This window comes from Lygodium microphyllum, chromosome 2 (assembly GCF_053477565.2).
Source record: "Lygodium microphyllum isolate KBCC chromosome 2, Lygodium_microphyllum_v1.1.10, whole genome shotgun sequence".
Taxonomy (NCBI): domain Eukaryota; kingdom Viridiplantae; phylum Streptophyta; class Polypodiopsida; order Schizaeales; family Lygodiaceae; genus Lygodium; species Lygodium microphyllum.
Window position 1 is genome coordinate 71,639,307 of NC_141136.1, and position 288,358 is coordinate 71,927,664.

The 288,358-nt window shown below is 41.1% G+C and overlaps 2 protein-coding genes across 5 annotated transcripts; both read left to right on the plus strand.

Moving 5' to 3' along the window:
- The first annotated feature begins 72,127 nt into the window (after positions 1–72,127).
- On the plus strand, positions 72,128–197,948 carry HAF01 (HAC13 protein (HAC13)). Of its 3 annotated transcripts, XM_087695039.1 has the most exons (20): positions 72,128–72,632; positions 106,764–106,826; positions 107,004–107,061; positions 107,805–108,101; positions 108,402–108,511; positions 109,323–109,482; positions 130,332–131,466; positions 131,597–131,802; positions 131,892–132,129; positions 132,687–133,026; positions 133,734–133,943; positions 160,904–160,996; positions 161,277–161,483; positions 161,610–161,813; positions 161,899–162,376; positions 162,456–162,676; positions 162,762–162,881; positions 174,561–174,629; positions 174,973–176,292; positions 196,717–197,948. In XM_087695039.1, exons 1-20 carry the CDS (start codon positions 72,411–72,413, stop codon positions 197,131–197,133), a joined length of 6,168 nt encoding a protein of 2,055 aa, XP_087551165.1. In that variant the 5' UTR covers positions 72,128–72,410; the 3' UTR covers positions 197,134–197,948. The 3 variants fall into 3 exon arrangements, with proteins under 3 accessions (XP_087551165.1, XP_087551168.1, XP_087551166.1); XM_087695042.1 differs by lacking the exons at positions 72,128–72,632; positions 106,764–106,826; positions 107,004–107,061; positions 107,805–108,101; positions 108,402–108,511 and having other exon boundaries at positions 109,358–109,482; positions 130,286–131,466; positions 196,717–197,941; XM_087695040.1 differs by lacking the exons at positions 72,128–72,632; positions 106,764–106,826; positions 107,004–107,061; positions 107,805–108,101; positions 108,402–108,511 and having other exon boundaries at positions 109,476–109,594; positions 196,717–197,941.
- Positions 197,949–283,253: 85,305 nt separating this feature from the next.
- LOC148039882 (G-type lectin S-receptor-like serine/threonine-protein kinase At2g19130) lies at positions 283,254–287,086 on the plus strand. 2 transcript variants are annotated; one of them, XM_087695047.1, is made up of 2 exons: positions 283,409–283,769; positions 283,856–287,086. In XM_087695047.1, the coding sequence occupies exons 1-2, from the start codon at positions 283,545–283,547 to the stop codon at positions 285,947–285,949; spliced, it is 2,319 nt and encodes a 772-aa protein (XP_087551173.1). In that variant the 5' UTR covers positions 283,409–283,544; the 3' UTR covers positions 285,950–287,086. The 2 variants fall into 2 exon arrangements, with proteins under 2 accessions (XP_087551171.1, XP_087551173.1); XM_087695045.1 differs by having other exon boundaries at positions 283,254–287,084.
- Positions 287,087–288,358: the final 1,272 nt, after the last annotated feature.

Sequence of the window (288,358 nt, forward strand, 5' to 3'; positions counted from 1 at the left end):
ATCAAATGACAATGCCAAACAAGCTGTAGCATCAAATGTCACTGTAACACTGTCATAAACTGCATGTGGACTGTTATGATAGTCCCAAAATAGTGTTAAATCAATCCAAATGCTATGTCAACACATCAACCATCAAAAACAAGTATCAAAGCATGTTCATATGCCCAAAATGGAGCCTTTCCAAGTGCCAATGGAGGGGGAGAGCTGCTATTGTGACTGTCAATGCTAAAGACACATATGGGAGGGCTGCGTGATTGCGCCAACTATAAATGTTAGTCCTGGGGCTGCAAAAAATGGTGGCCAAGCTTCGGAGGGGTCCTGTTAAAGCCAAGGAAGGCCTCAAACAAGCTCCAGCAAGGGGAGAGCAGCTCACATATGAAATGAGAGCTGGGAGTGTAATGGCTGCCCTATTTCAAGAGGGCTGAAAACTAAGGTAAACCTTGTAAAGAGTGAAGCAATACCTTTGTGTGAATGCCTTGAGGGTGCCCAAAGGGGCCGGGAAGGTGCTCGGGAAGCCAGGGAGTGATGGGAGCTCGAAGGAGTCGGATATGGCTGCCGGGAAGGAGACCCAATGTGAGTGGGGAGTCGATGGGAAGCTAAGAATGCCATGAACCAAGCTCAAGAGTCGGGAAGCCGAGCTCTGATACCAGTTGAAAGGTGAGAAGGTTCGAAGCTTGCACTCGAGAGCTATGGCGGGAGAGCAAGAGCAAGAAAGAGAGAGACAAGAAATGGGAACTCCAATAGTCACAATGTGTGACCGGGCCTTCCTTTATTCAAACTGTGACTAAAAGAATAGAGAATAAAGTGACGGTGATGGGTGCCCACCACCTGTAGTGTGCAGTGGCGGTGACTGTCAGTGTAGTAATACACAGGTGGCTAGGCGAAGGCGCCTTTACCCCCAACATGTACCCCCTATCAGACCCGTTGTCGATTGTCCTATCGGAAAAGTACAATGGACCCCCCATAGCAGTGCCCCCACCCCACACTTCTGCAACTCATCTATCTCGTCTCTTTTCCCCTTTTGTGTTGCTCCCCACTCCCCTCGCCCATTTAACAGGACAGGACTAACCTATGTCTATCACCCTCCTTTGGGAGAGATATGCAACTAACCGATATCCTTGACACATGTGAACAAGGAATCCTCCCAAACTTCTCACATGACCAGCCCTATCTCCATCACACATGCCTTCAAACTACCCCCCCCCCCCCCCCGGCACATGTTCTCATCATTCCAATCTAACCCTCTTTTTAATCAGGTGATGGGCCTCCCCTTATTTCATCAAGAACTCGCTTTCAACTCTCAGCTTGTAGATCCAAGGGCCCCATGATGATCAAGCATATTCCACTAGTATGTATAGAATCACTCCTCAATCAAAGAGTATTGATGGCCTCAACCCCCCTAGTAGATCCATACACACCCCAACTAAAGCGTCATCAACAACAGCAGAAGAAGGAGATGAACCAAGAGATCAACCCTATGTAAGACTACTCCTAGCAATAAGGCTTCCCTATGTAAGACTACTCCTGGCAATAAGGCTTCTAGGAGGATGAATGTACATGTTTTGTAACTTTTGATGATAACGTATTGATTTTGATTTTCCTCCCCTATCACTATAGAGTGCTTATAGGCCTCTACCATGGTTCCCGTCCTCCTATTGCAATTACTTTGTCTTTCTCTTTGAAACCAAAGAAATGGCTATCTCTATCCTCTTGCATGGACAATGGATGCTCCGGAATGCCCTATTCAAATGGCCTTTGGACTTCGATCCCAATGGCCCAAATCCAGCAAAGGTACCAGTGTGGGTGGAATTCCGCAATCTCCCTGACCCCTTTCATCGCACCCACAAATTTTAATAGAAATCGATATAAGTAAGAAACTAAAGGACATGATCATGATCGAGAACTCTCAAGTTCATCCAATTAGGGCTCAGTCGGGTGGTCTACAAGAACCTACCGAATGCCTACTTCAAATGCATGAAGCAGGGCCACTTCATTAAAGATTGCCTCGAGTGGGTAAGGATCAAAAAAACAATGAGTCCAAGCCTAATCCCCCCTATTGATGATCAAGGATTTCAAAAGATCTAAAATAGAAAAAAGTAATAATAATAATACGTAGAAAAATAACTTAACTAGGAAACCAACCAGTAAAAAATTAAATTTCAGTAACAAATATGTAGCTCTCCTGGTTAACTACGGGGATGTTGTGTCCGTAGGTAAGGGGAAAGGAGAAACTTCAATATCTGAATCCAACTTTGATGATGATTTTGTAGATGGCACTAAGTTTTTCCAGGAATCACAGATGCAAGTCGATGACTTTGAGAAAGAAATCAATGAGGTGAATGGGAGGCTTCTCGAGGAAAACATCATTGAAGACATGTCTGAAAATGGTAAGTCACATGCAGAGGAGGAGTCACTCCCTTCAAGCTTGCAATCCATGCAAGCATCTTAGGTACTTCTCTCCCCTCCCCCTTTTCTCTACTGTGAATAACTCGACCCATAACAAACATTGACCCTCAAAACTTGGTTCAACAACATTAGCCCTCTCTCTAGTGGTAAGGGCTCCAAGTCCAAAGGGTGTACTCCCAAAAGTAGCAAGAAATAATGATTAATAAGATCAATATTCTAAGATATGATTGCAAGTCTCACTAGCCCTAATAGGGCCAAAATAATCAAGAACTAGCTAACTCAAGAAGTGATCGAAATAGACATAATCTGTCTCAGGAAATCAAAGTTGTTGGACCACCCCTTCAAAAGAACCTAAATTGCATATCGAACAAGATATATTGGTACCCATAGAACACTATGGAGGGAATGGGGGAGCTGCAATTGGTATAAGCACGAACATTTTCCCCCTCCACCTCTCCTCCTTCGTAAGGTGAGTATTGACGCAAGTAAAAAGTGGGTCACTATAACTCTAGAAGACCAAGCGGTATGGGCAATTACCTCAATCTATGCATTCTACAAGGCCTCAGCTATAGGGCAAACACTTGGCCTTCACTTAAATCTATCCATTACCCACACTGATACTAATAGGGGATTTCAATATGATAGAAACAATCTCACATAGATTCGAGGCTAGAGGGCTTGTCTTAGGGGGTTTAGAGAGCAAGGAATGGGAGAGCCTTGTAGGGTTCCATGGCCTAGTTAACACAAGCTAGTAGTCCTACTTTACTTAGTCCAATAACCATAAAACACCCCCCCCCCCCCCCACATCAGGAAGGCCAAACTAGACATGTGCTATGCCTCATCAGGCCTCCTTGCTTCCCTTATCAACTATCATCAAAAGATTTTCCACACCCTAGTCATGTCAGACCACAAACTCTTAATAACCACCCTCTCACAAGAACTCCCAGCCTCTTTCAGAGTAAGTTGGTCCTATGCTAATATAGAATTGTTCCAATTCTACTATATTCAACAAGGAATTATGAACATATGGGATAGGCACTTCCCTTCGAGAGATAGCCCTGCCAAAGAATGGGCTGCCGCCACTGAGACCCAAAGGTTTCTCGACAAGGCAAAACATATCCTAACCAAAGTTAGGCAGGAAAGTAGAGCCCATTTATACCAGGATATCACCCTATTGGAACATTAGATCAATAAGGGAGACACTCAGCTTCAAAGTATGGAGCTTGCCAAAAAAGCTGCTCTAAGGAAGGAAGAGGAGATCAAAGCCCATAGCCTCCACATCTACTACCAAGATTGGTGGGCGAACAAATGTGACTGCCCTTCCAAAGAAAACTTCAGAGCCCTCAAAGCCAAACAAGCTAAAGATAAAGTCCCCCATATCAAGCAGGCAGAAGGAATGTGCGTAGCCAACTAAGAGGAGAATCTGTGTATCACTCACAATCACTTCTTTAGCATTTTCAAGAATAGAAGACAGATGTCTGAAGGAGAGATAGAGGCTAGAGTTTCAAGATGTAGAAAGAGAGTCGTCCCTCCATAGCTAGTATCACTAATGGGGATGGACCTCTCGCCAATGGAAATCTCAAACACAATTAATTCCCTAGCCCAAGGCAAATCCCTTGGGTTGATGGCCTCCCAAATGAATTTTTCCACCATTTTAAGCACCACTCGATCTCCCCACTTCTTTTGCAGTCTCTCGAAGAGGCGGTCCACTATGGGGCCCTCCCCTCTCCACAGATGATGGTGTAGTTAAACTAATCCACAAAAAAGGAGATAGATATCTTTTTTGTAACTAGCGACCAATCACTTGCCTCAACTCGGCCTACAAAATATTCTCCAAAGCCCTGGCTCATAGACTAACTCACCACCTCCACTCCTAGATAAGAAGGGACCAGAAAGGATTCATCAAGGACAAATATATACTGAGTGCAATCATAAGCATATGGGAAGGTTTTGAGTGTGCCAAGAGGCACAACCAAGACTGTATTCCTGAAGATCCACTTCAACAAAGTTTATGATAGACTATAATGGGACAGTATTTTACAAGCACTAATTGATATGGGGTTAGGAAGGAGATTTGTCAAATTTGTTTCCATTATCTTTGGTAATGCCACCACCTCTATTGCAATCAATGGGGATCTCACTACCCCTTTTAGACTAAGGAGGTCCATTAGACAAGGTTGCCCCCTGTCCCCCCTCCTTTTTGCAATTGCAATGAATGGACTAGGCTAGCAAGGCAAAATCAGAGGCATAAGACTCCCCAATGCCAAAGACATGGTTCTCAACATTTTCGCTAATGACACTAATGCCACAATTAATAATGACAATGAGTCCCTAGTATCCTTTTGGAAATGCCTTGAAAACTTTTGTCTAGCATCTAGTTCCTAGATCAACCATGCAAAAATGGGCATTAGAACCTTGGTCCAGGCCCCATCCCAATGGATCCTTGATGAAGGGTGTAAAGTCATCTAGGAGGGCAAGGTCTCCTAGCTACTCGAGATACTAATGGGCTTCAAGGTTACCCTTAAATAGAGATGGAGCTAGATAGTTGAAAGAGTCCAAAGCAAGCTAGAAAGATGGAAGGGATTTCAACAAGGTATGGTGTCTCAATGTGTGGTACCAAAGCACATCCTCATCCTTGTGTGCATCTACTTCCTTGCATGTTGGAGACCACCCAAAGGGTCTCTTAAACAACTTGAAGCCCTGTATCAAAACTTCTTATGGGGAGGCAACCCCAAAAAAATTAAATCCCCCAAGCTAGCCTAAACAACCTACATACTCCCAAAAGATAAAGGTGGGCTAGGGATTATTGACCTGAGCAATATGGCGGACAAGCTTGTTGCAAAATGGATCATTAGGTGCTTGTTGAACGAGGAAGAAAAGTGGGGCATCCTCATCCTCACGCAGATCAAGTCGTTTAGAGTGGAAAATTACTCACTCTTTGGAAATCTCCCCATCTACACCATAATTTTGGAAAAAATATAAAACCCCTTGTCACCCTACACAAACCTAAACATGCCTTAGATTGGAGTAGCAAAGACTCAATTTGGCTAAGCAATTCCCTCCCCACCATTGATAAGAACCACTTCGAAACCATAACCAAAACTCAACCGGAAGGGAATTCAAGTATGGGTGGACCTATGGGATAGGACCAAGAAAGAGTGGAAGGATACTAATGATTTGAAAACAACCTTCAAATTCAACCAAGTTGATTTAAGGTTAATTCAAGAAATAAAAAAGATATCGTATAACACTAATCCTCTTATTATTCAACTTGATAGAAAGGTCCCATAACAAAGACTATGGGTGGGAAACACCTACCTTATTACTAACCTAAAATGTAGATAGCTCCTTAACTAGAATCAGTATTAATGGGAATATCAATTTCAATAGATGTGGGACTGTTTCATCCCCCCAAAATTCCAATACTACTCTAGCTGGACTTGCACAAAGCGGTTCGGACTCATGTATGAGCAGAGGCAATAGGACTAGGAAATAAGGTATGATCTAGATGTTGCAAAGACAAGAAAATGTCAACACATATGTTCATCAACTACCACTACAATCAGAAATATCTCCACTGGCTTCAATGCATCATCCTCCCCAGCCACCCTTATAAACTAACCTGGAAGGAACTCCTATTGGGTGAGGGCTACCCCTGTCTCTTTAGACTCTTCTTCGAAACCTCTATCTTTAAACGATCTAATGTACTCAAAATGAATAAGTATTTTTTTTAAAAAACATAGAGACCTCCTACACTGTCTCAAAGCTTATTGTTTACTGCGCAAGTGACAAGCAAATCCTATGCACTCACCATGTTGGAAGCTTGCTCCATCATTAATAAATGTAGAAAAAGGGTTGCCAAAGAGGAAAAGGAAGAGTTGATCAAGAAGCAAATAGCTAAACTGTTACAGGCCATCATTGCTATAGCAGCAAATATTAGGACTACACCATCCACGTCCTGGCGGATATGGTCCCATCTAATAGGAACACCTACATCATAGCAAATGCACTCTTCTTGAACCATGGATAGGTAACATCCCCCCCTAGGGCATACAAACTCTCTAGATGAGTGGGCTAGGTGGACTAAACATCAAGAAATTTAGAAGCAGCTTTAGGGGGAGGACCAGCCACTGTAGGAGCCTCCCCCACCCTCACTCCCAACCCCATGTCCCAAGCCCACTCCATCCAAAAGTCTACTTATTATAAGCCCAATGTAAATTCTCCCTAAAACTTGTCTAAGCCCCAAACAATGTAACTCTCTAGTTATAACTAGTCGCCCTCGGTCAATGGGCTGAGTCTCCCCCAATCAATGGGCTGAGTCTCCTCTATACAATTTCTCTTTTCCTGCAATACATTTAACGCTTTCAACAAAAAAAAAAGGTTTAATATCTCTATAATGAAACTCATTTTATTTATTTATTTATTTTAGATTATTTATCTCTACTAATATTAATAATATTGAATAATAATAGTACTTGCTACACTTTCTAGCATTTTTAATCTATCTATTTTTGCTTGATGGTGACACTAGAGTTTTCCATTATTACTATGATGCAATCTATCAAATGAAATTGTAATACATGTTACACCTAATAGATACAAATAACATCATTTGTAGAAGACTTGCATGAGTTATAGTTCCAATATGGATGCTCCTTAATATATAGAGATGATGTATTATGGCTATATTCAATAATATGTGTTATGTTTATATCACATACTATTATATATTACAATTCAATCATGAAGGTATGTGGCCTCCATACCAAATGGATATTAAATGATTGAACTAAATGAGAGCTCCAAGATTTTTCATATTCCATAACTTTTCATCATTTTATAGTCTATATGTTGCTCTACCAATACTAAGGCCTAGTGTATTAGCTCATCAAGTATTACTTATTTGATTTTGTAATTAATTTTTTATTGCATACATGACACTAAGTTAAGATATTATTTCTACTATTATTTTAAATTTTTAAGGCCCAATGTATTATTTCACCAAGTATTACTTATTTGATTTTGTAATTGATTTTCTATTACATGCATGACACTAAGTTAAGATATTCTTTCTAATATCTATTCTATATATTAGTTAGAGGTTTGCCTTGGGGCTCATGAACCAACCAAACAACTCTCAAACTTCTTTTGCACAAGGAGAACGAGTTTGGTATTCAAGAAATAAAGAGGGATTTTTCTTGAAGGGTGAGTGGGGGTTATATTTATTTTATATTCTCTCTCTCTCTCTCTCTCTCTCTCTCTCTCTCTCTCTCTCTCTCTCTCTCTCTCTCTCTCTCTCTCTCTCTCTCTCTCTCTCATTGACACACTCTCTCTCTCCCTCCCTATGTGCACACACACACACACACACACACACACTCTCTCTCTCTCTCTCTCTCTCTCTCTCTCTCTCTCTCTCTCTCTCTCTCTCTCTCTCTCTCTCTCTCTCTCTCTCTCTCTCTCTCTCTCTCTCTCTCTCTCTCTCTCTCTCTCTCTCTCTCATCTGTTTTTAAATTAAATACATGAAATTGTATGATATTTTAATAGTTGAACATGTGCATGTAATATGTATGTACTCTAAAAACATCCACAAATGGATACACACTATTAATAAATAGTTGAATTCACTTTTTCATTAAACATATGGAATGGGATAATAATTTTGATGTTGAGCATGTTCATCCAATGTATACATATTCTAAAACCACACACAAATACACATAGACTATAAAAACACATGAACAATGCATGCACGCATACACATGTATGCATACACACACATGTATGTATACACACATGTGCACGCGCACTCATAGACACATAAACGTAAACATATATGAGTGAGAGAAAAAATGGTGAGAGACAGAAAGCTAATGAGAGAGGTCAATGGATATATGCTTATAAAATATGCAATTTATAAACATGCATACACACACACATATATAGACACATACATCCACACAAAAATATATGCATATACATATACATGAAATGCATACACACTTGTGCATACACATGTACACATATATGTACATATGCACACATATGAGATGAAGAAAGATGAGGGACAAGAGGAAGAAAAAGAAATAAGATAAGATAAAAATGATGAGAGGGAGAAAGAGGATACATTTCTGGGACCACTCAAAAAGATGCACACATATTAAATACTCATAAAAATGATGAGAGGGAGAGAGAGGATACATTGATGGGACCACACAAATAGATGCACACATATTCAATACTCATATATACATGTAGACACACATACACTCACTAAGCATTAACAACATAAGAAGAGATAAAAATTTGAATAATGTGAATAAGAAGAGGCAACTACACAAATTTTGAATCATTTGAATAAGAAAAGGAAGCTGCAAAAAATGTGAATAATTCTACTAAGGAGAGGAAACTATCTTTGAGATTAGTAAGGCAAGAGTAATTTCTTTATGTCAAGAAAGAACATTAATTTTGGACAATGAATAAATCTTTCTCAATAACTATATGCCTATTTTGTACCTTTTTTTTTTCGTATGGTTGAGATATGCCATTTTGTGTTATGAGCCAATTTGTCAATTGTAATTTAGTATCCCTATGTAGGAATATTTCTTATATTTTTGTATAGATGTATATATAACCTAATGTTGGTTGAACATTGTTTTTATAGATTTGATCCTACAACCATGTTGGAAAAACATCTATATTCTTGGTACACTTACAAAGCATATTTATATGTGTGTGAAGTTATCTTCTTAAATGTATGTGTTTTAATAGCCATGTGATGAATATTTGTGCATGAGATAAAAGCTTATTGATTGATTACAGCATTATTTGTAAGATTTGTTTTAATATCTTTATGCTTTACCCTAAAATACTAACGTACAAATGCATAGGAGTTATTCATAATTTACAAATGTTGCTCTTTAAGGTATCTTTTACTGCAAGGATCACAATAACAAAATATGATACGTAAGTATAAAGTTCCTTTTAAGAGTGACAATACTCTTTCCATGCAATGCATGGCTTAGAGTGCAAAGTGCACTCGATTTTTGTGACACTATGCTTTGAGCCGTCTAGGTATGCAAGAGCATGCAGTATTCATGATAGGATGAAAATAAATTATGTGAATGCTAACACATGTAGTCAGTTTTTGGAAATTTTGAGTCAAGTGAGGTGTTTATGTTGCCTATTCACTTAAAAGGGTAGGACCTTTGGAAATAGCCACCACCCAAATGCTAGCATAAGTGGAGCAAGGAGTTTTGTCACATGGATATGGGTTTGGATAGTTTTGGATGGACTATATATGAGACAGAATGTTATGAAATTATATTTATTGATAAAATTTATGAAATTTAGATGATTATGATTATTGTGGATTTTATCTATTTACTACATAATTTGTGACTTATTGTATAAAGACATGCATGCAATACTTGTCACATTATGCTTGATAGATAGATGGAAGGATAATAATGTGTTTTGTATTATGGTAAGCAGATAATTAGATCGAGTTAAGCAAAATTATGATTTTGGAGTGCATATTTAATGTGTGGAATTTATGTGCCTTTTAGTGCAAGGACTTTGCGTATGCACATGCACAATAGATTTATTTTGATGCATTTATTAGAGAAGACAAAATATTACTTTTGATTGTAAAGCTATTAGAATAGAGTGTGTTCGATTTATTTGCATAAAAGTAAGTCCTTCAAGGAAAGAAAAAGAAAGAACTCAAAAAGAATACTTTCAATGTATTTTGAGCACAAGAGCTTAATTGAATATTATAAATACATGCATGGGGGAGGTGCTCACCCATGCATGGGAAGAGATTATACAAAATCTTGTGTTGTATAAATTTTTGAAGTTTTTTTCTCTCGTGCAATTTATTCTCTTCTTATTTTTCTATCAATTATTGTCAATTGTATGATGAAGGCTAGTAACATTGGTATCAAAGTAAGGTGATTGGTCTGTGCATCAACATCAAGGAGAAAGCCATCATCTATGCTTTGACATCTACATCATCTTTACCATCACACATCCCTTCTCTATTTGCTACTTGAAGGCTTTATCCTAAGGATTTGAATATAAAAACTCCCTATCACCATTAACTCTATCATACCCCCATAATTTCCTGGAGAATGGGACTTTCAAAGGTTTTCCTTTTTTTGTTTAAATATCAATTCCATATGGGTAGTGGAAATACTACTCCCCTTGGTGGTTTTCCAAGCTAAAGTGAATCAAATCAACCCCATCCCAAAACAGCCAATAGATCACCATTTAACTATCATTGATGGTGCCAAGATTGACGAATGGCTACCACCTATGTTGTTCATCATTCTGGCCCTGCCATATAAAGCTCATAAAGCATTATTATAAAGCTTAAAGCTTTTAATAAACTTTTTTCAAAAGGGCACCCCAAATCTTACCAAGGGGGCAAGCCATTTATTAATCCCCTTCTCCCACCAAGATTTGTGTTATTGGTCTATAAAGGGTTGTTCTTGTGAAAATCTCCATTAGTTTCTTTTATCACCACAAGCCTTTGTTTCTAGGTAGGATAAGTTCTAAATTATATCCTATCCACACGTAGAAAGTGCAATGCTAAATTTTCACTCTCAAGTCCCTATTCATATACATGAAAATTCTTTGTGCATGATTCTTAAAGGATCATTCACATATTGTGGGATTTATTAAAGGCTATTTCATATGCACCTAATTTATTCTACTATGTTGGGACTTCCGACACTAATAAAGTCAATATGGCGAATATGGAATCACCTCTTCTTGAAATTTTCTTATAGCAATAAATTGATATTCTTCAACGTTTAATGAAGGGACATGAGATAAAAGAGCAAGATGAGAGAGAAGACTGTAGAAGGAGAGAGAAAGAGGGAAGATGTGAGAGAAACAGTAGGAGAAGAGAGAGAAACACAAGAAAAGGAAGGATGAGGTAGCCATGAAAGCTAGAGGAGAGAGATGAAGGAGAAAAGTGATTTCTAATATTATTCAATGGTCAAAAACAACAAGTCTTGATACCTTTTACACATGCCCATGTGACAAGTATTATCCCCCTTATTTTCTACTATCCTATTTTCCATCCCTTACATTATTTCAATGAGGAAGTTTTTTTGAAAAAATATAAAATCAACTGTGCTACAAATTATTTGAAATCTGAATGATCGACATAAAAAGCTCAAGTTTATTTGTCACTAATATGAAAACTAGCACATTTCTGATCAAAGTGTCAAGTTCAACTTCCACCTCACAATAATCAGCATGCAACCCAACTACACAACATTGAGAAGATACTTGACTACGCTCCTAATTGGACTATCAACACATAGTTTGGTCACTCTATGAATTTATTGTTATGCCTTTCGATGAGCTTTCGATTTGACTAATGTACCAACTACATTTGCATGGATGATGAATAAATTTTTTTGGATTATCAATGTTTTGTGATTGTTATCTTTGATTATATACTAGTTTTCAATAAGTCAAAAGAGGAACATAAGAAATATCTTGGAATTATATTTAATTTATTACATAAATATCACTTATATATAAGTCTTAATAAGAAATTATTCTTCCAAAATGAAATTGAATATTTGGGGAACATAGTTTCTATTGAAGGTCTAACTATAGACCCTAAGAAAATTCAAACCATCAAAGATTAGCCTAACCCTACAAGTATGCATGAAGTTCTATCTTTCCTTGGATTAGCATGTTTCTACTAGAAGTTTAACCAAAATATTTAATTGATCACTTTGCCTTTAACCATGTTGTTGTTGTAAAAATATTGTTTTCCAATGGGACCCTAGCTAACAAAATACTTTTGACACTTTGAAATATATTTTGACTCATGCACCTTTCCCTCAATTGCTAGATTTTTCTCATCGTTTTTACTCATTGATGCTAGTGGTTCAGGCATAGGCCCAATTTTAATATAGAATGATCACTACATAACTTATGAGCATTGTAAACTCAAACTTTCTAAACAAAACTATTGTACATATGATAGTGAATTATTAGCTATAGTGGATGCTCTAGACATTTGGAAACCTTATCTTGTGGGATCCAAAGTTAATAAAAAATTTATTCAACCAATTTTTTATCTCTAAATTGTCACGTTAAATGGGCTTCTTTCATTCAAAACTTTCATATAATGATTCAATACTAGCTAGGTCATGTTAATGTGGCTTGATGATACATTGAGTTGTAAGCATACAAAAAGTATTGTATCCCATAGTTTTCTTGATTTTGATCAAATTGAGAGTGTGTATTTGAATCATATTTTCATTGTTGAAGTTCAAATTTATGATGCAATGATTCATATTTGCCAGTGGCCATGGCATAGGGACTATCTTGCTATAAGAGAATGGAGTTATTGCCTTTGAGAGTCGCAAGCATACAGATAAGAAAATAGCTATGAATGTATATGACCAAGAGATGTTGTCTATTCTTCATGTGATAAAAAAGTGGCATCATTATTTGTATGGCAATTGATTTAGAGTTTAGAGTGATCACAAGGTCCTTCAGTATTTCTTTACTCAATATTCACTCCTAAGTAGCATAGGTGGATAGCTACTTTGCAAAATTATGACTTTCACATCACTCACACAAGGGATAAGGACAATATGGTAGTTAATTCTCTTTCCAAAATGTGTGTATGTCAAGTTTCAACTATGACTAAGCTACATAGTGATTGGATTAACAAGTTATAGGAGGCCTATCTTTTGGATGATGAGGTCGATCATGTATTTCAAAAATTAAAGGAAGGTCTTATAGAGAAAAACTCACATTATCTGTTTTAAAATTGCATGATCTAGCTTAATGGCAAGATTGTTATTCCCTCTACTTCTTCTTTCAAGCTGAAAATTATAAAGAAGTTACATTCTTTGCCTATAGCTAGACATCTTGAAGTATTTAAGACCTATGATGAGATCAATAAAAGTTTCCACTAGAAGGGATTATGGAGAGATGTTAAGGATTATGTCATGAAGTGTATGCCTTATCAGCAAAACAGGGATAGCACCCATAAGCCAGGTTGTTTGTTGCATTGCCTATCCTTGAGGATAAATAGACACATATTACCATAGATTTCATTACTTGCTTACCTACTATAAAAAAGGGATGGAATAGTATCTATATAGTTGTGGATAGACTCACCAAGTAGTCCATTTTATTCCTACAAAGACATAGTTTATTACTTCACAAGTGGCTAGTCCGTTTATGGAGCAAATCTTTAGATTACATGGATTATTGCAAGTGATTGTACATGATGGGGATACAAAGTCCATGACAAAAGTCTAGCAAGCTGTACCCAGCTCCATGGGTACTAAGTTGGCTCATTCTACAACATGTTATCCATAGATAGATAGCCAGACAGAAAAGGTAAATAAGTGGTTGGAGATTTACCTTTGACATTTTTATCATGATGTATAGCACGAATGGAATTCATGATTGCATTTGGTTAAGTTTGCCCATAATAGCTCCACTCATGCTAGTATTGGAGTTTCACCCTTTGAGACTATATATGGTTATAACTTGTCTTTATCCACAATCATTTTCTTTGAGAAGATAAACCTTTATGGGAAATAAGAATTGGAAAGAATGCTGATCCTTCTTCAATAGTAATCTTAAAAAAGCTCAAGATCAAATGAAAATGTATGTTGATGAGAAGAGGTGACCTTTAGAGTTCTAGAAAGGAGAGTTGGTTTTACTGAAAGTACCCAAGTCTCATTACTCTACTTTGAAGGATGGATCCAATAACAAACTTGCTCATAGGGTTTATGAACCCCATAGGATTATGAAGCGTGTTGGAGACTTGATATATAGATTGGAATTACCCTCTTCTATGAAGATTCATAATGTGTTTCATGCTCGGGTAAGTTACTTATCAATATATGTGTGCATCACGTGGGTTCAAAATAATGTATTTTTAAAATATAATTTTTATACATTTTTTACATACATAAGGGTGTAATATAAGGGGATTATTTTTACAGATTGAATAGAAAAGGGTTATGTTTTATTCAAGAAAAATTCATAGATAAGGATATTTATAAATAGGCCTTGAACGCACGTGATGTAGAGGATAAACATATAGTAACTTCCCCGAGGTTTCATGTCAACCAGCTCAAATCCTTTTATGTTACTTAGGTGAAAATAGATAGTTTATGAGCTACCTCCTATACATGAAGAAGGTCCTATTCAGTATTTCCTTGAGGAGATCATAGGCAAGCATGAGTATTTTATCAAGTGAAGAGGTTTATCACTTGAGGAAGCTTCTTGGAGGCCACACTCTATATTAGATGAGTTATCTTATCTACATGATGCATTGATAGCTAAGACTTACTTAGTAGTGGAGCCAGTTATGGTGCAGACAAGGAGTAGATATCAGTTCATTTTAGAATAATTTTTATTTTATCCAATTTTTAAAAATATTTCATCTATATAGGATCAAAGTATTTCTCAATAGCTATGTTTTGACATCTAACACGCTTCATTTCGATACTTCTATAAGAAGTCTCGGCAAATTTTACTTAGCAAGGTCTATTCTTATAACAAGCTATCTATTCATTCTAGAGTTTATTTCTTTTTCTTTTTGAAAACATTTGAATTATGGATATGGTAGAGGCTTTCCTTTATGTCTTCATTTCAATCAATAAATCTCAATTTTTATTCATATTCCATACTTTCTATAGCTAAAATCAGAGTAGTACTCCGGTTCATCCATCTTTCTTGGCTATTGTAGTTTGTTTTTATGGGCAAAAACCTTTGGGAAGGGATAGATTGTAAGAAGCTCGGAAGATATATGTTTTAGCAAGAGATTATTAATTATACCTTGTCACACTAGTATAGGTATAAAAGGTGTGAAACCTATAATTTTTTATATCTTTTGCAATAATAATACAATTATTGTCTCTCATCACACCTCCTTGTTCACTTTAATGGATTCTCTCCCTTCTTTCTTTCTATCTTTCTCTCTTCTCATCACTCATTATCTCTCCTCTATTCTCTCTCTTCTACTCTTCTTTCTCTCACCTCTTAGCTCTCTTCTTGACATGCAGATTCATATGTGTAACCAAGGCCAATACCAAACATAGGGTAGCAATCTTGACCATATGAGAGAATATCTCATCAAAATCAACTCCCTTCTCCTACTTAAAACCCTTAGCAACAACTAATCTGAACTTATATGATAGCTTAGGGTAACTAGGGATACTATTCAACTTATTCTCCCACTTGCATAGAAATGCATATTTTTCATTGTGCAAAGAAACCAAATCTCACATACAATTCTTTTGTAGTGAATTATACTCAAAGTGCATGGCCCTCTTCCAAGCGTGACTATTATCTCTATGCAAAGCCTCCTCATAATAAGTGAGAGGGGCACCAACATCTGTCACCATGACATAATGCATAGAGGGCTCAAAATGATCAAGAGAATATGAGTCTCTAGTGGACTGTCTCAACATTGGCTATGGGGCCTGTATAGCGTACAATGTGTGTCCAATATCATGATCTTACACAATAGGTGGATCTTGGGCTAATACATCATCAACAACTATAATAAGCTATCTAATTGGGGCTAGTGGATATACTATAACACGAGACTCTTCCTGAAAGATTGCCCTATATATCTCAGCTATCTCTTCTCGTCTCAAATATATATTTTTCTCATGGAATACAACATCATGGCTATGGATAACCTTCTAAGCCTATGAATTCCAAAGGCAATAGCCCGTCTTACTTGCATCACTATATCGAAGAAAGATGCATTTGATGAACTTCAGATCTAGATTATTGCATTTCTCATTGGGAATATAGTAGAAAGCCTCACATCCAAAGACACACAATTGTGTATACAAGAGAGGTTTATTGCACCATACCTTCTCTGCAACTCTACCATCAAGAGCAATGCATGGAAATCTATTAATCAAGTGAACTATAGTAGTAACTACCTCAGCCCAAAAGTAATGTGATAAGCATGTCTAACTAAGTATACAATAGACTATTTCCTAAATAGTCTTGTTCGTGCACTCTACAACATCATTTTAGGGTGGGTCATTGTATATGGCAGTTAACTTATACTTAATACCTCTCTCATCACAAAATTGCTCAAATGCCTTAGAGACATATTCATTAGATCATGGGTATTTCAATCTATGCCCGGATAGCTCATTAACCATAAGAAAGAAGTGCTAAAATGTAGCTAACACCATTGATTTCTACTTAATAGGGTAGACCCAAACTTTATACGAATAATCATCAATGAATGTCACAAACTACTTAGCACCACTTAATGATTAACAGGGCATGGGATCACAATCATCTAGATGCACAATAGCCAATGGCTCACCCATGTGTGTAGAATCAAACTTTTTATATGAGTCATGAGTCTATCTACCATATAAACAATTATCATAAGAGTCAAAACATAAGTAATCAAGAGGAGGAAAATATTGCAAACAAGTGAGTAATTTCATTCCTTTAAGGGACGTATGTCCAAAATGGTGATGTCAAAGAAATACTAGAAAAAGATTAGTCACGACCAAAACATGATCGATGGAGCCAAATTCAAGCAAGGTGTACAAATGCTAGCCTTGACACCTCTAGCAAAAACAAGACTACCACAAGTAATCTTCCATGTAAAATCACCAAAAGAGACATAATAACTGTCATCATCTAATTGTCCAATGAAGACAATGTTTTTACTCAAAGCTGGGACCTCACATACATCATGAAGCATAAATGGAGCACTAGTACCAAACAGTAAACTCACATTACCTATGACAATAATATCCAATACAGTGTCATCTCCCAATCTAATTAAACTTGTAACAGTATGCTAGATATAAAACCGATAATAATCATGATAGGTACTCTTAGTCCAAGAATGATAAGTCTAAGTCTCATAGGTAATCATGTAGTAAGTCTTATGGTCCTAAGTCCTCTCTTACTTGTCATTATTATGGACAACAGGTCACATAAGGCTACAATGCCATAAGATGCATAATGATAGGCATGAAAAAATCAAAAGGAAAAGTACATGATAATGCCAAATCTTCTAATGATCATAGCATTGATCCTAAGTCTAGTGTTAAGATAGAAGAGATAAATGCCTTATAGTATAACTCAAATAATTACATATTTATTACTTCATCACTCGATGCTACTTAATTGACCGATGCTCCATCTTTTTACTCTTTGTGTTGGGTTCTTGGTTTGAGGGCTTCATTTCATCATTGGGATTATAGAGAGTCAAATTGATCCTAAGTCTAGTGTTAAGATATAAAAGATAAATGCCTTGGAGTATAACTCAAATAGTTACATATTTATTGCTTCATCACTTGATGCTACTTAGTTGATTGATGCTCCATCTTTTTACTCTTTGTGTTGGCTTCTTGATTTGAGGACTTCATTTCATGACTAGTATTATAGAGAGTCATATTATCATCCCCCCTCCACCCTCTCCTTCAATGCATCATAAGCTTGAATCATGACACAAACAATTTAGAATGGAGTGCAACCAAAGGATCCTACCCCCTTGAAATTGTCGATGGGTTGCAATGTCTACTTTCCTTCTTGTGGAGACTCCTCCCCTATCACAATGTTTGAGGCTCCTCTTACAATGGTTCTTCTCACCTACATGATGGCTCTCTTCTTTCCTTAATTGCTCTTGTTAGGGATCTTCTCTACCTTGTTTGCCTCTCACTATAAGTATATGAGAAGTGTGGGTTGCATCAACATTCTTCATGTTTGCCTCCTCTATAAGCAAAGCACCCTCTACATCCTTGAGCAAAAAAGCCATCCTTAGGAGTTATTACACTTATAACAATTTGAAAGGTATCTCAAGTCTCAAGTAGTGTGACAAGAAAGAAAAGACACTTAACATTCTTCTTAGAATTCAAGACTTGCAAAGTAAGTTGACTGAAAATAGAATGAAACTCATTTAAGTGAGAAGACATAGATGTCTCTTCCTTCATATGAAGGTCCGCGATTTTCTTAAGCTAGTACAACCATGTTATAGGTCTTTGCTTATCATAGAGATCATAAATCTTTTTCCATAATGCATAAGCACCATCCTCAATCTCAATGGCATTGAAGTATACATGCTTTGACAATGATAAAATGATGGTAGACTTACATAGCTCATCAAGCTCTTCCCAATCATCTGCATTATAAAGCTTTGCATTTATTCTTTCTAACTTCAATGGTTTGACTTGCTTCTTTTGCACCAATACCATACCTACCAAATCTAAGTCTTCTAATATTCAAAGGTATTGCCATCCAACTTCTTTATGTTGAACATAACACTATCATTGGAAGCATTTGAAGCACCTTCCATTATGTCTACCAAACAAAGAGATTATAAGCTCTCTATACTCAACCTATGTGCTCAATAAAGCAATTATAGGTGGCTTTTTTTTGCTCCATGTAATTTCTACACTATCAAGGGAAAACATGAATCCACTAGTAGATCTTCTCTCATATATGCTACCAGCCCAATCTACAATTATGTATCCAAATACATGTATATTCTTATCTATCTCATAAAAATTTCTATAATGCAAAGTGGACTTGGCATACCTCAATATATGTCTAATTGCATCCAAATGAGGCTCTCTTGATATTTACATAAAAATTGATTGACAAGGCCAACAACATAACTCAAGTCTAGTCTTGTGATATGTAAATCAGACTCCGTACTATCCTCCTAAACATAGTAGGATCTTTTTATCTCATTCTCAACATCAACACTCAGCTTCACATTTTGCTCTAATGGCATTAAAACAAGCTTACATACTATCATACCATACTTGGCTAAACTCAATGCCAAGAAAGTACCTCAGCTCACCTAAATCCTTCATCTCAAAATTTTTCTTCAAAAAGTCCTTAACTTTAGCAATCCCACTATCACTGTCACCTAAAATAATCAAGTCATCCACATAAATGACAATGATAACCAAATGTCTCCCTTTCTCAAATAAAGTGAGTGATCAACATCAAAAATATAAAAACTAGTGTAGACAAGATATTCTTTGATCTTGTCAAACCATGCTCTAAGTGCTCGCTTTAGCCCATAGAGCATCTTCTTTAATCTGCATATATATGTAGGATACCCTAAATCCTCATAATCTATTGGCTTCTCTATATACACCTATTCTTGCAATTCACTATGCAAGAATGCATTCTTTATGTCCATTTGCTACAAACTTCAACATTTGGCTATTGCCAAAGCAATCACACATGTAACAATTGCCATCCTAGCAACCGGATTGAATGCCTCTTCATAATTTATTACATATATTTGAGCATAGTCTTTTGAAACCAACCTAGCATGTACTTGCTAATAGAACCATCTATATTATGCTTAATTATGTAAACTTACTTACATCCAATAGCTTTATTTCCCTTAGGCAATGGTACTAGATCCCAAGTCTTATTAACCTCTAATATAACCCCTCCTCATCCATTGTTGTATCCCAATGTGTGCATGACCAATAACATTCTTAAAATAAGTGGGCTCAACATTCTCAACCACCTTTACCATATAAGCATAATGGTGAGTTGCATGACCTTCAAAACTAAATTTTTTAATATGGTATCTAACCCCACTAGACCTATGTACCACTAGATCACTCAATGGAGTCTTTACATTACCATGTGCTCTCTATACACCAAGTGTCCTAACTGAAGGAAGACCAAGCTCATCATCCAAACTCTTTGAACCACTAAAATCTCCATCAAACCCCAAATGACTAGCAAATACATTATTACCATCTAACACTTACTTATTTTATTTGTCTTTACTTACAACACTAGTAGATGCACCTAAAGATGTGGGACTACTTTTTAACCTCCTAGACCAATTGCTAACTATAGATGTAGTACTGGATGATGTTTCTAGTCCACTAAGGTTTTGTGATTTTTTATTTTTTTTCTGCATATAACTATCATGATCATGATCATCATCCAATACATCACCACTAGATACATACCAGCTACTCATCTCATCAAAAATAACATATGTAGTCACTCTAAACTCAACTATGATAGGGTTATAATAATGATACCCTTTTTTGTCTAAAGAGTATCCAATAAAAATACATTTATAGTCTTTGAAATAAGCTTCTTTTGTAGCTCACTTGGCACATGAACATATGCAATACAATCTAACACTTTCAAATGTGACACATCACGCTTCTTACATGTAAAGTACTCTTTAGAATTCATTCCATATACTGCAACTATGAGAGTTCTATTCATAATATAGACAACAGTATGAACAGCTCCATACCAAAAATATTTTGGTAAATTCTTTTCATCCATCAATACCCATGTAACTTTTATAATTTATCTATTTTTTCTTTCTACAATCCCATTTTGCTATAGGGTATACCTGTAAGTAAACTGTCTCTTTATCCCATGAGACCTTAAAAAATCATTGAACTTATTAGAGAGGTACTCTTTCCCTCCATCTGACCTCAAGCACTTAACTTTCAAGCATGTTTCTATTTCAACGGCAGCCTTGAATGTCTTGAACTACTCAAACACATCACTCTTTTTCTTCATGAAATACGTCCACAACTTTCTTGAATAATCATCAATATATGTGACAAAACATTTGCTACCACCAAGAGATATGTTTTATGTAGGCCCCTAAATATCTATATTCACCACATCAAGTATATTCATATTCACATCTCTATCATGCAAAAAAGGTTGTCTTTCTTACTTACCAAACTGATATGTTTCATACACTTCAGGAAATTCTGCAACTCTGAAAGAAGGTAACACTATAACCAACCCTTTGGATCACATTAATTCTAGCCTTTTCACATTTTCATATCCAATACGTTTATGCCATATTTCAATTTCTGTAAAACCACTCCTTTGTCCTGAGCATACATAGTAGTATTCATTGTAGGAGTTCTAGTTTCTAAAGTAAACCTACAGCCAACTCTACTTTCTTTTGTGACCAACTTGTCCTTATCATTAAAATCTTTGACAAAATAGTCTTTTATATTAAATTGAACCTATAGCCCTGGCTCTACCATCATCTAGCTAACAGACACTAATTTTTTTGTGATGGATGACACATGTACTATATGTGAACTGTTTGTCTAACCATCATGCAAGGACAAGGAAACTTTGCCAATGTTTAAAATTGGGTAGCGTGAACCATCACTCGTCTGCACACAACTTGAATTTTGTAAATCCCGCATCTACCTAAACCATTCAACATGGTTGGTCATATGATTAGATGCACTTGAATTAACATATCATATATCATTATGTGTCCCCTTTCCTGTATCACTATTCATCATATAGTGCAAACAAATACTCATTTTTGTATTCATTCTGTCATGAAGATGATGCATAGCTTCCTTGCTATAATTTATCATTGTCCATATCATCCTTCTTAGCATAACACTAGGCTACAATATGATCTATTTTGCCACAATAATGGCAAATAATACCAAAATTACTAGAATCTCTATTCTACCATTCATCTCTTCCTCTAGAGCTTTCTCTACCTCTAAGGTCATCATTCATGACCGCCTGAAACCTGCATTTCACCAAATTAATGATTTAGGGTATTTTACTGGTTATCACAAACATGTCCCATGCCACTACTTTTTGAAGAGGATTTGCTATGTCATCTTATTGAACTTGAGTAAAATATTTGGACTTGTTCACTACTTCTTTCAGATGATTCACTCTACATGTTGATCTCTTCGGTATCATGAGAAAGACCAACTCATCAAAATTTAGAAACAACTTTCATATATACACAAAAGTGACAAATTATTTCTAGGCTTTCTCATTATTAAAGCCACCAAAAGTAGATAAAACTAAATCATTATCATCAAGCATTGCATCAATAGCTACTAAGACATCTGCAATGCTTTTCACTTTTGAAATATACTCATTTATGGACATCTTCCCTTCTTTCAAAGTATTCAACTATTGCTTGAGTTAAAATATTCCATACATTTGTATTTACTGAAAAGATATTCTCTAAATTTATCCAAGCTATATGTGAAGTTTCTATGTTTTTGATATGTCAAAGCTCAGTATTATCAATAACTGCAAATAGCCGATACATCACGTCTTTGTCTTTTACATTCCATTCTTTTCACACCTTTAATTCTTCTACAATCGCAAGATTACTTAGCTCTGGCTCCTTTTTTTCACCTAAAATAAACTCACAAAGGCCTTTTCTAATAAGAAAGTTTGTCACATGAAACTTCTATGATGGATAGTTGTTCTTGTCTAGCTTCTCAATGACGTTATTTCCATTATCATCTACCATTATCATAAAATTGCTACAAAATAGCAAGCAAGTCTTCTACAACCTTTCACAACAAGTATACAACAATACACCAAGTAGCCTTTTTCATTGACTACTCAATGGTACATGTAATCTACAACCTGCTATAGCAACACCTCAAAACTTATAGATTCAAAATTTGTAATCTTTGCACCTACTTTCAATTAACACAATCGAAATCGCAGTGTACCCTAAAACTGTTATCTACAACCTTGCGGATCTAAAATGATATGACAACCTTGGATGGCCAAAAAAGCAACAAAAAACCCCTAAATGACTAATTTGTAGAATATACAATGCTTTGTTTGCACATTAAATCTCATAGCAATCTAAGACTTTTGCTTTGCCCTACTTCCAATACCTCCTAATGCAATTATCCAAGAGAGAGAGTGAAAAAACAGGAGAGCTTCTTACCCATTGCTTGCTTGCTTGAATCTTTGCTTCTTTCCCTTCACTTCAACCTTTAAAACTAGCCCCTCTTAATGGTATTGCTCTGATACTATGTCACAAATCGTGTGGTGGGGGACTTACTTGAGGTATTGAGCCAAACATATATCATACACATAAGAGGAAGCTTACTCAAGAACACAAGAAGACAGATGGAGGCCAAAATATTTTTTGGCTTTTTTTTCATCTTTTATACATAATAAAATACATACAAAGTGTGGATAAGATACAACATAAAGGAAAGTGGCCTCTAAGTCAAACAGTACATAACTAACTATACTAATCAACTAATGCTATAACTATGCTAGCTGTAGGTGCAACAAACCAAAAATAATAAGTCAATGGCTATGTAAGAGTCATAATGGCCACCAACGTACCAAGTTAGATGTGTGGACCCATTTAACCAAGCGGTTCATCATCAATGTCCGCATGTATGGAGCTTGCCATCTCAAAAAAATAGGAAACTAAAAACTACACAAACTCAACTCTATCATTACTCAAATGTATATTCTTGTTGTATGCTTCATTTTAGCTATAAAACACATCAATCTGATATCATATGCAAAAGTTATGGCCAAAATACAAAAGTGTTGTTAAACTGTCATAATTGTCCATGACTTTTGTAGCATGCTCTATATCCACTCAAAAATGGGTAGAATGGCTCCAAACTGAATTCTTAAAGTTATTTTTACTTTCTCTCCATTGTGCATACATTTAAGAGAAAGATAATGGAAGAGAATGTTGATTTCTTTTCTTTGAAAGAATTCAATATTGCTCAATCTCCCTGAGTATCCAGAATCTCTTTTTGAGCATCTAGACCCAAGCTATTTTGCATCATTTCCAACCACTAATGATTAGCCACATCAATGCCAAAATGGACTCTTACAATCCCAAATTGAGTCTCAATGGCTCAAGTACCTAGTTGACTCAAATCTAGATCCTAACTATGAAAATAGTACCTTTATCCATATCTCAACAACAAGCATCAATGTCAAAGAAGAAGCTCAAATTCTCAAGATTTTTGATTGTTAAGGGCAATAGCAATTATCAACATTAAAAATAATATGACTAGCGGCACATTGATGAGCAGATGAGTGCAATGGTAGTTATGGCCATTGGCATGGCACATGGTCAAAGAGAATATTACAACTAGCAACAAGCTATAAAGGTGAGGCTCACCTAAGCAAGGGATTCATTTTTCAGTAGTTGGCCGTGGTTCGACCTGTTCTTTGACTAGTAGCCTGATTGCTACAACAGTAGTAGCGGAGCTATTCCTAGTGTATGTCTTGGATCATTGGCAGTAGTACTACCTCCCCCCCTTATATTCCTATTATCTTTGAGTCTATGAAGTTATGCTACTTCTCCAATGTTGGTCTCTATATATTCGAATATTATCATTCTCAAGACTATTGTATTAGATACAGATATCAATACACTTGGGATTTTGTCTAAGTATATCATCTTTGTCTCTATTATTTAGTCATATCTATCTTCTTACCTCGAACACACCTCAAATGCTAACTATAGGTTAGGATGTCAATTTTCAGTATGACTGCACTCTACACACTGTGGCAGTGATGCTCAGACCCGATTACACATGGCAACCACAATGATTGTTCCTCCACACACTAAGCTAAATGTGTACATGTTTGCAAGGTCCACCCGATGGAGTTTTGGCTATCAACTAGGCATGACAGCAATCCAAGTCTAATCAATACCAAAGGGCATGATCTCTTGAGGCTCTTTCTATCCTCAATGATGATGTGTCTTAAGTGCAACAGTCCTCTCATCAGCTGTAAAAGTGTCGATCACATTCCACTCCTAGCAACGAATTCGTACTCCTGGCAATCGCCCCCACTACTCCATTAAAACTGGCAAGTCATTTATTTTCTTCTAATCATCCAATTGTTATCCCATTTATACCACATCCTGGATTTTCAATTTATAATCGAATGGCCCACCAAGCCAAAATCCCATTGCCAAAGTTCTATGGATATTCCTATGAAGACCCAGATGTGTTCATCTGCCAATTTGATGTCACTTACACTGTCAACTTCCTTGGTCAAGTCAATGAGCCTCATAGAGTCATCATATTTGAATCTTTGATGATGTGAAAAAAGGTTGCAATATGGCTAGCAGTAGAACATGGATGGTCCACCTAGAATGAGTCATTGACCGCCTTCCAAATCGTATTTCAATCTGTTCGAATACATGCACAAAAGCTTAAAAGGCTCCGCAACTTAAAGCAAGGAGATAAATCAGTCCAAGTTTACATAGCCAAATTCATATTTCTAAAAGGTAGAATTGACCAAAATGCCCAAGGTCATGATGAAATGTTAAACACCCCTTATGTCCAAGGCTTCAATAAGCCAATCCAAAAAGTTTTTGCACCTAATGATTTGTCTACCAATAGTATAGATCCTTTTTACAATAAAGATTTTAAATTAGAACAATTCTTATCAAAAGAAAAATGAAAAAAATGAAAAAAATCCAAAAGTTGGCCCAAAAGGACTAGAATGATAATACCAGTGATTTACACTCTGATTCGAATCTAGAGGCCAAAACTAGTAGTGAGAAAGATGACTCAAGGATGAGGAGAAAAAGCCCAACAAGTCCAAGAAGAAGAAAAAGGGCAAAAAAAAACCTTAAGGAGCACTCAAAAAAACGAGGTCAAATATCTATGGTGTACAAAATGCAATAATCTAGGCCATGTATAAGGCTGAATGCTCACACCCACAATAAGCTTAAAAACAGTTAACATGGTGGAAGGATTGATTGATGATGAGGAAGAGGAGTTTCTAAAGGCTAATACAGTTTTATAGCCATGGTGCTTAGTTGATGTTTTGCAAATTAGTGAACAATATGTGTAGCTACAGAGTTTGCCACATCAATCCCCAGAGAAGGAGGATGGGGGATAGACTATGAATATTTTCAAAGTCTAGAACTCAAAATTTGAAATAGAAAATGAAGACGTTGTAGAAGTTCAGACAATAGAAGTATTGAGACAAGAGAGAGAGTTTGAAGCTTAGATGTAGAAAGTCACAAGAGTAAAAGAAGATCAATTAGCTATAGTATTTCTTAATCTAAAGGAGGCCAAACCGGTGAAAATCAGTGCTCACCTTAAGCCAAGATTTTGGGAGCAACTGATCCATTTACTTAAAGAGTTCAAGGATGTGTTTGCCTAGGATTATTCAGAAATGAAAGGATTGGATCCATGATTCTACCAGCACTAGATTTCCTTGAAGCCAGATTTATTTCAGTCTAAATGTAGAGATACACAAAGATCAACATTGGAGGAGTACCATAACTTCATAAACTCAAAGATACTCAAAATACAAGGGGGAGGGGTAGTACAACTACCAATGATCGCGACTCAACGTTGCAGTCATAGCAACTAGGCTACTAGTCAAAGAATAGGTCAATTGTGAACCATCAAACCAACCAATTGCCAACTACTCAAAAATGAACCCCTAACTTGGATGAGCCTCCCGCTTTTATAGCTAGCTTCTAGTTACAATATTCTCTCTAACCACATGCCATGCCAATGGTCATAACTGTCATTGAAACCTTTATTCATCAATGGTTGCTAGCCATCTTGCTTTTAATGCTACTAATTGCCATCATCCTTAACATTGGCATGTACGGTGGACGCAACCCACAGAGTATTTGCTGATGTTTCCTTCATCCTCAATGGTGGCAAGTGCATCATCTTGCTGGATTTGGACTTGGTGTTGATACAAAGCAATGGGAGCTGGACCTGGAGAAGGGATGGGAGGAAGTAAGGGGTGGGGTGGGTTGGGATTTGGTGGAGGCTAGAGGTGTCGGACTAGGTGGTTGGGCCCACAATAGAGAGAGTACATTATACTGTAGGTGGTGCTAATGCAACTAGAAATCAATATTGGTCCTGAGTAAAGGTTGCATCACATTATAAAAAATTAGCTCGCAGCTACAAGCTTTTCTAAGTAAAGTATTTCCAGTCAGATTTGTTACTGAGGATGGTCACACTCAAATGTAACAATGGTGAGGTGGGTCCACAAGCCAGTCATTTTTTATTTGTGCATGGATTTGACACTCACCAAAAGTGCATGAATGTAGTGCCAATGTTTTAGGGATAGGGTTTTACACTTGGGAAGGTGAACCCAAAGTTGGTGATGTTTGCCAACTTCATGAGATCTTGATTGGGAGTGGAGGGTGGATCATCAAGGTTAGGATCTCTACCACCTTGATCCTTGCCTAGATTGTCAAGATTTGGGGATACTTCTCCCTATTCTTTGTGCATTCTTTCTTAGCTTTGATTCCAACTAGAGACGAGCACTCCGGTAGTGTTTTGGTGGAGGAAAAATTGGGTGTGCATCAACCAAATCTTGATCAAGACAAGGAATGCCAGCCTCCTCCATTTCATGGGCCACCTTGGTCTGTTCATTCTCCAGAATATACTGCCAGAGAAGGTTAGATTTTGCCTTCTAATGTAAGTTCAAATCCAACATTGCCTATTGCAAGACTTTAATTAGATCCTTTGCCTTTATATTTTTGCTCTAGCATTTTGTAGTTCTGCACCATCATATGTCACTTCGGATTTGTGGAGCTAGTGCTAGTGGAGAAGTCAAAGAAGTCTATAGTCAGAGCCTTTAGTGACACATCCTTGTCATTTATGATAGTGATGGGCTCTTTCTTGGCAATCTATTTCCCTTTTCCTAGAGGTAGGACATGAGATACTTTATTGTTGTCCCTTTATCCCTAGGTGGTTGATTTGAGAGGATTTAGAGAGTGGGCATTTCAGTGTGGGTAGGGACAAAAGTTTGAACATGGCAATAGAGCTTGAAGCAGAGTGTGAGTGAGATGGGGTTGAAGAAGCAAGGGTGCTTTCACCTTGTCTCACTGGTGGAGTGTGGAGTGTCAGTAATTTGTGGTTGGGTAAAAGAGGTGGATGGGACATTTGTGTTTAACTTATCAGGTTTGTCAAGTAAGGGTGGAAACTTGGAACAAGGATCTGAAATTGTTGCCTAGAGTTCATGCTTTAGCTTTTCTTAGCGATCGAGCCACTCCTTCTCATAATCCCACTAGAGTTCCCTGATAATCTCTAGATTGAGTTGGGTCGAACCATTAGGTTGCTTTGTGCTTGCTATTGCACATGTGTAAAGGAAGACATTTTCCTTCTCCACCTAATCTGCTCTATTTTGAATGTCATTTGCAAAAGTCAGCTATGCTTGTTGGTATGCTTCTGGCCTTTGCCAGTGTTTGTGGAGGGCAACATCCTTCTATTGGAGCTATTTAGAGAGGATAGTATTGGCCTACTTGAGATGGGCCACTTGGGTAGTGAGCACCTAAGGTTGGTGCTACTACTAGATCAAAAAACCATAAACAAAGTTGAGGAAATGGTGTGTTGTTTCCTAGCTAAACTTTGAAGGGATGAGGACAATTTATTAGGAAGGAAGGGCAGAAGATTGAGTGGCAACAGTGGAGACACCATTTGGATTGGTGAGCATTGCTAGAGAGATTGCAATATACGTGTTATCTTGAGAGGGTTCTTCCTCCTACTAGTCCTTTTCTCCTTGAGATTTGAGAAGGGAAAGTTTAATGGAGAGGTTACTAACAGAAGTGGACTTCTTGGGTGAGTTGGAGGGGTGGAATTCTTGGGGTGGTGAGACTATGCTTTGGTGCCAGCTTGGCAAGGTCTTAAGCTATCTGATCCTCTTTTTTGAGGACTTGGTCTTCTTAAGCTCTTCACTAGTTGGTCTTGGTGAGGGTTAGGGCCTGCTAGCTCTTGTGAGAAGGCACTAGCCTTAAGGTTTAGATTAAGTGACATCCCTCACAACTAGAGTTGTGAAGCATGCAATGGAAGCTATTGGGCTAGGTCAACAATAGCACAAGGGGAAAGAGCAAATAAAAATGTTGGCCGTAGATTATCTTCATTTTTTAGCGTTGGTCGGCCAGGCATTTTGCCTCTTTGAAGAGGTGGTCATAGAACACATGTGCCCATGCAATAGGAAGGGTAGAAGGAGACAAGAATAGAGAAGCTACCTTTTTAGATACACTAAATGCCTTGTCTTGTAGCAGATATAAGGCCTCCAAAAAGAACTTTAAGGTATCATGCTTAGACTTGTGGGGAAGGAGATTAATCAAGCCATATTCTTTGTGAAAAAATGGACTAAATATACCTTTGATGTCTCGGGTGGAAAGTAGTGGAGGGTCAAAGTTGCCATTACTAGGGAGGCATAGCTTCTCTTGAACTTGCGTAGTTGATACAATGTACTTTGTGACCTTGGATGTGAATGCTGGAGCTTGAGATGAGCTATTCCAAAATAGATTGTGTTTTGGGATGAACTAGGATGTTGTCCCATGGAAGGCTAATGAAGCAGTTCAGCTTTAAGGAGTTTATCTAGGGCTATATTGCAATGTTAGTCTCTCAACTAGGAGGGGAGACTTCCTTTGTTGTGTGTTGAAAGTAAGCCATGGTAGCGAGGAAAGAGAAGGTAAATACACAAAGAAAGAAGAAAAGGTGAAACATGATCAACAAAGTAAAGTGATCAATACAAGTGTAGGATGACAAATAAGGGTGATGAGAGAAAACTTCCTTGAAAGGTCATTGAGTTAATGTGAATGTACTGTGGCCAATGCATGCTTGCCACATTCGTATAAGGGGCCATAAAATCACATGATTAAGATGAGCTTTCTTAGATACCATGCCACTATTCAAGATAATGTTTCATCACATGAATGAGTTTCATAAATAAATGTCATGTCACTTGATTTGTGACTACTCGTCGAACTGAATTTGAAGGTGGGAAACCAATGGGGTGAAATATCTGGAATCTAGTAGTGAAAGAGTGGCAAAGATAGTAGGAAAAATCGAGTCGATGGAGAATGGACATTGAAAGTCATGGTCAGCATGATAATGGCATAGCCAAAACCCATTGACATGCTTTCGTAATAGATTTCATTGTAAGTCAATCAGGTGTAGAAAGAGTTAATACCCAAATCATGGAACACACAAAAGGGACTACTCTATCGGAATTTTAGCTCACCTGGAAGCTTGCCCATACAAGTCTTGAAGGCTAGGATGAGTTGGGACCTTCTAGAACAGTTGTTTCTTGGAAAGTTGGTTGACTTTATGCTTTTGCCAAGCTTCGACTTTAGATAAGATGTAAGTACTGCAGGTTTGGTTTTTCAACTTTGTGAGGGCCTCCAGCTTCGACTTTAGATAAGATGTAAGTACTGCAAGGTTCATCTTCCAACTTTGTGAGGGCCTCCATTTGGAAGGGAAGAGATTTTGCTAGGATGAGCCAACCTTGTACCATGATCCATAGAATAAGGACTATAAACTCCAGGGTGTGATGGATTTTAAGCTAAATGTGAATTTGTAAGGTATCATTTTGTTAGCTATCTTCTTGAAGGAAGTGTAGTAGGTCCATAGTGCTGCTAGAAGTATAGCATCCCAACCTTTTTTATTTTGATCTACCAATTTGGTTAAAATTTTATAAAGCACTTTGTTTGTGGATAAGCTGTTGGCTTGTAGATAATATAGTGATGAATTTTATGCACAATGAGGAAAAATGAAGTAAGTTCCTTGATGACCTTATTAATAAAATGTGCACCTTGATCACACTGACCAATTCTATGAGAATACCATATTGGGTGAAGATATCTTTAAATAAGCATCTGGCAATAGATTTGGAAGTGTTGTTTAAGAGAGCTCATGCTTCCACCCATTTCATATTACCATCAAGCTATACTTGTTTTTAGTGTATGTTGCTACTGATGAGATCAGACCACCCAACAAAGTCCAAACCCCATTTTTGAAAGGGCTCTAAGGGTAAGATTGGTTGAAACAGTAAGTGATCTCTAACATCGGGTTGATCCAAACTTTGCTAGGAATTGCATTAGGTGAACCCACTTATATAGATCCCCATGTATGGTTGGCCACCACAATCCAACATGCTAGATTTTTTTTATGGTCACATCAACAACAAAAAGGTCACCGAACATTTCTTAGTGAGCTTCCTCTAGAACTGCAAATTGCTCCATTGGTAAAACCACTCTTTGTAGCACTCCAGATAGGGTGTGGTGATATAATTGTCCCATGATGGCCTAAAAACATTGGCTCCAGAGAGCCACTTATTTTCATTGATCCTTTTGTAGATGGGCCGAAGGTACTTCGATCTCTAAGAAGGTCAACAATTTCTCATACCATGTCCATGGTGGATTAGGCGGTTCAGGCTCTGGTTCATTTGCTTCTATTGCAAATAAGTGGGCATTCGAGAAATTATCATTGATACTTATTAGTGCTTCTCCAAAATCTAGTCAAGAAAGGAAGTTAGCAATCGCATGTTAAGCTCCCAATTGATATCACTTTGTACTCAAATGCTTCTAGCAACATAATCCACAGTGCTAATCTTCCAATCACATTCTATTGCTTAACTAGGTAAACCAAGGTTGAGTGATCCAAATGGAAAATAAAAGCATGCCCCAATAAATAATACTGAAATTTCTTTATGGAATAAATCATGCCAAGGCATTTCCTTTCAATGATAGAGTAATTCTTCTCTACACCAGCTTGCGTAGATGACTTGCTGGAACCACCCATTGGAATTCTCTTGCATGAGAACTCTACCAATAGCCACATCAAACACATTAACAAAGACATGAAATAGTTTTTACCAATCTGGTGGGATTAGGATTAGGGCTTGGGACAATAATAGTCTAAGGTGCCTAAATACTAGGTCTGCCTCCTCATTCTACTTAAAAGAAGATTTTGCCACATGTGCCAACTGACTCAAGGAAATAACTAAAAGTGCCAAGAGTCATAGGTGATGCGCATGCCATCATATTTGCCCCAAGAATTAGAGAATTGCGGATGGTGAATCTGGCATTATGGCATGCATGATAGTTGCAACCTTCGGGGGGTCGATAGCAATGCCATCTTTGAAAATAATATGGCCAAGCAAAACACCTCCTTGAATAGCAAATATACACTTTAAAGGATTCAGACTCAAACTTACCCCTCTACATCTTGTTAGACATAACCAGAGATGCATCATGTGGAGAAATACTTTCCCAAACACACTAAAGTCATCTTAAAAAACTCTCATGAAATCAATTAGATAGGGGCCAAATATCTCTTGCATGTCCCTTTGAAAAGAAGCCGAAGCATTCTTTAGACTAAACCACATCACTGTATACACAAATACATCCCATGCTATAATGAAAGCCATTTTGGACTAATCCTTCAGAGCAAGCCAAACTTAGTTGTGGCCACTAAATCCATTTAGAAAAAAATATATCTCATGACTAGCCACTTCATTTAGAATACTCTCTAGGTAAGAAATAGAGAATGGATTCGAAATAGTGACAGCATTAAACTTCCTATAGTCAACACGAATCCTCAACTTCTTGTTCTTCTTAGGGACAATGGCAATTGATGAGATCTAGTCAGCTCAATCTACTAGGGCTATGAAGCCAACTCATAGTAGTCGGTCCACTTCTTCTTTCACTTGTTTGGCTATGTGTGGATTCATCATTGGGAATCTGAATATTGTCATTCTAGTCTCTAATGAGACTATTGTATTAGATAGGAATATCAATACACTTGGGAGTTTGTTTAAGTATATCATCCTTTTCTTTGTTATTTTAGCTAGGTCTTTCCTCTTACCTTGGACGTTGATTATTAGTTAGGATGCCAGTGTCCATTTATGTCAATTTTGAGTGTGATCGCACTCTACACTATGACAGTGATGCTCAAACCTGATTATAGTAAGAAAGCTTTAGTCCTCACACCCCTTGCTCTAAGCATGAGCTCCCATGAACATCAAACATCACTTTGATACCAATTGAAAGGTGAAACAAGAGTGGAAACACAAGTGAAAGCAAGAAAGAAGTAAGAACTATGGAGGTTCAAGTAAGAGAGAGCAAGACGATATGTGGTTGGAAACTCCAAAACTCACAATGTGTGACATGCCTTACATGATTCTATTGTTATGTAAAGAATAAAGTGGCTATGATGGGTGGCTATTACCACTTGTAGTATGTAGGTGTGTGGGTAATAAGTACAAGTAAAATATAGGCAACTAGGCATAGGTGGCCTCTAGTCCCTCAAGACTATTGGTCCTAGAAGTAGAGTGGACCTAATTAATTTGATGAGACCCAAAGGCCCATTAGAGTTGCAATTTTGTGCATTTTGATCATCTTCACTATTCTTATGGATGGACCACTATGAGTGCTCATGTGTATCATCCATATGTTAGAGACTTGAATACTATTTATATTGAGTTCAAGGTTCAAAACACTAATGACCAAGTGCTTTCTTGGATTTTGTTGAATGAGTGGGTGGATCAATGTGTGTTCCCAAGAACCCAATCTATCAAGTTTGGCTAATGAGACTCATGCAAATCAGTTGGCAGTGCCCACTATTTTCAACAAAGAAAATATGAATGTGATGCATTACAAGGAGAGGTCACGCTCCTTCCATTGGTAGAAATATAGGTTGCAGCATACAAAACAATCCATTTAACCACATTTCCAAGAGGAACACAAGGAGCCTTGCCATCAATGGAGAAATATACCAAGTGAAGTGCCTACTAAGGTAGCTTCTAGAAACTAGGACATCCACATGAGGATGAATTTCAATTATTGGGCACCAAGCTTTCTTGTCAGGAAGGAGAGGGTTCCATTGGCAAAAGTGGATACTCAACCAATTATATGGAGGATAGTTTATACCCACAATCAATCTTTCTAGGTGTAAATATGCATCTATGAGTGCAACTCATGGATGTAGTCAGGGAGTTAGCTCATTTGTACTCTGCTTGTGATGCACACCTTGCTATGGTAGTGCTTCAAACTACTCATTATAAAGACTACTTGATAGGGACACATGAGGGTTATGGATCAAGTCTTACAAATTTACACAATACGTTTATGGTGGGGGATGAGAAAGAGCAAGCTAGAAATCATTTGGTGGATCTAACGTCAATAGTGCTAGAGGAGCAACAAATAACAATTGTCCTAGAGAGTGGTACCAAACAATGACTTATTATATAGAAGAGGAGAAGTGTGCATGCAAGCATTGTGCTAGACACTAATAGTCATTGACCTGAGTGTGATGTCACTATTAATCGTCCAAGGTCTAGGGATGGACCAAGGATTACTAGAGGTGCCCCTAAAGAGATGATGTGGATGTGAAGAAATGGGCTAGTCATCAAACACTAGCAAATTATCAATCCACAAATTGTAGACTATTGGAAGGAAAGCAAAAGTTGTGGGACCTCAATTCCACAAATTGTGGGATAGAGGTTGGAGGGTTGAGGGTATACATGCACCATCCTTCAAGGATGTGAACAATACAAGGATAAGGAGAGTTTATAAATGTTCTAGTTTTGTCCCTTGAGTGTAGTTCACCTAATGAGGATTGATAAGTAGATTGAGAGCTTTTATGATCCAACACCACCTACATGGAAGGTAGCCAAGGGGACATGTTTAACTACAAAGGAAACATCTCACTTGGTTTCTTGAGGATTTCTTTGGAGGCTATAGAACATAGGGTACCAAATTTTCAAACAATGCCTTACAATATGTACTTTAATAAGCAAAGAAGATGGTCATTTTATTAGGTGAAGAGATAAATTAAGAAAGATAAAATAATGACTCCATTGATCATGCTCATCTTTTGCTTGGAAATTTTTTCTATGAGACTACAATCATCCGCGGTGATCCCCGCTTTTTTGGTGCCATATTGGAAATCTATGTGAGTGTAACATTGCCAAGGGTGTGCTCTATGCCTCTTCTTTATGTTGTCAATAGTTGGTTATCTCATAAGTTGGGTTTTTGCTTGTGATACAAAAAAAATTCTAAGTCAAGGCTAATTAAGCCATTGTATCCTCATATATTTCCATATGAATGCTTCTAAGATCTTTCCCAAAAGCTAAAGTTTTATGAGTTACATAGAAACTTAAGTTCCTAATTTGACTCATAGCTCTCATGGGGTATTATATAGAGCATCTACTTAGCCACATTATGCATTGTATGTAGAGTAAGTAATGACATGTAATTGGCTTCACTTTGATATATGCTTCCTTGTTCAAGCTAACTTAATGCTCATCTATTTGTAGACTTGGATTTCTTTGTACTCATTTTTTTATTTTTCTGCTTGATTTTTTTCTCATTTATGGATGATAGGTGCGATGTTGTTGAGGTGTGTTCACAATCCAGTCTACCTCTAGGGTCCCAAATATATAGTCATAGGCCTTGTCCTTGAAATAATGTCTTTTTGTCCTTATAGAAATTTAGATATCACATGTACATCCTAAGGGAGGTGTTCTTCTAGGTTTCCATTTTCACTTACTATGTGTTTGTCTACTAAAAAGAACATAAGTCCATTACCTCAATCCTCCAAAAGCCTAGCATGAGTAGAAGAAGAAGGCTCGTTGTAATATATAACCATGGCATAGTCTAGACATGGTGTAAATCTCTTTGGTGATCTAGATACTTGCCATAAAAGTGGCTCAATAGGAGCATGCATTTGTCCCATTTGTCTTGTAAAACAAGAGGTTCTCTACCTACGTATGGTACTCTTACCTCGACATTGTCTAGCTATCCTAGCCTTACATCATGTGGTACATATTGCTCATCTAATGGTTTTGCATCCTTATAGAGCACTACTCTACAAATTGCAAGTGTTTTTAAGGGTTGCCTATGTACCTTATCCTCATTAAAAATGACATCATGATTATGTATACCTTTTAAGAATAAGAATCCCATAAGCAATAGCCCATTTTTCCTAACTCCCCATATCCATGATAAGTACACTTCTTAAACTTAGGATCAAGCTTACTCCATATGTCCTTAAGTACATGCTTAAATTATTCAAAGTCAAAGAAACATTATAACAAGGCCTCTTTCCATACCACAACTCATTCAAAATCTTTCCATCCAATACTAGGAGACTTGTTGATCAACCACGACACTATCTTTACAACTTTATCCCAAAATCCATTAGTGAGACTAGCATTCAAAAGCATAGTACATATCCACACCATTTTGAGTAAGATTTTTGGGAGATATCAACTCTCTTTTAATACCATGACTTTCAAAAGTTACAAAAGCATGAAAAATATACTTGTCACCATTGTTAGTTCTTAAACACTTAAACTTTTTTCCAAATAATTCTTTACAAATGCTAAGAACTTTTGGAATCCATCTACCATGTCACTATTACGAATAGGGTAAGCCCAAACATTTTGAGTGGCATCATCTATGAAAGTGAAAAAATATGAAGCTCCACCTAATGAGATTGTAGGCATAGGCCCACATTATTCATTATGAACTAAATTTCAGCACTTTGATATTCTAGTACCATCACCTCTCTTATGAGAAAATATAGTTTGTATATCAAAAAGACAATACTCACAAAAACCAATATAAAAAAAGTTGTAGTACTAGAGATAAATCAAATGGCACAAAGCTACAAATACTAATGGCTAACATGTGTCCCAAATGGTGATGCCATAAAGGGTTCTGTGTAGCTACAGCATGGTCTTTAATCCCAAAATCATGCAAAGGATACAAAATTCTAGATTTATGCCCTTCGATAATAACAAGAAATCCTTTGCAAATATTCCATACATGATCTTCAAGGAACACCCTATAACCATATTCATCAAGTTGTCTAAAGTCTAATACATGACATACATTCTACAAGACAAAAAAGGATCCACTATACAATGACAAATGTAAGTAGTGAACCATTGTCTATGCAAGGTGACATAAATTGTTGCTTCACTCAAAAATCCAATTCTATGATATAAGATTATCCATGGCAACCAAGAATGCATCACCAAAAGAGGAAATATACAAAAGAATTTTGTCATCACTATTACATGCATTAATCTCTTCTATCTTTGCCTTAGACTTCTCTTCCCTTTTGTCATCATCCTCATCATGCTATTTTCTCTTTTTCTTATTATCTCACTTGAAACAATGCATATGTATGTGTTCATTTTTTAATGCAATAGAAGAATTCCACATCCTTCTTGCTATGAGACTTACTCCTTAACTTGCCTCTATCATGAGGGTTCTCCCTAGAATTTGACCATTTTCTCATAGTGAATGCACTCAAGTTCTTGGAACTTGCATTATTCATTCTATTCACCTCCTTAGTGAGCAAAATGCTCTCCACATCAACACTTGTAAGATTACACGAAGGTGTAGAATTTAAAAGTGTCCCAACTCTCAAGCAAGATGAACCAAATCATAAAAAGTGATCTTCTATGATGATAGTTAATTGAAAATTGTATTAAGCTCATTGAGATGGTTAAACATAGAAGTCCCATCCTTCATGCAAAGGTCAATGAGTTACTTCAATCAGTATACCTACTATGAAGTATTACTATCATTCTCATACAAGTCACATTATAGATTCTTCCATACACCAAATGCATCACTTGTTGGGTCTTTTAAATTGAGCCTTAGGTTAAAGGTTTAAGGCTTTATAGACTATTATCAAGAAAATGGGTTGTGAATTGCTATTGATGGTGCTAATTTTTTAAAGCCAAAAGGATATCAACGTCGAGACCGATTTGTTCCATAATATACTCAATCATTATTCATTTGAGTCATGGGCATTATAAGGCTTAAACCTGTAATGTGTCCACTTGTATCTTCACGAAATGTCTTAGCAGTCCATCGGAAAGGGTGTCTAGAAAGCTCCGCCCAACACTCCCATGGAATATTACGGGATTTGCGATCTAGGGCTTTCCGCGTCTGCCATGTAGCGGAAGTATTCCGGCCGTTCCCCACTTAGGATCGACCCGAATTAGGGTTTTCCTTATTGGTCATTTCCTAACAGCAACTAGCGTCGGACCCACGCGAACCACTTTACACAGAAATGCCAGGTCCGAAGCGGATTCACGCTACACTTGGTTCAAGGAGAATGGGAAATGAGAGGAATGCAAAGCTCAACCTCTCTGCCATAAGGCATAGTCCCATTCCGTTCCCCTAAAATAACGTAAATCGGGTTCAAATATAACTCTAGGTCAACGATCTTGTTGTTCATGTTCTTTGACGATTTTCCAGCTATCCATCGTGACTTGAGAAAAGTTCCCGGCCAACCGAGACCACCCATCCGTAGGATGGACCTATGGTCCATCCTTCGCACCTTCCTCGGGTTGTTTTAGTTATTTAATTACCTAACACATTAGTTGGACATGTAACAACCAGCTTCTTTAATAAACCCATTAGGCACTGGTTCCTTCACGTAATCTTATCACTTGACATAGAAAAACAATATCAGACAAGTTCCTTATTAACAGGTTATCATATTTATCTTTGAAATACAAAGAGTCCAGCCCGTAGGCTTATCCATAATCTGCCCGAACGCTATCCAGCAATCCACAGGGATCACTAATCCAAGTTTCCGCCCATAGACTAGTATGCGGGCCTCGAAATCCAATCCTGACTCACATTAGCCTCTTGTGCAAGGCCCGGAAGGCGAGGGATTTACGGCCAGAGTCCCCCTGGCACCCGAGCATCCTCCTGCTCCAAGTAGCGCTCAACGGAGAGACCTCTCACATCGGGTTTGGTCCACTTGCCCAGTGCGGTTGACAACCCCCTTGGTTAGGGTCAGGCAGGCAGTCGGGGGTAACTAAAGCTGCCTCTCCCTTCAGGCCTTCAACCTAAAGTATAGATATTCATTTATCTTCTAATTCATTAATCAAACAAAGCCAAGCAGTGCTCTAAAATCTATAGCAAGCACAAACATTTCCATTGATCGTTTTTGTTGGCAAACTGCTAAGGAATGAATCCTTCCTTTTGAATGTGTCCTGCACTCGATTCGGGATGACTTGCAACTTGGCAAGATCCCCTATATCCTGGGTTAGGGCGTACCCTATTAACCCGACTTGGCCAAACCTTAAGTTCATGGGTTATTTCAGTTTATCGACTGGTCATTAGCTTCCAATCAATCTTCCTTACTCATGAAGGATACTAAATTAGGATGATTATTCATCCTCTTGCAAGATAACTTGCGTAAGGACATGCCAACTTCATTGCGAGAACTTGGCCATTCCCTTGTGATCCAATCACAAGATCATATGACTCCGCACTTGTTGCGCAAGTGTCGCATCGAACTATGAGACAATGGAGTCACGAAACAATCTGTTTCAGGTTACTAGGCTGACGTCCTTAGACCTAAGGTTTCCAAGTTCCATCTTGTAAGATTCTTAGGGACAAACCCTAGCTCACTTTCCAATTATATTTTCATTGTCCCTACATTCAGTGAATGTGGGCAAGTATTTAAGGTATAGGAATATTAGTTTTAACAATACGTACGATTAGGTCACGTATTAAATTCCCTAGTGAATTCTTTGGAATTCAACTTTCTCTAAACGAGTACTCCGCGGTTTAGGTGTTTTAGGTTTATGCCAATTTGGTTAACTCTAGAAGATAATTTCGAGAGTACTTCCACATGATTCGTTGTCTATGCGTAAATTCATTTTTCAACCCTAACTTATCGATTTGAGGTCAGGCATAGGTTAGGTTAATTTCAACTAATCTTCCCTTTACTTTGCGAACAAAATTCATGCTAAATAAGCAACCTTTTACTTGATAATTTATGCAGTTGACAAACGATAATTTCATAGAGTTTATGCATCGTAAGAATCATTTCATGCTTTGCACTTTCCATGATGATTCATGGCGATATGGGTTAATAGTGCGAGATGCAGTTTATACTTCTAGGCTTAACCGAAGTATACTATTTTAATGGGTAATAATCTAGCTTATAATTCATTTCAATGCATAAAGCTATTTGCTAGAAATGCATTTATGCTTTCTTTATTTTGCATGTTTCATTAAAAGTAATAATGACTAAGTTCCTTCGTCGTAAACAACTAGGACAAAAATATATCATTTTTCTAACAATTAACCTTGCATGATTGAATTATAACAATATCAAATAAAAATTAAGAAGGAAAACCTGGGCTTGGGGTGAGATATCCACGTGGACGCTAGGAGACGACCCTCCCGCGGCTACGCCTTGGACTTTCTTAGGAGGCATCGCAATTGTAGTCTTTCGGACGTGGAAGTAGCTTTACAACTCCTCTTTGGAATTCCACCGTCGCTCTCTTTTGCAATAACTTGCACCGTCCGTCGAAGTAGTTTTAGAAGGCTTCCTCCTTGGAGTCGGGAATTCGAAAGGGGTGTTTCAAAATCTTTCACGACTAATATCCATTAAGCCATGGGGAAAGCTTAATGGCCTTTGTAAGGACTCGCACGAACAGGGAATAACAAGGTGTGGAATCCCTTACGAGGGTTTTTTGAGTGGGAAAGAGAGGTGTTAAAAACCCTCAACACTCTCTTCTCTTTTTCGAGTGGGGGAAAAGAACAAAGCTCCAAGGGTATTTTGCCTGGGTTTCAAGAGCAGAAAGGAAAGGCTTAAGGGGGTTTTTACGATAGGGGGTTTCAAGATGCCTCAAGGGAAGGGCCTTAAGGAGGTTTTAAAGAAAAACCGGGGAGATAAGACCTTAAAGGTCCAAACCCTTTTGGGGGGGGGACCCTAAGGGGGAAACTCCAAGGGAAATAGAACCTTAAAGGTTATAAGTAAGGGTCTAAGGACCCTTAGGCAAATTAGAAGAAAAGGGTTTCAAGATGCCTCAAGGGAAGGGCCTAAAAGAAATTATTAAACATGGGGAAGGGGGGTTTTCCAACATTCATGGGAAAGGGGCTAAGGGGGAAAAAAAAGGGCTTGTGAGGGTTTTAAACACAAAGGCGGGGGGGGTGGGGGGGGAGTGAAAGGTTTTTAAGCTCCAAGGGAAGGGGGCTTATAGGGGGTTAAAACACGGGGAAGGATAATAAGCCCAAAAGAAAGGGGGCTTAAGAGGATTTTAAAACCCGGGGGGGGGGGGGGGGGGGGATTTGATGAGGCACAGGAAGGAGGCTTAAGAAGGCCCCCCCCTTGGAAGCTTCTGAGCTTCCAGAAGCTTTCCATATCGGGGGAAAAAATGATTTCCCAGTGACGACTGGCCAGACAGCGAGGCCTGTGGCTGCAGGCGGCGACGCCAAGAGGTCTAGGAGGCGGACGGCAACTTGAACGACGACAGCTCACGACTGGCAGAGTGCTCCTCAAGCCCTCTCTCTCTCTTACCCACTGCTCAGAGTGGTAACGTGGCGGCCCTCCCGCTTTCGTCTTTCTTCGTCCCCTACATCGCTTGGTTTAAATAGAAGGGGAGGGGGATCCTCCCTCTCCTACACGGTAGCACGCATGGCCTCAGCACCTACATGGGCGCTAGCGTGCTGCATTCCATGGCCTTCCTCCTTCCCCTCCAGCGCGACGTTGGCTGGGGGAGAAGGAGGAAATTAAATATTTTTTTTTAATTCCATTTATCATTGAGAAAATGTTATATCATTATCCTCAAGAGGTAGTTTACACGAACGTTACATTCTCTCCCCCTTAGAGGAATCGAGATGTCCTCATCTCGAGATAAACTGGGGATATTGATGGTTGAGAGTGCCTTGATCTACCCAAGTGGCATCCTCTTCGGGATAATCTTTCCACTGGACAAGGCATTCTCTCAAGGTTCTGGATCTTAATTGTCTCTCCCTAACATCTAAGATCCTATCAGGCCTTAGTTCAAGGACTCCTTGACTAGGCATTACAACTTGTTGGTCATCGATTACATGGTTAGGATTAGGTACATATTTCTTCAATAGGCTGATATGGAATACGTTGTGAACCTTTAGGTTCTCGGGGAGTTGCAATCTATAAGCATTAGGTCCTAGGCATTTGAGGATCTTGTACGGCCCACAGTACCTTGGACTTAGCTTCTTGCAATCTCCTAAGGATAGGAAACTTTTCTTAGGGCGTACGCGAATGAAGACCGTGTCTCCTTCTTCGAAGATTCTATCTTGACGCTTTAAGTCCGTGTATGCCTTCTGTCTATCCTTGGCAGCTTGGATGTCTTGTCTTATTGACTTTATTTGGTCATCCATCTCTTCCAACATCTGCCTTGAAGCTTCAACCCTTAAGGTTGGATCTGAGAAGTTTAGGGGACTTCTACAGTCATGACCATACAATGCTTGAAAAGGGGTCATCTGAATGCTTTGTTGGTAAGAAGCATTGTAGGCAAATTCAACCAAAGGCAAGTATTGAATCCACCTCTTTAGCTCACGACAACAGTATGCCCTAAGCATATCCTCCATGACTTGATTTACTCACTCTGTTTGGCCATCCGTTTGGGGATGGTAAGCGGTGCTAAAACAGAGTTGAGTCCCAATGGCTTCAAAGATAGCTCTCCAGAAGTGTGATGTGAAGAGAGAATCACGATCACTAATGATTCTTCTGGGTAACCCATGTATCTTGAATATCTCCTTGATAAAAAATCTTGCAATGTCTGAGGCTTTATAGTTTGTCTTTATTGGAATAAGGTGTGCAACCTTTGTCACGTTTGAACACAGTTTCGATGAGTGTAGAACCTGTTCGCATGGAAAAAATAGAAAAAACCCAAAAAACATAATAGAAAATTAATAACAAAATATCAAAAAGTTGAAAGGAAAGACAACAACAAGAAAAAATGTGCGGAGTGATCAATGGAATAGGGCTATCCAATTGAAACATGGCGTTGATGATGGCAAATGGGGATGGTTCGCATGGAAAAAATGGAAAAAGACACCTGAAAACTCAAAAAAAAAAAATTTGAACAATCCGTAGATTGAAACAAGAGACAAAAAAAAGGAAAAATGTCCAAGGAATGGTGAGCGATAGGATTGTCAAATCAAAACACAATTTTGGTGGAAGGAAGGCACATTCACATGGGAAAATGGCAAAAACGTGTGTTTCCTCCCAGAAAGAATTCCGCCTTAGCAGTTTGCCTGGTACAAGTAACCTCACGACCATTTGCCAATTCCACAAGTAGGGTAGGTGCTTCTACTGTGGCTATTTCTAATCTTTTTGCATAAGTTGGTGAGATAAAGGAATGTGTACTTCCACAATCAATCAATGTCTCGAAACTTTTACCTTGATAGACCGACGGTGTCTAAATCACCGAGAACTGGCGATTCGGGCCTTTCTTGTGTAGAGCAGCATGGACTGTCGCCCTTTCAAACCCTGCTTCCATGGTTGGATCTTCTTCTTCTTCTTCTTCGCACACTTGCCTATTGGCAACACAGGTGATTCTTCCTCTTCCTCAGGTAGCGACTCCTTGACCACGACCTGTTCCTTGGAAAGGCACTTGGCGATGTCCTCCACCAAGCTTGGGGCATTGCCTCTTGAAGTGACCAGGCTCGTTGCAGTGGAAATAACGGAGGTTTCGGCCATTGCCTTCAGTAGAAATAAAGTTGTTGACGTTATTAGTCCTTGCTTTCTTTCTTTGTCCCTGATTATGACCTTGAACTCTCTTTATCTGAGGTCTGAATGCTCCTATGTTCAGGTCATTATAAGACCAAGTTTTGTTACCCCTTGGTCTAGCCTGCACCTCCTGAATTATGGGCGCCGCTCGAATGAGTGCGTCCTGAAGATCTGATGGATGCATAGATTCGAGACGAGTATTTACTGGTGGATTTAAACCCACACAAAATTTGGACACCTGCTGTGTCATGTTCGTCTGTGGTGCATACTTAAGAAGTGAGACAAATTTAGAATAGTATGCGTCAAGCATGAGCCCCAGCTGTTTTAGCTCATAGAACTCATTCATTTTCTGCGTGCGATATGCAGGTGGTAAGTATCTTCCCTGCACGGCTTTCTTCAGCTTCTCCCAGGTAACGGATCCCTCCGCGATCCCTTGATCCCTGCACCATTGCTTCCACCAAAGCCTGGCTTCGCCGGTGAGCTTTAGCTTGGCGAGCATAGCCTGATATGCGGGTGCAGTACCGGTTGCTTCGAAGTAATCCTCCATGGATTCAATCCAAATTTCAGCATCAGCTTGGACGAACCTACCTCTCCCGTCAAACTTGGGCGGCTTGATCTGTTTGAGAAGAAACTTCTTCTCCTCGATTACAGCAGTACTTGATGTAGGAGGCGAACTAGGAACCTGTACCTAGGGTTGTGCCTGGATAAAGGTTTCTTAATGTTATTATACGATAAACGTTATTGATTTATATTACATCTTCAATTCTGCTATCACGTAAGCAATTTAGCTACTTAACTTTTTATTAATTCTCATGTACAATTAGACATTGATAAAAAGAAGTCTTATTTGTATTTATATGGGTATAGCCCTTTCAGAATACAATATTTCTTGCAATGATAAGCCAACTGTTACATTTATTTTGGGAAGAACAACGTTGTATTACATTTATCTACAGGAACTGTATAATAGTATGGTTTCGGGTAATGGATTTTCAGGAATCGGTAAGTCATTGGAAGTTCGGGTAATGGTTTCGGGTAATGGATTTTCAGGAATTGGTAAGTCATTGGAAGTTCAGGGTATCCTTTCCTTTGAAACCCATTCTTCTCATGGCGGCCCAACACTTTAATCCTGTCGGCGGGGATTACACAGGTTACTTCCTCATATACATATGAGTTCATCTCAACCCTGCGACCTCGGATATGTAAAGTTGAGTTTACGTGAGCTTCCACAAAAATGAATAGCTTCACGACTTTCAAGTCTTCCAACCACTTAATCCTTTTTAGGTTGGTTTATAAGTAAGCAAACCGGTGGGCGGCTATATAGTAGATTCCTGAGGCACCCATCCATCTTCGTTCAATGTACAAAGGTGATGGATTATAGATTTGCTCCAGGATGTTCATCATCTCAACCCTTTGTCCATAATGCGGAGAATGCATTGCAGTCATAAACATGATTCGCAATACCAAGAACTTGTTTCACGCTTCGTAATTCTGCAAGACAGTATTGAAGTTAAGGAAATGTTTGGAACATCAACATTTGCTTTACTTCTTCTTATTAAGATTTCATAAAACAATTCCGTTGTTGGTCAGCTCTGATACCAACTGTAACGTGTCCACTTGTATCTTCAGGACACGTCTTAGCAGTCCATCGGAAAGGGTGTCTAGAAAGCTCTGCCCGGTACTCCCATGGAATGTTACGAGGTTTGCGATCTAGGGCTTTCCGCGTCTGCCACGTAGCGGAAGTATTCCGGTCGTTCCCCACTTAGGATCGACCTGAATTAGGGTTTTCCTTATTGGTCGTTTTCTAGCAATAATTAGCGTCGGACCCAAGCGAACTACTTTACGCAGAAACGCCAGGTCCGAAGCAGATTTACGCTGCACTTGGTTCAAGGACAATGGGAAACGAGAGGGATGCCAAGCTCAACCTCTCTGCCATAAGGCATAGTCCCATTCCATTCCCCTAAAACAACGTAAATCGGGTTCAAATATAACTCTAGGTCAACGCTCTTGTTGTTCGTGTTCTTTGACGATCTTCCAGCTATCCATCATGATTTGAGAAAAGTTCCCGGCCAATCGAGACCACCCATACGTAGAACGGACCTATGGTCCCTCCTCTGCACTTTCCTCGGGTTGTTTTAGTTATTTAATTACCTAACACATTAGTTGAACATGTAACAACCAGCTTCTTTAATTAACCCGTTAGGCACTGGTTCATTCACATAATCTTATCACTTGACATAGAAAAACAATATCAGACAAGTTCCTTATTAACAGGTTATCATATTTATCTTTGAAATACAAAGAGTCCAGCTCATAGGCTTATCCATAATCCGCCCGAAGGTTATCCAGCAATCCACATGGATCACTAATCCAAGTTTCCGCCCGTAGACTAGTATGCGGGCCTCAAAATCCAATCCCGAGTCACGTTAGCCTCTTGTGTAGGGCCCGAAAGACGAGGGATTTATGGCCAGAGCCCCCCTGGCACCCAAGCGTCCTCCTGCTCCAAGTAGTGCTCAACAGAGAGACCTCTCGCGTCGGGTTTGGTCCACTTGCCTGGCGCGGTTAACAACCCCCTTGGTTAGGGTCAAGCAGGCAGTCGAGGGTAACTGAAGCTTCCTCTCCCTTCAGGCCTTCAACTTGAAGTATAGATATTCATTTATCTTTTATTCATTGATCAAACAAAGCCAAGCAATGCTCTAAAATCTATAGAAAGCACAAACATTTCCATTCATTGTTTTTGTTGGCAAACTGCTAAGGAATGAATCCTTCCTTTCGAATGCGTCCTACACTCGATTCGGGATGACTTGCAACTTGGCAAGATCCCCTATATCCTGGGTTAGGGCGTACCCTATTAACCCGACTTGGCCAAACCTTAAGTTCATGGGTTATTTCAGTTTATCGGCTGGTCATTAGCTTCCAATCAATCTTCCTTACTCAAGAAGGATACTAAATTCGGATGATTATTCATCCTCTTGCAATATAACTTGCGTAAGGACATGCCAACTTCATTGCGAGAACTTGGCCATTCCCTTGTGATCCAATCACAAGATCATATGACTCCACACTTGTTGCGCAAGTGTCGCATTGAACTATGAGACAATGGAGTCATGAAACAATCTGTTTCAGGTTACTAGGCTGACGTCCTTAGACCTAAGGTTTCCAAGTTCCATCTTGTAAGATTCTTAGGGACAAACCCTAGCTCACTTTCCAATTACATTTTCATTGTCCCTACATTCAGTGAATGTGGGCAAGTATTTAAGGTATAGGAATATTAGTTTTAACAATACGTACGATTAGGTCATGTATTAAATTCCCTAGTGAATTCTTTGGAATTCAAATTTTTCTAAACGAGTACTCCGCGGTTTAGGTATTTTAGGTTTATGCCAATTTGGTTAACTCTAGAAGATAATTTCGAGATTACTTCCACATGATTCGTTGTCTATGCGTAAATTGATTTTTCAACCCTAACTTATCGATTTGAGGTCAGGCATAGGTTAGGTTAATTTCAACTAATCTTCCCTTTACTTTGCGAACAAAATTCATGCTAAATAAGCAACCTTTTACTTGATAATTTATGCAGTTGACAAACGATAATTTCATAGAGTTTATGCATCGTAAGAATCATTTCATGCTTTGCACTTTCCATGATGATTCATGGCGATATGGGTTAATAGTGCGAGATGCACTTTATACTTCTAGGCTTAACTGAAGTATACTATTTTAATGGGTAATAATCTAGCTTATAATTCATTTCAATGCATAAAGCTATTTGCTAGAAATAAATTTATGCTTTCTTTATTTTGCATGTTTCATTAAAAGTAATAATGACTAAGTTCCTTCGTCATGAACAACTAGGACAAAAATATATCCTATTTCTAACAATTAACCTTGCATGATTGAATTACAACAATATCAAATAAAAATTAAGAAGGAAAACTTGGGCTTGGGGTGAGATATCCATGTGGACGCTGGGAGACGACCCTCCCGCGGCTGCGCCTTGGACTTTCTTAGGAGGCATCGCAATTGTAGTCTTTCGGACGTGGAAGTAGCTTTACAACTCCTCTTTGGAATTCCACCGTCGCTCTCTTTTGCAATCACTTGCACTGTCCGTTGAAGTAGTTTTAAAAGGCTTCCTCCTTGGAGTCGGGAATTTGAAAGGGGTGTTTCAAAATCTTTCACGACTAAGATCCATTAAGCCATGGGGAAAGCTTAATGGCCTTTGTAAGGACTCGCACGAACGGGGAATAACAAGGTGTGGAATCCCTTATGAGGGTTTTTTAAGTGGGAAAGAGAGGTGTTAAAAACCCTCAACACTCTCTTCTCTTTTTCGAGTGGGGGAAAAGAACAAAGCTCCAAGGGTATTTTGCATGGGTTTCAAGAGCAGAAAGGAAGGGCTTAAGGGGGTTTTTACGATAGGGAGTTTCAAGATGCCTCAAGGGAAGGGCCTTAAGGAGGTTTTAAAGAAAAATCGGGGAGATAAGACCTTAAAGGTCCAAACCCTTTTGGGGGGGGGGGGGGGGACCCTAAGGGGGAAACTCCAAGGGAAATAGAACCTTAAAGGTTATAAGTAAGGGTCTAAGGACCCTTAGGCAAATTAGAAGAAAAGGGTTTCAAGATGCCTCAAGGGAAGGGCCTAAAAGAAATTATTAAACATGGGGAAGGGGGGTTTTCCAACATTCATGGGAAAGGGGCTAAGGGGGAAAAAAAAAGGGCTTGTGAGGGTTTTAAACACAGGGCCAGGCGGGGGGGGGGGAGGGGAGCGGGGGAGAGTGAAAGGTTTTTAAGCTCCAAGGGAAGGGGGCTTATAGGGGGTTAAAACACGGGGAAGGGTAATAAGCCCAAAAGAAAGGGGGCTTAAGAGGATTTTAAAACCCCGAGGGGGAGGGGATTTGATGAGGCACAGGAAGGGGGCTTAAGGAGGCCCCCCCTTAGAAGCTTCTGAGCTTCCAGAAGCTTTCCACATGGGGGGGAAAAATGATTTCCCAGCAATGACTGGCCAGGTAGCGAGGCTTGCAGCTGCAGGCGGTGCCGCCAAGAGGTTTAGCAGGCGGACGGCAGCTTGAACGGCGGCAGCTCACGACTGGCAGAGTGCTTCTCAATCCCTCTCTCTCTCTTACCCACTGTTCAGAGTGGTAACGTGGCGGCCCTCCCGCTTTTGTCTTTCTTCGTCCCCTACATCGCTTGGTTTAAATAGGAGGGGAGGGGGATCCTCCCTCTCCTAGACGGCAGCACGCATGGCCTCAGCACCTACATGGGCGCCAGCATGCTGCATACTGTGGCCTTCCTCCTTCCCCTCCAATGCAACGTCGGCTGGGGGAGAAGGAGGGAATTTTTTTTTTTAATTCCATTTATCCTTAAGAAAATGTTATATCATTATCCTCAAGAGGTAGTTTACGCGAACGTTACTAAACGAAACCATAAGACAATGCCACTTCTCTTCTTCCTTCTCTATTATAATAGACATACATTGCCCCTTGCTTGGAAGTAGATCTTGAGCAAACAACTTGCTTATTTCCAACAAGTAAACCCCGCAATGGCTAGCTATAAGGGATGAATGCAATTCATGCATCACCTTACCTCAAAAATTAGATTTCTTTGACAAGGAAATGTAACTCTTCTACCACATGAGTCCATTTTAATTCTCAAAATGAAAAAATTAGCATGTCTTCCTCATTGTAATCCATGCATTATCCCTATTAATTATTTTATCATCTAAGACATACTCTTATTGCTTTCCCTCTACCCAATTAGTGTGCAACTTCATAACAATGTGCACAATGCATGCCCATATTCTAGACAAAGAGTATTCCACTAAATTTTCATTTCCTAGCAAGAGATCTCAAAATCATACTATTGTAAAGTAGGGAGACAATTACCATTCTTTATTTTTGGAAAATTTTGGTTATGTTATGAAACTTCACAATAACTCCTCACCTTAAAGTGTGTCCCATCCAAATAGCAATTGCCATTTCTTTATTGCATGTAATATAGGCAACATTTCTCACTCATGTAAATGTAAGAATGTCTCCTTTTGTCTGAGATTTCTACTCTCATAGGCCACCGTACGATGGGATTGATATGAAATTGCCCCAATACATAGACCATTGTCATTTGCCTTGTAATAGATGGTTGTTGAAACTTTTTTCCATTATGGCATCTTAAAAGAAAGCTTCTCTTTTTAATATATCCTTCAAGGAGCTAGAATTTTAGCATAGTACCTCATAAAGCGCTTATGAAATGTTGAATGTTCCAAGAAGGCATGAAGATGTGTAGGAGAACAACAATTTGTTGTGGCATCTCTTACAAACGACCACTATTACTTGTTGTGCCAACATTGGTCCTCTAGATATCTATTGCTATAGTAACAACAACAATGCTCTTGTAGTTATTAATACTTTTCCTTAAATGCAGCAATATACTTAGTAAAACACCTATAATGTTCTCAACCCATTGCCATTTCATTAAAGTCTACCCTTATTAGCACTAACATTCCCAAACCTGACAAAAGTGTGAGAACATTGGATGCTTTCTTGACTTGCCCCATTAGACATCACCAATGGGGAGGGGGGGGGGAGGAGAGCAAGCCATGAATAGCTGGACATGGCACAAAGAAGGAGAAGAAGAAGACAATGATGACTTATTGTTGGAGCGGAGATGAAATAAGTAGTGCATGAATAGCCACACATGTGGTACAAAGAAGGAGAATAAGAAGACAATGTTGAGTATACACAACTATCAAGTTTTACTATTGGAGGGGAGATGAAATAAGGAGTACTTCGATGTATTGCATTTTGGATGCATGAGAGAGAGAAGTAGTGAAATAATTGAACTTTATCAAGGTGGGCATTTTTTTGGCCAGTTGAGCTCATGGGTCTTGCTAAAAATTGAGTTTTAGCATCTGCAATGCAACCACAATCATTTGGCATCCAAAACCCTAACGGTGCTTCCCTACATTACATATGGATGGGATTGCAACGATCCAAGCAAAGCAACAACTTGCATTGTTATGCATCAAGACTTTTGCATAGAGGATTGTGATTGCACCATCATTTGCATTAGATGCAAAGCACTTGCCTATCAATGCAAAGACATGGCTTTCAAAATTTTGGCTCTTTAGGTTCAATGCTAGCCAAATGTAGAGCAAGCTTCCAAAGCTCAAATTTTGGTTTTACAACTAATGTATTTCAAAATTTCACCCTTATTTATAGCACATGAAACTACTTAAAGGTATGCAAAATACTACCCTTTTTAAGATTGAAACTAATAAAGGTATGCAAAATAACATTTATATGAGCATGGGCCTTGTTTGGAGATGGAAGTCTATGTTATGAGATGTTTGACAAGTAAAAAGCTCAAACCAAGGGGTGAATACCCTCTAGTTCTCTAGTTCTTAAGTAGTAAATCTAACATTGAAGTGTAAGAGAGAATTTCAACAATGTGCAATTTACTCTAATACCGATTTAGAGAAAGTGATGGTGGATGTGGAGTCAATACAAAAGGAGAGAGAGAGAGAGAGAGAGAGAGAGAGAGAGAGAGAGAGAGAGAGAGAGAGAGAGAGAGAGAGAGAGAGAGAGAGAGAGAGAGAGAGAGAGAGAGAGAGAGAGAGAGAGCACGATAAGTTTTGGTGGGTGCTAAGATACCCTTATTCTTCGTTACCTTTTCCTCTATATGGATGTATGGTGTGTACATGTGCAAGGGGTGCTCGCCTCACCTCTAGCCATTGGCCTTTACCACAACAACATGAACATAGATCAACTCACACTTGGTTCATGGAAGGTGACAAACTTTCATGGCTTTATTAACCAACTTTCTTTCATATTTATTTTCTAAGACATGTTGACCCTAGGGTTTGATGATTCAAATCTACATAGTAGTTTAGTGTTCATCTTTTGGAAACCTACCCAATTATTCAAGTCCACCTAGCCATAGGAGATGCCCATCAAGGGAATGTCCACCCACTTTCTAGGCATATACCCAAGGCATTCATTAGTTTTTTTATTAGCATGCTACCAATTTGTGTAAAAATATAATAACATATTTGTAATTGGCTTGGTAAATTGGGTTTCTTCATTGTAAGTTTAAGTAGGTATATAGAAACAATTGAAAATGACATGTTTAAAGTAGGTATGTGAATCCTTTTCGTGTAGCTTGTACAACTTTCTCCCTTTGGACCATTATCCAATCACAAGATCCATAGCCCTGCTTGAGCTCATATTCTAATCCTCTTTGAACTAACACCCATTATCTAGAATCAAGACTTCCAACATCTCAAAGATTGAGAGCATAGATATTTCTTCCCCATCCTAGAAAGCACCTAGTCCTTGGGCTACCATAGGAGTGAGCTATCCTTCACTGGCCTTTCATCACTCCATCGTTACCCAATGGATTGAGTAGTGCCCTTTTGAGTTCATTACCTTAGTGGGACAATATGGCAAATGACCTTGAGGGTGAGTCCACTATGTTATTACATCCATTTGTCCAATCCATTCATAATCTTAAAGTTGAATGAATACACCCCTCTTGGAGTCACTTTCAAAAGTAGCAAACCAATGACAAAACAAGACAAGTGTTGGGGGTAAAGGCACCTCCGCCTAGCTGCCCGTGTATTACTACACTGATGACAGTCACCGCCACTGCACACTACAAGTGGCGGGTGCCCGTCATTGTCACTTTATTCTTTATTCTTTTAGTGACAGTTTGAATAAAGGAAGGGCCGGTCACACATTGTGACTGTTGGAGTTCCCATTTCTTATCTCTCTCATTCTTGCTCTTGCTCTCTCGCCATAGCTCTCGAGTGCAAGCTTCGATCCTTCTTACCTTTCAACTGGTATCATAGCATAGCTTCTCGACTCGAGCTTGGCTCATGGCATTCTCAGCTTCCCATCGACTCCCCACCTGCATTGGGTCTCCTTCCTGGCAGCCATAGCTCATTCTCTACAGCTCCCGTCACTTCCCAACTTCCCAAGCTTCTTCCCAGCCTATTAAGGCACCATCAAGGCATTGACATTGAGGTATTGCTTAATTATTTCATAGATTTATTTCAGTCCATAGGTCTAGGTAAATAGGGTAGCCACCATTGAAGCTTCTAACCTTTATATCTCTTTGCCACTGGTTGTGGGCTGCTAGAGGCTTGTTCTAAGGCCTCTTTGGCTCATGTTTGAGCCCTCCAACCTCTCCAGACCTGCCATGTGGACCAGCAGGAACAGCAACATCATCACGCAAATCTACGCCTGATTCTGGACAGTCACCATTTAGCCACTTTAGCTCCAGCTCCAACTTGGCATTAAGCACTTGTTCGGGCTCCATTTCGGGCTTCTTGTACATGTATTGATACTTGGCATTGATCCGTTGAGATTAGGCATTGGTTTGGTGGCTGAAAACGGTATTTTAGGACTATTATAAACAGTCCACAAACATTTTATGCTAGTGCTACATTCACAGTTTATGCCTATGCTTATTTGGGCATGACTACATAACCGGTTTGATGCCTATTGCATTCCGATTGATTGGGGGATTGAAGCTACATGCAATGCTATGATTTTGGCCTATTTGTGGGGCTGGAAATACACAGTTTATGATAGTAAATGCACGATGAATACTTTTGGGTTGAAGCCATCTTTTATGCTTTGACATATGCCTATTGGTTCCGAGTGTATGTCTTGGGTTATGCTATGATGTATTGATCATGAAGGGACGACTTCGAGCTTGTCATTGGATCCGGATGCTTTTGGAAGCTTGAGATTATTTCAGCCCGCACTTATTGGCATCGATCTATGCTTGACAGTGGTCATTGCTTTGATAATTATATGCTCTTTGGGTACATGCTTACCCGACGCCTACGGCTTGATGCATTTGTCATTGCACAGTGTACCATGTACTTGTTGAGCTTTAGTGCTCTCTAAAGACTTGGCTTGGATTCCCATTTTCTATTCCAGAATTTTGTATTGGATGTCATTTTGGTTGTCAGAGATCTTTATTGGGATGTATGTCTTGCTCATGGATCCTACTTACAGTTGCTTTGTAGCCATCATGCTCTTGGGATGCTATTGAGGCATTGTCTTGGTTAGTTGTCTTTGGTACTTTGACTTGGTTTGATTGAGCTGTTGAGCTCGTTTATGCGCCTTTTATGCTAGGGGGAGCATCTTGTATGCTTGACCGACATTGAGCAAGAGGTTTATGCTATTTGAGCATTTTGCAGATACTTTAGACTTTGGGATCACTTACACTTAAATGTTGCATGGTTCATGCACTGATATCTTGGAGTTGCTTTTGACTTGAGCTTGGGCTTTGCACTCTTGTGAGCATACACCTACTGGTGTCAGGTCTTGCCAGTGTTATGTATACTTTGACCTACTGTCCAAGGGGTATGCCTACTTACTCACGAATGCTTTGGTGACATGTTTGGGTGTTTGCTCAGGGTCTTGATGACTGTTTGGTGCTGATTTATGCCTATTTATGGCAGGTCATGTCTTGGTTGTCATTTATTGACTTGGTGCAATGATTTGGTCAACAATTGACTCTCATAGTACCCTGCAATCATTTATTACAACAAGCATATAACTCCAGATTGACACGGATTTTCCATGCTGAAACATTCTGAAATGATGTACTTTCACTAGTACTTGGTGGGCAGCAGCTTTGGTTACACTTTTCTACCCATTTTCTCTCAATTTTGGTCATTTTCTGCAGTAAACAGCAAGCAGTCTTGAACTGTCTGTAGTCTTCCAGCCTACTTTATGGCGAGTTCGTCCACTGATCATGCTATTTTCAACATTACTAAGCTTGATGGTACCAATTACTCTTATTGGAAGAGCCAGATTTGGCAGGTGTTGGTGCAGAAATCGCAGATCAAACCATTGAGGTTGAGCGGGCATCCGCCTACAACTATGCTCAATGAGGAATGGCTTGAGCTTGATGAGTTATGCAAGTCCACTATTGTCCTATCTCTCACAGAACAGGTTCATTACAATGTATTTGAGGAAGAACAGAGTGCACGGCAATTGTGGGATAAAATCAAGAATCTCTATGACAAGAAAAGTCCAGCGAGTCAGATGTATTGGCTAAAGCAGCTTATGGATCTACGCATGAAGGAGAATGTGACTATGTCTGCTCACTTGAGCCAATTCCATGCTATACTCAAGAACTTGACTTCACAGGACATCACTTTTGCAGAGGATTTCACTCATCTTTTCTTGCTTGGTACTCTTAATGAGTCATGGGATGTATTTCGCACTGTATTATGTGCCTCTACTGCTACATTGAAATTATCTGATGTTGAGAGTAGATCAAACCATTGAGGTTGAGCGGGCATCCGCCTACAACTATGCTCGATGAGGAATGGCTTGAGCTTGATGAGTTATGCAAGTCCACTATTGTCCTATCTCTCACAGAACAGGTTCATTACAATGTATTTGAGGAAGAACAGAGTGCACGACAATTGTGGGATAAAATCAAGAATCTCTATGACAAGAAAAGTCCAGCGAGTCAGATGTATTGGCTGAAGCAGCTTATGGATCTACGCATGAAGGAGAATGTGACTATGTCTGCTCACTTGAGCCAATTCCATGCTATACTCAAGAACTTGACTTCGCAGGACATCACTTTTGCAGAGGATATCACTCCTCTTTTCTTGCTTGGTACTATTAATGAGTCATGGGATGTATTCCGCACTGTATTATGTGCCTCTACTGCTACATTGAAATTATCTGATGCCTCTCGTGTGTCACATGCTATGACAGTTAGAGGCATGAATGATGGATATGGAAAGCATGGCAGTAGCAGTGGCCGTGGACAAGATTCTCAGAAATCTCAGTCCACGTCTCGTGGGAAGTCACGTAGCAAATCCCGTGGCAGGAATGGAGATGTTACTTGTCACCATTGTGGGAAAAATGGCCATATTAGCCCACAATGCCATGAAATACGCAATGAAAGGCGCAAAGATAAGGGGAAAGACAAAGTGCAGGATAAGTCTTCTGATCACAGCATAGTGCTTGCAAAGTCTAGTGTTAAAATTGAAGAGATCAATGTTATGCAGCCTAAGGATGTTGATGATGATTATATCCTTGCAGCTTCTTCTAGTGCTTCGTAGATGGCAGAGATACACTCTATGTATGCACAGTGTTGGCTCTTGGACTCAGGTGTGTCCTTTCATGTGACACCTTGCCAAGAGTGGTTTCATTCATACCGTACTGTTTCGGGTTTTGTGCGCTTGGGTGATGACAGCTCTCTTGATATTGTGGGCATTGGTGATGTTAGGCTGCAATTTCCTTTTGACAGCAATTTTGTTATGCAGGATGTACGTCATGTATCTACTTTGACACGCAGTCTCATGTTAGCTACACAGCTTGATGACGCAGGTTATCATGTATCTTTTGGAGACTCTACATGGAAGATTACTCGTGGCAGACTTGTGATTGCGAGAGGTGCCAAGGCTGGCAGCCTCTATCCCTTGATTGTATCTGCTTCTTCCCTTGATCATGTTTTGTATGTGGGTTCTATCCCACATGTATCTCTTTGGCATGCCCGTTTGGGCCATATGTCTTTGAAGGGAATGAAAATGCTTTTTGGTTTGCAATACTTACCGCCCCCTGATTATGCATGTTTTGATTCATGTGAGCATTTCTTTACGGCAGGCAGACTAGATCTACGCATAAGAAGTCTGGTAGGCCACGCATGAGTGAGCCCTTGGCATTGGTACATTCGGATGTCTGTGGATCCATGCCTTGTCAGTCTATGGGTGGTGCAAAGTATTTTGTTACTTTCATAGATGATTTTTTATGGAAAGTTTGGGCTTATCCCATTAAGCTAAAATCCAATGTCTTGGCTGTGTTTCAGAGATGGCTTGCATTGGTTGAGAATCAGTCTGGGTATAGGCTAAAATGCCTAAGGACAGATAATGGTGGTGAGTATGTCTCATGTGCTTTTGAGCAATTATGTGATGAGAGGGGTATTAAGCGTCAGTTGACCGCCCCTCCCCCCCCCCCCCCCCCCCCCCGAATGGTTTGGCTGAGCAGATGAATAGAACCATCCAGGAGCGTGTACGCAGTATGCTTAGCCATACATGCCTACCACAGAGCTATTGGGTTGAGGCAGTTAGTACAACTGTGCATATCATAAACAGATCACCTTCTAGTGGTTTGGATTTCTAGGTTGCAGAGGAGGTATGGACTGGATAACCTCCCTCTTATGCGCATCTCCATGTCTTTGGATGTGAGGCATTTTACCATGTGCCTAGGGACAAGAGAAGTAAGCTAGATCCTAAGAGTGTCAAATGCATTTTCCTTGGTTATGGGGATGTAGGCGAGATGGGTTACCGTCTCTGGGATCCGCAGGCACGGAGAGTCATCCGCAGTCATGACGTAGTCTTCCATGAAGACAAGATGCATAGGCAGCTTGAGAGAGTTGTTAAGATCCGCAGGGTCATATTTCAGGAGGAGCCAAGGGCTCACGCATAGCCAGTTGGACAGCCTCCAGCTGCAGCAGATGCTCCTAGTCAAGGTGTTGGATAGGTAGCTGGGCAGGCAGCAGAGCTTGCCATGAGACGATCTACTAGAGATCGATGTCCACCGCGGAGAGTCATCCGCAATCATGATGTAGTCTTCCATGAAGACAAGATGCATAGGCAGCCTGAGAGAGTTGTTGAGATCCGCAAGGTCATATTTAAGGAGGAGCCGAGGGCTCCCACGCAGCCAATTGGACAACCTCCAGCTGTAGTAGATGCTCCTGGTCAGGGTGTTGGACAGGCAGCTGGGCAGGCAGCAGAGCCTGCCGTGAGATGGTCTACTAGAGACATATGTCCACCTGATAGATGTCAGCCCTCGATGCATTATGTCTTGGTTACAGATGCAGGAGAGCCTTTCACTTATGATGAGGCTATACGCAGGGGTGACAATCACTCCTGGGAGAGGGCTATGCAGTCTGAGATAGACTCCTTGCATAAGAATGAGACTTGGGGTTTGGTTTCCTTGCCTACGCGCAAGAAGGCTTTGCCATGCAAGTGGGTGTATAAGCTGAAAAGTACCCCTAGAAACCCCAAGCCAGCATACAAGGCTAGATTGGTAGCAAAGGGTTTTAAGCAAGAGCATGGTGTGGACTTTGATGAGATCTTTTCTCCTGTGGTTAAGATGACCACCCTGCGCTTAGTCTTGGCTTTCGTTGCTCAGCTTGACTTGGATTTATACCATATGGATGTCAAGATATATGGAGCAGTCTAAGGGCTTTGCAGAACCTGGCAGGGAGCACCTAGTGTGTAAATTGAAGAAAAGTCTTTATGGCTTGAAGCAGGCACCTAGGGAGTGGTATCATAAGTTTGATGCCTTTATGCAGTCACAGTGCTACAGTAGGAGTGCTATGGATCCGTGTCTTTACATGAAGAAAGCCCGTGATGGTTCTTCATTGATTTTGGTACTCTATGTGGATGATATGCTGAAAGTAGGGAAAGCTCATGATGAGCTAGATGCTCTTAAGGCTCAACTCAAGAAGAGCTTTGAGATGAAAGATCTGGGACATACCTCTCACATACTTGGTATGCGCATTAGACGCGACAGGCATCAGGGACTCCTCTACTTGTCACAGAGGGAGTACATTCATAAAGTCCTTAAGCGCTTCCGCATGCAGGACATAAAGCCTATTGGCTGTCCATTGCCTTCTTATGTGAAGGTATCACAGGCTGATTGTCCGCAGAAAGATGAGCAAAGGGACGAGATGGCCAAGATTCCCTATGTATCTGCAGTGGGCAATCTTATCTATGCCATGATAGCCACTCGTCCAGATATTGCCTTTGCAGTATGTGTTGTGGCACGCTATATGGCTACACCTGGCAAGAAGCATTGGGATACCGTCAAGGGTATCATGAGGTACTTGAAGAGCACTACAGATATGAGCATATGCTATGGTAGACAGGATATAGGAGCCATGGGGTACACTGACTCTGATTATGCAGGACATGCAGATAGTAGAAAGTTCACTTCTGGCTATGTATTCACCTATGCTGGAGGTGTTGTTTCTTGGATGTCCAAGGTGTAGAAATGCACAGCCCTTTCTACTACAGAGGCCGAGTATGTTGTAGCCACTAAGGCTTGCAAGGAGGCCATTTGGTTGGGTCATTTGGTTGCTGACCTTGGTATTGATGCTATCCCTACACTACATTCGGATTCTATGAGTGCTATTAAGTTAGCCAAGAATCCGGTCTTCCATGCGAAGACGAAACACATTGAGGTGAGGTATCACTTCATACGTGGGGTTGTTGAGGACAAGTTTGTTGACCTTGTCAAGATCTCAACTGACTAGAATCTTGCAGATCTGCTCACGAAAAGCCTCTCTACAGAGCGCTTTACCTTCCTCACGAGGTTGATGGGAGTGGGATGAGATGACGTCTTTCCTCATCCTGTTGTACATGTGTACATGTTGTACTATCTTTTTTCCTTTTTTTTTTCTTTTCACTCCTCACTAGGGCAGATTCGCCTTTAAGTGAGAGGTTGTTGGGGGTAAAGGCGCCTCCGCCTAGCCACCCGTGTATTACTACACTGACAGTCACTACCACTGCATGCTACAGGTGGTGGGCACCCGTCACCGTCACTTTATTCTTTATTCTTTTAGTGACAGATTGAATAAAGGAAGGCTCGGTCACACATTGTAACTGTTGGAGTTCCCATTTCTTGTCTCTCTCTTTCTTGCTCTTGCTCTCCCGCCATAGCTTTCGAGTGCAAGCTTCGATCCTTCTCACCTTTCAACAAGTACATAAATAGTCCTTCCAAGGCATTTATTCCACTTTGAGATAATACAATTGCATAACTCCGACCTTTACATAGCAATGTGTTCTCACAAGCACTAGGTATGACAATCAAAACTACACTATGGTGATAATCAAAACTACAACATGGTCTAGTTCTACGTAGAATTATTGCACACTTAATTTTTCCTTTAGTTGGTTTCTCATGGAATGCCCTTAAATATTCTTTAATATACCCCACAATGCTCTAAGATATAGATTGGAGAGTCCTTAGCTCATATATTTCTAATGATTATCTAAGCATTTCTCCTTCGAGTAAATCGCAGATTATTCTTTCATGAGTACCAAAGATGTCATGATCAACTAGTTAAAGGTAATAGCACTCGTTCAGTTGTGTTAAGGCTTCTACACCTTATTCTCAAATCTCAAGGACCCATATTATGAGACCCTATCCTTCCCCTAACATCTAGAGATAGACTATGTTTTCTCTTTTTAAGAGGTAGTTTAAGCGAGAGAGTTGAGCACTACTTGGACTCTTGCATCGTGGTGTTAGGTTCCTCCCTTTGTCATTGGATAGTAGGTGGAGTCTTCTGGGAGCTTATTCCCATGAAGGAATGAATGCACAAGAGGGTGGAGTAGAAAGGATATTGGGTATAAGCTAGTAGCACAAGCTCTTGCCTTTGAGCTGCCCCGATTTAGCACCTAGCTCAAAAAACAATAGAAAAAGAAAAATTAGCACCTTATCGATCATTCTAAGGACTTGTTTGCTACTAAGATAAGTTGGACCTCAATCAATTATGTATAAGGCTTTTTGATGGTCTTGTTTTGGTCCAATAAAGCCACTATCCTCTTAATCCTCTTTTTGCATATGATTTTAATAGTAGACTCTCATTTTAGGGTTGCTTAGTAGAATCCATATTACTAAGGACATCTTTGGTCTTTATAAAATGAATTTTCATTTTGAAGGTGTCTAGCATAAGGGAATTCCAAGTAAGGATGATTATACTTATAATATTTATAATCTAATCATTTTGAATCAAGGTTTCTTAGGGTCTTGTATTATCTCTACTTCCACATATCCTTGTTCTTCAAAAGTCTATCTAAGTTAAGGCCATCATTGCAAGTAATAGTTAGTTAAGGTTCAAATATGTTTGCTCCTTGCTAAGGGTTTTGCCATGGACCCTTAATTTTTATTCCCTTTGATTTTTTCCATAATGGCCTAAACTATCATTATTTATATAATTTATTATTGATGATTCTATAAGTTGTTGCATGTCCTTAATTACTCTTATGTTTATTACTACGAAATTTATTAGGGCTAGATTATGTGAAACCAATGTGATGTTACTTTATTCAATCTCAATTTTACGGGATTGAACCTACGAGGTATTGCATGTTGGATAGAATTGGAAATTTACCTCAATCTTGTCCATTGTAAGGTGAAATAGTGGATATCATGGATCAAGATGAGGTAATTAGAGTGATTTCCCAAGGCCAACATGAATTCTTCAAGAGCCTTCCATACAAACATATAACCCTTGACTCATAGTCTATTACCTTCTCCTACTTCACAAGCACTATGGGGAAAGTTGGACTTGCTTGAGGTTTGTACAATGAAGACAATACATCCAAGAAATTAGAGTAAATAATAGTGTTTATGAAATACTTTTTCTCAACCAGTAAAACAAAGGTAAGCTCCCAAAGTGAGTCGTTTTGATATTCAAAATTTCTTTGAAATACTAATTATTTCAAGGCATAACAAAATTCCAACTAGTATTTTATAATTCTAGCAAAGTACAAACGTCATAGAATAAAATATATATTGCAAGAAAATAGGATGTAGCTGAGTTCATGATGTTTCTAAGTAAGTGATGACTTGAGAATACGGATAATAAAAAACTTTGATTATGGGAGATGAGAATAATATAGCTAATGCTTCCCTGCCATGTGCTTCTATTAGGAAGCTTTGATAGCACATAGGAAGCAAATGAGAGCAAAGGAGTGTATACAAAAAAGCATGTCTATAACATGAAAAGCAAGCCACACACTGGTATGCTAAATAGAGCATTGCATGCATGTTTTCCCAAGCATGAGGCTCAAACTAGCCATTGAATGTATATTTAGTAGGTCATAAGTTATGCATAGTATTTAGTGTAATGGCCCTTTGGGCCAACTGCACAGGGGGGGGGGTGTTTGAGCCCCCTTAGACTCCTGTACAAAGGGGCTTTGCCACCTCTACACCTCCCCCCAATAAGGTTGGTGGGAAAAGCACCACCATGACAGGGCCTCAAAATAAGGACTTAGTGTAGTAATGACTCTATACATATATGTAGCCAGGTTGGCAATCTACCAACCCCTACAATGGTTTGTCTCTAGCTACCTAGCCACTCTTGACCACCATCATGTTGAAAATGGGACTTGTTAGGTGAATGTGTTGCTCATAAATGACTTCTTCTCATATAGCAGGGCCACAAAGATAAAGTTAGCAAATTACCTAGTTACATGAGGGGTGGAGCATTGATCTCCAACCACCCCCGGTGCCCCCCCCCCCCCCCCCCCCCCCCCAAATTCACCCAAAGGTGAAGTACTCCTTTGGTCCAATACCAAGTTGATGAAGGTGACACTCCAAGGTACTCCTCCTAAGAGATTTACCAAAAATCTACACAATCGTCTTTGGCATGACAACAAATCCACCTCTCCATCCATAAGAAGATCTCACAAAAATGATATTGGACTTCAATGTGTTTGGTGCAAGCATGGAATATTGGATTTCTTGAAATATCCATGCAACTCTGATTGTCACAAAACGACTTTATAGGCTCCTTTTGCACTACTCCCATATTTGCCAAAAGCCTTCTTAACCATAAGGTCTCATGTGCAGTAAAGCATGTTGCTTTGTACTTCACTTCAATCAAAGAGAGAGCAAATATAGGTTGCTTCTTACTAATCCATGAGATTACTCCATATCCTAGTGAGAAGCAATAGCTTGTCATTGATCTCTTGCCATCTATGTCTCCTACCAAATTTGAGTGACAGCCAATTAAGGTGTGTGTATGAGATACCATATTCCAAAGTACCCCTAATATATACCTTAGAACATGGTCTCCTTACATCCAATAAGTTTCTTTTGGCTAGTTGGAGAATTAGCTTAAAACACCTAACTTCACCAATGTCTAGGTGTGTATCACACAAGTAAAGAAGGCCTCCCACAAGTTTGCTAAAAAGCTCGCTATCAAAAAATGCAGATACATCTTGTGAAAGCTTCAAGTTGACTTCAATTGGAGTAATCACTATCGTGTAGTCAACCATGCCAAAAGCTTTTAGTAGCTCACTATCACATGTCCTTTAAGAGATGAATATCTTGTCTAGTTCTTGCCAACTTCATTCCCCAAACAAAAGTGCATAAGTCCGAGATCATTCATCTCGAATTCACTACATAGAGCCTCCTTTGTTTGAGAAATCTTCTCATCGTGATCTCTGGTAAGAATGAGATCATCTACATATACGGCAATGAGCATGTACCTTTCATTCTCTTCAAATGCAAACAAATTAGCATTCTTAAAAAAAGTGCATTTCAATCTGCTCATTCCAAGCATGTGGGGCTTGTTTCAGCCCATATTGTGCCTTATAGAGTTTGCATTTATCTTCAAAACCTAGAGTTGGAAAACCAAGTAGTTGCTCCACATACACTTCCTACTTGAGATATCCATTCAAGAAGGTTGATTTGATATCCATTTGTATCATCAACCATCTATGCAATGCAACAAGAGCTAGAATGGTATGAATATTAGTCAATTGAGACGTAGGAGCAAAAGTATCTCTGTAGTCAAGACCTTCTATATGCTTAAATCAATTTGCTACAAGTTGTGCCTTATACTTATCCAATGATCCATCAGTATTGTAGTTAGCTTTGTAGACCCACTTGGTGCCAATTCTTTGGATGACCTACAAGGTCCCAAGCATGATTACGCATAACAGAATCATATTCCACCTGCATAGCTTTTATCCACTTTGGATCTTCCATAGCCACTTCAAGGCTATCAAACTCTTGTACTTTCTCCAACTCTACCACCAATGCATAATTGACCAAATGTGCTTGGGTCCTCCATTGTTATTATATCCTCTTGGATCAATGTGGCACATCTTAAATTTCTTCAATTATTGGTGATTTACCCACTTAGGCAATGTCTTCCTTGCTTCAAGCTCCTTAGGCTCATTCTTCTTATTGTGCTGAAGTTCTTTATTCCTTTTAAGCACCGTAGGGGTTAGTTGATCTATGTTTGGTGGTTATGGTTGATGAGTAGGGATTTCTTGGGTGTCATCCTCATCCACGTGATATCGTTGCTCAACAAATACCACATCACAACTTATGATGACCTTCCTTTCAGAAGGGTTATAGAGTCAGTAACCCTTTGACTCTTCATTATAACCTAGGAAGATTCATTGTTTGCTCTTTGCCTCCCACTTGGTTCTTGAAGCATCCAACACATGCACAAAACATTCACTTCCAAAGATTCTAAATTTAGCAATTGAAGGTTTTTTTTACAAGTAATGTCTTACAAAGGATTCATTCCTCTCGTAGCTTTAGTATAACAATGATTTAGGATGTAAACAACAATGTTTACTACTTCAATATGAAACATATCAAAAAGATTATTTCCTTTAAGAATGCTCCTTTCCATCTCCATCATGACACGATTATTTCACTGTGCTACACCATTTTGTTGAGGGGCATGTGCCATAGTAAGTTAATGCATAATCCTATGATCCTTGCAATATTCTATGAATTCATTTGAAGTCAATTCACCCCCTCTATTTGATTTGAGTTTCTTTGACTTGTTGTTAGATTCATTTTCTATCAAAATATACCATTGTTTCAATTTTGCAAAGACTTTGCCTTTAGTCTTCAAAAGATATACTCACATCCTCCTAGTATAGTTGTCGATCAGCATCATGAAGCAAGAGGAACCACCCAAAGCTATCATCTTCATCTTTCCATAAAGATTTGTGTGTATGAGCCCTAGAGGGGCTTGCACTTTGCTTGTTTTGGGTGGAAACAGTTGTTGATGTTGTTTGCCTATCGTGTGAGCATCTGAGAAATCTCTTACAAGAGGTAAATTTGCAACCAGTCCAAACTTGAACATTTATTTTAGAAGAGAAATAGTCAAACAACCAAACCTCTTCTGCCAAAGCTTGCTTGTGTCAATCCCAGCTTCTACAATGCAAGTTGTGAACTAATGCAATTTGTTGCTTTGAGTTGCCCTTCCAACAACTACACCATCAACATTTGTTGTTTTTACACCATTCTTATCAAAGTGGGCCTTCATATCATGAACAATAATTACCACAACATAAAGTAAGTTCCTCTATCTAGTACATACAATACATTTGACACCTTTTAGTAACTCCACCACTTGATAGAAAGAAACATAAGCCTTTTGCCGAGCATTTTGCATTGTTCCCCACAACAAGCACAATGTCATCTCCTATTGGTTATAGCAAGGAATACTGATCTTTATGACTAGTTATGTGTTAAGTGGCACCATTTCCAATGATCCAGTGATCATCAACATTTGAAGAGTGAATTGCTTTTGCACAATCTCTTCAATAGTAACCCATAATTCAAGCTTTGCATGAGTGTTGTTGCTAAACTCTTTCTTGGTTGGTCTACTGGCCTCGTTTCATATTGGGCTTTGAGAATTGCCCATACTTCTACTCGAATATGAAGAGGTTGTATCAATGTTTGAGTATTTGATAAATATTGATCACAATTTGACACAATGCATTTGCATCCCTTTAGATCCATGCCATCAAATCATCTAGTTGGGCTAAATTGTCACATGTGGATCATTGGATCTAGGTGCAGAATGGGCTTCAGATCCAAACCCTCTATATTATCCCATAGCTATAAGCACCCACTAAGATGGCCTTTATCTTAAATCTCCATAGCATGTAGTTTATGATGTCAAGCTTCCTTTTCCTCCCACATTCAAGAAGTTGAACACAAAAAGGTTGGCGTGTAGCAGGCTATGCCATCTCTCCAAATCTCACAAATATCTCACAAGTCTACGTGCATAGAGCTTATGCTTTGATACCATGTAAGAAAATAGGATGCATTAGAGTGCAATACATTTGTAAGCAAGTGACAATTTGGGAATATGGACAATAAAAAACTTTGATTATTGTAAATGAGTACAATAGATAGCCAATGCTTCCTTTCCGTGTAGATAGCTAATGCTTCCTTTCTGTGTGCTTCTATTGGGAAACTTCGATAACACATAGAAAAAAACGAGAGCAAAGCCTATGTATACATTGTAGCAATAAAAATGAGCCACACACTAATTTGCTAAGTAGAGAGTTACAGGGATGTGTTTTCAAGCATGCAACCAAAACTCACCACCAAATCTATATTTTGTAGGTCCATAAATAACACATCGTATTTAGCATAATGACCCTTCGAGTGAGAGAGAGGGGGGTTAGCCCCATGGACCCTCGTAGAGAGAGGCTCTGCTCCCCTTCACACCTCCCCCCAAGAAGGCTAGTGGGAAAAGGTGCACAATGACTCTACACATATATGTAGCTAGGCTAGCAATGTGCTAACCCCCATAATGGTTTGTCTCTAGCTATCTAACCACACTCGGCCACCATCTAGTATTGAATTTGGGACCTACTATGTGAATGTGTTGCTCATAAATGCTTTCTCCTCATACAAGGGGGTTCACAAAGAGTCAACAACTACCTGTGTAGTTACGTGAGGGGTAGAGCAGTGATCTCGAACATGTATGTGCTCTTTATTATTTCCTCATTGTTTGACAATGTGCCAGGCCTAGCTACCTCTTTCTCTATTTATGTGTCTGGGGCTCATTCGAATGGTGCCATAACTAAGCTAGAGATGGTAAGTGTGATGCTAGTTCTAGCAATTGTAAGGATGGTCAATATGCTTAGTGGCTTGGTAGCCTATACTACTAGCGATGTTTGTGTGTATCTCCCCCTCTCCCTTGGGTATGGATTATAGTAATGCCCATTGCTTGGTGGGTGACCCTCTCACCCCCTCTCTATCTCCCCTCATTCCATATTTGATTGAACCTTTAATCCAATTTGAAATTCTAATTGCACATTGGTTTTTCTTGATTACTATGCTCCCAATGCCTAATAGTTTTTATGGGGGACATGGATGGGCTATTTCAAATTAGATCCACACCCCCTAGCCACATGACTTGCACATTGGATGAAGCTACTCCATGAAGATACCATCGTGGACTGTGCTTTTTTATGCCGAGGCAACTAATGAGATGAACCATAGTTTGTTGAAGAGGTAATCAATATAGTTTGCATAACATGGCTCAATTCGCAAGTAATTCATCAAGATTATGCACTTCATTTCGTTCCAAATGCATTGCCTGCGCATGTGTGTACATACACAGGCATGTTACTCTCAACTCGTCTCTAAGTTTGTGAGACATCTTTGTACACACACACACTCTCTCTCTCTCTCTCTCTCTCTCTCTCTCTCTCTCTCTCTCTCTCCATCTCTTTGAGACTCAAGTTTTTTTTTTTGGTGCATCAATGCCCTCTCTCTTGTGGGTAATGGATTATAGCAATGCCCACTTCTTAATGGGTAAGCCTCTCACGCCCTCTCTATTTCCCCTCTTTCCATGTTTGATCAAACCTCCAATCCAATTTGACATTCTAATTGCACATTGGTTTTTCTTGATTACTCTACTTCTAACATCTAATATTTTAAATGGGGGGATGAATGGGTCATTTTGATTTAGATCCATACCCCCTAACTGCATGACTTACAGATTGGATGAAGCTACTCCATGGTGATACTATCATGGATAGTGCTTTTTTATGCCAAGGCAACTAACGAGATGAACCATAGTTTGTTAAGGAGGTAATCAATATAACTTGTGTAACATGGCTCAATTCGCAAAAACAATTTGTCAAGATTATGCACTTTTTTTTGTTCCAAATTCATTGTTACCCCTTCCCCCCTTTCTTTGTGCTACCCTTACCTCATCTCTAAGTCTATGAGACACACTGTGTGTGTGTGTGTGTGCGCGCGCGCACATGTGCATGTGTGCTACCCATGAGCCTCTCACCTTCTTTCTATCTCCCCCCTTTCCTTCTTTGATCAAACATTCAATCTAGCTTAAAAATTATAATTGCACGTTGGCTTTTCTTGATGACTTTACTCCCGATGCTCGATAGTTTTTATGGGGGGATGGATGGGCTATTTTGATTTAGATCCACACCCCCTAGTTGCATGACTTGCACATTGGCTGAAGCTACTCCATGATGATACCATCAAGAGCTGTGCCTTTTTATGGCAAGGCAACTAACGAGTATAACATGGCTCAATTCGCAAGTAATTTGCCTCAAGATTATGCACTTCTTTTTCTTCCAAATGCACCGTTGTCCCCCTCCCCCTCTCTTTGTGCTACCCTCAGCTCATCTCCAAGTTTGTGAGACACCCTGTGTGAATGTGTGCATATGCATGCTACCCTCAACTCATCTCTAAGTTTGCGAGACATCTTTTTACTCTCTCTCTCTCTCTCTCTCTCTCTCTCTCTCTCTCTCTCTCTCTCTCTCCATCTCTTTGAGACTTGCATCTTTCTTTTTTGTACATGGATTGTCTCTGAAAAAGCAAGCATCATTAACCCTACTACCCTCATCCCATCTTTAAGTCTCCCATGCATCTCTATACTCTCTTTCTCTAGTCACCTCAAGTAGTAATAAGGTCAAAGAAACCACCTCAAGTAGCATCCATGCAATCAACTAGGTCAACTCTCAACTCTGAAATCATCACAGTCAACTAGTCCTCCCTTCTCTCTCTCTCTCATAGTCAATCGCATAGTCAATTGGTCCATCAAATAGTGCATAATGCCCTATTTCATCATCTTCAGTTTGCCATGTATTTATTCTCAATCTATTTAGTTCCTCTCTCTAGCTGAGGCTAAAGTAGTGCTTGCCACCTGTGAGCTAGGGGTTATCCCTTAAATCGTCAAGACAACACAAATATACTAGCCCCTTGGTTGTATCCCTATTTCTGCCTACATGCAAAGATGGAAACCAAACCAACTTTCCTTGAGGTGTTGATCTCACCCTAGTCGAAGCTTAGCATTACATGTTCCCCTTAGGTGTGGTAGCTACTAGATATGGTGCAATAATTACAATAGGAAAATACAATGTAAAATGAGGAGAATAAAAACTAAAAGAACAAATCATGCAGTAGAAGTAAGTTGAATATGAGATCATCCACCAACTACAACAATCTAAACCACGATAAGAAATTCTAGTAAAATAAGTCACGACACAAAATGAAGAAAAATAATAGGAGGATTGGGTTGCCAAAAAAATTAGAGTAGGGGGACTTGGATGAAGGATGGGATAAGGTCAATGTTTGAGAGAGAGAGAGAGAGAGAGAGAGAGAGAGAGAGAGAGAGAGAGAGAGAGAGAGAGAGAGAGAGAGAGAGAGAGAGAGAGAGAGAGAGAGAGAGAGAGAGAGAGAGAGAGAGAGAGAGAGAGAGAGAGAGAGAGAGAGAGAGAGAGAGAGAGAGAGAGCTTTGTTTTGGAACATGAAATCCACAAAGAAAGGTATGTAGGGCCATTTCCTTAATTACCATTATAGATCCCTTAATCACAATTAAAGGAAAGCATTTGGTTTTATGCAAGAAAATATTGACGTGATGAAGGAAACAAGATTCTTGCAAGTAGCTAAGAACTTAGTAAAGTATATGAATCACAAAAGAAGGGACATGGGCAAGCTATCATCGAGGAGTTTGGAGCATCCAAATCAGAAAGGAAATGACTTGCCTAAGAGTTTCTTTGTGGATCATTTGATAGATTGCATCTGTACACTATCATGGGATAATCTTGGGATTTAGTTTTTTCTTTTTCTTAGTTTCTAGTTTGATTATTCCTTTTTGGCACCAAATGCAATATACAAACTACAGTGTATATGATCTTGTCCTTTAGGTCAATTTTGGCCTCCACATGACATTCATATGACTTTCTTCCTTCTTTGTAATGCGGGATGTTCAAGGCAAAAAGGAGATGTTCTCACAAACCCTAACATAATCATCTATGATATGCATTCCAAGAATCCTAAGCAAAAATATTCCCATATCAAAAATAATAATTTGTTTTGCTATTCCTCTCTCGCACATCAAAATTGGAGAATATAAAGAAAGGTATGTAGGGCCATTTCCTTAATTACCATTATAGATCCCTTAATCACAATTAAAGGAAAGCATTTGGTTTTATGCAAGAAAATATTGACGTGATGAAGGAAACAAGATTCTTGCAAGTAGCTAAGAACTTAGTAAAGTATATGAATCACAAAAGAAGGGACATGGGCAAGCTATCATCGAGGAGTTTGGAGCATCCAAATCAGAAAGGAAATGACTTGCCTAAGAGTTTCTTTGTGGATCATTTGATAGATTGCATCTGTACACTATCATGGGATAATCTTGGGATTTAGTTTTTTCTTTTTCTTAGTTTCTAGTTTGATTATTCCTTTTTGGCACCAAATGCAATATACAAACTACAGTGTATATGATCTTGTCCTTTAGGTCAATTTTGGCCTCCACATGACATTCATATGACTTTCTTCCTTCTTTGTAATGCGGGATGTTCAAGGCAAAAAGGAGATGTTCTCATAAACCCTAACATAATCATCTATGATATGCATTCCAAGAATCCTAAGCAAAAATATTCCCATATCAAAAAAAATAATTTGTTTTGCTATTCCTCTCTCGCACATCAAAATTGGAGAATATTGAAGCATTTCTAACTATCATCTCCCATCTAGTAGTAAAATTAGATTGTTGTAGATGGTTGTTGCTGTCTTCTTCACCCCCATCTTTGTACCATATGCGGCTATTTGTGCGTGTGTGTGTGTGTGTGTGCATCTCTCTCTCTCTCTCTCTCTCTCTCTCTCTCTCTCTCTCTCTCTCTCTCTCCCCGCCCCCCCCACCCCCCCCCACCCCTCCAAACACCCCGAACCCCCCCTAACATGTGGTCATTTATCACACTATCAACATAAGGACAAATGGTGGTGATGGGAGTTGGCAAGGCACTTCAATTCATCACTTGATAGATGGTTTGACTTCTATTTACTGTACTTTTTGTATAAAACAAGATCTAATTAGTATCCAAAAGTGCACAAAGTTTCAAGCAACACCCAAAACTTTTCTTACAATATTTTAGTCTTTCTTATTTTCAAATAAGTATATTACAAGTAGCTTTTGAGATTGCATATATAAAATCTTCTTACAAGCAAGGGAACATGTACAAAGTGTAGACTTTTTACAAGGCAAAGTCCTCTTTAGGAACCACAAAATGCCATAGATGCTTTTAGAATCCTCAAGTATTATAACCTTAACCTCTTTGATGTGAGATGGCAACTCTAAGACAATACTCCACTCATTAGAGTACATGCGTGTGTATGTCTCTCTCACAAATTTATATGCAAAAAACAAAACTCTATCTATAGAAAATAATACTTCAAGCCATTTTATACCAGTTTGATTAATAAAGACTCATAAAACTCATAAAACTCATATGAGAGAGAGAGAGAGAGAGAGAGAGAGAGAGAGAGAGAGAGAGAGAGAGAGAGAGAGAGAGAGAGAGAGAGAGAGAGAGAGAGGGTTTTAAACCCCCTCCCCTCCCCCTTTGTCCATATCTCTCTCTCTATATGCTCCAACAAACCACTAAATTTATTATAGGGGTTTCTCATATACAAAGCCTCTAACACACATACACACACAAATAGCGAGAGAGAGAGAGAGAATCCCAAAGATCACTGTAGCTTATATATGCATATGTAGAAGCTACTATGAGATGTGTATTTTTAGGATTAAGCTACATCACACACACACACACACACACACACACACACACACACACACACACACACACACACACACACATCCTATGTTTTAGACTCTTGAGATACCCTATCACTCGCACTTGCATGGGTTTGTAAGCAACGGTGTCAAACCCCCTCGCCTCCCCCTTTATCCCTCTATCTCTCTAGGCTCCAATAAACCACCAAATTCATTATAGGGTCTTCTCATGTACAAAGCCTCGAATCGAACACACACATGCACACATAAAGAAAGAAAGAGTACCCGAAAGATCACAGTAGCTTATATATGCATATGCGTACGTTACTATGAGATGTGTAAATATCTATGGCTTGTAGTATTTTTAGGATTAAGCTACATTTGACATGTAGTTCTAGAGCCATACTATGGTGATTTCACCATAGATTTAATGTACGTGGGCATTGGGTTTCTAGCATGGGAGATACCTTACTAGCAAGAAGAGAGAGGGATTGATAGTATGATGTCTTTACTAGCAATGGATATATGGTAATTTTGCCCATCTAGTTATCTACAAGATAACATTGTAAGTGTACATGCTAAGACAATGGTAAGTATATGTGCTCTTTAGACCCAATAATATAGTTAGAGAGAGGGAGGGAGACAAAGGGGGGACTCGCAAACTTTGGTATTTTGTTATTGGTCGGTTTTATGTGTGGACAATCTACAATGAAATGTTAATGTTTTAAGTGTTCTCTTGCACACATGCATTATTTTGTTGTTAGAAATAAAGAGAGAGAGGGGTGTGTTTTTTTTATATATGGTAATAAGTAAGTTTAGGGTTTAGGTGATGTTGGGCATCCCCCCTCAATTACATGCCTCAATTTAAGGCGTGATATTCAAGTAATACATTTGGAACCCAACGCTTGAACCAGGAATTAGGAGTGGCACTCGACAAGGACTGGTAATAAAGATCCATTGGAAAAGTTGCACCTTTCTCTAGTCTTATATATAGGAACATACACCCGCGGCTGTTGACCGCCCATGAGCTTTCCCTTCTTGCGTTTGCTTCTCACTAGCTCGGCACCCTTGGCCTTCTTCAATCTCTTTCTGTATAAATACCACACCAGCAACATATAAAAACATACTGTGCCTGAGTTTTTGGGAGTGGGACTGCTGCTTCGACATCGCATCTGCAGCCCATCTCACGAGACGCGCCGTGAGAAAAAGAAAGACAGAAAGCCCTAACCAGAGTCCCCCCCACCCTTGCTGCCGCCGCCGCCTCAGAGCGCCACAGCTCCCCGTCTGCCCGGATGTCCTGCCATTGTCACCACCATGGCTGATTCCATGGCTGATTCCAGCAGGCGCGGCAAGATGCCTCCCGGCAGTGACGATGACGATGACGATGGCGAAGAAGAAGAAGAAGAGGAAGAGGAAGAGGAAGACGAAGATGAAGAAAAGGAGAGGGATGAAGAGCGTCGCGGCAGGCCAATGCTGAGCATCCTGTTCGGCAACGTCGACGATTCAGGGGACTTGGATGAAGAGTACCTCGATCAGGCAGGCGTCATATCTCCTCTCCTCTCGTTTCTGTGGATATGTCCGCATCTGTGAAAAAGGCGAATCGATCAGAAATCTTGCAGGCCCCTCTGTTTCTGATTTTGAGGTTTTACGCAAGGCCCGATGTTGGAACAATAAGTGAGCTAAAGTAGACCAGGACGAGATTGACAGTTGAATGCTATCTGCCAGAGGGCCACGAATCGGGTCACAATAGTAGTCAATAGAAATGCTATATCAAGTCACTTGGCAAGCCTGCGTTAACCTATTAGGGCAGGTCTGGCACGCCCGCTAGCTGAGCTTACTTTGAGGCTGGCGCGAGTGAGGACATCTTTAGCTTGACCGTTGTACTCTGGTGCCACATCCTTAGTGTACTTACTTTAGTGGACTTGCAAATTAAGATACACCTCAAGCCGCTGCCTGTGATTCTGCATACTAACCAACTATATAACTCAAAAGTCCAGTCATGTGAAATCACACCACTGTCAATACTTCTAGACATGACTACTAAGACCTTCCTGATTGAGATGGCAGTGGTTTGTTTGCTTGACGGGACTTTTCTCAATGGAAAATGTGTTGGATGTATCTTAGAGCAATCAAGCCAGCTTGGGAATTTTGGAGAAATGTCATTTCAGGATGCAGGGATTGCTTCCGCATGGTTTGGAGGGAAGTGACTGCAGCTAAAGTGACTAACAAATTTGCACCAGCTCAAGACTACAGAAAAAATACATTGTTTGATGACCTATTTTCAGGTTGTTTGTTTGGCCTGGAGCGAGGATGGTCAATGTTAAATTAGTTAATGGGAAGAAGAAATGCCAGTATGTGGGTAGTGCACCTTAGCAAATGGCTTCAATAACAAGTTTTTCGCATAGGATGGATTCTTGCTTCTTGCAGAGGGGTCTCTTGGAGTTTGGATATGGGCTTTTTCTCATCTCATATTCAGGGTTCTGGAGGAGTTGCTGCTGGTGTTGCTGGCTATTGGCTGATCTTAGTTGAATATCAGGTGGGCTTGAGTTTTGACGGTGGTGACCTATGATAATCTGCTTGATTATCAATGGTGCTTTTGTGGTGGACTGCTGTTTCGGTTGGTGGCAAAGTGGGAGTGGAATATTTTATTGAATGCTTGGGACACATACATGTATTTCCATGATGGAACCAGCTTGGATTCTTGTATATCCGTTACAGGCTTTGCACATTTGTGACCCCGTCCCTCGGCCCTGCCCTGATTTCTTGTCCAATGTGGCTAGGCATTCATCCCTAACTATTATCAACAAGTCCCTTAGTATCATGCTCACGAGAACTTTCCTGCGTTGACCCCAGTTGAATAATGATTTCTGGACTTCAGTTGTAGACTTAGGTCATGACCCTCCACCACCAGCTTTTAGTAGAATGGAGACTTACCATTATCAGTTATCACAATGATTTTCACCACCTAGCCTGCATCTTGGTGGATGGGAGAGACTTTAAAATGTTAGATTTTCAGATTTGAGATTCTAAACCTTCAGACTTAGTTGGATCTGCCAAGGTCACGCTTCCAACAAACCCAAAGTGCAGATGGAGTTCCCATCTAGCTCTATCTATCCTAGTTTAGTTCAAGGATCATTAGTGGATTGGAGATTCAATCCATGGATAGTAGCGTAGATTAAGAAAAGTTTCAACAGTTGGGAGAGGATTGCTATCAAAATGTGACTAGTACAAGTAGGGGAGGAGTTGGCAAATTTTGCCACATGTCAATGATTTTTCCTTTTTTCCCAATCATTTTTATGGCTTATGTCCCATGTGTGCTCATTGTGTATTATGTGTATGTGTGTGTTTGAGGCTATTAGGAAGATCATGACCCTTCCAAAGGTTATATGAAACTAGACCTATATTAGGTCTTGTCTTGAGACATGAAGTAGTGATCTAGGAGTGCTTGCTAGCTTTGAAGAAGAGGGTTATACATGATATCTAGGATTATCAGGTGTATGGTTGTAGACTTAAAACTTTGCAAGTGTCCTTCCTTAGGGGATCTCTCTCTCTCTCTCTCTCTCTCTCTCATGCAGATGCCTGTCCCTCTGATGGATTATTCAACAATAGCATTCCCTAAGTTCTACCCATGTGTAAAGAAATGGTGGTCTATGGATTACAAATACAATGGCACAACAAATGCGCATATCAATAAAGAAACATAGTTAGGGTTAGGGTTAATACAGAGACAATGCTTAATACAACAAACACACTATGCAAGGTGAAAATAGATCCTTGAACTCGTGGGTCTTGAGGACTAGGCATAGAGTATAAGCAAAAGAGAGTGTTGTACTTTGACAGATGCTAAAATGCAACAAGCAACCTCTAGATGCGTTTGGTAGTTGCAGATATAGCTATGAGAAGGTGGATTAGTGCAAGATGGGCAGGGGACAATGTGGAATTTGCAAATGCAGCTGTGTTTTGGAAGCAACAGTCAAAGCAGCAACATCTAGGTCAAAATACAGTAAATTGGGATTGTGTTTTCCACATTTTGGCAGTAGATAGGTTGCCAATGTAGCATAGGGCAATAGTAAGGACAGCTACATGACAACTCTTGGAGGTGAGATGGCCACAAAAAGAATTTCTAGTAAGAGAAGTTATAACACATGTTGAAGAAAAATAACAAGACGGATGGGTTGTCGAAGAAATTAGGGATAAAGGATGCGATAAGGTCAAGGTCTTGGAGGATAGAGAGATAGAGAAAGATATTTTTGTTTTGAAATTGAAAATCTCTCTAAAGAAAGGTGAGTAGGGCCATTCCATGGACCCTTTGTTAACATTGGAGTTTTCTCAATCACAGTCAAAGGAAAGCATTTGGTTTTATGACACATAAGAATGCAAAAGATCAAGGTAATGCAACAAATCTGATCCTTGTGTGGATATGGATGATAGATGCGCTCACATCTATCCAACTGAAGGACAAGAAACAATAACTAGCTAAATTCCAAGAAGTATGAAATCAAGGAAAATAGGCAGTCTATAGACGAGGTAGAGTCATCATTGCAAAGTTTGGGTGTCCAAAGGAGAAGGAAATGATTGTGGAATAGCGCTTAGGTAGATCATATGATTTGATCTATTCTATTCCTATCCTATCATGATAAGATAATCTTAGAGTTTACATCTTTTTCTTTTTGTAGTCTCTAGATTGATTATGTTGTATGATACCCAAAGTGGAATGTGCAAACTATAATTGATATATTTGATCTTCTTTAGGTTAGATTTGGTCTCTATGGGGTGATAATATGACTCAAGCTTATTCATACACTTTCTTTCTTTCTAATAATACTTAGCAAATGCAAAAGACATATTGTGTGTGTTCCTCCTACTTTGGAGTGGGTAACCATTCTTCCTCCTCGGATAGGATAGTAAGTAACTGATTAAGCTCTATTTACAGCAATTAACAAATTCACAAAACTGAAATGCACACTTTACCATATAGTCTTGGACATTGAATACCCTGTTGGCCCTAAAACTTGCGGCCCTTTTGGTATTTATTTAACTTAATTCAAAAAGAAGTTGATATACAATGGGATTCTCCCAATCCTTTTCGGTATTCCAACTCCCCTTGCTGTTCAAAATGACCAGCAAGTCTTCAATTTGATTTGCCCTTGATTCAGGCAATCAATTGGCCTTCACTCTCACCTGCTTTGATGGAGATAGGAAACGCTCCAAATTCAATGATTTGCTAGTCCCTCCACTTGAATAGGCTAAAAATGGCTTTAGTCCTGTTGAATCCAAGTCTTAGAGCTTTCAATTTTTGTCACGCTTCCCGAGGTTACTGCTAAACCCTAATTTCTGTTGTAGATTAGAGTTTACGGCAGAGAAATCTGAAATTTCTCAGCCTCTGGTGATCTCAATGTTGCAATCTTTGGAGCAAGGCTGTTGAATGGCTAGGAGATGAGAGAAAATGCCGAGGAGAGAGAAAATTCAAACTTTATTCGCGAAGAATTGAAGAAAATCTGTCATTTACTGTTGGTGTCCTGTCTCAACAGCTTGTAGATGCAAAGAACTGAAGAAAACCATTCATTTACTGCTGTTGCCTTGTCTCAACAACCTGTAGATGTTGTCACTTGCTGTTGATTGGTCTTCTCTTGCTCCTGGCTGCCTTAGAAGGTCTTCCAATGGTTGCAAATCAAACAGCAGCATCTCCTCCCTCCCTCTTGTAGGCTGAATATACTAAAAATGCCTCTCTTTAACCTCTAAAGACGTTTTTCAGTCTTGCATGGACATTTTTGACAAGTGGCAGCTTTTCCAAATGTTTTTTTAGCACTATTCATAATTAAATATTAATTTTCAGTCTTTAAATATTGAAAATTAATCTAATAATTATTTCGATGCCTTGAAAAATAATATGATTGGCCAATAATTAAATTGGCTCGGCAACTTCCATTCCTGAGTGTCTTTTCGCCATCTTTGACCATCAAATTGGCATTGGATATCATTAAACGCCACTTTCTTAGTGTCAATAATTGATACTTATGGCCAAATGAATGACCTAGGCCAACAACTAGCACCAAATATAACCAAGTATCTGTGCGGCATAACTTGTAGCAACTTTTGTCTTTGACATCTAGTGATTTCCTCGAGGCCCGGGCTCATAAATTTACTCTAATCCTCGTTACACCTCACATGTGCAACATTTACTTAGCCATGTGATTAAAAATTAATCCATATGTTAAGTGAGGTTTCAAAAATACATGTCCTCATGACAGCCCTTCCCCTTAAAATCCTTGCGATCGTCCTCAATTGCATTGCCAAATGCATCAAAAGCAAAATAGTGGATTGGAATTTCCTCAAGGCATCATAGTTAACACAATATTGCGCACTGTTGCTCAATCATTCCATATGCCCAATACATGCTGAAAATTACCAACCAATCATAACATAACATAAGACTCACAAAGAATTTAAAAAACATTGTTGGATTATCATGTGACATGTCTATTTCTCATGAGCTTAACTCATCTGGCAAAACCAAACCATAGTATAGTATAACCAAGCATAAACCATGGCTAAAACATCAATGGCATCATAACATATGTTGTTGTTCATGGAACTAGATGTAAACCGTTGAAAGCTGAGCATATTTTGATCATAAATTGATCACTTGCTGATCTGAGAACTGGTCACAAACTAGTGCAAATGTGACCTCAAATTGATCACAAACTCATTGCAAAACAGACCAGCAATCAATGCAAAAAACTAATGCAAAATTGATCCCAAAGTGATCATAAACGGTTCTCAAGTTGATAAAAAACTGAACAGAAATTGATCAGAATTTGTCTCAAAATTGAAGCAAAATTCATACTAAATTGATCATAAGCTGATGCAAAAGTATAGTTCTAGTGCCTGGGTGAAACTCATACTTATCTGCATACATCTCACACTGACTAGTACCTTGGATGCATATTGAATACTGTCAGCGCAATACCTTGGAGCATACTGAATATATCCGAGATCCACTACATACGAGAGGTGTCCATAATTGGAGGAGTGGAAGTGCTACCTTCCCCTTCAACATCAGACAATACTCCGGACCCTTGCTGCGCTGAACTTGATAGAGCCCAAACTAAAGTTGGCTTTGATTGAAAGGCATCTAGGAAAAGTTGCAACAATTGACGATGGTTTGTCAAGTCATCCTTTTCCATCCATTTGGCTTCCATTGGTGAATAATTCTGAAATTTCACCAAGTATCTCGTGGAAACTTTACCTTTGACTTTTCCTTCCTTATGTGCCAAAATCTACTTGGCTACTAAAATTTCATCCAGCTCCTCAATCTCACGCTGAATTTCAGCAGACATATCCTTTGGCACAACATAATGAAAAGGCCTCAACAAACTGACATGAAAGGCATTGTGTATCCGCCAGTGTGGAGGTAATTTTATCCAATATGCCACATCATTGTTCTTCTCTAACACGTGGAAGGGTCCATAGTATCTCATACTCAACTTCAGATATAATCTTCTCTTCCTTTCATCTTTTTCAGTCTTGCCTTTTCAAAATGCAGTAATACATAATCACCCTTTGCAAACTGCAAAGCATGTCTGTGGCGATCAATTGCCCTCTTTTTCTTTTCTTGTGATCTTTGAAGTGCATATTTTATCTTTGCATAGGCTACATCCAAGTTTTCCACATAACAATCAACCTCAAAGATCTTATCCTTAGTTTGTAGAATAGATGGTATCTTCTTGCCACCCTCAACCACCTCAGATGGAGCTTTGCCCGTAGGTCTATGCACTGGGTTGTTGTAAGCAAACTCAACCAAGGGCAAATACTACTCCCACTATGTCTTGTGGTATGAAACATAGCACCTCAAAAGATCTAACATTGTGGAATTTGTTTCCTTAGACTGACCATCTGTCTGCGATGGAAGGATGATGAGAATTTTAGCGTGGTACCCATATTCTCAAACAACCCCTCCCAAAATTAACTAGTCATCTGGGGGTCTTGATCACTAATGATTGACTCTGGCATGATACTTAAAGATGTGTTGCAAAAACAATCGTGCCATATGATCAACCTTTATTTTCTTCCTCATCGGAATGAAATGGACTTGTTTGCTAAACCTGCAAATGATAGTCCATATCCCGTCATTCCCTATAGGTGTCTTAGGAAGCTTAAAAATAAAGTCCATTGCAATGCTTTGCCAAGGCCTATTTGGGATATGCAAGGGTTGCAACAAACCCGACATCTTTTGCCTATCATGCTTTACCTTTTGGCATACGATGCATGTCTTAACAAACTATTCTAAATCATGCCTCAAAGCTGGCCAATAAAAGAAACGCTCCACTGCGTTGACCGTTGTATCAATACCTTTGTGTCCTGCATTCGGTGGAGCATGATTTTTAGTGATAACTCTAGGCCTTAACTGCTTTGTGACACATAGTCGTCTATGCGTCATTAGAAATCCATCCCTTAGCACAAAGTGTTCATGCCTTTGGCCATTGCAAAGCTAATCATAAGCATTAGCAAAGTCTGAATCAACAAATATTGCTCTTTCATGGCATCCAACTCAGTGTGATAAACCATGTTGATGGCTGAAATTTGTGGCTTACGTGGTATTGCATCAACCACAACATTCTTTTTACCATCAATTTGTACAATCTGAAAATGAAACATAGAGAGAAAACTTGCACATCTCATATGCTTCTCTGACAACTTTGTCTGCGCCAGAAAGTACCTCAAAGTTTGATGGTCTGTCTGCACTGTAAAATCAGCCCCCAACAAATAATGTTTTCACGTAGATAGTGCATGAATTACAGCCAAGAGCTCTTTCTCATGGACTTGCAAATTCTTTTCTGCATTGTGGAGAATTCGACCCTCATAAACCATGACTTGGCCATCCTGCATAAGAACAACCCCAATGCTGTTATCACACATCACATTGAACTATGAATGACTTCCTTAGATCGGGTAACGCAAGCACAGAATTTGAAGTTATCTTTTCCTTCAACTTTTCAAATGTTGAAATTTCCACTGTTGTCATGATGTCCACCTCAAAGGTACTTGTCAACCAATTCGATGCAAACATTTGCTTGAATTGTATCCACGTTGACGCTCTACCTTGCATCAAAAGAGTGGACCACCATTGTAATGCATTCCCTTTCAAGAAAGTAGCTGCCTTTCGAATCTTCGAGGACTTTGTGAAGTTCCCCCCTTGAATAGGCTGTATCAAACTGTTGAATGAAAGTGAAAGCTTTTAACCTATCTTGTATGCTAGTGAAGTACTCAAACTTCATTGCTTTTCCACCCTCATCATAGTCTTTTGCTGCCCCTTTGGATGTCAAGTTGTCATACATTGATTGCTGCAAAAAGAGCACATTTGCTAAATTTGCATCAAAACCAATGCCAAATGGAGCATTTGCATGACCACATTCATTCCTTGAGCCGCACAAGCATTTGGGGGTGCAGATGCAATACCAAACATGCTACTTTGTGCCCCAAGCCTCAAGCTAATGTTGCTATACATAGGGTTTTGCATATTTCTAGCCATACTCGAATACATTGGCCCTTGCACACCATGCATTGGTTGCTGCATATCATAGGGATTTGTGCCATATATTCCCGTATGCGGTCCTTGTCCAACCATAGCATGAAAAATTGTGCTTCCACCAAAATATCATGGCTGCCCCATCATAGCATGCATGCCCAATTGTCCAAAATCCATTGGATTGGCACTTCCGCGATGGCCTTGCATTTGCATTCCTTGCCTCGTAGGTACCAACTGTTTTATTTCATTAGCATCTTTGAGAGCTTCAAATGAAGAGTTTGGCATTATCTTTGGTGCATCTTGTTGTCCCGAAGGTGTAGAAGACATCTTCTTCTTCTTGCCTTTGTTGTCCTTCTTTGGAGCATTAAAAAATCGGGTAAATTGAGGATACTTTGCCTATTCAGCAAAGAGATTTGTTGCTGTCCTCATCCAATTCTTGAACTGGTTATCAAATTTCTCTTCACTTTGTTGGTCATCAGCGTCCTTATGCCTTCAAGGCCGTGCATCTTGGCCAACAACAACATTTTCAGCTTGCTATCCATGGTTTGAGCCTTGTCCAAGGTCACACATTGCCTTTCCTTCATTCCCATGTGAATATTCATACTGAGAGGCATCATCACTGCTTGAGTCTATCTCATTGTATGAAGACATATTGTTGTAATTTCTTAGCTGAGAGTAAAAATCAGCACTAGCACAAAGCTTTGGCTTGCAATCAAGTGCCTCCAAATTCAATGATTTGCTGGTACCTCCACTTGAATAGGCTAAAAATGGCTTTAGTCCTGTTGAATCCAAGTCTTAGAGCTTCCAATTTTTGTCACGCTTCTGGAGGTTACTGCTAAACCCTAATTTCTGCTGTAGATTAGGGTTTACGGTAGAGAAATCTGAAATTTCTGTCTCTGGTGATCTCAATACTGTAATCTTCGGAGTAAGGCTGTTGAAAGGATGGGAGATGAGAGAAAATGCTGAGGAGAGAGAAAATTCAAACTTTCTTCGCGAAGAATTGAATAAAATCTGTCATTTACTGTTGGTGTCTTGTCTCAATAGCTTGTAGATGCAAAGAATTGAAGAAAACCAGTCATTTACTGCTGTTGCCCTGTCTCAACAGCCTGTAGATGTTGTCACCGGCTATTGATTGGTCTTCTCTTGCCCTTGGCTGCCTCAGAAGATCTTCCAATGGTTGCAAATCAGACCAACAACATCTCCTCCCTCTCTCTTGTAGGCTGAATACACTAAAAATGCCTCTCTCCAACCTCTAAAGACGTTTTTCATTCTTGCATAGACATTTTTGACAAGTGGCAGCTTTTCCAAATGTTTTTTTTTAGCACTATTCATAATTAAATATTAATTTTCAATTTTTAAATATTGGAAATTAATCTAATATTAAATATTAAAAATTAATCTAATAATTATTTCGATGCCTTGAAAAATAATACGACTGGCCAATAATTAAATTGGCTCGGCAACTTTCATTCTCGAGTGTCTCTGCGCCATCTTTGACAATCAAATTGACGTTGGATATCATTAAACGTCACTTTTCTAGTGTCAACAAATGATACTTATGGCCAAATGAATGACCTAGGCCAACAACTAGCGCCAGATATAACCAAGTACCTGTGCGGCATAACTTGTAGCAACTTTTGCCTTTGACATTCTGTGATTTCCTCGTGTCTCGGGCTTGTAAATTTACTCTAACCCTTGTTACACCTCACATGTGCAACATTTACTTAACCATGTGATTAAAAATTAATCCACATGTGAAGTGAGATTTCAAAAATACATGTCCTCATGATAGAGTGAATTGATAGTGCTCTCCCACATGTTTCGTCTTGTTGGAGAAGATCCAATTGCCTGCAAGTGCAATGGTACTTTGGTTGTCGTAGTGGATCATAGCAAGAGCCTCACATGGGAAATGCATACCATCATACAAGGCTTGGTATTTAGGTTCGATTGCATATGCATCAACTCTCTCTTACTTTTGGCTTGACCAAGGAATTGGAGTTGAGCCCATGCAAAATGTGTAGGTGCTATGAGAACGTTGGGTGGTATTCAAGTCTTTAGAGAAGTTAGAATTGGGTGGTATTCAAGTCTTTAGAGAAGTCAGAATTAATATATCCTTACAATGCTAGTCCTTGATTGAAATTTGAACCATAAGAATAAGTGCCATGAATATACCTTAAAAACATATAAAATTATAATGACGTGATTGCTTAGGTCTATTGAAATACTAGCTCAATATAAAGATTGGATAGGAGAGATTAGGGTGGGTGTGAATGAGCCATAGGGGTTATTGAACTACTAATGCTCGTCAATAGAAGCGTCCAAGTTGTTTGCTAATTTAATAGTTAGACTCAGTGGGGTAGCGACCAGCCTAACACCATGTGTAAAGAATTGATCAACTAACTACAGAGGGTGCTTGTATTGGGAGACAAAAGGACCCGTGAGATGTTGTACTACCTTCTTGCTCAAAAAATAAGAAAGAAGACCAAGTCAGTAATCTTCAATGTGGAGCTAACCTATGCATTTATAGGTGAAAGAAATGTCTAACCTAGTGATTGAGAGATGATTCACGTATAGAAATCCATTGCAAGCCCATTTTGAGAGATGATTATAGAGATTGGATCATAAGAAGAGGATTGAAAACCGTGCTCATTAATGATTTCATCCATCCTATGGAACCATGAAAGGTCACTTGCTTGAGCCCATAAAGGCCTTTTGGCTAAGTTAATACTTTATCCTCATGGCTAGGAGTGAAGAAGCCTAATATCTTAGATCTAGTTGACTGTGATCTTTGATCCACTATGATGTGAGTGATCAGTAAGACCATGATAAAAAGGCACCCAGAAGCCATCTTTTGCAACTGTGTAAGGATCATGTGTGGCAATATTTTGTTTGAGAGTTCGTTTGTTTGATCATGCTCATAGTGGTTGTTGGCTATCTTTGTTGTATACCATGACCGTTGTTCGCAATGTACACCAGTGCACTATGTTCTTTCTCGCTAGAAGTGTAGTCGCACCTAGGTGGCTAGCACTAGTTTGAACCCACAAATAGGTAACCTAGCCTCCTTAAGACTTCCACAAGGCTCTTGCACATGGTGTCACAGGTACATGATTTATCTTTGGAACTCTTCTGGGTGGGTCTAAGACAATGCATGACTTGTGCTTGGCCATATGCAGATCCATTAGCCATTAAGGTTTTGTAAAGGGGAAAAGAAGAAAAAAAAAATTAATTTGTAAGTTCATATGCACATTTGGTTAATTAATTTAAAATGAACCTTAATTGTAATTTTACTTGATTGATAAAATTTGTGTGCATGCAACACTTTGGGTTGGGACACTTAAATTCCATAAATGTAATAGTTGAATAATCAATTTTAAAATGTTAAATTTAATTAATTAATTGAAAAGCTAACAACACAAAGAAAAAGCAGGTGAAATGCATGAAAGATGTAAGACTTCTCTGTTGTGTGGCCTATTTCTAGAGACTATGGCTATGAGGAGTAGATCGATTGCTTCCCTTTGTTGATCGTGGAATTTCCATAGTTGAGCATTTTGGTTTCCTTGATGGCCATGTAGTTTTGGCTTTCTTGTGCTTGGAGAAGCAATTTTTGGGTATGTGGAGCTGATTTGTGTCTAGTCACTAGTGAAGCTTCCTTGATGTTGGCAATGGCTATTCCATGCATGGCGTTGATTTAAAATAGGCGATGCCGTTCTAGAGCTAACTAAGTGGTCTCGAGCTAACTTGAGTTCTTGCAAGATTTTTTGCTTTTCTATTGTGAGCAATGGCAAGTGCGAGAGAATTGTTATGATTGATATTATTGGAGAGGTTTTTCTAGTAAGATTAAGGTTTTGACATAGTTGTTAGGGTTTCTGAAATGAGAGGTTTTCAAATGGGCTTATAGGTTTCATATGAGTTTTGTAGAACATTAGAAATGTGTTTCATTTGAGATGGGAAAAGAAATGCCATAAAGGTGTGCATAGATATTAGTAAAATTAGCCTTCTCTCTTGGATAGGGTGGTATATGACTTGATTCAACACGCACTGCTCCATGAGATAACTCTTGATCCAAGGGAGAAAGCAAAACCCAAAGTGGAGTGTAGATACTCCACATCACTTACCCAATGTGAGTTAGTCCATCCTGCAAGAGTGACCACCTCTCCATATATGATCTTGTAGGATCCAAGGGAGAAAGCAAAACCCAAAGTGGAGTGTAGATACTCCACATCACTTACCCAATGTGAGTTAGTCCATCCGGCAAGAGTGACCACCTCTCCATATATGATCTTGTAGGATCGAGTCCCTTGTAAATAGTGCAACATGCGCACAACTCTCCAATGAGCGTGAGTAGGAGTCTTCATAAAAGAAAACAACAAAGCGATCATTATAAAAATGTTCGGTCTAGTATGGATAGGCTTGATAAAGGTGCCTACATCGAGTAGCATATAGTAGGGGATCTATGGTTGTCACCAACTTGGACTCATGGTCTAAGGGGCATGAAATAGGCTTGCACTTGGCCATATCAAACTCCAAAAGAAGATCAGATATATGCTTGTGCTGCGAAACAAAAATGCCCTTTGTCAACAATTGATAAATCTCAAGACCAAGGAAGAAGTGAAGGGTCCTAAGGTTCGTTATGTCGAATTCTTATCGCAAAATCTACGGAGTCCAATCCACTTGCTATTAGTCACTTTGTGTGATAATCAAATCATCCATATATAGGATGACTAATGCACACTGGTTTGCCTCAACCTTATAATGAAAGTTTGGGTCATGATTGGAATGATGGAAGCCACTTTGTAGAAAGAAACGATCAATCTATTGGTACCAAGCCCTAGGAGCTTGCTCACGTCATAGAAGGCCTTTTGCAATTTATAGACATGATCATTCTTTCCTTGTACACGAAAATTAGGAGGCGAAAACTAGGAGGCTGATCAACATAAATCTCCTCCTCTAAGATGCCGTTTTAGAAGGCAAACTTGATGTTCATCTGGTAAACTAGTCATTGGTGATGAGCGGCCAAAGCCAAAACAATTGAATAGTAGAAATACAGACTGCATGCAAATATCTGTGATAGTCCAAGCTTGCCCTCTATGCAAAACCCTTGGCAACAAGCCTAGCTTTGTGCTTGTCCAAGGTGCCATCAACCACGTATTTGGTCTTGAAGATCCACTTTACACCAATCACCTTTCTCTTTCCTAGATGCGGAACTAGCTCCCAAGTCTACTTACACATAACAACATTGAGCTCCTCTTTTTTTTTTTTTTTTTTTTTTTTTGCAAGTAAAATGTGGCTGATTATATTACTCAAAAAAACTGATTACAACGGAGTGCTCATGCTCAATAGACTAGCCAGAGCTGATGCAAAGTTACAAGTACATCATGTATACAAGCCTCTCAAGGCGGTCTGGGAGGAATGGGAGTATATCGCCATTTGGGGCTCTACCTGCTTGCATCACAAAAAACAGGTCCTAGCCGCTCCAAGTGCGCATAAAATGACAATGGAGCTCCTGACAAGCCCTGGACTCACCCTGCACCTGATCCCATCGGCCGCGGAAGGAGTGGATGATGGAGGTCCATAGCTTTGCTAAGGTCGCCTGTGCTGAAAGTCTCTCTCCACCGAAAGCCTCCTGACACCGCACCTTCCAGATATGCCATCCAATAAGACTCCCTATGATCTCCCATACCTCAGAGCGGTCTGTCGTGGGCTCTAGTACTTGGCGGATGGGTACAGCCTCCAAACCGACCACTGCACACAACCCTGTCTCGATAACGAATATCGTGTCTTACATCCTGACCTCATACAGAAGGTGACGGCCTTGTCTGACTGCCTGCCAGTAGAAAGCTCCCCATGAGATACATCCAAGGCTGTGTGCTATACGGCGAAGGATACGGCATGCCCCTCTCTATACGAACTGCGTCTCCTCACATGACCAAAGGCAGTGCTTTGGGGTTTCCAGAGGCTGTTGTGTGCAGCGCTTACAACCTCCCTCCTTTTGCATCTGGGCAAGTCAACTTCCCACTGCCAAGCCTCCATGTGCCACCAGCCATAAGAAATACGATACCCTCCTCGGCCTCCAGCTATCCCATAGGCGGCGCTAGAAGGTCCGTTGGAAAGGCTCCGTGATGCTGTGCTCCGCCCAGTGCTTGCTACGTGATGACGCCCAATCCATATCCTCCTGCATCAGTACATGTCTGCCAATCTTGGCAGTGTACTCTAGGAACCTCGAAGGCTTCTTGGCGACCGTAGTGGCCGGCCATAGTCTCTCTCCCGGATCCCACTCTAGCTCATCAAGTGGCTTGCCCTCCCAGATCCAGAGGCGCCACTCCCTAAGCTCCACCTAGAAGGCAAAAGGGTCCAGCCGCCATGTCTTCCCCTTAAGGCCAATCACCCGGATCATCCTCCATGAAAGGACAACTATCCCCTCATCCTGCTGCCCTTTGTCAAGAGCTAGACGCTTCCCCTCCTGTAAGCTGAAGAAGGTTCCAAGTGGAGCGTCACCCACTCTACCTACCACCTGTAGGGAAATGCCTGCTGGTGAAAACCTAGCAGCCCATACCTCTCTGAGCTCTATCGGCTTTGTATCGGGAAAACAAGCCACTCCTGAGGTATTGTTGCATCTCTCTCCCTTCTCCTCAACTCCACTCCTCTTTGGCAGCTTGAAACTCGCTGCAGCACCTCCCTGTCCGCTATCCTGTACACCTCCCGCCATGTCCTGATGGTATGAGCCGAGCCAGCCTCCCAACCAGCCTACTGGATGTGGGGGCATTCGCCAATCTATGCCCCTTTCCGATCTTTGACTTGGGGGTTCCAAATCACCGGCTGACGGTCTATTTCCTCCTAGCAACTTGGGGGGTTCTGGATTAGGGCCTTTTGGAGACCATGCCACATGCGGAGCAAGCTGCGTAGGAAAGGTGATTTGGGGGGGGGTTGATATGGGCTGACGTGAAGATCCATCTTAGGGACGGCCTCCACTCACTGCCAAGCCTCGGTCTACACTCGTGAAGACCCTCCTGCAATAAGACCTTCCAGGTCTGTCCACTTGGTGTGAGGCCGCAGACAACTAGCTTGCCCAAGAGGGCCATACTTTGATTCTTTGGGTCTATGATCCCAAGCCCTCCCTCTGATCGATGCCACATGATGGTCGGCCACGCTACCTTGGCCCTGGAATCCTTGGAGCCGTCGGACCCAGACCAAAGGAAGTTCCGCACTAGGCGGCGAAGCTGCACTATGCAGGATGAGGAGAAGCACCAACACGAGGGGATGTACGAGGCCGTTGCTAGGAGGACCTGGTTAACCACCAGGGCTTGGCTGACTAGTGAGAGGCGAGCCGTGTTCCAGTAGGTCAGCTTCCTTCAAATGGAATCAAGGATAGGAAGAAACTGCTGGGCAGGAGTGATGTCGAGTCCCACTTGGAACCCTAGGTACCGGACGGTCTGCACCCATCTAAATCCCAGGTGGATGCCCCACTCGGTGCTAGAGTCCGGGTCCATGAGGAAACCAATTGACTTTTGCCAATTGATTTTTGCTCTTTTTGTAGAGCAAAACACCTCAAGAGCCAGCCTCACTCTCTCCAGCATCAACTCATCGTCCTCTATGTAGAGTGCTGTATCATTTGCATACTCTGAGTCTAACAACTTAGTCTCCTCTCTCACTAGAACTCGGAGGTTGCATAATCCGCTCACACGTGATCTGAGGAAGTGAGACATCGCCTTTGTAAGAGTAGGAATAGGTATGGGGCCAGGGGGCAGCCCTGTTGGACCGATCTCTCCAGCCGAAACTCTTGCCCTCGCCTACCACCTATGAGAACCCTGTTGGTGGCTGATGTGTAAAGTGCGGAGACCCCGCGAATCCAAACCTGGGGAAAACCCAACCTCACCATGGTGCCCGCTAAGAAATCCCAATCCACCTTGTCATAAGCTTTCTCGAAATCCAAGAGTAGTATGGCCAGTCTCTGCCCACTATGCTGAGCCCACTTTGTCGCCTCAAAGAAGGTAAATACAATGTCTAGGATGCTCCTATCCTGGACAAAGCGTGTCTGTGTGTCGTGGATGATGTGTGGAAGCACGAGGCGTAGTCACCTACCAATCATCTTGCCAGTGCCTTAATAGGCCATTGCCAATAAGGTGATTGGTCTCCACTAGGAAAGCTCCACCGGTCTCCCCCTGTGGGGAGAAGACTGATAAGGCCTGCTGAAAGATTTCCTAGCATTTGTTTTGAAGTGAAAATCTCCTGGAAGGCCATCAGTAGAGGGTCCTTTTGTTAGCGATCAGATTCCTGGCCGTACAGTACGGCAGCCTGGTTGGACTGACCAGTCGGACTGCCACATGGCAGTCCGACCTGTACTGGTCAGTCGGCTGCATTTAATGCAGCCGACCTGTCTATTCTGGGCGCATTTTGGCTGGCTATTTATAGCTGATATTCTGCACAGTTTTCCACAGTTCTGTTCGTAGGTTACAGGCTGGAGATTGTGTAGACTGCAGCAGACTTTGAGGTGAACAGCAGGTTGCATTGTCGAGGTGGAGACACGCAGTCCCGCGCACTGCGCCCGTGTACATATCTGCATATCTTTGTATACAGCACACTTTATACATCAGATCTTCATCTTCCACTGTCTCTTTCTCTCTCCCTCTTCTCTCTGCGTTCACTCTCTCTCTCAGTCTTGGTCCCACGCTTCCGCATCGCTGCACTCTGACATGGTATCAGAGCAGTAAAGAAGGGCTGACTGAGTGAAGAACCTACTTGAAGAGGAGATTCCATTGTGACACAAGGCTGCGTTTCTAGCGTTCGAGGGCAAGCGGGAGGGCTGCGCATCGGAACAAGGCTGAAGCGAGCGTGGGCGCGCGGGAAAGGAGTCCAGTTGGTGAGCGGGAAAGGAGTCCAGTTGGTGAATTTGCTGCTGTTTGCTGCTATCTGAAGAGGAAGAAGGCTGTGTTTTCAGCTTTCAAGTGTAGGTTTTACTTTTTCATCGCCTCCGGCAGGTGAAGAAGGTTCAGGACGCGAAAGAAAGAGCCCTAGCAAGCTGCGTTTTCACAGTCAGAGGGGGTTGCTTTTGCGTTTGTGAAGGCATTACAGGTGAAGATGTCTACAAAGATTGACTTGGAGTTCCAGACGATCATGGATCGGAAGGTGCATGTTTTACCGGCTCTCCCCTCAGATCAAAAGCTCGATGGCGACAATTACCGCATCTGGCGCGTGATGATGTTGGCCATCTACAGCTCTCAGTCGCAAGGCTATCGTTTGTATGATCTCGTCAAGCGGGATGTGTACACCAGTCGAGATGTGCGGTTCGTGGAGGTTCCGGCCATAGCAGCGGGCGAGGAGCATCCCGTTCTTGGAGATCCAGGGGAGAGTTGGGCTCCCGAGACAGTTCCTTTGGAGCCCCCGCCTTTTGATTCTGATTCTGTTTCCGACACAGAGTCTATTGTTCCACCGGTCACCCCCGAGGAGTTACCACCGGTGGATATTCCAGAGTCTTCAGCTGATGGATAGCGACGAGGAGAGGTCCGACCTCCTCCTCGTTGGGCCCGTGACACACTCCGAGATTCAGGGATCAAGGGGATCCCTGAGGAGTAGGGACCGCAGGATGGTCCGCGACGGTCACGGAGGCACCAGGCACATTCTATGGAGCTTGTTTGCTCTAACTATTATTTGATGACCCGTGTTATGCAGGATCGAGAGCCCACCTTCGTGAAGGAGGCTTTACAGTCCGCACCATGGAAGAAAGCTATGGAAGCCGAGTTGGATGCTATTGAGAGGAATGGCACTTGGTATCTCGTGCCTCGCCCCTCGAATAAGAAGGTGATTGGCGTCAAATGGGTCTTCAAGACCAAGTACCTTAGCGATGGTTCTTTGGACAAGCAACAAGGCGAGTGGCACTTGGTATCTCGTGCCTCGCCCCTCGAATAAGAAGGTGATTGGCATCAAATGGGTCTGGCGGCTATTCGAGTTGTTCTTGCCTTGGCTGGCCATAGGAGATGGCTTGTCTACCAGTTGGATGTGAAGTCGGCCTTCCTCAATGGTGATTTGAAGGAGGAGATCTATGTCGAGCAGCCTCCTGGCTTTGGATCTTCAGATGGGCAAGTCTACAGGTTAAAGAAGGCCTTGTATGGCCTCAAGCAGGCTCCGCGTGCATGGAATGAGAAGATTGATTCGTTCCTTCAGTCACAATTGGGATATCGACGTTCCAAGGCCGATCCGCAGCTTTATGTACACACTTCCGAGGCTGGTTGTGTGCTTTTTGTGTTGTATGTTGATGATTTGATTGTTACAGGTGATCATGCACAGAAGGTCAAAGAGACGAAGGCAGCGTTACATCAGGCGTTCGAGATGACGGACTTGGGTCTACTCCACTTCTTCTTGGGCCATGAGATTTATCAGTCTTAGAGGGGGATTTTCATCTCTCAGCAGAGATATGTACAGGAGCTCTTGTTTTCTTTTGCGATGGAGGATTGTCGGACCATTTCTACTCCTATGGATCCGAACTGGAAGGCCACTTCACATTCCGATTCTCCCTTGGCGGATGCTTCCCGCTATCGTCAGTTGATTGGATCATTGATTTGGCTCCTCAACACTCGTGTTGATCTTTGTTTTGCTGTTGGTCTCTTGGCGGGGTTCATGAGTGAACCTCAGACGGTGCATTGGCAGGTACGTGCAGGTTGGAGCGACTCGGATTGGGCTGGCGATGTGGACCACAGGCGGTCTACTACAGGCTACTGTTTTACCTTGGGTGTAGGTGTTATCTCATGGAGTAGCAAGAAGCAGTCCACGGTAGCCCTTTCGTCTACTGAGGCGGAGTATCGGGCCGCGTCTTCCACCACTTGTGAGGTTGTGTGGCTTCGGAGATTGTTGGAGGAGCTTGGCTGCCCCTAGACTTGTCCTACTTTGCTGCAATGCGACAATGAGAGTTGCATTGCCTTGGCATGGAATCCTGTTTTCCATGCCCGGACGAAGCACATAGAGATCCAATACCACTTCATCAGAGAGAAGCTTCTGGATGAGACCATCGCTGTGGAGTACTGCAAGACGGAGGACAATCTTGCAGATTTGTTTACGAAGGCACTTTCCCAGGCTCTAATTCGGAGACGTGCCAGATCCCTCACGTCCAGGCTCTGAGAGGGGGCGTTAGCGATCAGATTCCTGGCCGTACAGTACGGCAGCCTGGTTGGATTGACCAGTCAGACTGCCATGTGGCAGTCTGACTTGTATTGGTCAGTCGGCTGCATTTAATGCAGCCAACCTGTCTATTCTGGGCGCATTTTGGCTGGCTATTTATAGCCGATATTCTGCACAGTTTTCCACAGTTCTGTTCACAGGTTACAGGCTGGAGATTGTGCAGACTGCAGCGGACTTCGAGGTGAACAGTAGCTTGCATCGTCGAGGTGGAGACACGCAGTCCCGCGCACTGCGCCCGTGTACATATCTGCATATCTTTGTATAGAGCACACTTTATACATCAGATCTTCATCTTCCACTCTCTCTTTCTCTCCCTCTTCTCTTTGCGTTCACTCTCTCTCTTAGTCTTGGTCCCATGCTTCCGCATCGCTGCATTCTGACACCTTTACCACTTTCCAGTAGGTCGTGAAGAAGGCCTTAAAGAGGCCATCCTCTTCCGGGCATTTCTGCCTATCCTGTGTATGGAAAGCCTCCTCTAGTTCCTTTTTTGTGAAGGGGGCTAAGAGGAAGCGTCCCATCTCCTCTGTGACAAGGGATGGGATGTGATCCCAGACTTGTTGTCTACAATGCTATCCCCTAGGTGAGGCTGTCTCTTGTTGGAAGAGGCACTTGTAGTAGTCAGTGGCAATCTCCATCACTTGTGTGTATGGAAAGCCTCCTCTAGTTCCTTCTTTGTGAAGGGGGACTAAGAGGAGCGTCCCATCTCCTCTGTGACAAGGGACGGGATGTGATCCCGGACCTACTGTCTACAACGTTGTCCCCTACCCGAGGTCGTCTCTTGTTGGAAGAGGCACTTGTAGTAGTCAGTGGGAATCTTCATCACCTCGTCTGGGCTAGAATGAGTCCTCCCATACTGATCTCGAAGGCTGCGTATTTGCTCTCATGCGGTGTGAGGTTGGTGCACTTGGACGAACTCCTTGCACATTGTGTCCCCCTTCCGTGACCAGAAGGCTACCGAGGTGCGGAAAGAGAACTCCGAGCACGTGTTCTCAAGGCTTGCAATGGCTGCTCGCGCTCGCACCTCCTGTGCGTGATGGGGATCTCCTGGTGCCTCCTGTAATAATTTTTGCGTGGCTGCAAGGTCTCGTCGGAGTGCTCTCTCCTCCTCGCAGCTTTGCTGCCTGGCCTGTGTGGCTGCCTCTTGGCAGATTCTGCTTGACTCGGCTAGGACCTCTACAACCTCCTCTGTAATCCGGTCCCTCCTACCCCACTCCCTGGTCCAAATCTACTCTATCTGTCTTGTCACCTCCTCCCTCCTATAGATCGAGTCAGGGATCTGGCAGGATCGTGTGTCTAGGGCAAATGCTAGGGGATCAAGGGTCAGGATAACCGGGCAATGATTGGACAATGTGGTGCCCGCCAATTGCTCAATCTGGCCTCCACGAGAGCCTCCCCACTCTCCCACATAAAACCTGTCCAACTGCTCCAGTAGGACTCCACCTAGCCGCTTGTATCCCCAAGAGAAGTCCAACGACCTTTCCCTCCTGTGGAAGGCAGGGTCTCTCTAGGCATCGCGTGCTCCTACTGTGTACTGCCAGTAGAAAGACCTCCTATGCTTCTTGCTCCTCCCCAGCCATGCCCTGGTAGTTTTTGCCTCTGCCTGTTGGTCCTTCAAAGCCTCCAAGTTGTTGAAGTCTCCTCCAATGATCCAAGAGTCCACCTCTGGGAGTCCATCTGCGATCTCCACCCAAAAACTGTTGCGTGCCCTAACCTCCGTAGGGGCATAGACATTGAGAACTCCAAGGCACGAGTCCCCAATATCCAATTTGATCCATAGAACCCTCCTTGCTACTATCGTCCTGTGGTCTCGTACACACGTGGTGAGACTCGGGCCAATGGAGGTGCATACACCTCTGCTCCTGCCGTGGGCACCTATGGCGTGCTCCCAGTAAGTGTGTGAGCTTCCCGGGAGTACCTTCCCTACCTGTTGGGCCTGGGTGGAAGTGAGCTTGTGCTCTTGTAGAAGTAAGATGTCGATCCATCCGGTAAGGGCAGGCTGCAGCTCTTGCCAAATAATCAACTACTTCCTGGAACCACGTTCCCCACTGTAGTGGAGACTATTCACATTCAGTGATGCAAGGTGTAAGCTCATGGGGAAACCTGTGATTGACCGAACAGGCATCTGTTCGATGTGGAGGCTGCTGATGAGGAGGAAAAACTATGGGGCATACAGGTATGCTTTGCTCTCGGTCTGGACGGCGAACTCCAGTTCCCCATGGTGGCCATTGGCCGGACCATAGGGGTGATAGATGCTCCAGGTGGTACTGTCAATGCATCTATCAGCCATGCAGAGAGTCGTGACTCTGTACACTGGTAGAAATGAGCTGCTTGTGCTAGGGGCCACTCGATCACATCCCGCGGAGCTCTCATACTTCTTCTCCCATCCAATGGGAGGTTTGGTTTGCCACCTGACTCTTGAGCTCCTCCTCTGTGTTGTTGTCCAATCCTCTGAGTGAGAGGACTGAAAGAAAAAAGCGTAGTTTGGTCCATCCGGTGGTGCTAGTAGATGGACCTTGCTCCTCCTTGACTTATGAACCACGAAGATCCCCATCTCAAGAGGTAGTGGGAACTCTCCGCGCTTTGCAACTCTCAGGTAGGACCATGGGCCACTATAGAAGAACTCCTGTGACAACAACTGTGCCTGTCTTGAGAAAGTGTGACGGGCGGTAGGGGTAGATGAGTTGTTGGCTCTGTGGGAGGGGGAGCACTTAATGTATATATATATATTGCAATTAACATGCTGAAAATTGTTGAAATACAATTAGAAGGTTGCTACTTGGCAATCCTTCCCATGCAAGTGAGGAATTTGAACCAATTTTGGTGTTGAAACTTTGAAATTTCTCTCTTTAGCTTCTTCTTCATTCTCTTAGCCAATTCACAACTTCCCTCGAGATCTTAACCCAAATTCAGTTTCAAGAGGGTGCAATTGAAGAATTTCTGCTGCTAAGTGTTTATTAGCCACCCTGGGAAGAGTGCTTTGAATGTAGGGCCTAGTACTTGAAATTTAGTAGCTGAAATTTAGGGATTTCAGAGAATTTCAAGAGGCTAGCTAACTAACAATTTAGTTTGGGGCAGAATCTATTATCCAAGGAGCAAAATTGAAGTCCAATCCCCAAGCAAACCAAGGGGCAAATTGGTTTGAAGGCTTGTTGGTTACTGTGGACAGCAAGATGTATTGAAGATTGAAGGAGATCAGGCTGAATCCTAGTGTACTTCACAATCTTTAGCAATACAAGTTAAAGAAATACCGCAAGGGGTGCCAATTTTGGGGCCAACAGGCTGTCCATCATTCAAGATTAAGTGGTAACATTTGCATTTTCAATATATGTGAATTTCATGCTTGCTGTAATTATTGCTTAATTAGGTTATGTACCACCCTTGCCAAGAAGGGAGACTATTTGCATGGAGACTTGTTGTAGATATGCATCATTGTAGCAACTACCTCACCCCAAAGGGAGCGAGAAAGATCACGATGCTCCAACATCAAATGGGCCATCTCAAGCGTGGTCATGTTAGCATGCTCCACCATACCATTCTTAGATGGTGTGTGAAACTAGCCTTCCTTCCGTGGATGGGTGGTAAATCCCTGATTACAACTTAATTACAGCAGCAAACAATAAATGCAATTCTGAAAATACAAATTTACCTATTGATCTTGGACAATGCACACTTGATTGGCCCCAAAATTGGCACCCCTTTTAGTATTTCTTTAGCTTTATTGAAGAAGAATTTGATTACAATGGGATTCCTTCAATCCCCTTCACAATCCAAACTCCCCTTACTGTCCAAAGTGATCGGCAGGTCTTCAATTTGATTTGCCCCTTGATTTGGGCACTTAATCGGCCTTCATCCATGATGGAAATGCCCCAAATTCAATGGCCGGCTAGTCCTCCACGTGAATTTAGCTGAAATTCACCTTCAGTTCTAAAAAATCCAAGTCGTGGAGCTTCCATTTTTTGTCATGCTTCCCAAGGCTGTTGCTAAACCCTAATTTTTGCTGTAAATTAGGGTTTACAGCAGAGAAATTTGCAATTTCTCAGCCTCCAAGGTCCAAATGCTGAGATCTTCAGAGCAAGGCCGTGAAATGGTTGGGAGATGAGAGAGAAAAAGTTGTAGAGAGGAAAATTCAGAGTTTTGTTGCGAAGGATGATTGAAAATCAATCAAATGCAGCAGTTGCCCTGCCACAACATCATTAAATTTGTCGCCTAGAGCTGAGACATCCAAATGAGCTATGACATTGTACCTGGATACAATCGCTAAGTTGTGGAAGGTTTGAATCTACAATCGCCTCCTCAAAACTCACTCGTGGCTGGCTGTAATGGTTGAAAATAGGATGGCCATGGTTGCTCACAGCTCTCCCACATTTGTTACAGCAAGAATGATCATGTTTTTCCTCTTCTTCAGCCTTTTACCAACTTGTATGGGCAAGTTTGCCAAGTGAAAGCCTTCCCAAATGGTTTTCCCAACATTATCCATCATTAAATATTAATTTTCAATCTTTAATTAAAAATTAATCTAATACTTATTTCCGTGCCCATAAAAATAATTTGATTGGCCAATAATTAAATTGGCTAGGCATCTTCCACTCTCGAGTCTCTTTGTGCTATCTTTCACTATTAGATAGGCTTTAGGTACCATTAAACGCCACATCTCTAGTGTTACCAATTGACACTTATGGCCAAATGAATGACCTAGACCAATAATTGACACCATATACCACCAAGTATCTATGGAACATAACTTATAGTAACTTTTGCCTTTGACATCCTGTGATTTTCTTGGATCCCGGGCTCGTAAATTTACTCTAACCCCAGTTATACCTCACATGTGAAACATTTACTTAATCATGTGATTAAAAATTAATCAACATGTTAAGTGAGGTTTCAAAAATACATGTCCTCATGACAGTGTGTTTGGATGAAAGTACTCCATTTGAATACCATGCTCCTTGCAAAACCTATGAAAAGCCTTGAAGTAAAACTCTCTACCATGATCAAATTGTATACTTAGAACCTTAAAAGAAGTTTGCATTTTAGCAAACACTTTCAATCACAAAAGTTGGAGAAAATGACACTCTTTACTAGTCTCTAGAAACTATGACCGCACGTTCTTGTTGAAATCATCGACAATAAGCATTAGATATTTGGCCTTTCTAAAGGAGATTGTGCCCATAGGTTTGCACAAGCTGGTATAGACCAACTCTAGTTGAGTAATAGCCTTATGAGAAGTGACCCATGGATGAGTTGCCTATGCTGCCTGCCTCATAAGTAGCTAGGGCATAAAGTGTGAATTGGGGAGGGGGGATCTAGAAGTCCTTCACTAACTTCTTTCGAGAAGTGTGCTTGATGGAGTCAAAGTTCAGGTGCCCATAATGGGCATGCCAAAGCAGCCCAAGCTCGCTTGAAGTCCGTGTAGCAAGGGCGGTGAGTTTGTAAAGTCTACCCTCCTATGTATCTATCTAAAGAATAGAACTTGTAGAAGAATCCTTAATAGTCACATCATTTTAGGCGAAGACCATGTGAGTGTTAGAGAGGATCACAGCCAGGCAGGTACAGCCAGGCAGGTGCAGTCCAGTCGGACTGCTGCAGTCGGACTGCCACGTGGCAGTCCGACTGCCTGCAGCCATTTTATTCCTGGCTGCGCCCTATTTTGGCGCCCCGTTCTAGGTGATTTTTCGCCTATTTATTGCTGACGTTTTCAGCAGTCTGGCCATTATTCTCTGTCGCAGATTACAGACCGGTGCCGTGCAGATTTCTGTCTCTGTTCACAGATTTCAGACAGCAGACAGTGCAGACTGCAGCAGACTTCGAGGTGGACAGCAGGTCGCATCGTCGAGGTGGAGACACGCAGTCCAGCGCACTGCGCCCGTGTATATCTTTGTATTCAGCATTCTTTATACAGCAGATCTTCATTGTACACTGTCTCTTTCTCTCCCTTTTCTCTCTGCGTTCTCTCTCTCTCAGTCCTACGCTTCCGCACCGCTGCACTCTGACATGGTATCAGAGCAGTGTTTGAGGGCTGACTGAGCGCAGAATCAACCTGAAGAGGAGTTTCCATCGCGACACAAATTTGCGTTTTTTGCGTTTAAGGGCAGACAGGAGGGCTGCGCCTTGGAACAAGGCTGAAACGAGTGTGGGCGCACAGGAAAGGAGTACAGGTGGTGGATTTGCTGCTGTTTACTGCTGTTTTACGCGGAGAAAGTTTGAGTTTTCAACCTAAAAGTGCAGATTTTGCTTTTTCATCGCCTCCGGCGGGTGAAGGAGCTTCGGGACGCTGAAGAGCCTTAGTAGGCTGAGTTTACTCAGTTAGAGGGGGCTGCTTTTGCGTTTGAGAAGGCATTGCAGGTGAAGATGTCTACAGAGATGGACTTGGAGTTCCAGGCGATTATGGACCGGAAGGTGCTTGTCCTACCGGCTCTTCGTACAGATCAGAAGCTCGACGGCGACAACTACCTCATTTGGCGCATTATGATGTTGGCCATTCTGGAGTCCTATGATTTGGCGGAGTTGGTACAGGAAGATATTGACCGGCCTTCGGTAAGAGATGAGTCCAAACTCTCTTCCGATGCTCGTGCGGAGTTGGCCAGGGCCCAGTCTCATTGGGACAAACTGAATTCCAGGATTCGATCCTTTCTCTTTCTATCATGCACTACAGCCGTGATCGCTCACATCGAGCACTTGACGGTGGCTCGTGAGATATGGCTGGAGCTTGATCAAATGTACAATCGGATGACCCTGATGAAGAGGGTTTCTTTGGAGGTACAGATGCGGACCTTGTCCGTCAATAAGTCTTCTTCGCTAAGGGAACACATTAACAAGCTAAGGCAGCTACAGATGCAGGTTCAGAATGCGGGAAAGCCGATCTCCTCCGAAGACATGGCGATTACACTCTTGTCCCAGTTGCCGCCACGATTCGGTACATTTTACTCTGCCCTTATTGCTTCGGGGCGAGAGTCTACTCTTCGGTGGGAAGAGTTGGTTCCTATGGTCTTGGACCAAGAGGAACAGTTAAAGGGACAGAATGCTTCCAAGACGGAGGCGTTGACAGGTCAAGCCTCTCAGAAGAAGGGGAAGGACCAAAAGAAGAAGAAGGGGGATAACAAGTCCAAGAAGGACAAGGAGAAGGACAAGGACAAAGACTCCACATGCCATATTTGTGAAAAGACTGGCCATTGGAAGAAGGATTGCCCTGACAAAGACTCGAAGAACACCAAGAAGAAGGAAACCAAGGATTCTGGAGCGGTGGCTGCACCCTCATCAGCTGCATTTCTACATTTAGTTGTCATTGAGGACGCTTCCCCGAATGCTTCTGATGCTGCGATGGCGGCTCCCCAATCTCGAGAGTGGATTATTGATAGTGGTGCCTCACGGCAGATGACTCCTTCATCAGATGGTGTTGCCCAGCTGCGACCTTCGCGTGGGCAGGTTCTCATTGGAGACAACTCTTCAGTTTCTATTGCAGGTCGGGGTAAGATGCAGCTTATTCTGGATGGACGAGGTGGCACCCATACCTCAGAGGTTTTGCATGTACCAGGATTGGGGTACCATCTCCTTTCAGTTCATAAGATTTGCTCCCTTGGTCTTTTGGTGGAGTTTGACAGTTCTACAGTGCGAGTCCTTGATCGTGAATCGAGGAAGGTTCTATCATCTAGATATGAGGAGAACGGCATTTACAAACTGAAGTCTTCCACTGCCCTCTCTACTCTTTTTCTTACCTCACAGTCACAGTCTGAATTATGGCATGCTCGGTTTGGTCACCTGAACTATGACTATCTTCGGAAGGCGTCACGTGGACAGCTTGTTCGAGGGTTGCCGGATATAGTGGTGAGCCAGCAGCCATGTGTCTCCTGCATACGGGGGAAGCAGCATCGGGATGCCATTCCCCACACAGCTTCGCGGCGGTCTACTTCACCGATGGAGCTAGTATCTACGGATCTATGTGGCCCTATGAGGAATGAGTCCCTGCGTGGGAGCTCGTACTTCATGCTGATCGTGGATGACTACAGCAGGATGACATGGGCCTATTTTTTGGCACTAAAGTCAGAAGCTTTCTCGCACTTCAAGGATTGGCTTCTCTTTGAGGAGAACCGATCAGGCCGGAAGTTGAAGACCTTGCGATCCGACAAGGGAGGTGAATTTGTGTGTAATGAATTTGCTCGGTTTTGTGCAGATAGAGGAATTCACCAGGAGTTTGCCAATACCAATACTCCTCAAGAAAATGGTATTCTAGAACGGAAGAACCGCAGTGTGATCGAGATGGCGCGCACCATGATGGAGCACCGACAGACCCCTCAAGTTCTGTGGGCCGAGGCTGTGGCTACTGCAGTCCACATCCTTAATCGATCCCCTACTTCGGCCGTGGAAGGGATGACTCCATTTGAGGCTTATTTTGGGTCGAAGCCAGATGTTTCTTACTTTCGGGTCTTTGGGTGTGATGCCTATGTTCACATTCCCAAGGCTCACCGTGACAATTTTGAAGCGGCTTCCCGAAAACAGGTATTTGTTGGCTACAGCTCCCAGTCCCAAGGCTACCGACTGTATGATCCCGTCAAGCGGGATGTATATACTAGCCGTGATGTGCGGTTTGTGGAGGTTTCAGCTTCTTCAACGGGTGAGGAGCATCCCATTCTTGGAGATCCAGGGGAGAGTTTGGCTCCTTCTACAGTTCCACTGGAGCCTGTGCCGTTTGATTATGATTCTGTTTCTAACACAGAGTCTACTGTTCCACCGGATCCTTCTGAGGAGTTACCACCGGATCCTTCTGAGGAGTTACCACCGGTGGACATTCCAGAGTCTTCTACTGATGGAGAACGACGAGGGGAGGTTCGGCCTCCTCCTCGCTGGGCCCGTGACACACTCCGTGATTCAGGGATCGAGGGGGTTCCTGAGGAGTGGGGACCGCAGGATGGTCCGCGGCGGTCACGGAGGCACCAGGCGCATTCTTCGGAGCTTGTTTGCTCCAATTATTGTTTGATGTCCCGAGTTATGCAGGATCGAGAGCCCACCTCCGTGAAGGAGGCTTTACAGTCCGCCCCATGGAAGAAAGCTATGGCAGCTGAGTTGGAGGCTATTGAGAGGAATGGCACTTGGTCACTTGTGCCACGCCCCCCGAAGAAGAAGGTGATTGGAGTCAAGTGGGTCTTCAAGACCAAATATCTCAGTGATGGTACTTTGGATAAGCACAAGGCTCGCCTTGTTGCTAAGGGTTTTGCCCAGCGCCCAGGGATTGACTGTCATGACACCTTTGCCCCTACAGCTCGTATGGCAACCATTAGAGCTGTTCTTGCTTTGGCTGGCCATAGGAGATGGCCTGTTTATCAGCTGGATGTGAAGTCGGCCTTCCTGAATGGTGATTTGAAGGAGGAGATCTACGTTGAGCAGCCTCCTGGCTTTGGTTCTTCAGATGGGAAAGTCTACAGGTTGAAGAAGGCCCTGTATGGTCTCAAGCAGGCCCCGCGAGCTTGGAACGAGAAGATTGATTCGTTCCTCCAGACTCAGTTGGGATATCGGCGGTCCAAGGCCGATCCGCAACTGTATGTTCACACTTCCGGGGAAGGTTGTGTGCTGTTTGTATTATATGTTGATGATTTGATTGTCACAGGTGATGATGCACAGCAGGTCCATGAGACAAAGTCAGCTTTACATCGGACGTTCGAGATGACGGATTTGGGGCTACTCCATTTCTTTTTAGGCCATGAGATTTATCAGTCTCAGAGGGGGATCTTTCTCTCCCAACAGAGATATGTTCAGGAGCTCCTGGTGACTTTTGAGATGGAAGATTGTCGGGCCCTCTCTACTCCTATGGATCCGAACTGGAAGGCCACTTCCCACTCAGCTTCTCCTTTGGCGGATGCTTCCCGCTATCGACAGTTGATAGGGTCTTTGATTTGGCTTCTCAACACGAGGGTTGATCTATGTTTTGCTGTTGGGCTCTTGGCAGGGTTCACGAGTGAACCTAAGACGGTGCATTGGCAGTCTGCTCAGAGGATACTTCGGTATCTGAGGGGGACGTCTGATTTGGGGATTCATTACCCCGCAGGGACAGATGGGTCAGATCTTGTACTTGCAGGTTGGAGCGACTCGGATTGGGCCGGTGACGTGGACCACAGGTGGTCTACAAAGGTTACTGCTTTACTTTGGGTGCAGGTGTTATTTCATGGAGTAGCAAGAAGCAGCCCACGGTAGCCCTTTCGTTTACTGAGGCGGAATATCGGGCCGCATCTTCCACCACATGCGAGGTTGTGTGGCTTCGGAGATTGTTGGAGGAGCTTGGGTGCCCCCAGACTCGTCCTACATTGCTGCGATGTGACAATGAGAGTTGCATTGCCTTGGCAAGGAACCCTGTTTTTCATGCCCGGACGAAGCACATTGAGATCCAGTACCACTTCATCCGAGAAAAGCTTCTGGATGAGACCATCACTGTGGAGTATTGCAAGACGGAGGACAATCTTGCGGATTTGTTTACGAAGGCGCTTCCTCAGGCTTCTGCCCTGCCCAGGCTCTGAGAGGGGGTGTTAGAGAGGATCACAGCCAGGCAGGTGCAGTCCAGTCGGACTGCTGCAGTCGGACCTGCAGCAGTCGGACTGCCACGTGGCAGTCCGACTGCCTGCAGCCATTTTATTCCTGGCTGCGCCCTATTTTGGCGCCCCGTTCTAGGTGATTTTTCGCCTATTTATTGCTGACGTTTTCAGCAGTCTGGCCATTATTCTCTGTCGCAGATTACAGACCGGTGCCGTGCAGATTTCTGTCTCTGTTCACAGATTTCAGACAGCAGACAGTGCAGACTGCAGCAGACTTCGAGGTGGACAGCAGGTCGCATCGTCGAGGTGGAGACACGCAGTCCAGCGCACTGCGCCCGTGTATATCTTTGTATTCAGCATTCTTTATACAGCAGATCTTCATTGTACACTGTCTCTTTCTCTCCCTTTTCTCTCTGCGTTCTCTCTCTCTCAGTCCTACGCTTCCGCACCGCTGCACTCTGACAGTGAGTACCTAGCTATATCAAGCCATGAATAGAAATAATGTTAAAACCTAAATTTACCACATAAAAAACTTTGGTTGAAGAAGCTTGTCTATTTGGCAAAAGGGGAATAGTCCCACTCCATGAACGGATACGAAAGAATTTTCACCAATGATGATGGGACCCCCTTTGGAACAAAGATCTTGAAGCCAATCTTGTTAGTAGGTTATATGTGAAGAGGCTCCATTGTCAATGAGCCATAGCTTCTTCTTAGTAGAAGAAGCAAGTGTTGTATCTTCAACCTCAAACAAATGAACAAAGATTGGCTCGGTAGTAGTTGGGGTAGCCTTCAAATCCTCGAAACCTTGGGCTTCAAATGGAGGTGCTTTTTTCAACACTTCTCCTCACTTTGTTCACACCTACAATTCATTTTGCAAATTGCTTATATAACAAGACATCATCTTGGAAACTCATTAAAAAAAAAGTACCTAGCTCAAGAGTTGAGTAGATTCTAGAGAGCAGCTTGGCCTATCATAGAACCAATAGCAGGATCCTCCATGGTTTGAGGAATAAGGGTAGTAACAAAATCCCAAAGGTCAAAGGTGTTGAGGATGCACTCCATTTTGCATGATCAAAGGGAGTAGTTCAAGCTGTCAAGTCAATCTTCTTTCGTTAAGGAAGGAAGAACCGACTCTTGTACAGAGGGTGCCATCATGGCAATACGCGGGTTAGAAGGATAGACCCTATGTGAGACATGCAAAGAAGCTGGAGGAGAAGAAAGCCGCTCCCGTGGTTGCATTTGATTTGGTATGGAGCGTTTCGTATGGTATGGTTCCGTATGTTCATTCCACATGGTTTTATTCAAGAACTATGCATTCAATTTGTGGATGCCTTTCATTCAAGCTTTATCTACACTTTCTGTTCAAGCTCATCTACACTTCAAATTACTCTCCTTCTTTCTCTCTCCCTCTCCCTCTCCCTCTCTCTCATCCACCTTCCATTCATGCTTCATCTATAGTTCGTTTTAGGCTCAAGCTTCATCTACACTTTAATCCCCCCCCCCAACTCGAACCTACTCTCTCTCCCTGTCTCCCACGTTCATATGCACCCTACTCTTCCTCTCCCATGTACTTTGTTCTTTCATATTTTATATATGTGTATGCTGATTTTATATGGCTTTTCCACGTTGGCCTTGCATATGCATCAATTGTCCCACTTGCATCATTCGCTTATGCTCTTACCCACATTTGGAACATTATGTTATTGCATTGGCTCTTCCTTTAGTACATCTTGCTGTTGTGAAGCTCTTGAAGATGATTTCCTCTTTTTGCCTTTGTTGCCCTCCTTCGGGAAGTTCAAAAAGCGCATAAACTGAGAATCATACTAATATAATTTATTACAACTTTTGCCTTTGACACCCATTGACATTTCGGGGTCTTGGGCTTGTCAATGCAACTTAATTGACTTACATATCACATGTCCATATTAAATAAATGTTTAAGCCAAATTCTAAGCAAAGCATTAAAAATTCATGTCTCCACGACAAGAGCTTGCCAATCGTAGCGGTGTTTTGCCCCCCATTTGAAGCTGTTGGCGCTATTGAAATTGCCATTAGAGCTATCAATCAAAAGGTACTCCTTTCAACTAATTTTCTCTCTTGTTTACCAATCAACCATGAACAGTTCTTATCTAATTCCAGCTTGGCGTGAAGAGCAATTGTAGAAATTGTTGTTGAAACCCTAATTTATTGGAGAAATCAAGGTTTCCATAGACACCTCGAGATTTGTGTGAGATTACGAAGACCTAGAACTTGGAGTAGTAGCTCAAGGCAAGATATTTGCAACTTATTTGCTTATGCTCATTACCCACATTTGGAACATCATGTTGCTACATTGGCTCTTCCTTTAGTATCTCTTGTTGTCTTGAAGCTCTTGATGACGATTTCCTCTTCTTGCCTTTGCTGCCATTGTTTGGGAAGTTCAAAAAGCGCATAAACCCAGAATTATATTGGTATAATTTATTACAACTTTTGCCTTTGACACCCATTGACATCTCGGGGTCTTGGGCCTATCATTGTGACTCAATTGACTTACATATCTCATGTGCACATTTAATTAATGTTTAAGGCAAATGCTAAGCAAAGCTTAAAAAATTCATGTGCCCATGATAAGGGCTCGCTAGTCCAAGGGGTGTTTTACCCCCCTTTTGAAGCTGTTGGCACCATCAAAATTGCCATTAGAGCTACCGATCAAAAGGTACTCCTTTCAGCTGATTTTCTCTCTTGTCTACCAATCAGCCCTCGGCAGTTCTTAGCCAATTCTAGCTTGGGGTGAAGAGCAATTGTAGAAATTGTTGCTGAAACCTTAATTCATAGGAGAAATCAGGGTTTTCACAGACACCTCGGGATCTGTGCCTGATTACAAAAGATGTAGAACTTGGAGTAGCAGCTCAAGGCAAGATATTTGCAGCTGAACCAAGGGGTAGTCCATTCTCAAATTATTGTGGCCCACATGCAAGAGATTGTTTTCCACTCTATGCTTGGATTGTTGTACTATCAAGGGGCAAACTGTGCCCAAGCAGCGCTGGTCATTGTACTGAATTTGAAGAAGGATCAGCCCATATCTTTTGTTACTTCAAGTTAGAGCAATATGGTCAAAGAAATACTGCAAGGGGTGCGGGTTGTTGGGGCCAATCAGGTGTCGGCTGTCCAAGATTAAGTGGGAGCTATTGCATTGTGAATTTTATGGCTGCTGTAATCAGTTTTGAATCAGCTCATTACCACCCTTGCCAAAATGGAATCCTGGTTTTATCAATTGTAATGAAGAACAGTCTCAAAAAGTAGAAAAGGCCCTACATGATGCTGCGATAGAGTCGCAAGGAGATCTCACAACTATAGGGTCATATTAGGTCTCTGCACTCACAAAATTGAACTGAGTCACAAAACCCGGGAACTTTTGGGCACAGGTAGAGTTTGCAACAGCTCGTTCCATTGAGAAACATAGCAACAAGGAGGGGGGGATGGTCAGCTGTAGCTGGTGGTCTCACCAAATGATCACACGGTTTTCTAAGAAGGTAGAGTCTGCAACAGCTTGTTCAGTAGTGGAGATCTTGAAAGAGCAGGATGTGTCAGAAGTGCTGAAGGCGGGGCTTCTATTTGGGTGCTTCCAATGGTAGTTTACATCGTATTGTTTGAATCACAAACAAGCTTACCATAGGTGCGGCAGAAGAAACACTGCAGCCATGGACTCCATGGCGTCATAGTACTGAGTAATAAAATCATTTAGAGGATGTTCCCACATGGACAAGATTCCTTTACATTGATTCTTATCAGGTATTGGCTAAATACTGGTAGCATGTATGAGCCTTTTATTAATACAGTGGCTAATTATTCTAGCTTGTAGAGGTATTTTATGAATGCATTGGCTGAAGAATTCTTCCACGGATGTAAAAATATGTGATCACATCTTCATGAGGAGGCAAGGCAAGCCAAGAAGGATGGTTACAGGTGAAGGACCTGATCTATGCTACTGGTATAAAGGGGGAGAGAATGTTCTGGAAAGTGCAGCAGAGTTATACGTGGTCACACATGGCTACATTTCCATCTGTCTTATATCAATGAGTGTAGTTACATGCTATTTTGGTTGGAAGTGAATTTCTAGTCTAGCTGTACAAGTCTCAGTAAATTGACTCTTTTGGGTGATGCTCTAAAGGACGACTTTACTTAGGAGCAGAAAAGAGTTTTTGCCTCTGCTTGTTCCTTAGAGCTCTATCTACCCATTAACAAGGGCCATAAACTCTAGTTGTTACTTTTCTGGTATACAGATTGTTATTATTGGTGATGGGCAGAGACTTATGAGTACTAAGCTTAATATAATGTTTGAAGTTTTACTGATTTTCAACCAAGTATGATGAATAGTGAGAGGTTCATCTGCCAAAAGCTGTTAATAGTTTGTTGTTGATGTTGCTGTGCGAATGAATGCTTACTCATTCAAATCTCTGGTGCAAGCAGGATGCAAAAGAGCACTTATCTGCTTTGGCAAATCAGCTTGGACAATCATTAGTTGACATCGAGGTAATATGATAGGTCAGTTGCATTTAAAATGTATGTGTGCTAACAAGTGTAATTGGTGGGCCTAGACATGCCGATGCAGAAACATCGTCCGGAGGATATTTGGTGCTGGTGTGGGTTTTTGAAGCATCTGACAAAAAGTGTGTATCTTTTCTCATTAAAATTGGTTGACCGATGCAGCTTTCTGCACGGAGGAAGGATTCTGGAGCTTGGCGCGATGGTGTTGAGGATCAGGAAGGTACAGTTGGAAATCAACTTTGAAATAAAGAAACCTAAAGCAACAGTGGGCTTTACAAACAGAAGCTATTTGCTGGGGGCATAAAATGAATCTGAATGCGACATGGCTACATAATATGTGATGCATGTCACTAGCGTGTTTTAATTTTAGTCTCTGTCGATTGTAGGAAGCTGTGTTTTCTATGTTGAGAAGAAGGATGCAGAGAAAGAATTTGCAATGCTTTGTTCTATTCTTGCAAAGTAATCATACTGGGAAAGTCCTAGCAATTGTGTGGTTTTACTTTGAATGATAAACCTCGTAGATAGAAGATGCAAACCTGACCATAACATTATCAAGCATTATGTTTCAATTTTTTCTGTGAGGCATTTCACCCTTTTTGTAGGTGACCCTACATGTTTCTGCAAAGTTCATGGCATTTTGAAGTGTTTGCCACCCATACACAACATATATATTACCACTATAGAGTGCACATCTTGGCTTATAAGAAGGAAGAAATGTTAACGATTTGGCTGCAAGTTCCAAGCAAAGAGGCTTTTTAGCATCGTTATCAAACTTGCTAAGGGCATGTTAAAGTGAGATGGACAATTTGGTGTATCCTGATCAATTTCTAGTAATCTCTGATAAGCCAGTACAAGTTTGTTTTCAGGCAGATGTACATTCACAGTGTAGCCTACATGCAGCTGTAAATTAACAGTATAATGTAAGACGGTATTGCTTCAGTCTAAGCAACATGATTTATGCAGATTATGGTAGAAAAGCTGATGATGCAGTGGATTATGAAGATATTGACGAGCAATATGAAGGACCAGAAGTGCAACTCTCTCAAGATGAGCATGCCATTTCTCAAAATCAACAATTCTATGCTCAGGCTGCCTTGGCTGGACCAGCTTCAACATTGGGTGCCCTTACTACTGAGGAAGAAGACTATGATGAAGACAAAGACGATGAGAAAGAATGTGTTGAGGAGGAAGGTCCTGAAAAGAAGGAAGATCATGTCAAAGAACACTTGCAAGTACCTGCTGCAGAAGATCTAGTGAAAGGTGTGGTCTCATAGTAACAGAGAATGCTGCATACTATTCAAACTCCCATAGTATGTGCCTCAAGGAGTTTGTGGTAGGCCGTTATTGTTTATAAGTGTGAATAATCTTCAGCAGAAAATCTGAACATGAGTTGTCGCATGTACCAGTTTAATGTTGTCTTGACCATCCTTATTTAGCTTTATAACTTTTGCCATGAATTTTTGCTCAAGATGAGTTGCTCTTGGGCACATTGAAGAGTGGTGAGGTGAATAACTCGATCCTATTTTTCTTTTGTTTGAATGACACCATTTCATTTTGCAGGATCTGTCACATTGCCTTCAGCAGTCCAGCTTTCCTTTGAAAGCGATGTGGAGCAGGAAATGAAGTTAGAAGAATTTGCAACTGAACTTGAGGCAGACACTTCAGCAGAGGTGAGATGTTTTGGCTTGTGACAAGACTGGACAGTTTTTTCTGATTATTTCAGTGCCATTATGTGTATCCCAAGTGGGTAGACTCTTGTACTTTAATGGAATGACTTTGCCTGAACCCTGCTCAATATATCATGGAATGTACATATCCAAGAAATGGTTAAATCACTCCGAAAGTGGTTGCGTGCTGTGGCATGCTGTCACCTGAAGAGCAACTCTAGGCTAGACAGTAAAAGTTGTAATAGTTGAGCACTGTAAAGACACGTATGGTTGACTGAACTATCACCTCCACCAGTAAGGTGGGCTCTCACAGGTTATTCATATGAATCAGCCTGTGGAAGTACTGGTTGCTTTTTCTGGGTGATTATGATGGTGGAGATGCCCTTTTAGTGTAGAGGTAACCAGCTACATAAAGATGTGTGCATGAACAGCCACATGTGATCTGTGATGGGTTACAGCCTGATTGGGAGGGGAAGAGTGTTGGTCATGGCATCCCCTGGCTGAAGGCATGACAAGTCACACTGTTGTAGCTCATTAGTGTTTTGGGATTTGAGTATCAGATTGTCTGTTTCTATGGTCTATGAGGATAGTAAATAATCAGATCCTATGGAAGTGATATATTTCCTTTTTCACATGTAACTTGCATTTTCTACCATAGATAACATCGGGCTGATCTCGCTTCTGAAAACGATATGCTTCTTTTGTTATTTCTTCAGAAGATATAAGTACAGTCCACTATATATGATTTTTGTCTGGACTTGCTTTGAAAGCAGTATCCAACTTCTTGCTTTTTTTTTTCTTGCTTTGTCTACAGGACCTAGGTCCACACGAGGCTCTGCCCAAATTGGAATTGCCTGTGTTATATGAAGAAGATGGAAAGGAAGTCCTCCGCTTTTCTGAATTATTTGGTCATCAAGAGCCTATTTGGGGTTCCAAGAGGGAAAAGAAGCATCAGAAGCATTTCCAGCCAAGAGGTACAGAGCCACATGTGCACATTACTTATGCCCACATCCACACGCAGGCAGGCACACACATTGATGAAAGATTCAATTGAGGACATACATGTATTTGCTGCTGTCTAGAGCTGTGAGTTCCATTTACATTGGGAATGCTGTGCCTGGTTCTAAAGATGTTTTTGTCCACCTTAAAAGAAGGATTTGCATTGAGATAGAGAGAAATATACAGCTTCATATAGTAGTCTGAAACATGTGCTTGCAGTTCAAGTTTCTGTTACCGCATTCAACTAACCATTTCATGATTTTTGTGTAATCGTTGTGGTCCAGTTGTGACTTGGTTTTTATTTGTTAAGGTCACCATCCTGCTTCGTACACCCATCTTTGCTTCAATTGGCGGAAAACATGAACTCTACACAATTCATTAAGTATGCACGTCAGTTTCTTGGACAGTGTAGTGGATTCTCCTATCTTAAATCTAGCTCTATTTTCCCCTACACTAGGGGTCTGTCTTTGCCTTTAGACTGGTTTATCAAGCCCATAAAAGATCTAAGTGAAATGGCAGTTTCTTGTGTTCAAACTGTAATTGTTTTGGCTAATTAATCAAATCAAAGTAATATATCAATTAATTTGTCAGTTTAAACCAATGTATGAGTTGGCTAGTTGAAATTGCATGTAAGTGTTAATCAGCATCTTTACTGGGGTGTGTAAAATACTTGACCGTAGATTCATCAGACGACTCTTTGGTAGTCAGCTAGGTCCATCGAGGGTCCCAATCAAGTATCATCCTATACCCAACCTAGCTTTGATATGACAATCGATTATTGGAGAACCAAGCTCTACTTTGTAGGGGAAGGGCGATCAATTCCTAAAGTTGTCTAGTTAGGTTCATGCTATACCCTTGGGGTTGTCTTGACCAGCCAATCTCACACTCGGTTCATAGAGATTGCATTGTTCCCTCAAAACGCAATTGGCTTGGGATCTAATTCCTTGCCAAAAGCCATTGTGATTTCACCTTGTGGATAAAGTGACCTAACTGAGCGGTTCACTCATCCATTGTTAGCAGATATGTCAGCTCATGTGTGAGTTTGAGCTGCAGAGGCTTGGACACAATATTTAGGGTATTTAGGCATTTTTTTATTGAGTCATTTTATGGTCATATTGGGCATTTATTGCTGGCCGACCTGACATATTTTATGGCATTATTTGTGCCTATTTATTCTGGGCTCCTCCTCCTTAGTTGGTCAGTTCACCACTTGGAGTTCGCGTGGAGAGAGGAGTCGGTGCCGGCGCCCATGCAGCCAGTGACTCACTGTTGTATGCAATAGTCTTGTGTCTGATCTATGGATTCTATTTCCCGAGCATACATCTGAGTTCTCATCTGTATTGTGTTCTGTCTTTCCCTTTCTCTTTGTCTTGTGTTTCAGTAGTTTTTTACAGCTTATGTTTACGCTTCCATTGCTGCACCACTTCTGACATGGTATTAGATTTCAGGATTTGTGCTCTTGTTGCGTTTTCTTGCTGATTTCAGGACTGTTTTCACCCTTCCTGATCAGGTGACTGTTGCTCCATACAGGCGCCTTGTTTTACCTGCGTTTTTTGCAGATTTTGCCATCATCTGCTGTCTACAACCCCTCTGCTGCTTGCGTTTTCAGTTTTCAAGCTGCTGCGACAGTTTTCCAGCCTGTTTGTGACAGTACTCAGTCTGCGTTTTAGTATTCCTGACTCCTTCCCGGCTGGGCAATTGTACCTTCAGGCTGTTTTTGCTGTTTTTGGCAGTTTTTGACTGATTTTTTGACTTTTTGCAGCAACTTTTGTCTTCTTTTGATTAGATTTTGGGTTATACTGTATGTGAACTCTTGTTTTTTGTAGTTTGTGCTTGTGTTTTGGTTGTGTTCCCTCTCCAAATACCTTCTCTTCTCTACTTCTCTTCTAAATCCTCTACATATGGCTCCTCCGTACACATCCACTGATGATACATTACATGGAGGTTCAGGTGAGGCTCTTGCTGCTTCAGAGAGGGGTTTGAAGATGAAGAAGTCGAAGGCCTAGTGTTATCATTGTGGCAAGAAGGGTCACTTGTGGAAGGACTACAAACAGTTAGCGACTTCTAGGAAGAAAAAGGAGCAGAAGATGAAGCGGGATGCGGACTCCTCCGACAAGTCATCGTCTGCCTCAGATTCCCACTTAGATCCTTTGGCCAAGGCGCGGAAGGGATCCTCTTCTTTGGATCGTGGAAGGGCTTGGTGGCCCCTTCCTCAGTTGCTTTCTAGTGGTGGTGATGAGGTCATCCCTTACGACTCTCCAGTGCCAGAGAGGGACTGTGAGAGGGTGGTGAGATGGGGCAGCCGTGCTTCATCTATATTTCTATACAAATGTACAGGATCCAAAGAGGGGCGTAGAGATGAAGCGGGATGCGGACTCCTTCAAGGAGTCATCATCTGCTTGAGATTCCGACTTAGATTCTCCGGCCAAGGCATGGAAGGGATTCTCTTCTTCAGATCGTGGGAAGGGCTTGGTGGCCCCTTCCTCAGTCGCTTTCTATTGGTGTTGATGGGGTCATCCCATACATTTGAGTTCTCATCTGTATTGTGTTCTTTCTTTCCCTTTCTTTTTTGTCTTGTGTTTCAGCAGTTTATTACGGCTTATGTTTATACTTCCATTCCTGCACCACTTCTGATACCATAGTATGGGGTTGTGGAGACCTTTGCCTTGATTTTCACCCAGTGAACTATACTTTAGTTATCCTCCAAGGTTGAGGCACACTTTGGGTACCCTTTAACCTTATTAACGCCTTCCTTAGCTTAGTAACATAGGAGAGGGAGGAGGGAGTACGGAAGACAAAATCTCAAATACATTTAAGCATGCTGTACAATAAACTGACAATGCTCTTTTCTTGCTTTAAATGAAATTATCCCTTTCCCTAAAAGTGGTCACCTCATTGTAATTTAAATAATTACTATGTAATGCAACAAGTATTTCAACCCTGGCCTAAATGATTTGGTTATTTTGCAGATTGGTTGTTATGTTTGTAGCTCAAATGGTGGCTAGTAGCCATGTGACCTTAGTGGACAACCTCGAATTTGCTCGAGATGGTGTGGCAAGAGAAGACTCCTGGGTTGAGATATAAGGATAGGGTTTCAGATAGGAATTTAAGTAAAAGAGAAAATGGCTTTGAGAATTATGAGCTATGGAAAAGGGTATTTTGTTGGCTCGTTGGCCTTGCAATTCAGGAGAGTCCCTTGGTACTCGTAGAAAGAGGGGCTTGCGAGGGTCTCCTTTTCTCTTAGTCTTATATTATAGAGCAACAAGTGCTTGAATTAAAGTGTGAGGTGGGGGGGGGGGGTATTCGGGAAGGTGTTTTCCTTTAAAAATAGGCCATCACCATATTGGCGCCCCCCACTTTCTTATGCTTTGTACTTTCCTATCATATTCCACTTGATTGCTTTGTTTTTTAGCATGAAAAGTAGGTGTCTAATTTTAGTGATGGTATAGCTAATTTTGGATGATGGGAGTAGCTCGTCTATTTATTGACATTTATAAAGCTTCTTATGCTTGCTTGTGTGTGTGTGTGTGTGGTGCCCCCCCCTCGCCCCCCTCCTCTGGCCGCAGCCCAATTAGCCTAAAAATCTTTCCCATGCACTGGATATTTACTAAGGTGCGATTACGGAGATGCCTAGTCTTAGAGCCTAGACTCCTACTAGGCTATATTGCAATAATTCCTTGCTGAGAAACTAATCCATCAAGGATGTGGATAGTCTTAGATATGTAGGGATCTAACAACTTATGTGGAATATATCATGGGCTTTCAATTGGGATGGGACTTGTCCTATGCCTTGGGCAATTGACCTTGAAATGCCTTGGTTCATTATAATGGAAGCAAGTAGGCTTTTCTCTAGGCTGTTTTTTGCTCCTTTCATAGGACAAGCTTGATAGCCATACTAGATTTTCTTAAAGGCCTATTGTTCATGGTAATATTTGGGGTTTCGTTTTTTATGGGGCTGTATTGCACTTGCATTGATCTCTTTGACAAGTGGTTTGGCTCTTATAAATGCATCTTGTAAGGATGTAGGTCTCTTCGACTTTAGATGGAAGTCTAGGATTGCATTAAGACCTTGGTAGGATTGGGTGCCTTGTTCTATAGACATGCCAAAGCATACTTTCTCAAGGTGATGAACTTGGAGGAATACTCTTCTAGAGTCAACCTTAATTGCATGAGATTGAAGAACTTATTGATCTTAATGGATTCATAAGAAGGTGGAAGATAATGAGCCTTCATTGCTTTGTGAACGTCTTCCCAAGTTTGTTGTCCTTGCACCATCATTTCCACCAAAGCATTGTGTTGCTAGTGAGGCAAAATCACGCAAGCATGGGCTGGTTGGTGTTTGCTTGTGACAGAAAACTGATCATTTGTAGCCTCTATCTAGGCTTTTGCATCCTTCTCAACCTTGGATCCTTCTCCATTGAAAGAGAGTGGTTGCATTTTTTTGAAATTTGAGAAGTAGCTTTTCTCTTAGGCTTTTGCACATAAGGCATGCACTGTTTTTACCAAAGCTTTGCATCAATAGTGAGGTGGAATCTTGCAAGCATGGATTGGTTGGTAGTTACAATGCTTGCAGTAGAAAATGATTGTCTGTAGTCTCTTTCTAGACTTCTGCATCCGTCTCAACCCTGGACTCTTCTCCATATGGAGAGAGGGTAGTTGCATTTCTTTGAGAAGTAGCTTCTTCTCTTGGATTTTTGCACGAAAGGTGTTAATGCCTACGAAAAAACACATGTAATTTTTAGACCTCATAAGTGTGATTGAATGGTCTTACTCGATTTGTGTGATAAGATCATAATAACTACTAGAATTGTTCTCTTCGATTAGACAAGGATTAACAAGACAAGGATCAAAAAGAATTTTACACTCCTATCAAATCAAATATTTAGTTACTTTAGGGTTCTTCTTCCCCGAATCTAAACCTTGGGCTTTGATACCATTTGTAAGATACCCGACCCTAGATTTGCTAGGCAACCTTTTGGTAGTTAGCTAGGTCCATTGGGTCCTAATCAACTATTTTCCTAACCTTAATCTAGATTTGGTACGACCATTGACTAGAGGAGGACCTGATTCTACTTTGGAGAGTAAGGGTGTCAATTCCTACAAAGCTATTTGGTCAGGCTCATGTTGTACCTTTAGATCCTAACCACGATGTGGATTTGGGATGACAATTGATTAGAGGACATAACTCTACTCTAGAGAGTAAGTACGTGAATTCCTTCAAAGTTGTCCAATCAGGTCCATGTTGTATCCTGGTGGAAGCACAACAACAATAATGTTCCCCTAAATGGGATTGGCTTAGGATGTAATTCCCTATGAATGCTTCTAACAGTTTGACTTTGTGGAGAAAGCCACCCTACCTAACCGGTTCAGATGTCCATAGGATGGGGCTGTCAAGGCTTCCATCCTCTCGCTTTCCATCCACTCATTGGCATACTTTAGTTTTCTAATTACTACCTTGCCTATGTTTACACACATGTTCATTTGTTGCATCTTGAACATTAGTTCCTTAAAGCAATCTCTTTAGCAATCAATAATAGTGATAGTTTTTCACTTAACAAGAATAGAAACCCTTCATTATACTTGTCTTGAAAAAAGTGGGGAGTCCATGGCCAAAAGAACTATGTTGATAACATTGGTTTGGTCTTCCAGTCCTTGACTGGGTATGCGCTCTAGGCTATATGCCCTAAGGGACCACACATCCGGTCTTATGCAACCAAGGCAATGAGCTGGATAGTTGCATCGGACCCAACACTCAACTGTTTTGCTCCTCTGATGGATGTCACACATTAGGGCAGGAGTTTTCAATCACCACCTAGCATGAGCCCACAATACTAGGCAGCTTTAATCTAGAACCCTGCTTAACTGGCTGCTTTGTTCACCCCCTTGATAACCATGATCCTTGGGTACCCTAAGATGAAATCATTTCTTTCTCAAATACCAACAAACCTTTTATAATTTCAACAATTACCATGCAAGCATTCCAACCTGGGCCTCAATGATTTAGTCATTTTGCACATTGATTACCCCATTTGCAGGGGTGAGGTTAGCAACCTCCATGTTGGGGTTTGCTCTGTCTTTGTTGCTTGTCTCTCTTGCAGTGGCAACACTGGAGTCATGGTGGGTAGCCATATTACCATGCAAGCATTCCAACCTGGGCCTCAATGATTTAGTCATTTTGCACATTGATTACCCCATTTGCAGGGGTGAGGCTAGCAACCTCCATGTTGGGGTTTGCTCTGTCTTTGTTGCTTGTCTCTCTTGCAGTGGCAACACTGGAGTCATGGTGGGTAGCCATGTGACCTCTTTAGTGGATAGCCTGAAATTCATGGTGTGGCAATGGCTGTCCTCCTCCACTCTCATTCATCTTGCATCACTGCGTTGTGTTGGAGAGAGGGAGACAAGAGCCACTGATGGTCATCATGTGTGCTGGTATCCATGTGGTTTCTAATGATCATTCTTGTGCTTTCAGTTATGTATTTCATTTGCCCGTTTTTGATTCATTATGAGGTCTTGTGTTCCTCTGTCACTGCTCATTTTGTCAGTAGTCAGCTTTGCATTTTCTTGCTTTTGCTTCTTTATTCATTCTAAAATGGAATCAGACAACCAGCTTGCCAGTTCTGGTGCTTTTGGCTGCTGTATTGACGAATTTCAGGTCTGCAACTGCTGTGTTTTTCTGTCCAGGAGCTGCTTTACCTTGCATTTTTCTCTATCCTACCCTGGTCTCCTTTAGGGCAGCATCTCTCAGGTGGGAAACCCTGTGGCAGGGGAAGGCAACCTGTTTTCATGCTCCATCCTGTAATCTCTGCCTGCATTTTGAGCTGCCTCGCTGTCATTTTGTCTGGAGCTACTGTCCTCAGGCCTGGAATGGCTGTTGCCTGCTGTTCTTAACCTCCTGGGCCTTGCATTTTGAGCTGAACCTGCTCCCTGCACTGTGGCAACCTGCATTTTTTACTGATCACTTGCACTTTTGCTTTTTCCACTGCAGAGTGGGACTTGCTTTTTTGGTTTTGGTGTTTCTTTACTAAACTCACTTCACTGTTGACCGTCCTTTATATTCCTTTTCTGCGTGTCTGTGTGAAGTGTGTGATTGCATTGTGACTGCTTATGTTGATTCAGCCTCTTTTATCACTAGTGCCTTAAGTATCTCGTTTGAACCCTTCTCTATTATATCTTAATTTACTTCTCTGGCATCCCCATGTACTAGCCAAGATGATAAAATAAAGGGCCTGACTACTCTACTTGGAGTGCTGCTATGAAGGTGTGGTTTGTGCAGAAACAATTGTGGTATATTGTGTCAGGATTGGCCCCTCGTCCTCAAAGACCTTCTTTAGAACCATTTGTTGGACCAAATAAGGATTCAAGGAAGCAGTCCTTGATTGGGACTCTGATGATGCTGTGGCATGCTGGTCTTTCTCTGATGCATCTCCCAAAGGAGTCCTATGAGTAGTCATCTGTTGTGGAACATTTTTGGAGGTTTGAGCGATGCTTTGCCATTTACAAAAACTCCATTATCCATGTAGGTTGTCACCTTGTATGGTCAGTTTTGGACCATTAGGTTTGAGCTGATGGATCCCATTCAGTCTGTTCTTCTTTGAGTGACGGCCATTCAAGACCAACTTCACAACATGCAAGCTTTCCTTCTCAAAGTATGCCTAATGGGGATGGTGCTTTACAAGTGCCCTTTTGAGCTTGATGGTGTGACCGGTGCCTTGAGAGGTCAGACCTCATTGGATCTAGCAAGCTTTTAGTATATGAGATGATATGACCTAGCTTTTCTTGGAGCATGAGGCCACTCTCAAGATACATTGGTGTCAGAGTGCAGCGAGGCGGAAGCGTGAGAGAGAGAGAGAGAGAGAGAGAGAGAGAGAGAGAGAGAGAGAGAGAGAGTGCGTGTGTGTGAAACACAAAATCTGCAGTGTAGAATGCTGTATAGGAATGCAGAAATATACACGGGTGCAGAGAGAATATCTGCGTATGTATCCGCCTTGAGGACCTTGATCTCCGTCAGCCCGTGTGTTGTCTGTCACCAGCAAGCTTCTCTGTCAGATGCAAGTGAATAATGTGCTGGAGGACTGCTATAAATAGCAAAAAAATACCACGAAAAATAGCCAGAATAGTGTGGTCAAAAGAGCGAGGGATTTGGCATGTCTCCGAAGAAGAGCCTGGGGAAGCACCTTCGTGAACAAATCTTCAAGATTATCCTCTGTCTTGTAGTACTCCACATCCATGGTCCCATCCAGAAGCTTCTCCGAATGAAGTGATATTGGATCTCAATGTGCTTCGTCCGGACATGGAAGACGGGATTTCGTACCAAGGCAATGCAACTCTCGTTGTCACACCGCAGAAGAGTAGGACGAGTTTGGGGGCAGCCAAGCTCCTCCAATCATCATCGAAGCCACACAACCTCACATGTGGTGGAAGAGGCTGCTGGATACTTCACCTCAGTAGAAGAAAGGGCTACCGTGGGCTGCTTTTTACTACTCCAAGAGATAACACTTGCACCCAAGGTAAAACGGTAACTCGTAGTAGATGGCCAGTGGTCCACATCGCCAACCCAATCCGAGTCGCTTCAACCTGCAAGAACAAGATCTGAAGTATCTGTACCTGTTGGATAGGAAACCTCTAAGTCAAAGGTCCCCCTCAAATACTAAATAATCCTTAGGGCAACTTGCCAATGCACCTGTTTACGTTCACTCATGAGCCCTGACAAAAGATCCACAACAAAACAAAGATCAACACAAGTGTTGAGTAGCCAAATCAAGGAGCCAATCAGCTGACGGTAGCGGGAAGCATCTGTCAAGGGAGAAGCTGAGTGTGAAGTGGCCATCCAGTTTGGATCCATAGGAGTAGAAACGGTCCGACAAGTCTCCATCTAAAAAATGTCACCAAGAGCTCCTGAATGTATCTTTGCTGAGAGATGGAAATTCCCCTTTGAGTTTGATAAATCTCGTGACCCAAGAAGAAATGAAGAAGCCCCAAATCCGTCATCTCGAATATCTAATGTAAAGCTGTTTGGTCTCTTGGACCTTCTGTGCATGGTCACCTGTAAGAATCAAATCATCAACATACAACACACATGACCATTCTCGGAAGTGTGCACATAAAGCTGCGGATCTACCTTGGAGCACCGATATCCCAACTTGGATTGAAGAAACGAATTAATCTTCTCGTTCCATGCACACGGAGCCTGCTTGAGGCCATACAATGCCTTCTTCAACGTGTAAACTTTCCCATTTGAGGATCCAAAGCTAGGAGGTTGCTCTACATAGATCTTCTCTTGCAAGTCACCATTGAGAAATGCCGAATTCACATCCAACTGATAGACAAGCCATCTGCTATGACTAGCCAATGTTAGAGCAGCGCGAATAGTTGCCATACGAGCAGTGGGGGCAAAAGTATCATAGAAGTCAATGCTTGAGCATTGAGCAAAACCTTTAGCAACAAGGCTGACTGACTTTGTGCTTGTCCAAAGAACCATCGCTACGGTACTTGGTCTTGAAAACCCACTTAACGTCAATCACCTTCTTGTGAGAGGAACGAGGCACAAGGTACCAAGTGCCATTCCTCTCAATAGCCTCCAACTCAGCTTCCATAGCTTTTCGGCATAGTTACTTGGAACGTGGAACGGGAACAGGACCCCCTGGAATGGGGGGAACGTCCAAGGTCGGGGAACGGGAACGAGGGGAACGGCACATGTCTTAAGTGCCCCAAATATGCCCTGCATGACCCAAATTGCCCCAAAGAATGTCCCATCTGTCAATGCTTGAAATTGACCCAAATGTCCCAAAATTGACTCGATTATCTCCATAGCTCCAAATTTCCTTGAATTGCCCCAATTATCCCAATTTCCCTTGAAATTAGACAATATAAATGAATGAATACCTTGGAATTGAGGATCGGCTGAAATTTGACTCTGATTTGCAAGAGTTGATAATGCATCAAATTTGAACTTTGCATGGACTCCTAATTAACTTGTGGGTTGTCTTGACACTTTGAATCTTCAACCCAGAGAGAGAGAGAGAGAGAGAGAGAGAGAGAGAGAGAGAGAGAGAGAGAGAGAGAGAGAGAGAGAGAGAGAGATTAGTATGTGCACATTAGGCAATGGAGATGGGTGAATATGTGGTAGGACTGTGACCCAAGCAAAAAAAAAAGGGGAAAAAACGTCAATTTTCAGTCAACAGGCGTGGAACGGACGTTCCAAATAGGGAACGGCAGGGAACATTCCTTGGCCGTTTCACCTCCTTGGAGGGTTTGGAACGCGTTAGGCCGTTCCTACAGGCCGGAATGGCCGTTCCTTGTTTCTATGCTTTTCGCCAATGGTCAGACTGCAAAGCCTCCTTCACTGAAGTGGGCTCTCGATCCTGCATAACACGGGTCATTAAACAATAGTTAGAGCAAACAAGCTCCGTAGAATGTGCCTAGTTCCTTCGTGACCTTCGCGATCCATCTTGCGGTTCCCACTCCTTAGGGACCTCCTCGATTCCTAAATCTCGGAGTGTGTCACGAGCCCAACGAGGAGGTCGGATCTCTCCCTGTCGCTCGCCATTTGCTGAAGACTCAGGTACATCCACTGACAGAAGCTCCACTGGGGTGGTTAGTGGAAGGGAAGACTTTGAATCAGAACAAGAATCTCCATCAAGAGGTTGTGGCTCCAAAGGAACAGTCTCGGGAGCCCAACTCTTCCCGGGATCTCCAAGGACAGGGTGCTCCTCACCCCCCCTTGGCCAGAACTTCCACGAACCGCATATCTCAACTCGTGTGGACATCCCGCTTGACGGGATCAAACAACCGATAACCTTGGGACTGGAAGTTGTAGCCAACAAAAACGTGACGTCGAGAAGCTGCCTCAAACTTGTTACGCTACATCTTTGGGATGTGCACATAGGCGTCATACCCAAAGATCTTGAAATAAGAGATATCAAGCTTAGTTCGAAAGTAAGCCTCAAAAGGTGTCATCCTATCAATGACCGAAGTGGGAGATCGATTGAGAATGTGAACTGCGGTAGCCACTGCCTCGGCCCACAGAAACTGAGGTGTCTGTTGGTGCTCCATCATGGTGTGCGCCATCTCGATCACACTTCGGTTTTTCTGCTGCAAAATGCCATTCTCTTGAGAAGTGTTGGTGTTAGCAAACTCTTGGTGAATGCCCCTATCTGCATAAAAAGTAGCAAACTCATTAGACACAAATTCACCACCCTTGTTTGAGTGCAAGGTCTTCAGTCATCGGCCACAGATCGGTTCTCCTCAAAGAGAAGCCAATCCTTGAAGTGGGAGAAAGCCTTTGACTTCAACATCAAGAAATAGGCCCATGTCATCTTGCTGTAGTCATCTATGATCAACATGAAGTACAAGCTCCCCTTTAGGGACTCTGTTCTCATCGGTCCACAAAGATCCGTAGATGCTCCATAGGTGAAGTAGATTGCCGCGAAGCTTTGTTGGAAATCGCATCCTGATGCAGTTTTCCACAAATGCAGGAGACACATGGTTGCTGGCTCACCACTCTGTCTGGCAAACCTCGAACAAACAATCCGCACGATGCCTTCCGAAGATATTCATAGTTCAGATGGCCAAATGGAGCATGCCATAGCTTGGACTGTGTTTGAGAGGTAAGAAGAAGAGAGGTAAGGGTTGGAGAAGACTATAATTTGTAAATGCCGTTCTCCTTATATCCCGCAGAGAGAACCTTCCTTAATCCACGATCAAGAAGTCGAATAGCATCGCTGTCAACTCCACCAAGAGACCAAGAGAACAAATCTTATGGACCGAAAGAAAATGATACCCTAAACTTGGCACATGCAACACCTCGGAAGTGTGGGTACCACCACGTCCATCTGGAATCGGCTGCATCTCACCCTGCACAGCAATAGACACAGAAGAGCTGTCTCTAATGAGAATTTGCCCACGAGAAGGTCACAAATGGGTAATACCAATGGGAGGAGTCATGTGCCAGGAGGCACCACTGTCCACGATCCACTCTCGAGCTTGGGGAGTTGTCGTCGCAGCATCAAAAGTCTTCAGTGTAGGGTACTCAATGAGTGCCAAGTGTAAGAAAGCAGTTGATGAGGGTGTATCCATCGCTCCAGAATCCTTCGGGTCCTTCTTGGTGTCCTTCTTGTCTTTGTTGGGGCAATCCTTCTTCCAATGACCAGTCTTACCACAAATATGGCAAGTCAATTCCTTCTCCTTGTTCTTCTTGGATTTGTTGTCCTCCTTCTTTTGGTCCTTCCCTTTCTTCTGAGAGGCTTGACCAACCAAAGCCTTCGATTTGGAAGCATTCTGTCCCTTCAACTGTTCCTCTTGGTCCAAGACCATAGGAACTGGCTCTTTCCACCGAAGAGTCAACTCCCGCCCTGAGGCAATAAGAGTGGAATAAAAAGTACTGAATCATGGCGGCAACTGGGACAATAAAGTAATTGCCATGTCTTTGGAGGAGATAGGCTTCTCCGCATTTTGAACCTACATCTGAAGCTGTCGAAGCTTGTTGATGTGTTCCCGAAGCGAAGAAGACTTATTCACAGACAAGGTCCGCATTTACACCTCCAAAGAAACCCTCTTCATCAGGGTCATCCGGTTATACATCTGGTCGAGCTCTAGCCATAGCTCTCAAGCCACCGTCAAGTGCTCGATGTGAGCTATCATGTCTGTAGTACAAGACAGAAAAATAAAAGAACAAATCCTGGCATTTAGTTTGTCCCAATGAGACTAGGCCCTTGGTCAATTCCGCACGAGCAGTGGAAGAGAGTTTGGATTCATCTCTCACCGAGGGCCGGTTAATCTCCTCCATCACAAGCTCCGCCAAATCATAATACTCCAGAATGGCCAACATCATCATGCGCCAGATGCGGTAATTGTCTCCATCAAGCTTCTGATGTGATGGAAGAGTCGGTAGGACAGGCACCTTCCTGTCCATAATCACTTGGAACTCCAAGTTAGTCTTTGTAGACATATTCACCTGCAATGCTTGCACAAATGCAAAAGCAGCCCCCTCCGACTGTGAAAATGCAGCCTGTTAGGGTTCTTTCCTCCACTTCCCGAACCTTCTTCAGTCGTCGGAGGGGATGAAAATGTAAAATCTGCAGTGGAAGGCCTAAAACAAAGCATGCCTTTCCTTCAAACAGCAACAACCTGCAACAAATTCACCAACTGGACTCCTTTCCCGCACGCCCACACTCGCTTCAGCCTTGTTCCGATGCACAGCCCTCCCGCTCGCCCTCGAATGCTGGAAACGCAGCCTTGTGTCGCGCTGAAATCTCCTCTTCAGGTAGGTTCTTCAATCAGTCAGTCTGTCTTCACTGCTCTGATATCATGTTAGAGTGCAGCGATGCGGAAGGGTGGGACCAAGACTGAGAGTGTGAACACAGAGAGAGAGAGAGAGAGAGAGAGAGAGAGAGAGAGAGAGAGAGAGAGGAGACAATGAAACACAAAAAATCTGTAGTGTAGAATGCTGTATAGGAATGCAGAAATATACACAGGTGCAGAGAGAATATCTGCGTATGTCTCTGCCTTGAGGACCTCGATCTCCATCAGCCTGCGTGCTGTCTGTCACCAGTGGGCTCTGTCTATCAGATGCAAGTGAACAGAATGTGCTGGAGGACTGCTATAAATAGCATAAAAATACCATGAAAAATAGCCAGAATCAGGTCCGATTGCTGCTGTGCACCTGCCACGTGGCAACTGGTCCAACTGCTGATATGGCTTCTGCGCTGCGACTGCTGATGTGGCACTAGCCGTATTGCTCTGCAACATTGCTGTCCAGAGAATGACATCTCTAACAATTGGAGACTACCTACTCAAGTGAAACGACTATGGGAGAGCCATTGTGGTTGAAAAGAGGGGTCACAAGATGAAGAGACAAAGGGGTTCTTTTATGGTTGAAGGGGCATCTTTGAAAGGATTGCAAGAAGCTGGTGGGTTTGCTGAAGAAGGGGAAGAAGAGCAAGGATGATTATGCCTCTTTACGATCATTCAACTCCAACTCTAATTGTGAGCATGCAGCTAAGGTTGTGGTGATGAAAGAATTAGTCTTCTAACCCTAGTGAGATGGGCTCATAGATCACAAGCTTTTGGGCCAAAGAGAGACTATTAGAGGGTAGTGTGTTAGGGCTTTGCCAACTTTACTGATATCTTGATGTGGTGGACCTTGAGGGAGGTTCTCTACATGCATTAATGAAGACTAACAGTCTAGTTGATGGGACTTTTAGGTATGGGAGGTTTCGACAAATAGATGGGGATGTTGCTTCTAGTCTATTCTTGGGGGGTTCTCTTTAGTAGGTTGGCCAAAGAAGGGGAACCCATGGTCATGATGTGCTTATGCAAGGTTGTTTTATGACAGGCAATGGAATTTGACTATTTTCACTTTTTGTGATCAAGGATTGAGGAGCTCTAGAAAATTCTTGGGTGCCAAAGGTTCAAACCATTTGAGTTGTGGCTGAACTCCATCCCATGGACAATAAAATCCCTTACTCCTCCTTTTGGATGGAGTAACACAACCTCACACAGATTTTGCAAGTGAACTTTGATTGGTTTAGGTTGGCTTCTATGATGTAGCGTATACATTAGGAGTAGGCTCCCATTAACTCCCCCTTCCATCCATAAAAGTAAGGGAGGGGGGTAGGGGGGTTTGCAGATCTTCTTTGTTAGCTTTGTAGTACACCATTGTATGTGTCATTGTACTTTTCACCCATAATATAAGAGAGGTGTCAGCGATATGTATCTCATGGGTGTTGAACTTGGCCTTTAGGAACCCAAGAGCAACAGACCAGGTTTTAGCAAACACTTAATTCAACATGACAACAGATGCAGCAAACTAAAATTCAAACAAAACTAGAGCCAGAGTGCTTTTGCACTACATGACACTTGTTGACCGGAAAGCTTGGTGCCCCTTGTAGTATTTCTCTAGATTAGCAAACAATGCTCCATATTACGTCAATTGGCTGAATTTCCAACCATTTCTCGCGACATTGCTGACCCGCAGGTGCTCAATGACTTTGTCACCTTGGTTGGTGGTGTTCAACCAACTTTGAATTGTTCAAAGGTCCAAATGAAGTCTTTAACCTGCCAAACCATGGGAGTGACATGCATTATTTAAGCCTAGAGCATTTGCTTGGCTGTTTTCTTGCATAGTGCCCATGCTATCCTACATTGGTCCTCTCACTAACAAAGGGATGTCTCACAACTAGATTGTGATAAGACCTTTTTTTTTTGACAAGGTTGTTCAAAAAGTGCACAAGGCTCGACTCTTGAGATCTTAGAGGAAAGAGAAGATCTCAGCCTATTGTGCTGTATAAGCTGTTTTGATTAAGTTTAGAGCAAAATTAGTAGCAATATGTGCTGGTCATGGAGTCATGGAGCTGCCCAATTGATTTCCCAAGTTGAGAAGAGGAGAATGGCTGCTGCCTTGACTCTTCCACACAAATCATGGGCTGCATTAAATGACAGTTTGGGCTGTCTGTTAAAACACAAGAGTTGCTTGGCTTTAAAAGCTTCTCATTGGGCAACACTTCCAGTGTAACTTAATTCTAAGGTCCAAACTTCAAACTTAATGCAAGTTTCAACAACCTTGGAGTTTTGCCCTAACCAATGCATCTTCAATTCATTGTCAAATTGCCTCAGCCTTGATTGTCCAACAACCTTGGAGCTTTGCCCTAACCAATGCATCTTCGATTCATTGTCAAATTGAAGTAAATCAGACATGTAAACCTGTTGTCCATAAACCTTACCTTGGGATTGGATGCTGAATTCAATGCTTTCAATGGTTCAAGATCAAGCGTGCATGTTTGTAAACATTTGTCCTAATGTCTGCCTTGAATCTTCAATGATTTGGTGACCCAAAACAAGGGGAAAATTCGGGGTTTTGATTGGAATGTCTTCAACAAGCAATTCCATACCGAAATGGCCAACTTTTGCAAAGCCTAGCCATTGATCTATTGCAAACAATATGACCTAAATTTGATTTGCCATAAAATAGAGCTTGCATAGCTTGAGAGAGAGAAAGGAGAAGATAGAGATTGATTCCTGGATGTCCAACAGCTTGAGATGGCTGCAATACCCTCTTCTCTTACTTTTTATTCCAAAAAACTAGCAAGCGTGCATCTCCTCTTACTGTTGTAGCTCTCCAAACAACACACATGAATGGGGGATAAAGAGCCCCAAACAGTGAATGTGAAGTTTCTAAATGAATACTAGTTGCCCCTTAATCTAATCTTGTTTTTGATTAAGAGCTAATTGATGGCTTGCTCATTGGATCAAACTTAAGCTTAGACCTTGCTTTATAACTTAAGTGCCTTAAGTGAGTTGCTTATTGGGCGAAGCTTTCAATGTAAGGTGCAAATTTTCAATTTAACGAAAGGTTCATATTACACCTTATTTCGTTTGCTTTGTCCTTGTACCACACAGCACGTACACTTGTCCAGTGTATACCCCAATGTCATCTCTCATGGCTACTAGAATAGTCACCGTGCCAAGATCTAGGAGTACTAGAATTAGAGTTAATTTCAATTAGATCACTAAGCCCATTTGTTAAATTGGTAACAAGTTTTATATTAATAGGAAACATATTTCTTGGCTACTACACCCTTGGGAAGGCCCAACCATACAATTGAGTACATCTCGTCTCTTCTATACAAGGAATTATAGATAATTGTGGTTTGTGTTCGAATGAGAAAAGGGAGACAAGGGATCCTCTCTCTCCTCATACTACTTGTTTGTCCATGGATCCACAAACTGAAATGAAACCCATGTTCTAATCTCCAAACCAATTATAATAAAATTATAGAAGTGACCGACATATAGTGAGCTTCCTTGAAAGTTCTCTCTAAACGACATGTCACTAAATGAGCCATAAGTATGTTTTGGCCAGGCCAAATGGTTGGAACAATGTGGTGATTCCTCTTGATGGTCTCACCTTTAATTTGGGAAATATCATGCTAAGACTTGTTCCAAAAGTGCAAATACTTTGACAAAAAATTGTCCTAAGAGTAACAAGCAACTGGTTTTACAAAAGCTTGAGTAGTCGACATGGGGCTCTTGACCATATGGCTAGAAAGAAAGCTTGATAACAAGGACATGGGGCTATTTTACAACTAGCTTTGATTCAACTAGCCTTAAGGCGAAAACCTCATGTAGCTAAAAAATTCTAAGAATACTACCTTCCCTTCTATATTTGCTCCTTATACCTAATTGTTTAATATATATTATCATGGGGCTGCACCATGGTCTGAGCTACCCTCTAAGGCCAAAAGTGACAATTTCTTTCTTTGGTGTAGAGCAAGTTTAATAAAACAAGCAATTGCAATTGTGTTGTCTTTTCTACAATAATCCCCTATCTAGCCACAACAAGCTATATACACAACCTAGTGACGTAGCACTTTTAAAACAAATTTGTGCATCTAGGGCCAAAAGATGGCAAAGTAGATTAGCACTTTCACTTCTAATGTAAGAGTATTGGAAATTATCTACAGTTATAAGAAGTAAGCAAGATAGATTCAGTTTTGTCATCCATGGCTCAGCCTTGGTACCATTGGATAGTCTAGAAGCTACACACTCAAGCACCAAGATGATCTTGTTGACACATTCGAAGTCTAGCATAAAGCTTATGTATCATTTCTATACATAAATGCGTGTTTGGCACCTCTTGTACCTCAACAAAGTATGTATAATGCTCTTGCAATTCTTTGTAGAACATAACTTGCTAATAGACAAATAAATTTCTAGTTCAAACTTGAGCTCAAGAGCTTAAGCATTTGTCAAGTCTATATTCACTACACTATAAGGAACCAAGCTTACATGATACTTCATATAAGTTCATGGTAGCCCATTCAAAATATGTTGAGATGAAACTTATTGCAATTTCAGAGTACATTCAAAAAATGTTGAGACGAAACTTATTGCAATTTCAGAGTACATTCAAAATATGTTGAAACATTTCATTGTAGATGCTATTGCACCCAAAACAACAATTTTGTCATTAAACTTGTAGGGCTCAATCTCAACTTTTCAATGGTTTAAATGAATTGCTATATAGATTATCTAGTTAAAGTTATGACCTAAATGCTACTTACTAACTCCTATTATACATGACCTGAGTTTGGCATGACTTGAGTATACTAGCTTTTACTTTTTTTCTCTACTCCATTTAATTTTTTCTGTGCTCAAGGAAGATGAGATTTAGCTATATGATTTTTTTTTTCTGAACTTGTTTTGTGCTGGAGGAAGATGAAATTTACCTAGGTAATTGGACTATTGGCTTATACTTATATCTTGGTCTAGTAGTGGAACTCCAAGCTCCAAGGGCTAGGACTATTGGCAAATCTTTGGATGATAATAATCTATTGTGCCAAGCTTTGGTACCTAACTATGAGAATGAGAGACATAGAAATATACAAAATAGATGGGTATTAATAGTCCTTTACTTGTGTAGATCTTATCTTCTCTTTTCACATAATGAGTATGCACTTAACCATTTATTCACTTTAAGGTACTTCACTCCATGCTAATGGTGGTCAATGACGAAATAATGTAACTCAAAACAGACTATGTACAAGATGAGCTTGTCCCTCTAGGATGCAGTAAAGAGTAACCTTAAAACAGCCAATAAGTATTTTTCCAGGTTTAACACTGAAACCTAAAGATCCACACAAGAATGGGCAACAAACTCTTGGAAGAAGATTCCTATGATTGGAACTCATAGAGGGACTACCCAAATGATATAGGGGGACATGTTCAGACACGGTTCTCTAACGCATGATTCTTTTTTGGAATTACAATTATATAGAAGATCTTATTTGGTGGGCTGAGTGGCACCATTAGGACTTCATGGTCACAAAACCAATTCTCAAACAATAGCCAACATACGGTAATTGTGGAGCTACCTGTAAAATATGAGGGGTAGGCTGTTGTCTGGGAGGAAATCTAGAGTCTGACAAAGAGAGACAATAGAAACACATGAATTAAATAGAGACTTCAGCTATGTTTTTAAAGGTGGGAAAACCTTGCTTTCTTCAAGCCAGGGGAGGATGCATGCCCCTGTAAATTTAAGATCCTTCTGAAATACATCGGTAGTCTATTCTCTCCCTAATTTGAATATGTTGATAGTCTATCCTCTCTAAATTAGATACATAGCTCAAGTGATACCGAAATCTTGTAACCTTGTATATCATGTTCAGAAAAACTTGAATATTAAGTCTATCTTTGGTATACTTGCTACTTAGCATGTGTGGTGAATGCTAACAAGTATTTTGTCAATAAATAATAGAGATACCTTATTATCGCATCTTATTACCTTTGGCAAGCTATGGGGTGCAAATGTGTTGCACCCCAATGTGTACTTTCTATGACCAATGAATGCAAGGTACACTGGTTTTCTGAACACTGTGTTGCAAGTAGTCTATGGATCGGGGATTATGTATTTGCATTTTCATTCTAGCTTCTTCTCTGTTTTACCTATTTCTTACCAAGTCTCATCCAGAATTGAAATGCTCTGACAAAGATGAGACATTGAAATCAGTGCAACCTGTTGGAAAAGGGGAGAATGAGTTGAGCGTCCCAACAAAGCTGACGCGGAATGAAATGGGGACAACCTTTAGTAAAAAAATGAGTTGTAAGAGGGAGAGAGGCTTTGTGATGCAGATTACAGTAGTGGAGGTAAGCATAGTGAGTGAAATCTAATGGTTGGACATCTGCCACATAATTAACCAAGTTTTTCAACATTCTATACTAATGTTGGTAATGAGGTTGGTACTTTTTTGTACATCAATTGTTTTTGCTAGTAAATCTCGAGAGCTACATTCTCTCTGTTACTTTTTGGTGGAGTGGCTTTTGGGTCAAAACGTTTTTCAAGATAGACTGAGTGGGGTCTGTTGTAAATGTGAGTCTGATCTGTCTAGTTGGATAATGGTGGTGAAAATCCATGTATCCAAATATTATCTGCACATAAAGGTGAATAATATTGGTGAATATTCACCTATGTAGATTTGAAAAACAATTGTTCGCAAGACATAGTGTAAGGTGGCTTAAAGTTATGGCCCTTGAGGAGCTGCTATTGGAGCAACTATCAGGACAAGAGAGATGAAACCACGAAATGACTCCAATTGGCTTTATTGGAAAAAAGTCACCGTTGTTAGTAATGGCTCTCTAATCAAGATAATTTTTTGGAAATTTTTAGCCCTGAACAAATTCGGGGTGGATCAAGCATTCTTTTAATAATCGCTTGTCCTTCAAGGACGGAATGAGAGCTTTTGATTTGGAGGGGATAGATTGCATCCAGGATCGAGTCTTGTTGCTTGTCATTTGTAACATAGTCCTCCATTCTGAAATGAGACCCAACCTATGCTCATGGAAATGTTGTTTTGCATACATTTGTTGGCTTTAATCCTAAAATATATCGTATTCGTTCGATTCTCTGGCAACCCTTGTAAACATTTAAAAAAATTCCACTTAGTCCTTACCATTAATGTTTCAACCCATTTTAATGAAGGGTGTCATATGCAAGAAAAAAAAACTCAAACTGAGGGCCAATTTTTTTGATATTTGGGGGCTGATGTGAACTGGAGGATTAAACTGAGGCCAGAACATGAATGTGAGTGGTGGAACATTAACTGAGGGCTGGAATAAATTATCTGGGGCTGGTACATGAATATGAGGGCTGAGACATCAGAGGGTGTTCATACTGTGTTAGTCAAGGGGGACAACACTTTAAATAGATTATAGGAAGGTGCTGGGGCTTGCTTTCTGTAAAGGTTTAGTGTTATTAGTTAAATTTAGTTTTGTGTTTCTTTGCAGATTTTTAAAAGGGGAACAGTTAGTTGACTTGATACTGGTCTTACAGAAATGCGTCTGATAGCTAATGAGCTTTTGGAGGAAGATGAGGATGCTTTACTTAAATCTTGCTCTATGGGAAGAGAAGCCTTTGATGATATGCGTTCTCCCCCTGATGAGGAGGTTGATGCTGGAAACATTTTGGACGGTGAGGATGCTAAGTTCAGTTACTCATCTGAGGATGACATACGGTCAACCTTTCAAAACAAATTTACAAGATGTGACTGGAAGAATGGTCAGCCAATGAAAGAAGATACGGACAGATGGGAATCAGCTTTGGAAACAATCAAAGTTATACCATCTCCTAATCTTCATCCTCTCCATCAGGAAAATTGGGAAGCTTCTATTGTATGGGATCAAGGGCATTTGTTGCAGGTGCGAGCAGATCCAACAGGTCAGGCTTATGACAACTCAGGTGTGATTGAGGATATGGACATAGATACAAGAGAAGAAAATGCATTTTGCATGATGGAAAGGGATGAGCCTTGGAAATCTTCTTTAGAAAGGCCCATTCCTGAGGATATTCCTAATCATGACCCATTCCATGTGTCAAGGCCTGTGAATGTTGAACCATTGTGTCACAAGCCATGTTTACGAAGTGCCGAGTCACTTAGAAATTTAAGACACCCACAATTGCTCAGGCTAGAATCTCTTCCAGGTTTGAAGGAGGCAGATAGTAATTTGAGAAAAGAATCGGATAATGATAGTGTGGTAGAAATAGCTACAAGGTTTTGCGCAATGAATTTGCAGAATATTGAACTCTTTGCGGGAGGCTGGCTTGATCAGATTGTGTGGGACATTGATAATGTAACCAGTGCAAAACAACCGATCCCGAAGATTATCTTTAATCTGCAGGATGACCAAATGGTATTTGAGATACCTGAAGGGCAGGATGTGAGAAGGCATGCTGCTGCTATGATTCTTACTCCAAACTTACAGAGCACTATGGCTGAAGGCGGTGAAAATCATGGTGCTGGTATTTCTTCACTTGCACGCTTCAACATCTCTAATGACAAGTATTACATGAACAAGAAGAACCAACAACAACAAAAGTCAAGCTTGAAAAAGCGAGCTGTGCATGGCATAAAAGTGATGCACTCACTTCCTGCATTGAAGCTGCAGACCATGAAGCCAAAGCTGACCAAGTAAGTATCATTTAGAAGAGGTTGGAGGATGAACTGCCCTACAAAGCGTTTTTGTCATTTTGATCCCATCCTTTGTATGTTATCCCATCTTTTTTATGTGCTGAACTTGTGTGATGATGTTGTTGTGCAGTAAAGACTTGGCAAATTTTCATAGGCCGAAAGCTGTGTGGTACCCTCATCACAATGAAGTGGCAGCAAAGGAGCAAGGAAAACTTTCTGTTGAAGGGCCCATGAAAGTGATACTGAAGGCCATGGGTGGCAAGGGCAGTAAATTATATGTTGATGCATCTGAAGCTTTGCAGTCTGTAAAATTGAAGGCAACAAAAAAGTTTGGAGGTGACTTTCTTTGTGTCATCATCAGTGTTTTGCATCAAGAGCTAGTACTTACTGTTTATGATTCACTTATTTTTGGCTTTAATTATCAGACTTGAAGGCATCAGAGAAAACTAAAATATACTATTGTGGCAAAGAGCTTGAAGATGGTATAACTCTTGCACAGCAGGAAGTAAAACCCAATTCTGTCCTTCATCTTGTACGGACAAAGGTGCATCCTTGGCCAAAGGCACAGAAATTGCCGGGGGAAAACAAGGCTACTCGTCCCCCTGGAGCATTCAAAAGGAAGTCAGATTTGTCAGTAAAAGATGGACATGTTTTTCTTGCAGAGTAAGTTACTTTTGGGTCAATGTTATTGAAGTGAAGTATATCTTCCCTACAACTCAGAACAACCATGCATGTATCAAACCTGCAGTTTATAGCTTTTCATCAATCTAGCACTGTACCATTGAATATCCTGAGATTTCTCACCTTCCCAACTGTGTATCTTTCTTGCTGCCTTTGTTTATCACTTACTCAAACGGTTGGAGGTGATTGTATTTTGCCTGACTCATAAAACTGTGCCTAATTATTTCCATCTTGTTATATAGAGCGTAATGAGGTTTGATGAGTAGGATTATTGCTTCTCTGGAGTGTTTTTGCTGTTATGTGTGTGGTCAAGCTATTGACTTGTAAAGAATGAATCAACTCTTGCCAATTGAAATTGATTTGTCAGGAAGAACAGTCATGATTTGCATCTCTCTTTTAGTAGAGCCTTCTTTTGTCAAGTGGTGTTACAGTAATGACATAATTCATGTCTCGTTTTCAAGGCTTGAATGGATAATGTCTCTGACTCTGTTTATGACAATTTTTATATCTTAAGGCTTACATTCCTACCTCTACTTCAGATATTGTGAAGAACGTCCCCTTTTGCTAAACAACGTGGGAATGGGAGCGCGTTTGTGTACTTACTATCGAAAAATGAATGCTACAGACTCCACAGCTGCTACCCTGCGGATAGATCGAGGGTCTTCAGTTGGAATTCCATTGCCTCTAGAGCCCCTGGAAGATTCACCTTTCTTAGGTAACATAAGGCCAGGCGAGATGCAAACTTGTATTGAGACAAATTTGTACAGAGCTCCTGCCTTTCACCACAAAGTACCACACACAGACTTTTTGCTTGTTCGTTCTGCAAAGGGGAAACTTTCCTTGAGAAGAATTGATAGCATTCATGTCATTGGTCAACAGGTGAATGAGACCACAATCAAACTCTTCTTCTTTGTCTTGTTCTGATGTTGTTAATTGACATTGCTTGGTAGATATGCTGATTTGATTGGTAAGTGGTTGTTGTACCTAAAGCCACAAAACTTCGTGTCAGTGAATCTCATGTAGTTGCAATCAGAACCTATAAGAATGTGCTTCATCAGTCACCTCACTATATTTTTGCCGTACACTTTGAAAAAATGACTTAAACTGTGTATAATAGGCATATCTTCAAATATGTGGCTGCCTGTTAAACTTGGAAATGGCTAGAACTGAGGCAGCTGCTTCTATAACCTGTATGCTTTCTTTGTCTCTAGGATAGGCCACTTCAAGGTTGCAGAATTTTCCAGGCTTTGCTATAATCCATCGCTTGGTTATGTTTTGCAACTCCTTATATGTATTTTCTAATGAGCTTTGCCATGAGACTATTTGAGTCCTTCCAGGGTCAAATAAGATCTTGATTAACATTCTTATTCAGAATATTGTCCTGTAATCCAGGTTTTCCCATTTTAGCCTGAAAATTTGTGCATCCTAGTTTCACAAGAGCTTAGATATATCCCAATATTTGTTTTGGACTTTTCTTTTGTGTTGAATAAATCTTTACTTTAATCCACATTTATCTGCTTGGGGAGATTTGGGAGTGTTTTTTGATCACATTAAAACTTCACATAACTTGATATCTATTTTCACAGGAACCACATATGGAGGTACTCACTCCTGGTTCAAAGACAGTTCAGAGCTACCTTAACAACAGGCTTTTGGTGTACATTTATCGTGAATTTCGAAATAATGAGAAACCTGGTTCTGTAACTCGTCTGCGAGCAGATGAAGTAACTGCTCAATTTCCATCTCTCAGTGAAGGATACCTTCGGAAAAGGCTTAAGCATTGTGCAGATCTCCAGGTGAATCATCTTGTTTTTTTTTTCAAACCCTATTGACAATTTACATGGATATGGCCTTTTGTTTTAAATCTATCAGTTTAGCACCTGTCACATGGCAGTTTCCAGGAGTTTGAAGGGAAGTAGGTACTAGTGACATGAGGAATTGGTTACTGTGATTGTGGCCATGGAGTCTTGTATGCTGCAGGGATCTACACTACAACAGTTCTAAAAGACAAAGGTCCATACACAGAAAACCATAATGCTATCAATAATCACAACCGCAAATGCTGAGAGAAATGGATATGTTTTAGAAGAGGAAAATGGAAAAGCCACGTCATTAAGGGGTGGGAACAGGAAATGAAGCCAGAAAGGTAGGAGACATTTCTAAGGGAGGACAAGCAAAAGAGTATGGGTGTCATGCTCTCTTGGGCTATCCCCATCTTCATCCCCACAAATTTGCCATTTGGCATTCCAAATCCTGGTAGAAGAGAGAAATGCCAGGCAAAATGTTTCCAATCCAAGGAGAAATGCCATGTGGTACTCTTTTGGACATGGGGAAACATAGTTTTTACCATAGGTTTCCATACAGCATATGTACAGAAAGATGTTTGCAGTACAGTTCAGTGCCAAGGACTGGATCATATGTGGCCCTAATTTTGTGGGGATAAAACCATAAAAGTGAAGCTTATACACATTTTTAATCTTAAAACTCGTAACTTCAAATTAGCATAGAATATGAAAGTTAAAAGCAGTAGAATCACGAATTATAATGCCACGTGGTTGCACTTACATTGTTCATATGTGTCATGAAACATAAAGTCAACATTCAAAAAGAAATGACTAGTCAGGACTCGATAGTTTATAGCAACTAAATTAACAAGCCTCAAGAGTGAAGGCAAAAGTAGATAGTAGGTAAATCTTCAAAAATAGGAACCAAAGACTAAAGTGTGAAGGCTGAGAGCCATGACTCCATAAGTGGTATGTTAGAGATTTAGTCATCCCCTAGACAGGCATAGGTAGAGTATAGTTACTCTCGGGCAGTTTTAAGCATTTCTTGGATCAGGTCCGACATTTCCATGCAGTCACCATCTGATTTGCAGCAGCTTCGGGCTGTTGGGCAGATCATACAGGCTGAGTAGGCCAGGCCAGAGTGCCATGTGTCATGCTGCAGTTTTTTCACAGCATTATTTTGATTATTTTATTGTGGTACCTGTTTTTGCTGCAGTCAGCCAGTTTTTGGCTGGCTGACCTCATTCAGCAATTATCCTTGTTTTCCAGGTTACACCAGCCCACACACCCTCTGCTGCTGTTGGCGCCAAGTTTCCAGCCTGCAGCCCACCTCCATCTTCTGTTCAGCCATCATCGACTGCAGCCACATCATCTTCAGCCTGTCCATTGCTGTAGGCAACAGCTCTCAGCTGTTGGCGACTGCTCCAAACTGTCCCAGACTGCTGTTCAGCCTGCTGTCCATCATCTCCAGGGTCAGCTAGCCTGCGTTTTCAGCATTGCAGGCCTTGACACTCTCAGACATTGTTTCAGCCTACTGTTTACAGCAGACTGTGCACAGTTTCCAGCCCTCGATCGGTGGTACACTGCTGCGTTTACCAGTTTCCAGCCTCCAAACTGCTGCGTTTTGGTGAACAGCTTGCAGCCATTCACTATTCAACACTCCTACACTCCGATTGGTGGTCACAGACTTGGGATCCGTCTTCGGTGGACGTCACACTCCAACATTGTTCTGCCCTTGAGTACACTGTATACTCTTACATTCATTTACAACATTCATTCACTTCAGAGTTGTGTTCTCTCTCTCCCTTCTTCTGTTTGTGTTTGAGTGTTTGTGTTTGAGTTTTGAGTTTTGCGTTTAGGGTTTGAGTTTTGCCCTCTGTGTCTGTGTTTGTGTCTTTGTGTTTTTGTTGTGGCTGTACACTCTGTGTGTCCTTAGTGCAAACCCTAGTGTACACTCTGTGTGTTACTCTGTCCTCAGTGCAAATCCTAGCACTCTTGCTAGGGTTTACACTGAGGATACAAAGAGTGTATGACCACGACAGAAACACAAAGACACAGAAAAAGAAGAGTGCTAGGGTTTGCAGTGAGGACACAGAGAGTGTATGACCACGACAGAAACACAAAGACACACACACACAGACACAGAGGGCAAAACTCAAATCCTAAACGCAAAACTCAAAACTCAAACACAAACAGAAGAAGGGAGAGAGAGAACACAACTCTGAAGTGAATGAATGCTGTAAATGAATGTAAGAGTGCACAGTGTACTCAAGGGCAGAGCAATGTTGGAGTGTGACGTCCACTGAAACGGATTCCAAGTCTGTGACCACCAGTCGGAGTGTAGGAGTGTTGAATAGTGAATGGTAGCAGGCTGGTCACCAAAACGCAGCAGTCTGGAGGCTAGAAATTGGTAAACGCAGCAGTGTACTACCGATCGGAGGCTGGAAATTGTGCACAATTGAGCTTCTCATTCACTTTTCAACTTTATATACAAAACCCTAAATCCCTTTTGGGCAGTCATCCCCTTATCCCCTTTTTTACATGGCCGATCGTGGCCTAGGCCCTTTTTCCCATTGTCCTTCTATCTTCCTAGCTTCCTTTCCACCGCCCGTCTACATTTACAAATTGCACAGGTGAGAGTCCGGCGCTCCTTGAATTAAACCATGATGCGCTTGCGCTCTTTTACAAAAGTATCGACTTTCGCTTTTTTTTACGCGCCTTTCTCCCTTATAGTAGGCTGAAATAGTGTCTTAGAGTGTCAGGGCCTGCAATGCTGAAAATGCAGGCTGGCTGACCCTGGAGATGATGGACAACAAGCTGAATAGCAGTTTGGGATAGTCATGAGTAGTCGCAGCAGCTGAGAGTTGTCGCCTATAGCAATGGATAGACTGAAGATGATGTGGTTGCAGTCGATGATGGTTGGACAACAGATGGAGGCGGGCTGCAGGCTGGAAACTGGGCGCCAACAGTAGCAGAGGGTGTGTGGGCTGGTGTAACCTGGAAAACAAGGATGATTGTTGAATAGGGGCAGATTAGATGTGGAAGGGCGTCCCAAAAATTAAGGTTTCCACTAAACTTTCTCAAACCACTCCTCGCTTTAGGGTTTTGAGTGAACTCTCTCGAACCGCTCCCTATTTTAGGGTTTTTACTCCAAAAGAGCATTTTTAGTGTGTTTTGGGATTGTTTAAGAGGCTAAACAGCAAGTAATTCATATTTTAGCTCAATACCCCCTCTCGGCCTAGTACAAAGATGATGAAATCACTTGCCCAAGCGCCCTAGTACAAAGATGATGAAATCATGCAATGCAAAGGGTAAGGTACAATAGGGGGGAGAAGCTGATATCAAAGACAAAGTGCTGAAGCTTGTAGAATACCAAGAAGGGTAGGAACCCCCTCTCAACTTGGATGTAGATGTCGAAGAAGGAAGAGGAGCCTGATGTCGATTTTCGTGTGGTGTTGAGAATCATAAGGAATGAAGAAGAGGAGGAAGTATCCCAGCTGGAAGAGCTAGGTAGAAGTCACCGCCATGATAGCATCAAGAGAGATGTTGCACGATCCGCCTCGGGAGGGGAAGCCTCCATGCTGGTAGAAGAGAAAAACTCCAAGGATGATGAAACCATGAAGGAACGGCGCACATCCCAAGTCTCTAGCCCAGGTAGGACTGGGCAAATCTGCATGTTAGCCCTATATTGAAAACAAAACCTGCAAAGGAGATCAAAGTTTGCAATCACAAAGGTCAGTAGTGAGATGCTCCAAAAACAAAACAAAACAAAAATGAAAAGCTAACTAAAGGAACAAGTACAAAGATGCAAATGTGTATGTGTGTATGAGTAAATGCAGCGGAAGACTTAAAATGTAGAGACAAAAATCCTATGGGTCCGACTCTGAGAGTGCGAAAAATGAATGCTAGATTGACCTAGGGTATCCAAAACGACCATCGTGTACGTCCAGTAGCAGGGCTCTGCCAAGGGAATGCTTGACGAGGTGGGGAGGAAGATGAGATAGATGCATGAAGTGCAACGGGATTGGAACCTGCAGACCAATAAACCAGTCCCTCAAGGGTAGTGAAAGAGATGGGCTGCTGAGGCTGTACTCGATCCACATGTCCATCAGCAACAACGGGTGTTGAAGGAGCAGATGAAGTAGGAGCGGAAGGCGTAGCTCCACTGGACTGTGGGGTCGCAGCGGTCTGCTGAGGCTTTTTAGGTGGAAGACCTTGGGCCTTGGAGCGACAGTCCTCGTCCACATGGCCTGCTCTCTGGCAGTGTGTGTAAAACCAGTTTTTCTTAGGGAGTTGCTGCCAGAGAGGTCTTGATTCTTTGGTTCCATTTGAGGAAGAGGAGTCACCCTTTGATTGGCTTGTCTTCGCATGTAGCGAGTTCTTGCCACTGATGGTTTTCCCTCTCGAAGAAGAGGCAACCAACCCTCTCTGCTGTGAATAAGGCTGTGATGAGGATTTCTTGTGGATTTGATCATGCAGCCTTGCGTAACGCAAGAACTGACACTCAAACTTGTAGAAGGTTGGCAATCGAGGTTGGGAGATGATGTGTTCAATGAAATCGAAGTATTTTGTGGGCAACTTATTCAAGAAGAATGTAACCTGATCATCATTTGACTTTGGAGAGCCAGTAGTGGCGAACTCGGCAAGTAACCGCCTATAGTCAGCCAGCTTGACTTTCAGATCATCCCCTTTCTTAAGAGAGAACTCTTGAAGCTCAAAGTCGAGATTGATGCGCCGAGTACGATTACGAGCCGATAGTGGTCGAGAAGGTGACTCCAACGCTGTGACGCGAGCGGGAAGTGCTGCAACTAAGAGTGAAACTCAGGCAGCAATCCCTGCATCAGCTCAACATTGGCTGTAGCATTGCGGACTCTCCATTGACAGATGTAGTTAGAGTGAGCTAGTTGAGGGTGCGGCATAGGCTCTAGATCAATGACGAGGTTCCAAAGACCTTGAGACTCAAGCACTTGCTGCATGAAATTCGACCAAGTAGTGAAATTTGACCCGTTAAAACGTGTCTTATCCATGAAGGCATTCTTGACCTTTGCAACAGGAGTGGTAGTACTCGGAGATGGATAGTGTGAAAAAGTGTAGTGGAGGTAGGATGGAGGAGTGGAGTACACTTGGGAATGGGCCCCAGAGTGCCCACCAAGCATGCGGGTAGTGTGCAAGGTGGATCCATAGGTAGGGATGGGCTGACTAGACATGGGCATGGTAGTCACATGAGGAACCCAAGGAAGTGGGATGGGAACACGGGAAGCAGAAGATGGGAATCCCTGCGTAGGTGTAACCCAAGGAGAGTGTGAAGACGCACCATAAGCTGAGGATGGAAACCCCTACATATGAGTGGTCATGGGAGATGTGAAGCTGGGGATAGCGAGGGGGATGCCCATCACATTCGACCCAAGAGTGATGGGTGTGCTTGTTTGCTGAAAGGTGAGAGGCACTGTGTTAAAGGGTGGCATTCCCCCTAACGAAGTACCATGGTGCAAAGAGGTAGAGAATGGGGTGGAGAAGGAAAAGGTGCTAGGAGCGGAGATGGTAGATTCAATTCCTAGGGTGTGTGATGCAGATGTGGAGTATAATCCAAGATTTTGGAAAAATGATGAGAGATGATCAAGGTGTGATATAGAAGAGGGTGGGATGGGAGGGAAGTGAGAAGTGTGTGTAATATGCTCAAATGAAACAGAAGCTGTAGATGTACCCGAATTTCGTCTGTTTCGTGAGCCCTCTCTATTGAAGTTCACATACGCAAAGCCATCCGGATCCTCTACCTCAAAAGAAGAAACAGGCGAGGGATTTGATTCATGCAACACAAAAGAATTGTACAAACGTGACATTGGACCTGGCGGAGATGATGAAGATGAATCGCCAGACGTTTCGAATGTCGTATGTCCTCCATGATCGGAGAGGTGGCCAGCCTCACCAACTGGTCTGAATGTGGTAGCAAAACTGGTAGGAGGGGTGTGAACATCACCATACTTGTTGTGATAGTCCTCCTCAAAGTCCTCCTGTGTCATGTTAGTGAAATCTGGTGAAGGTGGAGTGCCGTCCTCCTCACGGAGTCCATAATGCCGTCTCAGGGCCTCCAATGATGGAGAAGCCTGATAAGACATCATAGGAACTGGAGAAGAAGGTGTCTGGGACATTGTGATTCAGTTACGAGTCGTATTGTGTGCCTTGCACAAAGACTAGCTCTCAACAATCTCCACAGGATACTCTTTACAAGAGCACCGGCTTTGATACCATGTTAAGAAGAGTGCTAGGGTTTGCACTGAGGACACACAGAGTGTACAACCACGACAGAAACACAAAGACACAGACACAAACACAGAGGGCAAAACTCAAACCCTAAACGCAAAACTCAAAACTCAAACACAAACAGAAGAAGGGAGAGAGAGAACACAACTCTAAAGTGAATGAATGCTGTAAATGAATGTAAGAGTGTACAATGTGCTCAAGGGCAGAGCAATGTCAGAGTGTGACGTCCACCGAAGACGGATCCCAAGTCTATGATCACCAGCCGGAGTGTAGGAGTGCTGAATAGTGAATGGCAGCAGGCTGGTCACCAAAACGCAGCAGTCTAGAGGCCAGAAGCTAGTAAACACAGCAGTGTACTACCGATCGCAGGCTGGAAACTGTGCACAGTCTGTTGTAAACAGCAGGCTGAAGTAGTGTTTGAGAGTGTCAGGGCCTGCAATGCTGAAAACGCAGGCTGGCTGACCCTGGAGATGATGGACAGCAGGCTGAACAGCAGTCTGGAATAGCTTGGAGTAGTCGCCAGCAGCTGAGAGCTGTCGCCTACAGCAATGGACAGGCTGAAGATGATGTGGCTGCTGTCGATGATGGCTGGACAGCAGATGGAGGCGGGCTGTCGGCTGGAAACTAGGCACCAACAGCAGCAGAGGGTGTGTGGGCTAGTGTAACCTGCAAAACAAGGATGATTGCTGAATGGGGACAGCCTATCTATTTATAGATGTGGAAGGGCGCCCGAAAAATTAAAAAATGCTCTTTTAGAGTAAAACCCTAAAACGGGGAGCGGTTCGAGAGAGTTTAGTGGAAACCCTAAAACAAGGAGCGGTTCGAGAAAGTTCAGTGGAAAACCTAATTTTTGGGCCGCCCTTTCACATCTATAAATAGATAGGTTGCCTCCATTCAGCAATCATCCTTGTTTTGCAAGTTACACTAGCCCACACACCCTCTGCTGCTGTTGGCGCCCAGTTTCCAGCCTGCAGCCCGCCTCCATCTGCTGTCCAGCCATCATCGATTGCAGCCACATCATCTTCAGTCTGTCCATTGCTGTAGGCGACAGCTCTCAACTGATGGCGACTGCTCCAAACTGTCCCAGACTACTGTTTAGCCTGCTGTCCATCATCTCCAGGGTCAGCCAGCCTGCGTTTTCAGCATTGCAGGCCCTGACACTCTCAGACACTATTTCAGCCTGCTGTTTACAGCAGACTGTGCACAGTTTCCAGCCCCCAATCGGTGGTACACTGCTGCGTTTACCAGTTTCCAGCCTCTACACTGCTGCACTTTGGTGACCAGCTTGCTGCCATTCACTATTCAGCACTCCTACACTCCGACTGGTGGTCACAGACTTGGGATCCATCTTTGGTGGACATCACACTCCGACATTGCTCTGCTCTTGAGCACATTGTACACTCTTACATTCATTTACAACATTCATTCACTTCAGAGTTGTGTTCTCTCTCTCTCCCTTCTTTTGTTTGTGTGTTAGTTTTTGTGTTTGAGTTTTGAGTTTTGCGTTTAGGGGCTGACCTGCATAATTTAATTGTTTCTTTTCAGCTTATATATTGCTGGCCTGCCCCTCTTCATTCCCACTTGACTTTTGTAGGTGGAGAGAGATCCTCAAAGAAGATACTCCAGAGCGATATCTGCTTTCTTTATTTCAGCATTCGTTCACTGTAGATTTCTGTATTCTACTGTCTCTTCTCTTTATGTTCATTTTCTTTTAGTCCTGTCATATGCTTTCTCATTCGTTGCACTCTAACATGGTATCATAGTAGTGTTTAAGGTTTGTTTGATCGTGGGCAGACCTGAAGAAAAGATTTCAGCATGACAAAAGTTTGCATTTTCAGCGTTAAAGGGTGAGCAGGCGGGCTGTGCGTCGACATAAGGCTAAACGAGTAGTGAAGCGTGGGAAAGGAGCAAACTGATTGATTTTTTGCAGGTTTTTGTTGTTCGTGCAGAAGAAAGGGTTGTATTTTCAACGTTTTGCCACACAGATTTTGAGTTTTCATCACCTTTGATGGTTGAAACAAGTGCCAGACGAGCAAAGGAAGCGTTAGCAAGTTGCCTTTTTGGAGTGGGATGTTGCTGCTCTTATTTTTGTGTATGTTATTCAGGTGACAATGCGCTTTGAGCTTGATGTGGAGTTTCAAGCTATTATGAACGATAAGGTCCCTGTGTTACCAGCTCTTTCTCAAGATCAGAAGCTCGATGGGGAGATTTGTCAAAAGATGACGTACCTGCGAGACAGTAGGGTTTGCGGGGAGGAACACAGAGTGAACTCGGCAAACATGGAGAAGAGAAGAGAAGAGAGAAGAAACTCTGATGAATGGAATGATGAAGTTTGGAATCATGGAGTGAATGTGATACAAGGGAATAAGGGTGCTGTAGCACAAGGAAGATGATGAAGACAGCCACAAACCATGAACTGCAATGTCCTTCTGAAGGGGTGTGAGGGTAGTGGAGAGGCTGGAGAGAAGAGGTGACGGATTGAATGAATTAGCCGTCAAGAATGAATGAGAGAGTAGTCTATATATAGGCATAGTGAGTTTAGGATGGCGCTCCTTTTCGGGGCTGCAAACCCAAAACGCAAAACGCAAAATGCAAAAACGCAAAAATGCAAACTGTAGGTGAAGGGAAGATCAGTAGACAGAGTGAATTGGAGAACCCGAAACACAATCTCGGGAGAGAAGCCACTAGCTCCGTGCATCCATGCTGGAAGGAATACGAAGGCCTCGTCACCAAGTCGCGGTTGAACCTCCGAGGCCACGATCTAGGTGGTACCTGAAGATCCTGGGTATCAGTAGAAGAGATGACTGGTCGAAGACAGTCACCCCAAGAAAGTAGAGGATGGGTGAAGAACTTCATGTGGAGTAGATTCCCCCTCTGAGGTGGGAGGTAGAGGAGCCCCCGTTGAAGTCAAAGAAGTAGATGCCCTCTCTGAGAGCAAAGGAATAACATCCCCATCTGATTTCCCCTTTGAAGTAGATAGGGAATCCAAAAACTCATGGATCACAGACTCCAAAATGTCTGATGATGAAGGTAGTGCCGCCGTTCGTGGCGAAGAAGGTATCTGGGGTGCTCAAGAGCTCCCAGAGGTGGCCTCTCGATCCTAAGTAGGCGAGGGTGGGGAAGGGTGGAGTTCAGAATGAACAAGAGGTGGGCAACAACTGTTGTCTCTCAGTGGAGCAGACTATGTAGCCGAAGAAGAGGAAGGAGTCAAGCAGCCACTGTCTCTCGAAGGAGCAGATTGATAAGGAAACGGTATTAAACAATCACTATCTCTTGATGGAGCAGACTGCAGATTTGCAGGTTGTGAAAGCCACTGTACCGAAAAATAAGTGAGAGAAGACTGCTGCTGGCATTGCGACGATCTCCAGGAGGTCGTAGCACCATTCAATTCTCCATGTGCTCGAAAGGACTTAGTGCGCATTGGATGCGTCTTATTGCCTTGAACATAGTACTCTGATAGGCGATGCAGAACGATCTCTGTGGCCCAGAAAGGAGAGGTGGCACAAGGAGTGCCCGGTGGAAGACGCATATACTCCGGGGGGTGGGGAGGAAAGGTTGAAGTCGGCAAGCATCGGTGGTGTGTCCGATGATGCCACAGTAGGAGCACCCAGTAGTTTGGAAATTTGTTGATAAAGAAGCCATGGATACCAGTGTGCCTTGCTGTAGAAAGAAGAGGTCCGCCACCATGAACCACGAACCGCAATGTCCGCCTCAAGGGGTGTGAGGGCAGTGTGAAGCACGAACTGCAATGGCTGCCTTAAGGGGTGGGAGGGCAGTGGAAGGGCTGGATATGAGCTTGCCAGTGGGAGGAGGATGCAACCAGCACTAAAGACGTAGACAATAGGTGAGAGAGAGACTAAAAACGTAGGCAGGACAGCTTGCATGAGAGAGAAAGACTAAAAACGCAGGTAGCACAACTGTGATGATGTGGCAGGTTGTACGACAGCGGGTCTGCACAGGAATAACAGTCACCCGGCTGGAATCAGCTCCAAACTGCGTGAAGAGGACTGGAAATCAGGTGCCAACTGATGGAGATAGCAATGGACATCTTCGGCTGAGATGTCCTCTGCAAACAGGGTGTGGGAAGCAAGTTGAAACACGTGAAATCTGCAAAAACGAGATTTTGATGCAGCGGAAGAGAAAGAGAAGTGGATGCCGAACCCGCCACCGGTCTTTGCCTTCACTGGAGTGGAGGATCTTCGGTGCTAGATGAGCAGATCTGGCTCTGATACCATGTCAAAAGATGATGTACCAGCGAGACAGTAGGGTTTGCTGGGAGGAACACGGAGTGAACTCGGCAAACATGGAGAAGAGAAGAGAAGAGAGAAGAAACTTTGATGAATGGAATGATGAAGTTTTGAATCATGGAGTGAATGTGATACAAGGGAATAAGAGTGCCGTAGCACAAGGAAGATGATGAAGACAGCTACGAACCACGAACCGCAATGTTCTCCTGAAGGGGTGTGAGGATAGTGGAGAGGTTGGAGAGAAGATGTGATGGATTAAATGAATCAGCAGTTAGGAATGAATGAGAGAGTAGCCTATATATAGGCATAGTCAGTCTAGGATGGCGTCTCTTTTTGGGGCTGTAAACCCTAAACGCAAAAACGCAAAAACGCAAATTGCAGGTGAAGGGTTTCTTAACAAGATTTACTGCATATGACGGGTAATGATGCTTGCCATCTTGGAGTCCTGTGATTTGACGAAGCTCTTGATTGAGGCTATAGACCATCCTAAAGCCCCGTGATTTATCCAAGATTTCTTCGAATGAAAAGGCTAAGTTGGCGAACGTATAGACACATTGAGACAAATGGATTGCGCCCATCCGATTGTTTCTATTTCTCTCTTGCACTCTGGTTGTGATAGCCTAGATTGAGCGTTTGACTATTGCTTGGGAGATGTGGTCGGAATTGGATCAATTGTACAATTGGATGACTGTGGTGAAGCGGGTGCCTTTGGAGATACAGAAATAGATGTTAAACCTGTCCACCTTCGCTTCCATGCGTGATCACATTAATAAGATTTGGCAATTGCAGATGCATGTCCAAAACGCAGGAAATATGATCACCTTAGAGGACAGGACAATAACTCTTTTCTCACTATTGCCGCTCTGATTTACTGCATTTTACTTCGCCTTTATTATTTCAGGGTGGATAGATACCCTTAAGTGGGAGAAGTTGGTTTTGATGGTCTTGGATCGAAACAACTCAAAGGATAGAATGCTCTTTAGATAGAGGCATTGACATGCGAGTCTTCTCAATAGAAGGGGAAGAAAAGAAAGAAGAAAAAGAATTGCAATCCGACAAAGGAGGAGAGTTTGCCTCCAACGAGCTATTGGGCAGATACAAAGAAAAAGACGTATGCTTAGTGGATGGGGCTATGTTCTAAGCTCGTGATATGGATTGATTTTTAATCCATTTTTTAGAAACATATCATGACCAATGAAGAGTTTGAAAATTTTCAACTATTATTTGAGTGAGATATGGGGAAAAAGAGCTTGGATGTATATCCACAGGAGTTAAAAGATTTGTTGCACAAAACAAAGGCCTTGGATGATCCTGAAGTGTTCCCCTAGATGCGATACCTTTTTGGATTGCCGCCAGACTACCAAAGTGAGGTGCTTTGCAATCTGCTTTACTCACTCAAGGATGTCTATATGTGCATAAAGAATCTCGTTAATACTTTGTCTACGAGTACAGGCAGCTAGTCAACAGAGGGTTTCCATTGAGCTATCTCTATTTTTAAGTCAAAAAAGTTTCCTACCTCGACAACAACTCATTAGCTGTTGAAACTAGCCTTTCTCTTCGGATAGGATGGTACTAACTTGATTTAATACTAATGACAACAAGGACATAAAATTCACATAAAGTGAAATGCACACTTTACCACTTTAATCTTGGACAATGGATAGTTTGTTGGTCCCAAAATTGGTATCTTGCGGTGTTTCTTTAGCTTTTATTGCAAAGAGATAAAGTACTTCTGAGATCCTCTGACCTCCTTCACTAATCCAAGTGGCACTTGTAAAAATTGACTAGGAAGTCTTCAAACCAATTTGCCCCTTGGTTTACTTGGGGATTGGCCTTGACCCTATTCCTTGAAAGACAAATTCAGCCCAAATTTGACATTGGATGGTTGGCCTCTTGAATCTGAATCTCCTTGAAATTCCTAAATTTTATTTGTTGGAATTCAAGTTTTAGGCTCTCAATTTTGAGCATTCATCTCAAGGGGGACTATCAAATCCTTATTTTTGTTGAAAATTAGGGTTTACAGTAGAGGTTGATTAAAATCTCTTCCTTTGATGACTCAAATGGTTGGATATTTGTTGTGATAATTGGAGAGATGGCTCTAGGATGAGAGAGAATGTTGTAGAGAGAGAAATTTCAGAGTTTGATTGCGAGAAAGGCCGATAAACTGTTGTTGCTATGCTCAAACAACCATGGAAGCTTTTACCTATAGCTTAGAACCACCAAAACGATTGTTGCTCCCTCTTGTATGCTATTACTTGCACTAGAAGGATATTTGGTTGCTATCACTTGCACCATGAGGGCTTCAAACTGTTGTTACCTACTGTCGGATTGATCCTTGGTGGTTGCAATTCAAATTAGCAACATCTCTTTGCTCTTAGATACGCTTCTTCTCTCTCACAATGGCTAGAATAAACTTTCACGAGTTCTCAAAAACGTTTTTTCCACTTGCAGGGCAAGTTTTGCCAAGCGACATCCTTCTAATCTCATTTTTCAGTATTATCCAACTTATTGATTCTAGTGTCCAAAAAAATAATTCTACCAGTCAATAATCAAATTGGCTAGGTCAATTTATCTTCTAAGTATCCTTGGCCACTAATGTTACCACCGACATTAGTGGCTAATAAATTGATCTAGGCCCAAATCTAACAATGGGTACCACTGTTCAACTAGTACCATTTATCCAAAACTTATTACAATATTTGCCTTTGGCATCTATTGACATCTTGGGATCATGGGTTTCTAGACTATGAAATAATTGACTTGCATCTTGCATGTGCAAGCCACATTAGCACATTTGATTGACTCTTAATCAACTGCTAAGCAAAGCAGTATAATATCATGTCTTTGTGACAACCGTCTTTGGAGTTGCATAAAAAGGATGGTAAGTGCAATATCACTTGTAACGAGGATTATTTGAAGGGTTATTGCTTCGCTTATCATTAGATTGGTCACTTTGCGGTGATCGAGAGTGTTGCTAGAATAAGAAGTCGAAGTCAACTTCTAAGGCTGAAAATACTCTTAAAGCTCAAGGTATATCTTTTGAAGTTTTATTCAAAGATTGTTTTGTTAATGCTAGTACTTGTAAAAGTTGTTGCATTAATAAAATTGGATTTGGCCTACATTATCTTTTAAAGGTTGCTAAGAAGTTGTAGTTTTGTTTGATAATGGCTCTACTCATAATTTTATTTTTTCTTAGTGTAGAAATTATGGCTCCACATGGTATTTATTGACGAAATTTATCGTGTTCGATATATGGAGGCTCTAGTGTGGATGGCTGGGATGAAGTGGTACCGTATTTGGATTTTTTAATCCAATAGTTGTTGAGAAACCATGTCATTCACTAGGTTTTCCCCTTCTTCATTCCTATTTTGGTTTCCATTTACAACGGCAAAAGGGCTTTTCAGGCACCTCCCAAGAGAGTTGGGGTGCCACTAGAGAGACTTCAGTGGAAGCCACTCGAGAGAGTTTGTGCTTGTAAATATGGCATTGACAAAACCCATTTAAATCATCCCACACATTCATTCTTTCTGATACTTTGCCACTCTCTTCCAAATTCTTCTCTCTTTTCTCCATCCTCCATTGCCATTCATACCTTGTGAGGAGGACATTACGGTTCGCGGTTTTTGCATTCATATCTACTTGGCATTTTCGTGCAATGTTCTATTATTGCATTTTACTATAGTGATTTACTATGATATTCTATTGTTGGATTCTATTGTGGTCTTTTATTGCAATGTTTTATTGCGGAGTTTTGCCGTGGCATTCTACTATGGCGTTCTACTCCGGTGTTGTATTGTTGCATTTGACTGCTCCATCACTTAGCGATCTTACTCATCACTAGGTAGTAGGTGCCATCATGCTAGGGTGCGTTTTGTTGTATGGGCACTTTCCAAGTTCCCAGCATCAACTTCATATCTGGTGGGTACCTGCTATTCTATCCAAGTTATGTTTTGCAACCTATCTATTGCTAGATTCCGTGATTTGGCAGGCTGCTCTCTGATTCCTCATCCTTCGGAGTTGTCGTCCATAGTTGATCTTTTTCTTTGATTTCGATGACACTAGAAGACTGTGTTCCACTCCCTCGATAGCCTTGGTCTTCGGCAGTACCTTTTATATCCTACTGTTTGGACGACAACATTTCACTGCCTCTATAGTGTAAGTTTCCTTTAGGTGTTGCTGCCTGATTAGATAGGACAGTGTAGTCACTTCAAAGCTTCGGCTCTGTTGTATGAACTTGATTCACTTAGCACGATTCAATAATTTATCATTTATCATCATCTATTTTGTTTTTTTTAAAGTTTTTCTTCTCTCTTATGTTTACCATACACACTATGCTTTTCCTCGCAAACCCTACCATCTGTTTGGTTTGCTTTCACAAGTCATATTTTGACATGGTATTAGAGCATACTTGTTATTTTGACAACAATATCATCAATATATAGATTTTCGACTTATGAGCCTCAACAATGCTGATGTTATTTATCCAGTGGTTCTTTGATAAATATTTCTCCTTGCAGATTGATTGACTATAAAAATCATGTAATTTCTTTTGAGCTTGATGGTCATTTTCATGTGATCAAGGATTTTTTATATTCTCGGATTATAGAGAATAATATATGTTTGATTTTAGCTTTGAAATTTAGTGAATGTTTTTTTGATCCATGTATTGGTATTTATATTTATTTTGTTAAAAACATCCTATCATATGATTCGCAATGTAAATTAAATTCTTTTAATAATAATCTTAAGAGGGATTCAAATATAAGTCAGTACTTGGATTCTATAGTTACTCGGTAGCCATCTCGTCTCCTGGTAACCTTATAGATTTAGCCCACAAGACAGTTAGGAAACTTCATGACTATCTAGCTAAAGGATTTATTGAGCCAAGTAAGTCTCTATGGGATGGGCTTGTCTTTTTTACAAAAAAAGAGGATGGTACGATATGTTTTAGTGCTAATAACAATGGTCTTAATAAGGTGACCATTAAGAATAAGTATTTATCACCTAGGATGGATGACCTTACAGATTGACCTTGTGATATACGATATTTCACCAAAATTGATCTTAGGTTTGGTTAGCATTAGGTATTGATAGCTTCGGAGGATGTTTCAAAAACTACATTTCAAATGCAGTAAATTTTTGGTCCTATCTTTTGGATTGACTAATGCTCTTGCAACTTTCAAACAAATGATGAATGACTTATTTCGTTTGTACCTTGAAAAGTAGATAGTTGTTTTTCTTGACGTCACCGGTTGAGGATATACACTGAAGTGTTAACAAATTCAATCCAAAGGTGTTTAGGGAGCTCTGCTACGAACAACATAGAGCATGCCATGTGTATGATGGTCGGGTTTCTATTACTCTATGACTCGATTCTACGAAGGGATGTTGCTAGACGTAAGCTGGCGTGAGATGCCATGCTCCTATAGAAATTCGAGAAACTCGTGGGAGATAAATTCACTCTCACTGTCGCTCCTCATATCTCCAATATGATAACTAGTTTGATTATGCACTAGCACTATCCAAGTAGAAAAATTTGTAAAGGTATTGGACTTATGCTCGAGAAACTCCACCCATATGTATCTAGAATGATGGTTCATAATTTAAATGAAGTACAATGCATTGTTTAAGGTGGCGGTGGATGTCAATCCACAATGATTAAGATGAATCAATCTAAGAGATGCCTTAGCTCTATGTGAAGATTGTTGAGGGAATCATAGCAACCAAGAAACACGTTTCTTTCAGTTTGAAAGTTATGAAACACGTTTTTCTTAGTTTGAAAGTTACGAAATATTTCTAGAAGTAAAAACACGGTTTTTTTTTTTGGTAAGTTGGAATCCAAAATACGGTTTTTTTTGATAAAAATTGTTAGGTTATATTAAACATGATGATGATGATGATGATGTTGTGTAATGACTCGTGAGGGCTCAAGATTTTGGATGAAAGATTGATTTTTTTTGCGATTTTGTCTAGTTATTGGACTTTGTGAATCTAGTGTCTATTCTTGTCTTGAAAGTTGGTTATTGTATGAATTTAGTCTCATTTATGAGTTATTTATGATATATTATGATTCATTTTTGATTTGACATTTTGATAGGTTGTTTTGAAATGAGAATCATGATGTTGCAACTTGACTCAGTTCATATTGTAGATAGGCTATTTACATATTTATTTCAATTTTCTTTGTATGATATATATGAATCATAATGTTTGAGTTACCATTGTATAACTTGTCCAAAGACTAACTTTGACATAAGTGACAAGTGAATAATGGATCATGGATGTGTAATGTATTATTCTCAATTGACTCTATTATCACTCAAGCTCAATTGACCATTCTTTGTTTAAGAGAGAGTTCCATAAGAGGATTAGAACCTCTTTCCCTAGTCAAAACTATTAAAAAATCCCTATATAAAAAAACCCGCGTTTCTTATTTTATCTCCTCTTGAAAGAAACTTAGGAAACACATTTCTAGCATTTCATTTCTAAATGCTTCTGATGTTTTTGGTTGCTATGGAGGAATGGATTACGATTTTGCTTTTCGAGTTGATAAGCTTTGTAGATATCTTGCAATAGCTTTAGGCGTGAAAGGCCCGATGCGACAACTCATAACGAGAGTTATATTCGAGATGTACTACGTGAAAATACCAAAGATGCTTAATGCTCATAAGCTCTCGTGCAGTGACTAATGCTTGGAAGTAGTGGAACTCAGAGCTCTCGGATGTTGCTTTGGAAAGAAGTTATGTCATGTGGTATAGACCACTGGGTCTGCCTCATTGCTATTAATCACTAAACCAGTCTGAGAGCCAAGGATCTCAATTGTGGTCGTTGTAAAGAAGACCGCTCGTCCCAATTAGCAAAACTGTTGAATGGATAACAAGTCAATCCCTAGTTGGGAGACATAGTATACATCATTTAGTGTAGCATGATCCGTGCCCTGGTCAATGGTAAAATTAATGTGACTGTGAGCTTGAATCTTGACCGAGGAGTTGTTCTTAACTTGGACTCTTCGGATTGCAAGGGCTCAAGAAACGAAAATGTCCTTCATAGAGATCATATGATGAATAGTTTCACTATTTACAATCCAATGTGTAGTTGAAATACTCGGTTGTGAAGAGTGGGTCTTTGCAGTCATCTCATTGAGAGACAACTCACTGTCTTTATAGAGATGATGTGGGCCTTTGTACACTAGTTAGATAAGCCTTGTGGCGTTAAAAATGTCGTTGAATGTGATGGTGGAGCAGTGGCTGTATAGGTCTGGCCTGGCTGTTGCTCTTGCCAAGGGTTGCTACCATCTTGTCTCTCTTGTTGGGGGATTGCCCGACTTGGAGGTGGGGGTTTGAGTCTTTCCTTTTGATGCTATGTCTCTCGCCTTTAATTGATACTCATCGTCAAAGTGGCCAATCTTTTGATAATGTTAATAATACCGAATTTTCTTTAATACATTCTGTCACTCATGTTTTAGAGATAACTGCGAGTTTCCTTGGGTCTCACTAGCTTGAGTTTTATTTTGATTATGAGGTTTGTTTTTGATTTTGATTGGAGTTTTGATTTTGTTTAGTCTTCTCTTCATGCCCCTTTTGAAAAGAAGCAACAAGACCCCCCTTTGTAGAGGTTATACTATAAAATCAATCAAACAACCGGGAGTGTAATGCAATAACTGATACTTAAATTCATAGAATGTGGAGCATAGTGGATTGTGAGGACCTGTTGCACAAAATGGAAATATTTTCTCGGCAGCTTGTTACGAAACAATGTGACTTGATTGTCCGAGGACTTAGCGGCCCTTGGTAGAGAACTTAGCGAGAAGGTGCCGATTCTCAGTCAACTTGACTTTCAAATAATCCCGGTTAGTGTTTTTAAAGTTTTGGAGCTCATGATCGATTCTATCTCAAGCCGTATAGCGGTTAATTAAGTATGGCCAATGCTTGGATGCTAAGTCATAATGTTGAAACTGCGAATGAAATTCAGGTAATAGAACTTGCATCAGCTTGGCAATAGCGGAGGCATTTCTAGCCTTCCACGAGTGGACAACCTCATATGAAACAAGTGCAGGATCAGGTTGGGGTTCCAATCCCACCACAATATCGTATAGGTTCTGTGAGTCAAGGTCATCTCTCATTAGGTTTGACCAAGTAGTGAAGCTCGATCCGTTAAAGTGAGTCTTGTCATTAAAGGCATGTTTGGGTGATGAGAAAGAAAAACCATGAGGTGTCGAATAAGTGGAATAAGATGGATAAGAACGAAGTGGTGGAGGGGGATAAGTAGAAGATCGAGGAGGTGGGTAGGTAGAAATAGGTTGAAAATTTCTAATGGGTGTTGATTGATGTGGAGGCATTGGAACATGAATGTTTCCATAAAGTGCTAGTGGAGGCATTGGGACATAAGCCCAGTCCAACTGTCGGCTAGGGCATAACAAAATGACTAGAAGGTCCACTAGGTAATGTCATGGAGGTGATTGGAGGTAACAAGTGATCCAAACTCGGTAATGGTTGGGTAGCGTTCCCAGGTTGTGAAAATCCCAAAAGTGTGTGGATGGGAGGATGAATCTCCATCATGGAGACACCACCTTGTTGAGGAAAATATGAGGTCCTAAAGGCCATGCTTAAGGGTGAAGGACCCCTTGGTGTGATGTGGGAAGACATGAAAGGTGCACTTAATGGAGGTGGAAAGAAAGGTGTTGTGGAACTAGTGGGTGGGATAGGTGGGAGATTAGATGGGTTTGTGATTGGTATAGTTGTGGGAAATGAATTAGGTTCCTTTTGTCCATTAAATGCAAGTGATGAAAAAGATGATTCACCAAAATTAAATTGACCATGAGATGATGAAGAAGGAGCACTCACCAATGAATATTGCAACTTTTGCTTACCTTTTATCGAGTTCAAATGAAAGTCCATTCTCTTCAAGGTTTATGAATCAATACTTAGTATGAAGAGTTTTTTCATCTTGAGCATCACCAATGTCTTGTGGAAAAGTGGAAGCAAATTCAAAAGATTGAGAAGTATTCATTTGCATACCTGACATAGGAGTGAAAGTAAATCCAAAAGATCAAGTATTCATTTGCATACTTGACATAGTAGTGAATGAAGGTGGAGATGTGTATGGAAGAGATATAAAAGGTATAGATGGAGATGATGGTGGTAGAGAGAAAAATAGTTTGTACTCCATGCTAGTGTCCATGTCAGGATGGCCAATCCTTTGTGGAGCTTCCATCCTTCTTGCAAAATCATTAGACTAGTGCACTGAATCTAAAAGGGAAATGTTATGGACCATCAGGACCATAATAGGAAATGCAAGAAATTAGCACTGCATGGAACTTCCTGACACAATTTACAGCCATTACACATACCTAATCTTCAGGAATACCATGCAAACATGATCTACATATCGTAAACATCAATGCTGAACCACTGTCCTGAAAACTATCACAGAGTTTATCATCATCATATTCACTCCTGATCAAATAACTTGAAACAGACATCACGAATATTCAGGACACAGATACATAGTGTTAGAACCAAACATAAGCGACTAGAATCTGGCGCTGTCTTGAAGAATATCTCATTTCTCATCACGCAGGAATACAAAAGACACGAACTCCTGACTGTCAGGAAGGCGCCTGAATGTCAGGTAAAAACCTGAATGCTTCATATCACATCTTAGGTCACTTTCCATATGCTGGTTCTACATGTATGCTAGTACTAAGGTATACAAGTACTAATATAGTGCAATTCGAGCCTCAACACCTGGCACAGCCCGGTGGATGACTGGGATAGTCAAGACTTGAACCCACAAGTATGTAGCTATATAACGGAAAGCATACAAAGTAAGAAATAACCCAGAGAATACAATTATGCCCTGCCAGAGGCCTTACACCCCTTGACAAGCCACTCTGAGCAACCATGAGTAGAGCCCCTCTAGGATACTCATAGTCCTCTTGTGCAGTTGCATAATTGATCCTAAGTGTTAGTAAAATTTCAAGGCAACATGCCAGTACTGGAAATCGATCAAGTACAATGACATCCATACTACATCATAGAGAACAAAGATATAGAACCATGAATGAATCAATAAATCACTACTCCAATGGGAAAGAGTAGAAAATTTGATCAAGAAATATGTCGATGATGCTTCAGCATCTGCATCATAAGAAATATATGGCAATATACCACACAACTTGAATCTCGAACAAGAAACTGCATCTCCAAAGAAATATGCAAGATAATCCAAGAAAACCTGTAAAGGAAAACAAAAAAGAACTGCATCCGCATCTGCATCATACTCATCCATAGCTTCAATCTGTACCATATCACCCCAAAAATATTGCTTTGCATCAATCCAAACTGATATAACATATATCTCCTGACATTCAGGTACATGAAAATCCTGATCTTCAGGTTGCTGCTCTACTTGCTATTTTCCATGCTTTAGCTGCACTTTCTGGTCTAATTCCTGCATTTTAAGCTATTGCCACACTTTTTCTTGCATCAGGAACTCAAATTGTTGTTGTAAGAATTCAGGTTGCAGAAATTCAGATTTCAAGAATTCAGGTATCTGCTGTCCATGCTGTGATTCTGACATTACCACCAGACCTAAACACTTCTGAATTACTGAAATCTGCTGAAAACTTGAAAATTCCAGCAAACCTGAAAAATCATCTTGCGGGTAAAGAACTTGAGCACTTCCTGATAGAGAAAACTGCAATATACTTCTGGAAATATCATCTAACTTATCCAATATCCTCATTGCCATGCTCAAAAACTGATTATCCTGAACAATATCAACCATTTCTGCCAAAACATCAACTGCAGAGATATCCACTACGGCAGATACTTGCACAATACTATTGGCTTCAACTTCATTTCCAAACTGATTAGAATACTTAAAAACTTCAGAAATATGAGGATGAACTAAAACATTAAGAACTTGATCATTATCCTGATCATTCACATCTGCATTGTCCACTACAGGGTCAAATTCTTTAGTATCCTGATTTTGGGAATTTTCTTGCTGCTCAGGATCAGGGTACATAGCTCCAGAATTCTGAAATAATTTATCCAATTCAGTTCCTAAACTTTCCTGAACTTTAGACTGCTCATTCCTTGCCAAAAAGTCTTCAGGATGCTCTCTTGAACAGTCATAAACTGCAATAAGACCAATTTGCTGATTTTCAGGAGTTTCTTGCTGAAAAACTTCAGGATAAGTAGTGCCTTGGTCCTGAATTAATTTATACCTCTCATTCCATATGCTGTCCTGAAATTCAACCTGCTCCTGCTGTTCAAGAAAACAGCCTGAATGCTGTCCTGACAGATTTCGGACTGCAAATTGAACAGTTTGCTGTTCTAAAACTGCATTTCCAGCCATGTTGAGCTGCTCCTGATACCCTTGAATGATACCATCAACATTTATCTCGAACACAGGTACCATTGAATCATTTTCTTGAAAAAATAATTCTTCCACATCACTGTCTACTTCATCTACCATATCAATTGTCTGTGCATACAGATCCTCAAGAATAACATCATGATTTGGAATATAAGAACAAGCCAACTGAGTATGTAAATCAGCAATTACATTATCCTTCTGAGAAACAACTGCTTGAAGAGCATTAATGACCTTTGAATAATGAGAAACTTTCAAATCCATTACAGTCCTGACATGAAAAACCTCTTGTTGAAGCAATGCTTTTTCTTCCTGAAGCCAATTAATGATAGATAAAGCTTCAACTGCCGCAATTTCAGTTGCATTCCTCTCCTTTTCCAACTCAGAAGAAAGCCATTCAATCATCTCAGTTGAAGATTGAGTCATAGGACATAACTCATGCAAATCTTCATGAAAACCACATGAATGGACTGATTTCTGCAATTCTTGACCTTAAGCCTGCTGTGGTAGACCTGTACCTTGCTGAAAACTGTTCATTTGATGTCCTAAAACTGGCTGAAAACTGATTTGCTGCTGTCCCATAGCTTGATGTCTTGAAAACTGCTCATACAGGCAATGAACGAGAGAGTTGACAGCAGTAAAAAATGGCTGAATTTCTTTAGGCTGAATATTGAAATAACCTGGAATAGTATTCAGCATGCTAGAAATATAGGTATCCTGGAAAAATACATCTTGAAATGATGGATTCTGCACTACAGGCAGTGGCATTTCAAGTACTTGTAAAGCCTCTTTAGAGAAATTTGACTCCCTTGATGCATAATCTTCCTCAAAACTAGTAAGAGAACAAAGAAAATCATCCATAACAACATCTTCATTAAGAAAAACATCAGCCTCATGCTTGTCATACATGACAGCATCATCTTCTTGAATATGCAACTGATCTTCTTGATCACCAGACTGATCATCAAACTGATTAGCTTCCTTGATGATAACTTCATCACTTCTTTCTTCTTCACTAAAACAGATTCGAGATTGATTATAACAGTTTGTAAGACTCCAAAGTATGGAAAATACCTTCAAGTTGTCAATACAAGGTGTGTGATGCTCCACTCTTCCATTGGTAAGCTCCTGTGTTGGGTTTGGGGTACTCGAGGATCTATGGCTGCTTTGGCTCTTGTCCTCTCTCACTCCCTCAACCTCAATCTTTGGCAAAACCATAGGTAAAGGGTAACAATCATCATCATCACTTGAATCTGAATCCTGATCTGAATCCAAAACATCATAATACTTCTCCTTGAGCTTCTCAACTGCTCTAAGCAATCTCTGAACCTGCTTCAAACTTGAGCAAGACTTAACTTTCCGGCCTTCATGATCATCATGCCATTCATAAGCATCATCAAGTACAGTCTCAAAAGAAGTAAGCTTTTCCCGTGCTTTATCCAGCCTTGAATCTGAACCTTTCTTTGCTGGCTGAAGAGAACTTCTTGCGGATACCATTGAACTGCTTACATAGATCAAACATGCAGAAATACTTACATGACTTTTCTCTTTCACAGGACTCATGAACATATGGACAATACTTTGAAGTATGGCCATGCTCAAAACAGATTTTGCATCGCTTGTCCTTCTTCTTGGATTTACCCATAATGAAGCATAGCTACTGTTTGAAAATAACTTGCTTTTCCTTCAACCAACCTCAAAACTCTGCAGTGATAGAGTAGAAGTCTTCAGCCTATGGTATTCAGGATATTATTGCAATTCTAACAGTTTAGGATGCTTGAAGCACTCAGTTTGCAGGTAGATCTTGAAAAATGCCAAAAAAACTCCTTTGTTGACAAGACTTCTCAGTTTTATCAAGCTTCCTTTCATCTTTCATGCGATTCAGGTTATGCATGTCATTTTCATCCTGCAATTCAGATAACCAACGTAAAATTCCTGCAATTTAGGTAACAAACCTGCAGATTCCTGCAATTCAGGGAATTGCCTAAAACTTCCTGCACTTTAGGGAATTGCCTGAAAATTCCTGCACTTCAGGAAACTGCCTGAAAATTCCTGCACTTCAGGTCAATCCTTCAGGCCAATCCTGAAAATTCCTTTCTTCCTTATCCAAGTGAACATAAATCCTATCCTTCTTAATCATCTCCATTCCATGTGCAACATATAATCTTCAAGAATGCCATATAGACTTGCTGTAGACATCATAATTGACTGCATAAACACACTGCCCTGAATATTACAGCCCCTTTATTGCCTGAATTGATATCAGCGACAAATAGCACTTGATTTTCAAGAATGACATACAGACATATAGCACACAACATGATTGTTCACAGCAATATGCTATCCAGAAAATTGCAGATCTGATATTTCCTGTCTTTGAACTTCAGGACCGCCTTTCTTTATGAACATGCCATCCTGAATAATCTGCCTTGAATCCATAGCATGAGAACTTTTGAAGTGATTGAATTCTTAAGAAATAAGAACTTCAAGATGTCGTGCTTCAAATAACTTGACTGCAGGGTTTTTCTTATGCAGAGATGACCTGACACTTGCAACTTGTAAAAGTGCAAAAAAATGCCTGAAAATACAAAAACGCCTTGAATTTGTGAAAGATCTTGAAGCATTTTTCCTCAAAAACGAAACCATATCTCCTGTGTCTTCTTGGAAAAGATTGTCTTTCTCTGATCAGTCATTACATAACTGCCATCACTGTCTTCATTCACAGACTGATCCTAACAAATTCTCGCTTCAGCATTCCTGCCGCCTGAATCTCTTAGGACCTGATTCCAGATCTGCACCTAAATCAAGAAATTATTTTCTTGAACCTAGCAGGGATCGCCAAAGTGTTATGGACCATCAGGACCATAATAGGAAATGCAAGAAATTAGCACTGCATGGAACTTCCTGACACAATTTACAGCCATTACACATACCTAATCTTCAGGAATACCATGCAAACATGATCTACATATCGTAAACATCAATGTTGAACCACTGTCCTGAAAACTATCACAGAGTTTATCATCATCATATTCACTCCTGAATCTCTTAGGACCTGATTCCAGATCTGCACCTAAATCAAGAAATTATTTTCTTGAACCTGGCAGGGATCGCCAAAGTGTTATGGACCATCAGGACCATAATAGGAAATGCAAGAAATTAGCACTGCATGGAACTTCCTGACACAGCCATTACACATACCTAATCTTCACTCCTGATCAAATAACTTGAAACAGACATCACGAATATTTAGGACACAGATACACAGTGTTAGAACCAGACATAAGCGACTAGAATCTGGCACTGTCCTGAAGAATATCTCATTTCTCATCACGCAGGAATACAAAAGACACGAACTCCTGACTGTCAGGAAGGCGCCTGAATGTCAGGTAAAAACCTGAATGCTTCATATGACATCTCAGGTCACTTTCCATATGCTGGTTCTACATGTATGCTAGTACTAAGGTATAAAAGTACTAATATAGTGCAATTCGAGCCTCAATAGGAAAACTCAAAGTTACCTTTAATTTGTTGTTCAGCTTGATACATGAGGATGAGATTGTATTTAGCTTGTGAGATCTCGTATGGTCTATGGACTTCATGATAGTCCGAAGTCCCTCTGTTCATGTTAGAAGTAGGCTATGAGGCCCACTCTGTCTCGTGTCTCGATGTGTCCGGATTGGGAGCATCATGATGATGTGGTGAAGATGTGTTCAAAGTTATCTTGCCTTCGTGTTGTTCTTGCTTCTTGGGAAGGGCTTTCAAATCAAAGGTTGAGGTTTTGTCAAAGAGAACCTTGCTTTGATATCACGTGAAGAAATACCCTAATGCAAAAATATAAATGAAAGCGTACGACAAAGCATAAACTCAACAAAACAAAGTTAGGGTTAGGGTAACTCAAAGACAATGAACACATTGAAGATCTGAATGAATGAATGACTAGTGAATATACATTCCTCATGCCACAAACAAACCATGCAGGAAATGAAAACTATACCCCGAACTCTCGTGTCTCAAGGACCAAGGCAGAGGTAATGAGCTAGAGAGTGTGTCATACTCCTAATGGATCCTGAATTTTGGCTAGGCAGCCTCCAAGATGTTGGACAGCAGCAAACACAGTAGACGTGTTGGATCAATGTTGGACATTTAGAAGAGAGAGAAAAACAGACAAGGCAGCAGCTGTTGATGACATGACAGCTTGTATGGCAGCCTGCAGTGAAAATGTAGATCAGGATGATGATGTGGCAAATTGTATGGCAGCCTGCTGAGGCAAGTACAGGATTTCTGCAGTCGCTTGGGATAGGGTGGCAGCCAGCAGGTACAAACATAGCAGTAGAATGGCATGTGGCAGCTGGTGACAGCAAAAGAGTGAACAATAGCAACAATTGGGGCTGGACAGCAGTTGTAGAACGTGTGGACTCCGCACATAGGGTGTGAGTGGCAAAGCTAGAGGGCCTGAAACCTGCAAAAACGAGATTGAACTGAATGGAGGGCAGCCTACCTATTTATAGAAAGTTTTGGGACCTGGAATCTCTCCCCATTTTAAACTCTCTTGAATTGCTCCCCCTTTTAGGGTTTTTATCAATTAAGCATGTTGGTGACTGTTCAAGAGGCTAATTCAGCATGTAATGCATATTTTAGCTCAACATTCTGCTCAATAAGAATTGACAAAATATGAGGGTGCTTTATTTGAAGAGTACCAGGGTAAAATTGTGCGGATCTTTTAGAATAGCTAAAAATGTTCAGATTTTCGTACTTTGCCCAAGCTATGTGTCGAGAATTTTTGTGGTATAAGCTTATGTTTCAGAACTTTTTGTCTTCGTGTCTTACCTGTGTAACTTGACCTTTGCTTTAAGTAAAAGGTATGTAAGAAAAAATCCAGGGCCCTGATCATTATTTGAAGTGGAGGAAAAAGCAGCTCACTTATGTTAACCATAACTAAAAAAAGAGAGAGAGAGTATTGTTCTTCTAAGAAGTGTATTGCTATAGATGTGAGAATATATGTGTATTGCTATAGCTCACTTATGTGTGTAAGATCATGTAGACTAGATGTGGGAATAATATGGTGCATTCATTTTGCAGAAAGGTTCTGGTGGTGAGATGTGGTGGGTTATGAAGCAAAATTTCAGAATTCCATCTGAAGAAGAGCTTCGAAGGATGGTGACCCCTGAAAATGTACTTTTATACCTTTTTTTCTCTTGATAAAGAAGGTTCCTTTACTTAGAATATCTAGTTGTGGGTAGTTGGTTTTCAAGAATTGATATATAGTTCAGATGAGTCTGTAGCATAGAAATAAGGAAATGTTTTTGGTGGGGTTCTAAATAAACCAAACAAAATTTATCTGGTTTGTTGAGGACTTTTCTGGACCATGTCCTGGGCCCTTTCTTGAGTTACTGGTGATCTTTAATGTTTGCAATATGGCTGAGCTGTAATAAGGTTGCATTGCGTATCCTAGGTGTGCACGCATGAGAGTATGCAGGCTGGGCTATATCACCTGAAGAAAATGGGTGTTAGTAAGCTTACACAGCCAACGGGTCTCAGTGCTGCAATGAATCAGCTGCCGGATGAAGCGATTGTACTTGCTGCTGCATCACACATAGAAAGAGAGCTGTATATTACACCTTGGAACCTAAGCTGCAACTTTGTTGCTGCAGCAATGCAGGTCAGTATAGTTACTAAGCTAAGACAGAAATGTTATGTTTTTCCCGTCATAAGAAGGCCGTGCTATTTTGCTGCTGTGAAATTCAAATCTTCTGTCTATTTTTCTGGATAATTCGTTTATCTGCAGGGACGAAGCTTTGAGCGCCTTGAGATTACTGGAGCAGGTGATCCCTCTGGGAGGGGTCTTGGTTTTAGTTATCTTAGAGTTGCAACCAAACCCCCTGGGGCTGGGGCTCTTGTAGAGAAAAAGGCAGCTGCTGCAAGGGGTGGAGGGGCAGTGACTGGTACAGATGCTGATCTACGCCGCCTTAGCATGGATGCTGCTCGTGAGGTCTACTTTAGATCTGTCACCATGTAACAGAGAGATAAAAACATTAACGTCTGGATTGAATGTTCTTCATCTGCTTTGATAACAGGTTCTTTTGAAATTCAATGTGCCTGAGAGCCAAATCGAGAAATTAACTCGCTGGCACCGAATTGCATTAGTAAGGAAGTTGTCCAGTGAACAGGCAGCTACTGGAGCGAAGCTGGGTGCCACTGCCCTTAACAAGTTTGCTCGTGGGCATCGTATGTCACTGCTGCAAGTTCAGCAGCAAATACGAGAGAAATGCCAGACAGCATGGGATCGCCAAGCTCAAAGTCTTTCTGCGGTTGATGGAGAGATATCTGAAAGTGAAGGAGAAGCAAATGAGGACTTGGATTCCTTTGCTGGGGATCTTGAGAATCTTTTGGAAGCAGAAGAAGGTGAGACTGAAGAAGTGGCTAGTGCCAAAACCAAAAAAGAAACGATCAGAGGGACCAATGCTCGCAGGCGAGCATTGGAAGCACAACGGGAGGAAGACATAGAAGATGAGGAGGCTGAAGCAGCAGAACTTAGGAGAATGCTAATGGAAGGTAAAATCATGCTTCACATTATGATTATTAATGCAATGTTAAAGTACCCCTGCATTCTGATTAATGTTTTTCCTGGCAGATGATGAAGTAGAGAATGGAAAAAAGAAGAAAAAATTGGTGAACAATGGAAAGGAGAAAAAAGATCAGGAAGATATAGTCAAAGAACAAAAGAAAGATGTGCCAGATGCAGCCAAGGGAAATGGTGTCCGAAAGAAAAAAATAATTAAACGCATCATTCGTACCAAAAAGGCTGATGGCACTTACACGTCCAAAGAAATAGTCATAACAGATCCTATAGAGGTAAGTTTAATTTGCATATGGTAGACCAGCGGGAAAACTATTTTTTCCTTCTATGAAGTGATCTTGGGGTTTGTACGCTTTTAAGGTTGAAAGATATTTGGCTCAAAAGAAAGCAGTTCAGAATGGAAGCTCAGTTAAGGAGAAGAAGGTGTCACTGGCTGTGAAGAAAGCAAAAAAACTTGCTCTGACCAAAGATGGGACAAAGGTTTTTACTTTTTCTGTGTTTTTCACAGATGTTAACCCTTTTGTCTAATATGATGTGTGCATATGCATGTCCATGTATGTATAGCAATCTTATGCTATTTCTGTACAATTATTTCTTTAGTTGTATGGCTAAAAGAATTCAATGACGGTCCTTTTGAGTATGTAACTTTCATAATGAGAAAAATACAATGATCTTTTTAACATTAATCAAACCAAAAAGTGTCTCTGCACTTTTGCATGGATGTATACATGCACAGTGCTGGGGCACAATATGCATGCAGAAACATATATGCTTGTACTTTGCTCTTCTGACTATCATTATGAAAGGAACTTTGCTTGAACTCTATCTACCTGGGATCCAGACGCACATTGAGTCCTCACAGGCATCTTCCACCCAGTGGGCAATCAGGCAGCACTTAGATGCAGGATGCTGCATGCGCTTCTTGGACAGCAAACACTGCTAGCAGCAGTTGTGGCTTGATGCAGATTGGGTGCAGATGCTGCATTTCAGCTTGCAGCAGCAGTGAAAGGTGTTAAGGAAGTGTTAGCTGTTGTTGAGAATAGCTGAAACTGCAGCAAAGTCTATGTTTGAAGTAGGAGCAATTAGGCACCTTCGACCCAGATGATATAATTCCTTTGAATATCTTCTAACAGGCTATGCATTCTGTGTATAAGGGATCTTCATCCCACATTTGGGACATTCCATCCTTTTGTGCATTCTGTGGAGTAGCGTTTTATTGTTACTTTAAGAAAATCAATCAAAGTAGGGCTGTACTTAGCCTGGTGCCTGTGTCATGGTGAATCTGATGTACACTTATATGCGCCAGCGTTTCCTTGGCCCGAACCCCTCGGAACGCGTTAATCCGTTCCTATGTGCCGGAACGGGCGTTCCCTGTCTCCCATGGAGTTTGTTGTGCCATTGGATAGCTTTGCACATCCTCAAACCACTTAGAGATAGAGAGGGGTCGCTATGGAGTAGATTCTCTCCCACTCGAGGTTTGTGTCTTCCAACTTTGCTAGCTTGAGCCGGAGATTGAGGAGTACTACATATGTAGGTGCCCAATGTGCTATGAGACCAAAGGGTATTTCCATTGTTTGTTCAAAGAGGGATTTGGACCACTATCTAGGGTGATGGATTGTCTAGACTAGCATCGCCTTGGACTCTTTCTTTTGGAGCTGCGCCGACATAGAGATCACCTCTTACAATCCCAAGGGAGGTACCTTGGGGATTCATAGTAGTGCACACTTATGGGCTTTTTCAAAGCTACGACTACCCCTTGATAGTTTAAAGCTAATTAGATTGACTTATGCTTCCACCATGGGAGTCACCTTGGAGAGAGTAATCGAGAGATGTAGAGCATGCCACCCATTGTCCATTGGACCCACTCAACGCACCACTAGAGGATACACATGATACTGTCACATCATGGAGAAGGTTTACCTCAACGCTTCAGCTTATCCATGTTGGATAGACCCATGAGAGATATCTTGGGATGGTACTGATCCCCATATCTGTTGTATTAGATCCCTAGTGCTTCTTTAGTATTTTTAGTGATTTGTTGTTTCCTCCTTAGGTTATAGTTTCTCTATCCTAATTGGCAAACATGACAATATCTTGAACTTTAGATGTATCAATTTTTGTCTCATTGGCTGATTTGGCCTTTTGTAGGCATTAATATAACTCTCTATCTGTCTTTCTGCGTCTCTCTCACACCAAGGCTGTTAAATCAATGAATTATAGAGGTACAAGTGGATGTCCAGCTAGCATGCAAAAGCCATTTGCATAATTAGTAAAAACAACGAAAAAGCTAGACAACTACTAGCAGAGAAATGGATAGTGAAAACATCATGCAATGTTGTGTATAAGGTAGTGATTGAGTTTGTGGAAATAACCTCAAGCCATGAAGTAGCCACAATATGGATAATGATGGCTCCTCCAATATCATAGAAGCCACCTCCCACAATAATAAGCCTTTGATGTAAATGATTGTGGAGAAAGAAGAAAGAAAGTTATATCGACGTCTACAAAAGGCCAAATCCGCCTATGAGACCAAATTGTTCAAGGAACCATTTCGAAGTCCAAAAAGAGCTGTCATCTAATGTTATGACTAACTATATAGAAAAATAAACAATACATAGCTGATTTTGTTGGGTGTAAAGGCCCTTACGCTACTCCCGTGTAATATATATATTTACAAATGTGAATACACCCTTGTGGGTGTAAGTGTACCGTACCCTAAGTATAAATACATTCTTTTATTCTTTGTGTGCACCACATTGATACACACCCATCTCTCGACTCTTCACTCTCTCACTACACTAAAGAGCTGCACACACCTCGATTGATGCGCACATTTCTTGAGTGCTTCCTCTTGCACTCTTCAGATTCAAGATGATATCTAGACCATATACAATGCAGAACTACTTTGGGAGTACTCTCATCCCAAGATATCCCTCATGGGCCTATCTAACATAGAAAAGTTGGAAGCGATGAGATATGAATCCTTGATGATGATCTAATATCCTCAGTATCTACGTGTAATACCTCTTGCAGGGGTGTGAATTAGCTGGGCATAGGTGGTGAGCTACGCATCTTTCGATGGTTGTATTGAGGGTGACCCCCTATGGTAGGCCTATGGGTCGGTCATATGGATGCTCTATTGTAGTTAGGGTGTTGAGGCTAGCGATGAGATATGAATCCTTGATGATGATCTAATATCCTCAGTATCTACGTGTAATACCTCTTGCAGGGGTGTGAATTAGCTGGGCATAGGTGGTGAGCTACGCATCTTTCGATGGTTGTATTGAGGGTGACCCCCTATGGTAGGCCTATGGGTCGGTCATATGGATGCTCTATTGTAGTTAGGGTGTTGAGGCTGCGTAAAACTCTGCGAGTGAACGCTGCGTGCTCCTGAGATTGTAAGAGGTGATGTCTATATTGGTATAACTTCAATAGGAAGAGCCCTAGGCATCTTTGATATGAGAAATCCATCACCTTGGATAATGGTTCAAATGCCTCTCTAAAGAGGCAATGGAAGTATTGTCCTTTGATATCACAATACATTGTGCATCTAGATATATAGTGCTCCTTTGTCTCTAGCTCGAGTTGATATAGCTGGAAAATCTAGTCCTTAGGGGGGAGGGAATAAACTCCATATATATGTGTCTGTATCCACAACAACTAGTTTGGGGATGTACGGAGCTGGCCAGTGGCACATCGTATTTCATGAGACAAGTGTTCGCTCAGTTATCTTGCATAGATGACAAAGCCATTAGGGAATATGTATAGGAGGTGCTTCCAGTAGAAAGTTATCTTCAATCTGGATTCTCTTTAGGTGTCCCCCATGTCTTGGTTACGTGTGTAGTTGAATGATGTCTATCTCAATGATTTAGTACAACTCCCCTCAGATAAGCTACATGTGAGGAGAATCAAGGTTATTCTGTAGGGGTGGGAGACATAGTTACTAGAAACGCCTTAAAGCACCACATTTTCGCCGTTTCACCGTCTCTGTTTCAATTTCCGTTTCTCTTTTCGTTTTTCGGTTTCCCGTAACTATGGTTGGAGATGATCCATGTGTAATCCATGAAGTTGCAACCATGCTTTTGTCAAAGCATACCAGCACTCGATATCCTCGTGCAAGGCTAGTTGTCTAGATGACTCCTATGTGAGCTAGGGTTATCTCTATCTTGGTAAGCTCTAGAGTCTATGCAAATAATTCATGGTCTAGAAGAGGACCTCGATGACTATGGGTGGTGCTCCCATATCTGATCTAACAATTTTGTGTGGTATTAAGGGTTTACTTTTTATCTTCCATGAAATCATCAACATTAGGGGTCTTTCCATTTGCTCCCATCCATCATATACATCCTCTCCCCAGATAGTAGTTGGTCATATGTGGCTCTCCTATGCTAGAGGCTCAATCCTTGTTAGGTATCTTGTATAAAAGTGCTGGCGTGACCAATGTGTTGAAAAGCTAGAGTTTTGTCCGAGGCTCTTGAAATTGTATATGTGCACATTGGCTCTCATGGACCCTAAGGCTGAATAGCCTCAAGTCAATCTATCCAATGTTGCTTTCCTGAGAGTGAATCTTGGCTCTAAAAAAGAAATCCCCAAGTAGATATATCTCTAAACCATGTCCTCTTTCTCCTCGTATGTGAAATGAGGTACTAATTGTTGTGTCCATTGGGTGGAAGTGTCAAATACCATAACCTTGGTTTTCCCAAGGTTCATCGTGAGATCTTTGTCCTAGCAGAAAGCTTGTAGTGCATCTAGGTGGCACTACAATCCCTTTGGTGTGCTGAAGAGGAGGACTATATCATCTGTATATACTAATATGGGTTTCATGATCCCCCCAAGGCCGGGACCCATCCCCTTCGAATCTATCAATATAATCTAAAATCTTTGTTTCACTCCAATGGTGATGGTGATCTCCTTAGACATTGCTCTTGGTACTTGTACCCGTCTTGTGATAGACTCATACAGTGATAGTACTCCCCATCTCATCTTAGGTGGAGCCTCTAGTTGTTGTAGTCTTTGCATGAGTCTAGCATGAGGCACAATGTCAAAAGGCTTGCGGAGATCGACAAAGCGATAGTGCACTTTCTTTTGTGACCAAACTTTCTTTTTGTGTGGAGAGAGAGAGAGAGAGAGAGAGAGAGAGAGAGAGAGAGAGAGAGAGAGAGAGAGAGAGAGAGAGCAAGTGAACGAATGAATGAAATGAAATGATATATTGACTATTGCAAATGACCCATGAGACCATGAGTTACAATCATGCGTATGATGGTATGATTGCTTGAGCAAAACATGTAGCACAAAGCAAACAAGAAGGAAACAAAGGCTATGTGTAAAACATAGAACTTTATCTAGTAAAAGTGAGCTCTAGATGGTACAATCTCAAGTGGATATGGAGAGCCTTGCTCTAGCCCAAGCAATAATCTCTTGTATCCGCCTTTGAAGATGTGAGCGTTTGTGTCGGAGCCTAGGGCGTTGGATGGGCTAAGCTGAATGGCTTGATCAATTAGTACTCCTTGTCTGTGTGGACATTGTGATGGTGAGAGAGAGCCTCTTTTGTGGATTGGGGCTGTAACTATATTGAGTTTTCATGAGTTTGCAGTTTGTCTTGCAAAGAAGTTTGGAAGTTGCCTTTGGGAAGGGGTTTGGCATCCTAGAGTAGCTATATCCCCGAGGAGCATGTCATGAAGCTATCATAGCTCATGGATGAAGAGGCCAAGGCATCACTGAGCGGTAAAATCCATCACTTTGGATAGTGGTCCAATTCCATCTCTAAACAGACGGTGAAAACGGCCCCAGACGTGAGATATCTGGCATATGCACTCTTTTGGTGGGATGGATTTGTATTTGCTAGTCTCAATCTATAGGTGATATGAGTAAGTGCGCAATTGGCCAATAGCATATTTGATTGCATGTGAAAGGTGGGTGTCCATGTATCTCGAGTGAATAATAAATTGATCATCTATAGTATAAAGAAAATGCTCGTTGTAGAAAGCCATCTTCATCCCTAGCTCCTGCAATTGCATCAACCATGTGCGCTTGATATCCAACTGGGTAAGATCCATTGTGATGATTTTGCGAATCTCTGACCTACTCAAATCAAGAGATGATGCATCATGGGAGTACTGGAAGGGGGGTAAGTGTCCATGCTAAATCCATGTAGCTCAAACCAGGCAGACATTTGTGCATACGAGCATGAAGTATCATCCTCTTTGACAAGTCGTTAGAGGACTCAAGAGCCAACCGTGCATATTTGTGTCTAGGTAAGTCCCATAGGCTATGTAAGTGGTCGATCAAGTGAGGGACTTGATCATAATCGGTGTAGCTGCTAGATGAGCTTTGATAATCTCATGTGGAACTGAGGCCTTAGCTTTGATCATCTTGGATATCATGGACACTAGGGGTCTCTCCATCGACCTCCATCGTCCTAAAAGTGCTGTGATATGCTGCGATGGTTAAGATTGGGCCCCCATATCTGTACTTCATAGAGTAGTGTGGATGTGGCAATGTATTGAAGAGCCATAGCTTGGTGTGGGGTTTCTAGAACTAGTGAGCACATCCTCTCCAAACCACCTATTGTTGTGTATTTGTGAGCCAATCTAGTGTTTGCTGGCTCTTGCATAGAAAAGGTGGGCCTTGCGAATAAGACTCCCAAGTATGTGTAAGAATCCACATACTCCAACTCGTCCTGTCCATATGTGAGTTTAGGTGTCGATCTCCTAACCCATTGTGGTGTAGTATTAAATATTATCACCTTGGTTTTGCCAAGGTCCACTGATAGCCCATTGTCCAATGCATAGGAGTGTAATGCATCCACGTGTCTATATAGCCACTCTGGAGAGTTTGCTATCAATATAATGTCATCTGCATATAGTAAGAGAGGTATGGAGGTGCCAACTAGTGGAGCTTCTCTATCTCCTCTCTGTGAGATATAGTTAGCAATCCCATCAATCTACATGCCAAATAATGTCGGAGAGAGGAGATCCTTGCTTCATCCCAATGGTAAAGTGAATAGGTACTAAAAGGCCCTCAGTTGTTTGTATTCTCCGGAAAACCCTCTCATACAACACCAAAATACCCCAACTTAGCTCTATTGGTACTCCCATGGCATGCAGCCTAGGCCTTCCCTCCTTAATGATCCCTTTGAGTATGAGGATGTGATCCAATGTGGAGAAGCCTCTCCTAAAACCAGCTTGTCTATATGCTCTAAGACCCCACATCTCTACCCACGTGCTTAGCTCCTGCTCAATGATGGAAGCATATAACTTAACCTAGCTTGTATATGCCCAGCCATGATAGTCCGATAGTCATTGGGTAAAGTTGGGTCCCTTGACTCAAGGGTAGGCACAATAATGCTTGTGCTTCAGCTCTCTTGGAGGACTTTGCACTTGGCTCTGTTAAACATGTAAGCTAGGAATCTTGCTACTAAATCTCTGGCATGAATTAGGTGCTCCGGCTGGTAATCCATCACAATCCTGTATTTTTCCTCTACTGAGGTAGTCAATGGCCTCTAGGACCCTACTCTTTGTAAATAAAGTGGTGGTCTCTGGACAAGGCTTTGGTGGATTTGGAAGAGGGGGCTGACCCTCTATAGTATAAAGACTAGCTGCATACTCCTCCCATGTAGTGGTGGACGTAATAGGTGTAGCTGCCTTTGTGTGGGTAGTGGACCCCAATGCTCTCTCTCTTTGTAGCTGTGCCCGGTCTCACGGCACTCATCATCATACCAACTGTTTCAGGGTGTCACCTTGGTGGAGGCTCTCTGTGTGCGTTGTGAGTGTGGGAAGGCTACACTTGCGCCTATGTGTAGGGCCTCTGTGAATTGCTGAGTTACCTCTTGTAATGGAAAGTCGTGGTCTGCATCATGTAACAATATGAGGATCTCCACCTCGTAGATATCATATCCTCTCTCTAGGAAATAGGTATCTTGGGTGTTGGTGAGCTGCATGATGAGTTTGCATATCAATGAATTGGAGGTCAATGGTGAATGATAGATAGGCATGGTCCACTGCAACTCCGAGGAGGTGTGGTGATATTGAGAGGTTTTGGATGTGAGATATTAGCATCGGTGGAGCGAGTACATAGTCTTTTGTACTTCCCCTATATTCTGAGATGTCCTCTCCAACTGTAGCTCTGACACATCTTGCTCTTGTAGCATCTCCTAACATGCATCAAAGAAAGACACCTGGTGGGAGGCTCTCTAGCATTAAAGTCTCCTAGTAAGATAACATCTCCCTCCATCAAGAACTCCCAAATATCCTCATCCAAAGCCACATGTGGTGAATGCCCCTTGGGTGGGCCATATTGGGATGTTGTAGGGGGGAAATAGCATATGGCAACATACAAAGTGTGTTCCTCACCACACTCTCTCACCCACATGTATTTGGCCTGCTCATCTCTACAGACTACTTGGATCATCCTCCTGCTGTAACTCCTCCCTGAATAATGAGAGAGAGAGAGAGAGAGAGAGAGAGAGAGAGAGAGGGGTTTACGAAAAAAAAAGAGAGAGAGAGAGGGGGGGGGGGGATGTGACTTGTGGGGGAACGATGGTTGGTGCCTGCCACGTGCGCTGATTGACCTTCCCTCTCCCTGCATAACTGTTGCCACCCTGCTTCCTGCACCCCACAGACACGGCACCTGCCTGCACGCCGTACCTGTGTGCCTGCCGTAGATGTTTTCTGCAGAGCGCAAGAGCGCAGAACAGAGCATGCACAGCCTGCAGGAACCATGCTAGCGTTGCTTCACCTGCATTCCTTTCTGCAGCATATGTCCTGTTTGCTCTGCGCCCTTCCTGTCTGGCTGCCCTTCGTGGCGTGCACGCTGCCCTGGGCCTGGCAAACGACTTCTGTGCAGAATTGTAGGTTTGCATGCCTGCTCTGCCTGCCGGCAGCACACCTAACTGAACAAGTGCATGACCACTTGGCCATCTTGTCCTGTCATGCTGGCCCCGAATATGGATAATATGGATCAGGCCGTTGCAGCCTTGGATCTGAATATGGATGTGGAAGATGATGTGCTGGAAGAATACATGATGCCTTGCACTGAAGAGATGGTACCCCTTTGCATTGAGACTCAGCCCTCGTTCAAATGCGGCAAGATCCATGCTGAACCTGGTGCTGCTCTCGATGCCCTCGACGTGAGTGATTCTCCACCTTGCTTGTATGCTCAAGTGGCTTTGGTTTCATAGGATTTGCAGGAACCGAATTGGGAACAACTGCTTGAGTTCACAAATAACCTCTTAGAAGAATATGTTGAGCTTAACCATCGAGGTATCTGTACCTATGCAGAGGAGGAGGGAGGAGGAGGTTCAGACATCTGCCCACTTAAGAGGTTGTTTGTTCCTTTTCAGCTTTGCATGAGCAATGCATGATCCTTTTCTTCACAGGCTGTATTCCAGTGCTTACCAAGATCCATCAGTGGCTGACCTCCATTCTGCAGATTGACTGTGTGGAGGAGATCTTTGGTGGTCCGCCTGGATTTAATGAAGTTGTTCTTCTCTCTGCTTCGGCCCAGGATTTCCTCCTCCAAAAGCAGCCCCTCTTCTTTGAGAAATAGGTAGTGCATATTGTCTCATGGCATCCATTACAAGAATTTCCATGTATGCTGAAGTACCAATGTCCAATATGGACGGGAACAAACTATGCATGCTGCGGATACTTTCTAGAAGCGACCAAGTTGGTTTTGGTTCCGACTGAAGCAGGGTACTTTTGCTGGTCACTGTTTCTCTCGTGGCCAGTTGGGTCACTTCATGACGGAGTGTCCAGATCGTAAAAGGGCTGTGGTGGATCAGCCCATAGATAGGGACCTACACACGTCCCACCACTGTGTTGAGCAACAGATCATTCAGCGTGGTTAGTCTAAAGGCAAGCAAGATGCTCCTTCTCCAGATTTGGAAAGAAAGGGATCCGTCGCTATAAGGGCAAAGCAAAGGAGACTTTTGTGCTTGCAGTATTTCTTGACCCTTCTTCTTCACAGGATCCCCTCTGCACTTATTCTCGTTGCCAAGACAAATCTTGGGATGTGCTTGAAGCTCAAGTTCCTACTATTGCTAAGGACTTGCCTCCCCCTTGAAGAGCAATAGCAACAACACGAATCCACTCAGCCACCCCCGCGAGCCTGTGACCCTCCAATTGAGGTGGGCTTTGATGCTACTAGTAGAGTCATCATCCATGGGATCCCAAGTATCTAGGGTCTATCTCCCACTCTGTAGATGTGCCTTCCCTGTCACAGGCTGACCAGGGTCCAATCCCTTTGCGATGTTGGGCGACTGCTTTGAAGATAGTGTAACAGAGACACTGGCAGCAAAGGCCTAGGCCCATGAGACAAAACCTGGCCACAATCTAGTCTTGTGGTGCCTTTTGCACTCTTGTCTTTTGTTCCACTGAATCCATTGTATTTGGTTCAAATGTGATGGCTTAGAGCCACCTTGCACTTTGTAATGTTGTTATCCTATACTTTTTTTGTAATTAATATGATTAACTCATTAGCACAAGGTGGGGATTCATACAGTTGAGCAACTAAGAAAGGTGACGTAGTGTGGTGGATGGGGATTCCCCACACAATAGGACCAGAGGATGGAGAGTAATGCATTTACGGGTGTGTGTAAGGCTCAATGTTAAAGGGTAGCATTCCTACTAACGATGTACCAGGGTGTAGAATGGTATACTCCTGAGTATCTAGTAATGGTCTAAAACCTTGATGTGCATTAAAGACAATGTGTGCTAAGAATGGATAACCTATTGTAGGTCTTAAAGAGTTTGAACTTTTGGCTGTGTCCCGGGTGGAGTCTTTCCTTAATTTAGAGGTGATCAGTCTTGTCAATAGCTGAGATGCACCTTGTGAAGGAGTATGAGACGTGGGCCTCGATGAGTGATCCCTACAAGAAAGGTTAGTAGAAGAAGCGTTGTCCTCCAAATCAAGACCATAATACCTCCTCAGGGTCTCCATTGAAGGAGTACCTTGAGAAGGCGTCGGAGGATCTCAAGAGGGAGGCGTTTGAGCCATTGTGAATCAATTACGTGTCATTCCTGTATCTTGCACCAAACCAAGGTCTCCAACTCTCCGTGATAGCCACAAGATACTCTTGAAAAGAGTATCAGCTTTGGTACCATGTGAAGATATGCTAGGGGTTTTGCACAGGGAGAACATAGAATGTACGAACATGGCTGAAACTTGCAAGACAAGGATAGGTTGAATGTTGGGCAGCCTATCTATTTATATTTGTAGAAGGATCCTCCCAAATTAGGCTTTTGTCTATGGGACACAAAGTCTCTAGGATCAAGCACCGTCTAATGAAACTTTTGGTAATACACATGTTTTGGGGCTGTTTTAAAGAGCTAATTAGTTTGTAATGGCCCAAACTTTGGCCTCTTGCCCAAGTTTAATAATGTTGTCCAGATTTTTGCTTAAGGTTCAAAAGCCCCAATGAATGAAATATGCACTTTGCACTTTCCACTTGTACATTAATTAATTAAATCAGTTCTGTGGCTCTCAGATATTGACACCGTGCCATTAATGGACTTGCCTATGTCCTGCACAACTTATGCAATGTCTTGTTTGCCCAAGGAGCTAAAAGGTTATCACATTTTAGAGCTCTGCATATTGTCATCTATATATGGAGATGTTATGCTTTCCATGGAAACCTATTTCCAAACAGACTCATGTAGTGCCACAATTTGTCATCTAAAATTTCTATTGCTGAAATGTGTCATCTAGTACTGCAACCTGTGGTCTTACCTATCATTGGTTGTCAAGATGAAGAAGTGCTATATTTTTCAACTGTTTGCAGTGACAATCAGCTCATGGTGGGTTCGGACAAGAGTGATTAGAATGTTCTGGGGGCTAGTTGTGATCAATATGTTGAAATGTTGATAGCTACAATAGAATGGTGTTTGCAGCTGTTGCATTCATGTGCCTAGTAACACCTTTTTTAGAAATGTATATGCCAGATTCTGATACAAGGTTGCTGTCTAAAAATCTGCCATCTTTTATACATTAATGACTGAATAATTGTCTGTCCTGCCATGTCTGTGCAAAGATGTTATGATTTCCCCTTAAAACGATTCTGGATCGTGTGTTTGAGTAAAAATGACTGCTGACAACATACGTTTTATGTAAATATGTAAAAATTGCATTTCTGATACGGTGAATGCTGCAATTCTTTTGTAGCCAAAGAAAGCAGGCAAAGGTGAATCAGGCAGAGAAGCTGTACACTTGGTTTGTGGAGCTTGTAAACAGGTAAAATAACCATAATGTATTCCTTATTAGAATGAGGTATCATATATGGTTATGCTCAAACAAAGTTCTTTGTTAAGTAAAACAGAGCACCATGATGTATTCCTTATTAGAATGAGGTTGTCTTATATGGTTATGCTTAAACAAAGTTCTTTGTTCACTAAATCACAGCAATTGTGGCTACCTTTATACCCATTTTTTGCTATTATTATCCTGCCTTTCCAGTAAAATCCAGTTTGTTATCTGAAATAAAAAATTCATGGTTGGTTGACTTCCTTTAAAGTGTTCGTGGTTTACTTCCCTCTGTTTACAGTTCAATTGAGTCTCTTATGTCCCATTTTTTCAGGTAGGGCATATGCGTACAAACAAGAAAGTCTGTCCTTTGTATAGTGAAGAGGGAAGAGCAAATGCTTTGGCAGCTGCTCAGCAGGCAAACGCGCAGTCAATTGCTCAGGCTACTGCTCAGGCAATTTCTCAAAAAGCAGAAACTATAGAAGTAATTGATGCACCGGTCCGCCAAGGTATCAAGATCACCTTGAAAAGCACCAGTGGGCTACAAGACAAAGAAGCTCCTGTCTCAGTCAGCACTCCAGTTGAAAAAAAGTTTCCTTCTCTGAAAATAAAGCTTCCTTTGATTGGCAATGTGGAGAATGCTCCTGCAATCTCCAGGAAGGTGGAGGGAAATTCCACTCTTCCTACTGGAGCAACACCAAAGCAGCAAGAGGAAGGGACACGTTTAATAAGGAAGATAAAGATTAAAAAAGCACCAAAACTACAAATGGAAGATCAGTTGGAGGATAGTGATGATAAGAAAGTGAGAGAATCAAGACCATCTGATCATGTTCAGCCATCAGCAGAGGTGGGATTGTTCTGGCAAGAGACTGTTAGTAGTGCAAGGCCGCATGAAGTTGAGCCTATGTCTGTAATGGAACTGACACAGGCACATCAAAAAAAGGATGCGATAAATGACAGGCAGGCAGGTGTTATCCTGTTAGACAGGGAGAATCTAAAGCATCAGGAAAAGAAAAAGATGAAAGAGTCAAAGGAAAAACGGCGACAAGCCAATGAAAAGGAAGTAAAGCTAAGGAGAAAGGAGGAGTTAAAAATTAGGTTAAGGTTCGATAAGGAGAAAGAAGTGGAGAAACAGTCAGAGGCTGACAAATTTTTGGAGATGGAACGGAGGAAGGGAATGGAGCTGATAAAAGAGCAAGAATGGATGGAAAAACAGAGAGAGAGGGAGAAACAGGAGCGAGAGATGGAGATGATTGAAAGGCTGCAAATGGAAAGGGAGAAGCTTGAGATGCAGCAAAGGGAGTTTGAAAGGCAGATGAGACAGCAAAGAGAAAGGAAGAAACTTGAAAGACAGCAGAGGGAGAGAGAGAGGGAGAACCTGCAGCAGAGGGAAAGAGAAATGTATGAAAGGCAGATGGAAAGAGAAAGGATAATGGAGGCTGGAGAACATGAAGAAAGGGGTAGGAAAAATCATGTGATAGAGAAACACACAGTGCAAGAGAGAAGGTCTGTCAAAATGTCATTGATGAGAGATCGGAGATCCATGGAACAGGAAAGATTAACTGTGACAAAACGGAAACTACCTTTGGATGTGAATGTCTGTCGAGGGGTTTCGGATTATGCTCACCAGCCTAAACGACGGAAAGGTGGAGAGGTAAGTCGGAAAAGTGCCATCTGTGCTTTCAGTATAGCAGGTTTCCCTTTCTGTACCTCTTATATTTTTCTTTATGGTAATTTCTGTGTGTACCACTGTGATGTGTGCTTGTGCTTATAAACCCTGTCTGTTTCTAACAAAGTGGAACCCAAGGTATGAGACTCATTCTTGGACTGTGGATCTATTTAGCATTCTAGATTTTTGTCCCCTTGAAATGGGATCTATAGCATGTGCTTTCTGGCTATAGTTGAGCAAAACATTTGCTCAATTATGTCCTATCTGCTGGATGCATTAGAGTGCAAACATCTCTAGCAAAGTGTTAACCATTGGATAGTAAAGTCTTAACAAACAAGGTAGTGTGAGTTGAAGATCTTGTCTATACTGTTACAGCTGCATAAAACATGCCTCAGGTGCTTGTAACTGAAGGATATTGCTTAACAGCTTCCTGTCAGGGAGACAAACATCTCACATCAAGCGATGTAAGATCATGTTTTGCATGATAAGAAAATTGTACCATGTGCTATTGATATGCTTAGCATACATGGTGTGTATTTTCACACATCTCAAGCTGGACCAGCTTGCATAGATGTATGCTTGCATGTTACTTAATTTTAAAACTTTCAGGATTCGGTATCATTAGTAGTTTCCACTTTTGCTAGAAAACCTGTCTTTGGCTATTTAGGCATGGTGTATGTTACAATTAGTATTTGTGTTATTTGTCTTTTTTTTTTGTTTTCATTGTAGGAGAACTTACTAGTATAGTTTTGGTTAATTTTGGGATAGACATTGATTTCTATGATACGTATCATGTGGCTGCACATTTTTATTATATGATGGATATATGTTGCTTGTTTCATGCAAAATTTCTTCTTGTGGTCATGCAAATGTATTAATGATCTCACAAGTTGTTTCTAAGTCTAGGGGCATGGTGTGTGGACCACTACATGGTTGAATGTGTAATTGGGTATGATGCAATGACACCATGCGTCATCATCCTAACTAGCTCTATTTGGTCAGGATTATTTGAGTATAGTATGTCATACATCCCAGAGGAGAGAGTATATGGGTAGCATCTAGACTGGAGCCTCATCATATGCTACTCGTATTGTTGACGGATCTCTATCATTTCTCTGTGGTGTAGTCTTTGTGTTTGGTACCCTTGCACCGTCAATTGGTGTGTAGCTATGATCTCATATGCTCTTTGGACTGTCATCCATAGTTACCTGGAACGAGGAACGGGAACGGGAGCGGGACCCCCTGGAACGGGGGGAACGGGAACGGGGGGGAACGACACATATCTTAAGTGCCCCAAATATGCCCTGCATGATCAAGTTGCCCCAAAGAATGTCCCTCGAATTGCCCCAATACCCCTCAATGCTCCAAATTGACCCAAATGTCCCAAAATTGACTCGATTACCCCCACAGCTCCAAATTGCTCATGAATTGCCCCAATTATTCTAGTTTCCCTTGAAATTAGACAATATAAATGGATGATTACCTTGGAATTGAGAATAGGCTGAAAGTTGATTGTGATTTGTAAGAGTTCATAATGCATCAAATTTGAGCTTTGCATGGACTCCTAATTGGCTTGTGGGTTGTCTTGACACTTTAAATATTCAAGAGAGAGAGAGAGAGAGAGAGAGAGAGAGAGAGAGAGAGAGAGAGAGAGAGAGAGAGAGAGAGAGAGAGAGAGAGATTAGTGTGTGCACATTAGGCAATGGAGATAGGTAAACATGTAGTAGGAGTGTGATATAAGCAAAAAGAAAAAACGTGGAAAAATGTAAATTTTTGGTCAACAGGCTTGGAATGGCCGTTCCAAACAGGGAACGGTAGGGAACGGCCCAGGGAACGGCAGGGAACGTTCCCCGGCCGTTTCACCTCCTCCAAGGATCTGGAACGCGTTAAACCGTTCCTATAGGCCGGAACGGCCGTTCCCTGTTTCTATGCTGTCATCTCTTTGTATAGGTGTAGTGTGTTTGATCCTTGCTTGGAAAAAATCAGTGAGCTCTAGCTGTCTGCCCCCCTCTATAGGGTATTCGAGTGGAGTAATGTTGTGCAGAGTGTATTGATCTCAAGTTAGGGTGGTGTCACTTTTGGAAAGCGTGGGGTATCTCGCTCTAAGTGGGCTATAGGCCGTGTATTTGCATAGAAGTGCTCCTCACTCTCCACCTCCCCTTGACATAATTAGCAAATCCTCCCAATTCTAGGAATGCGGATTGCTTATTTTCTCAAATTGGGCCCGATGAGAGGAGACCTTAAGCTGATTGATGGTCCTACTTCTCTCTCATGTGCTATGTGTACATCTAGGTATTTGTGTGTCTCAATGAAACCATCTGCCGTGGTCCTCATGGAGTGGTCCCAAAGTAGGACATCTTTCTGGGGAGGGGTTGTTGGGGTGATATCCATGTATATCAATTATGTAGTTGATAAAGATTTCACATGACCAGGTTCCTCTCAGTGCAAGAGAGGTGTATGGAGGGAGAGTCAAGGTCATGTTGGAAGGGGGCAAGTGGTCCTTCTCAATCTCATATCTTGTGAGCCTCAAACCAACCTTCCTCCTTAGAGAGGGTGGTAATGACCGGATTAATCAACAATTACAACAAGCATACAATTCATTTAAACTAAAATGTATACTTCACCACTTTAATCTTGGACAAATTGGTGTCCCTTGTAGTATTTTTTAAGCTTTTATTGCAACTGGATGAAGTACAAATGAGATTCTATGGTCTCTTTTGCTTATCCAAGTGCCTCTTGCTGTCAAAATTGACCAATAAGCCTTCTGACCAATTTGCCCCCTGGTTTGCTTGGGGATTGACCTTCATCTTACTCCTTGAAAGACAAATTAAGTTCCAAGTCTGATATGGGCTGGTTAGTCTCTTGAATTTTCTTGAAATTCTTTAATTTCAGCTTGCTTGAATTCAAGCCTTAGGTTATCAATTCTGAGCATGCATCGTGAGGTGATTGTTAAACCCTGACTTTTGCTGTAAATTAGGGTTTACAGTAGAGATTAACCAAAATCTCCACCTTTGATGACTCAAATGGCTGGATTTTGCTGAGATAACTGGAGGGATGGCTATAGGATGAGAGAGAATGTTGTAGAGAGAGGAATTTATGAGTTTCATCGCGCGAGAAAGGCTTAAAACTTGTTGTTGCCTTGCTCAAACAGACATGGAACTATCACCTATCGCTAAGGACTACTAGCAAGTGTGCTGCCTCCTCTTGTATGCTATCTCCTGCACTAGAACCACCTTGAGCTACTATCACATGCACCTAGAGTAGGGAATTGACATTAATTAATTAGTACCAATTCTAGGCTAATCAGTGGTCAGGATTGCTTAGGTGACAAATTGACCTAGCCAATTTAATTGTTGGCTAAATAGATTTTTTTTGAATCTATAAATAATTATTAATTAATTTTAAAAAGTTGGATAATGTTGGAAATTATTTTGAAAGGCTACTACTTGGCAAAACTCGCCTATGCAAGTGGGAAAGATGTTTTAGAGAGAGAGAGAGAGAGAGAGAAGCAATGGCGAGGCGTTTGGTGTGTGGGCGATGGTAGATCTGATTCACTCGTCTTGCAGATGTGCCTACCTGCCTCGTGCATTGGCTGAGTTCCCCCCTCTGACCTGTGCATGGTCCATTCTGCCCTGCCCGTGTCATCGCGCCTTGCCCTTGTCTACTTGTGTTCATCCGAGCAACATGTTGTGCTATTTGCCATGTGACCATCTTGCTTGCATCCCCCTCCTCTGCGACTGAGACAGAGTGCGAGGTCACCAGTCCTGCTCGAGTCCTGCTCGTTTTGTCTTGCGTGTCGATTCACCTGCTGTTCCTTCTGACGTCCTCCTGGCACCTGACCTATTTTGTCATCCTCTATTTTGTGCCTGACAGCGAGGGTGTGACGATCGGCCCCTAATCCAGGTAAGTCAGACTGGGAGCGACTCAGATCGTTAAAGCCTTGTTTTTACTAAACAGCAGTGTACAGAGTGGGGCTGTGGTCTTGGGGTACAACAGCTTATTAAAGGAGACAGGTTCTGTCGTGCTCTGTGAAAGACAACCAGAGTTGGATAATTTGTGTAATCAATGTAAACCTTGGGAATGGCGAACTTGCAAGAATCTAATGGTATTGACATGGCCTTTCTAGAACAACATATTGGAATGGGGATGACAAAGACTTGGCGGAATCAGATGACGATTTGTTAGTTGGGGATTCTGGGTAGTTAATGGAAGGGGATGAGATGGGTAAGCGGCGCAAGATGCCGGTCGAAGAACCGGACTTGTGTGCCTTGAATTTGCCTCAGCAAAATGTTCAGGCCTTATGCTCTCAGACTAATGAGTCTTTTCAGTTTATGCTGGCCTCTGCCAATCATCTGATGTCGGAATATGCTCAAGCTAATGAGGGTAAAGCGAGTTCTTTACCACAAGGGGAACATGTGGTCGTTGTTATGGTTGCTGATCTGATTCTACAGCAGATTGTTGCCTTCCATGAGAGTGCTGCCATCTTTTACTTTACAGGAAGGACCCCATTGATCTCCCGCATCCGGGCATGGTTGCTATCCATGCTTGCCAAGGGGGAGATGGGACAGGAGGATGTTTCAAGGCAAGACCAGGCATCCCTTGTGGAAGAGATGTATGATGGCCCGAGGGGTTTTTTTGAGGTCCTCTTCTGTTCCTCGGAATCGCGAGCCCATATTATGCATTGTATCCCCTTGTTCATGGATGGCTAGTTAGTCCATATGGTTCCTTGGAGGCCTATGGTCGAATTTCAGGAGATACTAAGGCAGGCATGCCCAATTTGGGTCGAGGTGTTGGATTTCCCTGCCCATCTTTGGCGACTTCTTCCCTTCGTGTTGAGATCTCTTGAAGAGGTGTTGGTGGAGCCTCGGTTGGCCTCCCGTAACAGGAATAGGGCATGCATGCTTTGGGATACAGGGAAACCTCGCCCGAATAAAGTTCATTTTCAGGTTCCGGGGTTGCAAACTTGGGTCTATGAGCTTAAATGGAATGGGGCACATTTGCAGGGCACTGTTTCAGATGTGGACAATTGGGACATTTTATTTCAGAATGTGATAGAAGGCATGAGGTAATGCAACCGTCTTTGGATCGTGACTTGGATATGCATGACCATCCTACGCAGCTGGTAGCTTAGTAGCCTGAAGTCGCTTTTGAGCATATTGTCCAATAGGGACAACTAGATGGAAAGAAGGCTGCTTCTCGAGCTGAAAATCAGCATGCTTCGCCCTATGGGGGCCAAAACTTGTCTCCTCAAGATAACCCTTGGGTTTTGATGGTTCGCCGTAATGCTAGACAGGAGCCTCGGTCTACTCCTGTTCACCCAACTCCCCAGACTATTACCTAGACATTTCAACGCCAAGGTAGGGGATTCTATATGAATCCTCGATTTGTAGTTGGTGGTAATGAAAAAAGGATCTCTGATACTGTTTTGCACTTTGACTCGTGAGGGAGAATGGTGCCTCCTCAGGATGTTTTCCGTGCCCAGCAACAACAGTTTCCTTCTCGTACTTCGATTGCTAGTTTGCAAAGGGGAGATCTAGTTGATGTGATTCAAAGCGAGATGGAAAGATTTCAGGCAGCCAAAGCAGTTGATATTAAAGGGAAAGGGAAGGTGGGGATACAATAGTTTTCTTTTATGTATTCCATAATGAGAATTGCGTTATGAAACGTTAAAGGTATCTCTTCGGGCAGTAAACAGTATCGGTTGTGGAAATTTGTGTTAGTTGGCAATTGGGATGTTCTATGTGGGGTAGAGCATAAACAACATGCTTTGGCAAGATCATCTCATGTATATAAGGATTACTCGGTTTTCTATAGTGGGTGTGTTCCACATAAATCTGGAGTAATGTTTGCCGTCAGATCTTCATTGCAACCATTTTTGATTTCTCAGGATCGTTGAGGAAGATTCATGATTATGGAAATCCAATGCAAGGGAGAAGTTTTATGGTTGGTGGGTGTCTATGCTCCTACTTCTCGTGAACTTCGCCAACTTTGGGATGACTTGCATTGCCTTGCTTTGGCTCTCGTCAAGGCTTTGTAATGGGCGATTTCAATGTGTGTACATCTATGGACTTCTCAACATTCGGTTATGGATGGTCCCGAGCGTCAGGCTTGGGATGCTTTTGCAACTCAGTCTTTGAAACAGGACATGTGGTCTTGGTTGCATCCCTCACACTCAGGATATACTTATCGTTCTCTTCAGCATCGAAACACATGGGCCAGACTGGGTAGGATCTATGTTTGTCAAAGTGATTCTTTTCTCCTTGCAGTCCTTGATAGTGGATAGAGCGAAAGCGTGTCTTGTCAGATCGCCATCCTTTGATCTTGGAAATGACACATCTACCTGTTCATGCCTATAAGGTTCCCTTGGCTCGCTTGGCTCTTCGTTTCAATCAATCCTTTCTCCTGCAAAATCAGTTTTTGGAATGTATTCAGCGAATAATTGATTCCTTTCGTTCTAGGGTCCTATCAGAAGGATTGGAAGCATGGCCTATTTTTAGGGATAATGCACGTATGCTATCCCGACAGTTCGGTATTTAGCATGCTTCCATTTTACGCATTGAATTGCTGCATGCACAATCTTTGTTGGCCCATTCTTTGTCTTTATGTTAGTTGGGGGATACTAGTGATGATTTGGTGACAGGCATCGAATGGTTGAAAGCCGAGTTCAATCTTTACAGGAACAGGAATATTCTGAATTCAAATTGTTGTCTAGAGCAAAGGCTTCGCACGATAACAATTGTCAATCTCACCAGTTCTTTGCTAGATTACATAAGAAATATGCTTAGGATAATATTGTGCGTGTGAAGAATAAACAAGGTGTTTGTTGGGCCCTCAAGAGAGTTTGTCAGATGTTGTTCACTCTGCGCGCAGATATATTTGTGATCTGGTTAGAAATCAAGTTCAGCCAGAATGGGTAGCCTTAATGGAGGCGGATATTTTAGAGGATGAAGTGGAAGAGGTTCTCTCCCATTTGCCAAAAAGAAAAAGTCCTGGTTGGGATGGGCTTCCTAATGAGTTGTTTTCAACCAATGTTGAGCAATGTAAGGACCCTTTGACTTGCTTGTGTTAGCAAGTTTGGAATTCTGGTGTCATGCCTTCAGACTGGAAGATTGCAGTCATTCGGTTATTGCCCAAAGTTCCCTCTCTTACTTCTTTGAAACAATGGAGACCCATTTCTGTTATGGGCTCGTTATATAAAATCTTCTCAAAAATCATTGCCAACAGATTGAAGAAAGTATTTCCGCATTTGGTTCATCCTCGCCAATAGGGTTTCATTAAGGGTCGGAATATAATGCATAACATTTTGAATGTTCAACTAAGGATTGACTTTGCAAAAGCTTCAAGCCAACAGATGGTCATGCTTCAACTTGATATTGAAAAGGCATTTGATCATGTAAGCTAGTCTTTCTTGAGGCAGTTGATGTTCACCATGGGTTTTGGGCCACGTATGGTTTCTCTTGTGGATACTATTGGTCAGGGGGCATTGGCCTGTATTGCGCTTAATGGAGGCATCACTAATGAAATTACCTTATCCTGCTCTCTTTGTCAAGGCTGCCCTCTCAGTCCTTTGTTGTTTGCATTAGTTACTTACCTGATGCTTTCTTTGTTGGATAAATTGGCCAATCAAGGTGAGATAGTTGGATTGTCTCTTCCTAGTGGGGCCCAACTTGTGGGTCAATCTTTGGCAGATGATTCCTTTTTGTTTCTTAAGGTTGATCGTTCCAATGTTCATCGGGCAATGGTCGCGTGGAAACTTTTTGCTATGGCATCAGGATTCCATGTTAATGCTCAAAAATCCACTTTGCTCTCTTGTACGGAAAATGATTTGCAAGCTTTGGGTTGGAATGGTATTGTGATTCCCAAGGGGAATATAACTAGATTTGGGTTATCCTATTGGGGTGGAGGTGGCTCCCCGTGCCTTGTTGGATTGGATGGCATCTCGTATTCATGACCGGTTTATGTACTGGAAGTCACAAGGCTGGCATCTCCATGTGAGACTTAAAGTTACACAATGCATTATGATCAGTATGATTTCGTTTTTCTTGCCTTTGCTTCCTTGGACTAAGAAGTCCCTACTGGAATTGGTCCAACCTATCCGATTTTATGGAAGAAGAAAGATAATCTCTTGGGTCAGGTGTGGATTTCATGGCAGCACATGACTACTCCTAAAAGGATGGGGGAAGCAGCTCTATTGGATGTTAATTTTCATATGGCTGATTTGAGGTTAGCTCTTCTGCAGGCTCTTTGTCTACAGACTCATCCCTAGGCAGATATAGCTAAATGTTTTATAGAAAAGACTGGCATTTCTCATGGTAACACAGTTATTCATGCTTCTTGATGGCATGTGCTTAACTCCACAAGATCTATTATGGTCTCTCAATCTTTTCTCCTTTCCCATATGATCGCATCTTGGCAAGCGATGTTACGTTTTTCGGTTTGGCGCCCCCTGGATTCCCGCAAGGAGGAGAATTCTCTCCTAGGCAAAGTACTGGCCTCTTCCTGGCTGTTGGACTAACCTGACAAATATCTCTAGAGAGACAAGTTTAATCGCATGGCTTGTTGGGGTTGCAGTGAGTCCAAGATGGTGTCATTCCGGGACAGGCCCGCCTTTATTCATTTCGGCGTATTCGCTAGCACTTTCGGGTGCCTAGAGGGTATCATGTTATTTGGACGGCCATATAGGACATAATTACGAGATACTATCCTTTGCCTACATTACAGCTCTTGTCTCCCTGGCGTGATTGAATGTTTGTGATTCCTGATGATTTCGAGAAAAGATCGGCCAATCAAATATATCATCATATGGTAGAGGCCAAGCGATGGGTTAGGTGAAGGCAAACAAAGTATGGCGCATTCAAGAAAGCAAAAAGAAGTGGTAGGATAGATTCATTCAGCTCTGGAAATCTAAGGTTCGGTACCAGGGAAAAGTGTTTATGTGGAGGCTTCCTATTGGGCTTACTGGGAATGTGTTGCGTGCTCGTAAGATATTTGCTGGGCGATGCATTTTGTGTACTAGATGTGATGAGACAGTGCTTCATCTTTTTGTCTCTTGCCCTGTTACAAGATAGATTCGGAGTTTTGCGTTCTGAGTTTGGTCCTCGTTGACTCGTCACTGGATTTCAGCTCGTTCGTGGTATTTGGGGAAGATGACCTCCATGACCTCTTTGAGTTCAGATTATTCCTGCCTTTTCCATTTCCTGAGATGGACAGCCTTGTGGCATATTTGGCGAACTCTGAATGCCTTCATTTTTGATTCTGTATCTGGGATTCATGGTCATGTGGCCCGAATCCGGGGTTTAGTGTTGTGGCATATCACCTCTATGGTGTCTGCTGACTTGGTTCTTCTTGATATTGCTACTCCCTGGCTGGACACTGTTCGCTCCACACCAACTGTTCTTTTAGTGTGATAGTTTTGTGTTAGAGTCTATGTAGACTTTCCTTCATGATTGTTTTTTTCCGTTTGTTCTAAGCCGGCCTGATGGTCTGATGTAAAATATTTATTACTTAATTCAATTATCTTCACGGAGAGAGAGAGAGAGAGAGAGAGAGAGAGAGAGAGAGAGAGAGAGAGAGAGAGAGAGAGAGAGAGAGAGAGAGAGAGAGAGAGAGAGAGAGAGAGATGCAGATGCTTGAGTCTCGACTCCGACTCTTGAAACTTGAGTCTTGAAAGTTGAAAGGGAGGAAGACTCGAGAGGCCCGAGGGTTGGGGTAAAGTTGTGGGGTAAAGTTGAAAGAGCAAGAGTGAGAGAGGGAATGGGAGATGAGAATGGCAAATGCTTTGATAGGGTGCGGGATAGAGGCCCAAGGGGATGGGAGATGAGATTCGAGAATGGCAAATGCTTCGATAGGGTGTGGGAAAGAGGAAGATGAGAATGGTAACTTGTAAGTGCTTGCTGAATTGGTGTGGAAGCATGGAGGAGAGGAGCACCTTTTGTAGATGAGAGAAGGGTTTGAGTTCAAAGTTCAAATAGTCAAAGAATCCAAAGAGAGGGCTGCAAGCTGGAGCTTGGAAGGAATCCAAAGAGGAGCACCTTTTAAGTTTTGCATGGTTGGAATTTGGAAAAGGGGGTTGGGGTGAGGTATCCAAGGCTTCCCACCCTCCCAAAAAGTGCAACAGTGCAGGAAAAGCGCAAAATGCAGGACGCGGGGGTGTAGGAAACGCGGAACGAGGACGCACATGCCAGGTGGCTGAAAGAGGCCAGTTGTAACATGCGAAATTGTGTGAAATCGGACCGTATGGATTGTTCCATACCACGTATGGAGTCAACTATGGTGGAGATTTCATCTCCTCACGCATGCGAGGGATGTATTTTGGACAAGATGCATAGATTTGCCTTGAAAAAGGATGGTGCAGTGCCTTGTGTCTGGAAATTGCAGCTTATTCATTTTGATGTTTGTGGTCCCATGAGGACATGTGCATTTGGAGGTTATCTTTACTTTGTTACATTTATTGATGAGTACTCTCGGTATACATGGGTGTATGGGCTGATGTGTTTATACATTTTAAACATCTTATTGCAAAGCTTGAGGCTGAAACTAGCTGAAAAGTGCAAACACTTTGCATAGATAGAGAGGGGGAGTACATGTCTTGTGCTTTTGAGACATATCTGCTTGATTATGGCATTACGCATCATGCCACTGTTAGAATGACTCCTTAGCAGAATGGTTTTGCTGAAAGGAAGAATCGCACTCTTATGGAGATGACTCGTTATATGCTCAAAAGCAAGGGGCTGCCTCATAAATTTTGGTTAGAAGGCCTTCAGTGTGCATATCATGTGTTGAATTGTGCATCCACTACGGCACTAAAGATGATCACCCCGTTTGAAGCTTGGCATGGCAAGAAACCCAAGGTTGACTACTTTTGAATATTTGGTTGCATAGACTATGCATATGTTTCGAAAGAGCTTTGTGGGAAGCTATAAAACAAGGCTGTAAAATGCATATTTACTGGCTACAGTTCGGAAAGCAAGGGCTATCGCTTGTATGACCCACACACATTGAAAATTTTTGTCGTTAGGGATGCCATATTTGCTGAAAATGCTGCATTTTTCACATCATTAGTTTCAAATGCCGGCCACCCATGACATTGGTGATGTCTTTGAGGGTCTCTTGCTACTTTCTTTGGATTTTGTGCCTGCTGTAAATGGCCGGACAGACATAATTATTAATACAGCAAGCTGTTGCTGTACCATATGTGCCTGAACAATAGGGTATTGATAATGGTTTGCCACATGTAGTAGAAGATGCAATACAACATGAAAGGGTTGCTGTAAATGAAAAAAAAAACACTCCTGAGATGGTTGTTACAAATTCTCCAGGAGAGTAAAATGGATGCTCCTTTAGCTCAACTCACTAGAAGGGTTGCTAGACATGTAGCACATGATGGAGGAGGTGCCCATTTGGCTGATTTTACGGAAGTAGATGATTGTGATGAGCATGTATTTATGAGCTCACTATTGGATGATGAGCAGTCTACTTCCTTGGATGAAGCTTAGCAAGATGTACATTGGATGCATGCCATGCAAGATGAGTTAGACTCTATTGCTACTAACTCTACATGGGATCTTGTGGATTAACCACTTGGCAAGAAAACTTTTGGCACAAAATGGGTTTCTAAACTCAAATGCAAGGTTGATGGTACCATTGATAAGTACAAAGCACGGTTGGTAGCAAAAGGCTATGCACAAAAGAAAGGCATAGATTATGAAGAGATTTTTGCTCCTACATCGTATATGAGTATGGTGAGATGTGTAATTGCCATGGCTGCAAATTATGGTTAGAAGGTACATTAGTTGGACATTAAGACAACATTTTTGAATGGGGATTTGCATGAGGATATTTATGGGTCACAACCTTGAAGGTTTGTGGTTAAGGGGAAATCAAGCTAAACAAAGCTCTTTATGGTCTCAAACAAGCTTCTCATGCATGGCACTCTAAAATTGATGCATATTTGGCCAACAAAGGGTTCAAAATCAGTCCAACTGCTCCCACTCTATACATTAAGATTTGGGGGGGGAGGGAGACTTTTTGATTATCATTCTTTATGTAGATGACATGTTGCTCATTGGATCTTCAAAAGCACAAATTGCAGATTTCAAGTCTGAATTGAAACATGCATTTGCTATATGGGCTGCCTACACTATTATTTGGGGATTTAGCTCACCCAAAATCAGTATGCTATCATCATGTTACAGTCACAGTATGTGGATAAGCTGTTACATAGGTTTATTATACAAGATTGCAAACCTATGTATACTTCTATGGAGCCATGCTTAAAGTTGTCTATGCATGATGGTGAAGAGATGTCTGATATTGCAATTTATAGCTATGTTGTTGGCTGTCTTATTTATCTTTGCAACACATGCAATGACATTCAGTATGCAATATCTCATGTGAGCAGGTATATGCATAGTCCATAGACTATACGGCAAGTTGTCAAGTGGATCTTTAGATACTTGCAAGTATAAGCTTATAGTGATTTAGATTGGGCTGGTGATGCAGATACTAGGCAGTCTACTAGTGGACATTGTTTCTTTCTAGGGTATTCTTGCATTTCATGGCTAAGTAAGAAACAACTTACAGTGGCTACCTCGTCTTGTGAGGTTGAGTATAGGGTAGCCTTCACGGCAACAGTGGAATGTGCATGGTTGGACAGATTGTTGGTTGATCTACATTTACCATTGGAGGGTCCTACACCCATTCTTTCTGATAGTCAGAGTGCCATTATAGTGGCATGAAATCCTGTGTATCATGCTCGCACAAAACATATTGAGGTGCATTACCATTATGTCAGAGAGAGATACTATGCCGGAGAGATCAGCTTGATGTATGTTTCTACATATGAAAATGTTACAAACATTTTCACCAAGGCACTACATCATGAGAAGTTTGAGGCTTTTCGCAAGTCCTTAAACTTGCTACCCTTTGGTGATTGATCATTCATGTACTTTACCACATTGGCACTGCAAGGGGATGTTAGAATTTGCTAATTCTATGGACAGTGCCCAATGTTTTAGTCTTTAGTTCTTTTTCAGTTCTTAGTGTGAACATAACTAAAGTTATAGGTGGTGTCACCACTCTTAGAGTTAGAGTTAGAGTCAGTTAACTCTAAACCTTGTAGCTCGAATAAGCAATACTAGTGTAACATGAAATGCTATTGTATTCTTAACATTCAATGTTAATATTAATGCTACCATTAATTTAAATATTGACATTATCATTAATGTTAATACTAAACTTGTTGTCAAGGATTGTTTTGAGTAATGCTCTAATTAGGGAGCTTGAGTATGATGATGATGGGAATCTTGTCAGTGACGTCGAATTTGGTGAGCAATATGAAACCTCTTCTAGTGAGGGTTGCTCTCTAGTTTACGATCTGTGTGAGCCTGATGACAAGGAGTTCTCATGAGTGTAGACATTTTGTACTTAGTCCATTTGTCATTATACATTTTGAGTCCTTTCATGAGCATTTGCGATTGATGTATCTTTTTGAAGCACTTAATACATGACTCTAGTTTCGACTCTTTAAATCTATATGGCATTGCAATTGTTTTCTAAACTCTAGTCTCTAATTCATAAAACTTTGTGATGATTGATCTATCTTTAAGTTGCACATTTTATATGTACACATATATTAATATTATGGGTATTTTTCAATGAACGCTCGAAAGAAGGCATTTTATTTTTGAAGTTTTTGTGTACGTTTTGTATTGCACTAGTTCACGTACGAATCGTATCGTACTAAATTTATGAAACCACCTTGGTTAATGCTAGCAATAGCAACAATAGTCTATGGTTGAGTCTTATGTGCGTGAGTGCTCGTTGTGATAGCTTAATAAAGCTGAATGACACAGACAGGCAGGGATGTTGTATCCTTTACAAATCCCTGATAGGAAATGAAGTAGTGTTTCTATGGATTTTGTGGTAGGATTATCACATATAAATTGAGATAATGAAGCAATCTGGGTTGTGGTCGACCGGTTGACAAAAATGGTTTGATTTCTTTCTACAAAGTGATTGTGAAAAGCCATGAGTTGGCTGGTCTCTTTGTCGAACACCTTTATAGAGTTTATGACTAAGATTCTAAGTTGATTGGCCATTTCTAGCAAATGGTCTTCCAGAAATTGGAAATTTAATTGTCTATGTCATTCTCGGAACATCAAAAACTGATGAGTAGATGGAATGGACAAATCAAACCATGGAGGATATACCTTCTCATTATTTCCCTTCTTGAATCCAAATTGATTCTTGACTGTAGGACTAAACAATTGCGTAAGACCATTTATCTTGAGTATTTGGTCAGGTGGAAAATCCACCTAGAGGCATTGGCTACTTTGGAGTCGATATGTTCCTTGAAGAGTCGTTTTCCTCACTTCCTTCTTGAGAATATTGCTAAGGAGAGCAATCATTTATAACGAGGGAAGTGTTATCCCTCTTGACATTTGGATGGGTACTAGTAGTATTGGTCACGGTGGTTACGAAATGACTTAGTGCGAATGCACTAAGGACACTTTGAGGTTAGGGCAACCGAGTCCTATTTATAGATTGAAGGCTCTATTGTGTACATTTATTGTGTGATCACCACTCTTGGACTCTTGGCCCATTGCCCGATGCATCCGTACATCAGGATGGTGAGGGGTGGTGGTATGGGACGCCAACCCTTGGGATGTGTCCTGACTTTGAGTGTTGCTAGCTCCTAGTCTTGGGGGTGAGCTCACATGGCTCTATGGATGGGAGGTGAGTCTGGTGTCCAGTCCCTTTTATGGTGAGTTTGGCTTGTATCATGTCTTGTATGGAGGTTGGACCCTATGGGGACATATTAGTAGAGCTCTTTGGACTCGTTTTCATACCATTTGTTGTAGGGAATGACTTGTCTTCTAGTTTGTGTGGTGTGTGGAAAGCTTTGGAGGGTGTTTGAGTGTAGGACGGAAGTCAATTGGATGGTGAGTGTTGCCAAAGTAGTGTGCTCAAAGTAGGTGAGACCATTGTACACATGGTGTCTATATGTGTTAGCTAGCTCATGTGCGAAGTAAAAGATGGTGTGTTGGGTATGTGTGACAGCTAGTGCTTGCGCGTGTAGTTGCTATTGTGAGCAATACGTAAGTGTGATTTATGCCAATTGGGCAGGGATGGATAGTGAATGATTTGAGAAGTTGCATTGTCTCAATGTGCAAAGTAGGAGATGGTGTGTTGGGTATGTGTGATAGCCAGTGTATTTGAGCTAGTGGGCTAAAACAGGTCAATGCTCCAAATCCTAGCCACTTCTTCATTGTGTTATCGGTAATGACATGATGCTGCGAGTAGAGCTTAAGCAAGTGCTGGCCATACCACATGCTATCTCCTATGCTTGCTGATATCCTACTTGTGTGTGCATCAGCTCTATCACTTGTAGCTTGCAACTTTCCTTGGTCCTCAAAGTCACGTGTATCACTATCTACTTTGTGTCCTGACATTAAAGTCTCCCACCTCTCCAATCCGGAGTAGTCTATAATGTCATCTGATATGTCCATGAAGGTTTGAGTCCCTATGTGCTCGTGCATCTCCATCTTCCTCTTGTTGTCTCCATGTTAGCAACCCTTTTGTTGGGAAGTAGCATCGGGTATAGCTTGGATCACCTTAGGCATGGGGCCCTTCTAATGCTCCACCTGCATCTTTGTGAGATCTTCATAAATGAAGATGGGGTCTCTTGGTAGCCTCCATAGTTTGGGTCCTTCCCTACTCTCAATGCTTTAGTGAAATGAAGGGGGTCTTCATAGTGACTCTCTAGTAGACTATGGTGTTTGTTTTACTATTTTGATTCATGAGGAATTTTATGGGTAACCATGGCAGTCACTTGGACCATTGGCATGCGTACGGTCGTCACTTCGATAATAAGCCACTTAGATCATTCTAATTTAGCTTATGTTGTAATGTACGTTAGGAAAGGTGGTTACACAAACATTTCAAATCTACAGTGCTGCAAACAGTAGGGCTAGGTCTAGACAAAAAAATGCTTTAAAGAGGCTCAGGATAGAGGAAAGTATGCAGACTAGGTAAGATGTATGTTTTAGAGGTGATACTGATCAAAAGATGTATAATATAATAGGAGGGGAATGTCGTTCCACCCCTTTGGGAATAAGAAAACGTGTTGCACCCCCTAAAAGAGACTAGGGAAAGGGGGAACCTAAAGGGGGAACATCCAACAAGGGGAATGGCTAGGGGACCGTGAAGGGGAACACAATGGGGAACGTCAAGGCTGCCTTTCCACCAAAGAGGAATGTGGAACTTCATTGTTAAGTGCAAGGAAAGAGGAAAGAATTTCACTTGTGTTGGATGTCCCATGCACCATTGTTTCTAACCCCTCCCATAGTCATATGCATGGGCCAATTATTTCACTGAAATAAGTATACAACTCTCACACACACACACACACACTCTCTCTCTCTCTCTCTCTCTCTCTCTCTCTCTCTCTCCCCCCCCCCCCCCCCCCCACCACCACCACCACCACCACAGCATGTGCCACTTTCAGCTTTCTTGATGCTTCTTGACTCTTTCATCTAGTTTGATCTTAGGCTATCATTTATTTTGGGTCCTATGTTCCATAATCCATTTTGATGTAGCTGACATATTATCTTGTTTTACAAATTGTACATGTTTCTTTTGTTGAGAAACCCTTCACCTTCACTTGTAGTTTGCGTTTTTGCATTTTGTGTTTAGGGTTTGCAATCCCAAAAAGGGGCGCCATCCTAGATTGACTGTGCCTATTTATAGGCCACTCTCTCATTCATTCCTAATGGCTGATTCATTCAGTCCGTCACCTCTTCTCTCTAGCCTCTCCATTGCCCTCACACCCCTTCAAGAGGACATTGTGGTTCGTGGTTCGCGGCTATCTTCATCATCTTCCTTGTGTTACGGCACCCTTGTTCCCTTGTATCACATTCACTCCAGGATTCAGATCTTCATCATTCCATTCATCAAAGTTTCTTCTCTTTTCTCTTCTCTTCTCCATGTTTGCCGAGTTCACTTCGTGTTTCTCCTTGCAAACCCTACTATCTCGCTGGTACATTATCTTTTGACACGGTATCAGAGTTGGATCTGCTCAAACAGGAGCAAAGATCCTCCACTCCAATGACGGCAAAGACCGGTGGCAGGTTTGGCATTCACTTTTCTTCTTCCGTTGCATTAAAATCTCGTTTTTGTAGGTTCCAGCTGTTTTCAGCTTGCTGCCCACACCCCTATTGTGGAGGACATTGGAGTCTTAGCTGTCCCTTGCTGTCATCTACAGTCTGGCGTCTATTTTCCAGCCTTCCACCCGCAGTTTGCAACTATTTACAACAGAGTGAGTGTTGCTGATCACTCTCCATTCAGAAAACAATCTTGTTTTTGCAGATTTCAGGTATTGCAGCTTGCTGGCCACACCCTGGACGCAGAGGACATCGCGGTCCACGCTGGCCATTGCCGTCTACAATAGTTTGGCTCCTGTTTCCAGCCTAGCACACACTTTTTGGAGCTGATTTCAGCATGTTGATTGCTATTGCTGGTTTTTCGTGCGTTTTTAGTCTTTCTCTCTCCTCACCTGCGTTTTTCTACTAGTTGCAATCTCTTAATGCCGGTCCCATCCTCCTCCCATTGGCAGCTCACTTCTAGCCCTTCCACTGCCCTCCTAGCCCTTGACGCGGACATTGCAGTTTATGGTTCATGGCTGACCTCTTTCTTCTTCAACAAGGCATACTGGTACCCATGGCTTCTTTACCAACAGATGACCAATCTACTAGGTGCTCCTACTGCAGTAGGAACGATCATCCCACCGAATTTGACGACATCGACCTTTACTTCCAACCCCATCGGAGTGTGTGTCTTCCACCAAGCACTCCTTGTGCCACCTCTTCTTTTTGGGCCACAAAGATCGTTCTGCATCGGCTAACAGAGTATTATGCTCAAGGCAATAAGTCGCACCCGACGCGCACTAAGTCCTTTTGAGCACACGGAGGCTCTAAGACCTTATGAGGTGATAAGCCCTCCCGGAGATTATCCCACTGCGCAGAGGCTTCCCCCACCTACTTTTGGGTACAGTGGCTTCCAGGGCCCATATCTCCTTCACAATCTACTCTCCTGAGAGCTCGTGATTGTTTCCTACCCTTGGTTCATCCTGAGCCTTCTTCCCCACGCTCTTCCACTCATGTTCGAGAGGCCGCTTTTGGGTGCTTCTCGGCTTCTTCTTTCGAGCCTCAGATACATTTTTCGGCACGACCGACGGTACTTCATCATCAAATGCTTTGTAGTCCGTGAGTCATGAGTGGTGGATTCTCTTTCTCTCTCAAAATGGGATTCAAAGGGGGGTTTTCTTACTTCGCCCTCAAAGGGGGACTTGCAGTTCTTCTTCGGCTTCAGAGGAGGCTCCTACTTCTACTCCTTCTGATTCAGAGAGAGACCGTATGTGCCATTAAGTTTTTCACACACCAACACCTTTCACTTTCGAGGAGTGTCTCGTCTTTGAGTAGTCATTTCCTCTACTCATACCCAGGATTTAGAGGATCTACCTAGATCGGTGCCCTTCGATCTTCAACATTGACTTGGTGACTAGGCCTTCGTATCCCTCCCAACATGGAGTCATGGAGCTAGTGGCTTCTCTCCCGACGTTGAGTTTCGGGTTCTACAGCTCATCTTGTCTCTTGATTATCTTCAAAGGTCTCCTTTCAGGTGGTATTCTTAGATTATAGGGTGGATCTTCTTCGTCCCTTGGTCAGCATGGAGCCATCTTCCGAGATCGAGTACGGGCATATCCTTATGGTTCTCGGCACCACACAAAGTCCGGCATTCCTCCTATGCATTGCATGATTTCATCATCTTTGTATGAGGGTGCTCGGGCAAGTAAACAATTTCCCCATGAGGGACGCTGTCCAAGTGGCACCTACGGCATGAGCATTCTTGAGCATGTCGTATTCCATCTCCACCTCACTCTTCTCTTCTTTCCCTTTTTGGGCTTGAGAGGGGGTGTTGAGAAACCATTCACCCTTCACCTGCAATTTGTGTTTTTGCATTTCTGCGTTTTGCAATTAGGGTTTGCAGCTCCAAAGAGGGGCTCCATCCTAGAATGAATGTGCCTATTTTTAGGCCACTCTCTCATTCATTCCTTACGGCTCATTCATTTAGTCCCGTCACCTCCTCTCCAGCCTCTCCACTGCCCTCACACCCCTTCAAGAGGACATTGTGGTTCGTGGTCCGTGGCTGTCTTCATCATCTTCCTTGTGCTACGGGACCCTTGCTCCCTTGTATCACATTCACTCCATGATTCAGATCTTCATCATTCCATTCATCAGAGTTTCTTCTCTCTTCTCTTCTCCTCTCCATGTTTGCCGAGTGCACTCTGTGTTCCTCCTTGCAAACCCTACTGTCTCACTGGTACCTCATCTTTTGACATCTTTGGATAGCTTTTGTAGGATATTTATAAATGAAGGCATGCATGTATAATGTATACAGAAGTCGTTCCCCTCACATTCCCGTTCCCCCTAGGGCCTTGTTCCTGTTTCCTGAAGATCTTGTTCCCGTTCCCTTGTTAGTATGATGTGTATCCTTCAATTAAATCCTGAACAAGTTTTGAAGGTGAGAGTCGAAAGGCTATGCCTAGGGTTGGTCTATAAAAGGCAAGAGGTATTCATTTGCTAGGTTAATAACTTCAATACTTTAATTGCTCTAATTTTTGTCCCAATGGTGCTTTTTAGCAAATAAGAAACTTGTGATACATGCTGATTAGTCGAAATAGAACTAGGCAATCTGAACCTTCTCCCCAGAATCAAAACATCAACTGCTTTCTAGCTCTTGTGAGGCTAACTTGTATTTGTGCAATGTGCATGAAGAATTAGAGTAATGGCGCTAGAATTAAAATATTTGGAAACTAAGATGAATTTTCATGTCCACAATTGTTAAAATTATAAAATATAGCTGCTCTTTTGTGCATCATGTCTTGCTTAACGGATCATCAAAAATCAAGAAATGCAGAATTAAAATATTTGGAAACTAAGATGAATTTTCAGGTCCACAATTGTTAAAATTATAAAATATAGCTGCTCTTTTGTGCATCATGTCTTTCTTGACGGATCATCAAAAATCAAGAAATGCACTCGTTGAACCTTTGGAGAAGACTGCTTTTGTTATTCAGTTCTGGGGTTACTATTCTAGGTTGTGCTTATCCCAAGCACTCTGTATTTGCTCCTAGAATTTTTGTATTAGTACTTTCGCTTAATGCACTAACTATTAACAGACTCTAAAAAGTGAAGGCTATCATGGCGTTCCAGTTCATTTTGTTTAAAGTCTGCGACTGGATGTTGAGCTGCATAGATACGTTGTTTGCCTGCTTTTTTTGGCTTTATTTTTGCATTTCCTTGTTAGTAGAGCTGTAATTTGACTTAGTCCTTATGGCAACTGTTACAGGTGCAACTTGCAAACATTCTTGAGAGTATAGTTGACACGATGAGGAAGAGGACAGAAATATCTTACCTCTTTCTTAAGCCCGTCACAAAAAAAGAAGCACCGGATTATTTAGATGTGATACAACATCCAATGGACTTGTCTTTGATAAGAGAGAGAACACGGAAGTTGGTATACAAAAGCCAAGTGGATTTTCGTAAGGATGTTTTCCAAATAAGAGAGAATGCGTATATATACAATGAGCACCGTAATCCACAAATACCTCCTATTGCGGACAGTCTTCTGCAGCTGTGTGATGAGCTCTTAGAGGAGAGGTATGATGAAATAACGGAAGCAGAGTCAGCAATTGAGAGGATTGAAGATAATCCATATCCGGCTCCTTCTAGGACTTTGAATCGGAGATTGTCACGGCCACATTAAATGCTCTGGCTTTGCTCATATTAAATGCCTGTTAGATGGCATTCTATCTGCCATGGCACACCTTGTATTGTAACAGTAGCTCAAAGCATACCACCATAATTGGTTCATGTCCATATGTTTATCCTACTCCACAACTTTGCTTGTAATTTACCTCAGTAGCAGTGTCAGGTCATGAGATGCATAAAATTAGGGGGTGCAGATTGTGACCAAATCTCAAGTCTGGCAGAAAATCATTCTTTGTACAGCAATGCTTTTCATCACACTTGTAAAGAGACCTTCCCCTAATTAAAATTTTGGAAGGGCTCTGCTGTTTATATGCATGCGGGAAGTACCAGGCTGTAGCCTGATTTATTTCACAAAATGATTTTCACACATGATTCAAACGGCATCCTAAACAGTTTCATGTGCTGCAACTTAAATTGCAGCAGGTGGCTTCATTCTTTGTATTTCACTTGTGCAGTCCTCACTTATTCAAGTGGAATGTTGTAAATCCTTAAAATGGAACTGTGGAGCTGATTGGGAAGCCCCTTCTTCAGCCAAGGTGGAAAGCCTAACCTGTTATCAGAGGTCCTATGTGCATGCACTAGTCCAAGTTATGGTTAACATGTGTTCAGGGGATGCTGTGCTTTTTCTTTGTAGATTTAGTCTTTGAGTTGTACTATGCTTCATGGAATTGAACTGGAAATAAAATTCTGGTAAAGTGACCTTTGTACTTTCCTACTAGGGATATCAGTGCTTACATGAAGGTTTTGGACCATTTTACTGTCTTGACTTCCATCCATTTAGTGCAGTGCATGCAACACACCACGAAGGAACTTTTATGTGAAACCACTGTTCATTACCTTTTTACTGTATAAGAAGAAAAGACTTTGCTGCCACAAAAATAAAGAACAAGAAAACATATCTATATGAGGGGTGTTTGGAGTAATTGCATTGTGGCTATATAAGATTTTGTATTGAGCATTGAAAGTTGAAATAGATTTGGAATGATTGAGTATGCAAGAATGTATGGTTTCTTTGATATCAATTGGTTAACAAAGGCCAAAATTTAACCTAGTCCAAGATGCCTGCTTACAAAAGTGAAGAGGTGAAGATTTGCCAACCACTGAATTTTTGTGCACCAAGGCAATTGTTGATAGAATCTACCCACAAAAGCTGTAGTGGCTTGACAATGTTAAAAGGAGACGGGAGATGGTCTTAGTGGCACCGTAGCATCTTGGACATTAGGCGGATGGGTTGTTTTGTTTAATGTCATCGGATACTTGCAAATGAGCAACTATCGTCTCAAATGCAATTTATTTACTCAAAACTTTATCGAGGTTGGCTTCCATAGTCCCCAAGTTAAAATGTGGAACTTGGTAGGGCCTAGAAGACATTGGAATATGATTATATGTATGTTACACATAGTGACCCCATCCTTGAAGAGCTAAAATGACATCTATTGTTGGCAGTATTCTAAATTTCACAATTTGCACATAGCTAGTTGATTTATAAAACCTACATTCATAGGTGTATACCTAGTTGATTCGAAAACCTACATTTGCTAGTGAAGCAAGCCACTTACACATTCTTGAAAAACAATTTAGATTGTTTCCATTGATGCCCATCCCTATGATCGTGGGACTGCTTGTGTAGAAATTGCAAAAAACAAGCCAGAAGAGCACTTAGTACTTTGCTTTACTTGCCCATGACTTACATTGTGGTGCAAGATGGGGCATAGAAAGTATGTCCTAGAGAAACCCACTTAGTACTTTGCTTTACTTGGCCATGACTTACATTGTGGTGCAAGATGGGGCATAGAAAGCATGTCCTAGAGAAACCCAAAAACATCTAGAGTACAACTTGATTTTATTGGAGTTAAAAGAGCATCAACTAATAGTGTGTTACACTTTTTGTGGCAATGGCTTTTTGAAGTGAATTGTGGTCTTTTGGGTTGTCCAAAAGGACGTTAGTATCTCTCTCTCTCTCTCTCTCTCTCTCTCTCTCTCTCTCTCTCTCTCTCTCTCTCGCACATGCCCCCCCCCCAAAAAAAAAAACCCGGCCCGCGCGCAAGGTTGAAATACGTAAAGAGCGCTTGGACCTCCAAATATTAGGACAAAATCTAAGCCTTGAAATTTCAATTCATATGGACTTGTGTAATGCTTCAAACAATCTTGTGATATCACAAAATTAGTCAAAGTTAATATCAAAGTATTACAACATAAAATTGCACAATACAATGATGCTAATCCTATTTGGAATTGGATTATTGTTTTTGAAAAACTCACTTTCATGCTATTGTTGATTGTTTCTAACTCAAAAGACGTCAAAGGCCTTGATTTCCTAATAGCAAATGCCTTGAGGGCATTACTCTTTACAACCTCCCCATTGCTTAGGCCGATACATTAGGACCTTCAATCACCTCATTGACAATGATAGTGCTTTGGTTTCTGTGCACTCCTACCAACTCTCTAGAGTAGTGGTACTATCACTTTGGAGATACGCAAAGGACCTCAACAAAATATCACCATCACCCTTGCCATGTTTGAGACAGTGCACTCCCACCAACCCTTCATAGAAGTGGTACTATCACTTTGGAGACTTGTAAAGGACCTCAACAAACAAAGCTCTCATGTCATTGAGGGGTTCCCCACACTAGAAAGGGGTCCATTGTGCAAATATCTAGGATGTTGAATTTTGTCACAAGGTAAAGATCGTCCACACTATCCTCGCATGTGATTGATATTCAAGCCATTTGATTGGTATGCCCGATTCCTTTAGGGAGGAAGACGTGTTGAAACATGTAAGTTCAAAATCCAAATTTCAATAATTATTGGATCAATGCATTGAGTGAGACAACCATCAAAGGGCAAAAGTGTGATATGGCCCTAGTAATTGGCCTTGCAACAACACTTACTATGTGTAGCACTTATTCTCATGATAGAGGCATGGATTAGCCTTGGAGGCCTTCTAGTGGAGCAATGGTGCAAATGCAAAAACAAGTAGAAGCACTGATGCTCTTGTATGTAACACTTGCTCTCCTAATAGAGGCATCCATTAGCCTTTAATGCCTTCTAATGGAGCAAACGTACTAATGCAAAAACAAATAAAAGAACTCATGCTTGCTGTTATGTCAATAAAGATGACTAAATTTCAGTGAGATCTTAAGGAACTTTCCCAACCAACTAGAGGATGCCCTAGCAAAGTGAGATGCCACTATTACTAAGATCATGAGTTCTAAGGGCACATATCTAAAGAGACGAGTTTCGCATCACGAGCTTTCTCTTGACTAATTTTAAGGAACCAATCTTCTTGCCAATAAACAAATAGCTACAAGCATATCTAATGTTGCTTCACTATCCCATTTGCTTAATCCATTCAGGTCACAACAAGCATGAGACATTCAGCCTTGTCTTTGAAAATATGACATTTCTTGATAGTTTTGAAGCCACAGCATTCGGTCGTCTCTTCTGTATCTTGCCAATCAAGCATGAGACATTCAGCCTTGTCTTTGCCAATGAGAGACAGAGTAGGAGACAATAGTAAAGTCCTCATGTGTCTTCATCAGTTCAGAAACAGAATTGCCCTCAACTACCATGGTATTGGAGTTGTTATCTCCAAACAGTTGTGGAGCGAATACCTGACCATCAGGTACTGGCAAACCTTGGGTGAGACCTACTTGCAGTGGCTGGGTAACCACGGTGAACAGTAGGAGAGTTAGGGGGGCAGCCTTCGTGAATGAATCGCTTCAATTGAAAGGGATGGGTGTAGTAGCCATAGCCATCACTGTTAATGACAACAGATGCATTAGTGAACAGAGTCTTGACCATTTTGTGGAAGACCTTGTCGAAACCGCGCCACTGTGGCACCTGCATTATGAGATCCCGATTGATCCTGCCATAAGCCTCATCCAACTCCATACTGATCACGCAGAAACCGCCACCTGACTCCATAGCACGGTGAATCCAAAGTGATTAAAAATGGTTGGGCCTCCTCTACCGGCTCAATAATAGAAGTATGATGTTAAGGCAAATTTCAATGTTTTGCAGGAAGGTGCATTGCCCAGACAGAGAAGAGGAGGGAGAATTAGGAATATATCCTTGACACAAACACGTCTGAATAGATACGATGTGTTCCCATCTCAGACTTATTACTCCTATACATTGTGGGGTAGCCAGCCATAACTTCTATACACCTCCAATGAACTGTCAGATCAAGCTTCAATGAGGAAGACTCCTTCTAAATCTTACTGACAGGCTTCAGCTTGTCCCCATTGCTTGCCTGCCTTTGCTGCCCGCAGTGCCTCCTTTAGCATAAGAGCCACTCAAACCTCTAGGATTAGCTTCTTCCTCTATTGCCCTATTGTACGTGCTCTTAGATTGCAACTTGGACATGCTTGGCCTGACATGAGAGAGAGAGAGAGAGTATACTGTAGCCCGATTAGAAGTAACTTTTAAAACCAAAGTTTCAAAGGAGTTGATGAGTCCTCAAGAGAAATGAGAAACACAGCTCCACCATGGTGAATCCATCATACCAGGGACTAAACTAATAACAAAATCCTTGAAGCACTAAAGAGCTATTATGGCATGATGCTTCCATTCAAAGATGTGAGTCTCACCATGAATCAAAGATGTCTATCTTGACAATGCAAGATGCCTATATAAATAAGGATACTTAAGTGTGCCCACGAGTGTCCTTAAAAATCTCAAAAACACCATCATTGGACTTGTACACTTTCTTAGCTATTTCGAACAAAGTGAATCTCATTCAGAATTTGAAGGCTTGTGAGATCTAAGAGAATCCAAGGATTTCCATCGCATGGGTGGGAATCGCAAACCAAAGACTCATTGCGATGACAAGGGGTACTAAAAAGAGGATACATATTATATAACATGTTAATGATCATATACCTATATAACATATATCATAGTATGCTATATATATGTGTGTCATTGATATGGAGATATATGTTATATATATTATTAAGGTTGTATTATGATATATATATATATATATATATATATATATATATATATATAAAATAGTTATTTGATATAATGAATGCAATTATATTATCGTTACATTGATTATATCATAACTAGCGTAAATGATGGGTAGTGTGGCGCTGGGCGCCATGAGCTTCGCTCATTTTGCGTCTCGACGGGTAATTCCCCTACCTGCCCGCCGCCATAAGCGGCGTGAGCCTGATGAATCTGCATCTCAATGGCTCATTCCCCTGCCATAGGACTGACAGAGATATTGGACACACACTTCATTAAGACCTCAATATGTTTGATCAACGGGTTAACAGGCATACCCCAAAGGATCCCACATGCACGTCCCACCAAAAGGCAGTGATGAGTGGTGGACATCCTAACGCCTTCCCATCCCTTCTTCCTACACTTCATTTGTGAAGTCTCCCCTCCTGGTCACTATGCCTATGGGATTTCAATCGTAGCCTCTAGGACACACGCGGGCAGGCGCACGGACGGGTTTTGCAAGCATGCATGTGGGTTTTGCATGGGGTTTGCACGTGTATCAAGAAATGATGCAAACTTGACTCCACATATGAGCTCAAACTCTCTTCATGTCCAATATCTCTCGTGGCTCCATACTAGGATCCTAGAGTTTACATGCCCCACACTCTCTCCTAGGATTAGAGGATATAGGAGCAACATGACCCTTCCCAAGTGGGGTCGCAATAGTCTATACATCAACTTTGAAGATGGCATGGATATTAGGAAGTGACTTGGAGAAGACATTGGGTAAGTAACAGATCTTATGCAGAAAAACCACCAACTAGGGTAAACAATAGACCAAATTACCTTTGAATCCCACCGAGCATGAAAGGATCCAATCCATTTCATGGTGAGATCCACTTAAAATGTGGTTGTAGAACCCCTTTCCAAAAAGTTTGTAGTAGACCAAGGAACAATGTGCTTGGAAAGTTCCCACGAACCAACAAAAATGAATTCATGATCATTGAGGACGTGGCCCAACAAAAATGAATTCATGATCAATGAGGATGTGGCCCATGAAAATACACAGTAGACCAAATGGAGAAGTTATACAGCGAGCAAATCGATCCCATTGGCGGTAAGATCGGGCCTTTTGAATTCCTTGTAGCTCTCCAAAACCTTCTTTCTTACCTCATTAATTCTTTGCATATAAGCGATGAGAGCTCTAGCCATTGCTCAAGGGCTCAACACCTTTTTCTTTAGTGTGAAAAGCATAGTTTTCTACTTCCATACTGCTACTTTCATCTACCCTCTATAGTTTTTGAATGCAAACAACAATCAAGACTTTGTTTCTCTCTTACCTATTAGCCCCATATGTAGGATTGGTACCACTTGTTGTATTAGGTATGACATTTTGCACCTATTCTATAGGTTTCTTTCCTCAACTTCATAAAGTTCTCTTTTGCAACCACTTCTTCTCATTGTTAAGATTTTTTTAAAACATGCAAATTGTCTTAGTCTTCGAGCATGCTATGTATCAGCTCTAATTTGCCTTTGGTGGCTTAGGAAATGCTTATGTAGTCTTGCATACAAGAAACCTTTACTGATTCACTCTGCCCCACTCAACCCTTGCCCCACAAAATTGGAAGCCCATCCCCCTCTCTAGTCACTCAATACACTCAGCATCCCCACTCTAGAATATGACGGGAGGCCCGAAGCCACCTAACCATGCCTAGGCATGACACACTCGGAGCTCGTGTCATGATGCACCATGTAGAGCTAGGCCTCGAGTGAGGTACCTCCAATATACCTACAATCTCATGGGTAGAGCTTCCTATCTTGTCACTTTTATAGATGATGCCACTTGAAGAGCATGATGGAGAAGATGGTTTAGTAGCTCTTGAAATTGACGAGGGAGATATTTTAGCCATTCCACACACCCCGATAGATCATGCTAGGATTTTGAAGGATTGAGGTAATGGGATAATGTTCTTTGTAAAGGTGGCATAATTGGAAAAGGAAGCCTATAAGAGGACATCCCTTGGGACCTACATGCAATATCTAGATTCCTATTATAACAAAAAGACCTTATTTTAGCCTATGACCATATATTTAAGAACCTAGAGATAGACCAGATTGGAGACACACCTTAGCAATTTTGCACCTATCATCCACATCGAGGAAAAGTTTAACGAGAAAAATAAAAACTTGAACACAAACAAACTCCAAATCTACAGATACATGTGTATCAAGTCACCTTGAATAAGAAAGCATATATTAAAGGTGAAGCCGACTACATGCCATTACTTGCTTTATGCACAATGCACATTGTGACTTAGGAGATTCCCTATAGAATACCCCAAAATAACTATGAGTCGAATCACACACTTAACTTTCTATGTAGCTCACAAACCTTTGGCTTTTAGGAAAGATCTTAGAAGCATCCATATGGAAATATATAACGATACATGCATTTAGACTTTGGTATAGTTAGAGTGGATTAATTAGCTTTAATTAGAAAAAGTCATAGCTTGTACCACTAACACAAACCCAACTTGTGAGAAAACCAACTATTGACAACATAAAGAAGTATAGAGCACACCCTTGGTAATCCTATTTTAAACTAAGAAATGGTGTTATGAATCTAGAGTACAGCAATCAAGAGTAGCTTGGACATGTATTGGGTTGGAGTAATATACATGATGGACTTAGTGCTCTTGTTGAATGTAAAAACCAACATGAATTATTGAAGTTCAAAAGAAGAGTCAACCACTAGCTCATTGGGATCAAAGCTAATAACAATAGTGAGATGATGGTATGATATGAAGATCCAAGGGAGCTAGGAAGTCAAAATGGGATTTCTCAATCCACCTAAGACATATAGAAAGTAGAACATGATGAAACGAGAACCAAGCTAGCTCTACAATGTCTTGTAATGGTTTGACAAATTCAAAAGGGGAGATTGTTGAGACAAACTAGCTCAAGGTCGATGAACTATCTAAGGAATTTTGCATATTTGTCCATTATCCTCTCTCTCACTTGGGTTTCTCAATCAAGCTCTTCACTTTCTCATACCCTACTTTAAGACGTACCCCAAGCATGCAAGGACTCCTATCCTAGGCATATAGGCTATCTTATGTCTTATCTAGGTGGCTCAAATCCTAAGGATACAAACTAGAGGAATATGGAAGCTACTAAGATACATGAGTACCTAAAGATTTTAACACCCACTGTGTTAGTCGAGATTTTTGTGGAATAATGCTCCCCTACTTCTCATAGGGTTCTATTAGGTATTAGGTTCAACATGGCTAAGATATATTATCATTTTCTTATATATGCATAACCTCTTCATATTGTTATATGCTACTAAGGATTAATATTGTTAAGAAACACAACCAAATGTGTCATCACATAAATTGAGGCCGACTTTGTGATCATACTTTTTTTCACTTTGCCATACCTATTGTGCCCCAATCCTTGGTTGTAAATCTTGCTTCCATTGTTGCCTTGAAGGAGAGGAGATGCCAATGGTAAGCTCATGGAGATGAAGAGGAGAAGGTCGCTTCATGATCCACGTCCCTCACCCCCTCATGCTCTCAACTCACACACTCACTCTTGTTTGTACTCACTAAAGAAAAGGGATAGAGAAGAAGAAGAAAGGATACCAAGAGTATCTCTTAACCATGTCACACACACACACACACACACACACACACACACACACACACACACACACACACACACACATTCTCTCTCTCTCTCTCTCTCTCTCTCTCTCTCTCTCTCCTCTTCACTTGCACTCTCAAGGCAATAGATTAGCAAGGAAATAAGAAGGCAAAGTTTGCATACACACGAATAGCTTGTTTCATTAGTTTTCATCTCTTTTATACATAAATTCTAGGGCTAGGGTTTCCCCATCCCCCTTGGGCATCCAGCCTCTTTTTGAACCCTTTGATGAGACATGCCTCCTATTCCAATGCACTAGATCTTAATCTTGATCTAACATCCAGCTAATATAAGTTGTGACCTCACAGTGCTATTTGATCGATACAATTTTCAAGGGAGTAGGCTCAAAATGGTGATGCTAAAGGATTTCATGCTTTGACAAGTTGCTTTGAAGAGGGATGGGGTAATGGCTAGCCAATGTGCTCGAGGAATCATGATTGCTACATGCCATCAATGTTGATGGGTCTTGTGAGTGGTTGAGTGCACTTCTATGCTACTTTAGCTCTCCATATAGGGTGTCTCTACCTTACTTGTATAGTGGTTGGTATATGTGCATGTGCAATCAAGAGTTGGGTGGAATTCTATGTAAACTTGGAATGTTGTCCCACACTTGAGGACCTAGTTGGTGTGAAGTTATGGGGCTGTGCTAATCCTAGGGTGATGAGTAATCGGAGCATGCATGGAATATCTTGCCCTTGATATGCCTTGAGATTATGATATGGGGGAGTGGGCTAGGGGCTTGCCCTAGGTTTCATGAATGTGTAATGTGCTTTTATTTTTATTTTTTGATACAATAAATGAACTAACTACAATTGTCTGTATTAGAGAAGACACATCACCCAAGAAGTGACTTGAGTATATGTTGAAGATATCCTTTATCGAGATAATGTGCTCCTTGACTGATTTACATAGCTACAATGAGGATTATGGATAGAAGGGGCGAGTGCACATGATAAACTCACTGTCCACCATGTCTTCTAGTAAATTGCATACATAATGCAGGTAGAAGAATAGCTCAGAGATGAAGTCGAATCGTCATCACTTGATTGATGCCTACATTTATGTCAAAGAATAGTGGTGGGAGTCTATCTTCATAGGGTGTCATTGGTTGTTACAATATCTTAATGTGGGAGCTTTCGCTCAACCGCCAAGACCCACGGACCGCTTACTGTTCAAGCGTTCCAAGCCGAGCACTAATGGCTACCTCTCACATAGCCGACGCGCCATCCATATCTACGGGTGTAGTGAGCTTACCTCCATGCCGATCGAGTTACCTCCTCTCTTGCGCACTCCGGTAGCTTCACGATCCAAGTGCAAGCTTCAAGCAAGCTCCATCCTCAAGCTCCACGCTCCAAGCTCCATCACCGCGAGCAAGACAATAGAAGAGAAGAGAAGAGAAGAAGAGAGGAGAAGATGGAGAGCTTCTCCTCCCCGGTCCCTCACCCTCACACACTCACTCCCTCACACTCTCACACTCCCTCTCTCAAGCACAAGCTCAAGCAATCAAGAAGAAGAAGAAGAAGAAGAGGAGAGCCACTTTTGGCCACACACAAGAATGAGCTTCTCATTCACTTTTCAACTTTATATACAAAACCCTAAATCCCTTTTGGGCGGTCATCCCCTTATCCCCTTTCTTACATGGCCGGCCGTGGCCTAGGCCCTTTTTCCCATTTTCCTTCTACCTTCCTAGCTTCCTTTCCACCGCCCGTCTACATTTACAAATTGCACGGGTGAGAGCCCGGCGCTCCTTGAATTAAACCATGATGCGCTTGCGCTCTTTTACAAAAGTATTGACTTGCACTTTTCCTTGTGCGCCTTGTTCCCTTATTTAGAACTTTTCTCCTTGTGCACCTTTGTCTTCCATTTCACTTTACCTTGGATTTTGTCTTCTGCTTTAGCTTTTCCAGATTTTGCGCCTTGTTCGTCTTCCAGTTAACACTTAACAAGAAGCTTGAGATAATTATAGGTAGTAATGAATGAGGGGTCAAGGCAGTTGGTGAACTCTTTTACAAAGTGATTGAAAGAGGGTGCTAGGTCAATGGGTTGAGACAAGTAGGTTTTATCAGCATGGGTTGCTCTTATATTAGGAATCTTTGGAAAATTGTATCTATCATGGTTACTCTCTTATTACTCCTTATCATGCCATTGTGGATAAGGGAAATAGAGCAGGGCTTCTCATTATTCTTCTCATGACTAACAAAAGGCTTTGCATGCCTTTTTGTTATTCTCCAATATAGTAAACTTGGCCATGTTTCTTTGGGTTTTAATTTTTGGTATCTACCCCTACTTTCTTGTGCTTGGAACTATTTTTAGTAGACTATGATATCTAAGGGTTCTAGTCACTTCATTGCGATATTTTCAGTCATCTATATGAGTAGGTGTACTATGCAAAAGCGAAATAGCCTTTTGAACTTGCTTTCTTCATTTGCTTTAAAATTGAAAACTATTTTGGTGTTGGATTCTCGCTTCTCCTAGTACCTCTACATAGTTTCCTCTAGATTCTCCTCCTCTTCCTCTAGTAAGGACACAAGGGGGATACGGTGCTCAATTATCCACTACAACCGATCTCTTAAGGTTTATATCATAGCAAAATATGCCTCCTACTTTGGGTCTTCCTCTTTTTCTATTGAGCAGTCTTGTGATTCCCTTATGTCAAATTTTGGTAGCTTTGGCATATCGATAGGGGGTGTCATGACTGTGGATGGATCTAAGTGATGGGAGAGACTAACAAGGGTGTGTCACGGGTTGCAAGAGACTTATTAGCTTTAATTCATGCTTTGTATATCCCTTCTTCCTTAGGTGGCAAAGTAAGGATAGTTTGGTCATCTCTTCATTCATTAGGTTGATCTCTTTGATCTGCTCAATGCTCTCTAAGGTGCTTATGATTAATCATAGCTGGGTCTTAAGTTCTTCAAGATTATTGCATGGGGGGTGTGGGCCAATAATGTTGCTTCTCTATTTAGCTTCTACTACTTGGCCATGATAAATTTGTAGGCTTCCAATTGTACCTTATGTTGGCTCTCACCATATAGTGTTATGTCTAGGTCATTGGATAACTTTAAGAGGGCCTTTTCGTATAATCTTTGTGCTTCACATTGTACTTGGCCAATAGCCCCTATCAAACTAATAGTGATTGTTTCTTGCAGCCTTATGCATACATCTTTCCATTGTTCCTATACTTATAGATGTTCTGTTATCTCTTTTTTGCAAGTTTATTTTGGCTTTTCCTTGGGTGCTCTTAGAGAATTCCTCTAAAATTGGGCTATTTTCTTGGTTCACTAGTGTGGTCTCTTTTGCCTTTAAGAGCTCACTCATTTGCACCTTCATACTTTCTAACTAAGTCATTACCTTACAGGAAGGGTTGTTGACTCAGAGGACTATGACTCCTTTGTTATTTTTTCCTTCCCCTTGAATGATTCCCCTTTTTTGGCAAAAAATTGTGCCACTTGCCTATTTAGAAATGGATTCATTTTTCTTACACAATATTTCTTCAATGGAAGCCTAAATTTCTATTTCATGCTCTTCTTAACTTTACTTCATCTGGGCTTATAAATTCTTCCACTCTTTTTTGATATGTTTTTGGTAGCTCTAATGATCATACATTGCGCTTTTGTCTCCCCCTCATCAGACTTTCTTCATGATAATGAGCTTAGCCCAACTTCTTTCATTTACTTCATTTTTTTATTTTTTGACTTATTAGAGCAAAAAATGCTTCAAAAAAGGCACTTTTGTTAATTAGTGGATTAAGGAAAGGGCCAAAGAGAGTTCACCACGTGGACAAAAATATGGTATTCTTGTCTCCTCCACTTTTGAGATAGTAGAGTCCATTTTGTGGTTTTTCCTTCTATTTAGTTGAATTCTTCAAATTCTGACATGTTCTGGTAGTCAAAAAGGCCCTATAAACTAATAAAACTTGACAAAGCATCTGACAAAGACATGATAGAGTTAAGTTAATTTAGATCATTTTGAAAATCAAGAGAATTTTCAAAGATCTTCTTGGTGCTTGTAGTATTTTTAAGTTGTCTTCTTGAGGTTTACCCTTAGATCCTTGACCTCTCTCTTTAGGTTTCTTTCTCTTCAGATTGTCTACATGCTCGTTGTCTTTTACATGGTGTTCACAAGGTGTCATTCTCATTCCATAAACTATTGCACCATCTATAGCAAAAGCGCAAATGGGGAATGGGAGCCCAAAACATTTACTATAAATGATTTGGTTATAATGCTACCATCTTGCAGGGGCTCTCATAAGGTGAAAAGAACGAAACATGATGATATCAAATATTACTTGAAGGGACACATCATTTCTTTCAAAACTACGCCTCAAGGCTAGTTTGCTTTGATGCAATGTTTACATGGCTAGAGATATGTACTTGGCTCCACGGAAATGTTTTTCTCAACAAGCACATTGTAAGTTTGAGTTGCAAAATATATGTGAATATATTGTTTTGTTTGAAGAAAATGCTAAATAGTGGATTATTGGTTGTAGATATCTTTCCATCAACAAGTTTTGAGCGGCAATCTGTAGAGAGACTTAGCAGAACATTCCATGCCATTCATAAAGAATTTGCAGACATTATTTATGATAATCAAACCACAAGTTTTTTTTTAAAGAAAGTAGAATTGTTTTGTATTATGCACAGTATGTGGTTCCCTCAAGAGTAGGTGTGTATGGATACCTTGAAGATTTGCAGTTACCAGTCTCTCATCTTTGGATTGGGAGATGCATGATGAAGCAACAATGGAGAGTTTTAAACTCAAAATTGCTCAAGCTATTCAAAAGGCTATGACTCCCATGGAAGGATCTCAAGAAGAGTACGCTTATCATGGTTTTTACCCTTGCATGTTTTTGTAGCTTGCTTCAAAACAACATGTTTACAAAGGACAAAGACTTCATGGCTAAATAGAAACTTTCAGAGGAAGATTTGGACAAAATTTTAGGTTTTGTCTTGGAAAGCCAAGGAATGTGACCACAAAGGTGACTTTATAAGATGCAATGTATGCCCTTAGTCATTGGATTTATCCTATAATATATCTCGACAATCCCTTGTCATAGGTTTTGATTACAGAAGATACAAACTTAGAATGGGTGCCTCGGTTCCTTTAGATTTAGAGATTGATTGTAAGACTTTGAAACTTACAGTGCAAGTTATTGCACAAGAAGTAAAGGAGGTGAACATTACTTCAAAGTGGGGTCTTAAGGATGTAAGAGACACCTTAGAGTTTCTAGACAATGCTACTCTTGGATATAAGTTCAAGGTAATTGGTGCTATAATTAAAAAAAGAGCTGAGTGCTCTTTACCATGTATGAGCTGTTTGCCTCCTAGTGTTGTGACTTTCGGGCCATGAATATGCATGTATAAATAATTTCAAATTTTTCTTTTGCTCAAAAATATTGTTACCAGAAACATGGAATTATACATACTGATAAGTATTATAAAGGAACTCTTGGTATAAACTTTGCAATGATTCTATAAATAACAAATCATCTGTCGTGGAACAAAATGATTTCATTATATCATGGGTTACAAAATTAGAGTATAATTTTACAAGAAACACTTGGCATGAACTTTACAATTATTTGTGATTCTATGAATAAAAAATCATCTTACATGGGTAAGACTAAAATGAGATTTCATTACATCATGTGTTAGAATATTGTACTATAAATATACAAGGGGAATTTATTGATGTACAAATAGAAAAAATGGCTATTCTTTAGCTTCTCTTTGATCTTTTGGTTCTCCACCCTCATGCTATTCTATAGCTTCTCGGTCTACAGCTTCTCCATCCTTAGGCTCTAATCTTCAACTTCTCCACCCTCAAGACTTTTCTCCTTCTTTGGAATAGTTCTCCATCTTCATCACTTTCATTCGTCATCATTAATTTCCTCTTAGTAGGTGTTTTCTTTGGTTGCTCAAAGAACTTGATTTTCTTGGGCATTGTTTTCTCCCGGGGCTTCAGAGGAGCTTGAACTTTCAATGGAGAAAGCTTAGGCATCCCCTTCTTTTTGGATCCCTTCCTTTTCGACCCCAAGGACTTCTTCTTTTGAGTGGTTGTCTTTTTCTTGCCTTTGCCCTTCATTGTTGCCTATTCCTTAGAAGTTTTAGGTGGGAGAGGGGAGTCGGGGTCCACTGGAGTAATTGCCCTATCCAAAACTAGTTCGATACACCTCTTCCATATCCACCACATGTATGACTCAGGGTAGTCTCTGCACTGCAACAAAGTATATAAGCTATTTGAATTAGAAGAAACTTTCAAAATAAAAAAGACAAGACATAGGAGACTTACATTCACTCCCTCTACATTCAATAACTTTGAATCCATTGTCCTCGAAGCATTTGAAATCACTCTCCACTCACAACTATATATGTCATTTTACAATGGGACCTCTGGAAGGAGAAACTTGAAAGGCCTTTGAGGATCAACAATGTTTTCAAAGTTGGTGTCCAGGTGGGTGGTAACAAGTTTAGCAGCACTGTAAATATTAACTTATTAGCAAATAGTATAAACTTTAACCAATAAAATTCAAAATAAAGAGTGTCCATTGACAATACATCTTTGATTGGCCGTGAATTCCTGAAAGAGAATTCATAAAGATGACCTCTCTTCTGGGAATGTTGATATAGATTAGGCTCCAATGCTCTCTAGGAACCAAAACACTAGTGAGAAAAAACCCTAAAGACAAATCATCAAGAGATAGAACATTGAAGGGATGTACCTTTCAACATATGGAAAAAATATATGATGGTTTGTGACACTATCAAGGTGCTTTAAAAAATTTGTAATATTTGAACTAAATTTTGAAAACAAACCCACAGAAAGAAGTGGATCAACAACAAATATACTCTTAGCAATATCATTGCTAAGAGAAGCAATATATGACATGTATACAAAGTAAAGAACGAATAAGAGAATGAATGCAATGTAAGGACCCTTGAAAAAATTCAATATAAACAAAGAGAAGCAAAATGCCTTATCTCAAACAATTACATAAAACTACTGAATCTGTTAGATTGACAATCCTTTTTCTTGAAAATGACCTTATCTTTAGGAGATATGCTTATGTACTCTTCTTTTTCAGGACTAATAGAAACATGTATGACCATTTGGCCGTACACTTTGCCCATCCTCTCATAGTTCACAGGGCCAAGAGACTCGATATTTCTTTGCCAAATCACATCTTCATTCTCTATTATCTCTTCCTCTTCTCCTCCAAGACAGCCTCCCACTCACTTGCAATCCTTGTAGGATACAAGTGAGTAACATCCTCAACCTTAGGCGCCGGTGGCTCCTTCCAATTTCTAGACACCTTGGGTGGGTGGAATATTGAGGATTTCAAATGTCTTTTGATCAGTAGTTGGCAGAGGCTTCAAAACTTTGTCAAACCTATACCTAAGTCTACTAGCCATACTAAAGTCCTTATTCATCAATGTAATTCAATGTGCATGAGCAACTGTAATGTATTCATCGTTCAAAAAATCAATTAAAAAATCCTCTGCTGCCTCCTGTAAGCAGGGTAGGGTAGACAACTTCCATTTCTTATTGAGGCCCTCCACAGAAGCAACTGAAGACAACATGCCAAATATCTCCTTGACCACTCTGAAAAAAGGAGCCTTAGGAATGAGATGGCTAGTGGTATTTTGAGCTTTCCTAATCTCTCTAAAACATCTTTGCATGTAGAACCATCTAGACTTTCTCTTTCTCTTTAAAGGGGTTTCCTGGGCAAGATTAAGAAGGGATCTTAAAGGTTGAACCTCACTAGGCTGACTTGGAGTTCTTTGAGGATTCACCTTCACCTCCCACCACTAGGGGTAGTAGGGCAAACAATAACTTCACGTGTCTCCTCAACTATTTCTTCTTCACCTTCCCTTGAAGGTTTCTTCAGGTAAATCTTCCTTGCAATTTTCTTTGTCCTAGCCATCGCTTGTGCAGGTCAAGGGTCAAGAGTACCTGGCATAGATTTGACAATACGGCACGATGAGATGAGAACCTTGATCTCTAACTAAAACTATTGCACCGTATCGGGAAAATGCAAGAACAAAGAAATTTTGGATTGAAATGCATGCCTCATAATGGTGCGATAAGATCACGATGTTGATAAAGAAATAACACAATCACTGCGTATCAAAAGGATGCTAATACGACGTGATGACATGACGCTCCTCATGCAGAAATCCCAAAATCGCACCGTATTAGAAGAATTACCTATACCACTCACGATAGGGGGAATGAGAAGAACTTTGTTGTGTATCAATAACATCGTATGTGCGCTTGTTGAGTGGTATCCGATACATCGTGAGTGGTTGTTCTGGAGGATTTTGTGAGACTAGTATTCACGTTGTATAAGATTTGTCGGCAGAAATTGTGAGCATGTCGGGGACGTCCGACACGAACGATGGACAGAATCGGTAGGAGTGTTGGGTGTACGCCGGGGAAGACGAAAAGTGTGAAACGATCTTCACACACAAGATGGGGGCCCTTTTATTGATGCCAGGAGGCATATTTCACGGTGGATTCCGTGAGGTTTTACGGTGGATTCCGTAAACTTAGATGACCGGGGCTCATACGCAAAGAGGATTCTTTGTGCGAGAAGTTGATGGGGACGCCTGTCCTTTTCGGGCGTTTCATTAATTTAGTGTGTACATGGGTGATTCCATAGCGGGTGATTCCGCAAAATGCATATTAAATTAATAAACGTTTATGAGTTTAGAGTGCGCACTCGTAATAAATTAAGGTTAGGATTTATTTCTAACCAGTTGATTTATTTATGTAGCTGAAGACTGCTAGGCATTCACTTTTGTCGGTTTAATTGTGTTATTTTACTAACGATTGTGAATGCTTCAGTTGATGTGTAGAGATAGCAGCAGTGGCGGAGGAAAGCATTGGAGTCTAGCGGGTTTTCGACTCTTGGATTATATTTTGATAGGCGCCACGCCTATATTTTGTTATGTCTATTGAGACATCGATTATTTATTATTATTTTGTATGCGCTTATGCGCCTGGATATGTTATTTCTATTTGGACATTGAGATTGGGCGTGCCAGACACTATGGGCACCGTCCATTAGCTTTATTTTCCTATTTTTGGTAGAAAGCAAACTCAAAAAGCTAAAAGCTTGTCATATTTTTGTAATTGGGCTATTATTGAGCATGAAGATTGGAAATATACATTAAATACATGCTTTGTGAAGCGCTCACACAAGGCATGGGGGAGATTGAACCCAATTTGTCTCTTGCCTCTTGTCGTGCTTGCTTTTACATGGGTTTTTGTGCTAAAAAGTAGAGTACTTTGTTCTTGGGGACCTTCCGGGATTCACCACGTGAGCTATCTGCGACCGATCTGCGCACCATTTATATATGCATAGGAGTTTTTGACATGTCTGATTTTGCTATTCCTTCTCCACTTAGGGTTTTCCAATGGTTCGAGATTGTTCCATGCGGCCTATATAATGAATCGAGCTCTCACTTCACGCTCTTTTTGTGATTTTCTACCATCCGACCTCCCCTCGTCTTCTCCCGTCGTCCTTGTTGCCATATCTGCCTCCCATTCATGTCATCTTCCTGATGTCATAGTCTTCTCCCATCGCCTCTGCTTGTCCACCTGGTCCTCTCCATCAGCAGTCTTGTCCTTTGACCTGTTCATGCTCCTTTGTGCTTATGTGTGGTAGCTTTTGATATGGAGAGATATCATGGTGCCATGTTTTTTTGCATGTGATGATTTCATTATTTCGAGGTTGGTTTGATACGGCGCGATACAAATACATTCTAGGTCCTGCAAGAATTGTATTAGCTCCGTATTTGTATTAGTTCAAAATGTCAAGTGAGAACCCACCCATGTCGCCCTCCAAAGGTAAAAAAAGGCTTAAATCCACATTGTCAAGGGAGTCAATTGCCTTAGAAGTTTCAATTGCATCTCATGTGTCAATGATAAGTGTTATGACTATAAAGAAGGCTTCAAAAAAGGAAAAATCTTATGTGAGGACCCTAGGCCTCACTCAGATGACAGAGGTCAGAACCTCAGAGAGACTCCTAGATTTTCTTATTGAAAACAATATTGACTTGTCCTTCTTTGCAATAACTAGGGAGATTTTCAATCCAGAGTGAGATCTTGATCAGGTTGTGAACTACTCAAAGGACTTTTGCAGGGAAGACTTTGTAGAGTTTGAAGAGTTGGCATATCCTATTGTTTAGTTGGATTCCAAGGATTATGTTCACACTCCTATTGGGAGATCAATCATTGAGAAGACTTCCTTCACCAATAAATGTGGTTATCATTCTCTTGGTAGATTCTATGCATTTGAGTTATGCTCTTTACACCCAAAAAAATGCAAGCTTATGCTTAAGTCTGCTGCTACATTTATTGTATTTGCTCTTGTGAAGTACCCCATCAAATCTGATGAAAAGATTAAGGAAACCTCAAAATTGTCTAGCTGTTGTCTTCTTGAAGAGTTAGCAGATGATGTGGACGTTGAGGAGCAAGTAGACCCACAGATGGAAGCATCAATTGCAAAAGACCTAGATGTTCCTCAATTTAAAGTAGAGACAATAATTGAAGAGAGCAATGCAGAGGTTGATGAAGTATTTGATGCCCCTTCCAACTTTATTGTTCCATCCTTACCAACTTTCCCAAAAAGTACGTATTATTGCGTGATCTACAAATCCTTTTCAATTTGAGGGAGGATTATTGCTTGGCAGTTATTGTAGAGGCATCTGCAGATGCAGAAGGCATATTGGATGTTGAGAATGAATCCAAGGAGGACTTACTGAAATTAGATACTCAAGTGTCAGATGATAAGTTTATAGATGTATCAAATGCATTTTCCCTATGTTTAAGCAAGGTAAGAGATGTTGAGAGAGAGTTATAGGCTGTTGACAACAATGAGTTTGACCAATTTCAAGAGAACCTTGGAATCTCCAATTTTGGAAGGGAGGAGTCAAAATATGTTAAGGAACTCAAGGATATCAAGGAGACATCAATTAGTTTATGGAATCCATGAAAACTTAAGAGTGATAATAATCAAACGGTAATGCTTTCTTTTGTTTTTGTGAAACCACATACATATTTTCATTTTTTTCATTCGGACTTCTAGTTTTACAATTGGAGATTGCAAATGAGGACTATTTCTTGGGAAGAGACAAAGGATCAAGAATTGGTGGTAGATCCCTAAAGGATGTTGCACTTTGGCATTACATATCAAGGATTGATCCCAATGTTCTATTGGTTTTACATAGCACTTTCTTGGAGGGGGCCGCATGGACGATTGTTTGTGTCAAAGCACTTACAAGGCTCCTTGGGTACTCAGGTTTGTACTACAATGAGCATAAAGTCACATTCTTAGAAAAGACAACAGCCATATGAATATTTGATTATGGTCCCGGCTTCTCTGCCTACTAGGCTGGATACTTCCTAGCATTCTCATCTTATGCTTTAGCAGCAAACAGATATCAAGTCCATAGCTGGATACAAGCGAAGAAAGTTTTTACATTATAGAGGAAAAGCGCTTGAGGAGGATGAGGATGTAAAGGCTCTTGAAATCTAGCCATGTATAAATTATTTTGAAAATAGTATGGGTATTCTAGATTCCATCTCAATTTGTTGTGTTCTTCAGTCTTTGAAGTTGTCTTTAAAAAAACCAATTGAATAACTCCTTAAGGGCATTGGTTTTAATTACTCCTCCTTTGCATCTAGTGCTCCAAAAGAAACACATACGTGCTTGGTAGTGAGATTTCTCTATACCATGGCTACTGTAAGTTGCTAGGGCCCCTTGCTCTTCCACAAAATAAGGCCCGTGAGCAAGAAGAATATTCTGTGACAATCCATAAAAGCAAAATCCTTAAAGATATTGAAATAATAGGATCCCATAAGCCATCCACATTTTTGAACTTGCTCAAATCTATGGAGTTCCTAGTTTGAGACTTTTGTTGTTGGCCGCAAAGTACTCCATTCTTTGGATAATCCCAAACTCTCCATGCAATAAATATAAGGATATTTTGCATTGGACCCATTACTTACTCCAAGCATACATTTGATAGTTTTCAAGTCAACACTTATATGCCACTCAACATTAAAACTACCAACACCATCGACTATTAACATTTTTCCTTCACTTTGAGACTTTATAATATCAGGAATACCTGTATGAGAGAACAACCATTTCAAGATTTCATGACTTTCAGTTGGTACTTGGGCCTCACCAATCCACCAAAGTTCCATCTCAGATTGTATCTTAAATTGTTGTTCTTGTCCCCTACCATTACTATAATCCAATGCCCTATTCATGATACAAATGTTGACTCTTTCTATATTTTCTCCCTTTTGAATAAGTGCTTCATTCAATTTTAGTGCAAACTTCAAAATACCATCACATTCTTGAATAGTAAATTTATACATATGGACCATTGCAATTTGGACTCTTTTAAGATCAATCCAAATATTATTAAATGTGTTGTATTAAAAAAAAGCCTTTGTTTTATGCTTTTTATAGGGCATAGATCCTTCTATATGAATATACTCCCCAAAGACATCTAGAATCTTGTGATTCATGGCTGTCCTAGCACAATTGAAACTGAAAAAGGCCGAGGCAAACCAAATGCACTTATCCTATGACATCTAAGATTTGTAAACCACAATTTTGAGAGAGCGCGATAATCTTTATGCGACTGATACCCATACTGTCACACGTCTCCACTATTTCATTTGGTTTGATTATTCCTTTCAAATCTTTCAATTAACTCTTTTGGAGTTTGGCTTCTCAAGTCTACATTTTTAGGTGATTTTAGACTCCTAAAAATGTCATTCTTTGTCATGGTTTCTTTAATAAGCTTAATTCTCTCATCGTTCTCTTGAATATTAATGCCTAAAATATTAGAGACACATCTCTTCACAAGATTTAGTCTCCTTTTTTTCACTCGACTACACAAGCCCATTATATTTTTTAGCAATCTTTTTCTATCTCTAAATCTTATTGGAGTTTCCTTCAAGTGTAGTAATTTTTCTTGCAATGACTTAGAATTTTCTAAAACATTATTCTTGTTTGTTATCTTAGAAATAGTTTTTTGTGCCAATGTTAATGATTCCTTCATTTCATGTATATGTTCTCTTAATGCATAAGATACAGAATATAACCTCATACAATAGCCAAGCATCCCATCACAACCATCTCCAAGGTACCTTATGAAGTCATGAATATTGTAAAACGGAGGATGTTTACCTATGAAGGGTCTAGTGGATAAATATTTTCATCCACCCATAAGTCTACATGCTTCTTTCCTTGTAATCGTAACTTGTTAGCTTCGTCCTTGTCCAACAATGCTTGATGGTGTATACTCCACCAATATGAATAAATAGGATCTAGTTGAATAGTAAGTTTATACTTGTGTGGTGGGGCTATGCTTGTGTTGCTAGAAAAGGTACTGGTAAATATTTTGGTGGAGAACCCTTAAAGGGGCAACAATGTCGTAGAGAAGGAAAAAGAACAAAGGTGCAAAAAAGGAACATCGAGGAACAAATGAGTGTCTTATGGTGTGAAAATTCAAAAATACGAAATTTTGCAAGTTTCAAGAAAATAATACTGAAAAGGTGACCCTTAACATCCATTAAAGATTGAAGATATTTAATGGCTGACCTCTTCAATGAATCATATATTCTCTCATTAATCACATCCAAGTAGCCAAATTTGGAGGGTTTTTTATTTCAAAACCTCCTCTAATTAGCAACTTAATCATTTTCTTACAATTACTTTTTTTTGAAGCGTTTTTGGCTCTAATGCATTAATGGGGTTAGGTTTTTTTAATTTCCTCTCTACCTCTTCTTTAGTGGTTGTTGTTGGGAGTGTATTGATGGCATGATGTCTTGTAAAGGAATACCCATATTGATGGCTATGATATGAGTTAGTGTATTCCCACAATTGACAATGGGGCTATAATCATTTCATCTTGATACTGAATGGTCATATGTGCAGTTTAACTTCAGATTTGGGTTCTTGAAGAGAACCTTATGTGCCTTTGTTAAAAATTCTATTATGCACTCTAGTTAGAGGGCATTTAAGTCCTAATTGACAATGTTTCCTATTATGATGCCTCTAGTAGCAATTTTGGCACTTTCATTGGGATGGTACTGGCCTCCTTCCTGTAAATGAAGAGGCAGTGGAGTACCTATGACGTGACCTAGAGTTCTTCTTTAGTAATGGCCTTCAACAATACTCCTTCATTGTTTATCACTATGTCATCCAATCTTTGTGCAACCTTAGGTGTTTCTTGTATTTTGTTGTGTATATCAATTGTAACTTTTATCTGAAGTGTTTCTTCAATTAGCTTTGGGATGCATTTGAAATTTATTATCCTCTCCATAAATGGGTCATCCTATTTTAGGGCATACGAGATTTTCTTGGACCTAGTATCTAGTTTGGTGGTAGTTTCGAATGAGAGCTAAACACATCGTGGAGTAAACATTGGTTACCATGGCTTGAATGTAGTCAACCGAGCCACATTTGGCTATCACATCTCTAGTGATTTGGTATGTGTTGACCAAGTGTTCCAGGTTGGTCAAGAGCCAAAACTCTAGTAGTTATACTCCTCACATACTTAGTTATGCAAATCAAAATCCAACCTCAACTACATGTTAAATATCAACTTGTCCTCATTGAGAGGATCTTTGATGAATGTTGGGTGAGGGGAGGATAACATTTGAGGGATAGGGACTACCATTTGCAAAATGAAATAAAGATCATTAGGATTATCTATTGAAGAAATAATAAACTAAAATTCACTTACCATTGCTTTACTTGATTAATCTTTTTATCACAAAAGCTGACTATGTGTAGGTCACAATCTCCTTAGTTCTCTTGTAATGAGGAGTTGGACACATGAGAATAGCTTGAAGTTCCCCCGTGTAGAAAAGAATACAAGATTCTAAGCTTGTGGACTCTGGTACATTGCATGTACAATTTTTGAGTTTTTAAAGTTATTCGTAGTCTTAATGATCTATATCAACAAGGGTTTTATTTATGTACAAAATAAGTTTTAAGAATCTAGCAGCTATAGAAATCTAGGTTATATACAACTTGGCGACCATAAGGACACACAAGTAGGATGTAATATTTTTGAGCAACAAGGGTCCATTAAAATTATTGGTGATGCGAAGCTCCTCTTTGATCAGGGTCTTATCTAGTAGTTGATGATGTAGTGACTCTTTTTGTATGGTGGGTTTGCAGCAAGCAATGATAGATATCTTAAGGATCTCCATTCACAGTATGTGAATGACTAGATGTCACTATTCAACCAAGGTAAAAATATGGCCATCTTTAGTTGTCATCTTGAGGTGTTGTTGGTACCAACTCCATATAAAGTGACTAGAGGAGCTACATTATTGTTGAGTGCTTCTACCTTGGAGTGGTCTTTAAGCCTTGTAGTGATTGCATGGATAGGAAGAATATGGAAATTTTGCCATTGGTGTTCGGGCAATTCATGAGGGAGGTGCTCTAGGATAGGAATGCTCTTACAATATAGGTGTTCATGCTCTTTCCATATGTGAGTGCCATTGGCATGCAAGCACAAGCATGTTATCATTGGGTAGACCTAAATCTATCACAACGAGAAGCTTCACAAAGGTGAAAAAGGTGGAGTATGGCTATAATAAAAATTTTGGGAGTTTTCTTGGTTTTTTTGGTAAATTCTTCTTCCATTTTGTAGACTGAGAAGCAACTAGACTCTTCTTTAATTTGCCAAAGGAAATGACTTGTGGTTGTTGATCCTCAAGAGAGGCACACTAAGTTCATACACGATGGATAGAGCAGTTGAGGGCAGCAATGTAGTGTGAGGTTTTTGTGAGTTATTAGGTCACATCTAAGCTCACAATTTCTAGTGATAAAGGTGCCTCATGGAAGACCGAGGATGTCAAAGTGGTGTGCTTAGGTTGATAACCCATAGTAGGCATGGTGTTCTTTTGGGTCTCACCACCAATGGTGGATACTCTGTGGGGTATTTGATGTGATGGGCTTTGTGGCTTGGAAGGCAAGATGGACTTAGTTTGATCATCATGATATCTTTTGTTAGATAAGGCAAGATGTACTTAGTTTGATAAGCTTGCAATGTTTTGTAGATAAGGCAACAACATAGGGTTCTTGCTAGTATCATTCCTGGGTTTGAGTGTTTGTGCAAGCTAGTGTAGGGAAGGCAATGGCTCTTGATGATATAAGTGTATTGTCATGGTTTTCTTAGAAAGCAAGAGATATTTATAGTCTTGATAACCTCTTGATAATACTCTTGGGCACATAGGAGGGAGTTGCAGTTGTCATTGATAGCCTGTGATGGTTAAGGAGGTGTTTATTGCATGTTCGCCTAGAACTAGCAATGGTCTTGACAACATGCATGAGAGTGGTACTTGGGTCTTTGATTGAATTGAGGCAGTGAAGCATTGGTGCCAATAGGTTGTTGATTCTAAGCATGTGAAACAAGAAACTTCCAAGAGGAGAGCTGTGTCAGTTGTGTGAGTGGTTTGGTGGGGCGGCGAGGTGGAAGTACTAATTGATCCTTGTGATAGAGAACTTTAAGTGAATGTGTTTGTCAACATTGTTGAAGTGGCAATTTGAGAGGAACTTGAATGAGCAACCTAATAGATTCTCAGTTCCAATCCCTTCTTTGCTTTAGAACATAAAAGGAGATTGGAATGGTTTCAGTTTCTACTGTCAATTGTACTTTGTGCTTGCCTAGCAACAAATATGGTTGGCCTTTGTAGGGCTATAGTTTGGTGTTAATAGGCTACAATAGGTGATGGGGCTAATCCAATACTTGTGAATAATAATAGGGACTCATTTTGAAGTCAACACCTTCATCAATGAGTGCATTAGCATTTACATCCTTGGTTGTAGTCAATTGAATGTGGAGGCAAGCGAGTGAAATTACAATGCCATCTTCCTATCCTAGGTTACTTACAATGGCTGCCCTAATGTTGAAGTTTCTAGAGAGAAGGCTAATTGAGGGATGATTATTGCATTGTGCATATTGCTCCACTTGTTTGTAGTAAGTTTTCTCAATCACCATGATGGATTGCATGAGGATATTGGGGTCCTTCATGGGTGATTTGTATAATTACTACCCTAGTGGATAGTATCTTTTAATAAGATTGTCATTAAAGTGGCAAATACTATGTCCATCAAAGGTTTCTAACTCCACCTTACCCATCCTGCTCATGGCATGAGCATGATGGGGTCAAAGGCCTCAAAATTTGAGTTGTATTTGTGGCCTTTGGTTGAGTATAGTAGCACTAGATTAGCTTTCTCAAAGGGTCATTGTTTAACGTTTTTATCAAATTAGGCCTTTTGTTGAGGTCTTCTAACAACAAATAGGGAAATGATTGCATGCAATTATGTTTGAGTCAGGCCTTTGAGTTTTATAAGGCATTTTCTCCAAGCATTAGTATCTTCCCAACATCCTTATATTGCGATGTGGAGACTTGGGATAAGAAACTCAACTGGCATAATCACATTAGTCCCATAACTTAGCCCAAAGGGAGTTTGGCTTGTAATGTTCATAAGACAAGTGGTAGAGCTGAATGACACTATAATTCAACAAAACAATCAAATTATTTCAATGCAGGACACTATCCATGACATTGGTATCTCATATGAGGAGGTAAAGGCACAATTGGATGACTTGAGAAAGATCAACAGCAAGCTAACACATGAGCGCAAACGAAAGAAGAAGCCAATCAATGAGTTAATTATGAATAGCAGCTAGTGGAAGCGACATATCAAAGCATCCTAAGTTTAAGGCTGTGAAGGAAAAGGTGATTGAGTGCACATTAAAAGATGTGTCAAATGAGTTCTTGACTGTGGATGCACAATCCATTTGTGACAGGGCCGGTATTAGCACAACGACTTACTCAAATATATTCAAAGGTGTGAATGCTAGGTTTGGTTGTGTGCTAAAGAGAAATAGAATCATGCATCTTCCTCAACCTTCAAAGTTAATAGAGGACCAACAGCAACTTAATACAAAGGTTTTGGAGCTGATAGGAGATCCCATGCATGTTCAATGCATGGAAACACTAAAGGTTGGGACAAAAAATGCATATGAGGTGAAGTTCACCGAACTCAATAATTAGTATTTAGATTTGTACAAGGTACAGGCGGCAATGGTAATGTACTACAATATGTTTGTTGAAGAATGTAATGGTAAATTGTAGTTTGTTATAAAATTAGATGAAAGTGAGGTAATCAAAGGAGTAAATCTTGAAAGAGTTAGTGTAACTATGATGAATAAAGCTTTACAATTCAACAAGAACAACCCAGGGAACTTTAGTGTTCAATCCGAGTACCATGTGTACTGACTCGGTGGATTTAAAGTTTCTAAGGAAACATTTGAGGTGTTGCAGTTGTTATTTATGTACACAAGCATTCCAAGCATCATTGATCATCAAGAACATGGTGAGATGCTCTCGATTGAAGGGTATGGTCAATATTTGGTTGAATGGCATCTTGCAAGAGACTTGAAAACTTTAAAATGAATTTGTGGAATCTCCAATGGTGCAAATACAAAGAATCAATGCCTATATTACTTGATAGAGAGGGTGGAAGGAAGGACGGAAAGAAGAATTAGCAAAGGGTGACAAGTGCTACACCGACACACAATAGAGAAGATCCCACTTGGAAGCCCATCTTCAACATTCCATTGGATCGTATTCACATTTTTTCATTGCATACTTTTGTTAGAATCATGGAGAAACTTGTATATGAATACATTTGCTTTGCTTATAGGATGCAACTAGAAAAAGAAGCCATTGCAACGTGTTGGAATGTGGAGCAAGTGCTATCGGAAATTGGGCTACACAAGCATCAAGTGATGATTGAAAAAGATGAGAAGAGATTAGGAAAATCTGGTAACTTACCAAAAAAGCCTTGCTTTGGAGGAGCAAAGGCTAGAAAGTTTCTCTGAGCACCCATCAATGAGGAAGGGAATGCCATGGTTCGTAGGCCGTAGGACTACGATGGGTGGAAAAAGTTACATTTTGTAATTCCTGATCGAAGTAATGGAGAAAAAACAAGGTTGTCCAAAGCTAAGGTTTGGATAAGTCTTAACAAATTGGCTCCCTTACTTCTCAAGATGGTGTTTAACAATGAAAATAAGCAAGAATTTATCGATATTGTGCATAGCTTCTATGAAAATATGGTCGAAGCGTGGGGCAAAAGCTCTATCACACATTACATGGTGCATACTAAGTTAGTATTTTAAAATTGTATGAATTGTATAAACTGTTGAGTCTAGTTTTACTCATGTGTGATATGTGTCTTTGTAGCATATCCTTGAGGTACATGGGCCATACTTTGTAGAAAAGGAAAGCATCGGAGTTTGGTCCACACAAGGAATGGAAAATTCACATTGGATAGCGCGTGGTTCATACCAAAGAAAAACCAATCATGGTGGAAGGGTGAATGGTAGCAATCCAATGATCCAATTGCTATCTTGGTGGTACAGGATTATAGTAGTAGATGAAGCTAAACTCTAGCAAAAGAGGAAAAATGAAAGTGCTAATGAATCGGTTGCAGACATGATGGAATCACGTCGTGTCACTAAAAGAGTGCGTTATGAAGCCTCAAGTTCCAAAGAAAACCATGCCAATTGGCTAGAAACAAGGCTTCGACAAGGCAGCAGATGGGTTCGAAGAGAGCTAAGATAGTAAAATGAACAATGTGTTTAGTGTGAATGCAATTCATAGTTTAAGAGAAAAAGAGAGAGTGTGAATCAATGTGAATGAGTCTTATAGTTTAGGGTTATATAAAAGAGAGTTTCACTTTCTATCTTATTCATTGAGTTCTCACATCTCTTGTGTGTAGGAAAGATGGCTAGGTCTAAGGCAGTTGCAAATAAGCTTCTGCTTAGAGCCCCATATCATGTTCAACCCCTTGGAGCATCTACTAGGTCAGATGCACCCCCTTCTCAAACTAACCCAACTTCCTCAAGCCGTCCTCACAAGGGTCCTCCTCAACATCCCCACAAGAAATGCAAGTGGAAGCTAGGTACATTGGCCCTGAGAGAAATCAGGAGGTACCAACGCTCTTTTGATCTCATCATTCCAAAGGCGAGCTTCTCGAGACTTATTCGTGAGATTGTGCAAGACCTCTACCGCACGATGCTCAGCATTGTGCAATATATGAAAAGCAAATCAATGTAACTCCCAAGGACTTCCAACTTGTAAGAAATCTTCAAGCACTGAAGGATGCATTCATTCCAATGGAATGAGCGTTGTTTGTAATGTTATCTTTTTTGGCATAGTGTTATCCTCGTGCAGTGGACATATGACTATGTCCCAATTCAAAACTGTTGTATGTGCCCTTAAAATATGAATTGAATTTTTACTGTTGTCCTTCGCTCTCAACTTTGACTGTGCATCTTCTCTATATTTTCAATACTTACTTACAATTTTTGCTAGCACTCTCAATTTCAATAGGAAAACCATGGAAAAATTTGTAATTTCTTATTCTAGACTTTACTCATGATGCCTCTGTATAGTTTATGTGGTGCGAAGTTTCTAAGGGCCAGTAGTTGCGATGTTGATTTCTCAATTATCAATCCATTCATAATTTTGGTATGGGATAATTTTTAAAATACTAAAATGTATTGGAATGTGATAAAACTTCACACGTGCACTCATTAGGTGGCCAAGAAAGTGGCTCCAAATGCCAGACTTCGGAGTAGGCGTCTGTAGGTATTTTTTTTCAAAAAATAATAATTTGGGCTCTTGGCCACCTAACGAGTGCGCATGTGAAATTTCATTGCATTCCGATAAAAGTTTATGGATTTACAATCACATGACGGATAGTGTGTATGAAGCTGAATTAACCTGATTTTGGGATTTAAATGGGTTAAAAGTTCATTCTTCTTCTCATTTTCACATCTTGCTTTCTTTGCTTCCTCCATTCTCACACCCCCAACCTCTGTCTCTTCTCCATCTTGCCCTCCTTGAGCTTGCATGGCACGCACCAAGCAAGCATGTCGCCATTTTGGCCACAGGAAGACCTCATGCCAAGGCCTGCCACACCTTGAGCACAAGGTGGATCCTCCTCTAGTGCAGCAGCATGTGCCCCACATAGAGCACAATGACCACCACAAAAGAAGAGGAGATAGAAACCGAGCATTGTTGCCCTTTGGGAGATAAGGAGAATCCAATGCAGATACGAGCTTCTCATCCCAAAAAGATCTTTTCATAAGGTTGTTCAGAAAGTCATGCAAGACTTTGAGAGTTGAAAGGGATGGGAAGATTTTGGGCGTGAGTGCGAGATGGCCCACCAGCAGGAAGGTGGACTGATGCAAATATGGAGGCCCTGCAAATGGTTGCAAAGGGGTTTCTCATCGACTTGTTCGATGATACACAACTAGCGGCCATCCATGTAAAGTGTGTCACAATCATAAATAAAGGCATGAACTTTATCATTCAGCTTCGACATAGCAAGGGGACTCCTCCATAGGTTATGAGATTAATGATGCAAGATTTTGTAATGAATGTTATAGCATCATAATATCTTGGAAGGCCAAAAAATTTTGTATACTCTACATTGGTGTGTGTGTATATATATATATATATATATATATATATATATATATATATCGTGTGATGTGTACTGAATTCAAATAATTGAGTAAAGTTGTTTTGTTTTGTTTCTTGAAATGTGCGACTCTTAATTTTTGTTTAACGTACACACACATCGAAAGTAGTAATACGTACAAATACAAGTTACGTTATTGATTATACACAAATACAAGTGCAGTACTACGCGTTGACATAATTAAATTGGATTATGTTAACGTATGTGAATGCGTTATTCATGTACCATACATTATCGTCACACTTACACGAACCACACATTTATTCAATAAATATTTACTTATAGAGACAAAGTAAAATAGCTTATATTCATCAAGAAAAATACATGTGATGGTTGATAGTGATGGCATATACAAAAAGTAAATATCCAACAAGAACTCTCATTCGTTCCTTGGCTTTTTCATCGGTGGAGAGGAGGGGCTAGCTTCCAATGAAAACAGAAATTCTTTCTTTGCTTAAAAAATGATACGCTTTCCCTTCAACTCTTTCTCCAGGAGAAGTGGATTTGACACATTAGCAAGGTCACCTAATGTAGCAAGCACACACATTGCTCCACCACGCGTTTGGTCAAATAAGTAAAGAAGCTTTGACTGCTTGATTAGCACCACCTTCTCCAAGCTAGATGTCACATGTATCGCTCAAAAAGGTCCAAACTTGGTCAAAGCTTGAATTTTCTTGATTTTTTCTTACCCTCATGGTGAGCACTTCTTGTGGAAGACCACCAAGTCTGCAACAAGGTTGCCAATGTACTCCTTCAGAGTTGAATCCTTCTATTGATCGACATGCTGAGCTCCTCCTTGCCTTGATGCAAACTCATCTATATACAGTATGTCCTAAATGACAAAGTCAAATCAAATAATATATTTAGCAACTAGCCTAAAGTTATCAGAAAGCGACGAAATTTGACGGTGGGGTTACCCGGGTACCTCGGAGTCCATCAGTGAAATCTTGGCAAAAAATGATGCTTGCAGCTACCATGCTGTCCAAAGTCTAGCATCTGGGCTACTTTTTGGGGGTACCCGATGCACAGTACCGTCAAGTTTTGTCGCATAAAAATATATGGTAGTAAAAAATCTCACCTTCTCCAGATCAACTTGTATCTTCATTTCCTCATGTGTCGGTGAGGCACCTCTTTGGGCAGAGGGATCTACAAACTCCTTGGTAGGAAGTTGGGGCCTTGGTCCGAACAGATCATGCTGTAGTGCTTCAAATTCAGCATCTAGCAGCACAAGGTAATCTTCTTCAACTGAGGTAATATGGTCATGTGCTGCTATGATGTCACTCACTGTATCTAAGCTTGTGCCATCATATCTTCCAATTTATGATGCACATCCATGTGATCATAATCGATCAGGTCTTCCATCGAATCCCTGACTAGGATGGAAAACAACTCTTCTTCCTTCATTTCCAAGTATTGCAGCACATCTGATAGAAGCAAGTATTGTACACCATCTACTTCAATGGGTATCAAGGAGGCAACTTTGGGTTTGTCAACTTGTGGATGTTCTGAAGAAGATAACACCATGAGAGCCAACCCTTGCTCTGCCACCACCCGATGTTGTCATTTTTTATGTTCAAGTTTTGCCTAGAATCCTTGTTACATAATCCTTCAATGCACTTTTTATGACATACGTGCTTTTGGTATGTCTCAAATCCTTACATTCCTTGAACAACATATGTGAAAAATTTACAATTGGTATGAACCAACTTAGATGTACATTCTTTGAGCCGGTACTTGGCTTCATAGAGTTCAATATGTCTACTATAATTTTTATGCTACACATGTGCAAAATGCCGCTACTACACAATGGCTATTCTATGCTATTGAGATTCTATATGTGCATAAACTCAAGGGTTCCATATTCTTGACCCCCCTTAGGCAATATGTACTTGGAGTCATAGAAGAAAACAAGGTCCTCTATGAGTTACTTGGTTGTATGCCCCTCAAAGAGCAATCTACCAATTTTGAGGTGGTAACACTTAAAAGAACCTATGAAACTCTCAACATTTTGCCACTCACAACAATCCAAAGGGTATGCTTCTGTAAATACGAGACAAGTAGTTACATAGATATCATGAAATTTGTCATTCTCAATGAGTTGCAAATACTTATTGTTTGCAATGTTTCGTTGAAAGGGCACAGTGGGCACAATATGTATTTGTTTTTTATATGAATACATGTTGTATAAATGCCTCTGTTACAAGGTGAGAATCAACGTTCCTTTGTATAAGAGCTAAAATTTTACCCTTCCAGTACTTTGATACATTTGCAATTGCAGATACTTTCACCCTGAAAGCTCCCTTCATACTTGGACGCATATGTACCCAAGACGAACAATGATACGTATCAGTGATCCAATTCTCTTCTTCATATTTTCTGTTACATCCTTCTATCAAGAGAATGCTTGTTCTTCTCTCATGCATTATAACCTACGCATTAGATGTAAACAAGTATGTATTAACCCCTAAATAATAAGCATTTTAAGTCAGTCTAGTAATTACCAATATGCCATACAAATCAACATAGCATTAAGAGATGTTTACACTTTTGTAATCAAACGCAAACATCGATATCGAAATGCATGTGGATATGTACGTCGACACAAAGTATAGATTTAATTTCAAGGCATCACTTTAATTATACCATTTACATGAAATATAATGAAAAGAATAGCACAAGAATACTCAGAGAATTTTGCCAAAATAAATATTATTATAAAGAATAGGAGTCTGATTTGACTCAATACATTGTATGAAACGTGGATATTATAGAGTAATTGTTACAAGGATAGTAGCCACATATAGTAGTCACATGGCATGCAAATCTTAATAGGCACATTGGATTGACACCTAAAATATTCTATGACTCAACACATTGTGTGTTATATGGATGATGTGATACAAGAGTTTCATGGATCATTGCCAATTGGCATGGAGATCCGAATGGACACATAAGACCAATAAAGTAGAGGATTTTTTAACCATTGAATTTCAACAAATCCATATTATCCAGCACAAAGGAATCACTTACCACATCAAAATAGTCGATCGAGGATTATGTGCTTCACCTAAACCTTGTATAATACCTGTATATACAAAAAAATACCTGCATGAATCCCTTTTAACATAAATACTTGCACGAATCTATTTTAACAAAAAATATCTAGATAACTGCATGAATAGAAGCAATACAAAATAGGGCCAATTTACCTATACGTTGATCTGGTGAAGATAAGATTGAATTGTTGCTGATCAAAACCCATTGCAAATGATGGACAAAAGAAAACATCAATCCCATCAAACATAAAAGTTACTAACAAAATGAATAAATTTTGGCACCACAAAATATGGCAGATTTACCCGTAAATTGAGGTACATAATCTCTACTCTACCTTGTGTTACGTGCTGCAACAACAATTGATCCTTAAGTTAGAACTAGCATCAAAACCTATTGTAAAGATAGTAGAAAAGGGATAACGCAGAGACGAAGAAAGAGAGAGTGTGTGAGTATGTGTGAGAGAGAAAGAAATGAGCACCTATCCGATCTTGCCCAAATTGATCTCTGCAAAAGACAATAGCAAGCATTAGTATTTACATGAGGGTATACTGAAAAAACAATAGAAAAGAGGAAACATAGAGAGAGAAAGAGAGAGGGAGAGAGAGATGAGAACTTATGTAATGTCACCCAAAATGATCTTTGCAATAAAACAACAACAAGGGTTAAAACTAACATTATGTTGTATTGAAAAGATAGCAGCAAAAAAAAAACCACAGAGAGAGAGAAGAGAGAGAGAGAGAGAGAGAGAGAGAGAGAGAGAGAGAGAGAGAGAGAGAGAGAGAGAGAGAGAGAGAGAGATTAACACCTTTGTCTCTTTCTCCAAATAAACTTTGCAAGAAAACAACAATTAGAACCAACATCAAATTCTATTGAAAATGCAACATAAAAGAGAAACAAACACATAGAGAGAGAGAGAGAGAGAGAGAGAGAGAGAGAGAGAGAGAGATAAGCACCTCTATCTCCTGCCCAAAACAACCTCTACGGTAAAACAACAATAATATTAAGAAACAACATCAAATCCTATTGAAAAAATAGCAAATAAGAGAAAATGCAAAGAGAGATGGGCACTTGTGTTTTGCCCAAAATTTGGAGCTGCATGGAGAAGAAAGTGTAGAGGTAAGTAGAATGCTCAAAACCCTAATTCCTCTCACCAGGGAGCTTCAATGGAGATGAACATTCACCAGTATAGAGAAGAGAGAAAAAGTGGTATGTTGCTCAACTTTTGGGTAAAACTGATTTTGTGAGAGGAAAAAAAACCGAAATTGAAAATTCTCCAAAAAAGGGGAGAAAATACAAAGTGAGAGAAACTCAAATTTTGTGTACTATTCATTCTCCCTTTTTTTAAATCCCCCACTGCCCCTTTTTTAAATTAAAAAACCAAGATTTGGAGAGAGAAGGTTCACCCTCCGTAGATGTCAACATCTAGCATTCCTATTGGAAAATCCAAAAGGCCCACATCTTAAACTATATTCTTCTTAGGGACCCATTTGTGAGTTCATTTTTTCCCTAATGCTTAGTCATGTAGTTGGTAGCCATAACTATATAGCATGTTTGGGAGTATTGAGTAGTAAGGCTAATGGGCTCCATAAAGCCTATTCCACACTTCTCAAAATGGTTGGGTGGGGAATTACAAGGAAGAGCTACATTTTAATCATTTTTTATTGGAAGCTTGGTTCATTGACACTCATTGTAGTGTCTAACAAAGCAAGCCACATCTCAAAAGAGAGCGAGCCACCACAATTGGGAATATAGAAATTTCCTTATTGTGTTGTTTGCATCAAGGTTTCCTCTTGCAATCCCTTTATATGGTTCTTGGAAAGATTCATGCTCACATATGTATCTTCAAATAAGACCATCCTATCCTAGCTGATATAGTTAATCGGCAATCATTTGAGAGGGTTGAGTCTTGATCAAGGGATGGTTGATGTGTGCCTTTCCCATGGGTCATTTTGGTAGGCCTTTTCCCAAGATATAAACAATCTCTTCTACCCAATGGGGCATGAGGTCTACCTTAAATGTTTAGGCTTTTTTCTAAATGTAGAATAAATGGGCATCTAGGAGATTATTGTCCACCCCAATCGCTTCCTCATCACCACTAGTGATATGAGACATATGGTTGGTAATACTTTCCTTTCCATATGATTGCAAAGAAGTCAAGCTCTATAGAAGTAGAAGCTGTCTAGTGATGTGGCTTGTAGTACAGGACTTGTTGAATAAATAGAGGAGTTCTTGATGGTCTACAAAAAATGTGAATGGGATATCCAACAAGTGGTTATTGAACTTTTTTATAGTGTACATGATTGCTAGTCCTTATAGTTCTATCATGCAATAGTTTGTTTTTATTTGAATGAGTTGTTTACTAGTAAATCTCACAAAGAAGTCCATATTATGTTTATTGGGTTGACACAACATAGATCCAATTGCAATTTTAGAGGTATTGATATGTATGTGAAAGGTTATTGCTCAATCTAGGGCTCATAAAATTGGTGTGATCATGAGAGCCTTTTTTAGTGCTTCATAGAAGCTTGGCATTCATTTTCCCATTCTAGGATAACTAGTAGCCTATAAAGAGGTATGCTATGGAAGCATAATTCATCACAAAGCGCTAGCAGTATCCAATATATCTAAGAAAACATTGAATACATTATGGTTGGTGAATTGTGGGATATCCATTATCACCTTAATCTTAGATATTTTTGTTGCAATACCATTTTGAGATACCACATGATCCAAGATGATGCCTGAGAAATTAACCATTGGAATGGATACATACTGTAGGAAGGAGATCTTTGATAAAGTTCTTTAGCATCATTGATTCCATGCTATGCAAAGTAAGTCAAAAGAGTTGGAAGAAATTATGTTGAGAAATATCTACAACATACTAAATCAAATGAATATCCCAAGTTCTTCAGATGAGTTTTTTGTGAAGAAATTAATGATGTTGATATTGGTGAATGGAGAATGTGTATGTGTGTGTGTGTGTGTGTGTGGGGGGGGGGGGGGGGCGGTAAAGCATTCACATCATCATATCTCAAGATGAAAGCTTATGCAAATCCACAAAAGAAACCTACATACAACCAAACATCACTTGGCAATAGCAAGTGAAGTCGATGGTTTGTTCCATGCATTTGCATATCATAGACAAGCTCGATAGAGAATCTACATCTCTCAAATAGTCAAAGACTTTCCCTTTCAATTTTGGATAGATGAGACAAGGGTAAGGATGTTTGTAGTAAAGTACTTGCTAGATAATCATATATAAAATAGCCAGGCCACCTTTTGGAGAATCCTTAGATAGTAATTTTTTTTGTACATACCATTGTTTATTGGTACTATAACTTGGTTTGGGTGTTTTGTACCACTTTCTAGTAGTGCACCACCATTCAAAGTGATCTCCTACCACTAACTATTTGAGCTCTGCCACGAGCAAGGAGTGCACCACCATTTCCAAGTGGTTTTCCACTTGGAAACGGCGGTGTCCCACCTTCCAACCGGTCCTCTACCACTTTAAGGTGGTGAACATCACTTCCGACACCCATTATTTGTGGAGTTGGATCCTTTGTTTGTGGCTATCACTTTCATTTTTTATGCTACATAGACAAGCAACCAGAATGGGTAACTTACAAGATAAAAGTGGTGGATTAACACTTTCAAGTGATGATTATCTAGTCAAAGTGGTAGCAAACCACTCGGGAATGGTTTTTTTTCCTTATGAGTGGCTATCACCACTCGGAAGTTATTGCTTTCCACAACTAAGTGGCAACTCACCCTATTTAGTGATTGTTCACCTCTTCCTAGCAATTGCTCGCTCACCACTTCCAAGTGGTGTAGCAACCACTCAAAAGTGCTTGCTTTTCACTATAAATGGGTAGCCATCAATTGCAATTGTTCAGTCATATTATTTTGTTGATGTATCACATCTTTCCATTGATCGATGATCACTTTTGTATGGTTAAATCACCATTTCAAAACAAAAATATGCACTCTCTATTGATGCTAAGAATTTAAATACCATTGTGAATGGTCATAACTAGTTAGTAAACATTGAAAATTGGTATTCAATAGTGAAATGTGCTAACTCTTATGTATCGACTAGTCTCTCAGGTGCTCATAGATCACTATTTTTGAACATCTGCCCATATCATTTCTCAAGCTTTTGAAAGCGTTCCCCACCTCTTTGTGTTGTCAACATCATTTTCAAGTACTATGATATTGCTTTTAATGTTGCTACATCACTCTCTTGTGGTATCAAACCACTCAATAGTGGTATTGTAATAACATTTAGTGGTGTGTCCTTAGTTTTGATGTTGTGCTAGTTTATAGATTTTATCCCTCGCCCTATTCCTTGTGATCATAGCTTCCATCACCATAGATGTTTAATGGGAACATGGAATACATGTGATGTGAGTAAAATTTTTCTAGTCCAAGAGAAGGTCTCAAGAAAAGTAAGAAAGTACCTATCAAGGTCTCTCAATTTATATGAATACTCGTGGATCAGAAAAACGAAACTAGGAAGAGAATTGTAAAGGACATTGTCCATAAGCAAATGTTGCATGTAGAACTTCTACAAGTGTATTGAGACCACTTGAAGAAGTATGCCATTTACAATTTCATATTCAAGTGGCAAGCACAAAAATTGAAGGATTGTATTTTTTTACATTTAGATGAGGAGATGGTCGTTGTTGTCATTTATAATTCAAGAAAATGTTACCTATAGAACTTCTACAAGTGTATCAAGACCACTTGAAGAAGTATGTCATTTACAATTTTGTATTTAGGTGGGAAGCACAAAAATTCAAGGATTGCATTTCTTTGTTTCTAGATGAGGCGGTGGTCTCTATTGTGGACTTCATAGAGAACTAGATCCTTCAAGGAGCAAAACGAGATCCACTAAATGCATTGGTATACTGAGGATTCTACTAGTTTTGTCATGATTACTTATTTTCACATCATATCAAGTGCAATAAAGAAGACAATGTACTTTTTTATCTCAAATAATAAACAATATGACACCTTATTTTTGGAGCATGTTTTCCTCCTACGTGCTCAATGGTTGAGAGACCAAGGTTTAGGTTTACAAAGCACTGGATTTTGTCAAATGCTGCAACTACACAATTCAAGGCAAAATGACCCTTTTGCTTTGTTGCCAAATATTAGGGGTTTATTGGCATGGAAATTACTTTGTTGCTAGATATTAGGGATTTATTGGCACAAAAATGACTCTTTTTTTTTTGGCTCAAGATATGGGAAGAGAGAACATGATAGGGTTGGGGCTATCATCAAAAGGGCTCTAACTCATGAGTAGTTAAAGAAAAGTAGTGTTTGCGTGAAATTGTGGCTTTTTTGTGAGAATGCATGTACATGAGCAATTGTTAAGTGTGATAATAAAAAGGGCTCTAATCCATGAGTAGTTAAAGAAAAGTAGTGTTTTCTTGACTTGTGCTAGTGAAATTGTGGCTTTCTTGTGAGAATGCATGTACAAGAGCAATTGTTAAGTATGACAAGAAAAATATTAAAGTTAGATGGTCTTTTGGGATGTCAAGCTCTGCGATGTTCAATGATCTGAGCAATGCAATTGCAAATGATGCTAGGAGGCATATTCCACGGCGAATTTCGTGAGGTTTTGTGGTGGATTCTGTAAAATTATATTTGTTGTCGGGGCTCATACACAAGGTGGATTCCTTGTGAGAAAATTCGATGGGGACGCTTGTCCTTTTTGAGCGTCTTCTTAATTTAATGTGCAAGTGGGTGATTCCATAGCACGTGATTCTACAAAATACATATTTAAATTAATAGACATTTATGAGTTTAGAGTGTGCACTCGTAATAAATTAAGGTTAGGATTGAGTTCTAACCAATTTATTTTGTAGCTGAAGATTGCTAGGTATTCACTTTTGTCGGTTTAATTTTATTATTTTCTAACAATTGTGAATGCTTTAGCTAATGTGTAGAGCAGGCACAGCGGTGGCATTGGGAAGCACTGGGCGATGGCGTGTATTCAAGTTATTTAGAAGAAATTATCATTTTTTATGGGCGTTCATCTTAGGCGTGGCACCAATATTTATTTTGACGCGCTTATTTATTGAAGGGCCTGACATTTATTTATTATTTTGTATGTGCATGGGCGCATGATTTAAATATTTGTTATTGGACATTGTATTTGGGCATCGCTCGACTCTTTGGGCGCCCAATAGCTTTAATTCTTTAGTGGGACAAAAACAAACACAAAAGATAAAGCGTGCTAATTGTAAATTGGGCTATTTTTTTGAGCTTGGAGATGAATAATATATCAAATACATGCTTTGTGGAGCACTCACACAAGGCATGGGGGGAGATTGTACCCAATTGGTCTTTTGCTTCATGTCGTGCAAGCCTTCTCTCTTGTTTTTTGTGCAAAAGTAGAGTTCTTTTGTTCTTAGGGACCTTCCGACGCTCACTACGTGCGCATACAGCATCCAATCTACGCACCAACAAATCATTGAAGGACTCAAGAGCAATGTGCTATGTGAATGGGTATTTGAAGACCAACATTTGTGAATTGTGAACAAAATGCTTGTCATGTTTTTGTTTTCCTTGCAAGAGTAGCAAGTGGAGAAAGTGAAGAAGAGATCACATGTAGAGATGTGTGTATTCCACAATTTGAGAATTCCCAGGAAGGTGGAGACTATGATGAGGTCCAAGGTGCCACCTATGTAGGTCATTCTAATTCTCGAGTGATGCTTTTTCACATTGTGACAATTTTGTTGTCCCTTTTGAAGAGAGTAATGCGGAGACTTTTAAATTTTGAAGTATGTTGCACCTAAGGACCTTATAACTAAGGAGGCAATTGATGCATGAGAAAACAAGATAAAGACCCAGAATTTTATGGTGATAGGTCATTGATATAAATCTCTATGAGCAAACTTGTAGAGGGATAACAAGAGTCAATAGCTTTCATATACTCTCACTTGATAAGGGTAAATAAAGATTGTTTTAATAGTCAAATGATCAAAAAGGCCAAAGAGATCAACTCTTTCATCTATCGTTACTGTATAGGAAGTTTGACCTTTCTTATAATATGAAGTATCCCGATCTCTATGCTACAAAGTGAGGGAAAAAGATGGCCTTTCCACTGAGATAATTTGGGGTAAAGAAGGAGGAGGCAATGCTTTGAGGTTGACTACATATAGGTCATAGGGGAATTGTTTGCTAATGGTGCAAAAGTCTTTAGTAAATGAGAAATTGAAGTTGTCACCACATTTTCAACTTTGCCCAATAAAGAGTGCATAGGGAAATTGAGTTGAGCCAAAACTTAGTGTGAAAGAATGGATGGCACTCGAGGAGTGGAAGATGGCACCTCAAGCAGTGCTCTAATATTGATGTCCTTTGAATTGTAAGTCAAGTTTATGTTTTTAAAATAATGAGGCAATACATAATAGCATGTTATGTGAGTTTTCAAGATTCAAAATACTATTTGATCTATTTACCTTAATCAAGTTTTGCTATCTTGTTTTACTTCAAAGTGGTGCATCATCATGTTAAAATGGTGCAAAACATTCAACGTACCACATCTTTCTAAAACTTAGTCCAATTGTAAAGCCTAAAGCTTTCAAGAGACTTTGCAACATTAAGTATAACAATTAATGGTGCTACATCATTAGTTGCAAGAGACTTTGCAACATTTAGTTTAACAACTAATGGTGCTACACCATCTAAGATTTGTGTCGAGACCATTGAAAAGTGGTTTTTGCACCACAAAAAGTTGTCCTAAGTCACTAAAAAGTGGTTATGTACCATTCAATGGACCACATATTTATAAGAGTTGCTCTCAAATTTAATGCCTTTAACTTAATCTTGACTTTACAACAATCAATTTAACACTGCTCCAAGATTTTTATTGGACCTTTGAAAAGTGGTTTTGCACCACTAAAGAGTGGTTTTTAGTGGTGCTAAATCTCTAAAAAGTGATTTTGTATCATTCAATGGACCACACCATTGTAAAACTTACCCAAATTTAAAGTCTAAAAAGTGTGGTGCTAAATCTCTAAAAAGTGATTTTGTATCATTCAATGGACCACACCATTGTAAAACTTACCCAAATTTAAAGACTAAAACTAATTCTTGACTTTACAATGTATAGTTTAATAACTTATGGTGGATGGTGTGAAAAGCGGCTTTACACCACTAAAAACTAATTTTGAGTCATTGAAAAGTGGTCCTACACAAGTGAAAATGCACAAAACTGGTACAATGGTGTTAACCCCAACATGAAGAAAGCAAAAAGAAGTGGAAAAGACGCAGGGCAAAGGCGGAAAAAGGTAGCCCGACTGAAGAAAGAAAAGGAGAAAAGGCCAAAAGCGCAAGGGCAACCTTAAAAGTCCAAGGCAAAGGCAAAAGGGGAAAGGCGCATTTTAAAATAAAAAGGCGCACCCTGAAATCTTGTAAAAGAGCGCCGGGCTCTCACCCGTGCAATTTGTAAATGTAAACGGGCGGTGGAAAGGAAGCTAGGAAGATAGAATGACAATGGGAAAAAGGGCCTAGGCTATGGCCGGCCATGTAAAAAGGGGAAAAAGGGGATGACCGCCCAAAAGGGATTTAAGGTTTTGTATATAAAGTTGAAAAGTGAATGAGAAGCTCATTCTTGTGTGTGGCCAAAAGTAGCTCTCCTCTTCTTCTTCTTCTTCTTGTTCTTGCTTGCTTGAGCTTGTGCTTGAGAGAGGGAGTGTGAGAGTGTGAGGGAGTGAGTGTGTGAGGGTGAGGGACCGAGGAGGAGAAGCTCTCCATCGTCTCCTCTCTTCTTCTCTTCTCTTCTCTTCTCTTCTCTTGCTCGCGGACATGGAGCTTGGAGTGTGGAACTTGAGGATGGAGCTTGCTTGAAGCTTGCACTTGGATCGTGGAGCTACCGGAGTGCGCGGGAGAGGAGGTAACTCGAATGGCATCAAGGTAAGCTCACTACACCTGTAAGGTATGCATTGCACGTCGGCTATGTGAGAGGTAGCCATTAGTGCTCGGCTTGGAACGCTTGAAACAATAAGCGGTCCGTGGGTCTTGGCGGTTGAGCGAAAGCTCCCACATTTTGGTTTCGTTGCCGGGACCATGGATTCAAGCCTTCAGCGCTTGCGCGCTTCAAATCGAGCATAAAAGTAAAGGGTTTCCCCCGAACTGGTGCTTGAGGTAGATAGGTAGGAAGTGAGGGGGTTGAAGATGGTATTCGATCTCCTTGGCAAGTAGGATTGTTGTTTTCTTGAGATTCATGTTGTGGAATGAAGTAGCGTAGGTATTTACTGTATGAATTGGGTGCGTTAGGGTAGGAAAAAACAAAGAAAAAGAAGAAAAAACAAGCAAACAGTAGGGTTTTCTGTTGCTGTATAGCAGGCTAAAACAGGCAAACAGGGGACCAGATTCAAGTTTCTGGGTGAGACAGTGGGAGGGAACTAGCTGTAAGGTTCTGTAGTGCTGGGAAAGGACCTTAAGAGGCATGGGAGGCCAGGACAGACCTCAGTTCCTTGGTTTGCCTTGTGAGAGAGAGAGAGAGAGAGAGAGAGAGAGAGAGAGAATTTCTGGTTCACAGAACGAGGAAGCGCTGCCCCGATTTCTAAGCGCCGGTGATTCGTGCTGCTCCAAGTGAGTCTGGTGTTTTTCAACAAGTGCCCTGATCAGATCTAGGAAGTCTGTGGTGATTGTGTGCACCAGACGATGAGGAGGGGACAAACGCGCGGGAATCGCGCCCGCCGCCGACGCACTTGGACCAACTCGCTGTGGTCCGATTCCGAGAATCGGACCACCCGAGTTCGGGAGTCAGACCGTCCGATTCCCAGGATCGGACCAGCTCGATCGGACGTGCCACATGGCACTCAGACCAACCCGTCCGATTTTGAGAATCGGACGCTCGGACCAACCTGTCCGACTCGGACGCTCGAACCACTCGGATGCCTTGACTCGGACACTCGGACGAGTCCATAATCGGATCACTCACAATCGGACCAGGCCATCCGAGTCCCAGACTCGGACCAACCAGAATCGGACCAGCCAGAATCGGACCACCCTGTCCGATCCGATTCCCAGAATCGGACCACTTTTGATCCGACTCCTACAATCAGACGCGACCAAAAATCGGACCATTGGTCCGATTGGACCCACCCAAGATCGGACAACCGATTCTGATAATCGAACTCCTGAAAATCGGACATCTGAGAATCGGACAAAAAACTGTCAAAATCGGACAGGTATCTAGAACACAAATTTTGGCACATCTAAACCTCGAGATTGACCCCAAAGGCTACGTAGAGCTAAAGGCACATCACAGATCCATCACCAGGCTAAAATTTAGAGCACGTAGTTCAAAATTCGACTATAAACTGTCCTCCAAATTGTGCATGGCTTCCACCGTAACGGCCCTGCGGGCCGGGGGGGACTGCCCCCTCCGCACCTCCCCGAGTAGGTTGGAGAGAAAACGCGCGCCGTGACAGGTCCTCCAAATTGGGCCCTAGTGTAGTAATGGCTCTACACGAGCATGGATTCTCACTTGCAAAAGAGCAACCAAAAGCCCATACCCGGACAGAGAGAAACAGAGACCCTAGAACCTCAATGGGCCAATCTAGCCATCCAGGGCAAAAAGGCCACAACATAAGAACACATGTACATTGTGTTCAAACCGTGTCTAGTCAGAGCAAAATGCAACTTCAACAAGCTACAAATGCGAAGATGACTAGACATGACACTCTTGATGAGAGATGTACCTTGAATAGCACTGCATTGACGATCCAAGACAGCAGTGGAGAATCCACATCTGGTCGTGCAGTTGAGAACTCAAGGGCATCTATCAGAAGGCTTAAATTTACAAGCCAGGACCCGGAAGATGAAGACATAGTACCACCTGCTTATCTTAGGGTCAAACTCACCGCGAAAAGAGAGCATACTATCGATGCTCTGATTGATGAAGGAGCAGATTTTAACATCTTGACCTATGAATCATGGACCCTACTAGGCCAACCAGAGCTCACACCGACTAGTGCAACTCTTAGCCCTTATGGGGGACACCCACAAGCACTCATGGGGAAGTGCAAAATCCTTGCGATAATTGAAACGGAAAGCTTGCCTATCCTATTTCATGTTCCTCCAAAAAGTGCTAGCTGTAGGAAAGAAACTCTCCTAGGAAGACCCTTCAAAAGGGTGACCAAGTGTGAGGCTGACTATGTAGCACAGAGAATACACCTGACACTACTGGGTGTGAGGATAGTCACCACCTTTAGCAAGGGTGACCTCATCGAACCTCAAGGGAAAGGCAAGGAAGGTGATGACATAACAGTCAAGCCTACAAACCTGGGCAAGGACTTGTTGGAAGAGTTGATACAAGCACAGGTCGAACAACGAGAACCAGTGAGTGAGGCCAGGCCTGAAACAAGAAGGTCAAGAGACAATGCCAAGGACGGGCTTTGGACTTACAAATATCGTAGAAGACCCCAAAAGAATCCCAAGCCTTATAGACGAAGGTATCAATGGAGAGTTAGCACAACGCCGCGATGGATATCCAAAGCATTGCTACGTGCTCAAGGATACTACGCAGGTAACCAATGGATTTGGGTACCAAAATCCCCTGCTAAACCACCTCCATCAACTGAAGGCCAGAGTGACTCAAAAGCATGGCACAGGAGGAAATCTAAGAGAAACTCTAGGTCTCAAGGCAAGAAACCAGACATGACTGTTCGAAGGAAAGAGCCCCAGCCTGGCATGCTAAATAGACAGATGTCATATGTAGCCATTGAGCAAGCACAAAAATCGTTAGCGCCCAAGGAGCCTTTGATTCCCCAAAGGGAGAACAAGCATCATAGGTACAACATTGCTCAAAGCAAGGCTGATCGCTCAACAAAGAAAATGGCACAATCGTCTAGTAACCTCGAGCAGATCATTCAGCGAGTGCCAAGTTCACCTAAGAGTCCTAGATCTCCTACGCCCTCTTCTCCCAAACAGACACAGGAAGCACCACAGCAGTTGTCAAGGGCGACTGCTCAATTCCAATCTCTACCTTCATCTAAGTTTCCAACCATCAAAGAGGTGGGACATGATGCCATCTGTACCTCTCGACCCAAGGATATGCCTGAGCCACCTAATGCAACTAGATCAGCTCATGTTCAATCTACACAAATGAGTGCTCAAAGGCCAACGAAAGACACAGCCACTTCTGATTGCCCTAGGGACTTGACACTGCAATCCACCAAGGGTAGCCAGCCCACTGAACTAGTTGCTACTACTTCCAATCAGGGATCACAGCAGTCACAGCCCTTGGCCGTGACAATGCCCCTTGTGGAACGTGTCCTTAGTAGTTTACCTGTGGAGGAGGTGTCGCAACCAAATCCCTCAACAACTCCAGCACTTTCAAAGTGCCTAAAGCCTAGGACGGAGGAGTCCAACACAAGGGGGTTGGTTGAAAAGATAAACTCTCCGAAAAGACCAGCAGTTGTGCCCTCACAGCCGGGCAAGGCTATTCAACAAACCACAGCTATGTCCCATAAGGACACACTAGAGAAGGAAAATGCTGAGGCCCGACCAAGCACATCAACGGTTGATATAGCCCAGGGTCCTGAGTCGTTGAGAGAGGCACCTTCATTGACCAAGAAAAAGAGGAGAAAGCAGAGAAAACAACAACAGATGCAGGTGGTTGTGGACCCCAAGAACATCGAGACGAAGGGCGCTGGAGAGCTGATGAATAAAGCATCGAGTCCATCCACCAATGAACCCACTGATGCCTTTCCTAATAGCGGTGAAACCTCAGACACATCCGTGTGTTCTGAAAAACCAAAGCAACCGTTGCCATCAACAGTTGCTTGCAACACTCTATCCACTAACAATAGAACTCACATTGATCAATCAAGGGTGGATACAACGTTATCACAGCAGGGTGACAAATCTACACCAGTCACACCCGAGAAGAACCATGACAAAATTGCAGCAAACCTCAGGAGAAATGTGGGAACCCCAAGAGCATAAGAAATCCTAGTGTTGACTAGTCTTGCTCATCTAGGCCTGAGCCCCCAGCCATGCTAAAGCCTAAGGAAGCTCTTAGAACTTTGCATGAGATAGCAACCGAGCAAGCCCTCGTTGAACATAGAAGTGTCGCAGAATGCTTAACTGAGTTGGAGGATAAGCTCAAAGTGGTCGCGAGTGTCTACGTCCTTGCGGACGTGGGCACGATCCCCAAGGAGCAGCTTGGAGATTACTTGACCTTTCCTCTATCATGGGAAGAACAAGAACATCTTAACGGGCACTACGACAGGCTCCTGCATGAATAGATGCGACTCATCCCTGATGAGGAGGCTGACGAACTACGCTTAACCGTCACGTTCAATGAAGTGCTCTGCCGACCGAATCTCGTAGACATAGAGCTATTAAAGCGATTGTCAGCAGGTGAGAGTCAATTTGAGCAGCGTTGGTGCGAAAGCTGCGTTGTAATGGCCGAACTAGGGGCTCAGTCAGCGATTGGCCAAATGGCGATCCCAAAGGGACCCAGCCTATGTGGCACCAACTTCCCTTCGAGTACTCACTGACATTCGGGGTACGGACTTAGCTGGGACTAGGCTTCAGGGCCCTTTGATTGATAAGGTTCTCACTGAGGAGGAGTTACATATTGCCAGTAGACTCGGTCAAGGTTCCATGCTACTCGACGTGGCAAAATATCTATCAGCATTAAGTCAGCTGCCATGAATACTAGATGCATGTGCCACGCTCCGGTACAACCCCGAGTTCTACACTTGGTTCTTATCCTCGTGATGTGACATGGATTCATAAATATGTATATAAATAAACACTGATTTTTGTGTCACCATGTATAAACAATATCAACACACACAAGCAATGATAGTCAAGCGCAAGGAGAAGATTCGGGTTTGACAAGCTAAGCTCCTCAGGTCCTCCTCTCATCACACTTTTAAAAGTCGTGTAACCAGCCCCACCCCCAAGTGAAGGGCATGCAACCCATATTGCCACCATAGAAGGCCTTGACCAACAACTTTGATGGTGTAGACAGGGTGTAGTCCCTTCCTATACACCTTCTTCCCTTTTTGGTCTATCCTTCCGAGGATGTACCCTGTCCCACTCCACGGCAACCAGTCCATGCGACTTAGCATAAACTAATATCCGCTAATGACTGGAGGCAACACGAACATCAGCATGGGGACCATTCCTCTACAACAATCACCGCATGCCTCACCCCTCCCCTTCTTGTCATATGCGCTTCATAAACCACACTAAAATCCCTTCCATGCAAACAGTTGTACCTTGTATCAAGGCTTAACCCTTGAAATGCATCTTGCAGGTTTCCTTTTGCAGCGAAACGCATGGAGGATCATGGAGATCTAGCATGCAAAGATGCTCTGCGCACAAGGCGGGAGCATGTGGCACGCGCCCCTCCACCGGAGCGCTATGTGCCCACCATCAAAAGGTATGCCAAGAAGCGAGGCCCTAAGCACCACTGTCCAGGGCGAAGGCCGAAAAATCCTCGAGTCAAGAAAGTCGAGACTCGAAACGCGCAACAGGTGGCAGCACTAGTGGTGCGCACTCCCAGCTCCCACTCGGGCCCCAGATGCTCAAAGGCAGAAAGGGCAGCTCGGGAAAGAGAAGAATTTAATGAATTATTTAAAGATATTCTGGAGACGGTAGCGGGCCGGGATTACACCATTCATGTCCCGGCCGACATGTTCCCTGCTCACCCCCACGGGAGTCCCACACCAGCAGAGCCCCAATCACTCGGCCATCCAGACTCACCCCACCTCGTACAAATCGAGTAGCCCATAATGCATAAGGGGCTTATCAAATGATAACTGGCTAGGACCTTTTGTTTTTAAATGGTTAAGTGTTCCCGACTTGTTAAGTGTTGACATGTTCCTGACTTGTATGAACTTATCATATCTGCGTTTAATATATGCTACGCCTTTAGCAAAAGAAAAAGCTAATCAAGCGCAAGTGATAAATGTCTAGTCAACACCATAGAATTCAAATAAGTGATGTCTCCTTGCATTGCACTGGTTTATTATAGTTGCGGCATACACAATGCATATGCTCTCATGAAGCGACAAGTGGATGCAGGATAATACAGGTCCTTGTGCGAAAATGTTCAATGCCCAATCACCGCAACGCCCACAACCCCACAACGAGCCGTGGAAAAGCCACGCTGCCGAAAGCACCCTTGCCAATCGCCCACGTTGCATGGCCCACAAAACATTCCTGGGCCACGCCCCCTTTCTGGGTCAAGCTCTATAGTTGGCTCACGGCAGTCGTTACCTCAATTGTGCCCACATCGCATGTGCTGCAAGGAGGATTGCAATATCTCAAGTGTATCTCCCCCTTTCGCCAACTGGTTCTCTAACAAGTGAGGCTAGGGCACCATCATCATTGTACTATTCATTTTCTGAGCCTTCGAAGCTTGACATTTTCCAACCCATTGAAAGGCTGATGGCCTCAACATATTGTAATGGTTATACTCAGGCAAAAAAAAAGAAAAAAAAAAGAAAAGAAAAAGAAGTGAATGGAAAAATAAGAAGCATCCACGATCACAGCACAGCACCTAGGGGTCCTCAAATTAGGTACGTCTGGTGACCTTGGTCGACCGGCTTCGTCCCTAGTCCTCTAGCCCCTTACAATCACCCACAATTATTCAGGGCACATCAAGGGCAGGACATACCTGAGGAGCTTGTCTCGCCTAGGGTTAGACCTGTCACCCTGACCCACTTGCACAAATTTCTTTTGTACTCTGCCTTAGTACCATTGCAATCAGTGATGATAAGCACCGCACGATTGGCCATGAAAAATACATTGTACTCATCAAGCAAGTCCAATAGTTTCAAGCTACTGAAAGTGCGGTGTCCTTGTATTCCATTATGCTACATCGTGCAGTCACAATGCAAAGGATGTCTCATATGCCTTCACGCGTACTCCTTCTCCACATGGACAACTTTGCTTCATCCACAAATTGTTATGAGAAACTAGCCCACGGTCTTCTAACTATGTATATCTAAGTATGCACGAGCACTCACATAATATTTGCACCGAAGTATATCCACAGTTTGGGTCCTCAAGTGCAGGACAATACTCTAGGCTTGCTTAGCATTCGACCTGTCTCCCAAACTAATCAAAATATGTCTTGTGCACGATGAGAAGCCTAGCACTACCCCTTAAGGAGAGATCACATGTGAGGTTTTCCAATTGCAGGTATAAGGTGTTGTTTGCTCTTCATCAACACTCAACTGTGATACTTGTCCCTTACCATCCAACAAGCCCGCAAAGAATCGTCATGTGCAGAATCCCCAACAAACCAACACTCGTGCTGGCCATCAATGCAATCCCCAACATAGCATAGCCCTACCACCAACTCCAACAACCTTTCACCAGCCACCTTGGCCACCAACAGGCCCCCAGGACCTTCTGCCACACCACCACCAACACTCCTCCACGGAAACCATAGGCGTCCTTGTCACCCACGTCTTCGGTGCATGCTACAGCCTGCTACCTACGACGGTGAGTGCCATGGGACTGGCACTCGTCTAGGAGGGGGGTAATGTTAACCCCAACACAAAGAAAGCAAAAAGAAGTGGAAAAGACGCAGGGCAAAGGCGGAAAAAGGTAGCCCGACTGAAGAAAGAAAAGGAGAAAAGGCCAAAAGCGCAAGGGCAACCTTAAAAGTCCAAGGCAAAGGGAAAAGGGGAAAGGCGCATTTTAAAATAAAAAGGCGCACCCTGAAATCTTGTAAAAGAGCGCCGGGCTCTCACCCGTGCAATTTGTAAATGTAGACAGGCGCTGGAAAGGAAGCTAGAAAGATAGAAGGACAATGGGAAAAAGGGCCTAGGCTATGACCGGCCATGTAAAAAGGGAAAAAAGGGGATGACCGCCCAAAAGGGATTTAGGGTTTTGTATATAAAGTTGAAAAGTGAATGAGAAGCTCATTCTTGTGTGTGGCCAAAAGTAGCTCTCCTCTTCTTCTTTTTCTTCTTGTTCTTGCTTGCTTGAGCTTGTGCTTGAGAGAGGGAGTGTGAGAGTGTGAGGGAGTGAGTGTGTGAGGGTGAGGGACCGAGGAGGAGAAGCTCTCCATTGTCTCCTCTCTTCTTCTCTTCTCTTCTCTTCTCTTCTCTTCTCTTCTCTTCTCTTCTCTTCTCTTCTCTTCTCTTGCTCGCGGACATGGAGCTTGGAGTGTGGAGCTTGAGGATGGAGCTTGCTTGAAGCTTGCACTTGGATCGTGGAGCTACCGGAGTGCGCGGGAGAGGAGGTAACTCGAATGGCATCAAGGTAAACTCACTACACCCGTAAGGTATGCATTGCGCATCGGCTATGTGAGAGGTAGCCATTAGTGCTCGGCTTGGAATGCTTGAAACAATAAGCGGTCCGTGGGTCTTGGTGGTTGAGCGAAAGCTCCCACATGGTATGACTTTCAATGGTCCAACACCATTTAGAATTAATGTTACACCACTAAAAAGTAGTGCTGTATCACTTCAAAGTGGTAAAAAATATCAATTGCTTTTGAAGTGCCATCACACCACTCAAAAGTGGTATAGAAACACCCAAAAATAGAACTCAAAGAGTATTGAATCGTGCAGAAATAGGTAAAGTGTTTAAAAGTGATAATATTCAACACTAAATTTCTTTTAGCATTTCAAGAGGAGAATCCATAATAGAATTTCAAAGTATTATCAATGTTGCCAAACAATGATCCAAATGTTACTTGAATTGGTTCTTTCTCCACTTTATCTACATGGAAAATACTCGAAATATTCAAAGAGTGAAACAATGATAAGTAGTCTATTGTACGATGTATAAACATGTATTGCATGCACTATGGTCATTCCCATGTGCATCACTAGGTCCTAACATTGTCAATGTATCATTCAGAGGCTCTATACTATGGTAAAACTAATAATGGGAGAAAGAGGTATAGGAAGTTATAAAGCCCAGTGGTTGGTATGGATGTAGATCGACACCGATGGAGCATGCATATAGTCATAACAACACTGCATTATTGAAATTTGCAAGCTACACAATCACCAAATGGTGTAGCACTGTAATTTATAATTTCCACCAAACCAAAGATGTGCTATTGCCACCTCTACATCACATATTAAATTGTTGTGATGATCCTATAATAAAAACGGCACATCATACTTTACAACAAACTAAGTCTATGATCATTAAATAACAAAGATTAAATCTAGCTAACTGAAAATACAAGCATGTAAACATGTAGCTCTACCACTTCTTCACCAAACCAATTGATGTTGAGTATGTTTGTATTCTCAACTCCCATGTCTATTAGGGATTCCTTTTTTATGGTGATTATCTCTTGAGCTTTGCAATTTTGACCTCATTTGACACTGGCCTGGATTTTTGCATTTGAAGGCCCTATATATCGTTTTTTAATTTCTTGATTATCTCCACTATTCTAGGCATCAAGCTAATCTACTCGACTTTTTGAGTTTTTGAGGCTTCAAGTGTAGTTTTTATTACGTCAAGGCATTGGCACTTTGTGTCAAACTTTATAACAAATATAGCCCCCATGCTACAAATAGTTGCTATATCAACATTGATATGGAATGGATGATTGAGGGGTGCCACCAATGATCCATAATGCTCTAAGTTGTAAGGCCCTCAATATGAGGAGAAGCCATGTGCCAGCCCAACTTGGGTCCTAACTTATATGTGTCAACCTAGAAATTGGTTTAGAAGCTCCTCAATTAGATATACTCAATGTCCCATCCTCATGAGGTGCCACCAATGATCAATGGTACTCTAAGTTGTAAGGCCTCCATTATGAGGAGAAGCCATCAGTTGGGTTCCTAATTTGTTTATCAAATGAGGTCTATGTGACCAAATGGCAAAAAATGTGACCCTTTTGGATTAACTTTTGGGTTAGATAGAGTAGTTATACTAGTAGCAACTCGAGGCACAATGTGTTTAAAATTATAACTACTCTTGATTCTTATGAGCTTTTGGAGATGGTGTTGGAGGCTAACCCAGAACCACAACCCATCCTTGACTCATAAAAATTGAGTATTATGAATCCTTCAAAATGTAGATCTCTGATCGAGAATCGAAACCCACTCTCCACCCATCAAATTCAAGTGTACGATTCCTCTAAATGTAGATCTTCTACAGGCTTGGAAATAAAGAAACATAGATGCATTGTGTGCCTTGCTTTACAAGCTGTTCAAGCAATATTTAAACCTTGGTTCAATATACAACCAAGGCATCAGAGGCTGGAATGTACTGAGCCATCAGTATTGAAATGCAAAATTAAACAAGGATTTAAAACTTGGAGAATCAACTAGTACTAGAGAAGTTTTCTAAAGGAGAGATAGTTGAAGCATCCTGTCATGTGCCTGCCTAACAATTCCCAGGTAGCACATTTTAGTGGTTCATCGGGGAACTATCCTAGATGGCTTCACCCAACACTTGCAAGAATGCATGGGTTCTATCGTCTAGGTTTCCCAGAGTCCACCCCATAACAGAAAGTACCGACCATCCCCACGAAGTTCAACCTGCAAGCTCGGGGTCCTAATTTGACAACTGAGGTCTCCATATATCAACTAGCTCCATTAGAGGTGTCCCACAAGGGCTTCTCGTTCGACTGGAGAAATTGTAGTTACACTTGGTTCAGGGAGTGCAACGCTTTTTTCAAGTAACTGGTTAGGATTCAGGGGAACCTTAATGAAGCTGTTGCATAGCCGTTGCACCTTTCCCCTAGGATAATTTTTTATCAAGGTTTTAAGACATGACCCTAGTTAAGTCAACACTCGGCTCTACCTAATTTTTCCTAATTAACATTTTGCTCAATCTCTTAAGAGAAACTCCTAGCTTACTAGGACCACCCATTCGTAGGACAGATCCGTTAGGGGTCTCGCCCATCAGCTTCCTACAAATGATTTTCTTTAGTTTTCTAATTACCTATCACATTAAGTTATGGTATATAAAAGAGGCTTCGTTAATTAACATGTTATCACGTGTTCCTTCGCGTCATTTTATAGCACAACACAAAGACAGAGAAAATAATCTTTTGGCAAAACGCATTTATTTATTATTTCGCAAAGTTATTTACAATGATTTTTCCCTTTTGCCAGTGCAGAAGATAAACCTCCGTTCACTGGAAAATCCCTTCTATCTGCGCAAAAGAAAAGAAACCCTCCAAGATTTCCGTCCCTTCACTAGTATAAGGGACTCCAGGATCCCATCCTGATTCGTGTGAGGGTTAGGCAATTCCTAGGAGCGATCGAGAGATTTATGGTGAGAGCTCCCCTGGCACTCCTGCCTCCTACCTAATGGATTCCTCATTGAGAAACCTCTCGTCATCGAGGCCAGTCCAAAGCTCCTCATGGTGGTACAAAATAATCCCCCTTGGAGCAAGGTTCCACATCTAGCCATGGGGGAGGCATAGCGTGATCTTTCCTCTTATTACCTTGATTATATTCTGTTGCAAGCATAATCAATCTTTCATGTGCAACCATCAATGTGTGCACAAATAAAAAAGAAACATCAACAAGTTTTTTAAGCATAGGAAGTAGCCCCACCCAAATCTAGGGTTTCTCTTTTAAGGTCCCACCTTATTCTTAGGGTTTCAATTCCTATTTGCAACTCTTTTTCGAGATCCACAAGTTATTTTATGAATCTGATTAATTATGAGAATTTTTCTTTATCCTTATGAAAAATTTGTTATCTCCACCCTGAAAGATAATATACCTATGGCAAGCAATTCATGTGTTGCCTTGCCCTAACCTGCACTTAGTAGGATTTCAAATGCTTTTTCAAGTCTGTTTAGACTTTAGAATTTGTATCGAAAAATTCTTATCAATGTCCAACAATTCCTACAAACTTTCGATATTTATTTGATTTTCTGATATTGATAGTTTTAGAGTTGTCGAGTATTTCATACTTGTTTTTTCTTCAACATTCTTGATATTTTAGGTTGAATTTTCTCGTTGATTCATACGTGGATCAACTCATGATATTGACACTCTCACTAATATAATCATTAATATTAACATTACGTGTGTTTTCAACAAGAAAATAATTTTTATTTTATTCTACTCATATTCTATGGTTTAATCGGCAATGTTCGACCATTTGTTGAACTTTCAACATTATCTAGAAATATCAATTTTCATTTAGCCATGTTTTAAGTGCAATGCTAATGGTTTTTTTGAATTTTATTATTCTATGCAATGCAAAAATCATAAGTACAAATTTTCTTTCATCTTTCAAACATCAAATTATATTTTCACACATCTAATTTATGCGCATCTAGTATATATTTTCCTATGCGATTTTTCGTTGATTTAATACATTGATTAGTTCATGATATTATTTAAATGGTTTTTTATAAATTATTATAAAATTCATATGTATTTTTTATCATTAGAAAAATTAAATAGAGATAGTCACTTTCAAGGAAAATTTATAAAATATTCCCTTTCCTAACATCTACCATTTTTATGTTATTATGTTCACATGCATCATTAATGAAATAACAATAAATATTGTGAAATAAACCATAATTAAGATATTTTATTAATAATTTACATATAATCCTTTTTCAAGTGAAAGAATCTTTTCATTGAATAGCTAATTATTATATTACTTATGTTATTTTCCTAATCGACTGTTCATATGCATTTTCATTAAAATGTGTTTTTAATCGTTTAAAGCCAAATAAAGCAATAAGCTTATAAAACATTATTTTTTTCCAAACCGACGAGATATTACCTCTCTTACGTTTGCTGTGACAGGCGTTTTACCAATTCCTACGGTGTCATTTACTCCATCGGTCGCGTTCCTTGCTTCACTTGCTTCAAATGTGCTTTTTGAATTTCTGTGACCTTGTAGAGCCATGGATGTGAGGCAAAATTGACCTAGTAGTTCAAGGAGAGTTGATGGTTGTCTAGAAAAATTTCACTAGTGTTTCGCTTAACGGTATGGTCGTATGGAGCGAAGGTGTAGCATGGAGTAGAGAAAATGAAAACGAGGCAAAAGGGGGGTATTTTCCTCTTTCAAGGCTCAAGTTTAAATGGATAAGAGAAGTAGAGAAAATGTTCCATCATCATGAGCTCTTCCTTCTTGCTTTTTTTGTGAAGGAGAGGGAAAGTTCCAAGGCAAGAGGAAGACGGAGGATAAAGGTGCACTCAAAAAAATTTGAAGACACAAAGTGTAGGAAAAAGTTTTAAATGTAAATGGAAGCACACAATAATAAGCACACCTTAATATATGAGCAAAAAAAGCACCAGGTGCATTGAAATTCATTTTGTAAAAGAGCACTAGCCTTGAGTCTCTGTGCAGGTTGCAAAGAATGAGAGGCACGAGTTGAGGCCCACGCTAACAGAACGGAGAAGAAAAGAGAGTAGCAAAATGGACAAAGGACCAAAAAGGGGGATAGCCGGCCAAGGAGGGGATAAGGGCATGTATAAAAGTCAAGAAATGAATAAAGAAGCTCATTCTTGTGTGTAGCCAAACTTGTTCTCTTCTTGCTTCCTTCTTTTGTGTAAGAGAGGGAGAGAGGGAGTATGATAGAAGAAGAGAGAGTGTGTGAGAGAGTGAGGGACTGTGAAGAAGTTATTCTTCTCCTCTCTTCATTTTCATCTTCTTCTCTTCCCCCTTGTTGCGCATATGACTATGGAGGTCAAAGTTCGGAGCTTGGAGATGGAGCTTGCTTGAAGGTGCATCTTGAATTGTGGAGCTATTGGCGAATTCATACAAGGAGGTACTCAATCAGATTCAAAGGTAAGCTCACTACATTGGTGTGCGGAAGAGTGTGCATGGCTATGTGAGAGGTAGCCATAGCTCTCAACTTGAAATGCTTGAAGCAATAAGTGGTCTGTGTGGTGGATCTTGGTGGTTTGCTCACAAGAGCGACAACATTTTGGTTTTGATATCGAGACAAACAGATACAAGCTTGAATGCTTGCATGCTCCAAATCGAGTGGCAAAGTAGGAGTTCATCTCCGAAATGACACTTGGTTTTAGGTAGGAAAGTGAGGGAGTCGGAGGCCATTTGATATCTCTTGTGGATTAGTTTAGGTTTAGAAAACTTTCTATGCATTTGTTAGTATAGAAAAAGTTCATATTGATTAGATTTGAGACATTAAGGTTTGGAAAATAAGGAAAAAGGGAAGAGAGAGCTCATTTGCACATTATGAGATCGAGAGAGAGCCATTGAGAGAGAGACAATGAGTGACAGGTCTAGAGGCAATAGCACCAACAATATTTGGCATTGACACATTCAGGCCTTACAAGTATGCCGTGAGTCCCATTTAAGTCCACTCAAATGTCTAACTCGGACCACTTGGACTTGGATCAAATTTGGGCCTTAGATGGTGGCTAAAACTTAGGCCTTGGATGGCCACTTGAACACTCGAACAGTCACCCTTGTATAAGTTTGAATCTGACCACTCAGATAGCCATTTACCTTTAGGAGTCCACTCGAACATTCGAATCTGGGACTCAGACGTCAGACGGACTCAAATAAGTTGTCTAGAACCCTATTTTTGACTGTTTTCTGCCACTTTGAGACCTATTAGGGCCTAGTACCAACTGTCCACCAACAACTAGGTTGGAATCTGGACTAGCATGTAAGATCATAGAGATGTTTGCACAAAAAAACCTTGACCTAGCACTCCATGAGTGATTGAAATAATTGACCATTGGCCACTACCTTGGATAGAGACCTAAGTTGATCCACTTGGCTTAGCACCCATCAGACCACTTGTAATAACCTGTGAAGGACCCAAATTCCATTGCTAGGAGTAATCAAAATCCACTCAAAAAAGTTGCAATGATATGAAACGGATTGGATGTAGTTGACCTCATGAAAGGCTACACTCTGTATTGTAGGCATTTAAGTGCATGTGAAAGTTGGAAAGCCTGATTTTGCATAGCTCACATTGAGTCACACTACTAGCGCATAAGTATTATACATTTATAACTTGTTGGATCAACAAGGAACACACTAAGGGGGATTAAGCTAAAAATATATCCACCAATAGGAGTGTAACCCTGAGGATCAGACGAGTGACCCAAGACACCAAAAACAAGGACCTAGAGAAGACAAAACAATTAGATTGCAAAGGGAAGGAAAAACTAGCCAAGATTAGGGATACATCTTCTTTATCCAGCCTGGTTGACCTCATAGAAGCAGTAGTGGGTTAGGAGACAACCACCATGGTAGGAACTAGCTCAAATGAGAAAAAACTCAATCTTTGCCTTGACCTTAAAATGGTAGAGTACATGGACGACATCCAACAATTTGTCACACAATACAACTAGTAGACAAGGATAGTGTATCATGGAAGACCAATAGCCACCGATATCATAGCCGGCCTTGAGGAGGAGGTGAGATTGTCAAGCATAGCATTGCGAGTTATAGCTGCGACCAAAGGGTTGAGAGGCTGCACCAAGAGAGAGAGCTCTATTGTGAGGCTCACAGGATCCTAGCCATCTTAGGTAGGAACAGAATGGGAGGCAATGCCAATAGGGAGAGAGCCTTAGAGGCCGACCTTACAATGAGAGACTTACTCATGAAAAGATTGCTAGACAATACCAATGCAAAGCAAAGTGGGGCAGCCTTAGCTGCATCATTGCTAGTTGTTGGGAATCACCCCAAATACTAGGAGCCAAATGAAAATATCCATAGTTGCAAAGAAACTTGAGAAATACCAAGTAGGCAATGACCCTACAACTTCATAGAGCAATTTAAGGTGTATGAGGCTAACAACCTCATGGACCTTGCTCAATGAGCATAAGCATTCGATCTTTGCTTGGGAGACAAGGGACAAACTTGGTTTACTAGTCTAGATAATGTTGAATGTAATAACTTCACCCAATTGAAGGATCTCTTCATCAAGAGATTCTCGAAGGTAGAGTACTTTGATAACCTCATTGTTAAGCTGATGAATGTCAGCCAAAAAGACAATTTTACATATAGGACTATGTCACACATGTGAGAAGTTTCTACAAGAGGATACATGTAGATACCATGGGATCCTTAACAAGAAACTCTATAAGGCCCTAGCAAGCAACTCAAACCTGCAAGGGGATATGCTTATAAGAGTCTTTGAGGAGGCCATACAGGTAGATGACTTACTTAGGGAGAGAAGCTCTTTAGCTATGCAATAAGTGAGCAACACATTTAGAAACGCTGAGAGAACCACAACAATTAGCAAGCAAGCAACCCCCAACAAACAAGAAAAAGAAAAGAGTATTGACCAAAACCAAGCTATAGCTAATCTAAAATTGAAGCTGACCAGGCTACAAGAGTCAATATGAAGGCCAATATGACCTCACATTTAGTGTGTGCACTGTGGAGGGAACCACTTGCCATTTGAATGTTTTGATCCAAGATGGTTACCTTGCCAACAACCTTACACTCAGCCATACTATCTAGGACTTAGGTAACCATATTTCGGAAGGGGATTCCCTTTAGCTCTACTTGCACCTAACGATTCAAAGCCAAAATCTCCAAGGATAGACATCAGCCCCTGACATCTGCCCAACGAGAATTCCTAGACAACCAAGAGCTAATGATTCAAAGCCAACCGCTCCAAGGATAGACATCAACCTAATGAGAATTCTTAGACAACTAGGACCTATCATGACCCACCCACCAAGCGGTGCTCTAGTGCACTTTTTTGTGGAGGAACCATTGGAGGAAGACTCATACATGAACCCTTACATCTCTTATGACAAAGAGGGTAATCCCATATTAATGGGCTATAGGCATGTGTCGGTCATGGCCTTAGGTAGAGGGAGAGGTAGAGGCCTAGGAGGAGCTCAAAACCATGAGGCCATAGCATGTTGGACGTGTGGCTATACAAGGCATATCTCATCATCTTGCTACCCTAGAAAGAAGTAAGAAAATAGAGAGGAGGTTGACTTGAGGTGTCCCGAAGGTGGAGTCACACACTTGTTTGCTTATTACCCTAGGTAGAAATTCTCCACTAGTTTGGAAATCATACCATCTATGCCATTTGGACTCTTTTGTGTCGAGTCACTTGACAATGATGCCACACCTATCCTGATAAATGTCATGACATGAGCTCAAACAAAGCAAGTGGGTATCTCATTACCTAGACCCAGCAACCTAGATGCATCCTCTATAGGAAAGAAGAGTCAGCAAAGGAGAAAGAAGAGTATTGAGGCAAAAACAATGATTAAGATAGAGAGTGACACCATGTTAATAAAAGGAAAATAGGTCACCACAGAAGCAAATTCATCCGCTCCTTCCTAAGATGAGGAAGACGGGAAGTGCGAAGGTTGGAGAGTACCTTGACCCCAACCAATAGGCTAACAATTTTGGATCAGGTCAAGGAATGGATAAAAGAATTCAAGCTCACTTGCAAGATGTTGAACCTATCATTAAGAATGGGATTAATGAACTCTCAACCATGAGCCCACCAGTCTCTCCCACAAACCTAAGAGTAGGAAAGGCAACACCACCACATGAATAGCAGCATAGGTAGAATGAGGATGCCACAAATAGGCAAATGGATCAAGAGCATTGGTAGGGAGCCCATGAAGCTGAGGAGAGAAAGACGAATGGTAAATTGCTAGGCACACTAATATCAACTTGGGTGACATTGTTACTAGGAGAATTGCTTAAACAAAATCCCACACTATGATTCAAGTGATGGTGGGTAGAATAGAGAAATAAACATAAACCGCAAGACTTCTTGGATCACGATGTCATGACACATATACCAAGCCTAACATTGAATCCAATGTCTAGGACCCCACAAGTGAATGCCTTTTGGGAAGGCACTGAGATGCACACAGTCTTACCTGTCATTGCCCTAGGAGATACTACGCGAAAGGGGTTCGTAACACCATATTGGGGAATATGGGAATTTCCCATAAGTTTGGGACACGTGGTCAAATCTTTGGATTCCCAAACTCACTAATATTGTATTTAGTAGAGACAATAGTAGGGGTTAGTGTACTTAGCCATGTAATCCTGTAAGCCTGGGAAAACCCACCAATGGAAATTGCACATTTCAATATCACTCTAGCAAATGGGATGAAGGTTAGGCCTTTCGGAGTCCTAAAGGATTGGCCTATAAAGATAGTGGGAATCCAATTCTTCATGAACTTCATAGTCATAAAGGGAGTGGATAATGATATCTTGTTAGACGGGCCTTGGATGAGGAATGCCAGAGTAATAGAGGAATGGGGTAATGGCTTGATATACTTAGGCAATAGATCAGAAGCAGTCCAAGTAGAGATGGACACTTGGAAAACCTCATCAGTGGACCTTGAAGCTATCTTTGTCATACTAAAGGGTGACTCAAGGGCTAGAAGTGATTATGGACCTATAACAATGTACATTTCTTGCCCTAAGGATGAGCGTGAATGGATGCATATGTTCACAATCATTGATCTTCCATTCTTGGAGGATGAGGATAAATATAGGTAAGCTGTAGACTTAATTAGCAAACATGACAACACCATCACTTCTAACCTACCCTAAACGAAAACCTTGCTTGTTTTCCAAACTGAGAGGCGTGGAACATACATATCCTAGATCTGTGTACTTAAACTTTGGCAGACCAAGTACAACTTGCTTTTGCTGCATATTTTTCAGCCTCTAAATATTGACATGACCAATGCATTTGTGCTAGATTTCTACATCCCGAACTGCCCCATTATCATGGGCAAACATGATTGCTTTCAATTCAGGGATAGATGCATCCAAAGTGAACATTCTGCCATCTCTCTTGCCTTTAACAATCAATTTGCAACCATTTCCTTATTCTTCAATAAAGCAACAATCTCTGTTGAATTTGACTTGCAGATTTGTTTGGCCATCTATCCAACTGACAATAAATTCTTAGTAATAGAAGGCACATTAGTACATCATATAGACTCTTCTTTCTGCCATCAGGCATGACTAGCGGAACCACATCTGTACACTTAATATCATGATGTGTATCATCACTAGTGCACATGTCCATGGGAACGTGTTATCAACTCATCAAACCACTCACCATGCGGAGTCATATGATTAGATGCTCCTAAGTCTATATACCACTTGTCATCCTTGCCTTGCTTAGATGTATTCTTAGAAACATGCCGCATAACAAACAACCTATCTCCTTGATCATCCTGTGTACCACTGGAAGATGCATAATTTCCATGTTGTCTGTCATTTGCCTTCATATCTGCTTGCTTTTTATGACAATTCTTTGCTATGTGTCCATATCTTTCACAATAATGATAGTCTTTATCCATGTTAGACTACTCATGCAACTGCCAAGAACCACCTCTGCCTCTAGGTGATCTCCCCCTGCCTCTAAAGACTCAAGATCCTCGTTGTTCTTGCGCATTCAAGCTTTGCCATGCATTCTATTGCTATTGTCCATACGTATTCCAAGTGTTCCCATGACCTCAAAAAGCTCCACGAGCTCTACCACCTCTAGCTTGCTGACTAGAGTAAAAAATAGTATCTCTGCTCTGAGAGGTACTCGAACCTGTATTCAAGCCAAGCTTGACTTCCTCATGTAGCAACAATGCAAGTAATTCATCCCAGTCAGGGGGATTTGCTCTCACAGAAATCAAAGTATCAAATGCTTTGTACTCCTTGCCTAATCCATTCAATTTAACTGCAATCATGTCGTCCTCTAAGACTTTAGAACCAATAGTAGCAAGCTAACCTGCTATGGTTTTTATATTTGTCGTATAAGCTTGAATGCTCTTATCATTTCTAGAGATATTATTAAATTGTTGCTTCAGTTGTATCTTCCTTGCATGGGTAACATTACCATAATTCTTCATGAGAATATCCCAAGCATCTTTTGGGGACTGACAACTTGTAATTTTCATAGCCATTGCATCAGAAATGCATAAAGAGAACCAGTGTAGCACTTTTCTTGCTCTTTCCAAACACTGTCGATGAGCTCTCCACTGATCATGAGTCGGATTCCGTTTAGGTAGTTCAAGTTCTGCTTCAACCGCTGTACACAAATCCTAGTAGCCTCTGCCAATCAAGGAAATTTTCATCCTAAACTTCCACAAAGCAAAGTTTTTATTATTAAGTTTCTCTCCACAATTTCAGTGATATTGTCAATGCCTTGAGCATTTGTCATAACTGCAGCTATAGTATTCGGTGTCGTATACAACATGTAAGTGCCTGACTCTTTGCAAACCACTTGGTTGTGTATAACAATTTCAGTCCAAGAACCTATAACAGTAGGTCTATGCAATAACTAGTGTGTTTCAACTTACATGCATGTCAAATACATCCCTAATCATGTAGTAGAACATCTAGATGCAATAGCATGCCAAGTAGATAGCATTTGCAGTATACAATTGATGTAGGTATCTTCCCAAAACTTATGACAGACAACAGTCTGTGAGCAACTAGCAATAAATTCTCTGCATAAACTGAAGTATTTTCAGCTCAAGCCAGCCTCAAAACATCCCAGACATACATCATGACCTCTAGGGTTCACTGTGGGTACATAGGAGCATAAATAGTGATTCATATGAGCAATAGTAATGTCATACAAACTCTTCACATGCTATAAATAGCGAGTTCACTGCAAAACCAACACCAAAAAACTATGCAAATGTGAGCATTCAATGCTCGCTTCATTTCGTAAACCTTTTGACATGTATGCATCAACATCCAACATGTGGCAACCAATGCTCCAAGAGGCTTCAACAACCATTGAATATGTGCTCTCCAATTTCAGGATAGATTTTAGCCAGTTCTCTATTATGAACAACAGTGAATTCTTTGATGTAAACTCGTGTATTCAGACCTCAAAACAATCACAAAACATCTAGACATTTATCACTCCATGTGTTAGTTGATACCTATCCAATTGGGCATCACAGGTTGCATATAAATCAAGTAGAGATGATACATACCCTTTCCATTGACTGTAACCAGCCAACACCCTATTGTAACTAGCAATAAATCTTTCTAAACCTTGAACATTTACAAATCATAACCTTCATAAACCATCCCACAATCATGTGGCATCATTCAAGCATTAATGGCCAGCAACTCAAGCTTCAGTAAGTTCATCTTATCAAGTACAAGCTATTATAGAGTTTATGATAGCACCCTGCCTATCATATACATTCAACAAATGCACCTCCTTTCACTCTTAAGATGTTCACATATATCCTATTGATACCATGCTCTGTGTCAAACATTCGTTGATGTTTAAGTGTGCCAATGCCAATCATTTGATGGTAGGAAACTCCTGATAGTTACAAGAAAAAAAACAAGTGTAATATTTTTGCATTAGGTTTTTTGATTTCCTGCAAATGCTAGTCATTAATGAGCTCATTAACAAGCTCTAATACATGCCATTGATCCTCTATGCAAGCCTCACAACAAGTACTAATAGTTGCAAGAGCTCCAACTTTGATGCATACATTTCAAATGTCAGCTATGGCTTCCTTTTCTTGTAGATCCACTTCAGTTTTCTCCTCTTCAAGCTCCGACTTCTATGACTCCAATGCCGAGCTCGTAGGCTTAGGGTTTCATTGCTTCATGGCTTTGATACCATGTCAGAGTTTTAGAGGGAGAGAGAAAGACATAGACATTAAGAGAAACCCACACATGGAGAGTAGAGTACTCTCATGCTCTTCACCTTCATTATCCAAAGCTTGCAGACTAAAGTCTAGTCACACACTACATAACAATCTAGGTCACTAACTAACTATGTCACTAACTATGGTTGAGTCTCTGACTCATTTATTACAACACACATGGCAGATGATGACAACTAAGACTACAACTGTCAAGATAGAGTAGGTGACGATGATCATGAGCTTGAATCTCAACATTCTCTACAACAATGCTTTCCAACAAAAGCTAAATGCATTCTTTTAGTTTCAAATTGCCACAACTCAACCATGCAATGCTCACAAACCTTCGAAAGCATACCAACTCTATGCAAGTCAGGTTTTTGGAAGAGCAATATTGTTGTAGATGGATAAATATCCAAATCAAGTGGCATGTCATGGAGAATTGAACCAAATCCACCATTTTGAGGAAGAAATATAGATGCTAGAATCTTGCATTGGTGATTAAATATCTCCATACGTGCAATTGTAGTCTGGATAACTATGTTGCCTTCTTGAGTGAGACTAGGTGATTGAACTTCAAAGGGTGGTATTGTTAGAGATCACAGCTTGATCAACAGCAGCAGGGCAGGTGCAGTCGGACAGGAGCAGCAGTGACCAGTCGGATAGGTACAGCAGTGTGCAGTCGGACTGCACAGTCGGACTGCCACGTGGCAATCCGACCTGTTCAGGCAGTCGACTGTTTTCTGGTGCCCTGTTTTCACCCAGTTTTTTGGCTATAAATAGCCGACTTCTCCAGCAGTCTCCCACACTTCTCTGCTCGCAGATTACTGACCGGTGGCACGTGCAGATTCCATCTCTGTTCGCAGATTTCAGACAGGAGACAGTACAGACTGGCGGACTTCGAGGTGAATAGCAGGTTGCATTGTCAAGGTGGAGACACACAGTCCAGCGCACTGCGCCCGTGTATATATCTGCATATCTTTGTATTCAGCACACTTTATACAGCAGATCTTCATCTTCCACTGTCTCTTTCTCTCTCTGCGTTCTCTCTCTCTCAGTCCTATGCTTCTGCACCGCTGCACTCTGACATGGTATTAGAGCAGTGTTTGAGGGCTGACTGAGCGTAGAACCAACCTGAAGAGAGTTTCTATTGCGACACAAATTTGCGTTTTCAGCGTTTGAGGGCAGACAGGAGGGCTGCGCCTTGGAACAAGGCTGAGGCAAGCGTGGGCGCGCAGGAAAGGAGTCCAGGTGGTGGATTCGCTGCTGTTTACTCTGCTGTTTGACGCAGAGGAAGTTTGCGTTTTCAGCCTACAAGTGCAGGTTTTTCTTTTTCATCGCCTCCGACGGGTGAAGAAGTTTCAGGACGCGGAAGAGCCTTAGCAGGCTGAGTTTTCCCAGTCAGAGGGGGCTGCTTTTGTATTTGTGAAGGCATTATAGGTGACTATGTCTACAGAGATTGACTTGGAGTTCCAGTCGATTATGGACCGGAAGGTGCCTGCTGTCCTACCGGCTCTTCCTGCAGATCAAAAGCTCGACGGTGACAACTACCGCATTTGGCGCATCATGATGTTGGCCATCCTTGAGTCCTATGATTTGGTGGAGCTTGTACAGGAGGAGATCGACCGGCCCTCCGTAAGAGATGAGTCCAAACTCTCTTCCGATGCTCGTGCGGAGTTGGCCAAGGCTCAGTCTCATTGGGACAAACTAAATGCCAGGATTCATTCCTTTCTTTTTCTATCTTGTACTACAGCCGTGATAGCTCACATCGAGCACTTGACGGTGGCTCAGGAGATATGGCTGGAGCTTGATCAGATGTACAATTGGATGACCCTTATGAAGCGGGTTTCTTTGGAGGTACAGATGCGGACCTTGTCCGTAAACAAGTCTTCTTCGCTGCGGGAGCACATCAACAAGCTAAGGCAGCTTCAAATGCAGGTTCAGAATGCAGGGAAGCCGATTTCCTCCGAAGACATGGCGATCACACTGTTGTCCCAGTTGCCGCCACGATTCGGTACATTCTACTCTGCCCTTATTGCTTCGGGGCGAGAGTCTACTCTTCGGTGGGAAGAGTTGGTTCCTATGGTCTTGGACCAAGAGGAACAGCTAAAGGGACAGAATGCTTCCAAGTCGGAGGCGCTGACAGGTCAAGCCTCTCAGAAGAAGGGGAAGGACCAAAAGAAGAAGAAGGGGGATAACAAGTCAAAGAAGGACAAGGACAAGGACAAGGACAAAGAATCCACATGTCACATTTGTGGAAAGACTGGCCATTGGAAGAAGGATTGCCTTGACAAAGACACGAAGGACACCAACAAGAAGGACACAAAGGATTCTGGAGCAGTGGCTGCACCCTCATCAGCTGCATTTCTTCATCTAGCTGTCATAGAGGACTCTTCATCGAATGCTTCTGATGCTGCGATGATGGCTCCCCAGGCTCGAGAGTGGATCGTTGATAGTGGTGCCTCCCGGCACATGACTCCTTCATCAGATGGTGTTGCCCAGTTGCGACCTTCGCGTGGGCAGATTCTCATTGGAGATAGCTCTTCAGTCTCTATTGCAGAACGGGGTAAGATGCAGCTTATTCTAGATGGACGAGGTGGTACCCATACCTCAAAGGTTTTGCATGTACCAGGCTTAGGGTACCATCTCCTGTCAGTTCATAAGATTTGCTCCCTTGGCCTTTTGGTGGAGTTTGACAGTACTACGGTGTGAGTCCTTGATCATGGGTCGAAGAAGGTTCTCTCATCCGGATATGAGGAGAACGACATTTATAAATTGAAGTCTTCCACCGCCCTCTCTACTCTTCTTCTTACCTCACAGTCACAGTCAGAGTTATGGCATGCTTGGTTTGGTCACCTCAACTATGATTATCTTCGGAGGGCGTCACGTGGACCGATGCTATCCTACAGTTCTGTGGGCTGAGGCTCCTGCTACAGTTCCATTGGAGCCCGTGCCTTTTGATTATGATTCTGTTTCTGACACAAAGTCTACTGTTCCACCGGACACCCCTGTGGAGTTACCACCGGTGGATATTCCAGAGTCTTCCGCTGATGGAGAGAGACGAGGGGAGGTTCGGCCTCCTCCTCGCTGGGCCCGTGACACACTCCGTGATTCAAGGATCGAGGGGGTTCCTGAGGAGTGGGGACCAGAGGATGGTCCGCGGCGGTCATGGCGGCACCAGGCACATTCTACGGAGCTTGTTTGCTCTAACTATTGTTTGATGACCCGTGTTATGCAGGATCGAGAGCCCACCTCCACGAAGGAGGCTTTACAGTCCGCACCATGGAAGAAAGCTATGGAAGCCGAGTTGGAGGCTATTGAGAGGAATGGCACTTGGTCACTCGTGCCCCGCCCCCCGAATAAAAAGGTGATTGGCGTCAACTAGGACTTCAAGACCAAATACCTTAGTGATGGTTCTTTGGATAAGCACAAGTTTCGCCTTGTTGCTAAAGGTTTTTCACAGTGCCCAGGGATTGATTGTCATGATACTTTTGCCCCCAGTGCTCGTATGGCGACCATTACAGCTGTTCTTGCCTTGGCTGGCCATAGGAAATGGCCTGTTTATCAGTTGGATGTGAAGTCGGCCTTCCTCAATGGTGATTTGAAGGAGGAGATCTATGTTGAGCGGCCTCCTGGCTTTGGATCCTCAGATGGGAAAGTATACAGGTTGAAGAAGGCCTTGTATGGTCTCAAGCAGGCTCCGTGTGCATGGAACGAGAAGATTGATTCGTTCCTCCAGTCTTAGTTGGGATATCGGCATTCCAATGCCGATCCGCAGCTTTATGTTCACACTTCTGAGGATGGTTGTGTGCTTTTTGTGTTGTATGTTGATGATTTGATTGTCACAGGTGATGATGCACAGCAGGTCCAAGAGACGCAGTCAGCTCTACATTGAACGTTCGAGATGACGGACTTGGGTCTAGTCCATTTCTTTTTGGGCCATGAGATTTATCAGTCTCAGAGGGGGATCTTCATCTCTCAACAGAGATTATTTTTGGGCCATGAGATTTATCAGTCTCAGAGGGGGATCTTCATCTCTCAACAGAGATATGTACAGGAGCTCTTGGTGTCTTTTGAGATGGAGGATTGTCGGACCCTTTCTACTCCTATGGATCCGAACTAGAAGGCCACTTCCCATTCAGCTTCTCCTATGGCGGATGCTTCCCGCTATCGTCAGTTGATTGGATCCTTGATTTGGCTTCTCAACACTCGGGTTGATCTTTGTTTTGCTGTTGGGCTCTTGGCAGGGTTCATGAGTGAACCTACGACGTTGCATTGGCAGGCTGCTCAGAGGATACTTCGGTATTTGAAGGGGACGTCTGATTTAGGGATTCATTATCCCGCAGGGACAGATGGTTCAGATCTTGTACTTGCAGGTTGGAGCGACTCGGATTGGGCCGGTGATGTGGACCATAGGCGGTCTACTACAAGTTACTGTTTTACCTTGGGTGCAGGTGTTATCTCATGGAGTAGCAAGAAGCAGCCCACAGTAGCCCTTTCGTCTATTGAGGCGGAGTATCGGGCCGCATCTTCCACCACATGTGAGGCTGTGTGGCTTCGAAGATTATTGGAGGAGCTTGGGTGCCCCCAGACTCGTCCTACTTTGCTGCAATGTGACAATGAGAGTTGCATTGCCTTGGCACAGAACCCTGTTTTTCATGCCCGGATGAAGCACATAGAGATCCAGTACCACTTCATCAGAGAAAAGCTTCTGGATGATACCATCACTGTGGAGTACTGCAAGACGGAGGACAATCTTGCGGATTAGTTTACGAAGGCACTTCCCCAGGCTCTACTTCGGCGACATTCCAGATCCCTAAGGCTTCTGCCCTGCCCAGGCTCTGAGAGGGGGTGTTAGAGATCACAGCCTGATCAGGAGCAGCAGGGCAGGTGCAGTCGGACAGGAGCAGCAATGACCAGTCGGACATGTACAACAGTGTGCGATCGGATTGCACAGTCGGACTAGCACATGGCAGTCCGACCTGTTCAGGCAGTCGGCTGTTTTCTGGCGCCCTGTTTTCGCCTTGTTTTCTGGCTATAAATAACTAACTTCTCCAGCAGTCTCCCACACTTCTCTGCTCGCAAATTACTGACCGGTGGCACGCGCAGATTTCGCTCGCAAATTTCAAACAGGAGACAGTGCAGACTGCAGCGGACTTCGAGGTGAACAGCAAGTTGCATCGTCGAGGTGGAGACACGCAGTCCAGCCCACTTCTCCAGCAGTCTCCCACACTTCTCTACTCGCAAATTACTGACCGGTGGCACGCGCAGATTCCGTCCCTGCTCGCAGATTTCAAACAGGAGACAGTGCAGACTACAGCGGACTGCGAGGTGAACAGCAGGTTGCATCGTCGAGGTGGAGACACGCAGTCCAGCGCACTGCCCCTGTGTATATATCTTCATATCTTTGTATTCAGCACACTTTATATAGCAGATCTTCATCTTCCAATGTCTCTTTCTCTCTCTTCTCTCTCTGCGTTCTCTCTCTCTCAGTCCTACGCTTCCGCACCGTTGCACTTTGACAGGTATCAGTGCACCTAGCATTTGAGCACTTGCAACACTCAAATTTGTAGCTTGAATGGCATATCCATCTCTAGTTGTTGTACTATTATGGAAGGGTTGTAATTGTGTTCTAGCTCATGTCCTCTATCTACATTCAACCCTAATAGCATCAAGCATTTGTCTACACACACTCAATTCAGCATTTGAATTATTTAGGCTTTGATGGTATTGTCAAGTTGTGCTAGGTATTTGCACTTGAAAGGGTAGCAATTCATGAACACTAGAGGTAGATAAAACATGGTTATCCAACATTTGAATATCTTTATTGTGGATAGTTGTGTTTCCTTCCTGACCAATAGCACATAGATCTTAAATGGAACCACATCTATTTCTAGCTCTTACAATATGATGCAATCACTTTAATTTTGTTCTAACCCTTGCCATGCGCCTATGTTTAGCTCTACTAACATCAAGTATTTGCCTAAAATCCCCCATTTGCATTATTCATGTGTTGATTGCAATGTCGAGTTATAGTAGGCATATGCACTTGAAAGGACAACAATTCATGAACAGCAGAGTAAGATGCAATGTTCAATTGATTGGGTTGGCATAGATAATCTAACATTTGAATATTAACATTGACTCCATTTGTAGTAGTTTGTTCATGCATATCTCTTGTATGGCTACGAGCATGTAATTCAATCCTAACTCTTGCGGCTTTCCTGCATTTATCTCTAGGCATAGAATGTGTTGGGAACACCATTGTAGAAGATAACCTAAGATGAGAAAAAACAAAAAAGAGTATTGTGATAACAATTTTCACAAATGCCAAGTTATCTAAATGTTATTTAGATATTATTACACTTTCAAGAACATAAAATTTAAATATTTTAATTTGACAAAAGCAATAGTGCAATCTCACATAGGCAACAATTCAAATTGAAAAAGCATATTACGTCATTATCATCATGAGACATACATAAGTCCAAAATCTTTTGAAATTCAACTAATCCAACAATAGAATGAACATTTCTATTTGAGAACTTGTGAAAAAAGTCTTGAAGAAATAAAACGTTGATTGTACTATGCATTTGATGATGAGATGATGCAATGATTCATTTGGTTTAACATCCCAGAGAATCTATCTAGGCAACTTTCAAAGATGTGACTTGAACATCAAGGGCAATGTTGTTAGGTGCAAGCGAGTTGTCATTCTTTTGAGCTAGTAACTCAGACACACCATCTTCAATATGACTGTTGCTCTTAGCAAGGTCTTGCAGCTTATCTTCACAATTTCCCAAAGCCCACGTTTCCCAATACTTGTGAATAAACTCATAGATTTCTCTTATGTAGCCCTTTATTTCACCTATATCTTCCATTAAATTTAGCCCATTGAGTAGGTCTCCTTCATATATTTCTGCCAATATTTTCTCAATCCTTTGAAGACGATACTAGGAAGATTGAATCTCTTTATTGTTTGTATAGAATTTTTAATTATTTCTCAATTGCATCCAAGTGATGAATGAACTTAAGGGATACAACACAATTGTTGTGTCCTTTGACACTTACAATGGCACATTGAATTGATCTCCTCCTTGCCATGTCTTTGATTTTACACACATTGATCCATGCATTTGGAGTGCATAAAAAACGATTTGTGGTACACGTACATTATTTCGTGCATCTGAGGCCTCCGCATGCTCCATATTGCCATGGTTATACAAAGTACTAAGAGAGAGAGAGAGAGAGAGAGAGAGAGAGAGAGAGAGAGAGAGAGAGAGAGAGAGAGAGAGAGAGGAGAGAGAGAGAGAGAGAGAGAGAGAGAGAGAGCATATTACTAAAGTAAGTGAATATTGACCTAGATGTACTAAAGCTTCTCCCAATCTCTTATGGGAGACTTCGGCAAAGGTATACGTCAAGCTACAATTAAGTTAATAGGACAAACACATAAGTCACAAAGTTAATCACACCATTCATAAGGCAAAATGTAATAATATCTTTCATAAAGAAAACCTAATGCATAAATATGATAATAACAAAGATGATAATAAACACCATTCATATGCATCAATATACATATAGATATAAAACCAAGAGTAATATCAATATACACACAACCCTAAACATATTAAACGTATATATACACACTCTTAATATGCATCATCAAAACATCTACGCATGCATTAATACACACACACATACACACATAAACATGATCCATATTAAAGCTTTAATATATACACATAGATCAAAGCATTAATGTACACACACACAGAGTCTCTCTCTCTCTCTCTCTCTCTCTCTCTCTCTCTCTCTCTCTCTCGTACAAAATATACAAACCTCCCTGAACATATAAAACCTAACCATACATCATCTTTAATATATACACATATACACACTGATGATAGTCATAATCATTACATATAAGCATGCCTTAATATATAAACATACATAAAACCAAGCAAACATACAAATTTATACACATTCATAAACATATAAAATGTTAATATACAAATAAGTATACAAACTTATACACACCTCCCCAAACATATAGAACCTATACACACACATCTTTAATAATATGCATCATCAACACATTTAACCATGCATTAATATATAAATATAAATATATCAATATATAAATTAATATGTTGCATGTTAAAGCTATGTTATACACACATAAATCAGTGCATTGATACACATGCATTCACCAATCATGAGACATGCATACATAAATATACACACATGCATGGAACCAAGAGGATGCATTAACACACATATATATAAACATACAAAACATATGTGTACACATATATTTAAAACAACCAAGCAAGCATTAATATACAAACTTATCTAAAACCAAGAGTATACATTAATATACACATAACCACACACACACACACAACAAACATATAAAATGTATATATACACATCATTGGTGGTCATAATCATTACATATAAGCATGCATTAATATATAAACATACATAAAAGCAAGTGAACATATAAATTTATACACATCTGTCAACATATAAAATGTTAATATATAAGTCTACACACACACACACACACACACACACACACACACATAGAGTTAAAGCATCGATATACATACGCTAATATACACATATAGATAAAAGACTTGATATATCCATATATAGTAATCATGAGAAAGAGAACCTTTAATAAATATATTGCACTTAAACATATATATCTATAAATAGTATAGACATATACATAATATATATCATTAAAGCATTAAAATATTATTTAAAAAAATTACGTATTGGAGCATAAGCATTAATAAACATTATATTCTCACGAAACACACCTTTAATTTTACATTAATGTAAGAATATCCATGTATACACGTCACAGTCACATTGCATATCATAAAACAAAAACCTTTTTAGTTCTAAAACCCAAAGAAAAAGTCAAACATGCAATAAATAAAAATATTTAAATTCAAACATTATGATCTTAGAGAGAGAGAGAGAGAGAGAGAGGGATGTACCTAGAAAAGTAGCGTTGATGATGAAAGTGAAAGTGCGATTATTGCATGGACAAATAAAAAAACATGTTAGAGAAAGATTTGAAATTGTTACATGTATAGAAAAACAAGGAGAAAGTGAAAAAACTAAAAAAAGGAGAGATGGTATACCTTGAAAAATAATGTAGATGAAGATGCCAAAAGTGAGCGAATTGCATTGAAAACACATTGTGACAAAAATAATGTTACAAGACTAAAGACAATTAAAAATCAAAATATTTATATTTATTAATACGCAATACTAGCACACTCATAATATCTTCATCTACACAATATCAATATTAACACTTATCACACATTAATATATACAATATTAACGCACATACTATTACACATAAGAATACTAACACATATAGTAGTGCAAAAATACTAACAATATTAATACACACATTTAACAAACACACATATTATCACACATAAAAACACTAACACATATATGAATGTATAATATCAACACATATCACACATATATAATGACATGTAACAATACTAACACATATATTAACACATTTAGTAATGCAAAATATTCACATATATTAATAAACAATACTGACAATATTAATACACACATGCAACAATACATATTAGGACACCTATTAACACACAGAGCACAATATTAACATAAATATTATCACACATAAAAACACTAACATATACATGAATGTATTACACAATATGTAAACAATACTAACACATTAATAACGGAGAGAGAGAGAGAGAGAGAGAGAGAGAGGGAGAGAGAGAGAGAGAGAGAGAGAGAGAGATGCAATGTGACCACCCTGCCATGTGGGGAGAGAGAGAAGGGGGAAGTCAGAGAGAGAGAGAGAGAGAGAGAGAGAGAGAGAGAGAGAGAGAGAGAGAGAGAGGATAGCATCGTGCCCTCTACCTTACAATGCAGGGGGGGGAGGGGCGAGGAGTCCATTGTCGTGCCTACCAATGACTGAGGAGCCAAAACAAAGAATCCTTAATCATTAGCAAGGGTTTATGTAGAGAGTTCACAAAGAAATGTGGGTCCATGGCATCATCTTGGAAGGGATGTATGCATATCGAGGGGGGCAATGGTGGCGGACCTTGAGTGGCAAGAGGCAGTGTGAGCGAATTGTCTAGACCGAGGGTGGTCACTAGTGAAGTCACTGGGCAGCGATTGCGACGATCGGGGACCAAGAGGAAGTCAACATGGGGCACATGTCCGTGGCCCACGCAAGAGGCGACGGATGACGCGTGGCACTCGGCCCCTTATCTTACTACTATATTATTTTAGCTACAGTTTCAGAAAGCCCTAAACCTCTAGAGGGCTTCCTGAACCTACCCCCTTTTCCAAACCTTCATTTTTCAATCAAAACCACCTCCCTTCCTCTCTTTCACATTTGCAATATCTCATTTTCTCTTCCCCTTGCCTTTTTTCATTAAAGCCTTCCCCCCCCCCCCCCTCACCTCCCCTTTTTAAATTAAAACCCCCTCCTCTCTCTCTCACTTATAATCTCTCTCTTTCTTTTTCCCATCCCCTTTTTAATTAAATTCTTCCCCCCTCCCCCCTCCCCCCTCTCTCTTGTTAACAATCAAAGACAGAGATAAGAGTGAAGAAGCAACAGTCAGAGCAGAGTGCTCTCTCACTTTTTTTAAAATTATCATTCCACACACTACTTAGTGAATGTACAACCTAAGGTCACAAAGGACCATTCACACCAAAGCAGTTAAGTCCTGCACCGACTTATTTAATGTCTGCATAGTGTGGTACAGCTGGACAACTTAAGTGTCAAGTATGGTCATACAAAATATAGTAGATCGAGCTTGAAGTCTTAACACTCCCCCTCAAGCTCAAGACAGCATCTGCACACCAAGCAGCTGTCTAAAAACACTGAACTTATCTTTACCCAAGGACTTGGTAAAGATATCTGCAACCTACTCATTAGTCTTTACATGCATGAGATCAACTCGTCCTGCAAGAACCCTCTTTGATGAAGTGGTAGTGTACCTCTATGTGTTTCGTTTTGGCATGATATACTGGATTCATGGCCAAGAGTACACTACTCAGATTATCGCATAGTAACTTCACTAGAGCATCTACCTGTATGTCTAAATTAGCCATAAGCTTGAGCATCCATGAAATCTCGCATGCTGCCAATGCAGCACCCCTGTACTCTGCCTCAGTACTCGACAAAGCAACCATAGGCTGCTTCTTGCTTCTCCAGCTAATCACGCCACTACCAAATCCAAAAGCATATCCACTCGTAGATCTACCATCATATGAGCATCCTGCCCAATCTGCATCCGTGTCCAATGAGTTTCAAGGGCTTATCTCTGACATAAAACAGCCCATACTCTATAGTGGACTTAACATATCTCATAATGCGTCTAACTGTATCCAAGTGCAGCTTTCTGGGCTTCTGCATAAACTGGCTTATGAGCCTTACAACATAGCTCAAGTCAGGCCTAGTGATGGTCAAGTAAATCAGATTGCCAACCATCTGCATGTACATAGCCACATCCTCTACTTCAACTCCAGTGCTCATGTCTAGCTTGACATTCTGATCAAGAGGTGTATCCAATGGTTTGCATTCAGCCATGCCATACTTCTTCAACATTTCCATGGCATAGTGCTTCTACATCAGCCATAAACCATTTTCAACTGGAACTACCTCAATGCCCAAGAAATACTTTAGTTCTCCTAGGTCCTTCATGTCAAATTCAGATTTCAGCATCTTCATTACATGCTGTATGCCCAAGTCATCATCACTAGTGAAGCTATGGAGGATGGAGCTTGGAGGAAGAGGCTTGAGAATGCTTGAGCTTGCATCAAGAGTCGCGGAGCTACCAGGGTGCTTGAGAGAGAAGGCAACTCGATTAAGCATCAAAGTAAGCTCGCTACACCTGTAGAGAGGTAAGGCACATCAGCTATGTGAGAGGTAGCCATTGGCACTCACTTGAAATGCTTGAACGATAAGCGGTCCTGTGGGTCTTGGCGGTAGATCTTGTGCTTGCCTATACATTTTGGTTCCACTGCCATCAAATCATCAACATATATGACCAGCACTACCAAGCCATTGTTAGTCTTCTTTGTAAATAGGCTGCGATCAGCCCTACCAACATCAAATCCCAATCTTTGCAAGTAGTTACTGATCCTAGCATTTGAGATTCTCGGAGCTTGCTTCAGCCCATACAATACTTTTTACAGCTTACATACATAATGCTGAAAATCAGGGTGAACATACCCTTCTAGCTGAACCATATAGACATCCTCTGCTAAGTCACCATTAAGAAAGGCATTCTTCACGTCCATCTGCTGCAATTTCTAGCCTCTAGCAGCAGCCAAAGAAATCATGATGCATATGGTTGCCATCTTGGCAACAGGGCTGAATGTTTCCTCATAATCAAGTCCATACTGTTGGGCATACCCTTAGCAACCAGCCTGGATTTGTACCTTTCCACACTGCCATCCGACTTGCATTTGATTTTGTAGACCCATTTGCAGCCAATGGTCTTTTTCCCTTCAGGCAATGGCACAAGATCCCATGTCTTATTTTCAGCTAAGGCATTCATTTCTTCATCCATAGCTGCACACCAGTTCTCATCTTTCACTGCTTCAGCATGTGTACCTGGTTCTTTGATCTCCATCACTTTTGTTATATAAGCATAATGCTTTGCAGAGTAGCCACTGTACGTCAACCTGTCAACAGGGTATCTGACCCTATGTGAGCGTCTAGGCTATGGTGCACTGCTCCATTCCTCTGTCTCATGAGGCGGAATGTACCTGCTCTGCCTTGTGCCAGGTGTATAGATAGTCGGAATACCAAGTTCACTGTCTAAAGTGTCAGTAGACTCATATCCAGAAGTCATTCTACCAGGTGTCATCATACCAGATGCATCCTCAGTAGCTTTCTCTTTTCCTTTGCTGTCCAAGACATCATATCTCCCCCTCACTAACATACTAGTGTCAATGGATGGTGAGCTTCTCAATCTCCCTGTCCATGGGGATACTGTCTGACCACTAGGACCTGTCATAGCAGTGCTCTACTACGAATCAATTGTAGATACATGAATAGAAGGCATATCCGATGGCACTGCAACCGGTGATACATATCAAGAGCCCATCTCATCAAAGATAACATCCCTGCTCACCAAAGTCTCCCTGGTAGAGGGATCATAGCATTTGTACGCCTTCTTCTCCTACGAATATCCAATGAAAACACATTTATGCGCTTTTGGATCCATCTTCTTTCTTCTCATCTAGAATGTGCACATAGGCAAGACAACCAAAGACTTTAATGTGAGTTACATCCGGCTTATAGCCATACAGCTTCTCGAACGGTGTCATCTCATGAATACCTACAGTGGGAGTCCGATTCAAGATATACATGGCTTTCATAACAGCCTCAGCCCAATAATAGAGTTGCATCTTCTTCTCATTCATCATGGCACGAGCAGCTTCCATCAAGATCATGTTCTTTCTTTCAACTACCCCATTCTGCTGAGGAGTGTAGCTGCAAGAAGCTGCCTACGTATGCCATTTTCAGCTAGAAAATTGTCAAACTCATTTGACACATACTCCCCACCACTATCTGATCTCAAGCAAGAGATATAGCAGTCAAATTCCTTTTCAACCTACTTTTCAAACTGCTGAAAAACAACAAACACCTCATCCTTTGTTTTCAGGATATATACCTAAGTATAGCGACTGTAATCATCAATGAATGTCACATAATACTTCAAGCCTCCCATAGATGCATTATGGGCTGGCCCCCAAACATCAGAGTGCACTAACTGCAATGGACATGTACTCTGCCTTACATGCCTGAAAAATGGCAAACTGGATTGCTTACCAAACTGGCAAGCATCGCATACATGACCAATATCTGAGTATTGGAACTTAGGTAACGAGCTATTTTTCTGCATAATTTGCAGCCTTTGCAAATTTACATGCCCCACTCTCTTGTGCCAAATTTTCAAATCTCTGATAGTGCCAGAACCATGGGCAAACATAGCTGAATTCAGCTCTGGCAAAGTAGCATCAAGAGTAAACATTCTGTCATTCCTATGACCGCGAGCTATCAACTTGCATCCATTTTCAAACTCTTCAATAAAGCAGCCATGCTTATTGAATCTAACCTACAAGTTCTACTTCGTCATCTGACCGACAGATAGTAAGTTCTTTGTAATCGATGGAACATGCAGTACATCATGCAAATTTTTCTTTCTGCCATCATGAACCACAAGAGGCACTTTGCCTTAATGTTCAATGCTATGCTGCGTGTCATCACATGTACAGACGTAGCCATGTTTTTCAGCCACCATATCAGTGAACCAATCACTATGAGGGGTCATGTGGTTCGATGCCCCTGAATCAATATACCAAACTGCATCATTAGTGGATTTTTCAGCAGCTCTGTCTTTTACATACTGCATGGCAAACAATCTATCTCTTGAAGTATCATCTGCCTGACTAGACGTAGCAAAGTGTCCATGTTGTTTGCCTTTCTTATTGCCCTACTTCTTCCAGCAGTCCTTGGCAATATGACCATACTTCCCGTAGTAATGACAATCCTTATCCTTATTCGGATTGTCAAATGGACGCTGCTATTGCCAGGAGCCTCTGCCTCTAGGGCTAGATCTCCCCCTGCCTCTAAAGTTTCCACCATCTCTTGCATTCGATATCTGCTAGTTGTTATTGCCATAGGATGCATTTTGTTGGCCTCCTCTGCCAGATCCATACCTCTACCTCGATTGCCCCCACAGCCGCGCTGATTCAAATAAAAAACTGCATCCTTATTTTTAGAACTACTTGACCCTGTAGCCAAGCCAAGTTTAACCTCCTCATGTATAAGCAATGCAACCAGCTCATTAAAATCAGGCATTTCAGCCCTCACAGACACAGAAGTGTCAAAAGACTTATACTCAGGCCCCAAGCCATTCAAAGTCACAGCAACCATGTCTTCATCTTCAACCTGTGAACCAACAGATGCTAGCTGATCCGCAATGGTCTTAACCTCCGTGATATAATCCTGTATAGATCTTCTCTTTCTCTCCATGTTGTTGAACTTTTGCTTCAATTGTATCTTCCTAGCACTTGTGGTTGTGCCATAGTACTTGACCAAAATGTCCCATGTATTCTTAGGAGAGCTGCAGTTCATTATTTGCATTACCATGGCATCTGAGATACATAAAGAGAGCCAATGCAAGACTCTACGAGCTCTTTCTGTCCAAGCTCGGTGTAATCGTCTCTGATCAGCTGTAGGTCGATCTGGGAGCTCAGGTTCAGCTTCTGCTCCAGTCACCAACTCCCAGTAGCCTTTCCCTATTAAGAAGTTCTCCATGTGGAACTTCCATATGGCATAATTGTTACTGTCAATCTTTTCCCCCACTATCTGGGTTATGTTGTCAGTCCTCTTTGCATTAGCCATATTGTACCAAACAATATTTAGTCACTGCCTGACTTCCTACAAGCCAACAAGTATGACTGACCAAGTTAATTCTCTTTCCTCTTTGCCCCTTCTCTATTCGTATTCTTCTTTTTATCCTCCTCCTCCTCCTTCTTCTTCTTCTTCTCTCTCTCTCTCTCTCTCTCTCTCTCTCTCTCTCTCTCTCTCTCTCTCTCTCTCTCTCTCTCTCTCTCAAAGTGTGTGAAAAACTATGTTCGAAAAACTTTTAAAATGTTTAATTAAAGAAAATTTTAAATTAAAAAGTTTAATCTAACAGAGAGAGAGAGAGAGAAATTTTTTTTTGAAAAGAAGTTTGATTTAATTAAAGGAGAGAGAGAGAGAGAGAGAGAGAGAGAGAGAGAGAGAGAGAACCTAGGCCCTACACATGAGAGAGAGATGTTAAGACTTCAAGCTTGATCTACTATCTTTGGTATGACCATACCCGACACTTAAGTTGTCCAGCTGTACCATACTATGCGAACATTAAATAAGTCGGTGCTTAGGACTTAACTACTTTGGTGTGAATGGTCCTTTGTGACCTTAGGTTGTACATTCACTAAGTAGTGTGTGGAATGATAATAATAAAAAAGTGAGAGAGCACTCTGCTCTGACTGTTGCTTCTTCACTCTTGTCTCTGTCTTTGATTGTTAACATGGTATCAGAGTACCCATGACTGGGCTCTGTGGAGTGCATACGGGAAAAAGACCTGAAGATTGAACTGTCAGGGTTGAAGAGAACAAAGGACTGATTGTCATTTTCCTATGCTACAAGGTAGGCATTATCATTGTGACTTGTCATTGCTTAAAGGAGGACCTATGACTTGTTTGGAGCCTTGTAAAGGCTTGGTTGATCATCATTGAGTGGATATACATCGAAGTGATCATCAGTGTGAAGAAGGAGAAGCCTAGATCTATCCACGCAAATTGCGCCAGGCTGCTGATATGCATATGCGAGCTGGGTAAGCATATTGGAAGGGAATGGAGCACTTAAATGCTTGCTAAATCATCATTGGAAGATGGGTTATTGTCCTAGAATGCTAACCCTTGATATAAAGCTCATCTATGAGCTATGACAGTTGACCACAGATTTGAAAACAGTGAAGACCTACTATAATCACGGTGTATACAGCATACACTTGATTCTACTCAAGAGCTTTGAGCTTCTTGGCATGCTCAGGAGAACTTGTTGAAGCATATACATGCTATGGGAACCATATGTATTGATTGACATGGTTGTGGACTGAAGTTATTGACTGAAATGCTCAGTTTTGGAAAGTCATTAATAGTCTGAAATCTGTCATGAGTAGTGTGGGCTGCATGTATCACTACACTCTGAAGTGTATCAGTCACTCTAGTTAGCTCCAGGTACACGGTGACTTGCATATGTCTCTCAAATGCTATGACCATTGAAAAGGGAGTTGAAGCAAATGTATGGAGTTGAAGCAAGATGCTTTGACATGGTTCTTGAATGTCATGAACAGTAAATAACCAGTAAATGTCTTCATTGCTACTGACTCTTGGAGACAGATCATTCTTGGATGAGGTCAAGATCATGAATTGAGTTCTATGCATGGTAGCATAAGGTTATGGCATTTTGCAAAGTCTTTGGGGACTGAAATACCTTGACAGTGACAGTTTTTTTTGTGGCTGAAATATACAGCAGGTATATCTTGTTTTGTACTTGCAACAAATGTCATACTCTATGTTAGAGTGACTTGACTGGGAACTCATATGCAGAGATAGATCTCTGAACTGCTGCAAGTGTTATGGGACATATATGGCATGTATACTCAATGTTTTTGGCCTTAAAATTACAACTGGTTACTCATAGTTTATAGTTTTCATACTGTTTGTAAACGTTTTGTTTAATTAGAATAAGGAGAGAGAGAGAGAGAGAGAGAGAGAGAGAGAGAGAGAGAGAGAGAGAGAGAGAGAGAGAGAGAGAGAGAGAGAGAGAGAGCAAAAGAAAAGAAGAGGAAAGGGAGGGAGGGAGAGAGAGGGGGAACAAAGAGAAAGAGAATTATAGAGAGAGAAAATATAAAATTTGAGAGAGAGAGAGAGGAAAAGAAAAAAGGAAAAGAGAGAAGAGAGGGGGAGAGAGACAGAGAGAAGAAAATTAGAGAGAGAAAAGAAGAAGAAGAAGAAGAGAAAGAATTTGAACATAGTGAGAGAATTATAAAGAGAGGAAAGATAAAATTTAAAAGAAAGAAAAAGAATTATAGAGAGAGGAAATCTAAAATTTAAGAGAGAAAAAAAGAAAAGAAAAAAGGAAAAGAGAGGAGAGAGGGGAGAGAGAAACAAAGAGAAGAAAATGAGAGAGAGAAAATAAGAAGAAAAATTATAGAGAGAGAATTATAGATAAAGGACATATAAAATTTAAAGAGAGAGAGAGAGAGAGAGAGAGAGAGAGAGAGAGAGAGATATGTAAAGAGCAAAAAAGAAAGAAGAGGAGAGGGAGGGAGAGAGAGGGGGAACAAAGAGAAAGAGAAATTATAGAGAGAGGAAATATAAAATTTAAGAGAGAGAGAAAGAGAAAGAAAAAAGAAAAAGAGAGGAAAGGGGGGACAGAGACAGAGAGAAGAAAATGAGAGAGAGAAAATAAGAAGAAGAAGAGAGAGAATTTGAACATAGAGAGAATTATAGAGAGATGAAAGATAAATTTTAAAAGCAAGCGAAGAAAAAAAATTAAAGAGAAGGAAAAAAAGAAAAAATAGAAGAGAGAAGAAAATGAGAAAAGAGGGGAGAGAGAGAGAGAAAGAGAGAGAGAGAGAGAGAAGAAGAAGAAGAAAGAGGAAAAAATGAAGAAAGATGGGAAAAAAGAGAAAATAGAAACTTTCTTTTTAATTAAAATAAGGAGAGAGAGAGAGAGAGAGAGAGAGAGAGAGAGAGATATGCAAAGAGCAAAAAAGAAAGAAGATGAGAGGGAGGGAGAGAGAGGGGGAACATAGAGAAAGAATTATAGAGAGAGGAAATATAAAATTTAAGAGAGAGAGAGAGAGAGAAAGGAAAAGAGATGAGAGAGGGGGGACAGAGATTGAGAGAGAGAAAATAAGAAGAAAAAGAGAGAGAATTTGAACACAGAGAGAATTATAAAGAGAGGAAAGATAAAATTTAAAAGAAAGAGAAAAGGGAAAAATTTAAAGAGAATAAAAAAAGGAAAAAAGAGGAGAGAGAAGGAAAGGAGAGGAGAGGGGAGAGAGAGAGTGAGAGAAGTAAAATAAGAAGAAAAAAGAGGAAAAGAGAAAGAGAGATGGGAAAAAAGAGAAAATAGATTTTTTTTAAAATTTAACTTTTTTTTAGAAAGAGAGGAAGAGAGAGAAAATGAGAGGGGGAAATAGAGAGAAAGAGAGAGAAAATAAAATTTAAAAGAGAGCCTCTCTCTCATATGTAGGGCCTAGGTTCTTTCTCTCTCTCTCTCTCTCTCTCCTTTAGTTAAATCAAACTTCTTTTTAAATCAAAAGTTTCTCTTTCACACACACACACACACACACACACACATAGATTAAACTTTTCTTTGATTAAACATTTTAAAAGCTTTTTTAAATTTAAAGTTTTTTGAACATAGTTTTTCACACACTTTGAGAATGAGACAGAATAAGAGAGAAATATATATACATAGAGAGAGAGAGAGAGAGAGAGAGAGAGAGAGAGAGTGTGTGTGTGTGTGTGTGTGTGTGTGAGTGAGAGAGAGTGAAAGAAGAAGAAGAAGAAGAAGACCTCTCTTTTTCAATCAAAACCCTCTCCCCTCTTCTCTTTCTTACTTGCAATATCTCATTTTCTCTTCCCCTTGCATTTTTTCATTAAAGTCTCCTCCCCCCCCCCCCTTTTAAGTTAAAACCCCCTCCCCTAGAGAGAGAGAGAGAGAGAGAGAGAGAGAGAGAGAGAGAAAGTGAAAGAAGAAGAAGAAGACCTTCCTTTTTCAATCAAAACCCCCTCCTCTCCTCTCTTTCTCACGTGCAATATCTCATTTTCTCTTCCCCTTGCATTTTTTCATTAAAGTCTTCTTTTTTCCCATCCCCTTTTTAATTAAATTCTTTCCCTCTCCCCTCTCTCTCTCATGTGTAGGGCCTAGGTTTTTTTTCTCTCTCTCTTTCTTTTAATTAAATCAAACTTCTTTTTAAATCAAAAGTTTCTCTTTCACACACACACACACACACAGTTAGATTAAACTTTTGAATTTAAACTTTTCTTTGATTAAACATTTTAAAAGCTTTTTTTAATTTAAAATTTTTTGAACATAGTTTTTCACACACTTTGAGAAGGAGATAGAATAAGAGAGAGAGAGAGAGAGAGAGAGAGAGAGAGAGAGAGAGAGAGGACAAGAAGAAGAAGAAGGATAAAAAGAAGAAGACGAAGAGAGAAGGGGAAGAAAGATGAAATAGAATAGTCTTTTTTTAATTAAACAAATTTCTTATCCCCCTCCCCCTCTCTCTCTCATGCGTAGGGCCTAGGTTCTCTCTCTCTCTCTCTCTCTCTCTCTCCCCTTATTAGATTAAACTTTTTAACGTAAACATTTTGTTTAATTAAAATAAGGAGAGAGAGAGAGAGAGAGAGAGAGAGCAAAAAAAAGAAGAGGAGAGGGAGGGAGGAAGAGAGAGGGGGAATAGAGAGAAAGAGAATTATAGAGAGAGGAAATATAAAATTTAAGAGAGAGAGAGAGAGGAAAATAAAAAAGAAAAAGAGAGGAGAGAGGGGGAGAAAGAATAAAATGAGAGAGATAAAATAAGAAGAAGAAGAGAAAGAATTTAAACACAGTGAGAGAATTATAGAGAGAGAAAATATAAAATTTAAGAGAAAAATAAGAAAAAAAAAGGAAAAGAGAGGAGAGAGGGGGAGAGAAACAAAGAGAAGAAAATGAGAGAGAAAATAAGAAGAGAAATTATAGAGAAAGAATTCGAACATAGAGAGAGAATTATAGAGAAATGAAATATAAAATTTAAAAGAAAGAGAAAAAAGAAAAGAAAAAAAGAGAAACTTTCTTTTTAATATATATATATATATATATATATATATATATATATATATATATATATATATATATATATGGAAAGAGCAAAAAAGAAAGAAGAGGAGAGGGAGGGAGAGAGAGGAGAAATAGGGAGAAAGAGAAATTATAGAGAGAGAAAATATAAAATTTAAGAGAGAGAGAGAGAGAGAGAGAAGAGAGGAGAGAGAGGGGACAGAGAGAGAAAAAAATGAGAGAGAAAATAAGAAGAAAAAGAGAGAGAATTTGAACACAAAGAGAATTATAAAGAGATGAAAGATAAAATTTAAAAGCAAGAGAAGAAAAAAATTAAAGAGAGAAGAAAAAAAATGAAAAAAGAGAAGAGAGAAGGAAAGGAGAGGAGAGGGGAGAGAGAGAGAGAGAGAAGAAGAAGAAAGAGGAAAAAATGAAGAGAGATGGGGAAAAAGAGAAAAGAGAAACTTTCTTTTTAATTAAAATAAAGAGAGAGAGAGAGAGAGAGAGAGAGAGAGAGAGAGCAAAAAAGAAAGGAGAGGAGAGGGAGAGGGAACAGAGAGAAAGAGAATTATGCATAGAGGAAATATAAAATTTAAGAGAGAGAGAGAGAGAGAGAGAAAAAGAAAAAATGAAAAGAAAGGAGAGAGGGGGGGCAGAGACAGAGAGAAGAAAATGAGAGAGAAAATAAGAAGAAAAAGAGAGAATTTGAACATAGAGAGAATTATAGAGAGAGGAAATATACAATTTAAAAGAAAGAGAAAATAAAAAAATTTAAAGAGAAGAAAAAAAGGAAAAAAGAGGAGAGAGAAGGAAAGGGGAGGAGAGGGGAGAGAGAGAGAGAGAGAAGAAAAATAAGAAGAAGAAAGAGAAAAAGAGGAAGAGAGATGGGAAGAAAGAGAAAAGAGGAAATTCTTTTTAAAATTTAAATATTTTTTGAGAGAGAGAATATAAAATTTAAAAGAGAGAAAATGAGAGAAGAAAAAGATAAAATTTAAAAGGGAGAGATGGAGAGAAGAAAAAAAGGAAAATTAGAAGAAATGGGAGAATAAGAAAAGGGGGCGGAGAGAGAGAGAGAGAGAGAGAGAGAATATAAACATAAAGAGAGAATTATATATAGGGAAAAGATAAAATTTACATACTTTAAGAGAGACTGAGGGGGAGGAGAAAGAAAGTGAAAGAAGAAGAAGGAGAGAGAGAACATGTAGAGAGAATTATAAAGATAGAAAAGGTAAAATTTAAAAAGAGAGAGAGAATAAAAATAGAGGAGAGAGAGAGAGAAGAAAAGCGCAAAGAGAAGAAAAGGAGAGACAGAGAGAGAAAAGAAAAATTTTAAAAAGAGAATGAAGAGAGGAAAAAGAGAGAGAGAGAGAGAGAAGGAAAAGAGAGGAGGGAAGGGGGAGAATAAAAGGAGAGAGAGAGAAGAAAAGCGAGAAGAGAAAAAAGAGAGAGAAAGAACCAAGAGAGAATAAAAAACAAACTAAAATAGAAGGTAGAGAGAGAGAGAGAGAAAATTAAACATAGGGAATTTGGGGGGAGAGAGAGAGAGAGAGGAAAGAGAAAGGTGAGAAATGGATTGTTGAGCGAGGTTTCAATTATTAAAGAAGGGGGACCTAGTGGCTGCCACATGGCACTTGCCCCTCCTTCTAATAAATAATAAGATAGCCTAGACTAGATGCACCACAAAAGTGTCCATAATTGATGCTTGTACTCTAAACTTTGTGAAAACCTTGAAAGTAAAGTGAACACGGGCTACAGCATACCATGTCCTCCTTTTGTCTCTTTACAGACAGAGACTAATACATTTTTGGCTCTTCGGCTGACTTGGTCTCGTGTGGGCCCCGCCCTTGGGAAGAATTTCGCATTATTTCCATACTACTTATAACTAACCGATGTATTATGGATGAGTCTAACCTCTAAGATGGCTAGTCTCTGCACATTTTCTGCTGACGTGGGCAGGGGATTCCTCGTCTGGGTCACAGTGATTACTGTAGGCTTGAGCAATTTGCCTGTTGGGTGCTCTGCGGTGCGCCTCTACGCAGCGGGCAACGCTTCCTTCGTCGCTGGCCAGCGGGAGTCCTTCTGGCTGTCAGAGGCAGGGAATTACTCATTTGGGTTCTCTGCAACCAACGATGGCCAAGACCATACCGCGTACATTCTCTCTGTTTGGCACTCCGCAGATCCAAACAGAACAGCGCTCTGGTGGGCCGGACTGGACGATGATCCCAGTGTTGCATCTGGTTCTACCTTTAATTTCACTGCTAAGGGTAGCCTTGAGCTTCACAGTCCCCAGGGTGCCTTGCTCTGGAGCAGCAGCACCGGCAGCTCTGCCTCTTACGCCCAGCTCCAAGACACAGGTAACCTCGTGCTCCTCCACGCAAACTCCACCTTGTGGCAGAGCTTCGATTATCCCCGCGACTCCCTCATGCTCTCGGACTTGCAGGATGACATCGTTGCCAATAAGTCTTTCTTGCTCCAATCAAGAAGCAATCGATCCTCTTTTGCTCCTGGTGGATTCCACATCGCAACTGATGCCTATCTTAATTTGTATTTCCATGCGATTGATTCACTGGGGAACGATTTTATCTACGTGTACGCTAGCATGAATACCACTAGTGGTCTTCGGATCACACGAGACAACCTCATTCTGTATCGCAGTGCGACATCAAGTAATAAGATACAAAGAATGACTTTGGATTATGATGGAAACTTGAGAGCATACATGTGGGAATCCAATGTTAGCTCATGGAAAGAGGTGTGGCAAATGTTAGATGATAAGTGCTTGCTAGGCAGCCCATGTGGCCCCTTTGGAATCTGCAATGAGGTAGGGAGTAGTGTGAATTGCAGTTGCCCACCTGGTTACCAACCCCGAGTCATAGGGGACATCTCACAAGGGTGTAAGAGCCTTATCAATTTCAATGCCTCCTGTGGAACACAGCAGTATGCCACCAATTACAACACAACTATGGTGGAAGTGGCTCGTAGTGACTATGGCTACAATGACATCACACGTCAGAGTAACGTGGGCTTGAATGATTGTAAAATATTCTGCTTGAATGAATGTAGATGCATGGCTGCATCATACAGAGCTGATGGTGTTTGCTTTCTGAAAGGCAATAGTCAAGTTGGGTACCTTCTGAACGGGCACGCTTCGAATTCCAACACTCTGCTCATCAAAGTGGTAGAAACCATAATTCCTGTGACAAACAGTAAACAGGGTAAGCCATGGGTGAAAGGAGTTGGGGTTGGAGTTCCCGTTGCCGCCGTATTGATGGTAGCTCTTGGCTGCATTGTCTGGCTGCGACTCCGAGGGACAGGGACATGCTGGACACAGAGGAGGAGCCATAAATTTGAAGGGGATGGACGAGTGAGGTATTTTGGATATCAGGAGCTGGTACTGGCAACACGTAATTTTAGTGAGAAGCTAGGGGAAGGAGGCTTTGGGATAGTGTACAAAGGGTGGGTGAAAGTAGGAGGGCAGAGTGGCATTAGGCATAATGAGAGACTGCTATTAAGCACCAGTAATGGGAGTAATGAGGAGCTTGCAGTGGCGGTGAAACTGCTTAAAGGTGGTGCGGACGAAGAAAGGGGAGCTGGTGGTGGTGGCAGTGCAGAGACACAGTTTAGAGCAGAGGTGAGAACCTTGGGGAAGATTCATCATGTCAATCTGGTGAGTTTGTTGGGATATTGCTCTAGGAAGAGACGTGCAGGGGAGCAGAGGCTTCTTGTGTATGAGTACATGGACAATGGCTCACTTGACAAGTTTCTTTCGAGCTCCCAACATGAGCTACTTCCATGGTTCAGACGCTACTCTATTGCCTTAGGTGCAGCGAGGGGGATAGCCTATCTTCACCACGAGTGCAGCCCACCTATCCTGCACTGTGACATCAAGCCCCACAACATTCTCCTTGACAACCAATTCACAGCCAAGGTGGCTGACTTTGGCTTTGCCAAGCGCTTCCATATGGACAGCCACATCTCTATGTCTGGCATCCGTGGCACACGTGGTTACCTTGCTCCCGAGTGGCTGACTAGTCAGGAGCTTACCTCCAAGGTGGATGTCTTCAGCTTTGGCATGCTTCTTTTAGAGCTAGTGCGAGGTTTCAAGAGTCTAGATGACACGAAGACGCCATTAATGGAGTGGGCAGTTAGATGCATTCTAGAGGGAGTTGTGGAGGTTCATAATCCGGAGTCTGAAAACGATGGACCCAAAAATGTAAGTACTGCCTTGGATCTAGCCTCTTGTACTGCAGACGAGAAGATCAGTATCCAAGGATCCAATGATGGCACTCAGAAGCTTCAGGTGCTCAAAGTAGGCATGTGGTGTGTTCAGTCCAATCCTTCAATGCGGCCCCCTATGTCACGTGTGGTTCAGCTGATTGACGGAACTCTTCCAGTGGAGGATCCTCCTATCCCGCATACTTCATCTGATTTTATTCTCCCAAGCTCATTAATTTCAGACAGTGATTATACATACTCAACATCAACAACCAGCAAGTCTAGACACTATTCCTATTCTGTGGTTTCTGGTAGATAGGTCCCTTTTAACCAAGTCACGACGAGAATGATTTATATACGTGCCATCAGTTTGTGGGTCACTAGAATTATTCACAAAAGTGTGGCTTGATGTATGCGCAAATGCAGATGCATCCCTCTCAAAGCTTGTTATCTTCTCTTCATTTATGGGTTGTGAGTTTCAGAGTACCACTCTTTGAAGAAAATGCACACAAATGGGCCATCTTGTCATCAAAGGTAGGCGTAGCTGTGTAATTATGGGCTAGCATAAACTATACATGCGGTGCATTCTTTCTCACCCAGTGCCAAAAAGCCCGTTTCTTACTGTCATGATCAAAAAGTACCACCTTTAAGCTTGTACATTAGATTCATTGTTATTGTTATGCCGATCTTTCCCTTCTTTTATACCACCTCTCACCTTCTTCCAAATCCTCTGTATCATGACCCAAACCCAAGTAGCTCGTAATTGCGCTACATGGGCAACGGATCCACACTACATTGCCCAACTGGGGCCATAGAATGAATGCATTGCAGCGATTGACTGTCTCTGCTCTATTCTTCTGCATTTTCCCCAGGATGTTGGCAGAAGGGCAAAATGCCTTCGGAGGTGTGTTGTATGAGTCTAAGACAATGTGTAAACATTTGTGCCTTGTCATCTTTCTAAGAATTAATATACAGAGTCCTATTCTTAGGATCGTCATCCCGGTGGCACAAATTCTTTCGTGTCCATAATCGGAGATCTGAAAAGACAAGACATATTCAGTACTTCCAATGGCTAACTAATGGTGTCATGCACAGGGGACATGTTGGTGGGGTATTCGTACTGTCTCCCTTGAGTGAGATTTGCCCTCTTTCCAAAAAATCAGATCTCTTTCCAATGTATCTCGATATGAATCACGCTTGCTGTTCATGCGAAGGGCTATCACACCATATGTGCATCGGTGAACAAATCTGTATGTGGTCGGAGCCTTGGGGGTTGCAACTTGCCTCTATTATTTAGTCTTGCAACCTTGGGTTGAAAATCACTCACCCCTTCGACTAACTCATCCATAATATCATCCCTCACCGGTGGTGCAAGCGTAGACATAGGTTGTCTAATTGCAAGCTCTGACACTTTGCTAGAGGCAGCAGGCATAACCCCAATACGCAGTGCGCCTTTCTTCTGCGCCTCTTCACAAGTACAGTAATTACAATCTCTTTTACATTTTGCCAATCTACGTTTAGCCCCAATTCTCTCGTTCGATCTTCCAAAGGATATTCCAAACTCTCTTGCAAGCCAAAATCAGTAGCTTACAAAAACATCTCAACCTTCTGAACCTCTAAAGCCTGTTCCTTAATGTTGTCCAACTGATCATATTTGCTTTCAAATTCACACAACTCAGTATCTACAAGACCCATGTTGGGCTTAGTTACCCATTCTATAAATGTCCCATGAGTAAACAAGCCAGCGTTCTAAATGAAAAATTCTTCTCTTAAGGCCCTTTTGAACTCACTCCAATCTCGATCCTTTAGATACAATATTGTAATATGCATCTTTAATTTATGCGCAGTGAGTCCAACAAAGTACTAGCTCCAAGCAAGCTGTGCAACTCCATAAAATTTCATCTTGACTGTATGCAAATGCAAATCAGCCGAAACATTGTGACTATTAAACAATTTCAATTCACTTCCAACACCCTACATACCTTTTATGACTAGGATTCCAACTTTGTAGATGCTTGTAGCTATTGCAACTCTTGCGATTGCAATACATATTCAATGTCTGTATCAAGTGTCTCGTCTCATCAAATGCTTTTGTGAAGGAACCTCAAGCAACACCCATCTTGCAACCCTTTTGATGGCATTCACATTGTGTTCACCAAATGTCAACAATGCATATTTAGTAGAATGCCTTAATCACGAGGATTCGAAGAGAAGAGGTAAAGAATATAGATATGAAATATTAAGAAGAAACCAAAGAGACTTAATTTAAGATCTAAGAATCACCACATGAATTTTTTGTAGAGAAGTTTTAGATTTAGTCCTTTGTTAACAAATAAGAATTAGTACATGCACTTGAGATAATACCTCAAACCCTATGTTTCAAGACAATAGTGCAATCTATATGAGATGATGACTCGTAAAAAACCCAAGATACATGTAGTAATTGTCAAATACCATAAACTAGGATGGCTTCCCACTGTTAGTATGCATAGGAATCAAGGAAAACCTATTATATCTTCAATATCTGATTTTGGTCATGTTCTTTGTGTATTTACAATAGTAAAAAAGAGTTTTTCACTATGCAAGATGCATTTAAAATGAATCCTTTACATGCTCCAAGCATACATTGATATAGTTATTGTAGAGATTAAGGGAAAATGATTATAGTAATAATACACTATTTATAACAGTATAAAAATCTATTCTAGATTAGTCCAAATCAGTCTGA

Coding starts and splice junctions, on each gene's coding strand:
- HAF01 (XM_087695039.1), top strand. CDS start 72,411: ATGGCTGATTCCATGGCTGATTCCAGCAGGCGCGGCAAGATGCCTCCC. Junction 108,102..108,401: donor TGCAGAAGATCTAGTGAAAG/GTGTGGTCTCAT, acceptor TTCATTTTGCAG/GATCTGTCACATTGCCTTCA. Junction 131,803..131,891: donor GGCAACAAAAAAGTTTGGAG/GTGACTTTCTTT, acceptor TTTAATTATCAG/ACTTGAAGGCATCAGAGAAA.
- LOC148039882 (XM_087695045.1), top strand. CDS start 283,316: ATGAGTCTAACCTCTAAGATGGCTAGTCTCTGCACATTTTCTGCTGAC.